Genomic DNA, 272,687 nt, shown 5'->3' with positions numbered 1-272,687 from the left:
GCCATTGAGTCATCAGTAGATGATTTCAGCATTGTGCCAATTTGTAAATTTTTGAAGTGAATTCTTATGGAATCACCATTTATCAATTTTTGTATATTTTTTTGAATATTTGAAATATATTAATATTGGATGTTGTATTATAGAATTGATGTAATATTGTTATAATCTGATATTCAGTTATAAGTAATAAAGTACTCTGTAAGAAGTTCTGTTTTTACATTAAAATAAAACTGACTGTTCTCAATGTTTTATTTATAAAACAAAATACACTTTATATTAATCAGTTATTGAAATAAGTCAGCATAATATATGACAAAATCTAATTAGAGAGGAAGAGAATTTCAGCAATGGGAACTATTCTTTATGTATGATAATGGAATGTTGCACCCGCCTGCACTAACGGTATACGCTGGCGAGGCACAAGTGGAGTATGAGGTCAGGTCAGTTAGCCCATCATGATAAATTTACCAAAAATTTATCACGATGGTTTCCAGGCGGAACGCCATGGATATCAACCTAATATAGTACATTACTAGAAATAAGGTTATCAGTCCACATTACTAGCAATCCCCTTCCCCCCCAATGGGAACTATTGGTAAATTGATTATTACTGGCTGCTAGCAACATACCATGTCAGTTTGAATTCCAAGCAGATCTGGAGTCCATTGTCGTTAAAAGAAAATTTACCATGACTGGCTATCCAACCTGACTTCATACTCATCAGCCACTGATGTGTCACCAGCATATACTATTCGGGCAGGTTTGAGCAACATTCCTAACCATCCATTAAAAAACACTCAATCAATACATCAGTTGCTTTAATCTAGACATCTTATGATCAATTATCTTTATAAGCATACTTTGTAGTAAATTAAGAAATGAGTTCCCAGAAATGGCCCAAGGTATAATAATAAAATAAGAGAAAGTCAATACATATTGAATTTTGTAATTCCAGTATACAGAAAAATAAGTACAACTGAAACAACATATTCCTAACATGTGAATTTTATACCGATGCAAGTTTAGATACAATCATACCTAAATATGGTATATATGTATAACTATTTATATTATAACATTTGTGTTTTTTAGTAGAAAATTCCAGCTTCTATGCAAATACAATGAAAAGTAATTAAATCATACATATATTTTATGACAAGTTTCAATGACAAATAAAATTAATATAAATATAAATTTTGTTTGATTTATATTTATGTATATTTAACTAAATGCATGATTCTTTCAATTTACTCACATAAATGCTTTTTGAATGAACTAGAAGATGTAAATTGTATAATTAATGTTTACCATTGTATCACCTAAAATAATGTAACCTAACATTAATCAATCTTCAAATAATTGACCACCGGTATCATTCTTTATTATAAATGGTACACTTGCACATAAGAATTGAGTATCATTCTGGATTGATTTCAAGCTATCGCTGCCTTCAATACTCTTATGGAGTAAATCTAATAATTTCATGTCCTTTTTAGCAGTTTCACAAATACTTTCTATGGAAGACAGTTCCTCTTCTTCTGATGTGAGTAAAGCTTCCATTAAAACCCCTCTCTCAACGCGTTTCCGTAAATCTGCCACCTCGCTCTTGAGACTTTCGTAATCTATATCAGATATATCTTCTATATGTGCTTCATCTTCAGGCAAAACTACATTGCTGGGAATTTTGAACACTCTTTCTATTTCGCTATCTATAATATCAAGCGAAGGGCCAGCTCTGTCACAAAACAAGTTAATAAGTTTGTCGCACGAATGAGTTATTGTAGCTTTATCTTTATCATTCAGACCTAATGATTCCTTCAAATAAGATTCCATGTCTCTAACTCCTGTAGTTATTTTTTGTTCCACCATTTGACGAATTGCAATTTTTAGTCGTTGAGCACCGAATCCAAAATGTTGAGTTTCATATTCTTCATCGGTGCCACCAGTCCAAGATGCAGTATTAATCATTTTTCTGTTTAAAATGACGATTCAGATATTTTAATCTCATACACAGACTATTTGCAAATAGATACACAAATTAACTACAGATACTGAGTTTATAGATTTCAAAATATTTAAATTATAATATAAAAACAGAGTCAAAAACAGAAACAGTTCAGAAGTTTGTTTCCGCGATAAAAGTAAAACAACATCAACGGCCACTCAATATCAATACCGAATACGAATAAAAACCGTCAATGTTTTTTTTTAATATAATGGGTTTCTGGCTTGGATACATGTTCTTTAGTCATTTAACGTTATTGCATTATTGTTTTATCAGTTTGGGTTGCCTGTTGCTAATAAAAGATTTATCTAATAATATGTTTCTAGAATTATGTTAGATGGTTATTTTTAAATGAACAGTAAATCTAAGTAATAAGAAGGCTATGGGGACGAATTAATGATCCCATTTTTAATAACGTCAAGTCAATATCCACACGGTTACCTCTAGAGATCGTCGTTAACATTATTATCGTTAATAATATATTATTTCAGTCACTAAATACGAAATGTAATGTAAATAAAGACTATATTCATATTAATAAGAAATCAATTGATTGACACTACATCTCTTTTAAATTTCAGTTTTTCAAATAATGTAACCATCTGTGACTGCGCGGCGCGGCGGAGCGCCGCCGCGCCGTAGTAGTTTTCAAAACAGTGTTTCCATTGCTGCCTTTATATTAAACAACACAAAGATACATTTTTGGTTTCCGTCCGTACATATACCCCGTCAGTTTTACAATATTAATCTACAAACCAAATACTTTATTCTATCAAACTTCTAAATATTTGAAATAATTGTATATACAAATAATATTTGAATGAAAGACTGATAAATAAAATCTTGAATGTGCATGTTTCACTGCATTTGCACTATTCAGTTCAATGAATAAATCGAGTAATTCTAGCTCATAGTAACCATAAGTCGTACCTTATTATCACGTATGCAATTTCTTTTCCTATATAATTAATTGCAAAGATATAGCTTATTATAATTGAGGGTGGCGCCACTATATTACAACGTAAACTAAAGTGACATTAATTTGAACATATTTTGCTGTATGACATATTTCCCCGTTCTAATTGCACATTGTAGAGTAATTATTTTTATTTAAATATTAGTAAATTCACTTACTAGTTTGAAGTCTGATCGAATAAACTTTAAAATCTTAAAATTGACTTCCTTCTTCCAGTTACATAGTGACATAGAAAAAAATATTTTGTACGGTAATTTATTTTGAATTTCTTGTTCTTGTTCTTATTCTTTCTGCCTAAATGCCTGTCTTTAATAGCCTACCACGTGTTTATTTATTTTCATTTAAGTGTCACTTATTTTTAATAGTAATTATTTTGATACCTAGCTACATATTGTTGGGCATTTTACCTTAGTTGTCTAATTTTCTTTATTTAGTAATAATATGAAATAAATCAGTATCTGTATACTTATTTATTTTTATATTATTATTATTATTACAAATTGCAGATATTAAGAATAATACATTAAGAATTCTAAATACAAGTTAATGACGGAATGAATTTTTGTTCGTCACTTCGAATTATTTTTTCTGTTTATTACAGGAGAGCGGATTGTTAGTAATGGCACAGATAACATAATATTACATAGTAATGGTATGTAATATTGTGTTATCTGTGGCAAGGGGTAACAGTGACCCTATTGCTAATAATATATTGTGTCTGGTCGACCTCCATGTGGTGACCCCTGGTAACCTTCCTAGTCATTTTCTGATAAATTGGGCATGATGACTAATTGGACCTCATGTTTATCTTATCATCCTCCACGGATGCCATGCCGGTGTATACCGTTAGCGCAGGCAAGTACTCTATTGGATTATCATTCGTTAAAAAAAAGACAGGCATACAACGTAGCCTAGCCTATATAAAATATAGTGCCTAGGTTATGTTACCAGTAAGAAGTAAAAAACTATTAGTAGCTATATACGATATGTATGAAGAAATGTCTCATCTATCTCATCTCAACTCCGAACACGGCCGGCGTGATCGTTTCGCGACGCTACAAACCCGCAATCCACTTTACAAGTCACTCAGTCACTCACAGTAACAACGCGGATTTCGTTGAGCGTTGACGTTTGTTGTTTTTGTCTCCGTCGACAATAACATAACCTCTTGCAAACTTTCACTCGTATATTGGCGTACACTTATACGGATTTGGAACTTGGTGTATTTGTGTAAGGTTTGAGTTATTTTTGGATTTTATTTTGTTGTCGCACATTGTACGCACGTTAGTATATTAGTGTTTATATTGATAAAGTTAAGTTAGTATTTTGTTTTAATTTGTGGTGATCGTGAGTGTTTCGCACGTTCCTGACCGTGAACTTGTTGCTTGAACTGTGTTTGTGGTTCTGTGGTAAGTTCTTGCATGCATTAGAACACTAGCACAATGAATGAATGGCAGTGATAAGACTAATACAATTGTTAGGAAGAGATGCGAATATTAGAATCCAATACTTTAATATGAGAGCTAAATTAGGATAGTTCTAATTATCTCCAAGGTTAGAAAGTATTGTATTTTTCTAACATACTAATTTTATTGCTAAAAAAACTAAAGTACTAAACATTACACCGTCAAATATTTGTCATGTCGAGTAAATTTTCTATAAACTTTATGAATAAAATATTAACCTTCCGAGTATACAGATTTCTTAAACTATTCTAATGATGTTGGCCGTAGCTGACCTTTACAGCTTCGCCAAATGAAACTACAGATATCACTACCATTTTCCCTGCCACGAAATAATAAATCAATTGTAAATTTTACGTGTGATTTCCAGTTTGATAGTCTTTTTGACGTCCACGTCAAACAGTGTTCGAATTGTAAGTTAGAAAAAGAGCCTAGAGATATTTTTGATTACATTATTTTTTGTAGATTTTTATAATGTAACTAGAATGGAAAACAAGCTGATGCCCCACCTGATGGTAAGCGGTCCCTTATATACCTACATGAAGACCAATACCAACATTACGTTATAATGTGCCATCCATGATACTCATACGTTGCCATACCGGAGGCGATGGTGAATGTTTAATAGTGAAGCTGAAAGAACGTAAGGACGTTAAGTATGTATTTAGGAATCTTTTGAAGTGTTTTATGTTAATAATTAAAGGTCTACTTGATGGTAAGGTAACCGTCGCCTATAATGCACACCAACAGTGGTATGGACGGCACGTTATCATGTGATAGTAGTGATGCCATTCGTGCGTTGCCATTCCGGAGCATAAGATCTCATATCTTTTATCCTGTGATTTCATTGCTTTCTTTCACCTTTCAATGGAAACACAGCTAACAAAGCAATCAGCCAGGTGGATATTATACGTGATAAATTCAGTTAAAAATTTTACAATTCTGGTTCTGATTGCAATTAACAAATATTAGTCATAAAATTGCAAATTTAAATCAATTTGAAATAAGAATGCTAAATAATTAATTTTAAAAAATAAGGCAGTTAAGCAATAAGCAATGGCTTTACATAATAAAGCCGCAGCTTATTTAGGCAATTATGGAGAATTAACGAAAACTAGGGGACAGAGGGACCTCGTGGAGGTCGTTGAAATTGGGTGCTTTACGGGGAAAGGAGTCGATAAAATTCTCTTCCTAGTAATGGGATCCCTGATATATAGGTCAGTTTAAGTAATAGGTTCTATTATTTTCGTAAGAGCTACGATAGAAGATGGAAGATCGATATCCATGTGGTTAAATCCTGGTGGTTTCTGAATGGTCTAGGTAACCTTCACTCATCATCTTCCACTGGAGTTAGCTTATACTGGCAGTACAGACAAAAACACTACCGTCATCTAAAAAACAACTTATTATGCAGTATTAAGCTTTTAATATCATAACAGCATTATAATGTTCTGAAGGTCATCGTTATCTAGTTTACTGACTAATGTAAACAAACACAGACTGTGAGTTTAAGCAAATCGTTCAATCGATGCCAAGAATCATTGATCGAATCGATTAATTCTAACGTTTTTGCATAACAATCTCCTAATAATAATATAATTAATACCTAACCTATCTGTTGGCGATTATTTTTTAAGGCTGTATTTATATTTAATTACTATAATAATAATCCTTACAAAAGGAATACTTATATCTCACCTATTTCTATTGGAGTTTGCTTTAGACGTGGAAATCAACGTCTAAAGCAAACTCCGATAGATAGTTCAAAAGTTCTCAGCTCCGCACTGAAAACAACTTTGTATATATGCGAATGAAGTTACCACGAAAATCAGTATCTTTATTATTGTAGTCGTATACTTATAATAAAATGCATAGTTAAATTCTGAACCTCGGTGGTCTAGCGGTTTAGCACCGATGTTCGCGGATTCGATTCCTCGCACGGTACAAACATTTCTATTCATGAGTATGCATGTTTCACTCGGTCTGGGTGTTTTCTATGTAAGATGTGTATGTCTTTTTATAAAAAATGTATGTATTTATATCAGTTGTCTATTACCTACCCATAACACAACCTCTGCTTACTTTGGGGGTGGTGTTTAGATTGTCCTGAGATTTTATTACTATTAATAATAATTGCAAAAGTTGCAAAATTGGAGAAAATAAAATCATGTTCTGAATATGTATTTGACAACTATAAAATAACACGCTGATGTAATCAAACAATGGTATCTGTATCAAGTTTATTAACTATCTCTATAATCAATTAGATACAAAGCCTGTTAACATTACTTATTAATTCAACAATTATAATACAAATAATCTTTTATAAATTAAATAATATTTGCTCTATCTAACCTGTGAATGATCGTTTAGATAACAATATTCCTTATCTTTATTGTAGTAGGTATTTCAAGTTATGTGGAAATCATTCTTATGAGTAATAAGCACAAACGTTGATTCATATTTGTTGCAATCACTATAAAATAAGTCAGTTGAGTTAAAATTACTAAAACAACTAGAATAAATTCAAATCACTTGAATTTCATTAGTCTGTGGTTTTGGATTTATATATTTAGTGCTACCGATAATAATAAAGTGAAACAGAGATTACTCTAGTCGTGGCATAAAAAAAATAATCAATATGGTAGATAGATCGCTCCCTTTTCAAGGTGCTGAGATGATAATAAAACTGTTCCCCATGAAGATATGATAATCATATGTGAAAATGTACAGACGTACTTGATAGTTCCTATCCTGATAGATATTTTGTATATTCAACAAGGTGTATAAAAATATCCCTTTTTGTTACACCTTGTAAGTATGTAGAAGTTGTATTAAAGTTTAATAATTGTAATACTATCTTACAAAAAGTATAATAAATGTGAAGTAAAATGACGGTAAGTAAATGTTTAATTAAACCATCTGGTTTAGCAATTGTTGAGCAAAAGAGCAAACAAGCTATTGTTAGGGCTTGAATTTAGTATAGGTATCTAAAACTCACAATAATTTTCTTAAAACATATTTTATTACGGAATTAGGAATCGAGTAGGTTTTTTGTCGATAAATAATGTGAGACTAGAAGATTCTATAGTAAGTGTAGGTAATTTACATATAATTGTATTGACCTATTCGCTATTCTGTTTTCTAAAATAAATGCAACATAAATTGTAGTCGGTCTAAAAAAAGAAAGATTAAAAACAAGGTAATATTAAGCTAATAAAATGAGTAAAATGTGCCCATACTGATAATAATTATGTTTTGATGATTTCGAAAATCTACTAGACTAACAGTTCACGTGTATGTTTTATCATTTTATCTAATGTTTATTAACATTCTATCGATATGTAATAGTATCGTAAAATAAAATGTAAGTGTAGTAAATTAGTAATAAAGATAAAATATAGTTTTGCTACACTTCATTAGTAATATTATTTAGTTATTTACAATATTGTAGTTCTATATATTTGTATGCTATATTCCTACCTTTGTATTTATTTAAGTTAGATAGATTAGCCATTGTTTATGTTTTATTGGCTTGCATTGCATTTTCATTTTATTATATTAGAAATGTCTACAAAAATAGGCTACAACTCTGCCTCTGTGTTTCCCACCTATATGTGAATATCTTAAAATCCTACGAAATTATACATATGTTTGAGAAAAATATCTACGTTATGTTTAAATTATATTATATACACGTATTTTCATTCCGATTCTACTAAGTGTTCTTACTTGGGTATTACGTAATAGGTGCAGTTTTCAATTCGCCACTGAACTAGTTAATTAACACAAACTTTAGTGAACAGTAAAGGGGATAACGGCGTGCAGTGCAGAGCAGAATAGAGTTCGTTAATGACGTCAACATAGAAAACTAGGATTAGTGAAATACTAGCAACTAAATAGCTAAAACATAAATCTCAGAAAAGAGGCAATGTACCGTGTATAAATAAATGAACATATTTTGTCTATATGCTCTTTGTTGTTCTGCTTATTACATGTGTTAATTGACAAGCATATAAATTTTCATAAATAGCTCTAAATTCTTTAGCATTGATATTTTTTTATGGAAGATGTTTTTAAGTTGATGTATATGCATACATAAGTATTTAGTTTCGAATATACTTTGACATGTTAAACTATATATTTATAATACTAAAGTATCGTGATGCATTGTATTAAACTGTCTAATAGTTTTGTTAATATATAAATGACATTAAAACCCGTATCATAATCCTTTGCGTGGTTTCAAGTATGCAGAGAAACACTGACGTGGTCAGTGACATTATTTTATGTAAATATATTAACACTAAGCGATTACAGTTAGATATTGATATTAATTTAGTTTAAATGTAGAATTATGATAATTAATGTATCGTCTTTTAGACTCTAATAGCTAAAAGTGTGACCATTTAAAAATAGATTTCTAGTCCAATAAGTCATTAATTAATAAGACGGTAACTTTCATTCTCTTCGGAATACCATAATTTTTGGGCTCCAGATGAAAACTTTTTATTGGTTGTGGTAATTTAAACATAAGTGTTTAATACCACAACCAATAAAAAGTTATCATATACACTGATTTCATGCAGATGCATAGCTACATAGCAACACAGCCTAAATATTGAAAATTGTTATATAATATACCCTATGTGATGGTAACACTAAGTTATGCATTAGTAGGATTCGCATACAAATTTCATAAAAGAAACCAGTCCCCAGTCACGATATATAGATGAGTATAGGAATAGAATGTTCTAAAAAAAATTAAATAAGTTTTGATACCAATGGTTTATTGTTATTGTCAATAGAATTTGTAAATAGAAACCTCGGGGTAATATATAAATAATATATAAATCAGAATAAATAATGTGATCGTAGTTAAAATGGTAAAATGCTTGGTGAAACGAAACGAATGACCTATAAAGATTGCGGCTTATGCCTATAGCCTTGTATGTTGTAGTATAATAGGATCCAGGGAATTTGCTCATACAATAGTAATCTAGTTTGATGAGAAAATACATCCAATATGGAATTTCAGCTAATATTCGTAATGTCGTATGCGTTGCTTCATTTATCTTATACCTAACTAAAGGTTGCGGAGTTGCGTAGTCTGTGAATTGGCCAGGTTGCAACATCAGATCAAGGTCAGATTTATTGCAGTAACATTGAAAATATCAAATACTTACATAGCAGATAAATTATGCGAATAGTATAAGTTACTACGCCGCCATGACTATGATATCCTTATCTGATTTGTCATATAGTGGGATCTCAGTTAGGAAGAGTCAAATTGACCAGTTTGCTTGATGTAGCTAATAATATAGCTACATCGATATATAGTTATATATAAACAGGAGCAGAAATATACGTAAGTTTATCGATCAATCGACCCATTTAAAACTAAGATGTCTCACTTACAAATACCTCAATATATATGTATATATATATATTATAATAGTAATACAAAGTTGCGGAAGACCTTCCAATTACCAATCTATATGGACAAGTTCAAAGGTAAATTTACATAATTACAATTTAAAACCACTTACAACTGCAAGTTTACATTTGAATTACTGGTATAATATATGAGGACAACTAAAAGCTAAATAATGTATAAAACCTACATAAAAGTGAATAAGATTAACATTAATTAATTAACAGCTTGGTATTGATTTTATATGAATGATTTAATTGAAAATGTGCAGACCTATATCTTTTGTTTTATAATTTAGATTGTTTAAATCGATTTTTGACTTTATGAGATGATGACTTTTGTTTTTCGATCATTAGTCATAGGTTATTCTGATGTTTATATATTCGATATTTAGGATCTCTGTCAAGTATCCTCGGCTTTTAAAACCAGTTTTAATGTATATTCAAGAGTACAATGTACAAAGCAGAGGCTTTTCAACTTTCGAGTTTGTAAAATTGGTGGATGTGACAGCTATCTGAGATCATAGTACCTATCTGTCAGAACATATAATAGATTACAGAATATAACTATTTTCCCGAAAATTTATTGAAATCTCAAAGGATTTGGAAATCTACTTCACCAAAAAGTCCATCATCTAAAATCCAAAATTTAAATTACGAATTATTTGAAGTATACCTAATTATTTCCTTAGTAAAGATTATACGAGCCATAAAATATGGATTAAATCGGTATTGTATATTGTATTTGATTAATCACTGACATACCATAATACACTTGGGTGTTTAAACTTGATATCGACGCTCTATTGATGGATTTGCATTTAAAATTGTTGCGTCGCGATATGTATCATTATGTTGGTATGTAGTACCTAAACTGTATGATTTGCATTAAATTAATTTTGTATTTATTATTGGAAAGTTAAATAATCGCTGATTTAAATATTAAGTATAAAACTTTTTTCTGCATATTGCGTTAATTGATCTGCCGAGTACGTTGTCCAGTAATACTCTTAGCAGATAATTGGTAGATAAAGCTTTAAATATTAAATTTAGCCTTTCATTTACAACCTATTAAATAACTGTGTTATTGATTTTATGAAACATGATCTTCGAATTGTTATATATTCGTGCATTACCTTAATATCAATCAGTTATCAGAAACTCGCTTGTTTGCTATGGACGTCAATCGATAATTCCACTCTGATGTAGATACCATGTTCGACGTTACAATGAATACAGATTAGGAAACGCGATGTGATTTATATACAGCAACAATTGTTAAGAAGGAGCTACCTATTAAAATTATTAATTATGTTTAGAGCTAACCGAATAGTTATCCAAGATATAAGATTTGTTTTTCTTTAAAAAAATATCATTTGTTATTTGTATTTAAAATATTTCGATAATTCTCTGATATCTTTCTATAGAGATGATCTGTACCCAATCGGAAGCTTTTAGGCGTATAATTAATTCTTAGTTTTGTTATTTTGTTAAAGCGGATGACTTGCACTTGGTCTAATGTTATCCTATACTTCTATTTTAAAGATATAATATCTGCAACAATAGTGTTATTACTTTTCATTTTTTCACATAATCAATCATAATTTTATCGGACGTTATTCGCATCATGTTTGGTACGAGGTCATTGTACACCGCCATTAAATGGAGTCGCTAGTAGAAATGTTCCTCATTGTTCATTACTTCTTACCTCTCTCTATTTCTCGAAACTGTCTTTATTCTGGATTTACACATGGCCACTAGTCTAAGTAGTGGATCTCCATATTTTTAATATTACGCAACCATAGTGTTAGTGTAATGTTACCGTATTGTTTTCAAAATCTGCGTGCTATATTTTCTATTTAAGTACTTTACTCTTAAACGATATTGTATTTTAGTAATAAGTTTTTTTTATAGTTAATAAGTACATCAGCATGCGTTATAGATGTACGCTGGCAGGACGCCAGTGAAAGATCATAGGATGAGCGTGAAGTTAGATATGTTTACGTTTAGTGAAGAATTAATTAGGAATTAACCATAGTATACATTCTTCCGCATTAAAATTCAACTTGGACCACTAATCTTCCGCCCTATAATTATCGGATTCACATATACATACTTGTATGTGAAACTAATTTATTAGAAATCGGGTATATTAGCAGATATAGGGATTTGAGGAAAAAGAAAAACTTACTGCTTCAAACCCAATCAGGACTTAAGATAATGCCGGGATAATGATTGTATCAAACGAATAACTTAGGTATATGCAGGTACATTTCTATTTCTATTTCAATAGATAATGATTTCATTTTACCAATTTCAAACTAAGTACAAAACTTTAAGCCAAGTGCATATTAAGCACTTGGCTCACTTTTGATATCTTAAAATAAATAAAGAAAAATCATTTTTATTAGTATTTATTACGTATACTATTTAACAGTATACCATTTAAAACAATAGGAGTCCTACTCTGTTTTATCTGTCAATATAAATTATAACTGGTATTGTTACATTTTAAGTTTTTTATGACAATCAATTAAGCTGTAGATGAAGACAATTATAATATAATTTAGATAATATAAATAATGCGAGTTAGCAATAAAAGTAAGTGATACACCGCAGATTCACTGTGTTTTATCAAAGTACACTTTGTAAAAAGTCACCTGCGTTGAAACTTTCCTAAAAGATTAAGCGATTACTCTTAAACTAAAAATTTGATTTTCAGCATTTATCCTTGGTTAAGTTGTCGTCAAAGTCAGACAAGCAAATCTTTATATGACTCGTCCTTTTTATCAACATGTCCGTGACCATTTTATCGTGGCATGTTTCCTTATTGAGTGCGCCTTCCCTACGTCGAATTTGCAAGGCGTTCTGACTGTTTGTTTGGTAAAAGGAAGTGGCATCGACCAATTTACGTCATATGATTTTTATTCAATGCAGCTCATTGCTGAACTGTATTTCTACTTGATATTCCGAACATGTTGTTTACAATTTATCGGGCAATGGCGACAGTTTCGAATATTGTGTTCTCTCTAATTTTGCAGGCTCTCAAGCGTATTACTTACGGCTCTCACGGTAATTGTTTTGTTTGACAAGAATAGTCATCATGTTATGTCCTTCATGCATATGAAAGAAGTATGTAAAATTAAGCAACAACTATCATTTGTTCTGTATAATAAGCTATAACAGAGTACATTTTTTCATTTTAGCGGAATGGCAAACAAGGTGGTGTAGCCTGAAAGTAAGTGGTAACCTTTGTCGCTGCATGTAGGTAGGTATATGGTTATTTATTATTCTTTATTGCACCTTAAAAAAAAACAAACGAAAACAATAATATTTTTAGAGTACATATATGGATTTTGTACGCATGTGTGATCCCGTGTGCGTGCGATCTCTTCCAGATAACGTTTTGTGTTTTGCTTCTTGTAATTTCACTGCCTTTCTCACAGCAGTACAGCTCATTTAGTAACCTGCTTGACAGCTGAAATAGCTAGGTACTTTGTTTTTCACAAAGTCTATCTCATTTAATACCTAGTCCTAAGAAAAACCAAACACGCATATTCATTTCGACATACGTAATCGGCCACGGTGTAGTACTAGAGGAGTGTGTCAAATGTTTTTCGCAGAGAATGTACAAAATGTAAGACAATAGGCCGCAGTTGTTCCCAAATGTGTGGACCTTTTTTTGCAGACCTCTCTGTTTTTGTTGTCGTATTCCTTCTTGTTTGTAACTATTGTTTAATTCATTCCATGTTGTCTATTTGTCTATTCCTTTGTATTTATAGCATTAGGTAGTTTTCTAATCTACAGTATTTCAGTGTCTGTATTACTATAAAATTTTATTGTAACACTTGCTGCAATACTTACAGTATACAGTCTGACTACACAAGTTCGACCTTATTATATGTACCTATTAGTACGAAATATATACTTCGAAATATTTCAATAACAATGTGTTGATAAAATGCATGTCACATTTCTAATGTATAAAATTATGTTAATACTCGCAATATACCTATTTAGCTGGTCCGATAGATGTGGTCCTGTTGAATCAATTTGCGAACTGCCAAACGCAAGAAATTAAAGTCGTTAATTTTCTGCAAATTTCCATATATGTATCTGCAATTTTTTTAATGTTAAGTCCGTAAAACTCTACAAAGTATTAGAAAAAATAAATGTAAGTTCGCAAGTCATTGCGTGACAAGGAATTTCGGATTGATTCATATTTATTGCTTTAAATAAACATTTTTTCTTTTTATTGTCGTTTTATATTGAAGTTTAATATATATTTATTTTTTCATAAGGAAAATGAAATGACTTAGATGTACAATACCTTTTTCAATCGATTAATATTTATTTTATACTGATAATTACAATTTTAACATATTGATTATAGATATGTTAAAATTGTAGTAGATTATATACGAATCAAAGTCATAAATATTGCCTATCTTGGGTTTAGATCATTTTACTGTCTCTTGCCTTTAGGTAGAAACTAGTATCACAGGCGGGAAATACGTGTAATTTGACTACTAGAATATGAAACTATATACATTAAGATTAAAATATGAATATTGCTTGTTTAAGTATTATATTTAGTGTGCAATATAAGTGTACGTACATATATCTATCAACTAAAAAGTTACTTCTCTGATTTTTTCTCCGCACAGTTGAAAATAAAACTGGTTCCAAAATGAGTTTAACGTTCTATAGAACGCTCTATATTTATGTTCTTGTTACAAAACAGGTTATTCGGACTAAGTGGAATTGTCTGATGATTTAACCAATTAACAATGCGCCAATAATACCTTACTTTTCACGACTATTTAGTTGCCTATTCTTATCAATCGAATAAGGGTGGCGCCTTTGTCCTCAAGATCATCTAAGGTAGCTTTGTTGCACACAAATACCTTCGAATATTTGGTCTCTTAGAGGATGTTATTACATGCATATACATGTAACATCGTAACAGAAAATGCGTGTGTTTAAGGTTTATTATAAATAATTTAATGTTTATTATAAACATTTTTAAAATACTGAAAATATATTGGTCTTATTTAAACGCATATTATAAAGATATTAATTTGATACTTGGTGTCATGACATAAAATTAAGTTCCGGATTTAAAACGTATTATCTTGATCCAATGATAAGCCGGCGTTGCATGTCAGTATTATGAAGGTTAAATTACCGCATAAATGCGTAATGCACACTGCGTGGATAAAAACATACATATGAAGTAAGTTATTAATGTCGATATCACTATAATTGACCTAATACTTAAGTTTCTAAAATATTCCCTAGGTAAAGTAAACATCTAAAATACAAAGAATTCCCGAATTAATTTGAAAATTAAGCATTTTCTATTATGATTTTAAATGAAAATCTTATTAGAAATAAATATCTGTTATTAATAAATAAATAATTTTTAATTGATTAGCAGTTTTTAAGTCTGAAATGCGCTCTAATCTGAACGGCGCTACTTCGTCTGCGACACATTTTTCCCGTTTTTGCTAAATTTACCATTGCGCTCCACTTCTTTTGGTCGTACCGTAATCTTATATATTTCAGTGCACACCTCAATAAATGGTCTATCCAACACTAAATAATTCACGGTTCATTAGTACGTACGTATTAGTACGTACCGAGTTACACCGAACATCACGCACAAACTTTACATTACCATCACATAAGTACTAAAAATACTGATGAGTAAGTTTTCTTCGTTATCTTTTGGCGCCATAACAGCTTAACTGGCCGCCATTAAATTTTGGATATATCTTCCGGCATAGGCTATATAAGACTGCTTTAAATCTCGCCTATTAATATAATATATCAATCCCGCGGATTTACTCTTTGTCAAAAATAATAATACTGCATTGCAACCATATTTAGGCAATCAATATAATATTTCATCTCTATTATCTTTGATCACGGCATCAGGCGGCTGAAGCGATTTCGCTAATACTTTTTTTTGTTTATTATTGTGAGGAGAAAGTTCTTAAAAAGGCAAAAAAATCTGAAAGTTGTTGTTTTTTTATTAATTATACCAAGAAGTATTCAATATTAATAGGATAATGCTACGTCTCTCGGATCAGCTAGTATTTGATAATTACTGCATAAATTCATATGGTACTGTAATCACTTACTTAGCGACTCCATTATACCGGTTTTTATTTTCTTTGTGGTAGTAGGTATGTACACAGATTTTCTCTCCATACATACATATTATCTATTACTTGACGTGACATAAGATTGTGTTAGATGTCATAAAGATATTGTAGTATAAAATTGATCTATACGTAAGATTATATAAGTAAATTGATAAATTATCATTCTTGATATATGTGTGTGACTGACACGTTGTGATTAATCGAATGCAATTATCTAATCCGTACTTGATTCCATATTTATGTGGGTTTCAAGTTACATTACAAATATTTTAACGCTCCGAGCAGTATTTCATAACATACATCATTTGACTTCATTAAAAAAAGAGAATAAAGTCAAATTAAGTCTTTTTATATTAACTGATTGTTTGATTTTTTGTTCCAAAATAAAGATGGATAGTGTGATATAAACAACAGTTATTTAGATACCTACTTTTTTTTTTAAGCGCACTGTGTGGTTTCTTGGTTATATTATCTAATTAACCCAAAAAGCATACAGTTGTTAAAAAACTGTTTATTTCAATTTCAACATAGGAATGGCTTAAAAATAATCAGTTTAATTTTCACATAGTAAATTTATTTTAAGCATTTTTACAGAGATGTCAATGATGCACATGAAAAACCATCCTGTGAGAATTTACTGCTACACGATTTCTTCGAAATAGTACATGCCTAATGCTACACCGCTAAAATCCCATTGCGTTCAAGTACTGAAAATAAATTTGAATACGCAGTTAGATGTTAATAGTTTGGTGACATAGTTCGATTTCCAGTTGCTAATTTGTTGAGTTTAACATGTGCGCATGTAATATAGATCAGTTGAGTACTTACTACGTAGTCGGTACTATATTAGTAGGCATTCTGTTGTTTTACTATATACATGTGAGAATTAAATTGCGTGTTTTTAATGGATGATAATGATATAGTCCATTAGAGAAGGCGGGTCCTTCTCTAATGGTATACGCTTACAGGGCTGGTGCCCTGATAATAAGATGAGTATAAAATCAGAACAATCAGCCAGTCGTGGCGAATCATCCAGAAATCAATCTTAACGGTCTCCAAGCAGAGCCTTCTGAGGGAGTCGATCTCTTAGAGGTCGATCTGACGAGATTCATTGCTGGCAATGCTATCGTTAGTCACCATTGCTAATTTCCCTTTTATTTTCCGTTAGCAGTAATGTAGACGTGGAGTTTATATATATACTTAGTATATTTAATATGTTTTGAAACTGTACTATATCACTACAGATAAAGTGGATTATGAATAAGCTATTGAGCTTATTAATTTCTATTATATTTGATTACGGTAAAATGTGATTATTTTAGTGGCACAGTTTTTATATACCTACATAATATTTATCTATTCTGTTTGTATTAACAGCGTTTCGTTATTATTATTATTTCACTGTTATGAAATTCCGTAAGTGTACTGTTAGGCACTAATTTTTTTGTTATATTAAATTTAAACATTTTGTTATAACATTATTCTACTTCTTAAGATTTTACTACATTATTAGAAGGCTAGGTACAAATGCTAGATCACTACTGTTGTTATACTTTATATCGTGAAGAATTTTTAGCCTTCAGTTCTTCCTTATGACGTCTATAGACTATGGTAACCGTTTACCGTCAGATGGGCTGTATCGCCATCACTGTAGTATAAAAATAATATTTTTTAATCAGAGAAAGACATTACAATTATTGTGGTCTACGAATTGAACGAAATAAAGCAATTAATGTCCATAATGTGCGTACGGCAAATAAGCTGACGAACCACCATATAGCTTGCAGTAACCGTTGCCTAAAAATTGCAATACGGATAATCACGTCATCATGTGACACCTGTCCTACCACTCAGGCGTTGCTATTCTAGAGTATTAAGAAGTCATGCATCTTATCCTATCATTTCACTGTTTCATCGCACCCTGCAATAGAAACAGCTATAAAACAAGTTGAAAGTCACGAAGCCATATTTTTATTATGGCAATATTGTCACTATTTGACTTTGTTTTGAATAAAAATTTTAATTAAAGTACGTACACCTACGTTTTCATATTTTTAACAATTGCGCCCTTGAACATTAAAGTAGGTACGGTTTAGTGTTATTCGTTTGACCCGAGAACAAAAGCCCATAGCGGTCTATTATGTCGGAACATCAATGATGTTTAATGGATTTTATCATTCAGTTTTATGGATTGGGTCGGTCGTAAATGATTTGCGTCAGCACTATTGGTGATAGCGTCATATTTACCATACTTGGGGTGTGATGCCAAATTACTGTTATAGCCACCCTGCCTGCTGTTGTTTATTAACTTATCCATTTACCTACTTACTAAAGTACTTTTTATCTGGGTTTGATTTTGTTGATAAAACAGATGTCTGCGGGGGAAAGGGTATTGTTAGTACTGTGGACTGTTGATTTCATTGCTGGCAATGTACCACGTCAGGTTTACCTCCACGTGGTTCCCCCTGGAAACCATCCTCATGAATCCCTCTGAATTTGTTACGAAGTGCTACCTGACCTGACCTCATGTTCATCCTATCATCCTCCAGTAGAGCCCCGCCAGCGTAAACTATTAGCGCAAGCAGAAGCATTAATAGCTTATATTTACATTCTTAAAAAAAATAGACACTTTTATTTTTTTAAGAATGTATTACGCCACTATAAATCCAAACAGTATATAGTCGTGGTTATGGTGAACGTAACACTCGAGTTGGTCTTATTTCACTGATAATATAGAGTAGGGGGCAAACCTTTGTGTTGGAAAGCTAATGTAATCTCACAACTCTGCCTCAAGGTAGTATATCGTGTGGTTTTTAGAGGATAAAAACCCCATTTATCCCAGCCACTTCCACTCCGTGTCTGTATGATCTTAATGATGGTTTTCCATATGTTTATGTATGCATATAAAAAACTATCCCAGCTACTTCCCTCCGTGTCTGTATGATCTTAATGATGGTATTCGATATGTTTATGTATGCATATAAAAAACTAGGCGAGCCAACCGATATCTCTCGGATTAATTTGTTGTTGTGTGTTTTATCAACATAGAGTTAGAAATTGGAATTAACACAGAAAGATTTTAGTCGTCTAATATCTATAAACTCGTGGTAGGATTGGGCTACGTTTGCTAAATATATTAAACACTTCTTTACACTATTTCATAAATAGCCCATATTGTAAAAATCATAATTAATAACTATTTATAGTATCAAATGTGTCATCAATCAATTATCATGCTGTGAGTGAAAACTCCCTGTCTGTAAAATTTCACAGATGTCACTGTAAATTAAAAAACAATTCACTAATAATTTTCATGCCTGGTAATTTAAGTTTCAAATGTATTGTTTTCATAAAATAGTAATTCAGCTTCATTTATACAGATATCTGAAGTACTAATGTTAACTAATTATTGTAGATATTCTGTACAATTATTATGAAATGTTTGGTAAACAAATCTTGAGTGGTTACATGCAGCTTATCAATCAGGAAAATATTTCAGCGCGTCATCGTGACAATACAATTGAAACAGAAAATTTTATTCTATAAACATTTACATATTTAGTAGACGGGAATGGTGGATGTGACACAATCTAGCATTTGGATTATTCTACGAAACTTTAAAAGAACAGACACTGCAATTTCAGAAAGGTAGACTTCGTAAAAAGTCTTCTACGCTACTTACTACAGTCTACCTATTTCAGCCGCCATACAGCTTGCTTTGTAAGCTGTGTTTCGAATAAAATGTGAGATAAGACATCAAAACTACAGGATACACCTATCACCTGATAATGTGATGTCATATTGCTGTCCATGTATACGGGTTACAGTTACCACTTTTTTGTTTGTAATGATAATGGCGGTGCCACTCCAGGGGACCAATATTTTATGTTATTTATTGTAATTTCACTGCCTACAACTTAGCTTCTTGACGGCTGAAATACGTACACGTAGACGTCTTTTCACGGTTTATCTCTGGTATTTATTCTCATGTAAGCCTTCAGCTTGTTTGTCATTGGAATAACATAAAAGGTAACACAATATTCATTTAATTATTATAGGCAATGCAATTGCAATTCGGTATCATTTTATGGGAAGTACTAAAGCCTATAGGTATTAAAAATAATAACAACCGGCTAAAATATCGTATCCACTACACAGATAATATTATCTATCTAGTGGATATAGAGATAAATGGAATTTGGTACGATGATAGCTTATGTACACTGTCCGGTGTCAGCAATTTAACCTTATATGGGTTACATTCTATCCCGGGTTATCATGGTGTATGTGTGCCAACGATTTTAATTTTAAATCTATAATTTATACAGACCTACTTATTCAGGAATTATTAATACAAAATACAATATAATATTATGTACATATATATTATTACATGAAAATGTTTAAAATATAAACACAACGATAAATAAGGTAGTAGGTGCTTACAAATGTTTCTACTGACATTATTGAACTTACCTATTTTATTCCACATCATCGCAGTATAAAATTAGTGTTTGAGGCTGTTAATGTACTGTTTTTAATTCTGGACCTACCGAATGATCATACTATTTTTGAATCAATATGCAATCACCAAGCAGTGGAAACTATATATGTAGTAAACGCATAAATATTATTGAACTTGAAAACATTTATAATTTATAATTGTATATTGGGTAATTTCTAATTGCTGCATTCGAAAATATTTTTTTATATTTGAATACGTAATTCTCATGAATCCGTCCAGTTTGCATTCCCAGTCATCTATATAACGAAGGAAATATAGGTAAATTCAGATGACAAAGAACTGGAGGAGATGTAAACAGCGACACATGTTTTCTATTTGTTTCACGTGATTGCTTGCTATAGTTATTAGATATAAGACTCAAACGAGAAACATCAACAAAACATCAATGAGTCAGCTATTGCCACATATGATCCATTTTTTGTTGTACACATTAATTTTTATGACAAATTAAAAATGGGCCAAACAAGCTTTTTGTGTCACTAACATTAATGTTGCAAAAAGAAACGATATTTTTGTATATATTTATTTTAATGGAGACAATTCGTGCACGCTAATGGACTTTGCTGGCAGGGGATTCAAAATCTATGTGTACAACAACATGTATAGTACCTACATACACCTATTAATCATTATTTTTATTTCATTATTGACTTTTTGTCAATAATGAAATACATACATATCATTAAAGCGTTTTCCATGCCAGCAAAAAAATAGAAATGAAATTCACGAAACATTACAGTTGACTCATACACACATCCTCTCACTAAAATCAGAGTTTGAATGTGTGTTTTTGTAAGAGTGAAATTTCCGACCTACATTTGCTTTTGAACCACCGAAATAAGTAGAATGCATGCACATATGTATGTATGCCACTGTTATACCAATAGTAATGTTACCAATAGTATAATTTTTCATTATATCTATAAAAAAAAGTATTTAGTAGTGATTTTTGACCTAAGAATGGTTGTAAGTTACAATTCTTAATACCTTCAAACGGAATTGTACGGTTTAAAGTAGTTTAAACAATCAAAAACTCAAAATATATATTATGTTCTCGTCATTATGTTATTCGTAAATCTTTCTGTGGTTTGTAACTTATTATTTATTATTGTTATAGAGTGTAGATGTTATTTTTGTTCAGTTATTACCATACAATAGGTAGTAAGATATTTTTGTTCCATAGTGAACTTGTCAAAGCCGTTATAGTAGAAAATTTATGTTATTGCTGTAAGTCATTATATTTACCTATATCTTATATATTTACGTATATGTATTATAGAATATTTATCTTTTTAATTGTACAGTTATAGTTCGTAAAAGCGTTTTATCAGATTTGTAGGACAGGACACATAGACAGACAGTTTTGCGTTTGCATTTATATAGTAGTATATATTCATGTGGTGTATTACAGAGGTAATTATACTAATAGAGTAATTCATATAGACTAACTAATGTACGATAATAAAACATTTTCACACTTCTGTAGGAAATAGGAAGCAAAGACGATGTCATACGCTTATATTGACAACATTTCGAAGTTTGTCTCAGAATTACGAAATATATTTCCATAAGCTTAGTACAGAAGTACATATCGTTCTGTAATTGTATCTAATATTCCATTCTGAAGGACATATGAACACACATATCTTACGCAGCAATCGCAAACTCATCCTGTGATATTCTGACACATGTCATTCTCACTTCTAATTGGATTATATATATATCTACTTATTATAACTATAATGATATATACCTATATCTTAGTATTATATTACATTGATGATAAGATTAATAAAAAAGTTAATTAATTTTATCGTGATAAAGTTAGTATGCTACGAACACAACACGGCGTGCTACTGTAAATTGTAAAATGATTAAACATGCCGGAGACATAGAGAAATAACAGAGAAATGGCGAGGTTATTTATTTCTACTACCACGCAGAATATACACACACACATTTTATTTCAACTCTCCTCTGCGCCACTTTATCAACCGTTTAAGTGCATGCTTTTGCTGAGTTCTTGTGTACTTTATATTTACTGTATTAATTAAGTAGATCTGTATCGAATGTCATAATCCATACTCTGATGTAACCCACCCAATCCTATGGCCATTTACCACTCCAGGGTACCATTTCTATTATGGTAGTTTGGAATCTATGTTTGGAGGATATGATAAAAGTATTCTATTAGTCAATTATATGTAGCACGATAATAAGTGGTTAAAATATATGCTGAGGGAATATTAAATTATTTTTACACAATGTGTACAACAAACTCTTTTTATTTTATAATTAAGTATTATAAAAAAATATAGGCAATGTACTCACATAATTATATTTTTTACGGTAATTAGAACAGCGGTTGGGATTGATGGTTTATGTTTGAGCAATAATAGGTAAGTAGGCATGTATTAATAATGCCTAAAGTTATTAAAGTTGTCCTTGTTCCACTGAAATTGAAATTCACTACATAATAGTTTTCAGAGAGCTGTAAACAGCTACTAATATGCTTAATTTACAAAATGAAACTTGTGCTGCGGACTTTCTTTTAGGACTTTAGTTTTATAACCATGTTCCACATGTAAAAGTCCATTTTCGTAATAATAATTATTTTCACGTAATTAAAACAGTTTATTAGAAACTTTGAATCCATTGAATATGTATATTACATATATAAATATTGCGAGCTATTATTACCCGCGGCTACGTCCGCATGGAATGTAACTTTTTTATGGAAAAATATTAATTTTTATTAAAATTAATAAATTTTCTAAAATAAAAGTAATATAAGAAGTAATAAAAGTAGAAGTAAGTGCAAGTCCTATCAAAATCTATCCAGCCGTTTTAGAGATTAGCAAGAAGAAACAAATAGACAGACAGATAAAAAAAAATCGAATTGTGATTTTTATATAAGTTCGTATACATAGGAATTTGGTGAAACGCTGTTAATTTGAAATTACAAACAGACAAATCAATTTACTTTATTTGTTTATATAAAGGTTATCCTCAAATTTCCTAATTATGTTTAAAATTCTATAATGTAACCATAAACAAATTCTAACGTTTTCTTAGATAAGTGAACTGACGTCATATGACATTGGAAATACTGGAATGCTTAAAAGATTTATGGAAATTGTGAACTCAAGTAGCGATATAACCAAGGCCTTTCGGCATTCATAGAAGAGTTTTTGCCGTTATTTGGCATTACAATAAATAGTTTTATGTTCTGATCTGTTATGTTCAATATTATAGAACTCAATGTTAAAAGTCCTACATCTTTTAGAACTTCGTATAACATCCAAAACGATGTAGGTAAAGGTAAGACAAATGCCCAATTAGTAAAACCCATTTCTTAAATTTACAGTCGGTATATTATTTATATGAATAATATACCTCTTACAAAGGTCGTCGAACACATTATACGTATGGAATTTTTGAATTATTTGAAGCATAGTTACATTCGAGTAGTTATCTGAAATAATGCATTATTATGTTAATTATTTTCGCGTAGCCGGTTGTCATTATGACAATTCTATTTTGTATTACATATTTATATTGTATTATAGAAGTACGACGTCATATTTTAAAATGAAAATATTATATAATAATGAAGATTAAATCATTTGGTTTAAACATTATTGTCCATTAATATCTAATACGACCCATCTACTTATTGCAATATTATTTGTTTGGTTTAAAAATCTAATTTTTCACCATTTTGGACTTATCCTCTTTTTCCCTGACAAGACAAAATTAAAAACTGTTCGTTATGTTCAGTATTTTCCAGAGATAAATGTAAAATCATGTAGAGTTTCAATGCTAAGTAGGCTAAATGCAAAGACATACATATATTTAACATCGAAATATATAATAACTATTGATTGTACTAGAAATTATATAATATGTTTTTTATCGGAATTTTAGGATATGTTCGCGGATGCTTATACATTGAAACTAATATTTAGTCGTAATGTAATTTTTTTAATCGAATTACTAAATATTAGTTACATAATATTATGTGCTGTTGATGGATGCATATCTTAAAATATTTAGGTTAAGAAACAATGAATTAACTAACATATTTTAAAAATTGTCGCCAACACCGTTTGCATTGAATATTGTTCTAAAAAGTATTATAGTTTTATATTCTTGAAATTATTCTCTCAATTATACCGTTCTATTGGGGCTTTATACGTATGCTTTAAGTTACGATTATCTCATCAAAATATTAGATTGTGAGTAAACCCGTCATGTGTGCGTAGGAAAATATGTTAGCATCATCAATGCTTCCTATTCAACAACCATTTGTTTAAACATGTGGCAGTGACATGTAAAGGTTATTGTCCGAAATGCCTAAATTACAATTTGAGTTCGTAACGAAATTATAGGTTTGATACACTGATTTAATAATAATTTAGATGTATCGTATCCCTTCAAACACTGCTACAAAAATAGCTTAAGATTATTCTATGTTTTTTATTGTGATGTTTGTAAATACGGTCTCACAATCACAGTAATCACAATTTACTACTGTGTTTTGCAGTTTCACTGGTTTTTGAGTTTAAATTAAGGCCGCTTTCGTATACGTACCGCATTCTAGTACTATTATTTTTGCACGAATACAATGGGTTATTGCGTAATGTTTCACAGGCTTTAATGCCCTTCTTGAGTTATAATATTATAGTACTTCTTTTTGTTTTTTATTTATTCTTTATTGCACTATAAAGAGTGTACAAGAGGCGAGCTTAATGCCATATGGCATTCTCCACCAGCTACCCTTTGGATAGAACTAGAAAGCGTTGTAGGGCAGTGATGGCGAAAAATTATTAAAAAATGCTTCAATGTAAGTTATTTGTATAATTGATTTTCTATTCTATTCTATAGAGACTATAATATGAAATTCCTCAGTATTATATGAATTATTCGTGAACAGAAATTTGTTCTCAATATTAAATTAATTTTTTTTGTTAATATCAATGTATTTATTATATCTATGTATTAAATTTAATATACGCACTTTATACTTACGCCTTGAACTAATCTGCACAGTACAGTATCATTAACATTAGTTTATATAATTGTATAAAAACCTATCAGGAAATAGACAGTTCGTAGGCTTTTTCTTTGGGAGATTTTTTCATGTGCTATGTGCTGTCTAGACGATTACGAGTTTTATTATTTAATACAAGGTTACACAGTAGTACTTGTCTAGTAGAACAGGTACCATAGTGTAGTAGATATAAAATAATTTTGTTACAAAATATTAATTTTATTACCACTTGGTATTTCAAGGTGGTTTACTGTCTCTCATTTACTTTTAAAAGTAATAATGTAATATATTATCAAGACATTATTAAAATTTCCCAAGGTTTGTCGAGAACTTTAATTTCTCTTTTTTGGTTACTATGTATTACCTACCTGAAACTATGTTCGCGCGGTAACTGTTTTTATTAAATTAATAAAAATATGTAAAATTAAAGTAGACTACGTTACATCGTATAGTATTATAACTATCTACGATTAAAAGTCCCGTCAAAATCGGTCGAGCAGTTTCAGTGATTAGCAAGAGCCAAGAACAAACAGAAAAAATAAAAATATATTTTATATAACTGTATATATATGATTTCATGTGCATTTATTAAAAAGCTGTTAATTCAAAATTACAAACAGATACTTTAAATTTATTTTTTTTCTATATATATTTATTTGTTGTTAATATTGACAAAGAAATAAATATTTGTATTATATAATAAAATTAAACCTATGTATTTTTGAGTTTTATAAAGAAATTTCTACAACATATGATATGTATACAAACTGAAATACAAATTTAACATAATTAGGATTATTACATTGACCATAAAGGTCACACTTTTTTTTAACAAATAAGACGTAAATTTTAATACTGTTCCGATTTCATCGTACAGTCATGAATGTAAAATACGATGACCCGAGTCTTTACGTAATTTGATATTCAAATGAGTTAATGTTTACATTACGAAAAATCTGGACCTTCGTCACAACGGGATTAAAAGATTGCACACCGTATTTTTTAATTGCTCATTTAAATGCGTAAAGTGACAATGAAAGTCCAGTTTTTAGCTTTTACATATTATATGTTGTAAATTAAAGCAGTAAAACTGTAAAATTAATAGCCACTGACAATTTTGTTTAATTAACATATATTAAATAAAGTTTCGCATTACAAAAAGTTTGATTGTGGATTTATTTGAGTGATTATTAGATTTAAATATTTGTTGTTATAATACATAAACTGATACAAAAGGCGGTCTTATCGCTAAGCAATCTCTTCCAGACTACCAGTAGAGAAAGTAACATTAAGATAAGAAAATAGTAGGTGGTGCACGTAATGAACATAAATATACATTTGTACATAAATATATCTATTAATATATATAATAAAATATAAACATACGTAAACATACATATACTTAATAATGCACATTTCTTCAGAAAATATGAAGGGAACTATGAGAAAGAGGACTATGAGAAATTGAAAGCAAGCTCTTCTCAACATCACAATCGGTCAATTTATCAAAGAAAAAAGGAGAACAGTCAGGGGTAGAAAAAGATGAAAGAGTACGTAAGGTATTTATTTTTCCAGTGATATCTATAGTAGGACAAGAACAAAAATGTTGGTTGAGACATTCTATATCAATAGCAACAGGATTATCATGATGTTTTTTACCAACCCCTAGTGACTATATATTTAGCTGGATCTCCATTTTCAACGGATTTATGAATGTGGCGTCTTTGAGCCTCTCTACACATCCTATTGCAGAGATTCCTGGCGTTGATGTAATCATTTCTAAATCTGTCGGGGTTCGACTTGAACCTTGTCTTGGCCCTATTCTTCCTCAGTATTACAGTCTTAATCTCATCTGTGAGCCAGGGTGCAGGCAAATGCCTAACTCTGACAGGGCGGATAGGGGCATGTCTATCGTAAAGATCTACAATCAGTTTATTGAATAGATCAACTTGTTCGTTAACGTTAGGTAAAGTGCTGATAGTTGACCAATCACAATTTGAAGCGTCTTTGCGTAAACAATCCATGTCTATAGAACCAAAACTGCGCTGCATAAGGATTTTGTGTTTCATTTTAGGTGGGCGAATTTTATAGGAAAGGTAAATGAGGTTATGAAAGGAGAAACCATCTGCAGGGAATTGACCAAAATGGGCAACATGGTCAGGAGATGAAACGAGGATTAAATCGAGCAAGGAAGGATTGCAACTAGGGAAGAAATGGGTAGCGCTAAGAGGTAGGATATTTAGGTTGCAGGCGTTAACTACAGACTGAAGACGATTTGCCCGGTAGTCATTTTTTAAGAGGCAGGTGTTAAAGTCACCCATAATAATGGTATGACTATAGGAAGGAATCAGGTTCTCTAGGAGCTGTTCAAATATGGAAAAATAGTCAACCGAAGGTGATGGGCTGTAAAACACTCCTAGGAGAATTTTGGAATGGGAAAGCGTGACTTCGATAAAAAGGTGCTCAGGTTCATAGGAAGGGTTAGTGCTGACGGAGGAGTTAATTAAAACGAAAGGGATATCGGAGCGCAGGTATATGGCAACACCACCGCCTCCCCTGCCAGTGCGATCACATCTAATTAGACGGAAACCGGGTAAAGAGTATGAGATGGAAGAAAGACAGGGCTTCAGCCATGACTCTGAAATGAAGATGGCGTGAAGATTATTAACTTTAAATGTCGCTAGCATTTCAGGAAAATGTGCTGGTATACTTTGTGCGTTAATATGAACGGCATTAAAGTTCTTAGGTAGTTCTGAAAAGGTATTATTTAATATTTCATCTAAAGGAAGAGATGCGCTATGAAAACTGTCATCGCTGTTAAGAGACGAAGCAGAATTAAATGAGTCATCAGTATCACTATTCATAGGCGTATGTGCACAAAATTAATATATAAATATAATACAAAATATGTATATAAAAACAACAATAATAATATACAAAAATTACAAAAAAATTTTATCTATGTATCTACCTGCAAGTAGTAGGTGTTAAAATTAAATAAATTATATCTTTTACAACAAAAACGAAAACAAAAACAAATATAAACACTCAGATTGAATTAAGGTGGCAATATTAAAGACTATGGCTGTATGAATATAATGCCAAAAAGTCAAAAATTTGCCATTTTGGCGTATTACATTATCAGATCTGTCAAATGTCAAGTCAGTCACTGTCATAAATGCCAAATGTCATCAAAGTGAAAATAATTAATTATATTTGTTTTTAATGTGGGTTTGTAATTGTATAAAAGTATTTTTTTTTTAAAAAAAATGAAAAACAAATGTTATATAGTGTGCTACCTACGAAATTTACCTACCCACAGTATTTTGAGAATAAGAAAGACCACACTACACACAAATGTTAGAATTGTCTAATTATTATTATATTTAGACACCTTACAGTTCACTACAAATCAATTATATGATGTATAGTTATTATCCGTATTGTATTAACGTAAACTTTCTTCAAAATCCGCGAATAATAAGTACACAGTCAGTAATTTAAAACTTTTGTACCGCTTCTAATGGGTAACCAAATTATCTTGGTGGTTGTTGTTGTTGAATATTATTGTTAGTAATATAGATTGATCGTTAGTAGTACTGTCTTATTGCTAGCAATGTACCATACCAGTTTGACCTCCACGTGATTCCCCTGGAAGACATCGTAAGAAATTACTGGTGAATTTTCTGTGATGGGCTAATTCACCTGACCTCATGCTTATCATTTCATCCTCCACGGATGCCCGTCAGCGTAAACCGTTAGTGCAGGCGGCTGCATTTACATTCCCATATCTTCATAAGAAAAAAAAACTGTTGTGTGCAGATGTGTATAGGTGTCACGGAATAGGGAAGTGAGCTACTTGTCTGTTCCATGATAGAACGTACGTATTTTCATTTGTTCTGAATTTGTGTTATAAAGTTTATAAAGTAGCTTCAGGCGTATTGACACGGGATTCAGCAATTACATGTGGGTGTATTTGATTGGCAATGCTTTAATCTCGATAACAAAACTTGTTACTAAAATAGAAATAACTCAGCCCACATGTTGTGGTTCGGTATATTAACAGTTAATAGACGATATTCCGCATGTATTTATTGGTCTAATTTATTCAGATATCCCTAGTAATATAATTATGTCTAATAAATATTTAAGTATTTCTATCAGTTGCTTAATTTTCATTATACAATCTCAGCTTAGATTGGGACTAGATGACGTTGTATGAATTTAATGGGTTATTAAAAACATATTATATCATCTTAGTTATGAAATAAGATACGTGTGCAGTCGAGAATGCTAATAGGTTGTTGTAATAATAACGGAAGAACTGTAAAATATTTTTTTAGTATACCTTGCTGATTGTATAGATATACTAGCTGTGCCCGCGGTTTCACCCCCGTTAAAGTTCAATAAAAATATAATCTATATGCTATTCAGATGCATAAGTTATATCACTGTTGTAAAGTTATTGTAAAGTTTCATCAAAATTCAGTAGTTTTTAAGTGAAAGAGTAACAAACATCCATGCTTACATACTATCGCATTTATAATAAAGAAAAAGATAACAAGGAAGAGTTAGAAGACCTAACTCTTGTATTGTATCTTAATGACTGCATAATGTATTTTTTGTCTAATGTATCACAATAACATGTGAGAGTTGTTTTTTTTGTTTTAGTATTAAGGCCTTAACGGATCTAATAATCGTCAAAGAAAATAACAAAAACACTTTTTCCGGACAAACATAAGTGAGCGAGAAGTGACGAGGTGAAATTTGTTCTCTGTAAATTAATTTTATACAAAATATAATTTAACTACATATTTGCTTTGACGCTAGGTTAATGACATTAGCTACGGCTTTACTCTACACTCCATACAAGGTTGAAATTAAAGGGCAAAAAATCAGATAGACTCAAACAAAGTTAGAACTGAGGACGAAGTTAAAATTTAATTTTGAATATAACGTGATCTGTGTACGTATTTCACCTTTAGAATTGTTTCTAAATAATGTGCCGACCTTTCAGTTACAACAAATGGTTACGGTAACTTAAGTGAAATCGAGTTCAATAACTTGTAATTTATCTGCATGCAATATGATCTTTATTTCCTTTAAAAATATATATCTAATTTTTCACTGTATTCTTGAAAGTAATTAACAATATGCAAAATATATAGATATTTCTTTGACAATCGATAAATGAAATTGCCATTTCGACGACACTTTCTATATATGGTATGCTCTCTGCATATTAAAAAGACTTCCGTCGACCTTATTAAAATTTTGCCATATTTAGTCTATATTTTGGCTTTATTTGTGATATTAATAAATGTTGTATCTGGCTAATCAAAAATGTATTTTTTATTCTAGATTAGTATTTAAATTTATAGTTCTATAATAGTACATTCTTTTATATACTTAAATTCTTCAATGGTTTCCTAATATATATCCCTGAATTCCAAGTCATTCTCTATAGTTTTTCTTTTACATATAAAACTACAACAATAAATATGTAATAAATACATAATATTATAATGAAAAGAAATGTTGCATAAGCATGAAATTTAATAATTTGATACTTATTAAACATTTCTTTTCATAGCTCTCATCAAGTAAAGCAACATTATTGCCACAGACGCTAGCCTCCATTGTAATTAAGCTTTGTGTCCTCGAACTTAATAGGTTTCCTGTCATTAAAAGCAAATTGATTCTCTGAAAGTGCCCTGCAATACCAAATAGGATCGGACGTTACTTCAGGTTGTGCTACGGCGATGTCAATTTAATAAACCTTTTAAAAGGAAATTACCTAGTCTATTAAAAACTATATGTACACTATCACTTAGGTTGTTGTCGCATAAGGAATTGGTAAAAATTTTCTTGTGTATAATGCCTCATTGTCGAAGTTTCTTTTCAATCTTTTTTCCAGCTAAATGTGATTGATTTGATAATGGTCATTACCATCATGATCTTGGTCTGTGTCTATCCATCGTTACAATGCGTATACGTATCACTAAGCTGCTGGTCACTAATTATATTACTAAATAATTACAGAATTTTGTTTGATCTTCTTAACTTTAATACAGCATTATGTTCTTTCTAATAAACTTATTAGAAAGAATATGAGGCGATATAATTTTTTTACGGGAATTATCGATGTAATCTTAAATCTATTGAAAACTTTATAAAAAGTGTCAATTAGTTTTATTACAATTTTATCAATATTCTTTTTATAATTTACAAATACATTATAATAGAAGAATAGAAATGAATACAGAACTTTATTGCAGAATTTGCTTAAATGTATACCTACGTCACAATTTATATACGACACTAGGTGTCGTTTTCTGACTTGTCATAAGAGAATCAAATACCAATTTATTTGGTAGTTATTTTTTATCAGTGTCTCGAGTGTTCTTTACTTGGCAAATTCTCAAGACTGGTGACTCAATTCCAAAGGAGATTTGAATGAAACAAACGCCAAAGTATCACTAATTCAATCAATTTCTGTTCATGTAAAGAAAAAGTCTAAGTTTTATTTTCTATATTTAGCATTGTAAAAGCAACATCTGTATATAATGAATGAATAACTTGTAAGAAAATCTAGAATTTGTGATATACTTTATAAATTATTATCTTTTTTCTAGCTGAGCCGGTATTACTACAACAAAGAGTTTAACAAGTTGTAGTAATAAAAGTTTAACCATTTTAGTCTCTGTTTGAGGCCACCATTTCTCTTCCACAGAATGAAGGATGTACTCATAAATCTCATAATCTTTGCAGATATAAGTCATTTATACGTGTATGTTTGGTGTGATGTTTGATGTCGTTCGTTTTATTAGTACTTGTGATATACACTCGTAATTAGGTCGTGTTGGAAGTATCGCCATGTCACAAAGTAGGGCAAGACATCGGAAATAGTAACTCTAACGTATAAGCACAAAACATGCACACCCACATGATAAGGTACATTATGTACGTGTATCGACAACATCGATATTGCCTTATTCAAATTATGAAGGCCTATTTCCAACTACTTTTAATATTAAAAATTCGTAGTATAATGTCATCCATATATTTTTCTATTGCCAATAAATTAGTTTGAAAAAATTGTTTCTACTCCTCATATTGAAAGAATATTTTTTAGCGTTGAATTTTTAAATGTGAATCTCTTACGTACCTCTTTTGCATGTGTCGATATTGTTCGATTTTTTATATATAATATTAGATTTCTTGTAGGTATTCTTCCAATGAGCAATTCCTATTTGTTGTACAAATGGATAATCTATTTATACAACATTCGTTATCAGCACGAAGAATAAATCAATTTAAAAGACGATTTATTATAATGGCTGGAAATAATTTTAATGGAATTAAAATATTGATGAGTCGTGAAGAATATACGGGATAGAAATTCAAAATGAAGATGCTATTCATAACCATCTAGTACATTTCACAGCTCTTCATGTTCCAACAGCATCTTAACATTAAAATACATTTTTCAGTCATAAATAGTTTTATTACATATTTATACAACACTATTACATTTTCCATTCATCTCCGGTTTTTTGCTTGGTGTCAAGGCTGAGATATCATATTACGAGTATGTCTTTAGAGCCCTTAAGCCACATTCTATGGTTACCGATACTAATACTGATAGATAATAATAAGTGAATTAAAACTGAACATTAATTTAAATACAAATTAGTGTGATTAATAATTAATAATTTTAATATATTTAGTAGCTTCGTAAATGCAGAAACATGATTCGAATTGTCTTCTTTTTTATTTTATATATGAAATAAATAAAAGTGTATACTCACTAAAAATTATTAGTGTTTTAATTTTCATCTAGGACTGAAAATATTAAGTAAATAATGATATCGAAAGTAATATAGACAGATACTTAAATAATAAAGACTAAACCTATAATCCTAATAACTTCATAGTATCAGATAAAGATTTCATTATTTTTATACTCGTAAGATTGGTTGACCGTTTAAAGAATAGTTCACACTATAGTATGACATCATTGTATTACGTGTTGTAATATAATAATATCAATAAACTCTAGGTCTTTACCGTGTTTTAAAACACAACGAAATTAATTACAATATCATTATTATTTTATTCATTTATCATTATGAATGTTTTAATGTGACAACATTTTGCCAGCAAATTATGTGGAAGGTTATCTTTTAATTTAATTCCAAGGCCGTTGATTAGATTTAAAGGGTAAATATACAAATATCACAACATTTAATGTGGCATCTTGAAATTGTTATAATGAATTTTGGTGTTTTGGCAGTGAAATCATATGGTATTGAGACATAACTCGCAATTGCTCCCAAATGGCAAAAATAGATGATACAAGGTATTTTTATGCCGTATTTAATATTTTTTCCGTAGTTTTTATGCTTCATTTGATCATTCATCAAGTGCAAGTGCTGAATTTTATTTATCGGCAATGCCACGTTTCGTTTTGAACTCGTCCCTCACTACTTTTATCGGATTTCTCTTGTTCTTTGAGAGCAATTACGAATCGAATACCGGTTAAGCCCTCCTTCCGTTACTGTTTATTCTATAGTAACCCTTTTTGCTACTGTTGCTGTTTTTAAACCCGCTTTTGTTGATCGAATCTCGCCACAAAAGAGGGGTGTTATTATAACTTTGAAATTGTCTGAACAGAGACAGTCGCTGTTTGTGACATCGCTACTCTTAATGGAATGAACTGCTTTATGGTTCAAAAGCTTATTTCATCAGAATTGTTAATAGCTATAATTGTAACTATTATGATGTAATGGTAACTGTCCTAGTGAGTATTCTAGAGTGTTGACTCTGTTTCCTTGCTATTAAATTACGTACTTATATAAATTTTAGTATAGTAAATTAAAAATAATTCTACACGTATTATGTATGTATTAAAGTTCCTCTGATTTTGCTTTTAACGGCCCTTTTTTGCAAGTTCTTGTTTCCATTGTTTTTTTTGTTAAAATATTTATTTAGCTATATAAAGAAGGACCAGAGGCTTCTTCTGAGTAGGATATATAAATGAGATTGACCTAGATGGTCAATTTGATAGGTTTGTCATACTCGACACAGAGCACTCTATGTTTTAAGCGACGTAGTAGATAGAGTCGGTCAAGTGAAGCAGTTTAACCTACCTGTATCTCCCGATAGGCTTTTAAAATTGAGCTTATACTTAGATACTAAATATAGTCACAAGAGTAAAACAGACATAGGCTGATTAAAAAATGGGATTTATGTCTGTTTGTAGATATTTTTCACAAACATAAAATATGAGTGAGGATTTTTCAACTTTCATTATTGTATTGCAATATCGATAATATGTTTTTAATTTGTATTATATTTATACAAGTAATTAGCCTTATTAATAGGCGTAATATTGTGATGATATAATTTATAATGACGATGATTATATTCACATATATAAAACGTAAGTAGATGTATATATTTTTTTGTTAAATGTAGTTAAAATTGCTGTTAGTTAACATTAATTATTTAGATTTATGTTAATATTATGTTTATATAGTGTAGATGAAATTCATGGCACTTCTTAAAATTCCAATGAATAATAGGAGCATTACCAGACACCATTAAAATATTGGAACGGTAACGCAGAATGGAACGTAAACATAAAATATTTAAGATCGGTTTTATTGCGTCTCAGGACAAACAAACAGCTTACTTATGAGAAGTGATTAAACTAGAATGCAACCAGTAATATCGATAACGTTGGCAATAGCCGTGGTTGCTGTTTGTCGTAATAATAGTTGCTAAAATGGGCTGTAAAATTTAAATTAGAAACTTCTACTATTCTCTGAAAAACAGAGCTAATTAATTGAAAACCTGGATATTATAAAAATCCATTGTGAATAGTAATGTAAAAATATTGTATTATATTCAACGCGTCTTTCAGTATAGCTCTATTGAACTGATTACAAAAGTATTGTTAATATACTACATTATTTTATTCAAATAAGTTAGTAATTGATTTTTTTTAGATACAATTAGTATTTTGGTATATTTCGAAAACTATATATTCAGTAGATATAGTTAAAGTAAAAAAATTAAATAAATGCAACCCTATAAAATAAGCTTTTAATTTGGTCTTACCCTATGAATAGTACTTTTTATAGGGTCGCATTCCGCTCTACATAAACAGAATATCTCTCAGAAAATGCACTCTCCATTCTAATGACATAAAACATATCTTTATTATTCTCTTATAAATATCCTCTCATTTCCGTAAATGGCAGGAAATAGTAGGGAATTTTAAAAGTGGATGAAAAGTAATACATTTTATTGTATATATAAAATAAGCATAAAAACATTTTTTACAAAAAAGAACTTAATGTAAAAACAAGGTAACAACAGGTAGCTTTATCACTATAAGGAATATCTTACAGACAACCTAATATATAGAATTATTTATTAAGGAATAGTTACGTGATAAATTTGTACAAAACATTTGAAGCAATAATTTTAAAGGCAAATTACAACTGTTCACTACAGCCATATAATTAAAAACACTCACTCTAACAATAGGAAGTGCCATATTAGTCATTTGGAAAAGCAAACATCGCCGTTGCTTATTTTTTTCATGAATATTAGTGTTTCGTAATTTTTGTACAAGCTTCAGTTATAGCAATACGTACGAAAATTGGTAGGTACATACAAAAGTTATAATACTATTTATCAAGCGGAAAATTAAAAGGCCTTAATTTTGCGGTCTTCAATTAACCAACCGATTTGCATTCTATAAGTTGTGACTGACAGATCACGCTGAATAATCAATTACTAGACGATTAATGATAATTATTGTACAACTAAGAAAACAATTAACCTATTTATTTAAATATTTCTAAGACTACATATGTTCAAACACTGATGCTATGCATAATTATAAGGATTGTACTAATTCTAGGTAATATTTAATATACATATAATATAAACCTTACAAATCGTTGGACGAAAGAAGTATGAATATTGTGTAAACTCTATTCACATGTGGAAATTGTATTATCGTTTACATATTAATGATTTGTGTTATTCTTTCGTCGTAATGTATGTTGACCTACTCGTATACCCATTGTTGTTTGTTGCTCAATCGAAATCGTTAATTGAATTTAATATTATTTTTAATAATGAGATTTTCGTTTAATAAAGAGATTCCAACTAGGAATCATCAATCAGTATCCATATCAATTCTTTTATTGCGAAAATGTAATATGAATGATCTCTATTGTAAATATTACAAAGAGCTAAAAAGAAGTATTTTTTTATTAAATATTTTAGACAACGTCGGTGGTCAAGTTTTCTGTCTAGGTTCTCGTTTTAATACACTGGTTTACTTCCGTTGGTCGCTGGTAACATTCCTTGCACCGTGCAAATATTTGTATTCAGTATGATTATTTGTTTTAGCTGCACGTTGCCTATCTATAATACGTACCATCAGATGGTCCGTATGCTTGTTTACCAGCATTGTAGTATTAAAAATATGTAATGTGTATGTAGTTAGTTTTAAAAAAAGTATTTCTGTCCGATGTCTCATGTACTCATTATACAAGCTGTGTTTAGCTTGGGACAAGGTGCGCCGTTAAATTGTTCTGGGTTATTAATTTTGTAATATTTCAAATAAAATTTACTAATCTAAAGTGAATTTAAACATACAAAACATATAAAATCTTCGGAGAAAATATAATGTGATATTCGTTGATTGGCCTCGACGCAGAAAGTTTTTCTTCTGTTGGTTAGAGGCACGTACGCCATAAATTTATATTAGGTTGTTTTTTGCTCCGGATCACTATCAATATTAATTTCCTCGTCGATACGTGATAAGTGGTCACGGTAAATGTCAATGATAACACCTTTACGTGATAGGTAATATTTGCAGAATTAAGAAACATCAAGAGTTTATTGAGAATTGTTCACAAAAACTGCTCATTTTCTTGTTCTCTTTGGATTAAAGATTTGAAGAGAAACTCGGCATTTAGTCACGCTTGAATTTGATTCAGACTAGGGAAATACAATAGTAAAGTAAAAGTTGTATCAAGGTTTGATAATGACATTATTATAAAGCGAAATAGAATAAATATTAGTTTGCTGTGGTATTGAACTGAACTTTATAATTTGTTTGAGTATTAAAAATAACAATAATGATAGAGTTTTTATAAACAAATTAATCAACGGAATTTAAGACTGATTTTAGTTAATATCTCGGTAATTTATGACATAACATTGGCACAATGTTGTATAAAATCTAATTAGATTTGCATAATTTGGTATAATTGTTTTCTATGCTATTAGATGCATAATTTGCTAGAGTTTATTTCCATACTGTTGAATATAAAAAACATTACGACGTACACACTTTTACTAATTCTACCGCCATCAATAGTGGTGACCTGATATACAAAATACGTCTGCCGTGTTATTTTCTAAAATAAACGTAGTTTCTCGTATGAATCATCTCATGACATCACCGTTACTGTAATATGTCATTACACTAGTGCCATTATATGAATGTAAAGTGAACTGATAAAATTCACTTGAGATTACAAGAGCAATCATAAAATATTTAATTAAGATAAAATACAGTTATATGGCAATCTAAATGATGGTGTATTTTACAGGTTTATTTAAATTAATAATAAATTATAAGTTGAACAGATTAAAAGTGTTCAAACGAATTAAGCGTATATAAGCAATTAATTTCATTTATCAATACAGTAAATTAAATGTTACTTGAATGTATTAATATTGTTAGTTTAAAGGAAATATTTATTACCACGTACCAATATTCTTTTAAAGAAATACGTTATTTGTCAGAAAGAAATACTAGGTATATAAAGAAATACGGTACCAAAATATCCATCTACGTGATCCAAATAGATCCAGCATAAATTTCTCAAAGTTCCAATACGTATATTACGCAAGGACATAATAAATGTGAGGGATTGATGACGCCCATGTTTCACCGTTAGTACAACGACCTCGCAAAGTTTTCCCCAGAATATCTAAACGCACTACCAAAATCTGTTTGTGTTATTTATGTAGGTATTCATTTTTATTGTCATTGGTATACATATAAGTAGTTATAATAATAATAATAACATTGAACAATTCACATAGCTCTATCTAGTCTCAACTCAAGGTATTTTTATCAATCTAATATTTTGTTATAGACTAATAAACATACTTATTTTTGTAAACACGGTATAGCTTTACTACACAATTTTAACTTTATTTTTAATGTTGCAGCTATACCTCGTTTGTTTATTATTGTATGATATTTTTCTATTTATTGTTTTGTTAGCCGGAAGTGTATCATTTGTTGATTCATTAAATCATCATCTGCTACATATCACGATGTATTCGCACTATGTATGACAAAATATTTAACTTATGTTTATTTTATTTATGTGTTACTTCGTTGTTTTCTTATTTCTTTAGCAATCATCCGTACCGCAGATAAGAGATAATTTCCAGAAACTTAGGCCATTTAAATCCATTTAAATATGATATACTCCCAGGCTGTCAGGGAATGTGACGGAACGTATTCATTCCTCCCGAAATGAATGTATGTCATAAGAACTTCTGCACAAAAAGGATATTTGTTCATTTTGTATGCAAGCATGAATTTGAAGCTCTTTAGATTTATATTGGCGATTTTGCAAATTTTGTGACAATAATTAAAGTAGGCGAATAAATCCCTCCCGTTTCAGTACGCCTACACAAATGGAAAATAACAATAGAGTTCTACACGTTTTCCTTTAGAGGGTTGCTGTGAGATTCTTAAATACATTTTTAACCTCGGACGAAATGTTTTAATTATTTTGCATTCTTTATTGTACCTCTATTTTGTTTACGCATTATTACAGTGGATTTGTACGAAAAGTTTTGTACATTAGTGATTTTTTATACTTTTTATTTAATAGTTGGTTATAATGTTATAAATTATTATATTTATCAACTGCTTTTTGCAACAATATTGTTTGTATCTAACAATCACATTGTTATTTTCTTATTAGAATATAACAATGTTTAAACAATATATTCTTTACCTTATTAGAATTTCTTCCGCCCGAACAATTTTGCGTCTTTACTACATACTAGAATAATAGTAATATTCTCACCAACTATGGATATAACGCAACGACTCGTAGAATTTAACATACACAGAGCTATTTGGGATGATGGGACGTAGGCCACTATTACGTTTGAGTCAAGCGGATATAAATGCGGGTACAGTAATTAAAATTTATCATAGTATATGTAGTATTACTATGTAGTTGTAATTAAGGCGACATTTATTTGAAAAGTTTATGGATTCATTATAATTTCTAATATCATCACTATATAGTATAGAACAAAGTTGCTGTTGTTGTCTGTCCGTCCCTATGTATGCATAAATTTTTAAAACTACGCAACAGATTTTGTAGCGGTTTTTTTTATTTATAGCGTGATTCAGGAGGAAAGTTTACATGTATAATAAGTCATGTACACCCGTGCGAAGCCGGGGTCGGTAGCTAGAAATTGTAATAATTCGTTCTGAACATGCACGAGTATCGACAACAGTTCCAGTTGTATTATTTGTTTGATTTACCAGAGGTAGACTGTATGAACTCGTCTATCTCAATCTCATCTATTTTAGCCACCAAGCAGCTTGCTTTGTAATCTGTAATATCTGTAAATTCGGTTGTAAGGCGCTACTAGGCAGTAATTAAATTGTAAAATATACCTGTGTAGCTGTAAAAATACGGTTTATTTATATACGTTTTCTTTATTTTCAGATTTGTTAATAGTGACGGGTCTCGTTTGATTGAAATACCTTTATTGGTAAGTCTATTTGTTTTGTCATTAAAACTGTTGAAAAATCCGTTTTGTCATTGACACTGTGCTTCTATTTAAAAAAAAAACCAATAATCTAGATCGATATTAAGAGGGAATGCGTATTTTGCGTGGCGAATGCCTACGGAGATTAGATTCCTGGTGAGATCCTACATTTCCTTCTAAAAAATCCCTTTTTAGACAGAATAGTAATAATGTTCCTTTATAATAATATGAATTCAGATTCAAATATATCATAATGCTCTAGGGAGTATTCCTAAGAGTGTGTTTGTTTCATTGGTGGATAGAACACACTCAAGAACAAATGGAATTAATTGAAAAAAATGGGGAAAGTTGTATATAGGTTAAATCACATTGGGTTACGACTGATAGGAGCAGAACATTAATGAAAATCACAGCAAAGTTTCGCGGGTTAGACAGTCAAAATATAAGTATAAAAAGATGTTCTGAATAGAAACGCGCAATATAATTTCAGAAACCCATTCGTCTGACCAAATGAACTGTGACAACCATAAGGCTTATTCCAGTTCAGTGAGTAATTTATAGACGGCAAAATCCAAACTTCCTGACAGTAAATCAATCAGATTCTGGTTTAGGCTTGACTTCACAGAATAGTATATAATTATAGCTCAATTATGCAATTGTTTATTATTGCGATTTTATGCCTGATATATTGGTCAAAGATGTTTATGAATATGCATTATGGTCACTACGCTTATGCAGTAACCATTAAACAAGTACTTAATTACGATCTATTTAATTTATTTTTGTCGATTACTAAATTACTATCGACTCGGGAATTCTCAATCTCTTGATCCATATACTGAACTGGACGGTAAAGAAAAAATAAAAATTATAATGTAAAAAGTTTGACGTTCATAAGCGGCTAATATGTCCTACATGAATAAATGATTTTTGAATTTTAATTGAATTTAAATTTTAAAACCATGTTTCTTCTCTAAAATTCTAGAAAATTCTAAAATATATTATTAAGTTATTTCTACTCTTTTTTCACTTAGTTTTATCAGAGTAGAATGCAGAATTTATATACATAAGTCGATATATACTTATGTATATGTAATATAAATTCTGCGACATATACATAAAAAACTATGGACCCGTCCCGGCTTCGCAAACATGCATTAAAAACTTTGAATTTCTCGGCTTGTTCTGTACTATAACATGCTGGTTTTATATGTACATATGAACTTTCCTTTTAAACACTCTTCCTACTGCTAAAAACTGCATTAAAATCCATTGCGTAACTAAAAAGATATAAGCGAACAGATGGCGGCGATGACTTTGTTTTATACTATGTATATAAAATATACAGTCGATTTGAGAATCTAATTTTGGAGTTTCTTGAAAATAGATGTTTTTTGTTAAGATTATATCAACCGCAAGCGAGATTGCGTTGGTAAAGCTTCTTGCCTTTTTTAGCCTCTATACAACTATGTGAATACACAAAGGGAGAAAATTGGAAGCAAAGCATTTACTCAGCCACGGCAAATGGTTTGGGAAAGGGTAAGGTAGGTCCTTTATAAGCCGGAGCGCCTTTTATATCCATAAATGGAATGGTAACAAGCATTCAACGCCGGGTAACCTGTGTTCTTGTATAATTTAGTACCTATTTGATTATTTGAGCTTTCGCATGTTTGATATGATCTTTTAGTGACTAAAAATCATTGAATAGTGTTCACGGTCAATTTTAATTAAACTACATTTTCTACTTTTGTTTCTCATGATGATTTAACAAACAGGCAAACAAACATCAACTCTAAAGTTATAAAAATGGGTATCATAGTTTTTTTGTGGTCGTAAGTTTATTATTATTATTTATATAAATTATAATTTAGAGGAGTTTTTATCAATACAATAAAAACAGATCTAACCGTATACGCGATACACGTCATTGATCTATATTTTTACCAAGGCAGATTTTGTATGAAGTTATGTACATGGTTACCTCAGTCTCACCTATTTCAGCCGCAGCCTGCTCTGTTAGATGTGTTATTGATTGTCTCTGATAAATTATAGGGTATGATGACATGATATTTTAGTTTTCCGGAATGACAAAAGATGATTAGTTCCATGACAGTCACATAATGATATGTCCATAGGCGATGGTTACAATTTACCATTACGTAAAAAAGCGATAATGCTTCTGTGATCACGTAGTAATCCGATTTCAGTAAATAAACGTGGTAGGTATATTGTTTCAGCCTCAACTACTCACAGGCGGTAAGTTTGCAACTAGTTTAGTTGCCAATTTACGCTGCATTAAGCCGAGTTCCATTTAATTTCCTCTTCGATTTCAGTTTCACGAAATCCCTTCTAGATTAACTTAATATATGTATCTATGTTATAGCATGTATAAATGCACTGTAATTCTTACATTATTGCCTACTTATTTTCCTACATTCATACTAATTTATATGTATTTTAAGTTATTTGAATAAATGTAAACTAGAATATTGTTTCATAATGTACAAATAATCTTTATTATTACCATTAAATAAATTGAAATAATCAGAATACACCAATTTAAAACTAAACACTGCTACGCGTTTATACTCCAAGCCCGAAAATATCGTAGTTTGTAGTCTTTGCCGTTAAAGTCTGCTAAACCGAAATAGCGTCCATAAATCTTATTTAGGTGTTGTTTTAGTTAGTTTTGGACGCCGACTTTGTATCTAGTGTTATTAATGATCAACTATCCATCACTCATACATAAAAGAAATAGTTATATGTACATAATATGCAGACATGCATACTACATTACCATACAAAAGAGAATTTATTGTTTTTAAGAGAAGATAAAGAAGAAAAGAGTCATATCGCCTTCATCAGAACTAGACCATGTTGTTTTTTTGCGATTGTTTTTATTTTTATTATTTTTTAAATAACCGCTATCCAGAAGCTATTTATGTTACGAAATATCCTTGGTCTGTAATATAGATTATGTTTACGATACTTATGTTGTTACTTGACGACGACATGGAATAGTTGGAACCCAAATTAACATAACTGTACCACAGATGTCAGATACTATAAAAACTGCGACGCTCTTGATACACATCAAATTCAGTAATTTCATTATCAACATTGTGGTGGTCGACATGTGACCAGGATGGATTAATGTGCGCATCTAAATGTCGGATATACGAGTATAACATAATCCTGGTAAATGCCTTGTTTAACAATAATCTCAGGACAATTCACACAGCGTCATCTAAACTCAAGTTAGAGCAGATATAGCTTGTGCGATAGGTACTAGGAAACTGATACAAATACATAGATATATTTTTTTCATATATTCATAATTACTTGTTATACAAATAATTATAACAATCGTTTACACTCATATATAGTAAGTACAATGCTACTATTAAATATTCCTCAAACCGAATCACGGCAATTTATAAAACTACATTTCTAGTGTCTGCATTGGCAATATCATTTTAATAAAATTATAAATAACCAATGTATTTATCTTCCTTACTATGTACTATACTTTATAACTACATATACTTTGTTTTGCAATTCAAATACTAATCAGTACCAGATAGTAATCGTAATAACTAATTGTCCGGTTCTCAAACTAGAATATTGTGTTATGATAAATGATATCCGGGTTATCATTACTGTTATTAGAAAAATACAAACACATACTGGTTTCATGATAAAGTTACCACGACGGGCTAACTGACCTGACCTCATCCTCCAGTGGTGCCCCGCCAGCGAATCCGTTAGCGCAGGCGGATGCATCATTCCATTGATATCATACGGATTCCATGATAATCCATACGGATACATACTGGTAGAAATATAGACTTTACAAATTGTTAACTCTTAAACATTTTCTACTGATGTTGCTATGTTAATACATGGTAGTCGTGTACTTTTTTCATAAGGCACTATGGAGTAGTTTACTATCATTGAGACCTCGTTCTCCAAAAAATCGACTTTCGTTCTACCATTGCTTTCCTCGTGACCCTATGGTATAAAAAATTATCACTACTGTTATCAACTCATCAACTAATACACCACTCCATCATATTAGCGAGATGGTAGTATCCATTACTGTCATTAGCATTATTACAGTCGTCTTTCAGTAGGTATGTACTGAAGAGTAAATATACAAAACATTGCTCGTTATAGTCATGTAGGTAGTAATTAACGCACGTGACTGTGACGATATCACGATTCAGTGTTGTGTTTACGTTGTTTACGTTTGTGTACACTAGCGATTAAGTGCCAAAAAGCATAAATGGATGAATAAGATTTGCAATTCATGGTAGACTGTTTACGCTACATTTTTTAAAACGTTTTTAAACTGTTACCGTAGCCTATAGACGTTTGACATCGGCAGAGTCACATGTGCGTTGCCGACCCTAAAGAAACCTTCATATATCTTTCTTAAAACACCCCATGCTTGTAGTTCATTAGTAGTGTACATCAGATTCTTTTCATATTAGAACATATTTTTATTTTTCTTGTAAGGAATGACTAGCACTTTGACATCCCATTTGATAATAAATGGTAACCGTCACCTATATACATGAACAGCACTATGGAATGTGTTACCATTTCAGAGGTCTCGGATATTATATAATGCATGTGAAATTACAGGATAAAAGGCATTTCATCCTGTAATTTTACTGCCTACTTTAGACCCTACAATCGAAACACACTAGCTTAAAACGCAAGCTGTTTGACGGCTGAAGTAGGAAGTGATCATGCAGAATGGTTTTTACAGTTTATCTTGTAAATTCCTGATTTTAAAATCAATTAAACAGTTATCAGCATGCCCAAATGATTACTTAACAGAGAGAGAGAGAGAGCACCATGCACACAGTCCGTATGTAGTTATGTATTTCTTTTTTTTCTAGTGTATATACGCTGTGTAAGTTACGATTCTGGTAGTTATAAAGTTGGTTTTAGAATAAATGAACTGGCTTGATTCTGGATAACCGTAGACTGCCGATGCTTACTAAGAACATGTTAAGTTTAGGTCCGATCACCTGTTTTCGAAACTAAGTCATATTTTTGTATCTTTTTATCCTAAAATAATCGATATCACAGGTGTAAAAAATGGGAGATTGCAATCAGTTACCGCCAACACGTTCACTGTATAAAAAACCACGTAAAAGAAATACGGAAGTTCAAATACAATAAAAAAATATGTATAACAATTTTTTTTCATACATACTATTATAATAATGCCTCTTATGGGATAAGACCGTCATCTATTTCATAAATTCTTTGTATCCTTGTTTACTTAGTTTTACTGTACAATAAAGTATTCTAAACAATCGTTATATGTTATGCCCCTATTTATATAGTACGTTTGGATTATATTGTCCATAGTCACCTTTCATTGCATCCAGTTAAGAGGATAATCTACTTAGGGATATATCCACAAAGGGTGCTTTAAGCACCCTTAACGGTAATGTCCCTGGAATAGTGAGTGCTTCGGTGTAAGTGTCGTCCCTTGTAATCATCGATTAAAAGCAATTAAGGTTGTAGGCGGGGTGCTTTCCATTGGATTAAAGAATTTAATCTAGGTGTCAGGATCGAATATCGATAAAGTGGGCAGTTGACTTCAAAGCATATACTAAAATATTTTGAGAGCGGAAACCGTTTGATGCTACGTTTGAAACAGTATTCAGACAATACCAGCTATTTCTAAAACTATATAATACTGAAACCTATTGATGAACATGAACATGTACCTATCAAATAGGTCGGACTACGTTTATAATAGTACTTTGACACTGATATTCGTGTCTACTACGAGCCGGCTATTTCTGAAACGATATAGTACTAAAACTATCTGAAAAATATGTAATTATCAAATAGGTCGGACTGAAAAAAGTTTGCAAGATTGACGATACTTTAGTAATTTTAACTTAGTAAACACTATAAATAAGGAATAAACTGTTTGTACTATTAACTAAAACTAGTTTGCCTATTTATTTACCTCAATTTTGTAACTATAACCAAAAAAATGTTATTTATAAGTAAAGTTATTTCTAGAGTCACTCAGTTAATTTATTGTTTAGAGTACATTACACCTGTAATTCATTTATTGCAATATCGTGGGAATCTTTTACCATCGAATCTGCCGCATGTTTGTTTGTCTCATATAGGTACACAAAAATATCTGACTTCTAGTAAACCAGTCCATCTAACAAATAAAAGGGGTTGTTGAACTTTCAAGTTACATTTACAGTTAATACACAAATATTCTACCAGGAAAAGGAGGAAAAAACAAAATAAAACTCTTTGGAAAGGTATAATATTTAAGATGAGTTTCTTCAATGACTGCTTTAGTTTTCGCACCTGGAATTATTTTTATATCTGCTACTGGAATGTCAAAAATGTCATCTTCTTCAGCCAGAAATCAAGGGAGTCCTTCCTGTTGGTATGTGGCAACAGTCGTCATTATACATGAAGAGCGACAAGAACATAACATCTCTTACGTTGCTTTCCGGAAGTGTAAGATGCTATGCCTCCATACCCTGTAATTTACTGGCATATATCAACCTTCAACCGAAACACGGTTTCAAAGGAATTGCTTTGTTTCTGGTTAAATGTGTGGGACGGTGGTACACAGACTTCATACAAAGTCTATCTATGTGATATAATCTATTTTGTTTCCAGTATATAAATGGAGATGATTAATTTGTAACAATAATAGTAATTAATAATAATAGTAATAAAAAAAATTATTAACCGCAGAAAATATTTATAAAAATATCTCTAGATAAATGTACTAAACAAAAGGCGGTTATTATTACGATTGATGGAAAATTCCTTTATAAATCAAGAAACAAGTACACGTACCTATTAATTGCTATTTGATCAACTACATCGTATTGCATGACTATATGTAAGTATCATTTTTCTGTAAGAAGAAATCATTTTCTTGTTATAAAATTTTATAATTCATTTCACTTCAATTGACATTATTATATTACTAGCTGTTTCCGCGGTTTCACTTGCGCGAAATTTATAGTCTCATGTATAAGATAAAGTTTCATCAAATTCGTTTAGTAGTTTTTGTGTGAAAGAGTAATAAACATCCATCCATATTCACAAACATTCGTGTTTATATGAGATAATTAACTGACAGAAGGTATAATTGTCGTGGTGTATTGTAAAATTTTCCAATTATATATTTTTATAAAAACCCGTACCTACATAAATTGTTATCTTAATTTTCCACCGGTTGGCTAAGACACAGTATGCAACAAATATTATTTGAAATTCATACGCACGATTGGGATTTCGACTGTCCCAGATAAAAGTATGTCATTCTCCATGCAAAATACAAGTCGTATGCCAAATTTCATGACAATTAGTCGAATTGTAAAGGTGTAAAAGTAAAAAAGAAATCGCTTTCATATTTGAGATTTATGAGATTTTTACAAAAATGTTACGGGAAAATAGACGACTTACTTCGCATTTTATGTTATTAGTATAAATAAATTTATGTTTATGTTTAGAAAAATTGTTATTGGTATTTACTTAGTTGTGATCTATTTACTTGTAAGCTTTTGCGAGAGATAATGATGATGACGAATATGTTACGTTACTATTGTTGTCATCCTAATCACAATTGTCAAATTCAATACAGTACATTTTTTTTTATAAGATGTGTAATAAAATATATTGGTAAAAATATAATAGAATAAGTTCATATATTCGTAGTACACAAATAAATAAGTTCGTAGTATATTAAATTAGCAAAGTTCTGTAATTTATCATGAAGGATTGTATATAAAAGTTTTGCTTTAGCGAGCCAGGCTTAGAGTTGCTTTCGAGGAAGCCTCTTAAGCGATACGTTTTGCTTGTAGGTAATTATCATTAGATGTAGAACAATAACCTTTGAATAGCAAAACAGTAAATTTATTTACAATTTGTAGAATTTAATAAAATGGTAAGTATTTGTCCATTTTTTTTTTAATATTTATTAATGTGTATTTGTCATATGTCATATGTGCTAATTTAACATACATATAACATTATAATGATTAAAAGTATTGGCTCAGAATACATCTATATGTAAGAAATGTGTTATATTGACCTATTTATTATTTATATATGTAAAATCGTATAAAATCGTTACAAACAAATGACATAGTGAATTAAAAATATTTAACCTGCGTAACCCTATTCATATCCGACACCCTTTTATCGCTGCTTGTTTCTATAACCCGACATACTTACATTTTTTATCTCATCTACATCCAATTGTGTCACTGTCTACGTCCATCAAGTCTTTCAACGGTTTTTATAGAAATTAATTAAATTTTTTTTTTTTTTTTAAAAAACGATACTGCACCAACATTTAAAGATGAATAAATTATCTAAAATGTTCTAACGACTTTCCTGCTCAACTTTATAATTTATGAAATAAGATACCTACTAAAATTTCAATAGAATAATCAAGTCTGATATAAATTTATCCTAATAATGTTTATTGGTAAATGTACACAAATGTAAGGAAAATCATTGATAATAATGAAATTCTGTTGTGGGTCATTAATTTCTGGTTTCGCCCCGCACTCCGCCTACGGTTAGGATGATCAATCAAAGGCCCAACCAATTGGTTATTGACGTAATAATTAATTAGTGCATAGTCTCTACAACAAATATATGATATAGAGTACGATAGTACAATATGTGAAATAGGGGACTGTCTAAAATGTTAATAATTGGCTTCATTGTTAGTAATGTAATGTACCTTCATTGTTAAGTGTATCTACGGTAAAATTAGATTAAAATTTGGTGTGTAATTTTTATATATGAATTTGTTAAATATTTTATAAACATAGATTTTATTCCATATGAGTGTTATAAAGTGAAAGAGCAGGATTTGTTATGAGGAAAGTAAAATCCAGTAAGTATCATTGCACTAATTTAAGAAATTAGTTCTCTGTTTGAGACTTAACTTTTTAGTACCTTGCTTTTATATGCCCTGTTATATAGGGATATAGGCTATATATTATAATATATAGCGTAACACAATTATGTTAATGTATTATATATATAAATAAACAAACAAACTTGAGTCTTATTCCTAAAATTGATGCTTCAGTCATGAGCACCCGAAACCGGGGCCGGCCACTAGTATTCTGTATTTTTGTAATTAAACAAACAAAAAGTGGAAAAGTTTTAATAACTTCATCGTATCTACGCAAGATCTGACTGTTTTATATCCTCTCGTAATTGAGTGGCTTGGTATAGTAGATACAAAAATGTTTCTATCCATTCCATTTCACAGAATGACAGACTAGTCATAACAATAATTGCTAGACGATTAATGATAGCATGTCTTACTACAATAATAGGTAGTGTAGTATATGTCCTAACAATTATCTTTATTTATTGCTGATACCCACTATGATGCATATCTAAACAAATAGGAGTAAAGAGTACAGTTTAATGGAACCAATTAAGTAATTTCATATATGGAAGACCCAGGAACTCAGTCTCACATAGTCATATTTTCAACCATGAAGGAACTTGCAATTTCAAGCAATATTTCGGTTGTAGAACAAGATTAGACAGTGAAGTTACAGAGTAAGATGCGTGTCATTAATAGTCGACACATGATGACCTTGGTGAGGTTCATCTATATAGACAACGGTTGTGTTTCTGGAAAATACCGGCAACAAAACAACCTTGAGACCAGGTAGGTTTCAGATTCGCAGTCATGTAAATTATTTTTAATTAAATAAATACGATTAACAGGTACTTGTACAAAAAACGCAATTTACTTTAAATCCCGAACAAATGTTGTGGCTTTCTGCGGTACTATTTACAGGATTGCAATTTAAATCTCCCTTGTTTACTGTTTATCGTATTGTTAAAAGCATTTCGTTGTTATTAGGCGTACCTTGTTGCCACCACTGTTTTCCGGCTTTATTTGGGGGTGTCGGGCGATTGCCGTCAGCTGCAAGGTAAAAAATATTGCCATTTCAGTATACCTAGTATATTGAAAATTCTGGCGAAATTGGTTTCTTCGTTTATCAGAAACAGAAACGTAAGCCATCTTATTTTTGACGTATAACTCTCGATAATAATGATTTATTTGTTTATTTCGTTGTTTGGTAATGCTGATATAAATAAATGTAACAAACTGAGAATTAGTGAAATAAATAAATATCTACTAATCAATAATTAAATAATTAAAGCACTGTGCATAGGTAGGTACACAAATGTGTTCATTTTATTTTTCATAGTTCATCATATACATATATCATAATATAAAATAAATTTATTTAATAAAGTCATGTTTATATTATAACATTAGTGTTTTAGACTAACATACTTAAATTGGGGAAATATTATATTATCAATTTTTAAAATAACTAGTTCGTATCTAGTTACTGAAGTTTTCTATTGCGCCATCTAGCGATCCAGTATGATACTAACAAACGCTAAGTGAGACAGCATTTTCCAGTTACATCTATTTTCCAGCTGCCCTTGTTAACAGTTCAAGCGATTCGTTACGTAATTGTTAGATGTCGCTACTAGCTTGAAAAATTATTGTTACGAAGAAAATAGTTTTTCTGTATTGTATGACGTGTTGACACATTGTAAAGATTTTCCGTACCATATGGCTGAAGTAATGATGAAACCCAAAGCATCACGGCCATTATATTTATTTTTTTACGTAAGTATAATCATTATATTTTTAGAGGTACATTAAATTTAATGAGACTATAGTATGGAAAAGTGGTTTACAACAGCAACGAGAGAGTTGTAAATAATGTGTAATAAAGAAAATACTATAGTGTTTAATACATAATTTATATTACTTTAAAATCCATTAGGTAGATGATCGGCAACTGCCCTTTATAATCCTGGCCGGGGAGCTCCACTCCCTTATTATCTGCTCGGCTGCAGGAAATTAATGAAGTGTTATACATCCGTCTAGATTGTTTAATTACTATTTATATATTTTAAGGACCACCAATAAAGTTTATATAAGTTTCACTGGTTAAAATGAAGGGAGCAAGCAGCAGCAGTATTTGGCATTCCTTACAGCTTACTCAGATGTAGGTGTAATTAAAGAACATAGAAGTAAGTTACTTAGTTCTCTGTTATATGAATTTACGATATCTACGTTTTCTATAATGCATAGTCATATACGAGTATGTATATTTTCCGTGCATTATCTACCACGTAAAGATTTGAATCTATCATATACCTAAAACCAGTATGTTTCGTAAAAAGCCGTCGTTTCGGACATCATAGAACGATATCTACTATTTTCGTCAGATAAGAGTCATTCCGCAAAGTCTCTTAAGCTGGAAAACTGCGAAAACTCGCCAACCTACACTAGACCACGTGATTTATTATGACCCACATGACCCTCTATATTTGAAGATCTATAGATAATCCTTCAATAACGTTCTATTAAAGTAAGATACTATTAATAAATAGTATTTCTAGCTACCAAATTATTATTAGCCCCATTTTAAGGTTTCAACCTTAGTTGTTTCGTATGGTATCCATTATTAATATTCAATCTATTTATATTAACTTACAAGATATTATGTATCGGCAACAGATTAGAAAAAGGAGTATCTGAAATCAATGTAAAATGTTTTAGGCAATATTCTTGTTGTAATTTATATAATTTACATTCGTGTTGCCTATTTTCTGATTTATTACGACATATTTTTTTAATTTTTATGACGTACAATGTCTATATATGTCACAGCCACGGATTAACCTGGTATGTTTTGTATTTTAGGTGACGTCAGCAAGCTGGCCTCGTCGTGCTCCGGCAGCCCGGCGGCTCCGCCGCCGGTGCAATGGCGCATGCGCAGAAAACCAGGTAACTATACTAAAATATTAAAGAATTGACTTGCAGTAAATACATACGTAGTACCTATTGTCTAAATAAACCAGTCTTTTAAGTGGAGTTAACATTACAACAAACATCATGTCGTCACGTGACGCCCGTGATAGCTATCATCTGTTGGTACCTCTGTGTATGCATGCATGTGTTACTTTTTGAGGACTAAGCTGTCATCACTCCGTACCCTCTAATTTCTTAATGTAATGGTATAATATTATCGAATATACAAAAAAAAACAAACGTACTTAAGAACTTTTTACCTACGAACAATAAATACGTGTAGAACTAGTTGTTCGAAACAAAAATTGCCGCAAGCGTAGTTCTCTAGTTAGTTAGGTTGTTTAGTTCTCTTCGCGCCCTGCACTAGGGAATCACACACATTCATGTAATGTTTCAAATAACACAAATTTTCTCTTGCTGAGTACATAATTTATAAGGTACAGTTGCGGACGGCTTTATTAATTTAGTTAAGGGGGTCTTCCTATGTGATGGGTTGAAAAAATCGATTTTTTTTTTCATAAATTGCTCCCTTAACATGTCTAGAATACGGTAGTAAAGCGATTTTAGAAAATTCGAAGTCGTTTTAAAGATACAGCAGGTAAAAGAAAGAGCGGTTCGGAGCGGTGAGTTGGCAGTTAGAGACCGGGCCTATTGTGTACCGTCGGCTTTATACCTGGCCTCCCTTTTATTAATATATTTGTTTATACAAGTTTAGACACGTTTCTACAGACTTAAAAAGGATAAAACCAATAAAGGAATAGGAGGAAAAGGAGCAGGTAAACTTACTGATAAAGTTATCCAAGAAATTACAAAATTCTACGGATTAGCAATTCGACGCCATCCAGATTCGCTTGAAGATATGAGAAAGGAAGTTTGGGCAACGTACTATCACAAATGTTCTTCTGATGAAAACCCTCAGCATCAATTTTGTCCAGAAGGCGAAGACAGTTGGTGTAAATGGCGTAAGGCTGAAGCTAATAATGAACTGGACCAATTTCATCACGATAAACCACCTCTAATTCCGCAAGTCCAAGAAGCTATCAAACTGGTTTTCGAAGATTTATCGAAAGACGAATTATTAATTCGTTGTTTAGGAGCAGAGACACAAAACAATAACGAATCTTTGAATTCTTTGATTTGGACTTTCGCTCCTAAACATATTCATTCTGGTCCCAAAGTTGTTGAAATTGCTAGCTACTTAGCAGTTATTATCTTTAATGAAGGTTTTCAAGGTATTTTAAAAGTTATGTCGATTATGGGATGCCCTGTTGGTCGTGAAGCCCAAGCGTATGTTGAGAAACGGGATGAAAAGCGAATCTTACGCTCTGAGCGGCGCGTAAGTGATGTCGTTAAACAAGCCAGGATTGACTCAAGAGTTGAACAATCTGCTTTAAAAGAGTTTCACGAGGAAGAGGAAGGAATACTCTATGGACCAGGCATCGCCGATTGAGAGTAAGTTGATATTTTAATAGTTTTTAACGGACTTGAAACTTTAAACGCGTTTTTCTCAAAACTGTGTTTTTCAAACTTTCCTCCATTGTATCTCAGAAACGGCTGGACCGAATTACTTGAAATTTACAGGGCACACTCAATATATGTAAACGCATGGAATGAACTATTATCAATCGAAAATTTTCAAAACTTCGATTTTTTTATAGCAAAAAACAAAAAAAAAAAACGCCTAATTTGCAACTTTTATTTCAAATGTCTATCAAAAATCCAATTTTTTTTATATTCATTTGATTATAGGTCATTCCGTGCTTTTAAGCCTACAAATTAAAACGCCGTTTTTTTTTTTTTTCAGATAAGCCGATCAGCCGGAATCGTGGAGGAAGTGGGAGCTCTTTTTTTCGAGGCGGGGGTGTTCAGAGCGCTGTAACTCTAGTTTGACTGAATATTTTTAGCTGAAATTTTATATTTATACTGTCCAAATATGTGTTAATAAATGATAAAAAACTTGAAGCTCTAAATATTTACTGGTCGTAGAAAAAAAAATCTAAAATATCCCTAAAAAACAGGCCGTCACATAGGAAGACCCCCTTAAACATAATACAAAATTATTCACTAAATAATTAATATAATTTATGACTAATATTTAAGTCTTCAAGAAAAACGTAGGTGTATATTGGAATTAACTACATATATGTATGTTATAATTGTTTAATCGAATCGTTCGAATTAATCAATTCCTTTACGGTGATAAAAATAGCTATTGTAATTATAAATAAGACTTTATGTTTTATTTCTGTTCAATTCAGAATATATGAGAATATAAGAGCAAGATGAATCATATTCATCAACCTTGATTAAAATCTAAAATTTCCTCCTTCCTTTCCACTTTTCAGAAGATATAGGTTATGTTAGAATAATATGAAAATACTTCATTAGAGGAAAATCGCAAATAATACTGTTATAATTTTCCCTGAAAATTACACAATCGTTAGGCAATGCGTGAACATCTGGAAAGTATTAGGCTAAATGATTCAGTGATAATTTCAGCAAAGATTGTGCGTGAAACATGACAAATTCCATTGAAAGTGAGCGAAATGAATCACGAAATCCTTAAAATATTATCCGAATGGTAAGTGCTAAGTGCACCTGCATAAATACTTCCAGCATGTAATCCGCGACTTTGATTTCTATTAATATTATAATGCTTACTTACTATTGTACGAAAGACTGTTTGAACCTTAGGCAGCCCTGATAAAAATTAGAAGGTTTTATTAATATTATTATAATAATAATAGTTAATTAACTAGTAATATATAAAATTAAATTACTAAATTACAATTAACATGTAATTGTAATTTAATACTGAAATTTTTAATTTAACAGAACCTTAAATAAAAAATAATTGATAATTATAATATATTACTATTATAATCGTGTGTACTAATACTAAATTAAATAAGAATAAAATTATTACGGAATAATATTATTATAATTAAATTAAGTATCTAATTATTACGAACATTAACATAATTTAGTTGAAGATAATTATGAATATGTAATTTTGGCCAGAGAATTATTATACTAATGTAAGTGTAATAGAGAATTATTCTGTTGCAAATTGCAAAGTCTGTTTAATTAAAACGAAAAGGCTATAGTAATTGGAGTCGAAGAATTTTACAATTGTTACACGTACCTTTTTATTGTTTTATAAGAATAAAATAAAATGGTGATAGTATTGAGCGACTTACTGATTAGAAACTAGTCATTAGAAATATCAAACTAACATTTATGTCAACAATTCGCTGTTTGACCTTGTCGCCTGTCGCCGTTTTGCGAAAATATGGAACATTGTATAACTATGTTTAACAAATATATATATACATTTAACGAGCAGTATTAAATGTTTGTTTTTATTTTGATAATAATAGTTTTTACTTTTGTTATTATTAATAAAAATGAGTTGAGCATCTAGTGATGACTGCCACAAGGAAACAAGTAGGAAGTTTTGAAACATTTACATTAGTTTGCTCTTCGAAGTGTTTTTAATATAATTCGCACAACAATTCCGGAAAGTTGATGAAGGTTTTAACAAAATGTTGTTTGTGTAAGACTCATTATGGAGTGGGAGATTGGGAGTAGGGTGTTACCACCTTTTAATTATTTACTTCACTTAGTAACTCAATCAGGGTGTTAATCTACTTAATAAAACTCTAACACGGACTGACTAACTTATAAACAACACAAAGAAGTTAGAAATTTTAGGAAATGCACACATAAATATTGTAGAAATATCATTAGACTGTCGGTAATGCAAGTAACTGGTTAGAAATCATGATTAAGAGAGAAATTTGACTACTGTTCTCAATTTATAGTTACTAGGGCTGCATATTGTATTGGAAAATGAAAATAAGCAGAATTGCATGATAATATAAGTCGGTTGAATAGAAATTCCAGAGTACCCTATTGGTCGTACTCACCTATTGATAATGATTCACTCTGCATTGACTGACGACGGAATATTTACGTAAATTTAAATATTTATACGTTAAAAATAATGTTTTTAAGTAACCGTAAATATTCTGAATCAATTTAGCAAGCCCTTAAAAACATTGTTCTCAAGATCGAACCAAGCCTACCAAGACAAGAATTTCCAGTTGAACTTCCAAAATAGTTTCACATTTTAAGCGCCACATTTTGCTTTAGTTTGAGAGGTGTAAAATAAAGTGAAATTATTTTAAAATAATGCTGGCACTACCACACCATTTTTCAGAGTAATAAAATATATAAGTATCCTGATGGTAACAGAAAGTTCATAAAAAATTAAGCATCATATGAATTTAATTGGTGTGTTAAACTCCAGCATACTCCATTCATCTACAACTCATGACATCCTTAATTTGTTTCTTATCATACAGGTCATAAGCCCGTTTAACCAGTAATGTTACTACGGAGTCAAGATGTTTGGGATGATATTTGCACGCCACATCACATCATCATCCCAAACACCAAAACTCAGGACATGTCAATCATGATTATAATGACATAAGATCAGTCAATAGTTCAAGTTCCTATGTAATATTACTTTAAGTATTAAATATAATAGATTACAGTCTGCTCATTATTTTACTTATTCTCCACGAGTTATCAACAACTATATTTATATCCATCTCACATAAACATTATGGCTATAGAGTTTCATTTAATTTATCAACAAATAAAGCATGGTCTAAATTAACATCTTAGATCAGACTCAGCACATCTAATTAACTTTAGCTACATCATAGACTATTACAACTATATTAGTTTTCTAAAATATTGACAGCCTAAAAGTTTAAAGGTTTTAAGTTAATATATATGGTCTTAATACGTCATTTTGTAGATTATATTTATAATTTTCTTTCATCAATATTAGAAATAAGTAGGTATATACAAAAACCAAAGTAATTAAGTCAGCGTGGCGGATGTATGTAAATTGAGCCCTTCGTTGTAATGCAAGCTCTCAGTTTAATTTAGAAAGGCATCCTATTTAATTGTCTCGCCTCTGAATTATAGACAAAGTAAATTCACTGAAACACTTATTATTCTCTTCATTTAAACATTTTACATTTTGCGTTATTGCGCGATGTCAGCTCTGTTTTATATGAAATAAAACTTATTTTTATCTTTTCTTAAATGTTAAATATGTGAATGAGAAACCATAATAATGCCTGAAAATGGTAAGAAAAGGTAGCTAGGTATGTACCTATTATTATTGTAATATATTGTAGTGGACATCTAGATATTTTGAAAGTACACATTAACTTAACGAGATAAGGAGTAGGTAAGTCGTAAATTACATTACATATTTTTTCTGCTTTTCAGCTAATTAACAGAGAAAAATATATTTCAAATAACTACACTTATTATATGTGTAATATATGTTGAGAGATTGTCCTTGCTTTCTAGAACCCATTAACCAAGTAAATGTTTGCACACGCGAAGCTAAAATTTACTTCTGTCTAGGTATGTTATTTACTAATTGTTTAGCTTGCAAACGATAAATCTAGGATGACATTTAGATAATGAATTCGTAAATAATTATCATTCAAACCTCAAAACTATAACTATTCACGAATTATTTTCTATTCGTTACGTTCAGTCTCGTAATAAACTAAGCTGAGCTTTAAATACATGTGTAACTTTATCTGTAAATTACAGATAAATTCAGTCAGATTTACTTTTTATAGCAATACTAGATAAAATTTCGTGTGAAACAACTCATTTACTATTGTATTATATATTATAGAAATGTTGCGGATCTGTTTATTCATTTATTATTTTTATTTAATATACAATAAATACAAAAATAGTGTAGGCAGCTATTATACTCTAAACTCTTTACGGTATGCCATTAATAAAGAAAAAGCGAATCTAAAAGCCCTACAAGATAAATATTATGTAAGATGTTCTTTACAGAAGGTATTATCGTTAAAAGTAATTTTTCATAGACAACTTCGCTATTAAACTATTATATTTTTAATGACCTACAAAAGGAGCTTTTGTGAAATTCTTACAATTCTGCCAATTCTGTACAAATTTAAATTTTCAGCAACAAGGTTCAATATAATTTAATTTACATTATTGTTAATTTTAAAATTATATAGGCTGACGAATGTAGTAAAAGAGTCAAAGAATAAAATTAACAGAGTTACATATATGAATCATGACATCAATATTTAACGTTCCACTGTTTCTGCTTAGCTCCGGAATTCCGGCGTGACGGTCGATGTATCTTTAGGAATATGAAAAATATTTGTCTGTTTAAACTGGAATGGTTTCTATCATTCCTCTCATACAATTAGTCATATGTAGTATGATTGTTAGTATATATTTGCGTGTAAATAAACATCTCCATTATCATATGAGATTTCCTCGGAAATATTGACGCGAATGGTTCACCAATTATATTGACTCAATTATGATTAAACGTGTAGGCGTTGATTGTTATGAGAGATTGTCAATAACTATATTATATCCATAGAATAGTGCAATAATTAAGAAAAATTGGTAATATCTTTGTGGTATTTACATTTATCATATTTGAGTCTTACTATTATTAGTATTTTACTTATTATAAAAAAGAGAGGTCTGTATTTTTTGGTACACGAATTGTTAAGTACTAAAGACCTTAATTAATAGGTATCACAATTCTGTAATTTCCCATATTAAAACTGAATATAAAAGGTTTAGACAAGCCAATAGATTATATTTTTAAATCCTTTTTCCCTACGGCTATTGCTGGAGCGATGTAATTTTACAGTTTTTTATGCTTAGAAAACAAATCAGCCACCTTTCACCATAAAGATTTCCGACGTCGGCCACGTTTTTGCGATTTGTGACGTATCTAATTCAGACTTTAAAAATAAATACAATTAATTTTATTTTTATAAAGAAGTGTAAAATGTTGATACATATAAATTATACATCTAAGGCTGTCTGTTCTATATACAAGCTTATCCATTATCCCATTCTACCTGCCCTGCCACCTGTGCACTGCAGAATTTAATTAATGACTTACAAAATGCAGTCTATGTGGGCAAGTTCTAGATTACAACGGCACACTGTTATTATTAACTAGTGGTTAGACCCTGCTTTGTCTGGGCTAAACTGAAAGGAACCCTCTACATACAAATATTATTGCGAAATTTGTTGCAATTAAACCTCAAACTATCATTAATCTAAAACTATCGTTGATATTTAATGAATATATTGATATCTAATTGCACATTTTTTTGCAGTAATGAGTCAAATTTACATTAACTAAACTGTAACCGTATAATTTCAATTACTGTGATTATTTATTAATTTTAAAGCAGAAATTAATGCACTCAATTGTCTGCCATGATTAGATTAAGTTGCAAATATATAACTGAAAGTTTTCTTTATTTATCCTGAAATAATTATCAATAAAAGGTCCAGATAGTGTAATATGCCCTTAGGGTCTTATTTGAAGGGGTTGACAACGACGAGAGATTCGTTTGGCATATCTCGTGAATGATAGAGGTAAAAGCCGATGAGTCAATAAGAATTTGTCAGCAAACGTGTAGAGTTCACGCCCCATGTATCTTTGAACTGTTTATCCTATTCATTCTAGTGGAATAACATTTTATAAAGATTTATGTTAGTAATTAAATATATTTTCTATTCTTTAGTAGTCATTATAAATAAATAATTTGTTAGATACAAAAGTTGCCTATTAAATGAACAATAATTTTAGCGTTTTATTTAAAATTGGAATGCGTGTTGATCTTATTAACCTCTTTGTAGGATAATGTTATTTATTGTCTTAATGTGAACGAAATGTAATATGTACGTCCTGTAAGAATTTTGCCTATCAATGACGTTATCGTAGGTACATATGTATATATGAAGTTAACCCTACTTACTTGTACTTAGAAGAGTTAAAATTCTATAATCAGACTACTTTACGACTATAAATTACAGCTAGATGAGGCCGCAGGAGATTTTAAACATATTGAGATGTAACCATTCGACAGATCTAGAAGCGTATGTTTGCTTTGGATTCGTTATGCTACTTCAGTTTTACGTCACTGGGAATTATACAGTAACAAACAATAATATGGGACCGGTTTTATATGATGGGAAAGCTTGTTGGTTTTTTATTAAAATAAATAATACTAAAATTTAACCAGCTTTAGGCGGTTTCAATCGGTTATGAAAAGGAAATAACTCGGGTAGCATCTCCATATCATGTAACTAAAATAAGATTCCACTCTATATCTTGTAAAACTATAGAACAACTTAAATTTAATTTGCGGTAACTGCAGCTAGTGCAACCAAGTTGAGAAGCAGATTATTTGCATTTAAATTATTCGTGCTAAGGCTCACATAGTATGTTAATTAAGTATACAATAAGATTGTTTACGTCCAAGAAACCTTATAATAATAATTTCTTAAATTTTAAAATACGTATCTTTAATTGAATACTACAGAAAACTTACTTTAAAATCAAAAGAGTAAGATATTTTTTATTTATTTAGATTTGATAATACCTGAGAGTTATAAGTGCTTTATAGGTAATTTTTTTTTAATTTTTGCATTTTACTATTTAGCAATTTTGGTAGGTATTTACTGTACCTACAAACAATTATCTCCGGTGCCTACCTATTTAAACTGACTCCCACGCTGTCGTAGCCGGAGATTACTGTCAGCATTAATAATGTACCCTGCTGATTTTAATGGATATAAACTTTAAATATAATATCTTGTAAAAAATTAAACATGTACGTAGTAAATAAAGTAGTAAACTAAGCCTACTCGATCTATTTACGCCATATTTCCAGAGAACCGCACATTTTGTTGCCTATTTGTCGTAGAAATTGTTCATTCTCTTTTGAAACTACGCATTCGCACAAAGGCACCGAAATAATTACGCTTGAATACGTATAAAATGAGTAGAAATGTACGTATAACCTTCATGAAATTCCATATCAAATTTTGCTATGGAAATTGTGTATAGTATAGAACTGTAATATTTGACCAGAACCTACTCTACGGATCTCCTACGAATTGTTATTTGTTCCTAGCGATTTGCAAGTGAGTAAAAAACTTGTGTAGTGAATGATTATGAGGTGTTATTTGTAGCAGCCTAGTCTTACTTTCTACTAGTACAATTTCTTAAAAAGGATAGGGTAAATCTATTACTAACAAGTATTACGTTTATATGTGCTATACTTTATGATACATCATGTACAAGTAAATATTGTAGTAATATTGTTGATAATTGGTAATGTTAATCAATCAGAACTTAAAGGGTTTACTACAGGTTATATTTTTTCTATGGGATAAATTGTAATATTATAAAATATTTAAAATTATATAGACATATAATCTGTACAAAATGTGTATTATTTATTTATTTTATTTATAATTCTTTATTACACCAATATTAAACGCAGATACATAAAAAAATATATATATATAACAATATATAAAAGAAAGTAGAAGGTACAGAAGGCGGTCTTATCGCTAACGCAATCTCTTACAGACAACCGTAGGAAAGAGAGTTATACTAAAAATAAAGTGGGCGGCACATGAGTCGAAATTAGATAATAATATTAAGAAAAAAAAAAAATTGAAAACAATTATTTACATTTATGTAAATAACTTAATATTAAGTGTACAGATGTACACCGGAATAGGTTTAAATAGTAATCTACAATAAAATAAACTATTAATATACAACTAAATATAAATATACACATACATATATATAAATATACATACATATGTATAAATATACATACACATAATAATATATATATATATATATATATATATATATATATATTTTTATAGACTGTTATGAAATTATGAGATCGCTTGCTATAGTGGTATACTTGGGGATGGGACCACAATTCCCCTAGTAAAAGATAAGAGTGTAAATTTAGCCAGGTCAGTCAATTGTGAATAGTTTTAGAAACGTCTATGTTTATGTTTTTCTCGATTCGTCTGTTTTTGTATACTACCGCGTCATTATTACGTAATTAAACCGTGGTGGACTTTGTAAAAAGTCATGTGGGTAAATACCTCAGTGTCAGCTCTTTAAACTACCAAGTAATTTGATTTGTAAACTGTATTTCGGTTGTAAGGAGACAGTATATAGGTATACAGCGATGTTTACCATTTATTACTAGGTAGGTCTTTAGCTTGTTTGCAATTCTAATTATAAATTAAAAATTTACAGAATGGAGAAAATATCAAGAAATTATATATGTATAGTATCTAAATTAAAAAAAAAATGAAAGTTGACCCCCAGAAATGTTAAATAGGTTTTTTAAGCTACCTTTATTAATGTAGAGTCGTTAAATGTGATTTATAGTAGACATTTAGTTTAATAATAATTTTGATCTAATTCTTACAAAATATAGAGCAGATCTCTACACATACTGTACCTATAACTTACTGTAATATTTATATCATATCCAGAACTGAGATTTCGTGAGCTAAATCACTCAAACCGACGTACCCTCGTCACCGAGGGGAAGGTATGTATGTACATATATAGATGCAGAGAGTTTGAAATCTCACTGATATTTTATGTCAAATACTTTCACAAACTAAAATAACTAACTTGTTCAAAATTATCAAATATACACTAAACTGTATTCTAATAATACTAGCAGAGCTCCCTATTTTGTGCTTGTGTTTGTGGAATTCGGAATATATCCTTATAATAGTACAACTGCACAGACTTGCTATACTATATCAAAATATCCACATTTAAATAGTTTATTGTAATAATATAAAAGTGCATACGGATAAAAATATAAAAACCATCTTTTTTATATTTTTTGAAAATATAGATTTCTTGCGTTAATGTATATATTTAATGTACAATCACGACTCATTTACAATTTTATTATATTTATGACAGTAAATTTTAATAAATATGCTATAAATTTAATGTATTTCAAAAATGTCCAATAAAGTCGAGATGTTGTGTCAGAAAGTTTAATATGTAAAGAGCTTCATCCACACATGTAAATGATATCACGTGTAATATTGAAACGAGGTCTAACCGTTGTCAAATCAGTGTCAGCAGAGTCATACGTGGATTTGGATATTGCAATAGTATGGAAATTAGATTATAGTCAATATATAATATTAAAAATATGTAACAATCTGAACTATAATAGTAATTTGTGCCTTATTACTTACTATTTATTTACATTCTTTGTAATATACTTCTGGTGCAACATATTTTTTTGTTTGTTACCGATGTTTTCGTCTGTAATCTAAATTGACTTGATAGCTTTTTGTATCGGTTAAATTTAAAATCCAGGCTACGATACTACTCCGATTTACAACCTAGTTCTTAATTAAGTAGAGCTATTTTGATTACAAGACAACGGGTAATATATTCGAAACTTGTAACAATCCCTTTTTGTTCCGACTAAATAAATACTGATTTTAAAAGTAACGCCTGAATAAATGAATACAAATTACATTGCATCATAATTTAATTAAAATTATATAATACTGTGTAACTGTAACAGATTAAAAATGTGTGTTCCTGACTGTAATCCTAATAGATTGGACGAGTCAGACGCATTAGTCGACTCTTGCCTAAATAATAAGCGTACTAAGCGTAGCACTCAACTTGCCCGCACTCCCCCGAGCAAAGTTTAATACAAGGTGGCAGGGAGCGAGTATACCCTTTTCTCCGAGATTAATTTGACTTGTTAGATGTATACACAAAGTTTTTTATCACCCAAATTTGAATTCGCGACTCGTTATAATTGATGTCCAGTTTTATTAGCGTAAATCCTTCCATAGTAATTAATTTATGGAAGTACTAGAAAGATCATTTAATTAATGATGCATCAACACATGCTCTAGGATTCCAGAAGACAGTTGAAAACGATACAATTAAAAAATATATGGAATTAACGGTACACTTTGTGCTTGGCTCTATTATTTTTTTTTATTTGTAGTATTTTAAACATAATTTATTAATAATCTCATCATGTAAAAGCGTTTTCCGCCTCTAATTTTGATATACACGTGGTATTTTAATATAGAAAAACAATCTACTAAATAGGATTTTGATTTAAATTTATTTACATGAATGACATTTGCCTGTACGGATCCTCAATAACGGTTTCTGATAATATTTAAATTTCGTTTGAACACTGAGGGCTTTGCCACCTTAATTTTCATACATTGTTTTAGGTATGGATAACGCAGAGTATAGCACTATTTTTTTAGCCTTGTATGGGGTACATTGAATATAAAGATAACGTACACTAAAGTAAATAGAGTAAAAAATATATTAGCTCATATTACATATTGCGAATATTATTAGTATAAATATTGGTAACAGATTGTTTTTATTGTCTATGTGAGCCATAACAATTTATTATATGAGTATGTGACATGCCTATTAAGGTCGTGCGGGTGTGTCCCGTCACACTCCGTATTTGCCGCACGGTCTCTGGCGGGAAAAAGGCTACATTTTCGAGGCGTTAGCGCACTCACGAAGGAAATTATATCTCTCTCACTTTTACTGAGCTATTATTTATTCAGAAACTGTACTACAACTATACTGTGACACTCTGAATGTAATAGATATGCCACACAATTTTACATGTTTAACTTTAAATTTATGAACGAGAACTACACTAGTATAAAAAATATAGTGTGTTTAAATAGGATATATGAGTACATCGCAATCTTTGTGTCATACTTCGTCTATCTTGATTAAGTATAACTATTAAAGTATTGAAAGAAGCTTAAAATCCAATTTACGTTTATTTTCGATCAATAAAAAAATATCTCTATACAATCTTTATTTGCCCACCTGAAACTTTTGTTTTGTGTAAAATATTTGGAACAAATTTTATTCTAATTATTTAATGTCTTTAAAAGACTTTTCAATAAGCTTTCACCATTTCAATCGAAAAGGTGAAGTAGCCTTACAAAGTTTTAGTTTAATATTAAAGGAGCAACAGCTAAAATCGAAAACATCTCTCTCTTGTTCCATGCGGATAGCCACGATAAGGCAAGCAAATTTTAATGTTTCTTGAATAGAATTACAAAGTATATCAGACAATAAGTTTGCAATGTTGTTAATAACTTGAATTTCTCTAAGGGCAGGCCAGATCTGCTCAATGAACACGAATGCTGTTTCTATAATAATATACCATGTTAAATTTCAGTCTACTTTGTTCAGAGAGCTAAGTTTCCACTCTGTTTGTTCTATAAACTAAATCCGAAATTTATATGACAGGTATTTCCTTTATGATTAATATCATTATTTACTGTTGCTGTATTACATATTTTGTATTTGTATCCTAATGTTTGTTGTTATGTATGTTGTATATTATTTTTGTATCCTTCTAAGATTTTAATTATATTTGAGAGGAGTGCTTGATGTATTCAAATTTACAAAAGTTATTGCCTTACACAAATTAGGGTGAGTAGGTCATTTGTAACCTAATATTGCTATTATACAATTTATACCAACACAAGAAAACATATTTATTTCGTACAATATTTCATTTGTTAAAAGATCTCTGTGAACTAGTTTAGAATTGCAGAATGTATAATTTAACGTACAAGACAAAAGACAAGGAAAAGAAATATACAACATTACGGATAATCACCATTATTTAGACCCACACACTATGTACGGTTAGTAAGGTAACTAACTTTACATTTATTAATAACAACATATCATTCAGTAATTTGTATGCCATATAAACATAAAAATCTTTCCATTCCAGTATATCGATTTTAAATACCAGTGTCATCAGTAATACGAAGACCATGTCCATAACTTGTATTCTTTGGAATTTCATCATAGTAGCAATATCGATCAGCTGTTTGTTTGCATTGCTCAGCAGGGGTCGGCAACCCAATCCCACATGCGTGCCGATGACACCATTCTCCACGAACAGTAAGCCAAAAATACATTCGTGAATGAACGATACCCAAACCCAACTCGGTACAATCCTGAAGCAGCCGTGGAAAATTTCATATCCGGTATTGGATTGGAAAGCTAGCGTTTGCGTCACAGGAAACTAGCCTCTAAGCCAATATATTGAATAACCGATATCAAATGCAGCTGTTGTTGTGAAAATAAAATTTTTGTGGACACATTGTGGTGATTGGATAAAGTATGACAATGGAACAAAGCGTGATATCATTACTATGCATGTGTTAGTCGTCAAGGCAATGGTTTTCATGAGTAAGTTCTTCTTTGTTTTTCTTTGGTTTTCCTCTATTGTTAATATGGTTAGACAAACTAAATTCTTCATCTGCTAATTGATTAAGACTCTCTAGAAGGACACTTGATACAAAGTCATCCACGTGGATATCTGTCTCACTTCTTTCACTACTACCCAGTTGCTTTCTAAATTGTATTATGGTTTAAAAAAGTGATACGGCAGTGAAATTACAGGGTTTCGGAGCGACAATTCCGTAATACATCGGGCAATTCTTAAGAGGTTATTATTATATTATTATTGGTGTCAAACTGTGGCATTAAATATGCATAAAGACAATCATCGCCTTTATTCATGAACAATGTATAATGGCGACTATTAACTTTATCTAATATGCGGGCATTGTTCCATTCCAGTTACGTAATATAATAAACAACTGATTTCCAAATCGTATTGTATTTAGACGCTTTTCAATCGCGATTTAGTAAAAGCCTCCGAAGATTTTACTTCGGATGCGCACGCAAATCTTCGGAGTACATGTTGTACGTCAAATTATAATACAGGTACTAGTATGCTAGATCAATTCATGTGGGTACAAATACGAACTTCATTCATACTGAAATTTTATCCGAGACGGGGAAAATTGCCTCCGCTTGCGTGGGCTTTAAGTCGAACGATTTATTGCCGCTGCGTTTTGTATGATTCGCCTCAATTCCAGTAACACCGCCACTGGTACAATTAGGTATGTCATGTATTTTAGCCGAGACTACAACAATATGTGCATTGTTCTTGTTAACTCTATTGGGTATTAAATATTTTATGACACAAGCCAGACATGTCACATTAGCTCCTTTGGAACGCAAAACATCAATAATATTTTCTACAATGTAAGTTAATAATATATATCTATCTCTCCATATTTCTCGGTATGTAGAGAAAATCTTAGAGATACTTATCATAAGCTCTTATGTATAAATAAGTGCAAATCTTGTTCTTGCTTCATCTAGTTCACTACTTTTTCATATACGAATATATCATAAACTCAAGTAAACGATTTATCTCATCATGACGGGTTAATCTAGATTCAGGTATTTGACGTGCAGTGCCCCACACGTTTCCATAATTGAGTAGGGCGAAATAAGTCGCCCTAACACCGAAATGGGCATGCCCTACACTGTGTACCTGCAGGGCAAGCCATAGTTGTGCTAACGTGATCTCCTGACTCCGCAATTGCACTCGTAGTGACTCTGTGTAGTTTTTTAGTGAGTAAAAATACCACACCCCATTCGTCACCCCTCGGACGGTATTTTAAAGATATTTTCTACACAATATAAGAAAAGACTTAGGCATTTCATCCTTTCACGTTGTCATTGTACCGTTTCGATAATCATTGATTCGTTCTCAAGTGTATTTTCAAATCAACGTACCATTTCTTTTAATTTCTACATTTATACTGCATACCCTAAAAATTAATATAGATACATAAACAACTTGGAAACACTAGCTGTATATGATATCCGTCTTATCCTTGAGTTGTGTGTAAGCAAATAATGGACGCCCTTCAACGTACACTGAACTATGTTATTATTGAAGGTGTGATCTCATAATGAAAGTTTTGTACTGTCCAATGAGTAGGGTGCGGCTTTTGGTGTTCTACCACGTAGTCTCATGATCGATTTAGTATGAAAGGAGTATAAATAATTTTGCTCATGATCATTTGAACCATGTTTTATGGAGAAAGTTGTTCAGTTGTAAGAATACTGTCACGTCCACTGAATTGTTACGTATCTTTTCCTATTACTTTGTATGCAAGGGCAACACTTCGTTGCTAACTATATAAGTAAGTTAATAAATAATTATTACTGACGGCTTCGGTAGTCTAGCGATTTTGCACAACGCCGTAGTTCCGACGGTCGCGATTTCTTGCACGGCACAAACTCTCGTATTCATGAGTATCATTGTTTGTATCGGTTTGAGTGTTTTCTATGTATAATATTTATGTATTTGGATCTAGTACCCATAACGCAATGTTTAGATGGCTTAACTTAGGTCTTGATGGCGCTATGTTAATTGTCCTGAGATTATTATAATTGTTATACAAACGTGGTTTACTACTATTAATTACAATCAACTGGTCGTGAGTTGTGTGGGTGTCCTACACAAAAAAATCACTGTACCTCACGATTGTTATCCTAAATGGTCCCCTCCGATCGATCCCCCGTCCAATTCAAACGGGGATCGAAATTACGACGGCCTGAGCCGAGGTTCGAACCCCTAGTGTTGCCCTCAGACTAAAGTCGTATCCATCAGGCAGGAGTTGGGCTTCAGCCGCTCCATAAGTCCTTCCGCGGGTTTGGAGTGCCATCTGCACTCGCCCCTAACGTCCGGTGAAGCTGTAAAGGCCAGCTACGGCCAACAGCATTAGTAGAGTAGTCCGAAAAAAAAAAACCTAAATGGATCAGAGATATTGTTGCTAGGTAACATGGATGAACATAGGATGTTGTGATTAACGCATTACTAGTCATAACCACATTTGATATACCAGATTCCGATGTTTCCTTCACTGAAGAGTCAGTCAGGTATTATATATTTAATTATCTCTTCTGTAAAGCAAAAATCGATAATATCTCTGCCCCATATTAGGATAAGAGGCGTGACGGTATGTATTTTTTTCCATCCAATTTTTCATACCAATTTGCTTTTAGTAAGAACCAGTTGATACTGTTAATAATTATTATTATATATACTATATATATATCGATGGCGACGGCTTCGTTGGTCTAGCGGTTAAGCACGCCGCATTACTTCCATTGGTCTCGGGTTTGATTCCACGCACGGTAAAAACTTTATACTATATTAGTTATCTAGTACTCATAATACTTACTACTTACTTTGACACTAGATGGCGCTGTGTGAATTGTTCAGGGATATTATTATTATGTGAATTTGCAACCTATCAGAAGATATTTTATTTATAATACAGCATTTTTAGAAAATATACGTATTAATTTATTATAGTCCCAATGAAGACGCGGCGTGCCAGAGAGCCACGATAAATGACAGTAATTTATTTATACGATATTACTTCAAATAGAGTCTTCTTTCGCTCCCTAGTAAGATGACTAGACAGGACAACGGTTATTTATATCGGACCCTTGTTAAAGCTTTCTTCTGGGACTACTTTGAATTTATTATGGCATTGAATGACAATTAGAAGTAAATTTCAAGGGGACATTTCAGCGTTAATTAATTATATCTTTAATGTTGTTGCTTATCTTAAAAGTGATTTAGTTCTCTAGTATTATTTTTTTAAATGTTTGATTTTGTTTTACTTTATTATCAATATCTTTATCAATACTGAAAACTAAATGTTACGAGATCTTTTCAATAAGATTTACTTTTACTCAGTTAATTAGCTGTTGCTGACTTCATCCGTTTTTTTTACTTCAATCAGAAATACAGTCTGTCTTCATGTGTAATTTCGATAAGAACTATGCAGCCATTTTTTGGTGGTAAAATAACAAACTAGCGGACACAATTTTTGCTTATTAGTTAATAGATGAAGAAACTTAACTACCTACGGTAGGTCTGTTTAAGTTTCAAATAAAAATCTGCGAAATATTTCTGAAGTTTATGTCGTTGCATGTAATACACTTTAGATAGGTATCGGAGAGCTTGGCTCGGGGTGCTGGCGGAGAATGATAAATGACGTGAAACACAGCCAACATTGTAGAACCTGTGTTTGTTCTCGACTTGCTTTCTTGGCAGGTCCATTGGCACTTCCACTGCAGTAAACTTAAAGAAAAAAGTAAACTCACGTACTCTCCATGGGTTTGCAGCTTGACCTACATCCTCAACATAGTCTTATTACTGAATTGTTTTGTGCCAAGAAGCAAGAACAGGAAATCCATCTTTTGTTTGAGGTTAGGTCATTAGTAGTTCGCAACAAAAGTTATAAACCAAATCTCTTCTGAGTTGCTTGTTTCTGGCTTATTTTATTTTTATGTGATTTGTATAATATTTTTTTTTATTCTGTTAAATATTGAGGGTTTATTCCGGAGAATATGCCACCCCCATCGGTGCAACAATACAAAATATTTACATTATGTTACATTTCTCTCGTTAATGCCAAATTTTACTATATTGATCATTTTGATGGCCTCTTCTTTTAATGGGTTATTGAGAATACTATTGCATTGTATAATATTGTTATATTTTTTATATAAATAGAAAACTAGTAGAAAGAAAATAGTAAATAAAATACTATTTTCTTACATTCGCTTTTCAAGACATAACTTATGGTACAGAGGATTGCGCTGAATCAAGCTTATCTCTAATTATATCGCATTTAGAAAAGACATCTTGATAATAATGATCTCAAAAACATTTATTTATAAAGAATATTGCATTTACTTATATACGTCAGTTATTTATATTATTTTATTTGCAATAGGAAATATCCGGGTATTGCTTAAAACTAAAATAAAAGAAGTTTAACATGGAACGTCGAAATTAGAGATGAGATATTGTTTTGTTTTCTTCTTGCAAATTTATATTACACATTTCTTTTTGTATTTTTTACCGTGTTATCAATAAATAAGTAAATGAAGTGCGCAAAAGAAACAATTTTAATATTATTTTTATACTGAGCAATAATTCAGTACCAAATACCAACAGTTCATTTGATCGGGTAATACTATTTAATCTAATGGTCTATTTATACATAATCCTATTATTTATACTTGGTTTATGATGCTGTATGGAATATTGGATTCAACGGCATTTATTATTCACGAATTTCATAAGCATAGTCACTTTTTGTTTGTAGAAATGTGGTTATAAATTATGTTAATAGGAATCCTAAAGATAACAATAGACAAGCCCATAACATACAATTTAGTGCAATGGCGGATTAAGGGATATTACGGATAATCGCGAATGCCGCATTGGAAAATTGAAATGTAATTGTTACTGGACTAGGTATGTGGATTTGTGATCAAAACTAATATTATTTTTATTAAATTTATATTGTTACAGTAAGTATACTTTTTTTATGTACTCGTAATTTAATGGCAGACACAATTGATTCTGCTTATCATCCGACTTACTTTATTATACCATATGTTAAGGATATTCTAGTGAGGATAAATTAAAAACCAAATGACAAGTCATTATGACAAGTCATTTGGTTTTTAATTTATCCTTTATCCTCACTTTTACGTTTACAGAAGTTGTTAATTTTTTTAAAATATGTTTGCTACTGTTTCCAAATTCAAATAGTATTGTATATAAACATCATTTAGTTATGTTGTAATTCGAGGAAGTGGTTTTTGGATTCTCTCCAGTCCGAGCAAGTGGGTTGCATAAAGTATACACTATTTGTATACTGGAACATGGTTGTTAAACAAGATTAATTCAGTTAGTTGCGGAGAAACTTTCATGTTTCAGAATATACTGAAAAGAGTAATATAATATAAACACATACATTTTCTTTCAATATTATACGAAAATGCGATACATTTATTCGGGTATAATACAATTTAGAAACTCTCAACTATTGTTTTTATTAAGAGAGTGTCGGGTCCTCTACTGGTATAATAAAATGAAGTGAATAATATGAATATCAATGAAAACTTGACTGTTATAGTTATTTTTACCACATTTACCATAATGTAAGTCATTTTAAGACCGGCTTAACTATGTTGTGAAATACTGATTGTAGTTTTTCTGCAACAGTAAAAAGTCAGAGTGTATGACGTAAGCTACATATGTCTTTTTGTCATAATTTACCTTTAACACATGCTTAGAGTGTTAAAGGTAAATTATGGGATTACCTTTTAGTTAAGTTAAGAAATATATATTTGCTAATGTCTTTATCAATACAGTCACTGCTATTTTTTTCTTCAATCATAGAGCCCATTTTCATGTAGAAGTCGCAGGAGGTGTCGCAGTCGCAGAGTCGCAGAACCAAACATTAAAAAAGATGCAATATGTACATATTACATCTTTTTTAATGTTTGGTTCCTCTATAAGTTTTATAATTTTACTAAATGGCTTAGATACATATACATATATAGATAAACAAATACCAATTTTCGAGTTTCCGATTAACTGCTGATAAAACATCAGGGTTAGGAACTCGTAGATTTTAATAAGTATTTTTATAACGAGGACAATATGTTGTCATTCAGTAAGAAAGGATTTTCTGAAATTCACTTGGAAACTGGGTTCATACGGGTAGAAACAATATTATTGTAGCATAGTTGTACATTTATCACACAAATGTTTATTTTGAAATTAATCTATTATATCGATTACGATAACGTTTGCGATAGATTACATTATATCATGAGTTATATAACTTGTCCATGGTCACGGTTATTATATTTTTTATTGATACATCATGCTTATTAGATCAGTAGGTACACTTATGATAACATTAGTTTTATTTGATTAAAGTACTCATATTGTTTTGTCAACTGTATCATGTAACAAAAGAGAGAGGTTACATTAATTGGAAAAATTTGTATAAGTTTTGACAAAGTCATTAAGTGTCATTGATTTTATTACTGGTGCCATTTACTGTCGTGACTGGTACGGTACAGTTAAAGGAAGATATTACATAAAATCATTTCACTGAGGTACAGTGTGATCCACTTCAGTTTAAAAGCAGCATCTTTATGAGTTGTGTTTCGATTGGACGGAGATATAAGAACAGCGAAATTACAGGATTCGAAGGCATAACTTCGGAATTCTCCGGAATAGCAACACATAAAGGGCATTACGGGTGTTATATTATCATATTCGTATGTGCGATATCACACACGTCATGTCGTGATGTTCCTAACACTGTTCCTGCATATTATTAATGACGACGGTTGCCACTACCATCACCTTTGCCATTCTAGTCACATAAAAAAACAATTATAATACAAAAGAATTATTATGGTTCATCATCTTCTTGCCCTTAACTCCATTGATTAGGGATCGACGTAATATGTTTAAATCAGCCATACCGTTATGCTCGTTTTATTATGCTTGAAACTTACATAAAAGTACTGAAAACGCTGGCGAGAGATAGTGATACAATCGGTTTTATTAATAAATGGCTTAGAGCTAATTAGAAGTATAAATGACTTTAGAAGATGAGTTTTTTTCATGACATGGAGGCGTGAAGATCAAAATTGATCGAGTAGTTTTATCTGTTGCCTAAAATAACTCTTTTATTGACCAAATTTTCCAAGATATATTTGGATAGTCTAATAGTGTATGGAGGTATCATTAACACTTATCTCCTAATGCCCAGTGTACTTTCATACAAAGTGCAATTTGACATACAAAATAATACGATGGTCTTCGAAATGCTGTGACTGACTATCTAATGGTTGTATTATATAATAGAACATCATTTTTGATACGTAACAAAAAGTTTTTGAAATTTAATTTAGTCAGCGTTACATCAGTCTTACATAGTTTTTCACATTATTTGACACCTCTCTTAACTAATATACATAGCTACCAATATTTCGAGGAGTGATTATGCGCTTTTCAATTTTTTCGTGATAGTTTATATTTAAGTTTTGCTATTTAAATAGAACCGCAATTACTTCTAAGTAAGCTCAAAGCTACTGTTTATTATGTATGGTACTTGGATACTTTAAACTATACCTAAAATCTCCCAAACGTAACATGAACAACAATGTTAGTATTACTCACATAACTCCGTGAGGTAACATTTACGTGTTTATTTTATATTATAACTTGCAAAATTGCAAAGAACAATGTTAGCTCTTACTTAATTTATTTCAAAGTCTTACATGTGTTCTATATATGTTAGAGGCAAGTATTATTTATATCTATGCATTTATTTTCTAAGAATAAAACTGAAATGGAATTGCAATATAATTTAAAAATAATTATGTCATTTTATAGATGTGAGTTAAATACGTTTACAAAGAAATTGAAATTCCTCTTCCCCAAATGTTAGTATTCTGTATGACAAGAAGAGGCTGTAGTCATTAGATATAATTTTATTTTCCTTAGTTTAGACCTTTTTCATCTGAAGTAAATTTAGTAAAAGGTCGCCTGCGTGGGTACTTTCACCTATTCCAGTCGCTAAGCACCTTGCTTTATAAGTTGTGCTGCTGTGGTAAGGTCTTCTTAGTCCTCTGGAATGGTGACATATAAGTAGTATCACGGTTATCACGACAACTCTATATAAATAGTGTCTTACGCGAATAAATAAAATACGAAATGGAACATCATGCGCTCCGATACAAACATGTAAAAGTAACTGGCAAAAAAGTAACTGGCAAGGAGAACATTGAAGGATCGGATAAATCAATTTTTGTAACTTTTATGTGTGGCGTCTGTAGAAATACAAATATATTTTACCAAAAGAAAATGGAATGCTGGCGGCGCCGTTTTGAATAAATGTTCTATGGAAATATCAAAAATAGATAAGTTCTGGGAATTGATCGTTACTAAGAATAAAATAACAAAAAGAGAAATACTCATGACTTTTCACATAGAATGATTGAAGGTATTTTGGAAACTGCTTCCATTGTTGTTAATGTTTTGTCCTAATTTCCTTGTGTATATTTTAAGTCACTGTGTCAGGCTTCCACTGTGAACTTCTTGATTGATTAGCTTGGCTGTGCTATCTTTATCATATACACATATACATGTCACATATCACATACACAGGCTTTATTAGAGTAGTTAGTATGTTATGTATACCAAATTGCATTACACATTTATTATGCTATAAAATTTAAAACAGTATATTCATTGCCGCTCGTGCGAATACTTGAGTATTCAAATGTGTGTTCATGTAATTAATGCTTATATTTTTTATATAATTTTAGTATTAAGAAGCGGGTACTAATGAATTGAACCATAGATTAATCTATGATTCAATTAATATTTAATTAATAAGCATATAATTTAAGGAAGGTAACACTTAAGTATTATTATAGAAACAAATTGTTATGTATATTTTATTTCTGATCTCTATTAAGTTGGCTCATGTTTTGTGGAATGCAAGAGCAATTTCTTCTTGTAATATAAAGCGAGTAAATTCTCAAGGGGGTTCTAGATAAAAATGTATTATACCGTTTTATAGTAATAAAAGGCCAACCAATCATATCTAGTACTTGGCTTGAATTTCAAGATTCTGCTTTAAAATATTATCAAGATCAGTCCACGATAATGGAATAAGATCGCTAAACAATATGCTATTTATTACAATGCAACAATCTAAATCTAAATAAATTGTTTAATATCTATAGAATATAATGTAACTTAATAAATAACAATTCGATGGCATGTGAAACTAAACTTTTCCCAATATAGGTCGTAATACAAAAGAAAATTGATCCTTCGCGGAAACTGTGCAGTTGTATGTATACCTACCTACATATATAGTATATGATCGATTTAGTTATAGTTCTTCGAAGAAAGTTATTGGGTTTCATGAATACTCTAGCTGGATTTCGAATTGTTATAATCTTTTTATTACATATTATTATATCACAGAATACATAATACACTACACTACACTACACTCAGTTATACAAAAATGTATGTTATATGCAGTTTTGCACAGCGGTTTAAATTTTGATGGATCCGTATTTGATTCCATTCACCATACAAACATTTATATTCCTGACTATTATTTGTCCGGAAGATATTGCTTTAAGCTATAAGGCCGCTTTTTCTTTTTACATAGTATAAAAAAAGTCGTTGCCTGTCCGTTTCTATGTATGCATAAATCTTTAAAACTACGCAACGAATTATGAAGCGATTTTTAAGAGAGAGTAATTCAAGAGGAAGGTTTATATATATAATACTTCATGTATTATGCGATACACCCGTGCGAAACCGGGGCGAGTAGCTAATATTTATATAAAGTTCTTTTTTTTGTAAAGATTTTTCTGTGCATAATACATGATGTGTATGAATTGTTCTGAGTTATTATCATTATATACCTATACAATTTAAGGAAACTATCTGCTATTATATATAACAAACCGCCATTTTTATATTCTCTTAGGCCTTTAATAACTCAAATAAATGCCGTTACAATTTAATAAACAAATTAACGTTTAATAAATATATTCCTAAAATCGTAATCGTATCATATTCGTCTGGTTCAGACAGGTATACTTATGCCTACAAATTCAAATGTCATCGACCTCTTATTTCAAGTAAAGCGGAGACAAATCGGTTCCAAGAAAGGTCGTGGAAAGTTTCATGAACAATACAAATAGAAATTCGATACATAAAGTCTAACACCTTCTGTTAGTGCATTAAATAAATCCATCGACGTGGAAGTATTGTAAGCAGTAATGCTACTAGATGGATGCTACTTGATTTATTTTGCGATAGTTTTAGATAATGTCAAAGTAATAATATTTTTTTCACAACGGACAGTTCTTGCAACTTTTACATGGAAATATTTTATCTCTATCTCTACCAATCAGTTCGGGTCGCTAGTGACTTCAGTTATGAAGTACTGACAAGAAAATTATTTCTTTTTAGATCAGACCAGTGGTGTATTAGTTTAAAAAGAAACATTTACGATGATTCTTATTATTTCATGGTTTATATCGCATATCCACATATCAAAGATATCATTTTACTATTATTTTTCGGTTGATTTTCGGTCAACGGAAAGTAATCAGCCTTTTACGTCAAAATGATGTGAAGAAACTGTTTATGTCAATACTGTTTTCAACAACGATTTCAACTCTGAGCAGAAATTTAGATGGGGGCTAATTAAGCCCTTTGCACTCACACACATCAAAATCATAACCCACTTTTTTGCTTGGCCGTAGTCGGGTAAAAAATGGGCTCGAAAAAATAGGTCCATCTGCGGCATCTGTTTAACTTTATGAATGTGTATATTTCATGTGTATGACTTTACCATTATTTTTATTTAACAGTTCCTGTAAAAGATGCGTAGGAATTATATATTTTTTAAAACTCTTTACTGCACCAAGCATTTTACACAAGAATTAATATGTAGAAAAGGCGGTCTTATCATAAGAAGCAATCTCTTTTGACACAACCTTTAGGTAGAGAAAAAACAACAACAATGTTAGGTGGCGTATGAATAGCATGGAAGAATATATATATATATATATAGGTAATAATGGAAGTAGAAAAATAATACATATAAATATTAAAAAATAACACATTTTATACAATTATTATAATTGCATAGATATATAGTTTACCAGTAGTTTGTTATTAGACACCAAGTATTAGATCTGCTGTCATTTTATTTAGTCTTTTTTGTTCCAGGTAATTTATATACTGAAGGGAAAGTCAACGGATTACATCCATGTGAGTATATGCTCCCGTTTGATTCAAATTTATTTGAAATACTCGTACCTCCGGGAATACCATCTAACAACTATCGACTCCTCATACGTCTACCAAGACCTTTATTAATCGTACCTACCTAAGTAAGTTTGTTTTTATTATCATTTCTGTTACAAAATGACGTTATTATAATCCGATCATTGTGATAAGGTTGAACTTTAATGTGTAGAATATTATCTTGTTGATAATAATCTTAATTTTTATATAATATCTAAATAAACGCATTGAGCGTTTATTTCATGATTAAATATTATCACAAAATTAAAATATACTATATCGTAAAGTACTTATTGTCCTTTGATTAAAGAGAAATGTATCATTTCAATTATAATTAGGAATGAGCAACATTCATTTGTAGGCCATCATTATTTGTTTAATTTCCTGCTGTTTATTCAAAAGTTCATTCATTATTTCTCGCCGTCTCCTATCGCGTCTGGTTGATAAAATAATGTCCCTGTGACATACGGCTTCACTTATGCGGCCGCGCGAGTGCGTAGTCTCGTGAGTCTCATCACTTATGTTTATTGTACGTGTTTTTCAATTGCGTAATCTTTGATGTTTCTCTACTTTGACATTGTGCCTCAAAATTTGCAAAACTTGTGGCAATCTTTAATAGCAAGTAAAGAACTCATAACATTGTCCATTCCAAAGTATTATAAGGATCTATAGCAATGTAGAATTTCTATGACTACCGATTTCAATATCACCAGTTGTCGCTTCTGGTGGAACGCATCAGGAAAACAGTGTGTGCATTGGTAAAGTGGTTGTTGTGTTTTTACGCTGTTTATCAGTTTCGTATCGCTTGTGTGCACTGTGTAAGTAGTCGGTGTATGCGGCGTGTTTGTGTGTGTGAGTGTGGTAGTGTGGGTGTTCCTGTCGGCGCGCTGCGCGGTGGTCGCCGGAGCACGGTCGGTCGGCGGCGCCAGTCGTGTTCCGAGCACTGCGGGGCTGCCGTGTTTCTTCACGTAGAGCCCTCGCTCGCGATCACAATAACTTTGTGCACTGGAAACTTTTCAAAGCAATTTCGGGCGGATTCGGTTGTTTAGCATCATCCACGCTTTGAATTTCAAGCTACATCGAATTGTACATAGTGAGAACTCTTGTGCGTATACTGTCACGCGTTTATTCTACTCACTCGGTCTATTTTTGAATATTCTCTAAACGCTTCACCGCGAAGTTTTCGAAACGCAGCCCGTCGGAGTCGGGTTAACGGCCGCAGTGTATGCACGTCTGCATCACGTCTCTTGTGTTTTTGTTGACGGATAATATTTAGTGCAGTTAACTTCAACGATCAATCCAAGGAACGTTATCTGTAAGTATGACCTCGGTTGTTACTGTACTAGCTGCACATTAAGCAGTTTAACATGACAAACTCTTTTGACATGTAACTAGACATATGTCTAAGTTTGTCAATTGATTGTTCAATAGTTGATAAATATTCGTTTAAAAACGTGAAGAAATTGTAAAAATGCAAACAAAGTTGACGCGTTGTATTGACTGCTTACGTATGTGTTGTATTCATGTACTTACATGCCCTCACTAGCATATAAGCATATGTATATAAACATGTATGTTTGCAACGAGCGAAGTGTGTATGTATATACACTTATATGGGTATTCATTACTGTGTGTAGTGTATATTCAAACATTAATACCTGAACCTTTGTCTATCGTATAGTGTTGTTTCCACCATGGTAGGTTTCATGTAACTTTGCTTCATTTAGTGTAGTTGGCTAATATTTATCTTTGTCACATGTTTTATGATCTCAAAGACTCATTCAACTAATTAAGAGATCTGAGATAAAGATGGCCGTAATAGAAATGACCCCTAATGTGTTAAACAACGGAACAACTTTGCCTTGTTCCATTATTCTATCAGAGTTGGGTAGCTCCGTTGCTACCATTGTCGTAAATGCGACAAGATATAGTAGGTGTTTCGGTGGGTAGGTAATTCTAATATTTCGTCACTGCAAAATGCTCTCTGTAACAACTCACATTAAAAGCGATTAAAATAACTATAGTAAAAGTAACAATGTAAGCAAATTTTGTAATTTATGTTCTGTTCGCGCCAAAATTATTGTTCCTGTACACGCTTCTGATTACTGTAGATATGGGTATGAGTACTTGACCATAACGAATTATGTACTTATATGTTATGTTACTTTCAATCTCATTGAGATATGATATTAAATATACGCTTCAATTTTTAGACACACAACTAAATTTTGCATTCTTCTTTGCATCTAAGTGAGAACTTGCATATGTACAATCTTTTTTCCTCAACAAATATTAACTAGTACCGCAGCTACCTACACCTAATTAACTTACTCTAAAAGATTACTTTGTATTTTTCAGTAAAGAATAATGTGTAATACCTACTTTTATATATGGTGTAATAACTTTAGTTATCTTATTAATAATGACTATAACCACAATCAATAACTGTAAGTTTTCCTGTCAGTATCTCTACAGTCCTAGCATATGATTGACGTAATACTAAATATTTAATCAGGTGACTTTGCGCATGCTGTAGCACTTTGCGGTCGGTAGTCATACAAATCTCTATAGGCAATTTACGAATGTTAACAGTATTATAGTTAATTTCGAGAAAATATCAGTTATGATTACTGAATATATTTCTCTAATATCTAATAGTTCTCTTAGAAGGAAATCTACTGATATGCTAGTAATGCAAATCAGTTGTCATCCATATGCTGTAATAGTAATGTGGAATATAAAGACGTCTACCTTTGACAAAATTGGGGTCGATAAGTTGGATTGAGATTGTGTATTATCTCAAAATACATAATATTTATGATTAGAGTTTCAATCGGTTAGGTAGTGTGGATTTGCGTGTTCTTCGTTTACATAACTTCTTAGTTGCATTCAAACACTTTTTTTACTTGGAAAAAGCCCGAAGATGCAAGCGGGTACTGTGAGGCTTCTACTCACTAAAAAGTACAAGGTATCCCAACGTTGAACCGCGTTACTGGTTCATACTTCATATGAGGTTGTGGTACAGATGGAGTTGCGCTCTTGAAGCGCTAATTTGGGTCAACCTACAGAGTTTGAGACAGGCCGAATCAACACTAACATATTGACGCGATTAACCTAACTAGCCTTTAACAATTTGTCAGAAGTAGACAGATTAAACGAATATGTCTGGTTGTCGTCTAATAAGATATAATAAGTTTATTAATTTATTTTGTTTTACTACAATTAACAACTAATAATTTGATTAGTTCAGAAACACGTTGGCGCGATTACTTCCATTGCTGTTTTTACAATCTTATTCTCTCCAGAATATACTCAGTTAGTGACAGTAAAATAAGTAAGCCTATTCACCATGTTTACAAAGCATATTTATGATTAATATACCTAATCTAATCATTGATATTCTGAAACCGAAAATGTCATTCACTATATAGTAGAGTTCATAGTTATCTACTGATTGACGTCAATGTTTGTGTATCTAACATAAATAAAAAATAGGAAATATTTAATAGCGACGTTCGGTATTACTTATTATATTTAATGACAGTATTACACGTTATAATACCTATATAATTATAGGAAATTTTCAATGCCACGTTCTTCCGTATCTTTATCTCTATAAGCTTGATCTTTATAGGTTATCTTTATGCCAAATGTCATCTCAATCAGCCCATTATATTATATTGCTTAAGTCAATAAAACCTTATGGTAAGAACCGACTCAATTTAGTATGTTTTCTAATATGATTACGGGAAGGGGGGAATTGTTCGTAACGATTAATAAAATCAGCTAAGAATTCCACACGGTTTTTCCTGTAAACCAGCATTGTTAATCCCTCATGAATTCTGCACGATATGCTAACCGAATAGATTCTTCGCCTCGCCAACATATATTATTAGAGTAGGCGGGTGCACTATTCCATATTAATGTATTAAAATAAAAAAATAGATATAAAAAAAAATCATTGTATGAAATATGAATCACATTTGTGTACAAAGAATTCTTAAAAAAAAAACTCTGTGTTATGTAGTTATTTATTATTAATATACATTAATATACTCTTTACAGGATATGCCATAGACAGTGATTTGTTGTAGAAATAGATATTGGATAGATCCAATATCTATTTCTACAACAAATTATAACTTCTTAATTATTAAAGAAATTATTAAAGAAATTTAGCGTTCTAAATTTTTAGATGCATTTTTATGTTCATGTTTTAATTAATAGTTGTAGATGAGCAAATCTGTATCATACACTTCCATAACTTAATGCTCACATCTATGCGGCAATATTTGTCCTGGATTCCAATTAACCCCACATATCACACGAGTCTAACGCTACATTAACAGACCAACTGCGTTGTATAATATTTGGTTACTATTACTACACGGAACTAGCTGATCTTTGGGATATAAGAAAGCCTATATTTTTTTAATACATGATAATGTAACGGTGCAACCGCTTGCGTTAACAGTATAAGCTGGCTAGGTATATGTGGAGGATAATTAGATGAATATGAAGTCAGATCAGTCAGCCAATGTCAGATCGGTCACCAGGAATTTATCACGATAGTTTGCAGGGGGAACCGCATGGAGGTCAACCTAACATAGTACATGTCCAGCAATTAATAGTGTTATTAGTCCGCATTATTAAGAATCCCTTTCCCCTAATAGCCGATGTTCGTCTTTGTGATACAATCTATCCTAGCTAGCTGAAGTGGATATAGTGATTAACACTATGACGTACGTAAGTGGCATAAAGTGTTCTATATGATGAAATAATTTTGATTATCTTTACGTAAAATTTTATTAAGAGCCGTTTAGGGAACATGCATTAGGTACGATGACAATCACATAGATAGTATTTTTATGATTTTATATTAACATACATTTGATTATTAATATAGATATTGTCAATCCTATCAACCAATGTGTTATTATTGTATATTACGATATAATTGCGTAATTCTAGTTATAACACACTAGGCGGAATTATAGCCAGAGCCGAAGGCGAGTGTGTAATAGAACCTAGTGTGTTAAATACCCACGTAGATATATCATTCGATATTTTTCAACATCTTGCGAGGAAACAATAAAAAAGTCATGATATTATATTTTGTTAAATTTTGGCACTTTTCCGCCTTTTTCCTTTTTTAATCATCCTCCTGTTTATTAGCTGGAGCCGACAGTTAGAAATTTAGAAAAAATAGCAAATAGTGCGGTTATAGAACATATCTTCACTATTTGCATTTATAACGCACGCGTGTTTTATGAGCTGCTTTATATATCGAAAACCGGTGAAATTAGATGTACTTTAAAGCAAATATGTTAAATATATATATTTTCTTTATTGTACGCATCGCATCGCATCGCATATATGTATAAGCGAACAAACTAAGTCGATTGTATTATTGTATGTCGCGTTGTATTTATCATAAATTTTATACTACATCTTTAATTATCATCGTTGGCTGTCAGACCTCCGTGTCCATATAAGTACAAACTGACAGACAACAGATAGATTCCTAAGGAAATGTTACGGTAGAAGAGAACTGGTTCCGCGGGACATAGCTGTAGTATCATAATCTTTATTGTCTTTGTCTACTTTATCTTTGAATTTAATAAAATTGTAAAATCTTTACGAGGCAAATACTGTTTGTGTGTTAAAGTTTCACTTACATATATAGGGCTGGAGCAATTACTATTAAATTTTAACAGGATATATTGTTTTATATATTGGTATACAGTGTATATATTCTAATAATATATATGCTACAGAAAGCTTTATAAAAGTACAATGTCGAATATGAAGGTCTTGGTGATTTAGGTTTAGCACACAAATGATGGTCGCGCGTTCGATTCTTCGCACGATGCAAACATTTATGTCTGGGTATTTCCTAATGTTTTTAGGTATTTACAAAAAAAATTGTCTGTGTTAATGTTAGTTATAACACAAAATCTGCTTAGGTTGACATATGTATATATATAGAGCTGTGTGAATTTTCCTGGATCATTATTATTATTAATATGTTAATTATTATTATATTATTTTATAAAACATTGAATGAAGTAATTTATGGAGTTGTGTATCAAACGACAACAATAAATATTATTATTGTTGTCGTTTCATCAGTATCAATAAAACGGGATCAACGAATATAACACTAATGTATACGAGTACTTCTGTACAAATATTACAATGAGTAAACTTTGTGAGGTTGTAAGGAATAATCTCTGGATCTACTGAACTGATTTCCATAATAATTTTACATCTCGCCTCGAACAATAGGAACCAAGCTGCAATGAAAATTTTGCAGAAACGGGGAAAATGTGAAGCAGTCGAAGTTACTAGTCAACACGCGCGTGTTGACTAGTAATTAATAAACATTTATCCAGGCATAAAATGTTTATTGACCAATTTAACATGACGGAAATCCGTCTGTAACCACTGAGAGATGTTATTACATTATTATCTCAATATTATTGTTTTATTTGTATAAATCAAAACATTTCCATTCTCAACAGTAGTGTTTTTGCGTTAGTGTTTATAGTTTGTGTACTATACGAGTAGTAGTATTTTGATGTTATTTCATTATTCATAAGAGTAGGTCATGCATGATGGACGTAACTCATTGTTGTGCTCCATCACTGTACACTTTCAAACGATTTAGAATAGAAAAACAATAAAATCTCTTATAAAATTACCAAAAATAACTACATTTATTGAATATGCCTACGTGTTTATAATAAGATGAAATAAATGCATAAAAAATAAATTATTAGCTATATATGGAGTTGTATTTGTAGTTGTGTTGTCGACTAACTAAAATTATATTTAGTTTTGTCAATGGTTTTGGTAATTTTTATAGTCGACGTACAATTACTAGTTTTCGTTAGATCGACCATTAAAGTGTCTTTTATTTATATATTTTATAATAAAAAAAAAACAATATTATTATAATAGAGCACATGTACTATATAAAAATATTCCAGTTAGTATTCTACATATTATCGTATTCTAGATCTAAAACATTATAGTAAGACAGAATTATGTTTCTGCTACACAAAACGAATAAATGATAAATTAGCTTTCATAAAAGTAACAAAATTCGTTCTGGAATAAATTCTATCGTTTGATTCCTATTATTGGGATAATACACTGAATTATATTCATTATGTCAAAGATCCAATGTTCAATGAAGACAAATTACTGGTCACGTTGAATTATTCATAAATATAATGTAAATAGGTTTGATTTTAGGTAAATTGTAAATGTAGGCAAGGAAACTTCTACTGAGTTGATCCATTTTCATATCAATAAGCTTTAATCAACTGGTCTCGGGTCGGGAGAGCTGTAATCATGGATATTGTTTAACATTTGTTTCTCTGAGTTTGGAATACTGAGATATTTATAAACTTATATTAAATATCTACTCTTTTATACATAATATTGAAATATGTTGTATTTGACAAAATATAATATTAAAGGTTTCAAATATTCTCTATCTAGATTTACATATAAACTAGATTTAGATCTATTATGTCTAGATGCTACAACGTATTATTTCTCAATTGTCTAAACGTAAAGGTTAAAACAAATGACTATATTGGATTTTTTAAATTCAACCAAGAAAGCTGAAAATAAACAGTAATATACAATTAGATTCCTTAGACGATTTTTAATTCCATTTCTGTTTACAGTTTAACTGTTGAATGGGTTTTAATTGAATTTAATTGAGATATGTAATATAAAATATCGTCAATGCCAGTCTTTATTAATTATCAGAAGATGGAGTTCTTTTTTAATATAATGATTATGATGTGAGCAGACGAAGTCGCGGGAACGCCTAGTTATTGCAATTGTAAAGAAGATGTACCTAAATGTTCATCTTCTTAAGCAATGTAGCACGAATTGTAATTGGCAGACTAGTTTGTGTCAATTTTAATTGACTGAATGATTAAGGTTCATTAAACATTACATAAATATTGATACAGTTATTATTCGTGTATTCGCAAAGCAAACGTTATATTGATGATCCAAGCTCTAAGCGATTTTTGATGGCGTTTGATCTATCGTTAATGCAAATATAAATGACGATCTACTCTGTTGAAAAGTTCCATCGCAATATTTCTTTACGATAACAAATTGGATTATAACGGCGTATAGGAATAACAAGATGGGTAACAAAATGATGTTTAACTATGATGAACAAAGGAAGTCTATGCAAGAAAACATTATCGAACGACGTTCCTGTAAGCAATTGTTATCTTATCAGCGTGTATATATTGAATGAGCTACAGTTTATTAACTTGTCATATTTATGTAGGTGTGTTCTATATGCAAACTTTTACTGTTTCTTAACATATAATGGTTCTGATCACATATATCTATTTCACGTGTTGGTAAATACGAATTGTCACGCAAACCCAACCCACAAACTAACAACTAAACAATACTTCGAGTAAATTTTCCACAACTAGAAAATTGTTTGCTTACTCGTGAAACAGTAGTTATCTCCAAGAGCACTTTGGCTAATGAATCTAGATGAAGCGGCATTCTCAGTTTAGAAAGGGAATTTATAAACAATAGTTTTATCTCGGAAAAGTAACTTCTTCTTTTGCTCTTAAGGTTTTTCGCACCGCTGGATTTTTTTTTGTTTTTAGGAATCGATCGAATTGTTTTGTCGGGAAAGTCTCTGCCTATAGAAGTGATAACTATAAATATACAATGACAACCAATAAACACTATTTTAGAGGACTTCTGACACTTACTTTAGATAGTATAATTATTTGCTGTTGATTTTTGTATACGTCCATAATAAACCAAGACCAGTATGCATGCCACAAATAATCTGTAATAATATAAAATTAGGTATAGAAATTATTTTCAGTTGCCATTCAATGAATCTTGACCATCCTTATTATCAAGTAAATAATGTCTGCGGAAGCTCCATTTTATGAATTATCGCTGTAATAAAATGAAATCAAGCCACTAAAATTCATATCACATATTTTTATTAATGTTTTGATACCCATGTCAAAATATGAAGTGGCGGTACCTGCTCTAAGACAGGACGTAAATAAGATAATGAGACGTCGAATTACTTTTATTGATCAACCAATTATAAAACCAGTTGTCACATATATGTGTTTGGTACCAGTAGTATTTGTTACGAATATAATTATCATGTAGTATTATTCTAGTTCATGTTAAAGTGCAACTTGACTCCGGGTTCTCTTTTAAAACTATGTCGAGGTGTGTCTGTCGGCCTCTATTTCCTCACAAGTCTACCGCTATCTCATCCATGGCGTATATCTGGCGCCTCTTAATTGCTTCAGACTAATAATTATTATCAGTTCGCGTGCGCCGTCCCGCCCCTCCCTCTGTCAACACAGATAGCAACATCTACAAGCGTAGCTCTTACGCACACATCGAAGAGACGAGCACGTGCTCCAGATGCCCTTATCCTTGTGGTGGTCACGAGGAATACATCACTGTCTACAATGGGATTAAGGAATTTGGTAAACGGTCTATTTGCTTTACAATAACAGATGTTGCAAAAGTATTACCTACTTTGTTGCTTATGTTACATACAATGTAGCTATCTGTCTTCTTTATTCCGATATGAATGCTGTTATTTGTTTTCGATTATCAATAATATCCTTTGTCCAAATAATATGTTCTATGCTTGCGAATTTGTAGATAGCATCCAATAATAAAATATTATTCTTACATTATTGCATAATAAAATATTATTCTTACGTTATTGCAATACTAGTTAAACCACTACTATGTTTTCTGTTCAAGACCCTTTCTTTAAAATGTGTAATATGTCAGTACAAATAGGTTTTTTATACTAAAGTACGAGTATTTTTAATATCTACTATTACCATATCCATTTCAGAACTTGACCTTTACAGCTGCACAGGATCATGAATTGCTCCAACTTCTCCATCATCTCCAATAATGATGACCTAAAGTTAAAAAAATTATACGTATTTTTAAATTAAAGCACGTTTTCATTATAGATGGTATAACAAGTATACGAATTTCTTAGTAAGATTCCATGTGTCTTGCTTCGTATAAAAAACATAAGGTACCCATTAAATGACAGTGGACATATTAATATTGTTTTCGCGAAACCTTTTAAGGGAACCGAGATTAAGTACTACAAAGGCATTAGTGAATTCTGCCATTAATTCTTCAATGGGTGAACAACCTTCGCGGTGTTGGAAGACGCCTTGTCTGGAATAGTAATTATTGTAAGGTACCTACTTTGAAACTTCACTACGTTACCTTAAATGTTTCAAGTCTTAGAACAACGAAATAAGGTTTAACAGATAGTTGTATGCTGGTCCATGTTTTTTGTATTGTTATTTATAAACTTTCGTATTTAATATGCATTATTTATATTATTAATCGGGTCTTAACACGAACTATTTTATGGCAAATTAAGATATTTACCTCTCTCGACGTTTCGACTACTACTACTACTAGCCGTGGTCACGAGCTGACTGTAGTAACAGCAAAGTCAATGTAGTTACCCGCAGTTTTTTCATCTACTATCATTAGATTGTTCAACGAAAGATCGCGATACACGCGGCATTCACGGTATTCTTATATTTATTGACCTTCATTTATCACAAAACATTTTATTGTTTTTTATTTGCTAATATTTTGTCATATTAATTCTCAAGCTAACAATCTTCAATTCTGTCAACAAACAATGACTTTGGTATGCTGTCATGTAAGCACATAATTCTAAATTGTGATTTGTATCATAATAATAAGTCGCAATAAACAAAGCCAAATATTTATAAAACGAGTTTTTAACAATTCATATAAATAAATCATGTAAATGAATACAGTAGCATTATTATATGAGTACGTTGAGTGTATTGGATGTTTGACCTCGCGTTATCGCGGCAAGCCTCCTCTGTTACTGTATACCTAACAATCATCTCTTATCGCCGGTTTACAATGACGTGTCTGATTGCGAGCCGTTTGTTTTATCCCATTTTTTTTTCTGATTTATGGAACTCGTAATAATTTATCTTATTCATTTTTCATGATCGTTTGGGTGCAGACGTCTATCGCCTCAAAGATGGATATAAACGGGCCTGATATTATTAAAAATAGCTTTATCTTTAATATTTTATATTCTTGACAATTCAATTTGAAAAGAGAGTAAAATTAATAAATCTTATCGTATTAAAGTTTAGTACTATGATACTTACTTTTATGTAGTATAAAATAATTATAAAATAATATTTTAAGTAAGAGTGTGGTGTGGTGAGTGTCGATTAAAAATTATGTTAACAATTTTTAATCGACACTCACCACACCACAATTTTATTAAAATATGGAAATCCTTAATTTGTGTTTCATGAAATATCAACCTAATGAATAGTAGTTAAAAATAGTGAACTATGAATGCACTCCTATGCACCATATTTTTTTATGATATGATTATAAAACTATAAGGATTTCGTTTTTTACATAACTAAGACAACAAAACTAAATAATATATAGGTATGTAGTAATGTTTGTTTACTAGTGTGTTTGTAATTATTCTATGAATCTACATAAGTTGGTAGGTTTAAAGTGGTATAGAACACGCAGATGAAAACAAGACAGCTGGTGTCAGTTTCTGTAGTTAGCATTAATTTAAAGCTACTACTATCATTATTAATTTGTGCCGTCTCTTCGTTGTCACATGCATTATTTATATTACTTAGTCAAACAGCTCTATTATTCATGTACTGGATATAACCCGTTGCCTCCGTAAATTAGAGTAAAAGAATCGTGAACATCCAAACATATCTCAATCAACTTCAATATGTAGATTTAGCGTATTTGTAACGCCAAAATTTAATTGAACAAATTATTATCAAATAGCCAATCATAGCTGGTAAACCAGTTGGCCACACCCACATACATTATAATGATTGGCTAATTGACGATATCAGAAACATTTATATTTATAGGTTTTATATTTATATAACGTTATATTTTATTCATAGGTGTAAACATGGACTAACGTTTAGATTATTGACTGATTTGATTTAGAGATATGTATACAAAACAACGTAAGAAACTTGAAAATTTAAGAAATAAACTATAATTGCCTATTCCGTCATACTGTAGGATATGATCTATCGTTGTAGTACCTACAATTGTTTCTAAATGAATTAACATCTAAATCCCAAACATCTGTAACTTTCACATTTGTAATTGTGAAATAATACATTTGAGATTTGAGACTGATGAATTCGAGAAAATATTACAATATAGATAGATGCCGACAAATCTGTAATACCTATTAAATTGAGTTCTGAAAATCTTACGAAACGGTTTCAACTACGATTTACATGTATAGTTTGAGTCAGTCGCCGTCCTAAAATCGGTACGGGCAATCATATCAACCTAAAATCGAGTCATAAAGAGTTACAAAACATCTCAGCCATTGTTCCTAAGCCATAAAATCGCTCATAAACCGTCCTTAAAAAGATAACCTGGCTGTTAACAGTCACATCGTCAATTCAAGGCACGGACCACACATGGTCCCACATCAAATTAATTCAATCGATACGCCCTCAGTAAAACATTATGTTTTGCACACTAGTTTATTGCCGTGCTTACCGGTCGAGTACTGATAGTGAAACGTTTTATTGTACCCTAGAATGAATACCTGCACAATAATATATATTATTTATGTACCTGAAATAAAATTAGAGGGAATTGATCGTGACACTTTGCAACCAAGTGGTGTCGGACAGTGGGATTTCAGAGGAGCTTCCTTCCGCATACATTTAGCGAACATCGTAATTTAAAAAAGGATATAAAGTAAAAACCACTTAGATTGTGATTTGAAACTCCCGAAAATGAATTAAGTAATTTAAATTGATATATCACCCTACTGCTCCAAGTTCAATTGATCGATATTGTACCTTGCTGTTTCATACTCGTATCTTTTTGTGCATACCTCTTGATTGTACTCTAGCAACATGTTGATTCCTTTTGTATTTATAAGAATAAAGTAACCAATATACTAGTAGCGTAATCGATTTATTAATTTATTCGTTTTACTTTTATCTCAAAAAGAACGGTACAAACTGGATTGAAAACCAAAACCGATATTAAGAATCGCTAATTAAAACAGGTATGTAGGTACATATTTTTAGAGTCATTCAGTGTCTATTAAAATTATCGATCTTTTTTAGAATTCTCATAACAAAATGACTGGTAGGTATAATCGTATTTAATATTCAAATTTTAATAGTAACAACATAAAATTTATACGTTTCCTCTTTTATTGGCGATGTAGCACAATAATTTGGATTAATAACAACACTTAAAATTCGTAGAAATATTATGATAGTTTTATACTACTACAAGATTTTACTACCTTTTATCTCCATTTTATATAATTTTATTGCTTTGATTTAGTGTGATTTGTTGTTATTCATCCATTCCTCTATTGAAGCGAGAACAATACAATTCCATTTCATACTATTGATGCTTTAAAACTAAGTTTCATAATGTTGAATGTCTATAATAATGCCTTACAATATTAATATAATTTTATATATGTCAGAAATGGTGATATCCTGATTAAAATCAGGTAAAATTGATTCATAATGAAGTTATCACGTAACGAATGAAGTGGATGGAAAACATGGAGTGAAAACTGTATCAGTTAGTAATGGAGCTTGTGAAATACATTATAAATACATTAACTTAATAACAGTACTCACCTTGTAGAACGCTGTACTCGTGCAATGCTTTCGATATCTGCTTCAGTCAGATATCTGTTTATGAATACTTGCAAATGCTCGTCGACAATGTTGTACCCACGTATTTGTAATTTTAATTCTGTAAGAGTTCTGTATACATATTGTGCTGAATATTGAAAAAACAGCGAAAATTATAAATAAAAATATAATATAATGAGAAGAGCAAAATTTAATAGAGATTCACTGTAAAAAGTCGTCTTCCTAAAAGCTTACCTCAACCTTATCTACTGCAACCGTCAAGCAGCTTTCTTGTATCGAAATTCAGCTTAGTTTCGGTCGTACTGTGCAATTAGGCAATGAAATTACAAGATTTTATTTTTTATTTATTGATGGTATAAATGTGTGAGTTTTGTAGTATAAGATGCATAACATATTAGTCCTCTGGAATAGCAACACATAAGTACTATCACAAGTGTCGCATGATAACATGATGTTCTTAGTGCTGTTAATGTATGCTATATATATATATAATTTACCATTATAATTAAACATGTCAAAAAAATATATTATTATACTTGTCTCTGTTTATATAAGAGTAATGCTTTTTTTGGTATGTTTTGTCTTTCTAGTAATATGTAGACCGTAAAATATGTGTTTAAAAATATAATGGAATACTTTCTATTTCAGAAAGTATAGAGAACTCTAGACTTGTACCTACAATACTTTCGATATCTGCTATAGTCAGATATCTGTTTATGAATATTTGCAAATGCTCGTTGATATTGTTATACTCGCCTATTTCTTTAAGTTCGTGAAGGGTTCTTTATACGGATTGTACTGTAGAGTTTAACTCTGTATACAATACAGTTTTTTTATATATGATTGAAAGGCAGTGTGATGTTGTTCTATTGACGAATGTAAAAAAAAAATTATGCCTTGAAATTTTCTATTACAAAATTATAAGTATAGTTAATAATAGATAAGTATTAATTATGACTTTATTTCTAAGTAATTTGCTTGCTTGGTTAATATTAGTTAAATTTATTATAGTTTTCTCCTGACATTGTTGTCTTAGGATAATGGCTACTGATTTAATATATTTATTCTGGTTTCGAGATTTTACACGTGTGGTACATATTTTGGTAGTTTTGTCAGTATAATACACTTTTTTAAGTTGGTAGGTACAGCCGAATGAAATCGAAGGTACTGTGGCTGGACATCAATAAAGTAAATTAAAAATATTATGTCGGTGGTGTGTAATGTATATTGCAGCCGGACTGTCAGAAAATTTATGTTCAATGTGCCAGCTGTTTTAGAATTAAATTGAAATAAAAGAATGAGAATGAATAGCAACAGAGAAGAGACTAAATTACGTCGATGCGTCCTTAATATTCAGAGTTGTCGCTGCCTGCGACCGAGAGGGCACGACCTCGCGCGTGACGTCACGGTCCGGATGAATGAACATGCGCCCTCCACCCCAATCCACATCTTCACCCCATTGGTCAGTTTTCACGAGCTCCAATATCCTAAGTTTCAACCACAACATCTGCCGTTGTCGATTCAACTTTGCTTTTGTTCGTGAGACTTTTGCTTTGAGTCAAGTTCTATATAAAAAGAAAGACAGAAAAACTTTATATATTAAGCACTGTGTGTTTCGATATCAAACATTACATATTTCAAACAAACATTCTATCCTATGTATGATAATAATAATATTAATCTGTTTTTGGTAGTAGATATTATGTAAATTTGTGATATAAATAATTACCTAACTGAATTAATTTAGTTCGTCCTAGTACCCATTAGGTAATACCAGTTTATGTTACGTTTCTAATTAAAGAATTCCTGTGAACCGCAAACCGCAAACAGTGGTCGACCATGTCATTATTACAGTTTTTTTGCTTTATAATTGTAAAGTGACTTCTATATCTGCCGAATTCGTTTTTGAATTAGGTACTCTAGTCTTGCTTATAACATAAGTGTTAGCTACATTTGCATAGTTGCGTATTACCATAAATATAATTGATCTTGTTTTGGGTATTATAGTCCAAATCCTACTTTTTCATCATCATTTGAGATATTGATCGTTCCCTACTACGTACTACGTCTATTTGTGCATGTATGGTTAATTTTTTTATTGAATGAAAATGAAATGGTCTTTCTCCGTGCGCTACCGGTATAGGCTAGCGTCATGCGAATGGAGGATGATAGGATAAGCATGAAGTCAGCTTAGTCAGCTTAGTTATTGGGAATGTACTGATTATTTACGATATTTTGCGTGGAGATCGACCTGAAGCCATTACTAACAACTGCCTTCCCCCCTGTACATACTTATTAAAAATATAAGCAAGTATCCACATTCGTAGTCGACATGTTGCTATATAGATAATAGGCAACGTTATTGAAATAATTGGGGTGAGTAAAATTTTACCTTACAGAATGTTTGAAGTTTCCATATTTTTATTGTTGCTTTAATTTAAATAAATAAAGTCCATTTTATGTCCAATTATGTCCTCAAACTTATATTTAAATAATGCAATTTAAATATTATTCTGAGGACATAATTGTATTAACTCCAAAGCCATTTAAATGTAGATAAAGTATCATATTTCATATATATTGTTTATATAAGAGAATGCTGTTTGTTCCGTTATGTTTTGTTCTCATATATATATCTGTTAAAAAATATAATGGAAATCTTTCTATTTCAATTACCTTACCAATTATTAATCTAATATTCTTAATTTTGCTTTTGTTACTTTTAGGCTAATAAAATAATACTTCATATTAACTAGTAAATTTAAAATAAAATAAAACTACTACTGACTACGTATTTACCTGCACGATATCCATCACTCAGTCCATTACAAATGTTGAGACATCTTTTATCTCTTCTCTCTTCTCTCTCTCTCTATCTTGTTACGACGTACGCATACATCGTAACAAGAACATAAGTATGTCGTAACGTTGTGAATTAATTATTACATATATAGTTAAAAATTATAACTAAAATTATTTTAGATACACATATAAAAAAAATAGATTTGTTGTTTATTATGTATACACTATTGCCTACAAAAAGATAAGCCAGGATCGTTCACTAAATATGTCTATAATAAAAGATAATGTATCAGTATATTGGATTAGTAAAGAACGGTTACTGTATTTATCGTCAATCCGGTATCGTTACTTGGACCGTAGGGTCTTGGTCATGCGCCGTATTTGGGTGGACAACTCGGTGACTCATTCGAACAGTCACCTCGAGCATTGCATTTTGCAGTCCCACGAAAGCTTTTTGCAAATGCGACGATTGCACTTAAGGATAAAGTAGAAGAAATTTATGTTAATACTAGATTCTGCCCGCATTTTTGTACGCTTGACCATGATTGACTGAAGTAAAAACCATATGTCGTTTCCTTCTTAAATGGTAGGTAATATTACAATTTCATGACGGTTTATTAAGGAGTGAAAGCATTACAAAGAACAAAGAAATTGACATTTATATTAATATTACAACTGCATAATTTTCTGCTTGTCAGTCCATTTATTTATTTGATACTATTTCTCGATGATACGGCTGAACGCAATTTAATGAAATTTTAATGTAAAGGTTGTATGTATTATTTGGATGGACATAGACATTTGTTTGAAAAACAAGGCGAAGTTGTCGCTATCAGCTAGTTTGTAATAAGACGATTAACAAGTTAATTAATTTATGCTCTTTGAAATTAATAGTTGCATTTTCCATGTTACTGACGTGGAAGAGTTGGTTTCGTATTATTAGATAGATTGGACATAGAGAACATACAGAGATCTGTAATATATAATTAATTTAAAGATGGTTTTAGTAGTTTTTAATCGCATAAATTTTATTCGTATAAATTCACACAGCTGTCGCCCCATTTACATTTGTATATATTGAAATAATGTTAATGTCTACTTGTATCGCTTACATATTATATTGCGCTTGATCTTGTACATAATGTTTTAATAGGCATCCGATCCAATGTCTGAATTATTATCCATTCATATATATTAACACAAACTTCAGGCAGTATACATAATTACGCCAGACACGTGGACTTAGTAACAGGTAAACCAATTTTTGTATAGATACAATTGTTGTATTTTTAAGAATTTCATTTTACACAAAACAACATAGAAATAGGTACCTTGATACTGTTCAAAGAAAAATCAATAAGACCCTGACAACGAGAAAATAGGGTTTGATAGATGATCATTCCTTAACCCTCGCGGTCTACAGTGTCTATAGGAAAAGGTGGTTATAAATTTCATGTGCCACGACATTTTTGTTATAAATGTATTCTGTCAGATTAGATATGGAAACAGAATGACAAAGAAATACATTATGTATATTGCCGTGACCTTTAGAAATGAGATTTTTTACATTATTATTTTAACGAATTTAAATAAATGTTTATTATTTCGTTCGTTATCACTTAGGTTCTGTTGTACCAAATCTGTCTAAAAACGATCACGCGTTTTATTCAACGTATATTCAAGTAATACATTGGTACACGGATCTTCAACTATATACCTGTTTATTTGACAATTTATCATACTACTAGTAAATGAACCCATCAATTAATTAAAAATACACGCTAGTGCAGAATTAGATAAAACGAAATACGGTATTACTAATGTAAATTGTATATAATAATAGAATCTGAATTAGTAGTATTATAGTTTAATGATCACCGTAGATCTATAAGCCTTTATACCGTTTAGAAAACATTATAATAGCGCAATTAGTCGAGAAGAATAAATAAAACTATTGATTCTTCTTGACTATTTGCGCTATTTGTTGCAATGTTAATAAATTAACTGATAATATGAATAAGTTCAAGAGAAATAAATTGTTTTGATGAAAATCATTGGTCGTTGGCAGTTTATAAAAATCGTTGACGTAAAGTAATACGTACAATCACCTTCAACAAAACACCTGTAGTTACTACTTAGATGCATGTACGTATGTGTTGGTGTGCATAATGAACTTAACAATAGTCGTAGCTAAAGAATGTATGTATAAATTGCTTTTATGGCAAAATAACGCCGCGCTACTTTTTAGAATTATAACAGTACAGGTGTGAAAATTACTGAATAATAAAGTTGGGATTATTTAATTTGAACTAACATCGTATACTGAATGTATTAGATTCATAATATTAATTAATCAAAATAATCAACCGATATAAATGAAACACCCATATTAAGCAGAAATAATCGTATGAGTTTCTCCACTCCACTAGGCTTGAACTACAATACCATTAAACTTTGTAATCTAAAAAGTTCTGAGACATATGAGAATAAATATTTTAGATCACAAACTAATTTAGAATTGATCAAATTTTAAAGATGTATACTTTACAGTAATTGTTTAAACCAGAAGTAGAAGCATTAACGCTTACATGGGTTTTACATAGGAACTTCTGACGAAAATTGAAAGAAATATATATTTTGAAATCAATATTTATGTTTTAATATCTTGCTTGGACTTATTGACACCATTTTTATTAAACTTAATTACTTTTTATTCATTTTTGGTTTGTTAATTGCATTTTTTCCTGCTCTGAAAGCATTATAATCCGCGATATAATTATTAACCTCGCAGGCCTCATTGACGTCAAGCCTGGTTAAAAACATTTTCGTCCAATTTTGTTGTGACTAAAACGGGTTTTTAAGTGTATAATGTAACATATATATATTACTAAATTTAGTATATTAATTTATGTACTATAAAAGTAAATGCTTATTGAGATGATATTTCCCCATGGTATTTCCCTCAAAAATCGGATTTTATTATTACGTCAATGTACATATTAGGCCTATGTTATTATGTCGATGACTGAACGATGACTTTTCATAAATGGAATTATTATATTATATGTCAAGTATATAACTATACGTTTATACTATACTTTTAACCCCTAAGATAGCCTAGATTGTTTCGTCATATTTAGAAAATACATAAATAAATCTACAGTTCTTATAAAAGAGGTAACAAACAATAGGGTGAGTACAGTAACTCACAACAGGAAACTAATAGATTTAAAAACAGGTAAACTCAGGAACATCATTATTAAAGTATGCAATTAATAAGAAACAAAAATTTATGTCATGGTTGAACCAGTTTAATATCGTCCTCGATTCTCAATCTGCATCACATTACACAAATAATACTTTGTCATGTTATCTGATCTATGATTAAACATCACGAAATTACTTGTGACAACTGTCACGCGGTGCTCTCTATGATTGTTTAAATCAATTATACATCACATACCGATTTCACTTTCTCATACCAACGGAAAAACACGCTAACGCGACATACAGATTACTTTTTTTTATTTGGTGACAGACAGCTAAAATGTGGTTTATATTAAATATTAGTTTCTAATATCGCTCACGTTTTTTATTGGTTTCGATCTGTCACGGGGAAGGGGTCTGACATTATATTTTTTTCTTTTTTTTCTTTTCAGTTACATTTGTACGGGCCCATGTAGTCTTTCACTGGGATGGTGATGACTACGGATGACATTCGTTTAGTGATTTCCCTCTGTGAATCGTGTTAGTGAGTGCTTGATAGTGTAATAGACTGCTTTGGTCAGTCTTTTTAGTGTTGTCAGTGATGTGACAGTCTATGGAAGTGTCAGGGTATCGGAATGTTCACGAAGCACGGCAAGGCCGCTGAGCGGTGCTACCCTCATTTGCATAGGGGTCGAAAGAAGAAAAAACCTGCCCCTCACACACCGTGGAAGTACTTGATGAATTGCCCACTCGTTAGGAAATGTTTTGGTACGGTATTTATTTTATTTATCATTTCGTTTATTTTTATGTTTTTAAATTATATTAATTTAAGTGGGGAACTGACAGGTATCAATCGTAAACATGTCGTTACTTCTTAGGGACAGTTATTAAATATTGAAGTTAATGCATAAAACATTACATTACCATTATATATTGATCATTGGAAAGTTCCGACTTTAATCAAGAGTTATCTAATAAATAAATAAACACAACATAAGTAGAATAGAAATGGTGATTACTTGATACAATAAATCAATGTTTTTGTATTAATCATTTGTGCGGGAAACAGATGGATTATATCGTTAAGGAAGGGCAAACTTGGATTCATATAATCCTCAATTATGTTTTGTTGAAGTTGGCGATATCAAATAAATTTCAGTATTGCTTGATATTGGATGTAATTTGGAGGAATCTAATCAAATTTAGTTAATACCTTAGCTGAATAATAAGTTGATATTTTTTATAACGAGAATGGATTTCATAATAGTCTTTTAGTGTACTTAGATCAATTTGTTATATTAAAATGTAATAAGGATTGTGTATACGTTTTGAAAAACTCTGAGAGAGCAGAATATAGTGATACAATATGCTAATCGTCAGAAATTTACTAATTCATTGTACAAGACACGCAATGAGAAATAATGATTAACATTCAAGGCAACTTCTAAATACATATATGAAAAAGTTTATTAGTCATTAAAAAGTGTGAAAATTTATAATATCTATACATGATATTTTGAATATACGCAATTTTGGTTCGAATATTTTTCTAGAGAAATATTTAAAAGTTACACCACGAAAATATTGTTTCTAAACATGCGAACTAGAAAAAAATATTTAAATGAAAATTCCATCGTTATATGAAAACGAGATTGAAAATTGGAATTGCAAATTAACCCTCCAGCGGAAACTGAGACCAAAAACACGAGTACCTACTTATTAAATCAATTAGCTTTTGAACCATTGAGTTACAGCGGTATGGAGGTTAAAATTTCAGGTTCTACATTTGCTCATTTTAACAATAATATACTTAATGTATGGATTTCAGGCCACCAAAAAAGAATTTATTATGAATAACTCAATAACTACTGGCTAGATCTTGATAAAAATTATGTGCCAATTGAGGTTAGGTTTGGACACAAATAAAATTACTTCGTAGCTCTTCCTTTTTTCAAATATCTCGAAATATTGTATTAATTATATTTTGGATAAAAATTTTCTCATAATAATAATAATTATATAATTAAATTTTCGCATTCAGAGGTTATTAAAACATAAGTGGTCTTGGACAGTGCTTCTCTCACGTACCTTAGATTGTGGAATACCTGCCGAGGTTTGCTCGAGAGATAGGGGTTGGGTACATTAAGTTGGATATATTAAGGTTTCTTAAGGGTCGGCAATGCGCATGTGACACCACTGGTGTTGACATGTGACACCACCATGCGTCCATAGGCGAAGGCGGTAACCGTGTACCATCAGATGGGCCGAATGCTTGTTTGCCACCTACGTAGTATAAAAAATATCATACAGTTTTCTTTTCTAAATGTGTGTTACATTTACAAAGTAGTTTCGTTTACAATATTTATTGGTGAGGTGTGTCTATGACAGAAATCACTGAATCGACGGCCGATGAACGTACCCGACCTTCAGCGGCATTCCACTGGCACGTCGACGCATCGAGCAACAGGTTGTGAATTTGCAACCAGTATCGTTCATTGTTGTACTGCTATTAGTAGTGTTTTTTCTTTTTTTTAAACTTCTGTTGGTACCGATAGCCAATTACTTTTGTCTTATTTTATTTTAATTGACTCTCACAAAGCACACCGTGAATTCATTGTCACTATACCTACGAGTATGTCCTTAATATGATTTAGTCACGGTATATTATATAATTAATAAATATTAAGCTTTCGTCTTCGAGTATTAATAAAAATGTATAATCACCTAATAAACGAATGTATTGTTATCTTAAAAGACAAGCTTATGTTCCTCAATTGATCTCTAGATTTGTTGAGTGGGTTCACCTGTTGCGCTTTGGCAATGACAGCCAGTTCATCTCCGGTTGGCGGTTTATTTCATAACGTTACATTAAACACAACCCGAAGATCAGTCCGCACTATTTATATAAAATATACGTTTATATTATGTTTTTGCCTATTGTCTATAGTAATGGATAGTAGACAAAAATCAGCACACGCTTGATCTAACATATGTTATCTTATAACAAAAATGTAACTGGTCGTTGTACGTAGAAAGTATACGAGAAAAACTATTAAAACTTTATGCTCTGTACGGTCTAAGGATCTTTGCCTGTTCCATCACTGGAAAGGAGATGGACGAATATGGGGAAAAAAAAAGCTAACGCAATGGAACATTTAAAAAAACTATTTTGTTTTTTTAGATTTCTTCTTTCTGGTGAATGAATGATGAATGTAAATTCACTTAAAATTTTGTGTTTGTTATACTAAGTGTAAAATAAAATATACGGGTACGAATTTGTGTATTTAACTAGTATCTACATATAAACAACGTAGAAGCATGTAAATAGATTTGTCAAGCTGACTTTGACATGTCAGACGGACAAAAGCTGAAGTTCAACATGCTTAGTACCTAACAAAAAAGAACTATTTAAATGATATGAATACATTCTCAATTAGACTACAGCTATTTTGAAAAATAAAGTAATTCTCGTAAAAATAAAAAAAAAACACGAGTTAACTGCTAAATAATGTAGTTAAACTAAATAATGTAGTTATTTCAGCAAAATATTCTTTTTCTGTTTAATATCCACTATGATATTAAATTTGGGAGGATGAAGTTTAATTATACTTGTAATGTACATATTAATTTATTATATCCTTCCGATTTATACATAGATTAAATTGCAAAAAGTTGCTTATATATCAGAATATAACGTAGTGAATCTTAAATATATTTTCTTTGATGTCTATATAATTGTTAACAATTAAACGATTAGACGCAAATTTGTAATATTTTATTGTTGAATTTTTTTGCTTCATACTAGAAATAGTTTTCTGAGAAGTATTTAATATAAGAAAAAATCTCACACAAAAAACTCTTACAGAATATGTCAGTTTGACATAATATAAATGAACACTACAAGAATAAAAGCAATTAAAAAAAAATTGAGCATTACTTATTGAAAACTTTAATCTATTCACACCAGACAAATATAGGAAACTTAATTACGTTGAGTAACTGAAGGCGCCTTTGCCAATACTGTAAAAATTACATTTTAACGAGATCTTAATGTTTTCGCTTGTGGAATTTATTACCTTTGGCGCCAAACATTGTTGGCATTCAGCTTTAGTTAGCGTTTTTGCTTCTAATATGATATCTTATCTTAGATATAAAACTTGTATTAGAATTATAATATTATATAAAATTTATATTTAAAACATTTCCTTTTCTTATTTTTTGTCTAATTGTGAAAATAATAACAGAATATTCTATTTAAATGTTTTAACTAAGTTAATAATGTATGATTCATTCATTACGATTGACAACGATGATTAGTATCTATACATACATTAGATACATTAGTATCTATAAGAGTGCTATCAACCCCTTCTAGTGAGAATGGATTTTTTGACAATACTAATACTTAGATGACGTTTTAGACTTCTAAGTAATTTAAGTGCTATTTTTAACCGTCTGCCAAAAGGCTGCTAAGGTCCCCTAGATATACCATACGATATTTACTTCAGTCTATAAATTCATTTTAATCAATAGGATCTGCTCCCTATTCTGAAATAATTTTTTGAGTATTGGTGTTTTGTTTGGGGCAGTAAATATACTTTTTTTATATTATATTGTTACTATAGTCGATACATAGGTGGGTATTCAATATTGTATATACACCTACAAAATGAGATTTTATTTTGTGGAGCTATTCCTAGAAAGCCTGAGTGTGTTATTACTTTTTATTATTTTATATTTCGTTCCAAAGTTGGTTTACCTATTCATAATACAAATGTAATTTTTAGTCGCCACGGAAATTGGTATCTACACGTGACTTCAGGTGACCTACATGTTATTGACATTATATTGGATAAAACCTTTCTGCTATTTTCCTTACCTCTATATTTTCGTTCGGACCAATGGCCCGAACCTTTTCTGTTACTAAAAATACATAAGCTTTAATAATATTAGTCTTTTCCGTAATAACGAACAATCATGAAATATATATTAAACTCAAAAATGTGTGGTAAATAAAGGTGTTACTAGGCTACATACTTTAATGATAATCCAGTTGTACACATGTCTGTTATTAATCGTCCTGTATAGAGTATATATGCTAAGTAATAGCAAATTTTTTTATAATAATATATACCTAGTCATAATGTGAACAAGGACTATATATATTAGGTACTAGTATTTTTACAACTTTAGGCAATTTCGAAAAGTGAAATGATGCTTCAAACTTTTCTATGAAAATGTTATTACATTTTAGTTTTAATTCTATAATTGTATCTATGTACTATTTTTTATTTTTGCTCTGTATCAAATAGAATGGCTGAATGAATATATTGATTTTTTTTATAAATGGAATAGCACATTTGTTTAGCTCACTATCTTTGCACTATCCCACTTTGACTTGAGACAAAAAAAAAATATCTATGATATATTTTAATTAAAAAGTCGATCCATACCGTCCAGCATTATGCGGTGAGTTACTGTTATTATGTTACGTTTTGAAAGCATCATTGTTCTATTTTAGGTATATTAATATAACAACTTTCAAAACAAGGAATAGCAGCTATTTAAGCTTTTAGCTATTTAAAGAAAGAATTGATATAGTGAAAATTCTTTTTTAATTTCTAGAGCACAGGTTCTCTTTTGCTTACCTTCTAAGAACAGACTGTTCGGAAAGTATATAAATGGGAGTTGGGACAATGCAATCAACTCATGCATTCAAAGGTCTGGCGCCAGATTTGAATTTTGAATTATGCATGAGCCTGCAATAAAGTTGCTTTATCCCGATTTCAATTCGTTGCTTGAGTAGGTGTTTAATAAGGGGATGTTATAATTTAGTATGATATGATATTAATATCTTGCTCTATTATAAAATGTTAATAATAACACTTTTTATCTCTATAAAAATATTAGATTACTGCACAAGACGTGAACTTATGTTACGATTCTAAAATCATGGGCAATACTATAGCAGTTATAGTGGTGCGAAATCGGGTCGACACTGCAGGCACACTGAGAAATCGGCCTCATTTTCGCTACACACGATGAGATCTAGGAACCTATCCAGGGCTTTCCCCACCAATGTTCCGATATTTCCCCTAATTTTAGGATTATGAGTACATATTGTAAAAACAATATTACAATATGTAGTCTGCTTCGTTTTAAAGTCTAAAATCATGTATGGTAGGTACATGTAAATATTGATGTCTTATAGTTTAGTCATTATCTCAAGTTACAAGGGTAAGACTTACTAGTAGCATAAGTCATCAGTCATCATAGATTTCATTAGTAATGAGTTATTGTTCCATAGCAACAGTTTATTTAATGAACACAACACAGTTGTGTACATGTTAAGACAACTTTCAATTAATTAGAATGGGACACATTAGTGTATTTAGGACAGTAGATTGCGTGGGTCCGGTCTGCTATTAGGTAGGATATAGATGTACAGAAGCGACAACAATGTAATATGTATAATCTACATGCTAATTTTGGACTTTTGTTAAAATATTTAGGAGGCCTGAAGTAAATACATGATAACAAAGTATACAATAGCATAAACATTTTCTATTCAGTTTAATTTTAATTAAGCAAGAAATTTATTAAAGTGAAGCTAATTTAAAAGAACGATATAGAACGTGTCGGATACAAAGTAATGAGATTCCGCGGTTAAATGCTAAGACATGAAATTAATGTTTCGACTTGATTGCTTATATCTCAGCGAGTTATTAATACAAAGTGACTACAACGACTTGGCATTGGCACAGTTTGCTGAAAGGATTCTGATTGAACTCAGTTTATTTACATTTTGACACGATCCGATGAATTTTTCATTCAAACATTTGGTGTACACGTATGATAATTTCTGTCAAAAATAATAATAACATATACTGAGGTTCATTTTTTTCTATTGTATAATCTTAGAGTTTCGCATTTCGATTGCAGATGCGATGTTGCCAAGGTTTGTTGATAGATTTATTTCATTGTCCGTATATTTGATTAAATTCGTGTGTCAAATTGATTTAATACATCCATGCAGCTAATACAATAATCTTGTCCATATAGTGCGTTAAAATTGACAACCATTGAAGAAGAAAAGTTCTCGAGTTTAGGCTCCTTACAAACAAACATGATGAGTGAAAGATTGTTGCAGCGAGTACGAGGCGGCACAGTACCATTTATACACGTAGTCGTCCATGTAGAAGACCCATGATCTATTCAAAAGCTGAAATAATAGTAGCAATAACATTGTATTCCTTTAATAATTTTGCGATGTATAAACTCTGTTTTTATATGTACCAAAATGTTCCATTAATTATACCTTATCGGCATTTTAAGCCACAACAAAACCATGGGGGCTCTGTTATTTCACAATGACGTAAATGATTTAATGCTTTCGATAACATTAATGTCAAATGTTTTAGTAAAAAAACTTTTATGTCCATATACGATTATTGACATAAAAGTTTTTAAAAGTAATATAATTACTTACCATTGATTAAGGAATTCTGTAATATTTTATACTCGGTAGGAGAGATGGAGAGAATTACTTGTTTAGTAACCAATACGTATAATTACATAATTATTTTTAAAATAATTATCCCTGTAATCAAAACAAAATCATCGCCAAGTCAAATTAAATTTAAAATGAATTTAAATTCTTAATTGATCTAGATAAATAACATATTTGCTTGATAGTCGTATACGTAGGTTTTTATTAAAACATCGTAATACAATGTGACAAGTAGTAGATTTAGAAACAACTCTGGCATTCTCAACTTATAAAATTAATTATTTGTTTTCAGCATCAAAGTCTTTTGTGTAAAAGTTAGAACCTATCAAATGCTCCAGTTTCGGTGCCGCGTCCATTACATGATAGCTTTTGACTTTAAGATAATTGAAACTTTTAATTAAGATGCGTCTTGGAACTTGCTCTAATAGCAAATTAGTATTTTCTTTTGGATTTAGTATATTCACTTTGACGTACTTGACCTTTTTTCATAAAATAATATTGGAGTATTGCATTGTATTCCTTGAAGAACTCATTTCTGTCAGCGAGAAAAGTTAAGATGCCGTTGGGATTTTATGGCAGTGTAAGAAGCTAGTTCATTATATTTAAACTGATTGTATTAATGGATGTTAAGTATACTATATTATACTACGTTACACTATACTCTAAATTTTAGTGACTTTTTCATGGGGATACTATAGGTTTTATGATATCCATAATTACCTGTAGACTGTTTTGTCTTGGCATGTGAGCGACGATCACTATTCACCGTCAGATGAACCATTATCTTGTTGATAATATTCAACATTAGAAGGTTGTATATGAAAATATATTACAGAAATATTAAAATTTTATTATATAGAGGTAACTAGACACTTATAGGTCTAGTTTAGGACAAATTTTGACACTGAATGCTGAAATCATTTGATTATCTCCTGCTTCTTCTTAATCCTGTTTATTTGGGGTCAGCGTAATATGTTTTTCTCTTCCATTCGTCCTTATTGGCATTCGTCTCGATATTTACTCCCTTTCTTACCATATGATCTTTCACACAGTCGATCCATCTCTTTTTTGGTCTTCTTCTGCCCTTATAACCATCCACATTTATATGTAACACCTTCCTTAATATACTATATTTTTTATTTTAGTCTACTATATATATATATGTATATATATATTCATGTCCTAGAGTTTATAATTGAATTTGTATCAACTGTAAACTGTAGTTTAATTGTCGATCGATAGACTTCCAGCTCTAGAAAGGAATTAAACTAACCGACAGGAAATTAGAAGAGGGCAAGTTAAGCCAAAGTTCAACTGCAATTTACTCACTGCAGTGTTTCTAGAGTCTATTAAATTTCTAGAACTATAAAATGTTTTGCATGAAACAAGGGAATTTAATACCAGTATAAACTATTCATTGTAATAAAAGCTGTATAGTAAAGTAATTAATATGGTTGATTACTAAAATGGTAGTAGTAAATCGAGTCTATTAGTCTGTGTGCGTGAGTATGCTTATTAACTATTTATTTGTTGATTTATAGGAATGGAATTTTGGAAATGTATGTGTATCTATAGGTTTTCAAGTTTCATGACTACACGTTTGTAGAAGAAATGGATAAAGACTTTAACTTATGCTATTTCGATGTATATATTTCTTATTATATATATATATAGATCCGGTCTAGAGGATGACCACTCAACAAACATATATTCATATATGTAATATAATGTTAAGGTGACTTAGTTTTATCATTGTTATCTCTTGGAGTCTTGGGGATTTTCATGAAGTTTGGCATTATATACATACGTACTATTACTACTTTTTATCCCAGATAATACGATTCAGACAGCGGGGAAATCGCAGGTAAAACCTAGCAAAAAATAAACTAAGACATTATTGCCTTTGCATATTGTAAACATTCAGTAGCACATAAAATGTAACAATATAAAATTAACTTTGTTATTCACAAACTAAATTGAAACTCCGAAGCGTTAATAGTTCAACGTTCGCATGAATGCTCGAGGAGTGACGATGCATAACATTAACTAAAACTATTTACTTAAAAAGAAAAATTAGAATTATATAAATTCTAATTTTGTTCCTCAAAAAACGCTACTTTGTTAGCGTTGATATTAGTACTAATTGGGCCAACACAGAATTTAGCTATATATGGCAACATTATCATCATCATTTCAGCCCGGAAGACGTCTTGCTGAACAAAGGCCTTTCCCAAAAATATTCACGACGTTGATTGGTCCTGCCCCGCTCGAAACCAACGTTTTTCAGCAATCTTGACCAAATCTTCGGTCAATTTTCGGAGGCCTTCCCACTCAGTGCCTTCCGGTCCGCGATGGCCACTCTAGGCAAAGTCCTCGTAGGACAGATTAGCGATCTATATTATACACTGATCGGCAGTTTATATGTCTACTGCCCCAACGCCCATTTGTCCTGCGAGCTATTACCCTGCCATTGCTACTTCAGTTTCGCAATTCTTCGGGCTATATCGATCGCTCTGGTTCTTCTGCGAATGTCTTCATTTCTGATACGAACATGTAGAGAAACTCCATATATAGCCCTCTCCATTGCCCTCTGAGTGACTTTGAGCTTATTTGTAAGGCCCATAATTAGCGACCACCTCTCTGTGCCGTAAGTCTTCACAGGCAACACACATTGGTCGTAAACCAACAAATATTGCGTAATGAGTTAGATAGCCGTTCCTAACGTTACGTCACAATAATTTCAATAATTTTACCTTCCATGATTCCATGATATTCCTACCTGTCACGTAATTTATAGATGGCCCCGTAGCAACATCGCAGAATTAAAATAAGAACCATCTCTTTTGAACTCGTTCCAATTAGAATCTTTGGTCAAACTGTAGGTGAATGCTCTTCATGAATGCCATAGCGTTATCAATCACAAATAGCGATAATTGTAAATAGCGGTTACCCAATGTCACGATAAGACGGCCTGTCCACTACAACGGACGCGGACGAATTCGTGTGGTCAAGTTGATTCTGATTGCTCACTGTACTGGACGATTAAGTGGAGCGATTTAACAAAGCGAAATGGTCGGAATAGTTTGCACTATTTCGCTATATTTATGTTCTATTACTAACAGAGAATAGATAAATAGATATAGGAAAATAGGTAGGCAGTATAATATAACGTGGCGCCACTAAACATTAATTTCTGGTGAATTCATTGGCTCGTATATATAGCAGGTTATAGCAGGTGTTTGGATCTTTCCATTATCATCCATAAAAATAGTCACAATTTCTTATCGCTTCTAGAATGTTATAAAAAAAAAATAAAGAACGAAGTAAAAATAAAGAGTAGGAAAACTAGATATAAAATACTATACCAGGCTGCGTGAATAGTGTCATAATACTAAACTATTCTGTTATCATTTATAGTAAGTATATTCGTTTTAAAATGGGTCCGTAAATTAAAAGTTCCTTATAAAAACATGTACTTATGTAATTATTAATTCCAACATATATGTAACATACATTTATAATATTCCATATAAAATATGTCAATTAAATATGCACAAATTTAAATACAAATTGTTCATACTATTTAAATTTATGTATTATATAATATTGACATACTCATAAATTTATGTTACAAAATTCACTTGTTCTGATTAGCTAGCAACACACAGCCAAAACTACTAAAATTTGAATTGCGAATATTTTATAATTTAAGCATCTGCTAAAAAGTATTTTTGACAATTTCAACTTGACAATACCCAGTAAAATGTTGATGTTAAAGATACGCTTTTACAATTTAATATTTGTTACTTAGATATTTATTAAACTTCTCAGAAACAAGCAATTGGCTCTATATTATAAATATATTATACGAAATAATTTGCCGCGAGTTCGTTTGCAATAGTTATTCAATAAACATCTTGAAATTTGGTTGAGGTCAAAAGCTATGAGTAATTGACTTCTATCTCTCTATTATTATACGAACATATTGTATGTGTTGTACAATTGTTTGATTCAGTCCGACTTCAGTGACCGATGAATGTTTGCTGCCATCGGCGTTGTAGGGGAAAGAAGGGCGAGGTGCGGGGATCGTTCGACAATGATTTACTACTACTACCGCCATTCATGAATGACATTCGGTACGAGTACCCTGGCGTTAATCAATGACATTTGTTTTCCACCGACTTCATAAAAAATGTTTCAGAGATATTCAGAATGTATTTCGTTTTTGTATCGATTGTTCAGCGACCATAGGGTTAGGTAGACCATAGGGTATAGAAATATCAGACTAAATTGCAGAATTTGCTCTAGTTTTGGAAATAATTTATATCAAAAACCTAATAAAAAATCTATTGCTGTACTATTCAAATAATATTATATTTTACAGCGTTCTTAAATAATATTCACATATATACCTATTATCAGGACTAAACGAATAAACTTAGGAACGAACTTCGTACAGATTTTCCAGAATTACAACGATGAATAATTTATATGGTATTGCTATGGATTCCGTAATGATATTCCCATAGCCAGCAACGCGTTCAGATTAATAAGAATAAATCACTGAGCCTAAAATAGCGTTATTTAAAACTGTAATTTTTCTAAGTATGATGTTGATAAGACTCCGTTATACATTATTTTATATGTATATATATATTAGAGCTTTGAAATGTGTCCGAATGAGTAAAGCAGCATATTAATGAGCGCTTGTCTTGGGAGCCAACTTTAAGTAAAAGACAATACGTTGGACCACGTCCCGCTTTCGCTTTTAAGGAGATTAAAATCTGCATAACGGATGCTTATGTACAACGATGGCTGTAGAAAAGAGATCGAGCTCTGGAGAACGGAAATGTTATAATATTGCGCACCTACGTTATATAGTCTTATGCTCGTACTGTACAGTAGTCGAGGTAGACAATTTTGATTATGAAAAATATTACTACACTTGTGCTGAACGATTTATATTCCTTAATAAGAAAATGTTTATATTTAAAAATTATAATAGCTATTATATGAAACAAAATTTAAAAAAATATATTACAATTCCCATTTTTCATTTAAGAAGGACGATGTTAAAGTTTTCATGTCCGCCGTCTTTGTTTTTCTTATTATAAGGCGAGTAAAATTTCGCGGCCGAGATTCTTAAAGAAATAGATTTTAAAAGTAGTTAGTCGTTCTTTGTTTAATTTTATTGTTTTACTTTGAATAAATAAGCTTCAAGATGAGCTGTTATCTTTACTTTTGAGAACTTCCTTTCTCTGAAATTCGCAATTAACCCGATTTAGACGCGCAGATTAAACACCAGTATACGTAAATCAAATATTATCTTTTGAAACCATAAAATAATAAATGTTGGCAACGCATTTCGGTGTAGAACACTTATTTATAATTATATTTCGGTGGGTACTAACATTTTAGTTTCTTACCCTAATAATGTATATATATATATATATATATATATATATATATATATATTTATATTAGTAACACCACAATATTTTTAATTATACCTGGGGCCTGATTAGTAATGGTTACTATTTTATCGAATCAGGTATTACTTTTTATTTACATTACTGTTAGAGACAGGGTGCTCTATGACATGATAGCATTTAATATATTACCTATATATCTCATAATATATTATTTTATAGATTTTCATTTATAAATTTAATCTACTATGATGATAACAAAAATACTAATTACTTTTATAATTATTTTACAATGTATACGATTTAAAGTCGTATCGTATACTCTATTGACCATTGATTAATAATAAAAAAAAAACAAATAATAATTTCCAGAATTACTACAATTGCACGTACCGTGTCTGTTTTAGTTTTTATTAACTTCCAACTGTTTGAACAATCAAAGGCTTAGTACGATTTATTATCTGTTTAATAGCTAGTATAGTACAACTGAAGTGAACCTCAGTGGTAGACTGATGATGTTACATCAAAATCGTGTTAATAGTGAAGTGCAAATGGAGTGTCGATAAAAATTTCGGAATGTAGACTGGTGGCGCCGTCTGGTGGCGCGCGGATGGAGCCTAGAGCGAGGTAGCGCCCGCATGGGGCAAACGGCGAGTATGTGTCGCCTCCATGGATCATGTCTCCACCACAAGAAAAGTACGTATCTGTAGTTTCATTAGGGGCCATCCATAAACGTCACACGTTAAGGGGGAAAGGATATTGTTTGACAAGTAGGTTAGGGGATACCCCCTATAGGTATGTAAATTTCGTGGAGTCACATTTAAAATATTTAATATGTCTAGGTATTGAAATACGAAATTTTATTATTAACAAAAATACTTCATATTACGAAATAGGAGACGTCATACCAGGCGGGAAAGAGAACCTCATAAATGTGACCAATAGTTTATGGATGGCTTCTTATCAGGAAATGATGTTATATAAAATATATGGTAGTATTGACATTATATCTGTCTATGTATGGAAATTTATGCCAGGTCCCACTTGGAGCAACAGGCAGACTCTTGAATCTAACCTCAATATCGATTTATTAATCGAGTACCTACAGTGTATATTAGTAGTGGATATGTCCAATCCAATTTATTACCGAAGGTACTCTTGACCGAAGTAAAATATAAATCGAATAAGTTTGATCATGTAGATCTACAGATCGCATTTCTGACACTAAGAAGCTGATCGCACTAACAATTTATTTTATTACGCTTGGTAAAGTCGGAGATGGCATTAAAATTACTGCGTTATTATCTCAGAAAAATATTTCAGTTCTTAGAATTGGCACCACATTATACTCACCACCGCCATAGTAATTCGGTAATGTTTACATCATCATCAGCCCGTTAATTCACTTTCGCTCTCACCATTCAGATTGTGGAATGACTACCTGTTGTGTTTTCTAGAGTACAGCATGACGGTTTCGGTTGTCTAACGGTTCGACATATCGCCTTAATTCCAATGGTTAGGACAATTCACACAGCTGCATCTATGTTATGGGTGCAAACATTTGTATTAATGAGTGTGATTGTTAGTATAGCTCTGGGTATTATTTATATTATTAACCGGGTCAAAACATTCTAATTTCAACAGAGTGGATGGCTTAAAATTATCATCTGCGTGGTATCCAGTCATTAACAAATTCAAGCAAAGTTCAGTAGCATCAGTAGTCAATAAGCGAACTTTCGTTGAACAATCTAGTGACGGTAGATGAAAAAACTGCTGTCACCTATCTACATTGACATCACTGTTACTCCAGTCAGCTCGTGACCAAGGCTAGTGCAACCTAGTCGAAACGTCGAGAGAGGTAAATACCTTTATTTGACATAAAATTAGTTCGTGTTAAGACCCGGGTAATAATATAAGTAAAGTATATTAAACACGAACGTTTAAAAATAGCTCTGGGTATTTTCTATGTAAACTATGTATGTATTTACAAAAAAACTGTGTATATTTTAGTACCTATAATACAAGATCTGTTTAGCTTGGGACTAGATGGCGTTGTGTGAATTATCCTCAAATATTATTAACGAAGCTTCTCAATATATTTATGAAAATATCATGTATGCCAGGAAGAATACAGACAGTTTCAAAAGAGTTAGTGATTGCACTAATAAAAGCTTACGTAACAATAACAAACTGATTTTACCTAAATGTCGTTTGGCTAAAGTTAGTAATTCGTTTTATGGCAATTGCGTAAGGTTTTACAATAAAATACCAGAGTCTGTTATAAATCTGCCAGAAAAAAGATTTAAATGTCAAATAAAACACTTCCTTTGCAAAAAAACTTACTATAAAATTGAAGAATTCGTTAACGATAATAATGTTTTTGTAGAAAATTTTTTAAATACGTACCACTGACAATATTATCTGATTACACTAATAATGAGTGCGTAGCGATTTCTATGTTGATTGTCGCATGCCTCTTACTTGTTACACTGTAATTATTTATATAAAAATCTTTTTAATAGATGTTTATCTATTAAAAAGAGCAACACACAAGTTTCTTGCTCATTCTTCTTGTGATGAATCTGCATTCCGAATGAGTGGTAGAATCAAAATATAACTATTCAAAAGTGCTTGTAATGAGTTTATTTGAATAAAGATTATTTCTATTTCTATTTCTATTTCTATTTCAGAAGGATTTAGGAATGGCAAATAAGCAGACGGTGCACGTAATTATAAACGGTACCCCTTGCTGTTATTATGGGATACCCATGATACTATCAAATGCCTCTTACCTTGTAATATCTTCCTGTAGTTATCTCTGCTAAAAACATTTTACTAAAGTTCATCATGTTATGTAATTTAGATAATTGTAGTGTTAAAGTAGAATGTTACTTTATGAACGGTGTAGCGAACTCCTTAATAAGGTTTTGTACTATTTTTTTTAATTTTATAATAATAATTTTTGACATCGTAAAATATCGATATTATAATATTTTGATATCGTAAAATATACTTGCATCGGTTCATCGGTTCTGTTAAATTGTTGTAAAAGTATACAACTCTGTCAATAAGAGAGTGTGTTGATTTTCAGTTATTTTTGCAGGTATCTATAAGCATGGATGACAGATCTTAAATAAATCTTCTTATACAATGCCCATACTTATTGTAAAATTACATAATAATAATATTATTTCACTAGTTTCATTTATACTTATTTTGGTAACGTGTGAATTAGTCAAAGTATCAAGTTATCTCCACAATGTTAATAAAATTTTCAACAATTTCAGTTGTTTACTAACATAAGTCACATTGTATAAAATCGTAAAATGTGACGTGATCGTGACGGAGCGACAACTATCTGGTTGTCTGTTTGTGCGTTAAGGTTTCACTTAAAAACAAATTGGTAAATTAAGATAAAATTTTCACAGACTGTGCAAATTATGGGTCAATATAGAGGCTATTTAAGAGTATGGTAAGAATCCCTTTCTTTCTTTTTCGTAAATAACGAGATGGCTGTGAACAGGAATAAGTGAAAGGGAAAAACATATTACGCCGACCCCAAATAAATAGGATAAGGAAGAAGCAAATGATGATGATGATGATCATATATACTTAAATTTTAGAAAAAGGCTTATAATTATTTGTATTTTTGTATCAATAAATGATTCACAACTATAAAAGGCGTATTACTTTTATAGTTGTGAATAATTTATTGATAAAATAAATTTATTAAACGGTGTTATATAAGTAAGTGGTAGTAAGTATATTCTATCATTTTGTCGATTGTTTACTGTCAATAGATAGACGATGTCGCGGTATCAGCTAGTTATAGTATAAGTTAATTTACACTATTCATAAGTAGGTAATAAAGTAGTTCTGATCTAATTGTATACTGTGTACATATATTTGGGATATGACATATTCATAATTGTTATTTATTTTTTTCTATGCGATTGGAATAGTGAGGTTAGGTAATAAATGTCATCTGTCATGCGATTTATCAATATTTTCTTTTATTTACTTCCTATATGTTAATATTCAGTATTAAGATATACAATTATACACATAGATATACATCCACAACAAGATACACATTAAAACTATATGAATAAATAAGTTTATAAAGATTATTAATTAAACTTATAGTAATATTTTTCTACTTAACATAAATTCAATTGTGAGAGATAGGCTTAACAAAAAATTAAAGACTTTCTTAAAAAAATCTAAAGACTTTTCTACAGAATTCATAAGTTTAAAAGTTGTTTACAAAACGTAGTTTGTATTTATAATATCTAAGAGAATCTTTGAATAACACCTATTGTAGAATCTCTCAAACTTTCAAGACCCCTGTAGTTCTTGTGATAAAATCTTTTATGTTTGATAAATTACAAATTGGTAATAAATAGGTCACACTTTTTACAATCTTCTCTAGTCTAGACCATTCATCTAAATCTTTATAATAGTGTCTTTAGAGTCTATAAAAGACTGATATTCTTTACTTTGAAAATCATAAAAATTATAGACGGTCTAGTAATAAATTTCTTGGCGATGAATAGACAGGCCAATGTACGATTTAGTGTAGGTCAGAAGCTAACTAGCATTCATGTTGAATGTTATACAAATAGCGATACATTAATCATGACCAACTAAAGCTATGAAACACGTGGCGCAAAAAATATGATGGTAGATTATTTTCGTTTCTTTTGTAGTGTGGATTCTCTTCGTTTCTTTCCTTTTGACACATTTATTCTTTATCCGGCCTTCCTGGGCACGATTAAGGTCGATCCTACGTTGCTTAAGCTTCAGTCTTTTAGTCAAGATTCTTATTTTTGCCCCAAGTATTTACCTTAACTCAAGTTTATTTCAGTTATCCAGATTAACGTTCCACAGGGAAATTAAAAATTGCTTAGAATGTAACAAATGAAATATTCCTAACTTGCCTCGGAGTTTACATAGTATTACAACGAATTGCGCACGAGGATTGTGTTCTTTAATATTTGTTTCAAGTGTCGTGTACAGAGCTTAATGTACGTTTTTGTAAGTGTTATTATATTTTTTGTCGACTTCAAAAATAACGAGGTCAATTGGGCTTTATTTTTTTTAGTTATTTATTTCGACTTGTTTGTAGTATGATAAAAATGTATATATACTACTAAGCTAGACAAAATTTTAATGTGTACTAGGAGGTAAAATGCATCAAACACCACACTGAAAACTTATAAATTGGGACATTGGCCTTCCTTCCGCATATCTATCACAGGTGATATATTACACTGGCATGTGTAAACATTTTAAGTGTTAGGATTCATCAAAGACTCTTCACAAATAGGCAGGTACATATCTATCCCTGTCCCGGGTATTTTCTATGTCTCCTATTATGTTTTGCATCTATGGAAATAATAAAAAAAGATCCCGTGTATATATTATTTTTAACCCTCATGCGAGGCAGACTCGACCTTATTGGTTTTTATTTCTATTTGCCGTGAGCGGGACAAGGTGTAATCCACGTCAAAACGGAATTATATTTTGGTATGTATATAACATACGTGAAATCGCTTCACGTTAATCCCTAAAATAAATAAAGTATTTTAGGGTTCTGCATAAAAATTCTAAAAAACGCTATAGCTTTCTTCGCTGTAAGATTATTGCCGTTTTAATACCGTTACTTTTTATTACATATTCAACTAAAGTGGTATTTGGTTTCTATTTAACATTTGAAGACAATTTTGTATTTTTATGGGTTCTTTGTGGTTTACAAAAATATTATATATTTTATTTTTCATTCATATTTTATAGGATATATAATATAAAAATATGTCTGTGCTAGTGGTACAATCTATTTTCGCGTCAATTTATATTAATTAAGATCCGTTTAGTTGTGAAAAGTTAACAATCACAAGACATTTTGATTTATTGTATTCCTTTGCCTGGATAAAGCTATAGCATTTTTGATAGTATAATCAGCTCTACCATGAACTGATCTACTTTCACACACGTACCCATATTTCTTTTTGATCTATGATCTCGTGAGATTTTCCTTTACAAAGATCCTGGACTCCCATGTTCACTACCCAAGATAGATAGCATTGTATATTCCATTGTTGCTAATCCTTTTGAAATTCATAATGATGATAATACGCGATAACTATTGTAACAAAGCGTATGGGGTTACTGAAATGTAGTTTTGAGGGTTAAATATACTTATTATTTAATAATGATTCTTCATTCTGTTATAATACATTTCGTTTTTTTTTTAATTTTACTAGCTCTAGTGTTACTAATACTGTGGATGGATATGGATATTGGATGTGGATAATGGATATTATTATCGTTGATTTTATTGTTTTCCTTTGAAAACAAATAAATAATTATCCTCCCTATAGTTAGATCTTTATAAAAGATAAATAAATAGCATTCTTGTCATTTCATCAATTATTACTATATGAATAAGTTAAAATATTTATCATAATTTAAATAAGGATATGCTGATACAGCAAGAAGCAAATTCATTTTCATATATAATGAAAATGAATTTGTTTATTCCTGTATTTTATGCATGATAGTTTTCAACAAATAATTCAGTAACAAATAAAATATTAAGATTATCCCTTAACATAATACAATATATAGCAAATATACAATATATTTGCTTTTACTATTAGTTATCCAGACAAATTACTTTTGATTGATCACTAAGTCTCGTCCTTTCATTCCTAAATCATAATAAATCTATTATGAAGACCAATGACAATTCTTTATAACATTAGTGCCGAATTTTTTTTATATGAAATATGATCGTTTCGTAGTCTCATAGATAGATCCAGTTTACTGCATTGTAAAACGCGATCGATAATCGGTAGAGTTTATGGCCGATCGTTATGACCGAGACTTACGTCACTTTTCTGTATCGTAATATTATATTACGCATTGAAATTATAGAGCGAGCAAGTAGATGTAGGGTACACTTTTAGATGCAACCGTACAACTTCAGTGTGTAATATAATATTGGTATTTGCTCCTCCAAAAGACTTGTAGCGTGTACAAAGTTGTCTGCATGGATAACTTTGTCTCTCTTATTTTAATCGCCAAGTCACTTGCTTTAAAAATATGTTTCATTTGAAGATATTCATTCTTCAGGCAGTGATTTTACAGACTAGATACTAAAGCACGTTATCATAATGCTCCGCAATAGCAATACAAGAAAATTACCACTCACCACTGAATGGGTCAGTTGTCATGAACAGTCAGCTTGTTAGTCATATCAATGACAAAAAATATTGCATAGAGAAAGACATAAAATAATATTATTTAGATACAAGTTTATATTATGTTTTACAAAAACTATCAACTCCAATCTTGGTAAAATTAATTTGTGTAGAATCAGCATAGAATTTGTAAATATATTTACAATATTAGTACACTACATTTAGTGTTGTCTTTATATTAAATCAAATAATCTTTCTTAGCTTTCATGAGATTAAATGTTTCTGAGGTAATGGGTGTGGATGTGGATAATGTCCAGTCTCTTTTGAAAAATGATATTCGTCTATATTAGTAACTAAGCATTTTATCTGTAAGAAAGAAATAGGTAATTTCTAGTGATATATAAATAGATCAGTCAAACAAAACTACTCATGCCTATATTTAAAGTATTTTCTAATAATTCTTTACCTTGAATATTTTCATTTTATGATGTCTCATCTACTATTTCTTTATGCTTAAATTTTCAGATGAATGATCATAATATCTTTATTAAATAAGCGAAGCCGGAGCTAGATTTTTCCGCTTTGTTTAGCATTTTGTTAATATTCGGTTCAAAGGGCTTTTACTATCTTATTTCGAAGGGTCTTTTACGTTTGGTTAACAACGACCTCAAAATAAACACAAGAGTCTTATCTCGCTTAGATGACTTCGAACGGTGGCATGCTTTAGAAGCATTTCTATCGCATTTTTAAACAGAATGAACAAGTTCTCAAATATATTATATATATTCTCGTAAATGAACGAAATTCAATGTTACTTTCAGTTCAGTTCAGTTGCATTCAGCTTCGATTCAATGATTATTCTAGTGTAGGAACAGACACAATTTAGTCATGATGATTTATTTACAAATAGCTATACAAATATGTACTTGCTGTAGTATTTTCAATATAAAGGATATATTTTACATCGTTCTGTCTTAGAAATATATGTAACGAGTTGCTTGATATTTTTTATAACAATACAGTGCAATGGTATAAAAAAATTGCAATATAACGAAGTTCTTATTTTTGTTTTCAATAAAAGATGCTATGATGTATCAATTATTTATATATATATATGCTGAAGCGGCATCATAAGATAGAGATAAAAGTATGCTAAACTGTTCAATAGACTGTTCTGACGAGCAGGCAGATAGACTAACGCACTTCATAGCTCTAATAAAAATATTTTTTCTTATATTTGTGGTATTTTAAATATTACTCTCTGATGCTCGCAACTTTGTTCGCGTAGTATTTGTTATTCTTTTGATAAAAAGTATCTAAAATGTTGACCAGGGATGTAAGGTACCATGCAAAATTTCATTTAAATCGGTCCAACGGTTTCGGAGATTAGTCCGTACAACAGACAAACAGACAGAGAAACCAAAAAATTAAAATTTGTCTGGATACATTCTATTTCACTTCTAACATACTGCCTCGGTTTTTGTGTTTTCAGTTTTCAGACCTCTACAGTTATATTATTATAGATATGGATGTGAAAATATATATTATACCAACAAGAAACACAAAAAGAGGTTTACGACATAATAGAAATAATGTTATGAGTATTACCCGCAGCGCATTTCGTTCCGACTCAAAATGTTACAAGCATTATAAGCGAGGCATTTTGGTATTGTTTAATATAATATGGAAAAGTTTTTGGATTTATCTTTTGTGTGAAAACCATTTTAAAATATTTAATAAGCAGTTCTATATTACTTATTAAGGATATACACAAACAAAGAATAATGCACAATTCTACAGTAACTTAACCTTTTTTTCTGAGGCAAAGTAGTAAGTAGTATTAAAGAAAAATTTCAATGTAAAATTCGATACAAATATAAAAATTTACTATAAAACATTTTTATCAGGCTACACATAAATCCTGTAAGTACTAAAAACAATACGACAATTTTAAGCCATTGCATAAACGTTTTAACTTTCTTATATACCGGCTGTACATAATAGCAATTAAAATTGTTTGGACCGTTATCTAGGGGCATATCTCATTATGGTAGGTTAATGGAATTGGAAAACCATAATAGAGATTGCTAGCAACAGGGTTGATAACTCCTGAACGGGGACAGTTGCGGGCACAAAGCAATTTAAACTTAGGAACAAATTGACACTGTTTAGTTAAATTAGCAGTCGCTTCATTACGATTCCTGATACGAGTATGGTTGTGAATTTGATGAATTACCCTTCTGCTCAGAACTAACTCACGTAGTGTTACAAATAATAGTGATATAACCCTGGACAATTCATACTGCGCCATGTAGTCCCGAGTTCAGCAGAGTGTAATACGCCTATAAAAAAATAGTCTTAGAATTGACTATATACTTTAAATTAGATACTTCTATGGATTGTGAGTTATCTTTAGAACCCATTTTTTTTTTAAAAACCCAATTAAAGATATTAATAACCTGCTTATGGAATACAACAGGCACAAAAAATATGTTGATTGTTGCTCTAATTTTGTTATAATTTTCAGCTAATGATACCTACTTGCTTTGTGTATGAAATATGTTTTTGGGATTGTTCATCTTCACAAATTGATCAAACGATAAAACGATGATCAATTCTGAACAATGAAAATATATTTTAATGTTTTTTATACAAATATGATTTTGAACTAATAGGACTAGACACATACATCTTTCTAAGAAACTGTAAATTAATAAAAAGGAAAAGCAATTTCATTTGATATTATATATATATATATATATATATATATTTAGTAGACATATCCTTAAGGAAAGTCAGATAGCAGTCTCTATAAGAGTGGTAGGCGAACTGGCAAAGTTTCTTTTTGTCAAAAAATAATATTTGCGAAAACATTCTACTTTATTATTATTATTCTCGGACAGTCCCGACAATATTACAGGGTACTCTCCTATAATATTATCGGGACTATCTTCTTCATAAAAAAACACAATTGAATAAGATTCTACCACTGAAGCTACGTATACTTATTCGAATGTACGAACTAACTGTTATTGTTATCGTTATTTTAGGTTTAGTTTTCATCACGGTTCAAAAAAATTATTGGATTAAAATCTCTATGTAGCTTAACGCTCTAGATTACAACTCCTAGTCAATTAATAAAAACAGTAAAATACATATATTTCTATATAAATAACTACGTAAATGTACATTTGTAGGTATTAATGCACAAATTATATTTTTTATAATAATTATTGTTATAGTAGGCTGTCGGGAATAACCAGTAACGAATAACAGATTTACTTATTTAAGAATAATAAAACAAAACATTTTTATTACAAAAAAATATACAAAATTAAATGCAGAATGTAATAAGAACTCCTATTGTTCTCAGAATCATCACCTGAGACCCTGAGATGTATTTTGTGTCGGTGTTATTGTTCAACTAATGTTTATTGAACTTTATAGCTTCTCAGTATTCGGTGGAGGTTGAACATTTAGGATATGACACTAGTGAATTATTATGCAGAATGTTCCTTTATGTCTCTCAGCCAATTTTTTTGTTAATAAAGAAAACAATATTTAAATGGGGCTTCATTATAATACTCCCGACACATCTCGGTTTTGAACAAAATACTGAATAATAGTTTGTCTTTCGCACTCATCACTAGAAATTTGTTTCATTTTATGTTTACAAAATTTAAACTTAATTTTTATTTTATTTTAATTTATTGTTTTTATTAATTATTTTTCTATATTATAACCAGCTACTCGTCCCGCCTTACGTGTACATGTATTATATATATATATAAACCCTCCTCTAGAATCATTCAATCTATTAAAAAAACCGCTTCCGAAAAAATCCGTTGCGTACTTTTAAAGATTTAAACATATATAGGCACAGACAACGACAGCGACTTTTTTTATACTATAATCATGTAATATTAGTCTATTATTTATATTTAAGCCTTTAAAAAAAACATCTATATTAATATTACTTTTTAGTCTATATATTCTATCCCAATATCTAAAATCATTTCTATATCAAACTTAGTTCAACGATTGTTTGTATATCGTAACTTGGAATTACGTCTTCTTTATGAGTTTATCATTTCGTTCTTTACAGCCGTTCTCGTTTTTTTGACTGCCAGTATTTCCAAATTCTTTTTATTTATCGTATCATCACTGAATTGGAAACAGCCATTTCGTCGTGGATTTAACACTATTATGTTCTTTACTTGTATTATCAAATTAATAACTATAATTGTAATATTTGTAATCGAATAATTTCTTTTTGTTGAGGTTTAAACTAAAAACTTAAACGGAAATAGAATAATATTTTTATAAAATCAATTAATAGGTATGGGTCAAAATACATACTAAAAGAAAGCCGAGAAAGAATTTAGTCCAATCCAATTTTTTTAATTAAGTCTGTTAATTTATAGTTTTATTTATTTTTTATTGTTCTCGTTTGATTATAATCTATATTTGCCGATTATTATATAATCATTATGATTTTTTGACACCTTTGTATTAAATAATCAGATGTTTTATCAATAATTATTAGTCAAAATACTGTAAATATAAACACTGATAAGTCAGATTATCGTTATTGATGGTCTGATAAATAATATCGATTACTTCATACGTTTTTTATTTATTTAGATTATTTCCGGGATTGACACATACATCCATACCGTCACGACAGTAATCCCAGATCGGGTAATTAGAGGGAATGTCAATTGCCAATGTTGTCGTGAACCGAATAGTTAACATACTCAATGCCCATATTTCGCTCTGTATCTTTTACAGTGTGAACTTAGGACCTTTTGGTTGTAATTCTTGATAGTAAAACAACACTCTCTTCCGAGATTGATTGAAGAAATATTACGTTTCCACTTCCTTATAAGACAGCTCTTTAGTTATTTATTATCTTCACTGATCGAACCTCGTTGTTTACCTACTACAAGCCGTAACATCTTATACGTGTGCATTTATGAGCCCATATTTTTCTCGAGGTATTTACCGAGCTACACAAATATTTTAAAAAATATTCTCCAAGGAAATCTTGTTCACCACCGTAATCTCTTTATGGTAAACTTAATTTCCTCTATTGAACGTTTTATAGCAAATAAAACAAGCTTATTTTACGATGCTGTATATTTAGGGTAGAGTTATCAGGTCGATATTCCGTCTTGTTGTGAATCGATATTTCGATAAGCTATCACAGTTAATGTTCACGTGCCGATGTGGCTATAACTTTATTGTAAAGGCCAATAAAAAGATACGGGGAAATACACAATATAAAGGGATATGTACATTATTGTACATTCTACGGTTGCCAGGCATATATTTCATTTTTCGGGATTTATAACGCTTATTATCATTATGTGAACAATATCATTATAGAGTCTTGGTTTGTCTTGATATACAATAAGTCATTGCAGAGAATATATTTCATATTTATATATGTAATACTACACACACAGGTATATAAGCTTTATAAATTCTGATGTTTTTTCAGATAAAATAAATAAATTTTAGCGATGAAAAAGGTTTTTATTTATATCTCCTGACATATCAAGATCATCATCATCTGCATATTCCTTGTCTCATTCAATTGGGGTCGGCGTAATAAGTTTTTCTGTTCCATTCATCCCTGTTTGCAGTTATCTCGTTATTTACTCCCTTCATATCTCCTGACATACTTTCCTTATATCTAAATACATATGTCAGACGTATAATATAGCACAGGAGCAAATATATGTACGTACTTTAGTGTTTCATTTGACTATAGGTGGACTTAGAACTAGATAACTCTGTTTATTTTCTTATTTTCACCCGCTACATGACTGCTTTACGTGCTGTGTACAATTAAGACTGCTAAATTACAATAAAACACTGACTTTATTATAACGAAATATTTTAGCCAATTGTTTGCAATTAAAATGTAGTCTGTAAAATGTAAAATGTAGTAGTCGTACTATATCACAGAGTAGTATAATTGAACTGTCTCAGTTTAAAAAATACCTTCAGTCTAGTGTCGTATTCGTCAGGCAGAGTTTGCGTTCATCGGCTTTATAAGTTTTTCTGCTGGTTTGGAATTCCCTCATCACTCGCCAACAGCACGTGCGTGAAAGCTGTAAAGGTCACTTAGTTTGGGGCTAACTGCATTTAAATACTCCGAAATAATGAAAATTGGCACTATCTAGAAAACGTTGTACTAATCACAAAAAAAAAAACTTGGCATATATTAAAGTACACTGTGACTGGACTTTATGATGTTTACTCATAAACCATTTCTATTCGGACTACGTCCTTCTGCTGACCTTTCATACGTTTAACGTTTCATAAAGAGACAACTTCCATTTTATCGCACTTTTCTCTGTTAAAGAATTTCAAATGCATTCAACTTTGACCTTTTTAGTATTATTAAACACTTTGTTATGGCCAGATGATGTAGTGTTAAGTGATGCGAACTGACTGCGTCAATAGGTGGGCGGCCAGAGCAGATTGGACAGCAAAATGACACGTCATCGCGGCATCCCATAAAACTCATAAACGGAGTATATGTCATGTCTACATAATGTAACGAAAATGTTACACACATCTTCGCTCTACACTTTTAATTTTTTCCAGGCGGGATAAAGATTCACGATTATTGAATAATTTTAAATTTCATTCCACAATCACGTTCCACTTTTAAAAAACCGAAGTAAACATAAGAAAATATATGTAAGTATTTTGTGTATAATATTCACGTAACTACAGAGTTTAAAACTTGCAATATTTTTTATGCCACATACCAGTTTGGCCAAACCATCTGTGGTGCTTACAATAATAAAGGAATTATGGTAGAGGTAGTATAAAAGTACATATTCTGTTGGACATAAAAACAATTGTACTCTTCTACAAATAATGATTGGCAATTTTTTTGTACAAGTGTTTTCGTAATTCATGTAAATTCGAAAATTCTACCGATTGCAAACAATTATTACAATAATGTAAAAAGGAAAAATTGAAGGTATACATAGCCACATAGTAACTGTATTGATTCAATTCCAGATCATCTGTCATAACAATATCTTTTATCAAATACGTAATTTTGATGACTGTTCTGAATTACTTTTGTTTTGCAATGACATTGTACGGGATTGAGGACATTTACGTCATAGCGTCGTGGCCTAGTATTTTACTGTCGACATAAAAAATATTTGGCTGTTAATTTATATTTCCGATTGATTCTCCAGTGATGCAAATACCAATAATAAACCAAACTAATCTCAGACACGGCCATAGACTCCCCCTTGCCACCTTAAATGTAAATTTTGCGTTCACGACGACGTCGACAGTTATTTGACACATACAGATTAACTTATATGTTTTGTATGTTATTTAATGGCAAGCAAGCTGACAGCCCACCTGGATGGTAAGTGGTAACCATCGTCTATATACATGAACATCACTATGGACTTGCGCTACCACTAATATGCGATATATAGTGTATATATAATAGTAATATTTATTAAAGAATACTAACATAATACATATAAAATACCTAATAGTCCCCATTGTATGTACTCGTAGTATCTGATTTGTAACACATCTTTGGCTTCACTTTCTCGGGCACAAATATATACTCGATATAAAAGTCACTTATTAGTAGTTTTTGTGTGTGCCATTCTAGAGGACTTTCACTGTATAATTTCATCTCAATCTACAATCGTAACACAGTTTAAAAAGCAAGCTGCTTGGCAGCTGAAATGGGTGAGTCTGAGTTATCCGAAAACTTTTTTACAGTTTACTGTAAAAAATCCTTTTGAAATGATATTCATATTACATACAGTTTTACTAAAATAGTATATAACTATATTCTTACGTCCATATCAGATATATGTGGAAATAAGAATTTCAAATTAAACAGACAGTCCAATTACAACTGGATGATACTTTTACATGTTATGTCAATTCCAATTACAGAATGGTAAATGTTTATGTTCTCAATTTAATGAACACGCAACAGTCACCAACGATGATCAAAACATGACACGTGTGTCTAATACAATTAAGAAGTTATTATTCTATCTTCATTCCAACATTTTCATTAGTAAATATGCTATATTGGAATGATAGGCGCTCTATATTAGGAATGGAATACTTAAATGGATTGTAGAAAACTAGACAACTTAAAGGAAACCGGTTCGAGTATAAATTAACGTAAATGTTATGATTTCTATATTCCTAAATCATTTTTTAAATAATTATAGAGCGTCAGATTTGACAATAGTTCTAAGTGGACAAAATTGCGACACTCACAAATGTCATATTTTAAAAAATCCCATCATATTCATGTTTATTCAATATTGTGACTTATTATTACAATTTTCTTAAATTATCTTGATAAGAAGTTAGAGACACTATTTTGATAAAAAATAAACCGCGGTAATAAAGCCAAAAGTATGACGTTATTAGAACTACTAATTAGTATTATTTAACGGTAAGTTGTAAAATACTTGAATACGGAATAAATTACTACTATAATGTACGTCATTAATATTTTGATTTACGGTTATTAAACGAGGAAATATGTATTCCTATTAGCGATAACCACTTATTATTATTACGAATATTAGTTATTGTTTAGGCAATGACAATCTTATATTAACATATTGATTTGGTTGGCACTTAACATTTAAAAGAAATAAAAATCACATCTTAATTAAACCTCTATCGTATGGCATAACGGCTGTCCCGGTTTCATTGTGTTGATCGACACAGATATCCATATAATCTTCACAAATAATAATAATATTAATAACACAGGGCAAGCCACTTAGCGCCGTCTATTCCCGGTTGCTTAGTCCTTGTGTTTTTTGTTTTGTAAAGATGTACCTAAATAATATATCTACACAGAAAACTCACACACCAATACAAACAATTGTATTCATTTATACAAATGATTACATTGTGTTAGGAATTGAACCAGCGATCATTGGAAGTAAAACGGCTAAACCGCTAGTCTACCGAGGCTCTCACTAAATGATACTATGAATATATTACGGTTTCCGTTACAGGTCATTAGGCGGTCCGGTCCAAAATTAATGCGTAATGTTCAAATAGTGATAACAGAAACTTGAATTCAGCTAACTCGTACCCCAATTAGAGTAACAGAAGGTTGCGTTGAACATTAAGTAAACAATCAACAGGTGATTTCAAAGGCTTCGCAGGAAGGTCGCTTACCTAGCACGTACGTTCACACTGATGATATGTGACTCACGTTTGCGAATAGGACACATGACCAAAGCAAAAAGGTCATCATATACATTGATTTTCGTTGCGCATTTTACGTCTGGCAATGTTAGTTTAATATATCGAAAGAACGTGAGGTAGGTGATTGCGAAAATATAACTCGTGACGATGAAAATATAAATGATGTGATATTCTTGCTGTGATGGAAATTAATATACTGGTGATGTTGTAATTGTTTTTTGTATGTACGTAGAAACTGTTCTCGTTTCGCACTTTGTAGTTTTAAAATAGTTTGACGTTTGTCTATATTATTACTATACGGCGAGTTAATTGAAGGAAAAAAGTAACTCGTGTAAATTAAAATTAATTAGTATATGAGTGATATTGTAAAATATATTATTGCCTCTAACCTACAAGACATAGGTATTAATGTGATATGATAAGTGGAACAATGTATTTTTTTGTTTTATTGTTGAAAAAAATATACAATGGTATTAAAACAGTTGTCACATTTTTTTAAACAATTTAATGTGGGATGTCTAAGAAATGATTATATGCGTTATAGTGCTATTAATGAAATGTCATTATTGTTGTAATGTTCATTTACATCATAGTCACTTCTGCCATAGTTAGCATTAATTACAGGTAATCCTAAAAGTTATTCGTCAAACAAACAATAATAACTAAGCAAACCATAATTTTAGAAAGGATTTTTATACATTAAATTAAAACTGTTGCTGTCAGATTTGTGTGAACCACTTAGTAAAGTAGGCTCCTATTTTTCTGTAATGATACGAAAATGTTGCAAACCTAATCATTCTTTTATATTTCAACAGATGGTCAGACACTAGGTACTCGAGACGACATTTTTTCATTTCCCATAGGTTTGTTTACAACAATAAAAATTAAGATCAATAAAATTATTTTAATGATCGAGTTGGTTGGTTGCTGTACCTGGTTGTACAAAGTCTATGCCACCTTGAGTTTGATGCAACGTTGACATAGCATTGACAAGTAATGGAAATATTTTGCCCATTGTCATACTGTCGACATAACATAACATATACGAAACTATTTGCATATTTTATAAGTTATCGATGGCTCTTCGTTTATTTGGATGCTGCGATTGGGGAGCGGAAAGCGTATCTGGTAAATGTGATTTTAGAAAATCATATGTAATGGCTATAGAAATACATTATGTTACCAATTATTAAGTGGAACGTTGGCTACGAAATTGTGAACATAATTATGCATTAACTTGTTTTGTGAAAACTATGAACTCACCTATTACTAGGTTTCTTAAAGCAAAGGAGTTGTAGTTCAAATTGAACTTTATATTGCTTATTGCGCACTTTTCTACGGCAATAATTTACATATTTTGTTACGTCTATTATGTGATTGGAATAACAAACAAACAAACCCCAATAGGTGTATTCGTCTCACCTTACCCTGCTGTAGAAGTTCAGGCGGTTTAAACGTTAGTATTAGTAAATTGAATGCCCTGAACCTTATCTCTATTGTTGCAGGTCTACAGTTGCGGAGCATAGAGGAGCCTGCAGGTGGCGCGGGCGGCGGCATGCCCGCGACCACCTGCTACGATGCTGAATGTGCACGAACAGAAGCCTGGCTTGATGAGAATCAGGAGTTTGTTCACGATTATTTCTTAAGGTAAAATAACGCAATGACTTAATTTTTTGTATCAAAATATATGGCATGATATGAATAGCAAGTAAGCGGATGGTGACGGCATAACTGATAAGTGGCAACCGTCACCAGATTATGTTTCAGCTAGAATTTATTGTATTTAGAAAATCGCTTGATCTTACTACGCTTGTATTATTGAATTCCTGATACTACACAGTAGGTTTGAAAAATATGTTGTCTATGGTTTTCATTTTACATGTAGAACTTCTTATAATGCGGGTCATGATGGTTTTGTTGGATGAACAAATAATGATATGTTAATTAAAATTGTTGGGAACGGAAATATTTGTTTTCGGGATTGAAAACCAACATTCGACAGGGATTATGTAAGTAGTATTTATTATGCTAATGCATAAATAGTAGAAGATTCCTGATCAGTTTCGTTTTACTCAGTATTCATATTTCGCATATTAAAATCCCTAATATTATGTGTAAAAAATTTACGCGACATATTTAATAAAATGTATAAATTCGATATTTCTGAATTACTATATTTTAAAAAGAGTATTATTATTAAATATAGAATTGTTATAATAACTGTAATTCGGATCCAGCAAATGGTTTTGGCTAATTCATGATTTTCGATCTTATAATATAAAGAGACAGGAGTACAGATGACCTTGTTTAAACCTTGGAAAAGATAAATGCGCTTGAGTTAGTTTCCAAAAATGTCGATTTCCTAAAACGTTTACATAGTGAACAATCTACGGATCCTTATTTGACTTGGTTGTAACCAGTTCACCGCATAGTAGATATCGCAGTCATTGTTGATATATTTTGGATTATACATTTAAAAAAGTGGCTATCAGCTTATTACTGTATAAATAAATTTAGTTACCTAGAAATTTTACTTGGTATTAGCACATAATCAACACTTTGTATCTTTTCATAATAAGAATACATTCGTTGTATGTAAAAATATCCGTAATACCGTAGTCACTGCGACAAAGTACTTGTGTTGTTGTCATTTTTTGATTTTAGATTTTGCCAAACATAAGAGGAAACGCTACTACTCACCCTATATGACTCATGTATAAACAAAATATATCTTTAGAAAAGTAGACACTCTATCCTGAGGAAATGAAAACCAATACTCCTAAGAATAATTCTTCAATTTTTGTTCCTGACGGGTCTTTAGGAAACATTGAAAAAGGGCGCGCACAATAGCAGGTCAGGCTTTGTAGGTTATAGTGTTACAGGTTCTGGCATCTGACAATAGTCCAAAATACCGATGACGACCATGTAATAAAAAAATACTTGGTCGTCTTGTACTGACGTATATATACATAAACATAGCCAACAGCTATGTTTCAGTCTATACAGGTAACTAGTTTAATCAGTATGAGACATCTCTGCCATTAATTCCATGGCAATGTGCCCACTTCCAAATATATTCGATACAATGGACAACATATCGGTCGATTGGATCTACTACCTAAACACCGAATCTGTGCTTTAAAATGTTATGAAACGAAAATTAGTTTACGCTCAATGGACATTAAAAGACGTGGAATACGCTTCGCCATAAGAGTCGCCGAAAATAGTACGTAGTCACAGGTAGTCCAAATCATATGTACAAATACGGTTGAATTCATAATATCTATTTTGAAGTCAATGGAAAATAGTCTATATTACTATACTAACTATTTTTGGTCAGTCGGTCTACTCTGTAATCCAATTTCCATCCAATGACAATAATTGTTGTATGTTTGAAAGAATAGTAATAAAATGTATTAAATTAAAATTAATACTTTACAAATTAATATAACCAAAACAACAATGTAGCGATGTTAATATGATAAAAATGTTAAGATTTGGTTGTATCTGGAATAAAGTGTACAATTAGTATTCATACTATAATACTTTGTAAATACATAGTAGCTTAGAATGTAAAACTTGTTCTGTCACAGAGATGACAATAAACAACTACATAAAATTTAAAAATAAGCTTTAGGTAACTAAATTTATTTTTAAACTCAATGTAACTATTATACATTACATAATAGGAAACAATGTAGCAATGAAATTTAGAACTGCAATTTATGGTCATATACAGTCACATTCATAAAAGTACCAGATTTTCAATATACCACCTGGTACTAATATACCACCCTCTTCGGATTTAGCTTAGGTTGAACAATATGTATATTACATTGAATTTGCTTATAAAATGATTGAATGTATGTTCATATTCATAAAGTTTTGTTCGTGACGTTTTTATTATTCTTTCGATATCTGTACGCTGTATCGTGTCCCATGGTGGCCTCACTGAAAATCAGAGCTGTGGTATAATTTAGGATACAGTATAAATGCTGAATGTCACCATACATTATTATTTTAAATAAGAAAATATTCTAGAAAAGATCTAAATGTGAGTAATATCGTATCAAAGTACGTTGGGTGGGTTAGAAGATTAATTTACATTATTATTACTAGAAATCACACCCTAAATTTATTTTAAGTTATCCCAACTGATCGTAAGCTAACACTAACATTAATTTTATTATTGGATTAAATCGTTTACCAGCCCTTAGAATTACAGATCTTTATTCGATTAATCCCTTTACCGATATAATTCTGTTGGATTTGAGTATTCTCTGGGTCAATATTGGGGGTGTAAAACGATTTGACAGTAGTCTAATAACATTCGATGTAAACTTTCGACTACACTAATTTAGTACCTACTACAAAAATATTTATGAAAATTGTATGCTAACGCTGCATTTTGTAACATGCAAGATGATGGATTCATAGAAATAACGAACTATTTATTATAATTATCAGACAATTAATAATTATCGATTGACGTACGGGATTGAGAAATTCAAAGTTCTTAAAAAAATATGTCTGTAAAGAAATAAGACTGGCATTACATCCGTTTTAATGAAATATTTTTGGTCTAATTAAGCTACGAGGTAACTGATTCTACTATTGATGCATGAATCCGCTGTCAAGGAATAGAATAGAATAATTTAAAAATGGTGCATGCCGCATGCCAGAAACTCCCACTAAATTTTATTATATACCGCATTATGTCACAACATGACACATATGTAATATGTGTTTGAGGTTCTGCGTATTTGTAGTTGTAATTACTATGGTAGCGGTATTGAATAATGGCCACAAGATAGTAGTGCGTTATCAAATATCGATTTGTAAATAGAAATAGAAATAGAAATAATCTTTATTCAAATAAACTCATTACAAGCACTTTTGAATAGTCATATTTTGATTCTACCACTCATTCGGAATGCAGATTCATCACAAGAAGAACGAGCAAGAAACTTGTGTGTTGCTCTTTTTAATAGATGTTTTTTTATATAAATAATTACAGTATAACAAGTAAGAGGCATGCGATAATCAACATAGAAGTCGCTACGCACTCATTATTAATGTAATCAGATAATATTGTCAGTGCTATAGATTTAAAGTTTTTCTATAAAAACATTATTATCGTTAACGAATTCTTCAATTTTATAGTAAGCTTTTTTGCAAAGGAACTGTTTTATTTGACATTTAAATCTTTTTTCTGGCAGATTTATAACAGACTCTGGTATTTTATTGTAAAACCTTACGCAATTGCCATAAAACGAATTACTAACTTTAGCCAAACGACATTTAGGTAAAATCATATATAGTATAGGTAAAATCAAATAATTATAATAACTAAATATAAAGACAGATGTTTTCATAATTAAACAAAATATTCTATTATTACAATACAAATAGGTACATATGGATAACCGCGGCTCCTTTTTTATTTTACAAATAAGATAGTCTGCGTTTGTCCTCGTAATACAATCTAACATCACATCAAATTTCATTTAACTTCGTTAAGCAGCTTACTTTCGCATTCTCGTGAAATATTAGTTAAGATTATAGATAATTGCAATATAATAAATTAAGTTACTGTTCTAAATTTAGTTGTGCTTTTATATTTAGTTATTTTCGGGTTCGATGAAATTTAACTCAACTACTGAATTAATGAATTGTGATAAAATTACCGTTCTATATTCGGTAAATGAATTTGTACTCTTGGTCAAGTATTTACTCGAAGTAGATCGTTTTCGCATATGACGTAGTTATATAAATTATATTACGATTTTACGTTGTGTCCGTCTACATAGCCTTATTCATATATTTCGTACTATCTTTTTAATCGCGATTTCCTCTAGTTTTTTAAGATAAACGATAATCCATGTCTATGACACAATATATCTCCAGATAAATTTCATCAATGTCCTTGAAGCCATGAAAGTATCACAAAAAGATAGACAGACGTTTTACGTTGAAATTACTAGAGATCTTGCGCATTGCTTTGATCGTTAATTTGGACGCACATTATCAGGTCCAGTCCAGACGGCCCGTTTTATTGTCACCGTTACGAAGAGAGTGGGAAACAGTAATTTTGCACTAATCGGACGGCGTCGTCAGCACGAGCCGTCCGACTAATATCGGAAGTGTGTGGGGGCTCTTAGATTCACGTTCGTTGTTTCGACTTGTTTAATGCAAAACTTCTTGTAGTGTATTGAGTTACCAACTCGACACTCGTTAGCTACCAACTTCGGAAACTTGATTTACCTCTTTTGTCTCGGATACAATTCCTGCAACTGTCTGATCTCGAATGTTTGTTTTGAATACTAGATTATTGTCCTTGATTTCATATTTAAATTAATTGTTAAGTATACGTAAAATATAATACATAATTAATTTGGTAGAAAAAACTGCTTAAATCGTTAGGCAGTTGATTGAAAAAATTTTAGTGAATGTAAAAATCTTTTTTAGAACTTTTATTTAATAAATATGATGGGTGTTGCTAGACTTTTGAGAATTGAGAACTTCAGCCTATTTGCAAGTTGGTTACAAATTTATCTAAAATATAAGTTTCCAGCTTCTAGCTTTAAAAATGACTGTATTCCTTATAACCTTTTATCTCCCCATCAACTCCTTAAAACCCTTTTTCACAATAAAAAGTAGCATATGTCCTTTCTCAGGGTCTAGGCTATCTGTGTACCAAATTTCATTTAAATCAGTTCAGTAGTTATGGCGTGATAGCGAGACAGCCAGAGAGACTGAGTTACTTTCGGATTTATTATATTAGTAATGATTAGGCTTCATTTGTATAAGAGAACTATCAGAATAATATTCACACATTAGTTTTGTAATTTGACTTGAATTAGAATTAATCGTTATTGACATTTATTGATTTATATTATGATATTTCAAATTAAATTATTCTTGATAATTAATCGAACCGAACGATCTGGAATAAATAACCTCGTTATAGATACAATAAGATTAGAATTGAACATATACGACCGTTTCCAATAAACCAATCGTTTTTCATTTTACAAATCTCCCAAGTTGGGAAAATCGTTTATAATTCGTTAGTCCTTGCCATCCATCACTTTACGCAATTTCGTGTCGATCTATATATGTAATATAATATATTATTACGTATAATACATTAAGCTTCTTATTGATTCAAAGGAATTGTGTCAATCTATGTTCAATTAATTTAATTAAAACAACGTTTTACGCAATGACAGGTAATAACATTGTTTAAATTTAGTTTGGCTTAATATAGATCAGACGGAGTGTAATAATAGACTCTTGAATTCTTCATATTCCTTTAATTTAGATGATTATTTTTGACTGTTTAAAAATACCACTATATAATTATTTTAGCATGGCATTTAAATAAAGATTTACTTGCTATTATAAAATAAGATAAACATTTTAAAATTAGAATACAAAATACTTTTAATAATATTAAAAAAAACCAAAGATGTGATATCGTTATAGTGAACTGTAGAAAATCGCAATTAGGGAAAGTCAAAAGTATATTTTTAAAGGTTAAAGGTTAAACGATATTGATTTTCACAAACATCTCGTACCTCCGTCATCATTAAAGTAAGTTATTCAAGAAAAAGTTGATATATTTTAATAAATAACTCGATCTATTTTAATAACTAAGTATATTGGAAAAATAAGTATAAATACCTTGGGTAATGTATAAATATCTATGTTAAATATTCTAAGATTTATATATTGATAAATAAAAATAATAAGAGTTTATAATACCAATATAGCTGTATAGGAGGTTACTTAGTATGCATATAAAAGTAAAACATATTTTGGCGTCAAAATGTAAAAACTAAATTTTAAAAAACATAATATTGTAGAGACCGTAAGGGAACTTTAGAGCAAATATATATATTGTCATATTTTTAAGGGATAAGTTTTGAAGGGATGTAATGGTTGAAAGTACATGTATATTTACAGATACAAAATAAAGATATTGTATGATTAGTGATTACAGTTTTCATTGTTATTATAGAAGATTCCCAAATAAACAATGTATGTACATTTAAGCAATTGGACACTTTTATAATAAAAATGAGTTTCATTATTACTTTAATTAGTTCCTATTCTGTTTATAAAGTAGTGTCTTGTGCTAACCATAAAACGACAGTGGTCTTTACTAATATTTATTTGAAGATTACAAAGAGCCCGTTTATAGAATATAAACGTTTGCAGTAATAAGGAAACTTTGCTCGAGAAACGGTACTGATCGTAAATGCCTGTGCGTGCAGTCACATAAAGTACACTTGTAAAGATCTATTGTAGTAGATTTACAGATTTTATGCGGAACATGCCAGTTAATACCAACCATTATTCAGTCAAACGGCGTAGTAGAAATTGTTATTATAGTATAGAGTGTTTTATTGGAGGATTTGATAATGATAACTAAATGTAGATTTTGTGCTATGCTACATTTTATTTTTTAGATTAAGTTATAATTATTGTTATGTTCACCATTGATTGAGAATATATTTCTTCACATACTACATGAGTATTCCAGTAAACATATCAATTGTAATTTAACTACCGAGATAAACTTAAAAGTCTACAGCATACAGCATTTTCGTCTAAAAGTTGAATAGATATGTAATTGTATATATTCTTTATTGCAAAGTGAGCAAAGGTTGACTTATCTCTAAAAGATATCTCTACCAGTCAACACTAGTGCCACTAAGAATACAATGTCCAAAATTTGAAAATTAACATTGTATACGAAACATTTATTTTTTTAATCGGTTTATCATTTATTAGTTATGTTAGATAAAATATAATAAAGAAACTGCTAAATATAACATGCATCAACTCTGAAAATATCACATTTGACCAGTCCCATAACAAGAAGTACGATTAGATTACGAATTGGTATAAACAATGAATATGAAAATATTAATTTGTTATCTACCTAATAAAATGTTTTCTTTTTTAGTATATTACGTTTTATCGGCCCGTTTAATATTTCGTTATGAAGTATTGGATTTGCATATTGGCTTCGATAATTTCAGTTTGTATAGGTATAATCAGTTAAGCCTTTTGTTTATGTTTGTCGTTGGTTAGCTGATAGGAGCAATGTTTAGTGTATATATTATTTGATTTAATATTTATATTGGATTTTGATATAAATTTACCTTTAGATATAAAATTACAAGTTTTTGAGGAATATTACATTATGACTACTATGAAATAATGACTATAATATGTACATTGAATGTTTGATTATTGAAATTTCGTTTACGAAATTTTGATAAATTTTAAATGGTTCTTATATACAGTTTTTATATATATTTACTCGTTAGTTATCAATACAAAAAAAAATCAAACACCGAGTGTTCATAAGCGCGTATATCAGAGCATATACTATTTATTTATGATTGTTCAGAAGATTCTGATAAATTTATAAATTCTTATGCACTTTGATGTTTATGCGTTGGTCTTTTTATAGTCTATTTGTTGAGATTATTTACTTTTTTAGGTGTCTGAAAACCATTAAAAATACATAGAAAAGGGTAATATGTTAGTTGGATAATTATTTTCAAAATACCTCTGCGGAGCAGAACTGTTTAATTAGTAATGTAATTGTTCACAGGAAAGCGACGAGGCAAGTGGTAGACGCGTGGCTAGTGTCACATGCAACACCTCCCAGCGCAGAACTCGCCTCGCCGTCTCGAGCTGGTTCGGGATCTGGCGCCACCACACCTGTTAGGTATGTTTACATCACTAACGTTACAAATCAACTAGTAAATTAATTAATTCTCTAATATAGTTACTCTACTACATAAATCTCGGCTATAATGCTGAATTCTGTCGTAGACGATTTCTGTTAACATGCTGTTTTTTAAAGTTTCATGATTTAGAGGTATATCTTCCATCCTTTATTCTCTTTATTAAAAAGCGGCAGGAAATTAGTTATTACTAAATACTCCAAATAATGATGCAAAAGAAAAAAAGAATTAAATGCTATTATGTCACATATTATAATTTCCATAATTTTGTGAATTTAAGAGAGACATTTTGCGATATCATAACCATGTAATGCTTTTTTGAAAATTAAAGCACGGAATCAGAATTGTAATAAAATAAGAGTTAACTAATAAATCATCTGATAAGTATAGCTTAATGAACAATGCACGAACTAAATTGTTCACAAATGCAATGAAGCAATTAAAAATACCTATAATGCTCTTAGCCTAGGAGATGACTCTCGTAGCACGTATAAAACACCTATAAGTGGAATTTATGGCAACGAAAGTTTTAACGAGTGTTCTTGGTGGACTGTACCTATATATTAGTATTTTCTGCATGTGCCTATATTGAGAAAACATAGTCGCCGTAGTGGAAAGACTATGTAAATACATTTTTTTGTAAATATATACATGATATTTATAGAAAATACCCAGACCGAACAAACAGTCATACCTTATTTACAAATATTTGAACCATGCGAGGGTATGAACCCGCGTCCATCAAATGTAGGTGATTGTTACTGCTTTTTATTAGTGGATTTGTCAGCTGGTTTACAATTTTTAGTCATAAAATATATACTCGTACATTAGTAGTACGTAGGTAATAATCCACCTTGTCAACCTTTCGCAAAAAAAGGTAAGCTCACTTAACAAGGTGACATCTTGCTACGTTCCTAATTTTTCTTGCTCCTATAAATCTTGATGGGGACTTTTATACCTCTATATGTTACAATTTCTTTGTGAGACAAATATATAGTATTAATTTGTTACGATATAGATTATATTAACAACAATAGACAGTTGGGCATGAGACAAGTAAGGTACTGTTATTAGGGCTTTACAAAAAATATTAGTAATTTGTAACCTTTGTATAACCCGGCGAGTTTAATGAGTCTCTCGCAGTGAAGGTGTAACAGTAATGGACTAATATATTTTCATCGGCGGGCTTTAGACATCTAGCCTACTACTGCATACGAATAAGACACAAAATTGAATTTCAGTTTTATTTCAACTTACTTATTCAAAGATGGATTGAATACTAGCAAGTGCTTGAAATATATACACTATAAATAAAGGGCTTGAAATATATGCTCATTTGCCATAAGGATGAACGGAACAACAAAAATCGGACAAATAGAAGATTCATTAATACAAACCAAATGAAAGAATATTTGTATTTTAAAGTAATTTATTGTTTACATTTTAGATTAATATGAAAAGTAAACAGAAATGTTTTCAGACTTCATTTTTATCCTGTTTATTTATCCATCCATTGTCCATAAATGTCAGGTCTTTTTTTATTTATAAAAATGATTGAAATAATATGTGATGAATGTCACTCGTTTACTAGTACTTCGGAGTACTAGCGACTTTCAGTAAACATTGTTTTCTGTGGATTACAGAACAATAGGAGTAATCCTGTTCATGTACTTAATTTATTTTGTATACTTAAAAAGTGCTGACTTACTACTACTTAATCAGCAACTATCGGCAAGTTTAGTAAGCAGAAAAGCAAAACAATGCAGAGTAGATGATATCTTTATAATAAAGTACCATGTCTATAGAAACAAAAGTACTGTGAATTAAATTTATTTATCCTATATTTATAGAGGGTCTTTCTCTGTCCCGTGTTATCATTTAATCTGAATTGTTTATGATTATATTATATGTTTTTACTATCAAAATTGGATTATCTCCTTCGTAATTGAAGCTGATCGCGTAAAGTCTTTGTATTTACATTAACACTCCTTGAATTAAAAACCCTAATGGTGAGTTTTAGGACGCCATCATATTTCCATCTATACACATTTCTTCGCAATGCCACGATTATGACATTTATAATGTTGTGGTAAACTTTAACATACTTTTTTAATCAATAATGCAAAATGTTTATGATAAATAATTCGTATAAACTTCTTCTTAATTACTAGCATATAGAATCACCCAAGACCCAGTTCTTAATTTATACTTATTTTAGTAATATTTGTGACCACATATTTGTATTTAATTTTTCATAGCGTCTAAATATATTTTCTTTAATTATTATTAATGTGAACTACATTATTAATGATTAAAGAAAATATATACTTAGTAATTTTCCATTGTATAGCTATTGAAAGCCGCTGTCCTTCTTTAATTCAGGATTTTGTACTGAATATTTGAAGAATTTATTTCACAGGCGTCCCTCGGTAAAGAAAACGTGACATTGATTGGATTTTAAAACAGCTTTTCAACAACCTGTCTTTTGTCAGGAGTTGAAACATAAGAGATTTGTTTAATAAAAATTGACTGTAAAACTTAAAAAGTTAGATTAATACGGAACATGTAAAATACATTAGAATTTTTAATCTTTTTATTTTATTAGTAATCGAGATTTTTTATGTAAATGAAAACCTTTATATATCAATTTGAGTCATTCTTCAAACTCAATTATTATTTTTAAACATAAAGCTGTAAAAGTTGTAATAAGTACTTATCATAAAATTGGCGATAAAAATAAACAAACTACAAAATATTATAATTTAATGTAACTATTCATACTTATAAAAATCCGTGATTATACATAAGCTTGCTTCGCTAGTAAAATTCTAATTATTTTTAACATTATGTCGATATAATTGTTTTGTAGCAAGATAATCGAATATTCGTTTAATCAAAATGTATGTCTCGAATTATAAAATAGTGATACAAGTTTGTTGCTTAGAAACTTTAAAATCCATAACGTTATTTATACAACGGATTTCAAACTACATTTTATACAAGTCTCATCAATTCGGCTGATCTCGCCACAAGGGGATGTTATCTCTTATCCTCCCTTCATCAATCTCTTGTCATCCTTTATTCGTGTAATGTATCCTTTTTAGAATAGTTTTCGGATTTTCTAGTTCGTGTCTTGGTTTTGAAATATTTCGCTACCATGCATAGTTAATGCAGCATGTCGTAGGATATTGTATATAGTCTACATCAACTACAATTTTTTCATGTTTTATGTATTTTTTAATATTTATGTACATAGATTAGTTCAATATTGTGTATTGTATGTGTGCTGTAATGTAAAAGTTCTTGTCTCATTGGATTCAGATTTCAGGTGGCAAATTGTGATCATATAAACAATTTTCTTTTAACGTCCCTTCATTGTTTCTAAATAGCTATATATCTAGATGGATAAAAAATATACATACTTTTATACATACTCAACAACTATTTATGTGAAGTGTCTTTTCCACCATCTTACTGTATAGAGGGAGTAACGGCTGATTATTAAAATTGAGTTCTATGTCGACAGGAAGATCTCAGCTCACGAATTCGAGCGTGGAGGACTTCTGAAACCGTTGGTGACAACGGTTGACGGCACACCGACTTTCCTCGGAGACCAGCCCCTACACGCAACCCCTTCCAGGCCACAGCGGCGGTCGAGGCACGAGCTCAGGCAGCTTGATGAGAAGGAGCTCATATTTGAATTAGTGAGTATTAGATATACGTATTACTATTACTTATTACTATTTTTTATTGTAGCCATCTGTCTATTACTATACACATCGTACATATGTCAGAAAAGAAAATGAAATGAATTCCCAAGGCGACAACAACATAAAAAAATATTTAAAGTATACCTTCTAAAAGTAACATAATAATACCGATCAAAGAGATTTTATGTTAATTAATTAACCCTTAAAATCTCCTCATCACAGAAATGGCCATTACGGTTGTATAAATTATCTAATAAAGTTTTTCAGTTTAAAAATTAAAACATTATTTTATCGATACTGTCTAAAATGTATAATTTAAATGACTTTTTAATGGAATTTTTAAGGAAAAAGAATATATCAAGTCTATTTTGATATCCTAAATGTTGATTAGAACAGTGCCCATTATCAATGGAACAGAAGTAAACCAATAAAAAAGCTCTATATCAAACCTTTTGGCTTGCATGGTATAATAACTACTGGGTTGTACGGTGGTTCTGGTATTTGTAAGCTGTTATACACTCCACTCTTTGGATGTTGTAAAGAATCGGTGTCTTTTGCGAGTGATGTGAGAGAATTGGAAAAACATAGATTTCATATATATTGTATATCATGCTTTATCTAACACAATTCTGAGCCAAACGAAAACAAAAAGTATCAAAACATGACGTCTATATTATTTTATAGAAAAATAAATGTAGTTTGCAGCGCTCGGTCGCCAACTGGTGTTTCACGGAAAGGAAAATTTTGTGAGATATTTGACATTTAAAAAAATCCCCAAATATTTTAACTCATGGGCGATTTTTGTATATACATTAGTGTTATTTATTTACTGAATTTACGTAGGTTCATGTTATGTCTTACAATAGATGCACTTTGTTCCAGGCTCTTAATGAGTTTAGTAAACAAATTGAATTCCACATCCATGACAACGTTTTGGCTCAATAAACTCATTGTGATACATAGATAATTTATCTACGGGTCATGATCATACAATTTCTGTAGGCATTTAATTGGAGTACCTACGTCATCAATTATACGTTCATCTTTAGATATACACCAACTTAATACAAACTGAATGGTAATAATATTATCATTTGTTTTGTAGTATTTATACTAATTGCTGCTAATATACTATCTACCACTAATATTAAATATGAAAATATATTATTGTCAACACATAAGTGTTTAATTGTAATTGTGTGACATTTGGCACTATCAGGCTATCAGCCAGATGGGTATTTGTTCCTGTTTCAACCAAAAACTACTGAACGGATCTTGATAAAACTTTAAAAGTTTAATTACATCTGAGTAACACATGCTATAATTTAAAATGATGTCGTAAGATTTGATTAAGTCGAATTTTTTATTTTTTCATACGTGCTGTTATATTTATAAGAGATAATGTATGGTGGGATTGTTTCTCTTATAGAGTTCTAGTAAAAAGATCATAACAGAGCTATGAGGAAAAATAATACAATTAGTTCTTGGCAGTATATTATTTTTAAAACTTATGTTCATTTTAACATTAATTGTTTATTACCATGTACGAGAATTTAATTATCTTCAGAGTGTTTACGGCATGTCCGTTACAGCGTCTCTGTTGGCACTGTTGCACAATAAAAGACAAATATATAGTAAGTTCATTGTATGAAACCGATATAAAATATTAGTTTATCATAATGTTACGTATCAGAAGATCATGTATAAAATCATACACAGACGAAGTCGGGAGTGGCTGCCAGTCTTATGCATTATTGTTGTGATGCAACAATCCCTTGACCTTGATGGTATAGATGTTCCCACATTGCTTTACATTCAAATGAATGCGGGTTCGATCGTCGTACACTTTGTGTCCAGGAGTATAACAATTTGCATAGGTTTAAACATTTTTTACACATATATTTTAGTATCTAATAAAAAAATAAACAAAGTATTTTGGAACTATTTCCTTTTTAGTAATTATATTATAAAATTAATTGAAACTCTTAGGTTGAACATTCTGGCACAGAGGTCAGCCTAGATAAAATGGCCCAACTCGATAATAATTAGATGTAAACATTATCAACTCAACGGAAAGGGCAGAATCCATTAAAATTTCCTCTTAAAATCACACATGAGTATGTGTGTACTGAGATAAATCGTTGTAAATTATTTTTCCTTACAAAATAAGTTACAAACTACGAATATTACGTATTATGATATTTATTACCACTAATAGTAATTTGTTTACTTACTTATTACATTTTTATTTTAATTTGGAGATATTGTTCATAATATTGACATATTCATTTATTGATGACATATGTTTTGTGCCACTTTATGTTATCATATATCATTCTAATACGTTGATCATAACCATCAATCCAACGAAGAAATAGAAATCTTTGTATTTTTTTTATTCAACTTCTCATTCTGAATGCACATTCAAGCATGAAGAATGAGCAAGTACGAGTAACATGCTGTTGGTCTTTCAAACAAATGTTATTCAGCTTTAAATTTTGATGACAGTAATAATACATATATACAAAAAAAGATGTTCCTATGAGTTTATACAAAATAATATGTATATTTTTTATTGTATATATTTACACGGTTAATTATTGGACATCACTAATATTTCAGGTCTAATAAAATATTATATTATTTACCGACATAGTAACAATCTGTGTAGACTCATTTCTAGATGTTCTGTATCTGTGGTTGTAAACAGTTGTTGCTGTCTATTCGCCCGCATATGATAAACGGGCGCCGGGCATGTGCACTGAATTGTTCCCAAGCCTTTCGACGAATAAGTAACTAACAAAAATTTTGAATTGAAAATTTTAATCAGAAGATTAATAACCTCTACAGTGAATTAAGGATATTCATTAATTATAATATAATTCTGACTCCCGCAGAATGTGGAAGATACCTCTGCTAACACACTGGCGATGTAACAGTGAAACATGAATCAGATATTAACCATGATGACCAAGATCTACTTACATTGCTAGTAATTAAGGACCACTACTAAAGCCCCACTCTTTAACTATACTAGTTTTCTATAAGTTATGTTCGCTCGCTCTATATTTTTATAATTTGTACCGATCTAATCGCTTTAAAATTACAGTTACGATTTTATTCTTTATGGCTAATAGTTTCGTCAATTCTAAATAAAAATAAAAGATTATTAAAATAATAAAAAAATTGTAATGATTAATTTAACTGTTAAAGCGTCAAGCTATAATAAAAAAATATAAATTCTTTATTAAAAATAGAGGACATTGGCACTTGTTCTCTCCGCGGACTCGTAAACGACCTTTCATGGAAATGTAGAGACAGATTTTAATGGAATTTTATTCTATATTGTTTTGCGTGTTCATTTATTATTAAAGCAAAGTGACACTTGGAATCGTGATTTATATATTTTGCATAGCACCAGTTAGTTATTGTTCTCCATTGTTGTATTTGTAGCATTACGCAACTTGTTAAGACAAGTCATTGACTTGAGGCACGCCTACAAAATCAATTACGAAGTGTATCTGTATATATGTATCATGGATATGGGTCTATCCATTATCTACATTCACTTTCTATGGTCCTTGGTTCCCAGTCGCCTTCCGGAGGTTATCAAACTACCTGAAATCTACACATGAAGTTGCTGTTTATGACAGAAAATCAGTCTTACTAAAATGGAAAGCGACTGGATGTTTTCACTTTCTCTTATTATAAAAACGAAAATATTTAGAATAACGATATAGTAGGTACAATAGAATATTATTCTATTCAGCAGTCAAAAAAGTTAAAGTACTATTTCCATGTCCGTCTACAAACTGGACTTCAGAAAGAAAGGAGTACCATTGTAAATTAGTTGGAATATTGTGTCTTTATGATTTGTTTAATGTACATTTTTTCAGTAACTCCTTTAAATAATCGACAATCCGTCTTTGATAAATTAGTCCCGGCTATCTGCGACATAAGCAACTTTCCACTTCCTTATTATAAATTTATTTCGTTTATTTATCATTTGACATCTGTATGCTCGATTGAACATTTCACTTTTACAGGACCATTTTCTTTCAATACATTCAAACAGCCATCAAATATTTAAAAAAATACTTAATTCTATTAATACAAGTGACATAAAATTACTTGTTTTATTAGTACTATGTAAATTCTTATTAGCATCAAGTTCATATGTTCAGAAGAAATTCTTCATTTTAAATAAATAAATAAAATAAGTGAAATCACCGATAATATTTCAGACTCCTGAATGCATTATTAAAATTACCTACATCAGTTTATAAAGAGAAGTTTCTGCGATCCCAAAATATAATTAAACTTTATTTTTATTAAGAAAACGCTATAAACTTAAAAAAACTCGTTATAGTGTGAATATTATAATGTGAATAATTCAAAGTGACCTGAATGATCATTAATATTTATGTGAAATTACGAATACCATTTTAATGTTTGAACAGGTTGCAATATCTTCGTGAATGTATAGCACTCGTATAGAGATCAACACAGTCTGGTATTCAATAGAATAACAGAAACGAAAACCAAACAATCTTGAAACGTTTTTTGTTAACCGTTGAAGCAGTTATCTATAAAACTGTTATTTTCACAATAAATAATTTTTCATCTACCGACCTTATGTAACTAGTATATGTATATTGTCTTAAAGGTCTACCTGTTATAACGATTTTTAATGACTAAAACTAGACTAAACTGCATTTCTCAGTTTAGTCTAGTTTTAGTCATTAAAAAGCTAGACTAAACTGAAAAGTAAAACAAATTATCAGAGATTAAGTATTCTGAGAAACAAGGAGATTGTATAAAGTCGTCTACATGCTTTTCTCTCATTTATTATTTCTTCCAATCCGAAAGAAGGTTGTTTTTGTACTGTTCAGTTAGAAAGTATAATACACTTACTGTGAATTGTGATACATCCTGTACCATGAGTTAGTAAAGTACAAATGATCTCTCAGATGTTTCAGTTTTCATAGCCTTACCATCTGATTTAGCGCATGCCCCATCGACAAATAAAAACGAATTTAAAAGTATATATAATACATGGCCTTTATGAAGTTAATGTGGTCAGAAATCAGTACTTATGTTATGTGCCGAAACCACGGGTACTCAATAGTTAAAAAAATGCTAACAATACTTCGCTAAAATAAACATTTCTCTACCGAACTCTAAAAATTCCGTAACTATATGTTTTTTCTGTTCTTCTAGCAGCAGACTATGTTACAAAGGAAAAATCCTTTTGCATAGTCGTTTCCAATTGATATTAGTATATTTATTTCTATAAGCGTAAAGAAATGTGTATAGAATAAGAAATTTTGCTGTCAAGTACAATCTTTGATCTCCTCAAAGAGAACTATTACAAATTGCAGACGACAAACACTGTCGCTTGCTTTCTCCACAAACGATTTGTGTTATATTAGAATATACACTTCAGAATTCGTGGAGATAGTCAGAGAAATCATGGACTTTGAGATTTTACCCGACTACCGAAGAAATAGTGATATATGTTTTATATTATTTCTAAATTCATTAATATTATTACCGTAGTATGTGCTTACATGACGACGCTGTAAAAATAAATAGATGATAGATTAGATTATATTTTTTTTTAATTAGTAAAAACATCGTAGCTTGTATAAGTTCATTTGTTACTCCTGTTTAGAGTATATGGTCAGGTGTACAGATATTTAGCACTTTGTCAGTTACAACGTTATCTATTTAAGAATTTTAGAAGTAATATTGGAAAAGCGGTTCCGAAATGTTTACACGTTGGTGAGGGCAACTATTCGATGTATACGTCATATTTTTTTTTAAAGAATTCTTATCTAGCGCACTTCCTCTACCTTTTCAGGTAATTGATAAAGGACCTACGCTCGATCTCAGGCGTCTGGTTTCCGACGTTCCAAGTTATCTATCGAGTCGTTATGTCACGAATTTATGGTACTCGTTCTTAAGTTTCAAACTGCTCTATAAAATGTACCTATACTAAACAAATACTGACTATGACTCTACTATACGATGTGATATCTGCGTAGTAAATATGCGGAAATCGTGTCACTGCTCTGTCGACGTGAAGTGTAGTATAAGAACCATTGCTTGTTAACGACCCCGTACCAATATACGTTTGTTATTTTGTGCAAACTAGTTTAGCATTGAACTTGTCCTGTGAACTGGGTCATGGTACGTAGCCGACTGTTACACACGCCAGTTATAATGGGCTCACGAGTTGCAAACCATCATAGTTTGATTTAATTTTGATTAGCAGCTGTTAAATTATAATGAATTTATTCCCGTATGCCTAAAAAGTTGCTTTTTCCCATAATGTGATAATTGACAGAATTTCGTCACACTTATATTTATTTATTTTAAAGCAAATTAAATCATCGGAATTTTAAAATCCCTATCTGTTCTTGCGATGTTATATGGCTTTCATGAATTAGGGTTAGAATAATCCTGTGTTAAGTGAGTACATGGTTTATCTGTGTACCAAATTTCATTTAAATATATGTACCTATTAGCATTACGTATAAAATAATTATGTTCATATTTCAAGCAATATGACTGGAATTTGATAGAAATGGGAGAATGAAAATATGGCTGGTTGTTAATACTAATATGAAAAATAAATTTAAGTTTGTGCTGCGATGAGATGAGAAATAAAATGTCGCCACAGGTTTTCACGGGACAAGTAGAGATGATCCAGTACCAAGGCCTCTATCATTCTTTTGGTTATATACATCAGTTCTATTGTTGAGACGTTATATGACAATGATACCTTATGTTTATCACTGTAATTATTTAGTTAAAAAATAACTACAATAAACAAATCATGTTTTCCTACAAATGGTTGTTATGCGGCTTAACTAAGAGTTAATTACACAATTTTTCTCAGTCCGCTAACATCCGCAATCACACCACGTGTAGATCCAGAGATAAGTTTTTCTCGTCTTTAGTTCGTCATTAGGGTATTTCAGAACTACGTTAAGATTAATAATATTGACGTTTGTATTTTTTCACAAAAACAACGTTTTGGTACAGAAAATGGTACAAACATTAGACGGCTTCACAAGTCTATTAGTAGCGTAAGATGAATTAAGGTTAGATTGTGTAAGTAAGACACCTACTTCTTTTTTAACGATTTTACAAATAATAATAAAAAAATATTTAATCCATTCCATTAATAATATTCACAAAAAAAATAACAATAAGCATCTTGTAAGTATAATAATATAAGAGAATGGAACGGAACCTGTGCTAGGTAAACCTGTGTTACAGTATTCCCCCCCCCATACTTGGTTCATGGGTAATCAGCCAATTTAGAACTTATATTAGAATTAGTGAAATTTAGACTAGACAACGAAGTAATATGTTTGTGTGGGGGAGGGGGGAGGGAGGGGGATATGGAAATAAAGCATATTACTCACCTTATAGTTAGTCGCCATCAACAGGATATAAACGGGCATTATTTTATTAGCCGATGGTTACGGAGAAACAGATAAATTGACTCTGTAAGATTCAATCTACACTTAATCATACTGCAATTTCGAAGAATAACACGCATTATATGATTTTACATCTGATCGGTCAGGCGTTTCCAGAAAAATTTGAACAAGGAAATAATTATAATTTGAAATGTGTATTTAAATATATATAAATCACAACTATTTTTTTAAATATAAGTAACTAGCTACTCGACCCGGCTTCGCCCGGGTGTACATGTATTATATATATAAACGTTCCTCTAGAATCACTCTATCTATTAAAAAAACCGCTTCAAAGTCCGTTGCGTAGTTTTAAAGATTTAAGCATATATAAGGCCGGATAGACAGGGACAGCGACTTTGTTTTATACTATGTAATGATAATGTAACCTTTTCTTTAAAACCTGCTTTACTTTGAATGATAAATTATTGATGTTTGAGTAACTATCAGTCACTATACTTTCATTAGTTGAATATATATGTCATATATTTATTCTTAATATTAATGTGTAGGTAGCAGCTATAACTTACAAATTTCATTAGTAATTTGATTGAGTTATTATATGAGGTTTGAACTTAACCCAAATAACCGTCTCTTGTGTCCGGATTACTGTGCCGTCACGTTCGACCCGAATCGCTCGTAATTAATCATTTGGTGTGGTTATCGTTCGGGGACATAGATAAATTACAATTGTGGATTGAATGAATTCTTTACGACATACGTCGAGATATTTTACAACTTTTGTTTAAAAGTTCTGATAATTGCCATCCTTTTGTAATTCGCCTTTAAAATCTACTATTGCCTTTTTTTATATGATCATACCTAATAGATACCTAATAAACATTATAATGTTTATTAGGTAACCATTATTAGGTAGGTAAACATTATTACAGAACAGTTGATACTGTTCTGTAACAATGTTTATTAGGCAATCATATGTTAAAAAATTAATACTTTTTTTATTATTGCATTAATATGCAGTAAGTCGGCGTTGCAGTAAACATCTTGTAGTACTTGTTTTACAATTAACCCTACGCTATAGAATATTTTGCAATTTTTATTTTGCAGTTCACGTAATTTAATAGTAATACTTGAGTGTGATACTCACAAACTCAAGTATTACTATATTCATTGCTTAGTCTATTTAAATTCTACGTATTCTGTGTTTATTGTCGTGCTAACAAATGTTAGCTAACTTTAGTTTATGGATATGATTTCAGTGGTAGATGATGAATATAGATTTAGATATAAACATATTGATATTTAAACGTTCGTTTTATTTTATAATTCCAGTCGAATCTAAGATATCGAATACCAAGTAGGAAAATTCTGTTCCTGAAACAAAGACTCTTAATATAGAGTATAAAAATATGAGTATTCAAAATATATTGAGAAATAGAGCGGGCAGTATCCAAAAAGACCTCAACATATATAATATGCTGTAATAACTACAGATAGAGACGAATATAAATATTATGGCTATATTTTAATAAGACATTGCAAGTCTTATTAATTACAGTTGAAAACTTTATTACAAACTTTCACCCATCTTTAAATAACCTGAATTTTTCCGAGACCTTTTGCTTGTCGCGATCCATTATAAAGCTTGCGTAAAAGCCAACTTGGTAAATGATGGTTTGCAAATTTTGTCATAGAATTTGGTAAATGCCTACTTGTCGTTTGCCGGGAATACTTGTAGACGGAAATTAGCTACGAAATCAGATTTAAAAGTGAATTATTGCTTTTATGTGTTGATTTTTGGACGGGCTTGGCTAGGGCCTCTCTCAAGTTTTGCAACGCCAACCTTTTCATCAAGCTTGATTTATGAGAGTATGGGTAGGTAAATATATAAATTTGCTGTGTCCGCCTATACTTTTGTTTTTGCCGTTTTAATGCCTCATAAGTGTAAAACTTCTAAATTTTAATTAAAAAAGAAAAACTAAATAAATTATCCGAACAGCTACAGTTGTTTTAGTACGAGATGGGGCCTGACCTACACTCTCTATCGGGCTAAAGTTAACGGAGGCGCAGTAGTTATGTAACTACATTAGAATGGGATCATTACTATCGATTAGATAGAGAGTATTCAAAATCAGCTACAGTAAGCTTAATATTTGTAAATGTTATTAATCGTGTGTACTAATTATTAAATACTACTGTTTCATCCCCAGGTCAAAGATATCTGCAATGAGCTTGAAGTACGGGTGTTGTGTCACAAGATCTTACAAAATGTATCAATACTCCTCGACGCTGATCGGGGCTCATTATTCCTTGTACAAGGCGAGAGAGCCGCATCGCCTCATCCACAAAATGGCAGGTCAGTCAAGTCAAGAATCAATGCTAGCAAATAAATATTGCTTTGTTTAACATCTAGTGAAATAAATTTATTCTAATCAATTTAACATCTAGTGAAATATAAATAAAAAAAATATATATATTAATTATTCATATAAACCTAAAAGTCATTTTCAAAATGATATTGAAATTTTATCAAAAACTTTGAGGGCTTTGTAAGAGGTAAGCTAAGAAACAGACAGAAGAAAACAGCGACCTTTGTTTGTACTGTATATATATATATATATATATATATATATATATATATTGACAGATTATAAACAATAGTATTTAATAAATTTGTGATCCGCTGGCAAACAACTAACGTAATCTATAATGGTTACTACGTATCTTTCTCTACGTAGTTTGACTTACACGCGTTATTATTTACGGGGCAAAATTTTCTTTGAAACATTAAAAAATATTTTATTAGGTAATTTTGTTATCATAATCTTAGTTATCAAACTAGAGTACATCATTCTTAGACACCATATGTCTATAAACAATTAATGATTAATAATAAATGTTAATAGCAATACACACTTTATAATACAGGATTAGAGAAAAGAAATATCATAAATCTTATTATTGTCAAGTTTTAGCAAAATTTATCACACAAAAGGTACTGAATAAAGCACCTTTTCCAGGCAGTAGTAGTGTGAAGGAATAATATGATAGGAAATATACTATTTATAGTTACATTTACGCGTTCAATATTACTTTTTTTCTTAAGTACAAGATGTAATATGTACATATAACTACAAACTTGGGTTATTCGCTTGACAAGGGTTTAGAAAACGTTCTTTACATTTAACACATACTGTACAATATATTGGCAACTTAAAATTGCAAATGATTTTGGAGGAAAATAAGTAATTTTTTCTACAGAAGGAAAGGAATAAATACCCGATTCTTATCGAGTATTTATTTCTCTCCTTCTGCCTGATTGTATGTAGAAATTGCTTAATCAAAGTAACTATTTTCCGTATTGTGTATAATATTATATCTAATTTCTGAGAGTGTTGAGTGATACAATGCCCTAATCTAGACCCCAAGGCTCCAGTAGAGCAGCAGCAAGCAGAGTCTGCCACAAGAAAACCTTTAAGTAAATTTATATTTTTGACTCACTTTTGTTAGAAATACTGAATTTAATATTGAAATAGAAATACAGAAGATAGCCAAATTTATTCGAGAATTGGAGGTAGGTTTTACTTCTGCCACATTGGGTTGTAAGATATTACGAAATTGGGCATGTCACTTCGTGCTTGCCATGTATCGTAGTAATAGAAGTGCGGTTAGTAGAGTATTACTCTAACTGTGACAAGAGTCACGTGGTATATTATGTAGTATTAAAACTAAATTTCACGATAACTATCTCAGGAGACTACAGAGCGCCATCTAGTTTCAAACTAAACAGAGCTCGTGTTAAAAGGACTAGATAACTGATATAAATTGCGATTGCTTAGCAATAAGAACGCCTTTTATATCAGTCAATGTATATTTTCTATTTTCGTTTTTTTGTTCTGTAATACAAAGAGTATGAATAAAAAAATAAATACAAAGTATTCTTTAAATACATACCTTTAATAATAATAAGTACGGCGGTGTGCTAAACCACTACACTCCGTGAGGTATGAACAGTTGTAATAACAAACGGCAAATTATAGATTAGCAGGTCCCTAAACAGGTTTCAATAATACTTCAATCTCAACTTAGATATCATACAATAAGGTACACAACATAAACACTACACACGTTTTTAATCTAAATGGCTTTGTACCATATCGCCTTAGTCACGTTTCTAGTCAATATGAAAACTGTATACAAACCGCTACTCTAAGGTCGACAGAGAAGTACAAACACTATTCTGACGCAATAAATAGCGATTACACGGTGACTTGCATACAAATGCAAATTTTCATTTCGATTTCATAGTCTCGCTGTCTTAGCTTTCTTCTTTTTATTGCTATAAATTAATCGGACAGACGACAGGCAACAAAGAAAGATAAACGGAAAGAAAATGACTTTTCTTTTGATAGGATATTTAATATATTGAGATCTAGATATTTTGACAGCCTTTGATGTTTTAGGCATATTTAAATTAAATTTACAGCGTCTTGTTAAAATATGTCATACAATCTAATTAATAGAAATGAAATTGGCACCCAGGGTTTCTTTCTTTTATGTTGAGTACAGGTGTACTTTGTAGTAAGTTTAAGTTTAACCATTGTGTGTTGACTTGTTTTATGGTAGTGAAATATGGAATGGAAATTGGTATTATTCAGTGGAGTAGTAAATACCTCCGTAATTGATGTTTCGTTTCGTGTTTGTAAGGATGAATTCTAGAAGAAAATGCGGAATTATCCTCAAGAAATAATTACGTTATGACTACGACCATCGGCAACGCAATTAGCCTGAAAGGGTTGAGTTTCATTATGAAAATTAATTTTCCATGTTTTCTTTGATGACTTTGAGTTATTAGGTCTCTGAGTAGGACAGTGTTTCAATTACTATAATTTTGAATTTCATGGATTAATTGTTAAAATAAATTATGGACGAATTAGGTACTTAGAACTTTAAGCGGATAACTGTAATCAATATATAATATAGTTAGATATAGTATAGTTATACTTGCATATATTTTTTGTTCTTTTTTAAAACTTCATTGTTAGTGTTTTTCTTTGGTTGTGACTCAGTTTTAGTAGAATAACTGTAATTAATGAGATAATTGAACTATTGATATTGTAAAAGTAAAATATTGTAAATATGTATATCTGTTACTTTATCACAGGTTTCTTATTAGTTAAAGTATTATTATATTATAATAGGTTACGTTAATGCATATGCTTCATTTTACCCAAACTTAAGCGACATTAAATTTTAGTATGAATATTGCTATAATAAGTATATCTTATAGTTACATAATAACTCATAGTCTTGCCATACAATAATTGACGTACCATAATTATAATTATTTTTATACGGTGACATGTAACGAAATTTTGAATAGGTGAGCTTGTTTTGTTGTCTTTTTTCTTTCCTCTTTTCGTTAATACACGTTTCAGTAACAGAACTATATCTATTTATTGGCAAGTCAATGTCCGTTAAGCGCTTTGTTTGCTTTTTCATAAGACCAGAATTATATTATACAGGAATAAAACACAAATGCTATAAGACTTCCAACATGTAAAGGTACTGCTGACACTTTACTGCAGCCTACCACGTAAACAGTAAAAAGTGTAATAAAAGCGGGCCATATGACTAAATGTGACATATAACCACAAATGTTCTGGAACTATTCATTCATTCTAAAAAAACAGCATAAACATGTTATGAGCATATATATATATTAGATATATATATATAAGTATATATAGTTTACGTATAACAGGTGTAATCTGTCGTCATTAAAAAAAATCTAACAATGGTCAAGTTTCCAGTTGAGTCAATATCAATTGAATTTAGTGAGACTATGTCCACATTAATCTATGTTGACACTTATTCGTATTCATTTAATGAATCATACATATTTGTTATTCATTATTTTCAAACCGGTTTTAAAAGGAGAGGTCCCCAAATTATGGACTTTTTATTATATTTCTATTTGTTAATGATTATATTTGTAATGAATAACATTTTCCTCCGGTTTTGGTTGCATAATTTTGTCGAGCTGAATTGTTTTTTTAGAGTGTTGTGAGGAGGAAAATTTTGGCTACATTACCATATTAAACATATTTTTGAAAATATACAGAATAGTTATAAATTATAATATATAGATAAATATATAAAATGAATTCTGTTTGAATTTAGAAATATATTTATAGGTTAATTACCCAATCCTAAATGTATACAAGACTTAATAAACAAATAACTGGAATCTTTTTAACCTCAAAGGGATGTGTTATGCCAGTCGTTATTTTATTTTACTTTTCGTGATCCAGACATACCATACACGGTGAGTGATGCTTGAAATTTTTTATGAGTGCTTTTCCAACGGGCACGGGTAGGGTGTAAAGGTTTTAATCCACAAAAACCTTGATAGCAAAAATAAAAATTCCATTCCATTTAATGAAATAAGAAGTATCCATTTCGATCATATTATTATTTATTTATTTACATATTCGGTGCAATAAGTAAACCTACAAAAGAAAAATGAATGAACAGGAAATGACGTTACGTTGTGGTTTCATCAGCCAGGAAAAAACAAATTTCTCTTTTGGCGAACCAGACTTTTTGGGCTATTATATAGACTTTCCTCATTCATTATTGACCATGAGAGTAGGGGAAAAAACTATAGTCCACTTGAAAACATAGGAGACACTATACAGGTAAGTTTAGTCCTTAGAGGTTTTTACCTACATAAACGATTTTTCTTTGATTATACTTATGTATTTGTTACATCTTGTGTAAGTTAACGATTTCTCAGACTATCAGAATATTTTAATGTAGGTGTCGCCAGTGTTTCTATTAGCTAGAAGTTTTGTACCCACAGTTATAATATTAGATAAAGTCTATAAAGTCGTTGATAATGTATGTTGTCCATAAAACACACCATAATGGAACCGAGTTTGCTTTTTATGACTTTGAAATGTGCGCATTAAAATTATTAGTATGCGTAAACTTATTCTAGTCATGCTCTGATGTTGAACCTATATAACTCGTAATTAACCTATTTAAAAATATTGGTATTCATGTAAATTTTATTAGTTCATATAGCGAACATAATGAGAAATACGTGTTGTGTATAAAAATATGTGTACATACGTAGAGTATCGGTTTATTCAGGTTACGCGTGGGTAATCAAGGAATATGATGAAATGCAAAAAGGAAAACCTGTTAAGTGGCTACTCTCACCCTAAAACTTTCAACTTCTTAGATAGAATTTTTTAAATACAAACGTTTACTTCTGTAAGGAATGTTGTTTCAAAAATCGCTTCTTTTGGGAATGATATTTCAAAAATCTCTTGTAATTTATTGTGTAAACTAAGAACAATGCAAATGTTCTTAACTTTTACATAGTTCTTAACTTAATAGATTATATTCGTCGATCATCAGAAACTACTGAACTTGAAGCTTTAGTAGTAGTTACTGCTATTGGTTGAGGGGAAAAAGATAAGAAAAATTGGTTCTCTAATCTCAAAAAATGTAATATAATGATTCACATATTAAAAGATACCCTTTCACACAGTATTTTTCTACAAATAACTGCCTTTGGGAATGACAATATTGGTAACACACACGCCTCGCTTTATAATTTCGATTTGCTCCCATGAGGGAGCAATAAAATCGAGGAAAACATACATATTAAATGTGTACACGGTCTTATCTGTCGCAGTCACTGAATTGTGTATCGAGGACGTGATAATGTTCTGTGGCTCCACTATTTTATATGATTTCGATTTGTTTTGAAACTAGATGCGTCAAGTCTTACTTCAAAAACATGTAATTCATTCTAGTCATTTATATTTCAAATAGCTGTACATAAATTTTATTGTTATTCTTTTTAGCGTAAATTCATTCATGATTGAGTCTTATTGACAAAGCTACGTAGTAAATAAGGAACAAGGATAAGAAAGATGGATTGCCTTGTAATTTAGTTGTCTTCTGATGTAATTTAATAAAAAAATAGTTGTCTTAAAAACGTAGGTAAGGAAATAATATGAAGAAGAAAAACCACTACATAACCTATGTGGTTGTAGCCTACTCACGCATAAACGAAATATCTATTTTGGAAAGTATACATTATATCCTGAGTACATAAAAACAATCGCTCCTAAGAATTTCTTTCAGTTCTTGTCACTGACGGGCCTCGGTTGCGAACTCGGAAAAAAGGATGAGCAAAATAGCTCTATAGCTCTCGGTGCTACAGGTTTATAAGACGTTGCCATTCCATAGAACTAAGGTATCATGAGGCTTTATTGAGGAGTTTGGACTATTAGTGGGTGAACACCAATATGTGTACCTACCATGGGAATTATATGGGGACTTCATGACCATAGTGCCGCTGTATTTCATGTATGCGACGATTATTATAATTTTCCATTAGGTGGGTCGTCGTTACCGCTCCTGTTACATAAAAAATTATTGTCCACGATCAAATTCGTTCGAAATTGTTCGATGCAGACGAATGTTTACTTATACAATTCTACTCATGCGAAAGGGCGAGCGAATAAATCCGACATACTGTTCCATGACATGGGAACATCACGCAACACTTTCCGCACAATTTATTTTGTTTTGAGAATCCTTTATCTCCTAACTGAGGAGCAAATTGTAGTCGCAACAACACGAGGTTCGGTATTTGTAAACGTTTATGCTTCATGAACACAAGTTTAGTGATCATGGTACGCGCTTTGTAGCATTAGATGTAATAAATAAATAACAAATTTTGTAATACAATACCAATGCGGCAAAATTGACTCTTTTGCATTATGAATTGTGAAAGTGTAAATTGGCATTGTAATATATTTGGATAAATATACATATTTTATGGTACATTACAATTAATTTATATATATTATAAAGAGGGAAAATTTTATATTTGTTTGTACGTTTAATTTTTACACCTGTGGACTGCTACTATGAGAGAATACTATGCCCTGTATTTTATGTAAAATAATAATTAGAGATTCTTGCAATTATTGTATCCGCGCGAAATCAGGACAAGTCTCTATTACTAAATAAATTAATACCTCATCGACAATGCATTAAGCACTGCAGACTGTGTACAGGACAAGTGTTTTGTTCATCACAACGGTGGTATGGATTAGAATAAATGCCATCTTCACTGCAGTGATTGTAATTAAATTAATGTAAGATATTAGATTTCACGGATTAGTCTATCAGGATTGAGAATGAGAATTGTTTTTCGAAATAGTTGTAAAAATATTCGGAGCACCTATTAAAATTTAGGGATACTCTATCAAATCATTGTATTCTACAACTTTACTATATCTTTAATTGTTGGGCTTGTACCAACCAAGGCCGCATATGTTCAGTATTTATATAGTATATTTTCCCCTCGCCAGGGTAGGCAAGACAAGACAGGGCCGACCGCCACAATCTGTCTTAGGTTACACGCTCGATTTCACCATTATAATGATATATCCCAGTTAAGTGTGAGCGAGTCATCACTATTCCAATGTCATAACGGATATTTATTCTATGCTGATGTGAAGAATATTCGATTCAGAACTTTGATTGTGCTCTTACATCTATAAAAGCAAAAACTCGTTTTATATTCATAGGTACACACGATTGACTGAAATCGATTTCGGTCGTAACAACTGAATACAATCAATTCTGTTTCTTGTTTATTTTCATTCAAGTTGGGAACAAGATTTTTATAAACATACTGGATAAGTAAACAATTTTTGTTATATAAGTCGATAACAATTACATTTGTTTGTTGTGGACCAATTAAACTCAAGAAAACAAATATAGTATAAGGTGTTTCAAAGTATACGTGTCCCTAATTTCTTACGTAGGGTATTTAAATTTTATATTACAAGTATACACTTTCATTTTAATACTAGCTTTTGTTCGCGGCTTCGCTCGCGTTAATTTATCCCTTTAGGGGTGGAATTTATCAAAATCCTTTCTTAGAGGCTGCCTACGTCATAGTAGCTTTATGCATGTCAAATCATGCAAAATCTCAGCCCGATTGGTTTAAAATTGACAAAGTTTCATATAAACTTTAATCCCCTATTTTATCCCCTTGGGGGTAGAATTAATCAAAATCATTTTCAGCGGATGCCTACGTCATAACATCTACCTACATGCCAAATTTCACCCCGATCCGTCCAGTGGTTTGGGCTGTGCGTTGATAGATCACTATGTCAGTTAACTTTGAGTTATATATATTTATTTCTATTATTTTTAATTAAACTAGACACTTATTAGTATTGAACCTACTACAGTATTAGACACTGTTATTTTAAAATTTCTGTGTTTTCGAAGTAAAATAAGATACTCAATATTAACCCACTACTAGATTAGAATCTGTACAGTAAGAGGAGCATATTATCTAATTTTGGTACGCTGTCGGTTTCATATTTTCCTCTTGCACTGATAGCGTGTTTTGTATCTCTAATATATTCTTATGACGTCCTGAGCATGAAAGGTTTTGTTAACACATGCCCTTTGAGTCACCAACTAAAATACACGAATATTACTATGTCTGTGGTCGAATACCACAAAGTACATTACATAGAACCTGCCCTTGATGTAACTAAGATATAAATATTAAATAAGATATCTTCGTAGAATTAATTCTATATTCTCGACTCCCAAACTCCGAAACTTGGGGGATAAGGGAAATCAAGTAGTTTGTACGTAAAAAATTTCGTAATTGAATAAATAAACTTTCCGAGACACCGTCTGTCTTGATATGTTATAGGTATTTAATATTACTCTCTGTACGTAAATTGTGACTATTCAAAAGTGCTTAAATTGAGTTTAATATATAATATTTACTTTATATACCGAATTCAAATTATGATTATTTTTTTTAATAACAAAATAATAATGAGATTATTAAATGTAAGGAAACTTTTAACTTTCATTGCCACGATCCGAATTCGAACTCGTATATTCGTGCTATGCGGAGCGAGTGATCATCTTGTCTGCATCCACTTTCAGATTCAGCATTCTTTATTCCTTGCCATGTCAAGTTAGTCTAATCTTATCACGGACACGTGTGCTACTTTCGGGTTTCCTCTTTTGTGTTCGTTTCGTACTTGATCTAATCTCGTAACCCCGCTCATCCATCTCACCATTCTCATTTCCGTTACATGCATGCGTTTCTCATCCGCCACTTTCGCTACCCAACATCCTGACCCTTATTTCCTTACTAATCCTTACATATATGTGTGTGAAAGCGAATTGTTTGCTACCTTTTAGCGCCTTAACAACTAAGCCAATCGTTATGAGATTTAGTATACTACATGTATACTAAATCTTATATTATTTGTGACGAATCTCATAGCATTTAAGACGGAAAAGGATGTATTATGTATTTTTTTAATAGTAACTGCTACTTCATAATACGACGCTAACTATATATTTGAAGTGAACCAAGAACATTACGTTACTATATGATGCTCGTGACTCCTTATATATTGCCATTCGGGACTAAGATGTCATGCCTCTGTACACTATATTTTCAACTTAAAGTATATATAGCGGTCAGCCCCGACTTGGTTTATGTGACTATCAGTACTTACTCATATTCATTGAATAACCGTATTATTGCACTGAGATCGTCTCCAGCCGAGACAAAAAACTTAATAGGGCAAAGAAAATCTTTATTGAAATTCTGCGAGTTCTTACAAATTCGGTAGCGTCGACAAGTCGTTTGGGATTTTTTATTGAGTTCCAAGGACCGAGGGAGATTACATACTTCAAGTTTGTAAAGCATATTGTGTTTTTAGTTAAACTTTGTAGATGTATGAGCATTCAGATTTGTTTACAAGGTCTCTCTTTATGAATAAAGTTATGACGAAATATGGGAAGCATTTATTTAGGTTTATGCTGAATTATGCTTGTATTAATATTATTCACGACTGTGTTGACCTCCTGAAAGTACGAGAAACATAATCGATTTGGCGAAAGCTCTTTCACTGTAACCGTACGAAGGTCAAATATGTAATTAGAATCAATATAAATCACATTACTTTCATTGTAATTGTGTTATTATTATGCTATTATTATATCTAACTCTAGATTTATCCAAAAAGATAAATATAAGTTAAAATGTAATCCATATTAATGTTATTAAAGCGAATGTATGTCTACCTGTCTTGCTGAATGGATCTTAATGTAATTTAACATAAACATAAAAGATTTTATCACAATAACGGATATTCAGTTCATCAAAAAAATGCGTACCAAGTAAGAGATCAGCAAGTAAAGGTATATACAGATAGTACGTAAACAAATAAAGTAATAAATAGTTTTAAAAATTAACTTACAATATATCTATTCATATATATTATTATTAAGGAATACAATATTATTTTGGTTTTCTATACATCTTTATAATAATTTTAGACTAAATGTATATATCCCCTAATTAGGTGCAAGTTTTTTTTATATATTTTTTTCATATTATGCTCATACCAAATTTATTATGCGAAACACAAGATTTTATCCAAACTTGATATAAACGTTAACCTTGTCCTTAGATACTTGATACATAAAAGATACAAAAGTCATACATGTTTTACTTCCACAATATTGACGTAGTATGCTATAGTGAACACATACTTACCATGTTTAGATTGTTATAGGAAACAAAGGATATTGCAATGTCATTGTGTTACGAAAAAGTGAAAACACTTATAGACCTATACAATTTTGACGACCTTCTTACTAGCTACCCTTCCTGTTATCGCACGGGAGCAATTATTTAAATGAAGCAAACTGCTTCATTTACGGTCATTTCTGTTGCTATTACTTTCTTTATTATTGACTATAATACAATTTAATAAGTTATAATACATATATATCAAATTAGTATATTATATGGGCTTCTTAATTTCCAATGAAACATTAATGAGTTGGCATGGATGGATGGATTCGATATAATGAAGTTCCATTTATTATAACATCCTAGTACATCGAACGTTATCTATACTAACTCATTATTATGCCGGATTAGTTTGAATTATTTTATTAGTTGTCGTTATGGTACAAGGTTAGTTATTATAGCGAATAAGGGAACAAAGGGAAGTACAGAATGTGGCGAAATCATAAAACAGAAAGATATTTATGCCAAATTTTTGTTTCTTTTATAAAATAGTCATAAACCAATATTCAATTACATGTAATAAATGAAGATTTTGGATAATATCCAGTATATTAGTTATTAGTATTAATAAATTCATTCATTTTATTTATTTAAACTTTAATTTTCCTATGAAGAAAATTGTTACTTATGTATTTGAGCAAGGAATTTCGTATATTTTGAACATAGAATTTAAAGGGGGAGGTAGAACAACAGTGGAGATATAGATGTATGTATGTTTTGTGTAATTTCATTAATTATAGTTTTGATGGCCTCGGTGGTCTATCGGTTTAGCTCACCGCTTTACTTCCGATGGCCGCGGGTTTGTTCCTTCACACGGTACAAACATACATATTTATAAGTACATTTATTAGTGTCGGTTTGGGTGTTTTCTGCATAGCTTGGGTGGTGCTGGGTGTGAGTCCCTAGATATTATTATTTTTTAATACGTCAGTCCACGTGGTTACTTGAAAATACATCATTATATAAGTTTTCCTTTAATTTAGATGCATGGTAATTTGTCAGATCTTCAACTCACTGCAGTCATAAAATGATAAATAGAATAGAATAGAAAATTATTTATTCAAGTAAACTTAAATTAAGCACATTTGAATAGTCATAACATTTTTTTTATCTACCACTCGTTCGGAAAGCTGTCTCATTACAAGAAGAACGAGCAAGAAACTTGTGTGTTGCTCTTTGAAATAATTCTTGTAAGTTTACATACATACAAGTCGAAACGTGTGAATACAAACTACCAACCAGCACAATTTTTTTTGGTCAAATATAAATATACAATAAGATTAAATCATATATATTATAAGGCGTAGTGATAAGAGCAGACCAGTCCCTACAAGCAGCACTCGTTCACGAGTATGACGGATGAGCCAGCCATCACTGCGCTCGACCTGATTTTAGGGAGGCCAATAACCCGGCCCACCACGCCACCACATGTCTGGACATTTTAGTGAGCATGACTACCTATTCCACTCGATCACGTCACAGCTACTTAAAATTACTATATGGTAGTTACAGTATACAAATATAATATCGGTTCCTTTAAATTAATATCAATCTGTTCTTGTATGTAATTTTGTATCTGCAAAAGTTTGTATTTGTTTTTGTTTGTATTTGTGTTTATATATGTTGTAAGTACGGCCAATTTAAAATAAAAAGTTTATTAAATCTGTATGTAAAACATTTTTTGAGGAAACCAATATATACCAACATATACAACAGTCAGTGTAAGTAAAAGATCACGAAATTTTATAGTGATCTAAACATCTGTAGAGAGAGATCTTGAAGTGATAGCATGACAAGACGTTTTATAAACCAAATGTAGTAAAAAAATATTTTACATATACTTTAAAGTAAAGACATACACTTACTAAAAATAAATAAAACAAAATAATCAATCAATTTTGTTTTATTTCTAATGTTTATTTTACACGTACTTTATAGTACTTACAACCATAGAGAATAATTTTGTGTTATTTCTACGAATATAAAAATATTGCTAAATTTAGATAAGTGACATAGTAGATATACATACATTAGTATTCTAGTACGCTAACACTATCACTAATAAATTCGTATAAAAAATTGGAAAGAGCACAAAACGAATTCCATTTATGACGCACATTCAGTTATCTTATTTCGTAGCAAGTACAGAAACGAAGTTACATGTGTAGTCGTCACTTAAGCATCCCGCCTGAGGGATTTTATTGAGTTTGAGTGTGCTCTTAAAGGCAGAATCTTGGGGAGTATAAGATTTAGCTGACGTCATTTTACGACTATTTCATTAATGTATTTTTTTAATAGTAGTTTTACTGTACTGTACACCCTGTTATCATTGGTTTTTTCTTTTGTATGTACTAATAAAGTATTGTTTTGTATGTTTGTGGGTTTAAGTTATTATGTACCAAACTGTAAGTTACTGTTTTCAACCGTTAATATTTATAGAGATAAACGTTAATATTTATAGAAATCTTACCTTTTTACCAAACTGGTAAGATAGTAAAGGAGTGGGTATACCAGCACTTTCAATTTCATTGCAAAATATGTAAAACGTATTTTAAACGTTTTACATATTTTGCAATGAAATTGAAAGGTTAATATGAGAATAAAAAATGAAAAAGTGACTACGAAACGTTAGGATTACATATAAAAACATTGATTAGTATTTATTGAAAAATAGTAACAGACAAACTAGTTATACTAAACAAACAAAATAGTTTGGCTATTTATTTAGTTCACATTGTGAATATAATAAAAAATGTATTTTTTAATCCTAAAGTTTGGTGATGTCTAGAGTATCAGAACGAATTTAGTTGATCTTTTTTTCAGGGTATATATAAGCCTACGGTATCACCACATATAAATAAAGCATTGGTTGCTTCTTAATTTTATTAATAAATATTGCTTTTCAATTTATTTCATAAAATAAATTTTTAAGGCTACAATGTTGGTATTTAATGTAATCTATTATATTTCTTTGTTTAAACAATTGGATATCAGTTTTCAAATATAATATGATTTTCCACAATGTTCTTTCTCTATTGTCGGTAACTAATTTAAATTATTTCAAAGTTATTACTTTAGCTAGCAATAGTAATTTTATTGTTCTAAATATTCACTTATTATTTATCAGTATTTTAAATGTAAACAATGTATGTGTAAAAACAACTTATTCTAAACCTAAAGTAACATTGAAACTGATAGTAGTATAAGCTCGGCTTTCGGTTCGCTTGGTAGCCATTATTCAGCTGCCATGGTTGTAGATGTTAAGGGTTGATGGATTGAATATCAGCGAGCAGTGACCTAAATGTTTTACACATGATACACAAGAGAGCAAATGTTATGGTTCTACTAGATGGAAAAAATAAAAAAATATAAAATATAATTTGTTACTAAATAAAACTTCACGATTTTATATATTAAAACTTCAGTCATAATTATGTTGAATGTTGGTTTTGCACGGTAAATATGAATTGAATGTAACAGGCGGGCGAGCCTATCGTTCGGATTATTTAGGATCACCGGAGGGTGATGAAAACGCAAATAATAAGCCTATATCACAAAAAAAAAAAAACAGTCAGAAATGTAAAATAATAATAAAATACGACTCTTAAAATAAATTTGTGCAAAAATATTTTATTTTAGTATACAATAAAAACAATTTCTTTTAATCTAAAAATATTAAAATTGCTAATATTTTAGAGTTCTTTCATTAAAAGATGAGATACATGTAGGATTATTTTATTGTCACTTTATCAGTCTAGATCCGGACCTTTTTTTTATTCAAGCCAAATCTTCTTTAAGAGATCTATTCACATTCAGACTGACGAATGAGTACTTTATTCCTAAAGCTTCTCTGTATTCTACGCAACACTTTCGCACTTCTGGATCACATGGATCTGAATAATCATTGCTATAAAAAATATTACATATATTAGAGTAATTAAAAAAATCAGGAAACAGCGGTAGATCGGAAATCAATCATAGCACCTGAGCAGTACAAAAATTCATACTAATATATAGCGGAGGGTGTCGGTATGTTTTTCTATTTGTTATCAATTTCGGATCTATGAAATTTGGCGTAAAGATATATGGTATGGTATTACGAGGACAGGCGACTATATTTTATATTGCCGTATTTGTATTTAGTATACAGTGAATAGCTATAACTCACAGACAGTATCGTAGTATTCGTAGCACTATTTATCTAACCACTCTGAGCGCTTTTATTAAACGAATTCTTCTTACTCGCCGATTGGAAATTCCCAACGGCCAGCGAGAATTCGATTAAGCCTGTCGTATGCCTGCGTCTTGTTTATTCCGCTGATACTAATGAAATGTGGTTTCTATTCTATTGTAGTTTACGAAAGAAAAAATCTGTCGTTTCTGTAAAAACCACCTTAAATTTGAACCTATTTCCTCACCCTCAATATGAATAATGAATTTTAGATGTGAACAAGCAATAAAAACAGATACTGGTAGTTAAAACGAATAGATGCATTAATATTTAGGTTATGATAAAAAAACAGAAATTTAACCTTTACATTGTTAGGATTATTTATTCCTTTTTTATTTTAATGATCTTTTGTTAGATCCACATATGGTCAAGGTTGAACTCAAAGTTTCTTTACGGAACAAAATTGGAAAATTACTGTACATTAGTGAATAATATAATTTTAGTTTGTTTTCTCATGTTTGTACACAGATGCCTCGTTTCAAAATTATTCGACGTATGCTCGAAGTCGACCCCTGAACAAATGGAACAGTTGGAGGAGATCCGAATACCTTGGGGCAGCGGCATCGTCGGCTACGTGGCCGAGAGCGGCGAGCCCGTCAACATACCCGACGCTTACAAAGTAAGTTATCATATATTATCGTATAAATAAGTGATAACAATTTTAATTTGCAGAATTTCTTATATCTTATAATCGTATTCTTATTTATTCAACAAATTTGCCTCTGCGTACCCCAATATGAGACTGGAGTGATGATACTGTATTACGAGTTATAGAGTCGAATGTAAACATGCAATCTTTGCGAGAAATTTCAGTCATAAGTTTAAAATACTTACGCTAATACCAAAAGATAAAAAAAAAATAGTACTATAAAAGCAATTCTTCTTAATTATCTTGAAAACGCTAACGCAATACTCTTTTCTACATTTAGCTTACTAAAATTTATTTATGATATTTTCAATGATTGTTAGTTCATGAAGAAACATGGTACTAAATTATCAAATTATACTTTTCTTTTTGATAATGAGCCTACTCCGCAGTTTGTTCTTTCATTCGAAGTGAAACTAGATAAGAAAGTACAAGTAACTTTATTCCATACTGATTGTAGTGAACTATCTTTTAGATATATCAAAAGTTAGATTAAATTCGATCTCTATGAAAATTTGTAGAAAGTGTTCATAGTAAATTCTATTTACCGTTCAATAGTAAGAAATGACAATACAATCTACAGATGATAGACTTAATACATAGTCATTTGCATGAGTGTCCTTGTATCACCTATTGCAGCCGCCAAGCAGTTTACTTTGTAAGATGTATTTCTATTATTGAGATATGGTAGTGAAAGTGTAGGCATGACATCTTAGTTCCCTAGAATAGTAACGCACGGGTTGAACCATGGGTGCCACAGGATAACGTGATGCCCTTGGTGCTGACTATGTATTTACGCAATGGTTACCACTTACCTTCAGGTAAATATTACCTGAAGGTAAGTGGTAACCATTACAATTTATTCCAAATATATAAAAAGAATCTAAATAATTAAATATATAAAAATTCCAGCACATACTTCTACGTATAAGGGCTAATTCAAAAAAGAGTTATAATGCATTAGTATAATAAATTACAAATAAAAGACATTAGAATAATAAGCAATACTCGTCTCTTAGTTGATACCTCCATTCAACGAGAGAACGATCTTTTGTGTGGTGTGTAATAATAGAAAATAATAAAATACTGATGTTAAAGCATGGTTAATTGAGGAAGTAACAGCAGTAACGCAATATAGCATTATTAGTTTGTAGATGTAATAGAAATATAATTATGCCAATAGTTCTGTAGGTATCAAAGGGAAGCATATTTTTTTTATATAAATGTCAACTTTTTTTTAATACATAGACTATGTATTATTATTGTTTTTAACAGGTACTGCATACAGAGATGACATTTATTTTCGTAATATTTTCATACTTTGATATTTGGTTTGATTGACGTTTTTGTATACTGAGTAGTACACGACTGGCAGAAAATACTGCAGTATAATATGATAATCTTATGTACTTTACAGTACTATATTTTACTTTATATTTATAGCCATTAAAGTCATTTAAATAAAATGATTATATTACGTTTTTATTTTAGTTGTAATAATATTCTTAATAAAAGTAAAAATCTTTAAGTGTACATTATGTATTTAGCGTAATATAATTCTTTAATTTTTATATCACCATTAGTCATATTTTATTTGAAGTTCACAGTTGGAGGCAAGCGTAAATCATACTTATTTATATTGGCAATAAAGACGACTGTGTTATGGCCATGTTAATAAAACTTCAGAATATTATAGTACTGTTATAAAACCCCAAGTTTAGTTAAATTTTTATTACTAAAGTTCTAAGTAAAATAAATGCTTTTCTATATTTATGTTTATATGCCTTATACTAGCATGTAGAATTTTTATTTCTGTATAGTGTGAAGTATAACGCCACAGTGCATTGGCTACCCTATTTTGTTTTATTTTATTTAATTAAAGCTCTTTCCTTATTTAAATGCTTAGATGTGGTTACATACTGGATATATGTGCATAAAAAGGGTTAAGTTAAAAGTCCTCGTAACCGGAGTGCTTGTATGAATAGATTGATGAATTTGGAGGAAGCAAGACATTCATATAAATTGGAGCATTTAGGTATTCCTGTCAATGAAATTGAAGTCATATAATCTACAATTTATATATAATATAGAGCCGGCTGTATAATTCTATAACTAACAGTTAGAGTGGGAAATGTAAAAGTGGCTAATTACTGTAATTATTGTGACTCTTTACATTTTTATTGTCGTTGTCGTTTATTGTTATGAATGCATAAACATAGACAATTATAAAGATTATAACAGAATTACATTAAAAAAATCTATTAAATTAAAACCTTTTATAACAATGGAAAAAATATTTACCAATAGTAATCACAGTATTAGAAGATCTAATAAACCATACCAATAATAATATAACTCAAAATGTGAGTTTTTTTTTTGGGATAAAATTTAATAACTCTTTAGGCGTCTTAAACAATGAATTACCATAATTCAAATCCGACTAACACGTGTATAATCCTATTTTCTCATAAATATTAATATAATACCAAAGTAGTCTTTTTCCTGGTAAGGTTAACTGAGATTACCGGAATATATGAAAGTAGAGAACAAAAAATTAAACGATAATACCCTTTTACGAGCAACCATTAAACAATGACAGTAGCAGGGCTTGCTCCCTCTTTTATACAAACAGTTTGCGATGAACATGGCGGCAGTAAGCAAACTTAGTTTAATACTCACTTTTTTTACTGACCAGATTTCCTTGATGTTTCCGACTCGATGTAGTCATCATGATGTAGAGCGTGAAATTACTGAATAATTTTCTGTTGTAGTTTTATTGCGGATTGATTTTCGGGATTTTATTAATTTCTCGCGTTAAACAGCACTGTTTTCGTCCTTGTTTCCCTTTGAATAGTAAGTTTAAATCTACAACAGACATGTTGTTGTATTTCTGAACATTTAATACCACCGTCATGTGGTAGACCATCAGCTTATTTACCTTCTTCGTAATATTAAACGTTTAGTTCCCAAAATACATTAATCGTGCCAAAATTCGAATATAGATTACAATTCATAATAATTTCTAGATATAAATGCACTGCATTTCACTGAAAGATATCACTCTGGGTTTTTAAAGTAGTTGATCATCGATCATCACATTAAAGATATCATTTAATGCATTATTAAAACTGTTATGTCGCTAACAAATAGCACGTAGCAAATACATATATTTACTATGATATTAACTACTACTGTAGCTATAATGAGGTCATCTGTAGCAACGGGACTTGACTTACATAAAATTGGATTTATTCTTTGGTATGTAAATAAGGACTGTGAATAAAAATAAATTTTATTCCTTCCACATCGTATAGTATGATCTTTGCTTCATCTCCTGTTTTCTGATTCATATTATCGTAAGAATTCTGAGCGCGCCTCACTGTACGGTTTCTAGTTTGCATTGATGTTCTCTTAGTACAAAGTTAGTGTTATGACCCTCATTTTTATATTTATTAAAAAGAATATGAGACCCCTATTTAATTAACACTAAATAAAATAAATTTTAACTATTTTTTCTGTGCAAATTGTATTTGAAACACTAATTATTGATATGGGAATTATATAAATTTAATGAAATATACAATGATTCTGTTCTCATTCTATGTGTATTATATTATCATGTTTAATTAATTTCATGATATGAAGCGCCGTACATTGTGTAATTAAGATTTTGGATTTAATTTTCGATTGAGCTGGTTTAGGTGAAACTAATAGGCATAATTTTAACAAAAATCATTCATATTAAAATTTCAGAACTACAATATTATTATTGTTTATAGATAATATATTGAAATACTAAAAGAATGGAAACTCCTAACATGAAGATAATTTCGTAAAGCTTTGAAAATTGAATGAACAAAATACATTACTCGCAGTCTTATATCGAGTCGTTTATAATAAATTGATGCGAATAAGTAATGAATTCACAATGGAAAATCCGAAGTGCTTTTTCGTCTAAAAATTTTATATAATACTTACTTATTTATATATAGTACTATACAATACTTGTTTTCTATAATATAATATGATGTGGGGTATTAATTGTATAAATAATTTTACAGGCACAGGGATATCACGTTAACAATATTCATTATTATAACTATCGTCTAAAGGTTTATTATAAGACTAGTTGTATACGCGGTGTTGTTTGCCTATATTCTAGATTTATGGCTTGTAATTCCAACTCTCATAAGGACAATTTCTACATAAAATTGAAGATATTACTCAAAAGAATGAAATACATAAAATTGTTATTTTACATAATTACAAATCAGAATTTGAGGGAATGAAAAAACTAATCACACGAAGGAATAAGAACATTTTGAACAACAATAACTAATCTACAATATATTGTATTTTCTATTTAATCTGTTAGAAAACAACATATAAAAACTTGTTTATGGATACATAAAACTGACCTCGTCTATTTCATTAAAGAAGTATGGCCCAGCAAAACCATAGCCGGAGTTTTATTCATTAGTATGTATTCAGTCTATCCCGAGATCCAGTGGAATTCATTCATCGAACTGAAATGAAATCTCGTACTTATTTGATTTGCATGCGGTTTCTTGCTTAGTTAGGAATTACATTTGAAAGATTTAATTTGCATAGCCTTCATTGGATTTGTTTTTGTAGGAAATTGATCAGATAAGCGGTATTCATTTATTTAAAAGTCAATTATAATTATAAATCAAAAGAGAAACGTTATTTTCTAGAGTACGAGTTTTTTTTATATCGGCCATATTTAAGAGATTTCAAGGTAATATGCGAACGTCGCGTACTCTCCCCGATCTTCATCCATTTTTAAAATCCTTGTTAACATAAAAATAATTTAATGTAATTAAGAGAGTTTTAAAACAAGATCATATCCAAGTATATACCAAAATCATCTGGACATTTTTCATTAAATCCCACAGTCGGATAGTTTAGGTCTAAGATTCGGTCTAAGACCAGAGAACATAATTTATCCCTGCCATCTACAGCGGCTCCGCGACAAATGGTGTGCTTAAAAATACTATTCCTCTTTAGTCACCTCATGCATTTGCTGATGTGGGTCTAGATTTATCGACGAAGTATCCTTTTATCCAGTGCAATCGAAAACTTCTTCCTGACTCGAACAGTAGGTCATATTCAGTAGGTACTTTTTTACTAACAGAGTCGGGATCTTAGTTATTTTAAGATTTTCATTTTTATATAATACAATATTTGACACCGGACATCTGTTTTCTCAAATTTGCTGGTTTAATGCTCTTTATATATTAGGCTTATATGGTGTAACGTTAAGTTTTTTTTGGACGAATGAAATTAAATAAAATTTAAATATATTAAAATAAAAGATTTTAATATTAAGCAAATTTTATCGTCCTTTATCAAGTAAGGTGAGGTGCTCGGTTTCACTTGATTTATGCATCCAAAATGTAAAAATTTTTAACCCTTCAGCCTATTATTTAACGTTATCTTTTTAACTATGGAATTTAAATCTGAAGTAATTATCAATTTGGGTATTTGTAAATACATTACGTTATTTTTATAATAAAATAAGTAACGAATATGAATGAAAAAAGATCGTATTATTGTAAACATGAGAGACGAAAACTATATAATTGAGATCATACATTTAAACCAGTTATAATTTTATTCTGCTCTACAAGAGTAAAATGTGTGACTCTATGTCTGCAATTTATCTGCATAATATATAAATAAAATCTTTTGTCATTTTTAACATTCGTTTACACACTTTTAAATTTATTAACATGTACGTGTCTCTCTGACGTTGCCAGTCAGAAATAATAAAACCCTTATAGACCATTAATAAATAGAATGAAAATATTATCTGATGTCGATTTAATTATTATATTAGTTCTGCATTCACAACCATTTCCTGAATTTCTTATCTCTTTCTCTCTGTCTCTCTTTCCATAGTAGGTTATTAATGTAACTTAGACATTAATTTTATACGTCATATAAATATGTATGTTATACTCGTATATAAGTATTTATAGAAATTCGTTCCACCGTTTTTTATTAGGTAGTAATGTATTTGTAAATGAATCATTTTGATTGTTTTTCTTTGTACGTACTGAATTTGTAGTTAATATGTTTTTATTAAAACAATGATATTAACATTTTTATACCTAAATTAGTTGCAATAAATAAATAATAAAAGCAGGAATAAACGCAATGAGGCGTGGACCGCATTGTTATTATTAAGAACAGAGTTTTATTAAATACTATGTGAAGATAGCAGTTTATGAAGTACTCGTAAGTATAAGAAGAGATGTACCTATTAATCGAGTAACTGTTAACTATACAGATACAGAGGCAAATACAGAGGTGAATAATTCCCCTCGAGATAGAATTCTAGTCTGGACAGTAATTATGACTTAATATGGGGAACCTATGTGCAATAGAGAACTATAGGGAAAGTTGTGACGATGGCAGATTTTTTATGATTTATCTTGATATGAGTATGCTTTACAAGCTGTTATTATGTTTGCACGGTGTTACAGAATACGCATTTACTGATAATCGTGATGCTTGTGCATAACTTGTCTTTCTAAAATTGTCTTTCTTAGGTGAAACATTAGTTTATTTGCTATTCCAGTTATATATAAAATCATGAAGATTTATTAATTCGCATTTGACCTTGAAGCCAATTCGCATTGCGTATTAACTTGAAGGTCGTTTTTTCATGACCCATACAAGCTGATACCATATTTGAGATGAATATAACGCTCTCTGGCCCACCTCCAAAACCCTGACCTTGCCGAGATTGGCAGTACATGCGTGCTCACGTATTCACAGTTTATGAAAACAATTTGCATATAAATGCTTGAGAGATCGCATCGGATTAGATCACTGTAACTTAAGTATGAAAATATGTTTCTTGTTTTATTCTAAAGAAACATATTATGTATTCCGTACGTTTCCATTACGAGGAATATTTACCGGCCAAGCCATTTAAGTTAACCGGCTTGTTAAATGTTAAGCTTCACAATTTGGTAATCAAAAATATGAACATTTTTCTTATATCTGTAATTTTGGAAAATAAGTTGAGAATTTTGTTTTTGTTTTTAATTTATTTAGATAGTTTTTAACATACAGTAAATTGTAAATCACGATAATATAATCTTCAATAATAAAAATCTAAGCATGGTTAAACCTTCAATCTTACTAACTACTTATAAAGTCATTTATGCTAACCGTAAGTATAAAGTCTAAATGTATAACGTCTGTTATGAAATAAATAGTGATAATTTCAAATTAACACTAAGACCTTATTTGATGAACTTTCATCTAGATTTCTTCAATTCAATCAACTCTATAAATATATATTAAAGGATTTTAGCATTGGCAGTAGCTCTTGTCACACCAGATTAAGGTTGTAGGCCAAGAGTATACTTTAACCTTTTCAGTTGTAAAAGTATGACTATATATTTGGTTTTCATAAAGCCAACCGGTACTCTTGTGCCAACATTATTCATAATGAAGCCACATTCGTCAGTTTGTCACATCGTTGTATATATGTAATTGATATTAATAAATCTGCAACAAAAGACATCCTGAGAAACATTTATCTAAGTAAGAAAAAGAGATCGTTTCTTAACACTGTAAATAAATTTTGCAGTACTGAAGACATTGAAGTCTTTCGTACCACGTGGAGCTAAATGTAGAATCTAATGTGATTTACAGCAAGCTCCAGGGATTGTATTCACATGATTGCATCGAAGAGGTAGCTATTACATTGGGTACTATCCACGTTTTTACTTGAATGTGATTGATTTGTTTATAAGGAATAAACGTACTGGATTTATACACGGTTTTAAATCTAAGGAAGTTCACAATGAGTTATAGAATTTTTCATAAAATCAGCGTTTTATGAGAAAAACAGCCCTTTTCCTTAGACTGTTGTTAAAAGGTCAAATGGTCGCTATTTGATTTCTTGCCAATTAAGTTGAATACTTTTTTCTGTGCATTTTAAAGTAAAAGCGCCTAAAATAATTTTAACTACATTTAATTTAAGACTTCAAAGTTATATGTATATATTGTGTGAATATTTAATGTAACTGTAAAGTTATATAACCAAGTCATCAAATTGTAACACGAGTTGAAGAATTATTTAAAAACTGTATTAATAAAAATAATGAAATTGCTACGTGATACTAAAACCTCAAAGTAAGTTATAACAGCAATTTTATGCCTGCTATTTTAAGGCTATTGCCTTGAAGTTTCCGTTAAGAATAGAAACTTTGAACTTTTCCTTAAAGAATAGAAGGAGAAGGTAGTAGGTAAATATGATATATCAAAATATGATATGACTAACAGCGTAGTATTTTTATTCTACGTGGTAACTTTGTTAATTGTAAAGTTTTAATTATTGGTATTATTGAACTTTTAAACTTGAACCAACTATTGATGATTTTTTGTAAGAATATTATCGTGTCGATTTCCAAATATTTTCCTCACTTATTGAACTTTTTAGAACAAAATCTTAAATTGTGTAAAAATAAAAACAATCTAGTAAATTACGGATGAACTCTGAATATCAAATGTCAGAAATGTCTCTGAATATTCAGATACTGAAACTGACTTTAAAGTTTCTACAATTCAATACGTAATGAACTTACTTGAACTTTTAATGAATGAAAAAATGCAGAAGAATTAACATATTAATATAATTAACATATTATAAATACGAAGCTGTTGTGTCTTTTGACAGCTAACCGGCTGAAAGAATCTTCATGAAAGACGTACAAATAGATTGTATCAAGAAAATATATGTATAAAAAAGAGGCAGGCGAAATCGGGGTAGGTACCCGCGATTACGCCTAATATGTATATAGAGGAAACGTCTTGTATCTATGTATTTACACACATTGATTGGGCCAATTTGCGAATAAGCTCACGGCGCAATTAAACCGAATCTGGGCAGCTGACAGGCGAATTTAATGAACGACACTGAACTGGACACAGCTACGCTTTTGGCTTCCAGCCATATATATGTGGTTTCGCAGTTCTATAGCTGCATATGTACACAATGCATGTTATAGCGAATATGCGTAATGTCAAATACTTAGAATATTGATATGGTAGAATCACATGACAGAGGAAAATTTGTTTTCAGAATACACACTTATATTACGATTAGTAATACCTATAATAATAAAAATATATATACAATAATTATCGGTATAATGTATTTATTTATAAAAAGGAATTGAACCTGTTTGTTATGTTATTCCTACTCTTTGTAAGTAACATGGGTATTTTCTAATGAGTATTCGTGTATATATATATATGTATATGTACTAATAAGTTTTTTAATGAATGATAATGAAACGGGGCATAAATGGAATTTGTTAAGATGAATATTCAGTCAGATCAGTAAGTCTTTCCCATCGTCACATTTTTACCGGGAATTTATCACGGACAGTTTCAAATAGGAACCGCATGGACCTCCATGTGGTTAACTTCAACCAGACATGGTATTTCAGATGCAATGGGGTCTTCTGGGTTTAGTCTAATAGACTTAGACCCCCACTAGAGCTAGTAAATAATGATAGAATTAAGCAATATTTATCTGTAAATATTTTTTAATCAGTGCGTTGGTTTCCCTAGAATATTTAGACTGAGGTAACAAACACATGTTTCCAGGAAACGAAGGACAATTGCGGTTAACCGCTGCCACTGTCCTCTGATTACTAAACTTCATTATACATTTAGCTTTTCCACATTGGTTTCGTTAACAGCTATAATTAAGTTGTAATATATTATTTTTATTATGATTAAATCTTTGCCATTCTATTATGTAACTAGAATAGTAAAGAACTATACTGAATGAAACCGTCCGCTTATATACAATAAGCCTGTATTATTCGGGTCTGAAGAAAGGGTTAAATAAATGTTTTGAATTTATACGCATGTACTATAACCATTTAAAGATTATTATTTATTTACTTATATATACACTTCTCTCATGTAATTTTCTAACAAAAATTTTGACTATATAGCATAATGAAAAGGTATTTAAAACCTGACGTGCTTATTTTGCTTATCTATTGCATATATACTTACACATTATAAAACGAAGTTTCTCATTCATCGTACCATCATGTTAATGTCAAAAACTACAGAACGGACTTTCATGCGGTTTTCATCCATCGACATAGTTACTAGGGAAGCAATATGTGTATAATTAATTAAAGTTTTGTGTAAATTAATTAAAATTTGTAGTCGGGTTATCGGGTCTAGTTGACCACAACATAATTTAATGTAAATTTCATATTTTAATTACATTCACAATCGTTTACTTTGAATTTGTTACAAAATTTATTTTCTGTATACTATATAACTAAACAATTCTATGTTAAAATAAAGCTGTTGACTATAATGTCAGCAGACTTATTTTAAAAATATATTACTCTAATTATTAATCTATTCGTAATATCCTACCCTGTATCCCATCGCAGGGTCTAATTTTGTCTTTAATTTCGTGATTTTGTGTAATGAATTGCTATTGCGTTAGCTTCTAATCAGGTAAATGGATAATCCATTATCCAATGGCAATCATATAAAATTCTGAAGGTATTTATTTGCTGACAGAGAAAATTTTGCGAAATCTACAAATGTAGAAAAGTATACGCAGTAGGTAATCTTTAATTTAGTCAATTTACTTAATTAATATTTCTATTGAAATTTCCAAATTATAAATACATATGTAGTTGCTGACTAATACACTATAAGCATAAGAAGTGAAAGAAGTAGCACGTATTGCGATTAGAGGTTTATTAACATCTAAAATGTTCTTTTGTTTCAGGATGAAAGGTTTAATCACGACATCGACCAACAAACAGGATACAAAACAAGATCACTCCTTTGCATGCCTATCAAAGATATCAATGGAGAGGTCATCGGCGTTGCACAGGTATGGTAAAAATATGGTAAACTGTAAATCTGTGGTAACACTGTAAATGTAAAAAGTAGATAAAAGGTAAATATTATATCTAAGTAAAAATAAATATGCTCGCGACTGTAATCCTCGAGGAGCTAGCCTGATAGTTATATGGTAATATTTATCTATAATTGAATAACTTAATTATATTAATTAACAAGAGACTTCAAAAAATAACTATTTAAACTATAATGTTACTTATTATTAAACTAATTAGTATAATTTTAAAATTTTACGCCTGAGAACAACAGGCACTGAGGAACAGGAAATATCTGTATAGTCGTTGTTATTATACATGATCTTACAAAGTCAAATGAATCTAAAGACAGTATTTAATTCGTTGCAATCTGTTTGGTGCTTTAAAGTTTGCGTTTCTACATTAATCGAATGAACTTGTCAATATTCTTACGTTACGTTACGTTTACGTTAGTTGTGGCTAATCGCTATCAACTCCAAATTAAAATTCGTGTAGCCAAGAATTCAGAAATTTAAAATATTTACCTTTTACCGGTGTTTCAAAAACTGTCTGTTTTGCAGAATTATAATTTAAATAATTTGTGAATATCGAAAGTATGACAATGTATCCTAAATTGATTTAATTGGTATTGAAAGTCGTTGACGAACGAAATTTATATTTATAGTTTATAATAAAATATCAGCAACTTCCTTTTAAAAACCACACTAAATATTGTACTCTTAAATAGGTAATTAAATAATAATTTTCAGGTGATAAACAAACAAAACGACGGCCCATTTACTGCGTACGATGAGAAAGTATTTGCGTCGTACCTTCAGTTCTGCGGCATTGGTTTGCGCAATGCTCAACTCTACGAAAGATCTCAATTGGAAGTTAAACGAAACCAAGTGCTACTGGATCTGGCGAGGATGGTCTTTGAAGAGCAAAGCACAATTGAGCACATGGTGTTAAGGATACTGACTCATACACAGAGTTTAATACGATGTCAACGGGTACAGGTAAGAGTAATCTAATTCTAAATTACAACTAAAGCTAAGATTGTCCTATAAGAAATTGCGCCCTCCAATAATTATGGAGTTAATTTAACTTTCCGACTAGCTATTCGATGATAGTTGTAAACTTTGTAAGTAAATGTAATTAGTCTCTTCTCTGTTTAATGAGAATAAGAGTAGAAATGATAATTGCACCTTGATGCCACTATAGTGAGTCTAAGTATTATCTTTAGAATCTTGTTTATATATTACATTTTTTGACGCCCGAATAATTCACTATTTAGCTATTTCCTCTCTGTCTGTAATTATAACCTGCGTGGTTGCACAGGGAAGTATTTTTTTAGTACTAAAGTAGTAGTATAATAGAGTAAAGGTACACTATGGTGGTATTGATAGAAGCCTTTTTACATTATATAAAATTAAAATAGCTTTAGAGGGCATCTTAAAATCATATTTTAAACCTATTTAACTATTATAACTTACATACTCGTATCTCAAAAGGCAGTGTAGAAAATATAAATGTGATTACTGTATAGAATTAGCCTAATAGTATTTACTCCAACGAAGCTAAAAGCCTTCAACGTTCTAACTAGTATACCTATAGGTAATAAATTCAATTTAGTCTTTTCGAGTTTCAAATTAAATTAAATTTTAAAAGCCACATTGAATATTACTAATTTAAGCTGTTTTTTAATCCGTAGTTAGTACAGTAATCCGAATGTGTCATTATGATTTTTCAAAGACATGACTTACCTGTTGTTATTATTAATCAAATTAAACAACAGTTATACAAGTTATTCAATTCGTAAATTAATGCTTTTTCATTAGGTAATAAACGAAAATTAATCCGCTCTAGCGTCAACGAATCGGGGTCCTTTTGAATAAACATTGGAAAAGGCGAAAGGTGTTAAATTTACATTATCGATATTATTCATAAACCCAGATGAGAAATTGCTCTCGAATTCGTGTATTTTATGGGCCGGGGCTTTATTAAACATCTATCAATTTTGTTTTTAATGGATTATAATTTTACAAATTCAGTGGCATTCTGTTGACCAATTATAAAATATATTTTTTTAATTGTTTCGTGTTTTTTGTTTATTTTGAATTAGATTCTCCAAAATTACGATATTCTATTATTCGTTGATCTAGTGTAGTAGGTATATTATTGACTGACTCTTATGTATGAAGTAATAATAATAATGTAATATGATAATAATATCCATGAACAATTGATACAGCGCCATCTAGTCTCAAACTGTGTTGTGGGTACTAGTCAACTGTACCCACAACACAGTTTGATATAAAATACATACTAAACACCCAGATCAATGCAAATCATCATACTCATAAATATGAATATTTGTATCGTGGGAGGAAGCGAACCCGCAACCATCGGAAGTAAAGCGATGTGCCAAACCGCTGGACAACCAAGATCGCTAAAATGTAAATTATACGCCGGCACAACCTATAAATTGTTTAAAGCTAATGTACAGTAAATTAATAGTTAAAGCAAATTACAATAGGGGTCACAAAATTTATACCCTTACAATTAAGTACATATTTACGAAATTGGTTTACGCTGTAGACGTGAGTTATTGTATCAAACACATCCAAGTCATTATTGGCTTTGTTCCGTAAATTAATTTTGACATCAAAAGGAGATTTTCATTAATATCAACTACGAGCTATAACCATGGTACGCCATGTAGCTACGTAGGTATATGTGTATTCATTATGTTACTGTTCATATTTTTTATGTATTATAAAGTAATTATATTCTTGTCATATTTTAACCATTAAATTTATTTTTATTAAAGTGAAATAAATTGTTACATACTTATCCTGCATTAAAAGCTTTCAAAATTGAGTTTGAGATTTATTTAATACTATTTGCAAGTTTTATTCTTAATACATTACTTAATGTAAAATATATTAAAAAGAGGGCTAGATTACAGGTTCTACAGGGTAAGGATGTTATTCTACGTCATTAGCAGCTAAACAAAGACAACAAACAACTAGATAACAACACCTAGATAAACCCAAGATTGAATATTTATTATTTAAGTTAGGAATCGATTCATATTTTAATTATTCAATATAACATGTTCTTAATCTAATCATTATTTCCTTTCGGCTCTTATTTGGGTTCGATATTATTAAGCGATATTTTTGCTAATACTAAACAAATTTAAACGACTCTTTGAGAGATCAGTGTTTTACTTCCACGTATTTGTTTAAGTTAAGATTTTTGCCTAGAGATTCACTATGCATAATTTTTATCAATCTCTGTTAAGTAATCTTAATTTAATCGATGTCCATCATTGATGATTAAATTGTCTCCGGTTGACATTGGCGCCACGCTCACCTCGACTAGTCGATTGATTCTGTCAGATGAATACTAATAGAGAATTATCTGTCATTTAACACATACTTGTCTCTTACTAGACGTCGGCGTTTATATTTCAAATAAGAATGTAGCGATATTTTTAATTTTTCTATTATTAGAAATTGACAAAATTCTAGTAGTAAACGTAAAGATTGCTTTTTTACCGTGATATTTCTATAATGGTTATGAAACGGTACTAATCTGAATTGTTTGAATTTTTCGACAAACGTCCTGAGAATATCGATTAATACCAATACTTTTAACAAATCTAAATATTACGAGAGGCAATCAAGTTGATTTGTTCTCAACTAGGTTACATGTGGATATGCTTAAAATTGTGACTAAAACCTACTATTCTGTTCACTACAGCAACCATATGCAAAATTTAACAAAATATTCTGCACACATACTATCAATATTTTATCTCAAACAATACTCAATATTTATAGAGAAAATTATTGATTTCTTCAACTCGCAATATTTTCATAATAAATAAAAATTACCTCTCAATTGACAAAGTTTATCTCTCATTTCTTGTACAAACAAAAATTTTTAAGTCATAATAAACGCACGGATCGTCGTGACCAACATCCGATATAATAACATTGTTCGATACTTAGGATGGCATAACTTGATCAATCGCTTTGCCGCTTCGATGACACACTTTGAAATTCAACTGGCGAGAAAAATTTCCTTTGAAGGAAAGCCAACCGCTTTGGTAAAATAATATATTTTCTTTTCGATACTTTAATGACTGGTCATAAAAGTTTCCCAACTCAATCTATGAGTAGGTATGGCTGGAATAAAAATGCTTGTTTAGGGGTTTCATGTCTGCAAAATAACTGTGGGGTAAGTTCCCTAGCGACCACTTAAATGCGGACTAAAACGTGATAGTACATTCGCGCCTACAGGCTTAATGTTAGGTATTAACCCAAAATGACCCTGCGAAACTTCCATTCAGCTATGGTCTCCCTTTTAAATAATGCGAAACATAAGAAAATCAGTAGAAAAAGGGTGGAAAGGAGTCCTAATGAGAATGGAATACGATCAGCTACATCCAAAATATTCACTCTTGGGAAATCTCGAAGAAAGGTTTTAGACATTTCATGCGACCTCTTTGTGAAAAGTATTTAGTATCTTTCTTTATTATTTTAAACTTCCTTTACTTGATATTAACATAATATACATAGGTAAAATCTTCGTTTTTAATTGGATATTATTTCTTGCTACAAATATATCGCAATAACGCAGGTCTAACTTGGGTTAGATCTGCGTTATAGGAATATATGGGTTATATAGGAAGAGAATAGACAAATTACGATGATCGGCTTTGATTTACCAACATTATTTTTAACGTAAATATTGGTTTTTCTGATTTAAATATGTTCATAGTCTGTTAATGTTAGAATTAAGTAGACAATCGTTTCTATAATAGTTTCTCAAGTGCTTTGGAAAACACTGTATACTTTTATGATAAGATTATCATAAAATTAATAACCTTCTTTACTTAGCTCTTGATATTAGATACCTATATTTACCCTAAACTAAATGAACGATTAGCTTAGACAATTTTTTTATATTAATATCAAAATTTCATTCTTATAAGTATTACTAATGCGAAAGTGTATTTGACTGTTTCTTTAATTTTCACGAGTAAATAGCTGAACGCGACATAATTAAATTTGACGTGAAAATAGTTTGTACCTCAAGGATAGATAATTTTTTTATGGTAAAAAAGGCATGATGTGGCGGCTAACATCAAGTATAAAATAATTATAATACATTTAAATTATATTCTTATTTTCCTCATTTTATACTTAGATAATTGGATTCTGAAGCAACGGAAAATTTAGGAGATTCCTATTATCGAAAAGTATTTTTGGTTGAGCAATAATATTCACTAACTCGCTTAATTATATTCCACGCTCAGATCTAAAGTCAAGTCAGAGCTCTAAGTACAACAACACAGAGAACCATGTTTAATAAAATTAGTATTAAGTAGTCTGCGTGGGTAATTCTTTTTCACCTATATCAGCCGCCACGTAGATTAATTTATAAGCTGTTCTTACTTATCAAAGATGACGTCAAACTTCTGTGTTTAAAATTTTATTTTTTATATTTTTTCAACATATTTTTTGTGCAGTCAGTGTTAAAAACCATCATTATCTAGGTCTTCTCTCCTGACTAACAACCGAGAGATCATGCGTTCCAAACTGTCCTACATTAAAAAACTATCTCAGTCAATTTATATATATTTATGATTGATTCACCGGTGAAGGAAATACCAAACCAAAATATAGGCAGGCCCATATCAACGTTGGATCAAAATACACATTAAAATGTAGGCAGGTCGCGTGTTGCAACAACATCGACAGTTGACAATATTTCTGACTACCCCATCTGAGATAACAGTCATGACGGTATGTTATGTATGTGGTGTTCCAGTCGTGGCTTTTTTATTGATCTGTAACTCAGGATACGGTATTTACAATAAAATTTGCATTTTCGAATCGGGTCGGAAAATTAGATTAAATCGGTCGTTTATATACGTGAACGGAAATCAAATTTGGTTTAGAATGAAATTTCTATTGTTTAGTCAACAATTCAACAATATTGAGATTAATTTACGTCTAGATTCAAAATTTTAATTTCAGTTTATCTGTTTAAAATTAATTAGAATTCAACTAAATGAAACACTATGGAATGCAAATGAATGAATAAATACAACTTCAATTACGAACGGACAAATCCTAATATCGTTTCATATATATACTTGAAATGATCTAAAGAGGTAAGATTTGATTTGTTTGTTTGTATTCAATAGACCCTAAATCTGTTGGACCAATTTGACAAGTTACATTATCCCGGATGACCATAGCGTATAGAATATTTTTAAAAACGTTACAGATGTGAAAAAATACCAATAAAAAATCCTTTCATCGCGCACGTTTCGCAAATTATTGACAATAGAGCAACCGGACTACAGTTTTGTAGAGAACATCAATATTTACAAAAATATGACTACGATATCTCTAACTATTACAGTTAAGTCATCATAACTAATATGCCATATTATTCGTACCATTATAATTTTCAATTTTTTTTTTCAACCCTTGGGAGTGTACTGATAGTAGATACATTTTTTAGCCATAGTTATTATAATATAATAGTAACAATACCTTATATTTTTATTATTTGTTAAAAAAAGTGTGTGTTAAAAAATACTGAATACTTATTAACTCGATTTTTATTATACTATTCTATATTGTTATATTTGTTTTTGTTAAAGCCGAGTACTAGGATAGACAATAACAATATACGCATATAAATTTAATACTTCCGTTTAACTACAATGAGTAGTTACTATGCCATTGTCTGACTTCATAGTAATGAACATTTGCATAAAATTAGCATATCCCTGCTAATTTATATTACTAATTTAATTGATTGTACATATTTACTGCTACAACGTCATCATAATCATTATTTGAGGTCGGCGTAGTCTGCTATCTGCTTTCACTGATCCCTATCGACCGTCATAACTTAGCTTCTCCTTTTATACATTCTTGCACAAAGTACATCCATTTTTTCTTTCGTTCGTTCGATCATCTAAGTTTTTTTTAATATTTACTTCATAACTTGTCTATAACTGGCGCAACTTTCAAACTTATCTCAATATCTCAATCATTTCTTACGTTTTTCATATTTTACAGCCCAACATTCAGATATATACAAAACGTCAGGTCTTATAAATGATTTATAAAATGTAGCCTTCAGTTTCTGACATTCGGGAGTCGTATATCCTTGCTGAGATTGTCGCCATTTCATACCTCACATCATCACAAAGTCTATACCGGCATTAAACTGCATAGCTAAACCGAGTCACCGAAATTCGGAGCAGATTGGAAGTATTCACCATTTAGGCTTTACTGCTATTACTATTACTATTTTACTAACAAATTATAAGTTACCAACTGAACCAGTGAAACTTCGTTTTCGTTATATTTTCCCCGTTTTTATATTATTTGTTATTGATGCGCTCCTTCTGATATTAGATGTTATATTGCCTAGTCTTTCTGAATAAAGAGGCTATGTGTTTCTATTCGAAATACAAATTATTCAATCGAACCAATAATTGCTGATATTGAAAATATAGCTTTTATAATGTTTGTATAGATTTTCTAGTATTTGTAAATCAATACTAGTAAGACTTTGAAAGCCTTTTGCCTTCTGAGCGCGCGTGGAATATTCCACATCGTGTGGTATATACCGGTGGAAAATGTAATACTCCTGAAATAGAGGTCCGGTGCAACTATACTTGCCACCAATAAACATATTTGCCACAAGACCCCACATTTCAGAAGACCTTAACTAGCTCATGTGCTTCTAAATCCCTTTAAGATTGCGCTATTCGTAAGGTTCCTAGAAGAATTCTTGTTGGATAAATTAGATTCCTTATATCCAAGCTTGTTACAAAATAGTTTCTTATAAAATTGGATTAGACTATCCTTGAATCTCTATTTTGTCAAATTCATTCAGTTAAATTAAAATTTATATGTCAAATATTTTTGAGCTTTATTTACAGTCCATCTGACAGGATTAGTATTTACGGTCATTAGATTTGATTCTCAATCTAATTCCATTCAAAATCACACTTAAAATGACCTCTATTTGTGCCGTTAAATTCTTTGTCTCAGTCCAGTTTTCAAGTTAAATTAATACTTTGTAGGTTCAAATTATGCTTGACCTCAATTTGCATTTAAATGAACAAGCTCACGAAACTACACGATACTGCGTTTAATTTGCGTTTTCAGATGTTTTTTAAGTAAATCAAAACGGGAACGGTTTTTACTTCATCATTTAAAAATATGTACATATATAAATTTATAATTTTAAAATTGGTATTTACACAATGTTGTAATTAGAACCTTAAAACTTCACAACTGATATTTAATAAGGATGGAAGAAAATATTATTATGAAAATATCATGGTATTATGATGACACTAGAATAGTTACTACTCACAATAAATGTATGTCTCTTATACATGTTTTACCAGAAACCATGATGAATTCTTCACTATGGATTATCTGACCAGACATCATGCTTATCTTATTATCCGTCGTTAGAAAAATATTTGTAAAATCATGACGAGAGGAAATCTGTCTATTTGTGTGTCAATGTTAACATATAAATAGGATATTGTTGATAAAGAAGTTGGATAAAAGAAGAGGGCAATAATTCATTTTGTGAAAATGTTTAATGTCCAATGCGCCACCTACAATTTTATTAAACATATAATAGATGGCGATTTACAAATGTACACATGGGCTAAGTCATGAGCACTACAAGTTATGTATATATATATATTTACTTATATTATTATTATCGCAGGTATTACTGGTCCATGAAGCTTCAAAAGGAAGTTTCTCCCGAGTTTTCGACTTAGAAGCAGGTGATGACGCGGAACCTGGCACCCCTCGGACCTCTCCGTATGAGAGCCGATTTCCCATCAACATCGGTATCACCGGCTACGTAGCTACAACTGGCGAGGTAATTTTGTTTTTAATGCTATTTTTTCTCGAATGCTAAATAACATAAAGTAATCTAGACTTAATTCCAATTTAATGACGCCGTCTTGAATACACTGCGACCATATTTTTAATTTGTTACGTTCGCTATTCTGACTTGTATATTATGTATGTTATAATATAAAATAAAACTATCTTGCGATACATAAAATGTGGCTATAACTTATTTTATTTTTTTGTAACTAAAAATAATCCAATTATTTCCATTTGTTTCGGTGAATTTCGTTAAATTAGTTCATCAATAATTTCCCTCAATTTTATTCTAAAATATACCTTAATATACAAATACAATAAAATAACTAAAGCGCGTTGTAACGAATAAATTGTGTTAAAATATTATAACATACTGTAGATAAAAAACACAAAAGGCATTATAATTTTCCCGTTTCTGGGGAATAGAATATTTCAGCGCCTCGAAAAATCATCATTCCTCTTATAGAAAATTTTTTGCTGCAAATATTTTTTATAAACCTCACTCAGATATTTTTCGTTTTCTTATAAATTTATAAAATATTTATAGATATGTATAAAGATTTTATTTAACGAAAGTATTTCTTACAGACAGTAAACATCGCAGATGCCTACTTAGACGCACGATTTGACCCCTCAGTGGATGATGGCACGGGTTTTAAACACAATACAATTTTGTGTATGGCTATCAAAAACTCCGAGGGAAGAATTATTGGAGTCATCCAGGTACATATTATATTCTTATATCATTGTATAATATACACATATTTTGTATGCATAATAAAAGTGTAACCATTGTTCATAATATATATATGTAAGGTAATGCTGAATTAGCTATACTTTATGTACATTTACATTATAAATAAAAATGTAGACAATGATCGGCTATACCTAATTAGTTTTTAACAATACAATCCAGCCGTCAAAGCGGCTAACCAAATAAGATAATTAATACTTCACTTATTCAATTTCCTACTACTTAATTTACAAATGTGTACAGATTTATGACAGAGGTTATGTGAAATCTTAGAATATATTTGGTATAGGTGAAAATAGTCTTTTGATGGTGTATTGAAGTCTAGTGACCCTCTCAAAACAATGTTAGAGTATATACTTTAATACAATATATGGTCTATGTCACTCTAAAATTATGTACCTTTCGAACAAGGAATTTCACAAATCAGTGCGGTAGTACCAGAGTTTATTTTACTCATAACGAAATCCTCTCTCTGTCCCTTTATAATATTCTATATACTATAGACTTCCAATCTAACCAAAATTGAATCCGTGTAGGATGTTTTGTTAAACCGCCAAAAATTTTCCACTGTATCTTTAGATTCCTATACTAATTCATGAATAACTCGTTAAATTATTTTCATCATCAGTCATTTGTCATACTTTGTTTACTCCCTCATTTATGTGACAATGGGCATGTAAATGAATATGGAATTAGGCATGCGTGTAATGTAAACATATCTTACTAACACTATTTAATTACATGTGATTGTATTAATTAGAATTGTATTGAGCTGTACTTGAAATAAGTAAAGAAAATTCTTGGAAATCGGCTGTAATATGTATATATTTAATGTCTATAAGTTAAGTCGATTTTTTCAATAGGTAATACAAGTAATTAGGCATACGTATCATACTTTACTTTCTCTTTCAAAGTTTAATCATTGTTATGATCAGTAATCTTTCTCTGCTTTATTCTATTTCACCTTGGCTTTACCTTATATAGAACGTCTTGACCATCTGCATATTTCGAACAAGGTCAGCGTTTTTTGAGCCGTAAATGCCGTAGTTTTCTTGTAGATGTAGTTTTATCATCTGAGTATATAAAGTAACTTTAAAGCGATGTATCGTACCTATCAGAGTGTTATGACTAGATATCAAAACCATACTAACGATAATTTTCATATTTCTCATCATAATTATTCCACATGTTCGTGATACTTGGTCATAAATTATTGTATTAAGTGATTAACGTAGGAAACAGCGTTTGTGATATTCAAAGAGCGTAGAGTGAAGCATTCAGAGATAATGGTTATTCTGCGACTGAATACGAAGTGACAGTAATAAATTGTCTTGCCAATTCAAAATGTGAATACGAGAGTTACAGTAGGTACTAATTTATAGCCACTGAAAACTAATGCACTATTGTATACGTACATTTCTATAGATAAATGTTTAGATATCATGTAATATGATACATTATTTGTTAGGTTCACTCTAACAAATATTGTAAATTATCCCATGAAACCTATGAATAAATTTTAGAAATAATACGTTATTGAAAAATATACTATTATACGACTCCGTAAAACTTTAAAACGTTATACTTATAAAACTAATTTTATATAAGAAGTCAAATAATGAATCCGATTCAAATATTTATTTGGATAGTCTTCAAATTTTTGGCAGTGCTGATTACAATAAATTTTTCCATCAAAGATTTCTAAAAATTGTCTAACATAATTCCCGTATATAGAAACATAATTCGCTTATGAAGAATTATTGTACTTTGAGAAATCTTACATTTTTGCCTTCAGGTATATATCTATGTATATCCGGATTTCGCCCGGACTCAAGTTAATCTATTAAACGCCGCACAGTGTATATATAACTATTCTTGTGGATTTAGCAAGTAAATGTTACAATTAGTTAAATAGAACAGAAACATTGTGGTAAATGTTTATGTACCCAAAACTGCAAAGTTTTTATTGAACTATTGCGCAATGCGACAGATTCTGGTACAAAAGATCGAGGTCATTTTCAGGATAGTATAAAATTGCATCGAACCCATACTTTATGTTTCGTTACGTCATTTTGTACGCGGATATAGGAGTAACTAAACAGAATTTGGATAAGGCAATATCAGTTAGCTTTTACGATGTCATTTTGTTCCTTAATTTCATTTGGGCAATATCTTTAACCATTTGACTTGACCATTTACGAATATGCAGGAGCCTATAACAGATATACCAACAGTTGTGGCAAAGAACCCTTATTTTGAATGTCATAAAGGTCGTATTGGATTACAAACAGGTACACATTACAGTTGATCGCTTTAATTTCCATATATTCCACATAGGGTAGTTAGTGACAGCATCCACGAGATTATATAGTTGTACTTACATTTAATGGACCACAACCTATTAAAGTTTAAGCGATAAGACTGTAGTGAGGTGAGTCACTGTTATACAAACAAAATGTCACTGTCACTTTATCTTTATTGCAATTCATTGAAAAGTAATTATTACAGAACTACGAAATCTTTTCACAGAAGGTGTCATACGTTATGATTTTTTTATGTATTAAGATAATACGACTCAATTGGAAAATGAATTTATTCTTGAAGTCCAAATAATATTTAATGTTTTTAATTTATCGACTGCTTTTGGATTGGATAATTTATGACGACGACGACTCTCGTCGAGAATTGACGATTGTTTCAGTATAATTGTAGGTTATATGTTACGTATTATATTTTTTTGTTAAATGTTAAAATGAATACTTAGTTCGTCGGCTCAACGACACTAAGTGGACACCGGCCTCGGCTGTCTGTGTATTAAAAAAAATAGTGATTTTACTAAATTATACTATCTTTGTAAATATTGTGACTATGGCTAAAATATTTTAATCCCTTATTTTGTGGTTAAATATATTCATGTAAAGTTTTTGTAAAATGTTATCGTCTCATACAAAGTGACAATTCAAAATTTGTAACTAACAGCTGTGTGTAATGACATTTTAAATCGAAATTATCAAAAATATCTCTCTCGTTTATTGTGGAATATTAAACCTAGACTTTATTAGAGGGTCTCGTACAACAAACTCCACTAAGTTGTTTCCATAATTTCGTTATTACAACACTTTCATAACAGAGAGTTTTATAGACTTTCCTTATAATGCTGTTCGCAATATATTATACAGTTAGGTATTTTATCTTGCAAAATTATGGTTACTTGGAGAGCAAAGTCGGAAAGTTTTCGTCTGTAGATTAAATTTTTGAAGATTCTTTTATTTTATTTTTTAATAGAAAATATGAAGGGAAGTTACTAATTGATTATTTATAGTAGAATAATTCATTATTAAAAAATCTAGGTACATTATATTCTGGTAGATTTTTTTATACACATTATAAAACAAAGTCATGCAGTTTTTATTCGTCAAAAGAGTGATTTCTGAGGAAGTTGTTATTAAGCGAAGCAGGGCGAGTCGCTAGTTATAATAATACTTATGGAGATAACATTGCTGAATTAATTATAATTTATTTTTCAATGTAATTTAAAATCGCTCGCCTTAAAGTTTGCTCCACGTTGCTAAGAAAAGTTTGCCTTTTGAACTGTAGTCGTAGTAGTAGTAATTAATGATTTTAAGTATACGGTACAGTATCTTTGAAACGTGACTCTCTTTTATCCGCATTATACGACAATCTATACTTAATTAAAGTGTCTATAGACGTTATTACTCGTACTTCGCATACGATCTGCTGGATGTAATTATGATGTAATTTGGTCATTCAGTTTCATATACAAACTAACACGTACTTCCATAGTGAATTGAATTGCCTTACTTAACACTGTTAGATTCTTATATTCAAAGAATAGTACACATTAGACAAACTGTAAAATGTCTTTTGCGTTGGTATCAGTAACGTTTGGTATCTGTAACAGTTGGTGTCAGTTGGTAACAGTCTCACCTATTTCTGTTGTTGAACAGCATGCTTTGTTTTAGTCGTAGGGTGCAGTAAAATTACAGGATAAGAGGCATGATATCTTAGTCCTCTGGAGTAGCTACTCCAGAGGACTAAGATATCATGGCGTGAGGCGTAGCTACGCATGAGTGGTATCACGGGTGTCACATGATAACCTGATGTGCTATGCTATTATATTACATATATCCAATATTACATATATCAGGTGAGCAGTCAACTTTTATCCCATTCGAAAAAGGTAAAAAAAGTATGTAGTGTGGCTGAATAGTAGCTATATTCACGATATCAATATCATCCGTGAAAAATCGTAAGCAAGTATAAATACTGGAACTTAGGTACATATCAAATTTGCTATAATTTTAATTGAATTAAGAAATAATATCTTTGCTCTCCAGAAAAGGTTTGCAACTTCTTGCCAGTTTTAAAAAAAATGCACATCGCGACTTCGACTAATCTAGAGCACTCATTACTTTTTGTGTTTTGTATATATTTAAATACTATATAGCGTATATTTCTCTGGAATAATGTACTTATCATGCAGTGAAATAATGTATCAAACCATTGCAGTGATTTCAAAGTTTACTTCCCTCATAACAAAATCCACTGTCTGTCATCTCTTTATAATATTAGTACAGATACTGTAATGTGTAGTAGTAAATCACACTTATATACACTGTATTTTATTGTTACAGCTAGTCAACAAATTTGATGAACTGCTTTTCACCAAAAACGACGAGAATTTCGTCGAAGCATTCGCTATATTTTGCGGTATGGGGATCCACAACACGCACATGTATGAGAAGGCCATCACAGCTATGGCAAAGCAGAGTGTTACACTTGATGTAAGTATTATTATGTCTACTAAATTCACTTCGTTCTTCGTTCTTCGCTGACCCGTGCAACTTTGTACATCACACTTATTTGACATTTATCATTATATTTCGCCCAGTGTACATAATATCATGTTAACACTAGGTTTACGGGCGTTTCTTATATATCTATCTCTACGAGCATCCGTCAAATTGACGGGTGGATGAAAATACGTATTTATTTTTAAAAAATCAATTTATTCAAACTAAATCTGAGTTTAACAATATAAGGCTTCACGTAAAAATAAAATACTTATAAGTCAAATTTTTTGTTAAGTTATTACGAAAATGATAACAATAATATAAAGGCTATATAATCATATTTATCGAGGACATTTTTTACATACATATTGAATTTCTTTTGTGCATTTTCCGCATACGATATTTTTACAATACATACAGCAATTACTGCTTCTATTTTTATTACAGTAGCCCACTTGGCAACTTTTTCGCACTCCCGATGTTGAAAGTGACCGATCTGAAACGTCTGAACTGTAACGAACGTTCTCCTTGTTTTTTCCAGCTAATTCATCGGCTAAAGAAAATATAAACTCCTTTCTGGATATTTTCGATCCGGTACACTCTTTGTACAATATCCACGCGTTTATCGCTGCCAAATCTAAAATATTATAAAAAACTTGGAGAGGCCATCGAAAACACCCTGCTTTCACACTATATTTGCGTGCCATCTGCTACCGAAGTCTGTGAAAGTTCCTTGTGTGTGTTGTTTATGTTTGCACCAACACATGAACTGAATATCTTTTCGATACGACATTTAGTCTGCTGCACGCTTTGAGTTTCGAATAACGCGAGGATTTGACACCCGGGCTACACAATTCGTTATCGAGGCGCTATTGAGACTATGAGTTGGAGGGGGGGCGGGGTCTTAACCCTTTCTTTTAGTCTTATATTTGCATTTAGAGGTATAATTTTACAAGCGAAGCAAATATATAAGGATTGTTGACGTAATCAGCTAACCCGTCAAATTGACGGGTTCCGTAGAAATAGGTATACAAGATACAATTTTCAAAATTTATAAAGCTTAGGAAAATACTAATTGTGCGTATAAACTCTTTTAATGAAATTATAAATTTACGATGCAAAATAGTTAAGATTAATGCTATGGTTTTTTGCGTGTTTCATTTCAAAGTTTGAAATCCGTCAAATTGACGGGTCCCGTAAACCTAGTGTTAAATGAGAGGTTGTATGTTATTCTGATGTACATATATAATCTATTTTTGTAAATTTCTTCAAAATCCCTTCAGAAGTTTTTTACGTGAAAGAGTGACGAACATCTATCCATCCATACTCACAAATTTTCGCATTTATAATATTAGTAAGAAGAAAATTATATAACCTTTATTAAAAATCATCTACTATTATTAGAGTAAGATTATGTTTTAAAGTACTATTCTTACTAAATACTATTCGTCTACTTCACAAAAAGTATATATTTGTAATAACTTAAATACGTATTCAATAATAATACGTAAACAATTCAGCTAAAAACGATGTGAATGTAATGTAATGTAAATGTAAATAAAATAAAACTATAATAATGGCATTCAAAACCTCGCTACTAAAGTTTTTATATATAAGTACATATATGAATAATATAAATTATAAATTACACGTACCAAGTACGATGTTTAACCAATTTAAATATAGCATTATTTAAAGCGCTTAGTACCACTCTTATATAGTAATTATCTAATGAAGTTTCATTTTTGCTTAAAATATCTGAGTCTATAAAGCTTGTGGAAATTGAAAATTGTATTGTGATATATTTATTTATAAATCTAAGAATATAGAACCTGCAGTTTCTTCGACATTGCGATACCAATGTTCTTTATCAGATGAGCCGTTAGGCTCATAAATTCTTTAATATTGTTTCAAAAACGTTCTGAACTTGAACGTTCGTGAACTTCTTGATATTTTTACGATGACTTTTATGTATTTATGAGTGAACATCACGTATATTTAAGATATTTCCGTCCATATATTTTTAGAAAAATCCAATGTAACAAAACAAAAAATGAATTATAACGAATCTGTGTAGTACAGGGAAAATAAAATTATGAAGTCTTAAAAAGGAATTAATGAACGAAATCTGCTATTAATATCTTCCATTTTATCCGTATCTTAGTCTTAATAGAATTTAATTATTCCTTCTTTTTGTCTTTCAAAAATTAATATGCCAACGATGTTTTATAAAAGTATATATGTACCATATGAATATATTTACTGACTTGACTTGATATCAATAGATTCTGATTATTTTTTTCATTAAATTACAGGTATTAAGTTACCACGCATCCGCCTCGTTAGACGACGCTCAGCGATTACGGGTGAGTTTATTCATCTGTTTGCATAATTTATTATTATAAGTACAATCCTGTTGATATTATTAGGTTGACTAATTAATATAGTTTTTTTTTTACTTAGGAGTTATTGAAATTCAAGTAATACAAAGTAGCAACATTTTGACATATCAATTTATTGAAATGTACTGTCCGCGTGGAATGTTAAGTGGAATGTTCAACATTCCGCGCGCGCTGTTTGCGAATTGAGAATATTCCTATATACATATATCTATGTATGTAACTTCATAACATTATCCAATAAGGGTGTTAATTGTCATCACTTGTAAATTTTTTTAATTTAATTTTTATTTATAACACTATTGCAGTTGGACTGACGGACCAAATTGTACAATAAGTTGTAAGACCTTATGAACTATAAATAAATGGTACTTATTTTTTTATATAATTGGAATGGCAAATAAGCTGACAGCGCGCTAATGGAAAGTGTTGTCTATTAAACAGCAGTACGGTCATCACGATATCATATGACATGCGTGATATCAAAGCTTGTGTTGCTATTCCAGACGCCTTCTTATCCCGTAATTTCAAATATAAACTACCAATATTTTCAGGACTTAACGAGCCCCTTCTTTACTTTTCAGACTCTAAGGATACCCTCTTCTGTACACTTCAGTCTTCATGAGCTTGAATTTGATGATATCGACCTAACCGACGACGATACTCTAAAGGCATGCCTTAGAATGTTCTTGGACTTAGACTTCGTGGAACGATTTCATATCGACTACAGTGTGCTCTGCCGGTGGTTGCTAAGCGTTAAGAAGAACTACAGGAACGTGACCTACCATAATTGGAGGCACGCGTTCAACGTTGCTCAGATGATGTTCGCCATATTGACTGTAAGTTTATAAGTTTATACCTCCGAAACTTGTAAAATTATTGTGTAATAAATCATTTATTGATTATTATACAGTCTTAGATTTCGAATTTCTGCAGTAACAATATATATTGATCAATGTAAAGTTTCAATGAACATTAGTTGCTTCTATAATACTACACCTCTTTGAATTTAACTATTCTCTTTCTTAGTCGTACACAATCGACAGAGTGATAGTAGCTTTCATGATGGTAACTCTTCGTTGTCCTCCTTGAATTTAACTATAGGGTTGCTTAATTATTTTCAGGAGACCCAGTGGTGGAAGATATTTGGGGAGCTAGAATGTTTGGCTCTAATCATCGGCTGTTTGTGTCACGATCTTGATCACCGAGGGACCAATAACTCTTTTCAAATTAAGTATGAATATATACAATATTTTCATTTAATTCTCTTGCACATTATTCATCATCTTTTTTACTTTTATTACTATAATTACGTATTATTACTTCAAAACTTCAGACACTATGTTTATACCAGTAGATAACATTATTAATAATTTAATTAATAGCTCTCCGAAGGTCGCATTACTCGAAGTGTTTTGAACATCTGTCAATATCAAATTGTTTGGAATTAGGAAAAAAGTCTATAATTCCAGCCTTGCTCTTATCAAGCCTTTTCCCCCTGTTATTATGGTATTATGTATTCATTCTCCAACAATATCTCTTTTAATATTTATATATTTACGTAAAATTGTATGTCGAAGTAAATACCTTACACGAATATTACTTATCTTTTCCTCAGAGCATCGTCACCTTTGGCACAACTGTACTCAACATCGACAATGGAGCATCATCACTTTGATCAGTGTTTGATGATTCTGAACTCGCCTGGAAACCAGGTTCTCGCGAATCTATCCTCCGAAGACTATGAAAGAGTAGTGAAAGTACTCGAAGATGCTATACTATCCACCGATTTAGCTGTATATTTTAGGTAAATAAATATATGTATTATTATTTAGTTAATATTTTAATATTATATATAAAAATGAATACAATGCAATTTTTTCTAGATATAAGTGTGAAATATTAAATTATAAATCTGCACTAGTAGCGAAATTTTTCTTCTACTTTTTTGACATACTAAGACCAATTACTTATTTTATAATTTTAATCTTCGATAAGAATACATTATATTATAATTTTAACCTATATTTTTAATTACTTAACGATAAAGGTTATATCTATATAATTAAATGAGAATCATTATTTCATAAAAGACAAAAACTTCTTCACAGGTAAACACATTGCCCCCAAAAGTCAACCCCTTGTGTAAATACGTGGCACTCTGACACTTATCATGAGTAATTGAATTGGTCCAACAGGGTTGCGTAAATATATCAGCACATGTACCTATAGTCTGTGATAGACTTTCTTACCCTTTATGTAATATGTAATACGATATCGTTAACGTGTAGATAAATACTTGTAAAAGTTCATAGTTGTCACCATTAGGTGATTAGAAGAAGCAATTTTTTTTATCTCGGGTTCCATTCCCCGCACGGTGCAAACATTTGTATTCGTGAGTATGAGTTTTTGTATCAGTCTGGGTGTTTTATATGTATAGTATGTATGTATTTACAAAAAAAAGGTATATAAGCATTTATATAACTAATATCTAGTTAGTCTAGTCTAGTACCCATACCACAAGCTCTGCTTACCGTAGGACAAGATGACACTGTTAATTGTCCAGGGTTATTTATTTATTTATATTTATTATTTTCAGTAAACGCAAACCTTTCATCGACCTAGTGAGCGTCGATAGAACAGTGAGTCCAGCGTGGGGTGAGTGTGAGGAGCGGCGGGGGTTACTCCGAGCCATGCTGATGACAGCGTGCGACCTCGCCGCTATAACAAAACCTTGGCCCGTTGAAAGACGGGTTGCCGCTTTGGTAGCTGGAGAATTCTTTAGACAGGGCGATTTGGAGAGGCAGAATTTAAATCTGACGCCTATAGTAAGTTCTTTCATAAACGAAATATTTTGTTAGTTATTTTACCACCATAATTAGTTATTTTATTAATGCCATCTTTATTTTGTTTACTTTGAAACTAACTGTGCTCGCGGGGTCACCCGCATGAAATTTATAGCCGATGTGTTATTCTGATGTATAAGCTATATTACTGTAAAGTTTCAAAATCCGTTCAGTAGTTTTTGCATAAAAAGTAACAAATATCCATCCATCCATCTATTCATTCAGTAACATAGTAACTAATTTTATATGATTTCATTAATCAGAACTTAATTTCCAAAGATAGTAAAACTGAAATTATTATTTGTTGTATGTTAGAGAACGTTTAGTTATAATTTAATGAAATGTTGGACGAATGTCATTCGAATTAATGTCATACTTCACACTTACAAGTAAATTTTACTATGAGAATGTTCTAGAAAAGTCATTTATATAGGTATATATTCTCTAAGTTAATAGTGATAAAATACAGTCATTACGTTTGCTTTCAGGACTTAATGAATAGAGATAAGGAAGACGAACTCCCCGCTATGCAAGTCAAATTTATTGATACTATTTGTCTGCCTATTTATGAGGTAAGGAAGTACATAAAATAATATATTAACATATTTTGATATAAAAATATGTATGTATTATTTTGTTTTTTAATGGGTCCGAAATATATTATATTGTTCAACATTATTGTTATACACTAAGCGGACCCGGTAGACTTCATCTCGTCCGGAAAAGTAGTGCCTAATTATTAGTATTTTTAATAAAAAGAACTCAGTGAAATATGAGCATAATATTTCATCGAAATAGGTCCAGCCATTTAGGAGTTAGGTGACAAACATAATATACATATATTAAGATTTACAAATATAACAATATCACCACCACCACCTGTTGAAAAACAATAGCTGTCGCCTATAGACATGAAGAGCATAATATTTTTCGTGTAACATATTGTACTAAAATACTGATCAGTAGTACTGGTACAAATCCTCAAATCAGTTGTACTGATATTATACAAATAGTAGTGACGAAAACTATTTGTACTACTAATTAAAATAATTAAGTTATTTAGTCAGCTCAGTTTTGTGAATGGAACAAAAAAATATTGTTTGTTACAATAATTGGATTATTTTAGAGTAATAATTAAATACTCGATCTATTATTTTAATGTGAGATATCGACGCAGTTGAATTTTTACAAAGTGTACCTTGTTTGTATTATGATTAATATACAAATTGTCTTGGTTTTAGGCGTTCGCGGTACTTTCACCAGCGTTGCAGCCATTACTCGATCGAGTGAAAAGCAATAAAGCTCATTGGATCGAGATGGCTAATAACGGCGAGAAAATTGATTATTCGGTACAGGAAAGGGAGCATATGAATGAAAAGAATGACAAATCGAGTCTCAGTTCTCAAAACGTGGACGATACGGAAAACACGTACGAAGGCGATAGCAGTGGCGCCGTCAGTCTCTCATCAGAGACCAATTCGAAATATGAAAATCTCGAGAACCCTGTCGTCGGTCTACTTTGCAACAACGTTCTCGCAATGCCGAGGGATCCTAATAAATTTTGTCATTTAAATGATTTAAATTAAATTAATTGAAATATGAATATGACATTGTGATATAGTGAAACACGTCTTATTAAATGTGGATTGCGTCCATACCCTGTTTCGAAGGCCAATAGACAAGCCAAATTTTTAAATTAGAATGTTTTATTCAAAACCAACGAATTTCGAATATATTTTTATAGTCTAAATTATTTCATACTTTATATATGTATAATGAAATTTGGAATTTTATTTCACTATTCATCTTCTACAATAGATTTGACTTTATATAGTTATTATTACCGCCTCATTCATGTAAACATAATGTCTAAAAACAATTAAGGAGTTATTGAATAAATTTTCCAATTATAGTACTAAATTAAATGAGTAGGTATTCGCTTTACTTGCTTCAAATATAGGCAAAAGTATGTCTGCGCGCGCCGTGATTAATAACTCATATCATTTTCTATTGGTCTACTTGAATCCAGGGACAATTATTCGAGAGTGAAGTGTGTTGCGAATGGATTGTGTGATATTTGTGTAGTAAATAGACGATTTTAGTCGAATTTGAAATTCATCTAACGCATGGCGTACCCATTACGGATAAGTTCTCATGTCGCACTATTTTTGTACACTTCATTTTAGCTTTACATTTTTTAAGTACCTTTAAGAAGTCTTCAAGTATGTACCTAAGTGTGGCCTTGTACTTTTTGAATTCTCTATAACTGATTATTTTATTATAGTCTGATGTGGATCTATTATAAAATTTAACTAATTAAGTAAAATTTATAAGGATTTCAAAAAGTATATAGCCATAATAAATGTGTTGATTTACCTCATTCGCCTATTCTTATGTATTACATGAAGTTATTCGTGTGTCGCTAGATTTCGTATCATTTAAGATACCTATATACAATTTTCAATAAACATTGAAGATTTGTTTTTGAGGAATATTCTAACAGTAGAAAATGCAGGGCCTAACTGTCGTGACGTAGTTATCAAGCAACTGACCAAAATACCAAAAAAAAATAATTAGGTATTACTGAATTGTTGATTTTTAGTTATGATTTATTATTAAAATTAAAACATTCAAGCTATGAGTATTATAAAGTATGAAGATAATAATTTGATCCTATTAAGTTCGATTAATGTAATACATAAAAGGTAAGATTTGTATAAACCCGATTAATTCAAATATTTAAGGGTTTGGTTACCTGTTATTGTTTGAGACAAAGATTTTTTGTTAATAAGAAGTACACACACGATTTCCGTAATAAGTTATTTTATAATTATAATTACGAGATCTACGTAAATAACCATATACATTATACATAACCATATCATTAATTTGTTTTTCAGAAACTATTTATTCAATTCATTATATTGGAGTTCATAAAAAATACATAGCTTCAATATTATGAGAATAATTTTACCTAATTCTTTCTTTAAATATATTATGACATATTTCAATATTTATTATCAATTGTTTTAGCGTTATTTAAATTATTTTTTTTATAATCAAAGTATAAAATTATATGTATCCATGATAATATATTATTTAATGTAATGACGGAATTCATATGATGTGTTGGTTTTCGTGTGCGTACAAAGTACTTCCTGCACATGTAAATAATAGAACAATACTAATGTATTGTATATATTTGGTAAGTACTTATTATAAAATTTGATTTCGTAGACCGTTTCCAGTTTGAACGTTTTATGGAACTTTTGCCTCGCAATGACATTTACCTAGAGACAGTTACGGCACCCAATTATCCATTCCAATTTGTTCCAGTCCATAACTATTATTTGTGTCGTCTATTATATTACCTACGTATAAAAAACAAAAATATTTGTCAATTAAATATTGTATAATCAAGACTTATCGCTGTTATTTTTTTTTTTTATATAAATTTTGACTACTTGTATGAAAAGCTTTTTGAAATTAATATTGTATAAACTGCAATAAATATTTATTTAACGACCTATTTAACTCAGTTGTAAAGAGCCGTGAAAAAAGTTTAAGACAGAGAAGAACCTAGAATGTCATCAATTTTTCAGAGACTATCAACGGCTGTTGAGCGTTGGCACTGACGTTTTGGCACTTTCGTTTTATATGAACATTACCAGGTAGAACATTAAAGGATAAATTATTTATGTCATACTCGTATTTCGTATTGTTAAGCAGAGATGACCAATTCTTATTTTGATGTACATCTTTTATTAGTGTTTCTATAATGATAATTGATAATATTTAAATATTAATAGACAAACTATTTATTGCAGTTTAACAAAATCTGTTACGAAAGATAAAATAATATCATCATTTTCTATTATAAAAGAAGATCGCTTCAAATTCTATATATTAGATAAAATAGAAGGTTAGAAATGCAGTAATCGTGAATTACAGATTAAATATCATAATACGACTAGAACAGCATACATCTAAGCTTTATTTTGCTTTACTATAGGCAGTTTAAAGCTATTAGAGTCGTTTAATGTACCTAATAAGTTTTTAGTGATAAGTAAATTACGTTTACTGTGTTTCGCGATCTATACTCATATATTCAAATATTTACTAAATTTTCTTGCTATTTCATAGAAAATATGACCAATTTCACTGATATAATAAACAAATACAGTATTTTCTAATTGGAATAATTCTCTCTATAAGCGTATAGATATTTACTACGTGAAAAATCTCAAATTAATTGTGGTAATAAACTATGTACAACACTAATTATAAGATTATTGTAAGTATTATTAGAAAATAATTAGAAAATTAATAACTGTAATTCACTAAATGACGAGTTGGATGGTGTGTGAATAATAATGGAGGTTGTTTTGTTCCAAACAAAAAATGTTATTTATTTATGATTAAACAAATTTTGAAATAATCATCTTATTTATTTAATAACTTTGTTCTTTTATACATCCTTTTCATGATAATTAAATCTATCATCATAGAAAATAATAATATATATAATAAATATATATTTTTAATATTATTTATTCTATGTATATATTTAGTTTTAATTTAAAATCACTTTGGTTATAGGTAGGTACCCCAGTTGACTTTAAACTATTATCACCTTAGACAATTTTATTAATGGACCTAATAATACGTCCTACCAATAGTCCAGTCATTTAAGCTTAAATTTGGTAAGAATCTCGGAATTCGAGATGCTCGGCAGTAAGTCTGTTAATACTTGTATATTGACACCCTAAAAGTTGTCTCAAAACCTACATATGATAGGGTGTGCGCAACTATTAAATTTCAAGGTCAAAAGTCACAAAAATCAATTTTTTTGTAAATATCTCATTTCCTATGGTTTTTTTGCTATTTGTATTTATTAACAATGTTGTAGACTAAAAATTCTCTACAACTTTTGTTTAAAATTTTTTTTATATGGTGAACCGTTTTCGAGATAGAGGGCAGAGAGCGCGCGGTCACAGCATAACTTCAGGTCAACCGGTGCCTCCGGTCGAAAACGCGCCATATATAGTTGATGAACTATTAATAAATCAATGTTTGTAAAATTTTATTAACCATTATATTATATTTTATCATTTTCTTCATGCATTAAATCTATATCTATTCAATAATACTGATAACCGATATTATTTACAAAGGCATTACAGTTCCAAAATAATTGTTGTATTTGACGGATATTCAGACTACCGTAAAAGCTATGGAGCAGCAGAGAATAACTGATTCACTTGCAAAAACGTATGAAGTCTGTTTCAATGTAACAATGGTTGTACCAGTTACTCAAGAACATGCAATAACTACAAATCGAAATAACAAAGATAAGCTCATTAATATGCTAATTGAAAAATTACAAGCTGCAAATATTAGATACTACTAAACAAGCCAGAGATGATGCGGACATTCTTATTGTTGAAACTGCAAAGTCTGAAAAAACTGCAGTTATAATAGGACAAGATATTGATTCACTATAGCACTATAGGAGGTAGCATATTGTGAGCTAAGCACAACCATGTAGAACCATTAGCGGATCCTCTGCATTGCAATCCTTGAAGGAATCTCTGAGATTAACAAATGTGTGCTAACAGAGGGCGCTATTTTCAATATTTTCCTATTTACATCAAGTTTAAATTCCATTTATTTACTAGTCGTGTTCCGTAGCTTCAAAAAATATTGATAAAATAGACGTCATGCTATACAATTTTAAAGTTCATTTCAGTTCTTAGGAAAATTATTTTAACAGTTTGTCTACTACATACTAGATGGCGTTGTATGAAATGGTAGTTACTTGTAAATATCTAAGGTTCTAGAAGTAATTCTGAATATTTTCAGTCTCGAAATAAGCACATATTACTGACACCGATAACAGAATAATATTATCAGCAATACGAATATATCTATAAGTGAAAAAACTTGGACTATATATACCTTTGTTCACTGTATCTGGGATTGAAATTTTAAGGATAACATATATATCCCTTCTACAAATCTCATTTTACAATCATTATGGATATAAATTTAGCGGTTTTCTTATTAATACAAATATACAGGTAGGTACATTGCCAAGTATATGAGATACCTACCTATCAGTCAATTTATTGTAGCTAAAATCCGTCTATTACATTTTGAAATAAAAAAAACAGATCAAAATCGGTATATGTGTTTGGGAGTTATAGTGCATATATGTTAAACTTATAAAATACGGTGCGGTGTTTACAGAGTAGCGGCTAACGATTACGTAGCTACACAGAAAAAAATTGTACTTTATTACCTATTTTTATTTTTCAGTCATACCTAATACTGTTACTTATCGTGTATCTAACTATCTCATATAGACCAAATTGTCTGCCATCTATTGGTATGCTTTCTTACTAAACACCCTTTAGTAATCCGAACTGCTTCAGATCTAGCGACGCCTAGTGCCTACCCCTTACCCTTACTGTCATTATTTATTAACTTACCTGCGGTATTGTTACCTATATATTTCTGATAAAACAATGCGTTACTGTGAGCTTCTAAGATATCGACTTAAAATTAATTTGATTAAAATACTTTTAAAATGTAGCACCCGTCTAGCCGTCTACTAGGACCTAAATCGTAAAATGTATTTAGATAGTCTAAGTACTAGATGACATAATTCAAATTATTTGTAACTTATTTCCGTTTAGAATTGATAATTAAAATGGAAGTGTTTCCATTTCCCGCCAGTAATTTTATCAATAACACTGCGCATGTCGCGCATGTCACTGGGCTTTCATTTCATTTCACTTTATACAGAAATACAGAAAGGGATGTGAAATAACCTTCAAAGTTTAATACGCATGCGCTTTATAAAGTAAGTAGACACTAGACTAACTAAACAGCTAATGCAATGTACAGCATTTTCTGTCAAGGTTAGTGAAAATTATACGAACAAAAATAATATTAAATAAATAAATAAAATTTATCCTGTGATGGACGAATGTGTTAAGATTATTATAATTGATTTATTTTTATTTACAATGAAATGAATTTATCTTTTGTATAAATTCAAGTGTATTTGTGTAGTGTAGTCCAATAGGCGAGAATCTGATAATTGAATGCGTAAGTAGTAACTTATCACATTCTTAAAAGGTTACCTTATCAATAAGAAAATTACACATCAATATGTAATCTTTATGTGCTTGCACAATTGGAATAGTTTGAAATAAAAATATTTTGACAATTTATAAATCACCAATATTTAATTTATTTAGTATATTCTTCCATTAATTCTAAATAGAGTCTTGCACGATTCACGCGTGATCCCAGCCCATTAGGATTGCCCGCGATTGCTTTTACTACTCCTCACCCAAATTGAACTTTATTGCGCAGCCTTAAAGGCTAAAAAGTTGAATCTAACTTAGTACTTGTTATCATCAACCCGCGTGGATCAATATACCTATCAGAGAATTTAAATTATTTATACGACTAGTAGCTGCGGTCAAATGTCCATCTTCTTCAAACATACGTACTTACGCCTCTACTTTACTTATCCCACATATGTTAACATTAGCTCACATTATATTGAATCTAAGTTCAAATTTGTAAACTCACAGAATATATTTTGTTTGTAATAAAAACTATTTCTGTTTTAAATAAAACATTAAAGAACCATAAGTAGGTCACACTTATTCTTCCTGTCTATAATTATGACTTCCAACGTCATAGAATAATTATATTGTGGCACATAAATGGACGGAAAACCCGTCAATATAGTAGGTAGGTACGTAATGTTAAATTTTATAAATATCAAAATATTAACAACAATGGCAAGTATGACCGCAAATAAAAAATATCAATTTCTGAAGTAGAAACTACTTTAATATAACTTCATAAAATAAATATTTACTGAACGAGTATTGTAGTATAATATCATACCTAATAGATAGGTTATAAAAAATGTGTAAGTAAGTTTTGAAATGTACTCATAAACTGTTTAGTTACCGGTTCTAGTACCAGAAATTAATTAAAAAAAAGTTTAAACTAAATTGCATGCCCTTAGGTACAACGTTTAATTTTGGAATCAAATAAATTGTCTAGTCTAAATACGTTACGATTTGCCACACGATCCGAAGTCGATGTGTCGATTTGATACTAATCGATACGTTAAGAGGCAAGGTGCTCATTCGGAAATATCTAAATCAGATAAACTCGTCTGATCAACTCCACCGATCGTTTGCCAATTTGTGTCGTTTGTATTTAATAATGATAAATGTACTTGTAATTTACAGACTATACAAAGCCACGCATAATTTAACACTTAATTATTATCTAACATTTACTTATTCACTGGTAGAATGTTATCACAAGCGCTGTGTTCTCAGCATATAGCAGTCGTATACGTTACTAAAAAATTACAAGCTAAATTTAGTATCGATATAAATACGAAGTGTGTGCGTACTACGGTACAGTAATACAGTGATTGTTTCTTTATTTTCAAGGTTCCAGGGTCCATTCTTCAAGATGTTAAAATGTAAGTTTTTTCATTTTTTGCTTTTATAAAAGTATAATATATAATATTACAATATATAGCCACTCGTATGTTGTCTATGAACATTTATGAAAACATCGCTCATTTTGATTATCTTTTTATATATTTAGTATACTTAATATATAACCGAAGATTACGCTAATCTTAAGAACTAAGTATTAAAGAAAATGGATGGATGCATATTTTGTGTAAGTATTGTATATTGACTTTTCTGTTTAAGTTTACGCATTAAAAATACCTACAATCGTCGGAAGATTCGTTACCTGTGAATCAGATTAAACAAATCTTAATAAAGTTGTAACAGCAGAATGGGTTGCTAGCACGAATAAATATAAAGTTACGAATCTACCAAGTTTTGAATCCGTTAATGTGTAGTAGGATTATGGTAAATATTGCGCTGAAATAAAGTATCATTAATACTATAAGTATTTATAAGTTATAAAATTAATTTATTATCAACTCCTTTAACTCCTTTATTACCAACTTCCTATAATATTTCCGCGTACGTAATATTATAAACCTAAGTATAATTACTTAATCATACAATGTATATATATATATATATATATATATATATATATATACATAGATATATATACATATTTAACTACAGTGTGTTTTAGCACTTAGGCATGTCGGTTTTTATTTAATTTTAATCCTACTTACAGTGCAAAAGCAATAGCACTGTTTAAATTGAATATTTAATTCTAAATTGTCTAATTTAAAATTTCTACAATATTGCTGACAATGTATTAAAAATAACAAGACTATCCACATAGTAACGTAGGTCATAGTAGAATTTAACAAATAATATGACTAACATAATAAAAGTTTTCTGATTCAGTCGTGGTTGATATTTATAAATCTAGGAATAAGTTGTATGATCTCTATGGTAAAAATATATAAAACAATACAATAAAACATTCAATCTGACCGAATGTTTTATTGTGTTATTGTATTGTATCAGGTACATGAGTTCAAAAATATCAAATCTTGGACAACAACAATTCATAACTTTTGTGTACTCACTAAGCTTGTAGTAGCTAAAAACAAAATAAAGGGCAATAGGACACACTGGCGACAATATGAGTTGTTTTAAATATTGATAAAATGTTAGTTAATTCAGATAATGAAATCGTGGAAACTTTACAATGTAGTTTTATTGACGTAGGTACAACAACACAAAAATAGCGACGTTAATAATCATATTATTGGATACAAATATAAACATGTTACTTTGTAGCATCGTCTAGATAATGTAATGTTATAATGCCAAAGTACTTTAAATTTTATTATAACTAATCTGTATTCAATAAATTTAGGAATATTCTTTAAGAAGTACTTGTGGGATAAAAAATATTTACATTGTAAACGACTAAAGACACAAGTATATACCTATCGTTAGTAAGTAACTAATTGAGTTGTAATATATGTAGTGTGTATATGTTACATATGTACATACTCTCAGTATTTATATTAATAATCTGTTTCTAAAATGGTTCCAGTTGAAGATAACTGAAGCCAGTGTTAATTAAACTAACAATAAGTACAATCAAAAATAAAAAATTAAGTGTATAAGTGACAAAAATATCATTCAATATTTTTTTTGATTGATTACATTTATTTTAATGGGTCTATTTATATTAGAATTTCCTTATCAAAAGGGCTTGTCTTTTATCACATTGATAATATGAATATAAATTTGATATCTCCTCAACAATGACTGACTTTCACTATTGAATTTTACTCGATTTTACTTTGTCATTATAAAATATAATATTACAAACGTAAATCTAGACGTATCTACCTAGACGTAGTGGAAAATTAGAATGTAAAAATAAACAAATAGAATAAGGTACAAAATATGTATGTATATAAGAAAGATAAATTAAGAAGACTCAAAAATCATAAGTAATTGTAGGTTGTTAGGAAGGATTACAGAATATGTAAAATAAAACGTGGAAAATAAGGCAGTAGTAAGCCTGGAAGTTCATATCCAGATTTGATGTGTGTATAAAAAAAAATGTAAGCTGTGTTTCGGTTTTAAGAACTGACTGACCTCAGTTACTAACTCAGTCCTCCAAAATGGCAAAGCATGTGGCAAAGCAAAGTATACCGAGCAGCACATGACAACGTGATGCTCATGGTGTTGTTAATTTATTAACACGACGCCGGCGGTTGCCATGGATACAGTCAAGTGTAAACATTGCATCTTGTTGCAAATATAAAATCTATTATTTTTAAACTACATTATTAGTATACGTGAAGCAAAAACTTTGTAGCCCTTTTTACGAAAATTGCGCGGACGGACGAGTATGAAATTTCGTACTCTTTAGTTTATATAGAAAAAGAGTGTAAATATAAATATATTTTTATAAAAACTGAATAAATTTAATTAATTAAAAAAACCATTACACGCACTATAATGTATTTGACACACACACGCATCCGCGTGGCGTGGCCAATGCCTGTGATTAGAGAAGTATAGTCTTCGACAACAGAGCAGAAATAATGTTCAAACTTATATTTTGAATTAATTATGATTGAATTTCGACTACTAGGTCGTAATTCGATCACTTGTTAGTTATGTTAAATGTAAATTCTTAATCTAAATCCTCAATATCTAGCTATAATAAATTTAATCTCTGATTAAAAGCTTAATAACTAGTATAACAGTATACTATTATTTATATGGTTTAAAATTGTTACATCTCTATCTCAGTGTAAATCTTGATCAAAAAACGTGGTCTGATCATATTAACTTGTCGATTAAATGTTTGTGGTGTAGCGCTAAATTTAAATATTTATATTACGTTTACGTCTTTTCAGTATAGGTTATGCAAAGTTTATTTAATATGTAATTTGATTGATTTGCAGTTATTTATAATTAGTTTCTCTTTTTCATATGTGTAACTTCATAATATGATGATAAATTAAAGAATGTTTTTTGTTGTATCGAGGAAGATACTATAGTTCTCTACATATATGCGATATTAAAAGTCAAGTAAAAAATACAAAATAAAATAAAGCGATGTATGGATGTATTTTTACTATGTATATGGAAGCAGCTAATTAGATCTACTAAAATATAAGACATTCGCATCTCTTAATAGTATTAATCCTAATTTCCGTCTACTAATACTTTTTTTCTGTGTAAATTAGAATCAATCGGAACAAATTTCCTAAATTTCGTTATAAATCCAATGTTACGAAATTAGCGTCTAAAGTCGTCTCTTTGAGCTATAGTTTCATAACGATGTTTATTATCACGTAGATTCTATGGAAAATTTTTGTTTCCTTGAAAGACAATCCAACTCGAATCCAAATAGATTGAGTAATCTATTTGGATTTCAGTTTCCAGGGAGAGTTCCCAGCCCACCCCACAATGCCCACATGTTACATGATACGGGCCCCACCCATAATTTCCTATTAATCCACTTATTTTCTTAAATTGTACCATTTTCCTTATGATTATTTGTATGTCCTTACGTAAATCAGTCCTCTTTGTTTTTTAATCTATTACGACAGACTCAGTCTAGCCATCCTTGACCGCATAAAGTTTTCAACTGCATAAAAGCAATCTCTGAAACTAGTTCCTGCAACAAATTTAAGACGTCTATTTATAGACCTTAGATTCTAATGAATATTATTCTATATTTATATCTGGCGGTAATATATTAAAATCGTAGAAATACAACTTCTATAAGAAGATAATGCGAGTTTTTAAAATTGAGAGAGGAAACAACAATATTTGACTTGACTTTTTACATCAAATTACAACTACTTCATTAAAATATTAACTATTTAATTGATTTATAATGCCTTGCATATGTATAGAGGATAATACTAAATTACGAGTATATCAGTTGAATACGTTAATATCCACATACACCATCTCCCATGGCACAGATCTATGTAATGAAAAGAAATACGTTAATAAAGGTCGGTGTAAAACTTACTAACTTGTGATTTAACTTTTTATCGTTTCAAACAATATAGAGGCAATTTATAGTTCATTTTCTTTATTAATTAATCATTATTTAGTTACATATAGAAAAATCCTTTCATAAAATCTTTAAATGATTTGTTTACTGAAAGAAATAATTCTGTTACAACAATTAATTGTGACAAAAAACAGCAATTACTAGACTATAATACCTCAAAGGTAGGGTTATTATACGATATTGTGAGCATGGGTAGATAACTAACCTCTACCCTTGCCCACTGTATCACTCTTTTCATTCTGAAGATGTTGTTGAAACTTTTGCAAGAGTTTTTTTATATAATTAAAATTGCAAAGAAGCTTACTATCTGGTGAGACGAGAGATAGTAACTCTCTCGAGTATAAAATAACAGTACTGTGAACATCACAATTGACGTGGGACTGGTCTGCTCTAATCACTATGACTGATTTCCTCTTATTATTTGTTTAACCAGTTGGTTATATATTCAATATTTTTTCTATTTGAGTATTTAATAGAATTAGTGCTAATTGGTGGTTTGTATTCACACACTTAAACTTAAAAATGTAAAGTAATAATAAAATTATTTAAAAGAGCAACATGCAAGTTTCTTGCTCGTTCTTCTTGTGATGAGACAGCTGTCCGAATGAGCGGTAGATTAAAAAAATGTAATGACTATTCAAAAGTGCTTCAATGTAAGTTTATTTGAATAAATGATTTTCTATTCTATTCTATTCATCACGTTCCCACGTGCCACCTACAATAGTTCTTTGCTAGAAATTCAGGAGGACTAAGATGTCGCTTTATCCTTTTATTATGTAATTTCACTGCCTTATCTGACTCTAAAACTGAAATAGCATTAAAAGCAAGCTGCTTCACAGCTGAAATACGAGTAGGTGAGATATAAGTACTCACTTAGACGACTTTTACAAAGTCTGCCTAGGTACAGTAAATGAATAGAATGCAGTAGCACTTTTTTTCTGTATAAGAAATCATATATTATATGTCGATGGCGTAAAATCCTCGTTTGGATGCGCTTCAAACACAAATTCGAACACAACACTTTAGATAATGCATATTATCATTTTAGGTCGAAATACAGCCATGTACTCATCATAAATGACGAAATTATAGATAAAGTATTATATTCACATTTAGTATAATAGGAGAGGTAATTTATTATTACGTCAACAAACTATTTTATATTATATAAAAATAATTTTACTGTTAGATTAACATTGTTGATAAGCAAATAATTCCTGACTTTAGATAGATGAACCCGATAGTATATATGATAACCTATGGTTTAGTAAGTTTTAAACAGATAGTTTCAACTATGTAATATTATATTATCTGTGATTTCAACTAAAAAGGCCATAGAATTTCTAATACCTACTGTGATTCAATTCCGTAACTATTTATCGTGTCAGCTTAATTGTTGTTGTAATCATTTATTTAACGACATAATAATTAACATTAAAATGTGCTTAGAGCAAGTAAATAGACACGCAATGGCATAGGCAAATTTATTATTTTTATTTATTTATTTAATTTAAATATAACAATGACTTACAAAATTATGACTGTGTAAATATATATATAAATTTTAAAATTTCTTATAATTCATTAACCCATTAAACCAAACAAATATATTAAAATTTTAAAATTTCTGATAATTCATTAACCAGTAATGGTATTTATATACTATACTTACAATAAGATATCAGTGAAACAGTAAATATAAATAAATCATTCAGTAACTTATATAAATAATATTCCTACTATACATAACTTAGCGGTTATGCTCGCAGTGTACATAGATTCTCGTAGTTAAGATATATATTTACGAATATAGTCCTTACTAATATTATAAATGCGATAGTTTGTATGTATGGCTGTTTGTTACTGTTTCACGCACAAACTTCTTATAGTCCTCGAACTAGGGGCTTTTTTCGTCAGTTATTTCCTCCCTAAATTTCTACGATGGTGTTAATGATAAAAGTGACAACCGTGGTCTATATACATCAATACGTCGTTACGTGACACCCCTATGTGGCAAATATTATTAATTCAAAACACAGCTTTTATGAAAATAGTTTTCTATTGCGTTGTATTTCTGTGATAACAATTTGCCTGTAATGCCTTATTGTAATCTGTGCTCACGTCGTTCTACAAATTTGCTGTGTGATTTATATAAGGTAAAAATATTTACAAGGCTATGAAATCATTTGATCGGGAGATTTCTTTTTAAATATTCCATACAGGTTTTTTATTAATACTGCTTATGTAAACTGCGTGTAATATTTTGTTAATGAAAGTAAAACATAGAGTCAGAAACTTTCCTTCAAATATTACTGCGAACCAAACCTTGGAAGTCATTGACGCGAAATAATATCTCAGTCACTATGCTATAGAAATCGTTAAATTATACATTTTTATACGTTATTATATTATCGTAAAAAAAACCTAGTATATATTTCTACTATGTTGAACAAGAAGTTTGCAGTTGTTTTTTATGTCCTTATATTTGTGCATTATTTCCCAATAGGTACATATATACCGATAGGTAGATAAGTAGTAGTTTAACATAATTAAAATCGCTACCGTGTATCTCGCATTGCAATTACATTGATACGATGTGATAAAATCACGTGCACTGCTTGAATAAAACTTCCTGCTCACTGCCTTATAAATCGAAGGCAAATGGTAATGGTGCCCTAAATAGTTTCTTCAATATTCTGTGTGCAGTGAAATCATAATCAATATTATTGTTATACTTTCTGGCTTAAAGCAATCTAAAGTACTTCTCACCATTACTACGATTTTAGAATAGTGTATAGGCAGACAAAAACGTTTAATTTCCGCCTGTTGCATTTAAAAATTGACGGTCATTGCACTTGCAATTATAGTGTGAGAGCAGTTGTAGGCTGCAACTGTTGTCGGTCAATTCGACCCGTGCACGAGGTTTGTGTGTCAGAATAACCGGAGCTGCACTCGGCTACCTACATTATCGTGTGAATACACGCGGAGTAAAAATTCACGGAACAGACATATAACTTATTGATTTATTTCATTACTAACAATCCACCTCGTCTTCGCACGACTATACATTGTATGTGACTATGGTCCATACTTTATGCTTGCATTATTTATATGTACTGTCAATTTTCAAAAACAACAAAAATTTTGTATCATCTACTACTATTCACGCTAATGAATGAAACGCGCGTGTATGCGGATTATACTTTTATTTCTGATATATATTATATAGCTATACACTCCATACAAGACATACCTACTGTCTGTAAAATTAATCTGTTATGGCTCTACCTGTAGAAGTGTAGATATTGCTGTCGATCATTATTAAAATTGATTACTAATTTAATTATATAAAATCGAGTATTTAATTCTAATTTCGTAAATAGAGCTTCCATAAAATCAAATATTTTATTTCAATTCTACGAAGACACAATTTGCAATAATTGTTTAGTATATGGTAGTATATACTATATTTAAGTGCGCTCTCTAATATAGAGAAAGCACTAGTAGAAAATCATATAGATTAAAATGAAACAACTGGACACAGTTAAGCAGTGTATGATGTATAAGTAAGATTAAAATAATTTTTCGTTGTTCTGTAAAAAATATTAATTCTATAAAAATCTAACTTTTCAGACACAGACGTATCTTTCTATACTACACATGTACAAATATGTTCCCGTATAATTGTAAACCGGTGTTACAAGCTGCCGGAAACAAGAAACCCTCATCTAATCTGGCACGACAACAACAACACACGTATTCCAGAACACTCGATTTTCTACTCGTATTTTAAAAATATGTCTATCTTATCTCAGTCGTCATATTCCTTGTAAATGGAATTCATTTTTATATTTCCAAAATGACGAATGCATATAGGATACGAAGATACAACTTTGTAATAGTGCTTACTATATTTATTTTATATCTGTATACTTATATGTATTATAATGTTTTATATAAAATACTATACTTTTACGTACTATTATGTTTTATAAAAGATCAAACGAAATTACCTGTGATGTACGATCATTATATGAAGTTCTTCGTTCTCAATATTTATTTACCACGTAGTTTCTTCTAGTCACTAGCTAAAATAAAAAAGAAAATTGTTTCCCTGTCTACGCTTGTCATACTCTATAGATTATAGACTGTCACTGGTATAAAATATGTGTATGGGTAAAAAATAGAAATAATACAAGAAACTATAAAAAAAATTGTACTACCATCTGTCATTAACTTTGATGCCTTTTGTTTACAGTAAATCTATTATGTATTTTATTATTATGTACATGTAGTAGCTGTCATGAACGATTTTACAAGGTGAAAATGCGAAATGACGAGTAATAGCTAACTATAAAAGTACTGCCGCTGTTGTAATAAAATACAATTAGATGAAAGAAAAAAAACGAAATACGAAACTGGGTAATAAGCGGTCGTTGCACTAGACAATCACATTATGCGCATGCGACTATAAATTAAATAATTCATTCAACCTAATAAAATGGAGATCATTGCTCTAACGGCCTCGAAATATGATGACTTTGGTGTCATTTAGCTGTTATAGAAATATTTATAACTAGTTCTTTGTCGTGGCACCATCTGTTCAAACCAAAAAAATGTATTTTTTGGTTGGCTATGAAATTTTTTTTACAGTTACTGTTTTAAATATATACGTGTGTTTCTCAATTCCGCGGTGTTAAAAGAAGGTTACAACAATTAAGACTGAACATCATTACATTTTTAATTCTGAAAATTTTGTCTCATCTCATCATCTCATTTTGTCCTATCTTTCTTTTCATCTGTTCTTTTCATTTCTTTTAATCCTGTGTTTTTGGCAGATATATTTTATAGCTGAGTACAGACATCTTGAATATAGATTTCTTAAAATCAACTTTTACATCAATCAGCAATTAGAAGTGTCTTGATTTTATCACTGCTGAGGCCGATGCCCCTTGTGGTAATGGGTTCATCATTGTCGTATTGCATCCGATTCAGTTGATTAGTTGTCAATATTTTAAATTGCATAAATGTTTGTTTATATTTGTTATTTGATTTGCATATATTATATTTATGTAATATTTGTAGGATATGTAGAGTGTGATTTTGTATGTCAATTTTAAACAATGACATACGTGTTTGTTTATTTTGAAAATATATATATATATACTATTTGACAATGATATAGAATATAAAGAAAACAAAAGAAAATAGAAAACTTAAAATCAAATCTTCTAAAATTAATATATATGTTAATTTCGCCTTTAGTTAATAGAGACTTTCGTACTCGGTTATCCTGCCATTCCCATAAAAACTTATGATAATACATTATTGACTATTCATCATCATCATTACATAGTATAAAACAAAGTCGCTCTCGCTGTCTGTCCCTATGCATGCTTAAATCTTTAAAACTACGCAACGGATTTTGAAGAGTTTTTTTTAATAGATAGAGTGATTTAAGAGGAAGGTTTCTATATATAATACATGTATAATTGTACACCCGTGTGAAGCCGGGGTTAGTAGCTAGTTACATAGTATAAAACAAAGTCGCTCTCGTTGTCTGTCCCTATGTATGCTTCAATCTTTAAAATACGCAACGGATTTTGAAGCGGTTTTTTTTAATAGACAGTGATTCAAGAGAAAGTTTTATATATATAATACGTGTACAACCGTGCGAAGCCGGGGCGAATAGCTAGTTATATAGTATAAAACAAAGTCGCTTTCGCTGTCTGTCCCTATGTATGTTTAAATCTTTAAAACTACGCAACGGATTTTAAAGCGGATTTTTAAATAGAGTCAATCAAAAGGAAGCTTTATACATATATATAATACATGTATACTCGTGCGAAGCCGGAGCGAGTAGCTAGTATCTAATAATATTAATTCATTTAAATAATTTCGTTGTTGCTATAAATTTTATTTGCATAGAGACGTACAGTAAACATATACCTAATTAGGTTTGAGCATAGTCCGAGAACAGCTTTAAAAGCTGCTTTTGGTCACTTCGAGTTAATTCTAATTCCGCAAACTGAGTAACCGAAAACATGGGATGCAGAGGGCGTTGACCCCGTGGCCGGTCCTTGCCGCAAAACAGATATGATTCTATAGATAACTGTATATATATTTTTTATTGCCGCCAAATCTGGGTTATGCATTTGATTCGTGATACAACCATTTTTTTGTTTGCAAATAGAGTTTCCTATAGTTTCTAACTGTTTGAACATGTGATGTGTATCATTTGATACAAGCCACATCGTATTGAATCGACTTTGTAATATAAATGATTGCTCTATTTTGTCTAGACTCTATTATAAATTAACCTTATTAATATTGTGGTTTTATTCACTCATATTTGTAGAGATTCTTAGTCTGTTTTACTGATATTTTCACTTAAAACCACTTCGCTTATATTACTAAAAATAAAATTTAAATATGCATTTAAAGACCTCTGAATAATTTAAATAGAAGTTTTATACAAATATAATGAAAGGTGGAAATGCAGTCAATGTTCTTCTAAAATGAAGATAACGCTACAGTCAGTATGAATTGACATCTGCATGTATATAAACTAACTCCCATTACAATCAGAGATTGAACCGAGCACAATGGTCGATAGCTTAAAGGTTTTTGTGCCATTATAATGTGTGTCAGTTTTGTGCCGCCAACATAACTGGGCATGTATGACACAATACACCAAGTTCAGTACGCCTTGTTGCTGTGGGCTTACATGCAGTATTAATGATATACTTGTTAAATTAATAAGTATTTATTAATTTGCTAGTCTATTAACTGAATTAGGTATTATTCTTATTGGTTTACGATTCCAAATATTTAATTTCCGAATATATAACTTAAACTTTTTTAATTGCATATTACATACATGTAATAAAAAATATTATTTTTAATTTAACTTATTGCTTAGTCACGTTTAACTGACATAAAAAATTATCTACGTCAGATATTCTTCCAAATTCAATTAAAAATAGTAACAAAAAAAAATATATAAATTTTTACATCCGTAGTACCCATAAAACAAACTTTACTTAGCTACATACTTAGCTACGGGACTAGGCGATTATTCCAAATATGTATGTACTACATTTCATGGCGATTACTTGAGTTCTTAAGAAGTCAAGAGATAATAACAAGCTCATATTCACATTTACAACAATTTAATTAACGACTAAAAGCATACCAGGGCCACAATTGGCTAATACGGTACCAAGAAAAGCGACTTTTACTCATAATGTTAACATCAAATTTCTGCACTAATCGGACTTATTTTTTACTATGAAGTTTGGTGTTTAAGTTCATAGATTGTTGCTTAGTTTGAAGTCAAAAATATCCGTCAATTTGGATATTGTCACTTTCCTTACGTATATGTACCTTCCAAATTCATTATGAAAGTCTGTATATTACAGCATATTCTATCTTTTCCAGTTTGTTCTATTTTGTTCATTTTTTGTCCTGATTTTATTGATTCGTATACATACGTATATCTAATAAGTGGTGTAATATTATTCTTGGAAATTTTTATTCTATGCATTTAGCTACGTTACATCTCTATATTATTTGAATATTTAAGTTTTTTTATAATTTTGCATATATATATATTATTCCAAATACACAAAGTATGTAATTAGGTTTCATTATTACTGCAGTTGCTACGTTATTATTATGTCGGTTATGCACTCATACGTAACATCTGCGAGATGCCAGTCCCTTTGCTTCTTGTTCTTTTAATGTACGCTACACACGCTCCAATATATCGTTACAATTTATCTGTAATCTGAATTCCATTTGTAAACTAATGTATATACAAATAATGTATAATTCCTCCTGAATGGCGAAGCTCGATGGGCGAACTAACCTGGCTTCGTGCTTCATGCCTTATCGTCCTCTTCGGTTCAACGCCAACTGATAGCTTTAGTACATCCGTAATGCATAAATACTATATGGTATAAAATAGTCCAGCTCTCCATATAAATAATATATCTCATTTCTTATCTATCTATAGATAAATCGGTTATATTTATCGTAGTGTTTGTGGTCAGGCCGCAGGCCAGATGTTTGCTTACAAAGTAGTGTAGAATTAATATACCTTGACTGGTGTATTATTATTCGCTACTTTTATTTTTCTTGAAAGGTAATTTTGCAAATAATTACTTGAAGTATAATAAAGTTATAACTCGAAAATACGCAGGACTTAAATAGGAATTATGGCGATAATTAATATGTATTATGTAATGTCTAAGGAATTGTACTGTACGAAATAGGAAAGCGAATAAAGTAACCGGTGTATGTGAAATAAAAGAAATGGCATTCAGTGTACAGAGACCTATTATACCTTATTGGGTACCTTACGTGAGGATAGGCAGAATATTTTATTAAATATGCCGAAACAAATTAACTAGGTAATACAATGTTTCATGTCTCACAATTTCTATAAGTGGTCCTAATATAGAAGCCGATTAATTATTAACTGAGTTACCACTAAATACCACAGTCTGCAGCAGCATGCTCTGTGGCATCGTGTAGGCGCGTGGCTCCATCTGCCATTTTACCGTTACGCGACACAGTAACCGCAAACCGGGAGATTAATGTAACCAGTCTGCGCTGGCGCATGCAGAGCTACAGGATTACCTACTCTAGAGTTCTGTTGATTCATAATTCATAATACTTACATAGATAATATTAATAATCCGTTAGAAACAAGTAATATATTTTTATCACCAGTCTTTATTATTATTTACAAGATACACAATAAATGTTATACATAATTCTAAATACGCGGAATGTTTAAAGATATGATAAAGGATAACGTTTTTATTCATGTAGATGAATTAAGATTTGATTTAATACATTTTAAGTTAAAAATAGAGTCATTGAAATGTATTTAGGTAGTAAATTTCTACTAGTTATAATTATATTTGCCAAATAAACATAAAAGTACAGTTGAGAGAAGACTGCATTTCGCTCATAGCATGATTAATCTTTAAATTCCAATGCATAACTGATTGTTAAATTCATACAAAGTAGTACTCATTAACTGAAATGAAATGGCATACCTGCGTGTTTTATAATTGTGATTGTTGGCCTAATCGTATACGCCTTGAATTCAATTATTTTGAAGAGGTAGTCACAGAAAAGACTCGATGAAGGTACTGCACAGTTATTTAACTGTGCGGTACCTTCAAACCTTACTAAATATTGAATTTTAAAATTATAGTTATTAGCAGACACCAATTTTTTTATAAATTAAACTTTTTACTTTACATACCTTGCAGGTATGTAAACAATATTTATTATTTTAGGAGTATTACATGTAAGTTAAATTTATAAAAAAATTGGTGTCTGCTAATAACTATAATTTTAAAATTCAATATTTAGTATATGTAGTATTTTAAGGCACTCTTCCTTTGAATCATTTTTCACTCTGCCAATAAGATCATTCTAGTTTGTATATTTCCAACTTAATTTAAAAAGGTACCAACGTATAGTCCTTTAAGATTTTAAAACACAATGAATTGATGCTGGTAGAACCTGATACAAGTGTTCTATGCTTTGTTTAACAGTATCATCAGTATTTTATCCTCTCATTACTAGTCCAATATTTTCAACTCGTCCCTCAACACCTATTACAACTGGTTATAAAGAAAGGGAATGTCAATAATAGGAACTAGTTGTCCCAAATACCTACTTTATTTATTATAGTTAGATTTAATAGGTATCGGTAGGTATCTTGTAGTGTGACTTGCATTACTTTTAATCGTGCATCGCTGCGTCTCAACAAATAAAATATCTATGCAACACTTACGTCGTATTGTATCAATAAATACATATCTTACCACAATAGCAAAAAAAATACTACCATTTGTATACATAAATACACTAAATTTATAAATTTACGAGGTTAGAATTTCTGAATGCATACTATGGAGATGTCCTGTGGGTATGTGCCAATGTATATATTCCACATAATGCTCTTTTAAACAAGTACTGTCAAATAAACAGTCTTAACGAGACGTTGATGGATAACGCCACTCGTATATGCGTCAGAAATCATGTTTGTGTATGCGGTAACTTTACGAACTCGAAAGTGACATCGCGGCCTAATTGACATTCAGAAGCAAATTAATGAAACTCGTGATTTAAATATAAATGCTACAATAATACTAAATCGGTATAGTTACGATAGTAATTGGATTAAGATGCAATTTTTGTTTGTTTTTAATATTCTAATATGTCGATTTAAAAAGTAATAATCTTAGATAAAAATAACAATTGCATAACTTTTTTTCAAGCATCTTATAACACATATACAAGAAACTTGTTGGGTTGTAAAATACAATGTTTTTATTTAAAAGGTATTTGGAAGAAGACAATTACATGAAAATTTGTGTAGGTACATTTTGTATTTAGCTTGATAGCTGCTAATTGTCTTAATACTCGTCTACAATTGTTTGAGTCATTGTTGCAAACAGTAATGCAAGTTTCTCGGCCCACTTGCATGATACGTCGCGTCGCATTAATTAATAAAGAACGAATTGAGAAATGCAAGAAAAACTAGTAGTCATTATGAACTTAGAGGCTTTCCAGTGCTATTAGAAAGTTAGAAATTTTAAGAAAGGCTTAATAAAAGTTCAATTCATGTGAGATTAATGAGATTGGTCACTAACTTATTGGTCAATGTATATATTGGGGTGGTGTATCGGCGCTACCATGGCTGATTGCCGCCGTCATTGCCGTGACCACAGAATTAATTTCAATGTAATATATTAGTGTTATAATATTAATTCATATGTATGTCTGTAATGCATTTATAATTAGGGCCTAGTAGCCTGAAATAAATATATAAAATATATATTTTATAAACATACCTAAAAATATATATATTATATCATTATCGATATAGATAATTATCAGATAGTGATTTATTCTTACAAAATGTTTTGCCAGGCATTTAACATCTTATAATATTATTTATAGTGAACATATTATAGTATCAACATAATTTCTTCTTTATAACATGTAGAAATAATATTTAGGTTTTCCGTAATAAATGAATGGAGGCTGAATGTGTTTACATTTCTTTGCAACAATTTCCTTGTTGGTTTAATTGAAGTATTCTTTTATAAGTATCTATTTATTACGGATTAGGGATTGAAATATAGTAATAGTTTGGAAATTAACTGACGAGTAAGAGTAAAATCACATTATTTCGTTTCATTTATGGTAAAGTGCAATATCGTGAGTAGTCGTGACTATAGAATAGTAACGTGCCGCGGTAACTGTTGTCCTACAGTATGTAATTTATAGTGAAAGGTCTATTTGTTTTATGTTTGTTATTATGTTGTAACTATTGCTCATAACCATTGTTAAAATAGATAATTTAATTTTCAATGAAAGGTTACCAGTATCTCGAAAAAATATTTTTTTACATATAATTTCATTTAAATATTTTACTTTCATGATTATCAATTACCATTAAGCTACGATTAGTATAAAAAAAATTCTATGGTTTGATGGGGACAGAGAAAACAAAGAAATCTATACACAACACACTACGGTGTTTGTTACGGTGTGTCATGACCATTATTGGTTTGTGACCATTAGTCATAAACCAAGCAGAGCTTGTACTGTAGTTATTAGACTGCTGATAGACATAGATATATACCTATACACATATACTTTACATACACAGAAGAACTCCCAGAACCAGATGAATGGAGAAACTCGTGAGAAATGTTTGTTTTGTGTTGGGAAAGAATACGCAACCGTCGTAAATCTATCTATAACAATACGATGACTAAATAGTGGGTACTTCAAATTCCACTATAGCACAGTTTTCCAATTAAGAAATGGCTTTACAATACCCTTAAAATAAAACCTCCTACAAACATACTTTACCTGAATCTTGCATAACCTTACAAATATATAAGACTACTTTATTATATTTTTTTTAACGAAATGGGTTATTTTTATTATTATATACTTTTAGATCTATGGTTCAAAACTCGCAATATAAAAATGTATATATATGTATTTTCGTTACTATTATTTTTATTCGCAATATATAGAAACACATTCCTACATTTTTAATTGGAAGACACTAAATTAAAAGAAAAGTTTTATTTAGAAATTTTGTTTCTGTTGGTCTTTCAGTAGATGTCTCCTATTTTTAAGGAATCCTAATTGAATACGTAACTATATAGGGTTCTTTATGATTCATTTCCTTCACATCATATGTGCACTGTTGTAGCATGACTGCAAAACTGGGCCAAGTTTGTCTCACTATGTTCGCTCGGCAAAGCTTTAGTCGGACCGGTCTGAGGTTCATTGACCCCGCAACCTACTGGCTGCTTACCCTGTACATTTCGCGAGATTGCTGTTGCCAATACAGCCTCACTATACAAATCTAGTGTTATCTTAATAGGACTGGTTCTGAATAATATCATTTTATTCTCTCATACTTCTAAAGGTTTTTGAATTTTTTTTGTTTGTACTTATTATATCTAGTGTTCAGAATCATAGTGTTCTCAAGTTCTTCTCAAAAATTCATTGAATAAATATAATTATACGTGTACAGATCACGACAAACAGACTTCAATCGCATTATTAAAGATAACTTGAAAACTAGTATCAAATACTGATAAAATTTATGTGGAATTTACACGGGTATAATAATAAAATATAGTCGAATATAGGAACTCGTCCTCTTTTATAACGGATAAAAACGTACTTAATTAGTAAATATCCATTAACATCTAAAAGTATAATAGCTATCATGTCTAACACATATGTGTTAGACATGATATCTATATGTTATATATATGTTATAAATATATATATAACATCTAATGACTAGTTATTTATATATATATGATATAATGACTAGTCGAGAGGTAATTAAAGATGTTAAAATTTATAATTTCTGGGAGTACCTATAATAGATACAATAAGCAAGTCCATCTGGAAACTATAGTTTTTGGAAAACTATAGTTTACAATTTATATTTCTATTTATTAGAATGAGCCAAAGTTTGAAGACATAAGTAACAGTTATTACAAACATTGCCATAACAATGTATGTATTGCTTACAATATTGGGAAATCCAAATGAACTCTTAAACTTGATGGAAATGGCATTTATCGTAGGCATATACAGCGAATCAATTTTCAATAAATGAAAATTGATAATATGTATGTATATATATATGGGCTTACACGTTACAGCTTTATATTTTCTATTATACTAATTTATCAGCCTTGAAAAATTGGAAGTAATCGGAACGTTGAAATATACTGTGCGCTGACCGCTATGGCAGAACAAGCACTTAATGGAAAGCATATATATATAGCTGTAAATTAGGTCCATAGAGTAAAAATGACTTTGATGTGCCGACAAATATGTAAAGGTTGTCACAGAATAATTATATGAATAAGGAATGATTACGAAAATGAAATTAAATATAGAAACACGATTGTAGATTTTTTTTTAATTTATACTTCTAATTTGTTAGTATAACGAATAATATTAACTTATTAATAGATTTAAGTTACACTAACACTAACTGCATATTTTATTCGTATCTGTATAATTATTACAAGTTTATATACATTATTAATAAGTATACTTAAAATAGCTTTCAATTACGCAGCATAAACTAATTGTTAACAATTATTAGCTACTTCAACGTCGAAGAAGAAGTGACTCCGTAGGGATTCACATTTCATAACGCATCTGACTTGACAGATTTATTTATCTTGCTTGCACTTAGCATCCGTTCATTTATGATCACCATACTTCGTGCATTCATGACGACTTCTACTTAAGATGGCCGTGTGTGTAATATTGAAAGAGAATTTTCCTGTTAAATTCGAAATGGGCACACTGTGTGTGTACTCGCTTGTTGGAATAGGACTATCATTACGGCATGTGTGTAGGTAAGCAATATGTTAACCACACGTGTTTATTTATATTGTGGAATATTATTATTGTGAATGCTTTTAAAAATATTTGCATGTATGTTAATCTATCACCTTGTTACTTTTGAACACAAATAGCCATATATTAGACTGTCACCTACCTATATTTAACGACAATAATATTGTAAATTACGATTACTGCTAGGTATCTAGGCATTACATTATCTTTGTACAGGTGTTCAAAGAATCAGAAATCCACTCAAAGAACAGATCATTATATCTCATTTATTTGGGGTCGGCGTAATATGATTTTCTCTTCCAGTCATCCCTGTTACAGATCATCTTCATATACTTTTTTAAATATAACCATTGTCTATTTCACACTGTAGATAAGCTAGCTTGAACATAAACAAATAGTATGTACAGATTAATTAATAAATTTTATCTTAAAAGTTTCTTTAAAATTTTTAGATCAAGTTTTGTACTTTAAACCTATCCTAATATAAATATTTAACTATTATATATTAAATAGTTAAATATAATATATCAGGTTTAAATCCAGAATTAAATAAATAATAAAAAGTAATTATTTTCATAAATATTGGTCACATTTTTTCACATGACGCGTCTACTAGAAATGGCGACTGCTTTCGCATTCATCGCCAGCATAGAATTGCATGTGCAAGTTCAAGGCTGGTCGTCTCCCGCTTCCCATTGCGTGTGCATACGTATTAATTCTGCTCACAGCCGCGACTACCACCATTGTCTATCACGGGGACTGAGGTTAACAACCCCATAAAGGATTAATGATAGTATTGTGGAGAGTTAAAGTCTTGCCCCTATTTTTGCCACCAACTGCAGTTGCGTTTGTGACAAATGTAACTTCAGATAAACTTGAATATTATTTGCTTTTAATTTTTAGTTAACCACTAGCTACGTTTTACTTCTGCTTCTTCATCTTTTGATTCTTTTAACAATTCTAAAAAGACATATACATATATTAAAATGTTTTGAAGAATTTATATTGATATCTTCTCTTAGCTGTGTTGTGTCGCAGTAAATATTTCTACAAATTACACGTTTCAATAGTGCATTTGAATATTTGCTTGTAGTCCCAAACACACCTAGAAATATGCCGTTCTAACAATTTTAACTAAGTCAATAAGACCTTGTGTATGCTTCACTTTACTTTGCAAATATTATGTTAGATAATATGTACTTTTATATAACCATGTGCTTATACGTTTTTTTATATTTTGTTTTTCAAATGGTCCGATCAATATTTGATTTCGTTCCCCATTTAGTCCTGTTTATTTATTATATTATATTTTAGTTATCCTGAAGTCCGATTCTTATTGTATCTTATAACAATGTGATCGTATTAAGTAAACATTTTCTTTGTTTATTATAATATACAGCTTAATAGTATATAAGTACAATAAAATATAAATAATGTATTATTATAATTTTCAGGATAGTTGTTATTTTGGAAAAATAATAAATTCATAAAACAGTAGAACTGAAGCCAAACGTTAGTAAAATTAAAAAGTAGGTAGGCTCAATGCATTTTGTTGATCGTTAGTTCCATGGTAACTGCATAACGAATCAAACATTGCTAGCTGTAGGCTTCCCGCTGTCATTTTTTTTTTCATATCAACCTCAGTCAACTATTAAGACAAAATTATTAAAATCAGTAATGGAAAACTGTAATATTTACTAGTTTTAAGCGTATCTGAAGAAATGTATATTGTATTATAGTATTTATATGTTTGAAGTAAGCATAGTTCGTTGCCCTTGCAGTATTAGTAATGTATTCTTCTGCATTGACACACACGGTGCATAAGTCAATACGATATGTAAAGTTATTTCGTAACATTGCGTATTCACAGTAACAGAGTAATACAAACAGTCATCAATAGTGTTGATGGTTATTCGTGCAACACACGAAAAGTCAACATTATCGATCGACACATCTATAAGAAATATGTTTGATTTTCATGCAACTTGAAGGTGCAATCATTCGTCATCATAACTCCCATGTTTAGTGAATAATCCTAAATTATACTCGAGAATAATGTATTCTCACGTGGAAAATAGAAATTAAGGACATTGAATTCTGTAAAACAATAATGTTAAATAAAATATATTGAATTAAGTATATCAGCCCCAATAATAATATAATGTAATTATGTTAATTGAAACCCTTAGCAAGATTGTTTTGTCTGGAAACCATTGCAATGCTGTTTAGCAAATCCAAGTTTAATTTCATTATCTATTTATTTCATTCTGTAATTATTTTAGTTATAAGTTATATGCTCCAATCGATTTAGCTTACGCCCCTCGCTCACTCACTCATCTGTGTTGATTCAAGATGAATTATGAAATACTGCTCAGCAAGGCATAAATTTAGACGCACTATTTGAAGACGTCATAAACTTTACTTACGCTGATAATCTGCATAACTCTTCTAACTTATTATACACATATTCAAGTTTGTCTAATATCATAATGTAGTTTTTCATTTTCATTTGCTAACTCTTGATGTTAAGGAGACCACAGGCTAAATCGCGAACTCAGCTTTATGTGTATTATATACATGAGAGCTTGGCACCTAATAAGGGAAGTTTTAGATTGTCTGTGTTATCCTACACCCTCTTACACAATGCAAGTACGTATCTTGCTCTGATTGAATCATTTAATTAAATTCACGTGTATGATATCTGCACCGCATTGTTTCCGAAACACGTTTTGGAAAACACATTATGATGAATACATGTGTTGCAGCTTGCATTTTGATAGAAATGATTGTTGTTAAATACAAAAATTATTTTTATTTCTTTTATGTTTTAAATACGCTTTTACTTAGGTATATAGCTACGTACGCTATTTGAAAACTTCTTCCTGTTTGATAAATATTATTTAGCAATATAATTATCTACATTATAATACAAGATTAATAATAAAATTATTCACATAATGCGCAGCGCCATGACCATCACAATATAATCAGTGACGTCTTTCGTAGAAAAAGAAACATTCTTTTAATGTCCTTTGTGTGAAATAATATATCTGGATATTTAAGGGGATTATTACACTATCATATCTGAAACTATAATAATTTATTATACTGTGTTTTTTAAGCATAATATACAAAAGTCCGTACGATATCTGATAAAATATTAATAATTATTGACATCACAATCAGAACGAAGTAACGTCGCAGTATCGCTGTTAATTATTCATAGTTGAATGTTTAAGAAAACCTTAAATATCAGTAAAAAGTTTACAATAAAAAAGCATTTAATAAAAAATTGTTCACAGTACTGACATACACGTAAATCTTAGATGTCAATACATTATAATCCCGTATATAGGAGGATATATTAAGTCTTTGAATGTGTTTCAGAATTAAAAAATAATGTAATATTCTCCTATATTGAACCTACATGAGAGAGACATGAGAGTATTTTTTATTTTATAAAAATACGATCCAATATAATAAAGAAATTCTCAGTTCTTCAACGATCAAAGGTGTCCATTATAGTAAATTTATTGCATTACTTTAAATATATCCTTTTATAAATATATATAACTAATTCGTAGTCCTTATTCAAAGCTATTTTACTGCTAGACATTCAGTAAGAAACTATAAATAATGTTTGCTTTAATGGGGAAGGCCTTTATATCTCTGTCAATAATATTATGGCTAGCTGTGAAATCAGACGACGACTCCTGATAGTTAAAACAGAAATGAACGATCCAGGTTTATAGATTAGCAGTTAATTTAAACTGAAAGCAGTTGTATATATCAAGCGAATTTATAACCTGAATTGAGGGTAACGAATGCAAACAAACTATTGCATAGTTTTATATAAACATACAAGTCTTTTTAGTCTTTTCAAAATATACTATAGCATATTTCTATAGATATGTTTGTATACATGTTGTATATTTAATAAAGGCTAAATTTAAAAAGGCTTTTACTGCCGTCTAACTTGTACGGAAAATCTCTTTATACATATAATACGAAATTAGTTGTAGCCTCCGAATTCATGCATAAATGAAAGGTATTGTGAATTTTAAAAATTTGCTTCATATTATATTTATTGTGTTTTTGTATCACTTTGAATATGGTTTTAATTGAGTATGTTTACATTTTGATTATGTGAAAATACTTAAATGTCTGCAGTTTCGTATTTCGTCCTGTTCTTAATATAATAGTATAAGGTGCAGTATGTGACGACCCAAAGCAGATACGCTTACAGCAGTAGAATGTTTAAAATTCATAGAAGAGTCAAGCCAGATTCTAATAATATATTATATACATTCTATTATCCATGATAATGTTACCTGCCCTTCACTTTGTGTAAAGTAGACTGGTAGATATACCTCTATAGTCTATACTTGTCTACATTAATCTTTCATATATAGATAATATTTTTGTGTCTTCACAAATTGGAAGAAATCAGAAATTGCTCAGTATGTGTTCTGAACAAAATAGCTGAAAATATGCAGTGATTGAAGTGGCTACCGTTTACTCGACCCGTATCAACCCAAAAGAGAGAGGTGCTAGCTTGGAGACTGGGGGAGGTAACTAACGAAATCATGGAAGCGCATTGTCGCAGTGGACGGCCGCCACAACGGCCGCGCGTAGAACCTGTGCACGCGCACCCGCGATAGCGCCCTCTACCGCACGCTAATTCGACTTAACGCGAAACAAGTGACGTCCTAATGCTATATTGATTATACAAACAAACATACTGTTCCGTTTTGTAAGTGTGGTACGAAGCTCGAATGTCGTAATACGTGGTTTTGTTTTTCAATGCTCTACATACACATGGCATTGTCCTTGTATTCGATATGTGGATGATCTCTTTTATTGTGCGTTTTATGTAAACCATAAAAAAGAGAGAAGTTCATGGTTCCGATTGAAAGACATTTACGGGCCAACGACTTATTAGAATTAAAATATTTATATTCTATGTTATGTATGTATTGAATTTAAATACTTATTAATAATATTATGATATGTATCGGAACAATCGACGTATCGTCAAGTACCTTTTGTAAATTTAATTAATATAGTGTAATAATTAATAATAGATTGGTGAACAGATTTGTTAAATTTATATTATTATCAGGTACGTACGTATAGTAAATATATATGTGTACATACTAAAGATCAGTCAAATTGAAGACGACTGAAAGTAGGCGTTACTATTGTAGAAATTTGATATTCATTGTGGTTTTCTGGGTCACTTAGATCTCAGTTCACTACTTTGTATAATGAGCGCTTTGTTTTAGTTAGAACTATGGATTTAAACCACAATATTACTCAATGAGCCCTCTGTTGCCTGAGATTTTAAATTTCTTTGATTAATAAAATTAATTTGCTTTGTGTACGTTACATTAATCTTAGGAATAAATATTAGATTTCATTTTGAACATACAAATTTAGATTAATATTAATATTTAGATTAAGTTTATAAATTCAAGAAAATTATTCATATTGATTGGAATTGCCCTATAAAATGATCAACATATATTTCTTAGAATTTCATAAGTTGATTGAGAATAACGACGGTTAACTGTATATACATAAGTATATATTTAAGCGTCGTATGCGGTTGCATAATTCTAAGTTTCGGACAGAACGGTTCTTAATTTGATTTTTCAAAACCAATTTTTATATAAAGCCGACCATTTCTTACAACAAATAAAAATATGAACCATAAATATTTCATCTTAATCAAGCGAGCGAGATTGGTTTAGTCCTTTAAGTTATATAGCTCGTAGCTTTTTAGTAAAGTTACTTTAATTAATTACTTACTTTTACTATTTTATAAACAATGACGTTTAATGAAATTTTCTTTCAAATGGATCACAAGATTCGTAGATACTATTAAGTTTTAAGTAAATAAATAAAAAAAATCCTTATATATTTTCATATCGGTACGTTCTTGTACATACGCATATTTAAACATAAGACAATCTTGCTTTTACATCACACCGTCTATATGGTAAGTCTCTACCTTTTGTCTAGTCCATGTCAACCAGTGTACCTATTATTTGTCTTACCTTAGCATAGACTTGGAAATATAAAGTAGGTTCACCTTTTTTTCTAGTAGAATAAATAATACTATGTAACGGTAAATTCCACTAATAAGTAATATATAAATTTTTAAAACAATGAAATAATACGGACTGTGATTTTTATATAGTGAACGCTATGAATATTTTAGGTAATTAATTGCAAGAGCACTTTAAGTAGTCATTCGGAAATATTGAATTAATTTAATTGTTTTTGAAAATTGACTGATAATGTTGACATTGCGAGATACGGTAATGAAGGCTCTGTCATAAATAAAATATTATTTTACCTTCATTTTGTAAACATGAAGGTTATTACTAAATGGTCTTGAATTTATGATAAGTGAATAAAGTAAAATCCTTTTTCTCGTATGAGACTGAGATTTTTATTATTTCCTATATTTTGTTTATTTTTTACATAATGGTTCATTATTTGCAGTGTACTATGACTATGTTATAAATATATTTTATATTTTTTGTATATCTAAATTACATATAGGTATTTATTTAACTAAAATAACGGATTACCTACATTAAGTAAGTAATGGACATATTTTTTTCAATTATTTATTTCATTTTCATTTTTACTCTATTATAACATACTCAATGTTATAATAATATATCGGAATACCTGTAACATTACTATATGTCAATATTACTTAAATAAAAGCACGTACCACGAAGCACTAAAGGCATGGTGCAGATATTTAATATTGTCATTTCAAAGAATAAAGCCACTACGATAAACATCGTTATTATCTTACAAGAACATAATGTACAATAGCAAGTACCTATATGAGTTTGTATTCACGTGACTCAATGCTGTGGGTGTCACATTTCGTATGCACAAGTACAGTGCCTAGGAAGTGCACTCATGTTCTTACATATATCGATGTTTTTATACGGCCATGCGCGAAATTATTCGCAATTTCTATTCAGTTAACGTTTCAATTAGGGATGTCGTTTATAGCATTGTTATTTATGGGCGATTGTTATTCTGACAATAGTAAATTTACGATCTCGTTTTTTATATACGTACTTTTGAAATGTATATGTTTATAATTAATACCTGTTTCTCTTGGTCACTCCATAACATATTAACTACTTAAACGATTTCATTTTTCTATTTTTTACTATAATCTAACATTTTATTTAACTTAACTGTAATCTAATATTATATAGAACGTTCCTACTGTACGGAAAAATTACAAAAATATGTTCAAATATTAATGGTAATTTGGTTTTAGTTGTGATAATATTTGACATTACCCTCATTTGGAGAGAGTTCATTTCGTCTTGTTTTGCTTTTATTTATAATATATAGATTCGCGATTGTTATGTTAATATTGTGTATGTATAAATATTTAGTAGGTTTTAATATATAGTTTTTTTTATGGTATATAATTTTATTTAATTAAAAATTGTCATTTATAATTCATGTTACTTATAATTTTACGAAATTATTTAGCAGTTCTTGTTTAATAAATGTCATATCTACGCATAATAGATTTAATACGTGTATATGTTCATCAAATAAATGTCAATCATCAATTAGTAAAACAAAATAACACGAGATAAATTTGCATCGTAACAGAGCAAAACGTTCGAGTCTCGTATGATGCTCAATATAAATGTTAATGGATTTCATTACATGCATGTGGACGTTTTAATTTGGCTATGCTATTTGATGTCATGTGGTGAATACTAGATCGATAGCTGCGTGCCAAATTTTAACAAATGATACTTAATATATATGTATCTTCTCGCCAAGCTCTTTTCAGGGTATACAAATAGGACTAGATTGAAGAGGATTGATTATTAATGGGTTAGACCTTCTACTATGTGCTGATAGTACACGTTTCATTATTTATATTGGTGTAGATTTTATGTAAAATAGGACTTATTTTGGACTAAATTACTCATTATAAATTAATCACAGAATAATTAAATAATTCAAATATTTGCTGTTGAAATGAAACCATATGAAACTGGACGTTAATTCCAAACATTTCACTGCTCATTAGTAACAATGTAGTTTAAAATTGTTTACTTTTTAAGTAAAAGGATACGAAAAAAATTTAAACGGTCACAGTGATCTTGAACACACTCATCGCTACAAGTGGGATTCAGGTTCTGTTGTGTCATACAGGCATTGAAGATCCCATCTACAGGCTACGGTAACCACTTATCGGCAAAACTTTAATCATGTATAGATACAATGTATAAGCAAACGGAACAAAAAATCTACAATGCAGTAACTACATGCTTTGACGGTGCATTAAACGTTCGAACATAAAAAAACTACAATAAAAGCCGCGTCCGGTTTGACATATCACTTTCCATTAACGGTAAATTTTACTACAACCATGCGACTATGAAGTAATTAAAACGGTTCGCATCGGCCGCGTAGCGCTTTTTTAACTGTAATCGCGATTCTGAGAGAAAAAATCAAATAGCGAATTGACGACCTTATCAAACACGCAGTTCAATAACCCCAATTTTGTTATGGCTAGGTTTTATATCGTTGTTGGTTTTGGGTTAACTCAAGTCACTGTTAACACTATAGTATACTTTATAAAGATATCAATGTTCAAGACTAAGTCAGCGTCGCCACTGTGTCGCATCATTTGTTTATAAATTGCAGCAAGCAATTTAATGTATAGCATTTCTAAATCTATAACATTTGCTATTTTAAATAATTAAATATAACACTATTTTAAATAATTGCCGTGTTATATTACGTATGTTCAGAACGTTGGAAATTTGCATATATAGAGTAAGTCATATAATATAATTTATTACTTCAATTAAAATTGGTGACAATATAATATAGAGTTCCTCTGGTGATATAGTCGTACATTAAAGAATTGTTTTTAGCAGTTTCTGCCGTAACGCAAGTTAACTGGTTTATTGATATATATACGCAAGAATATAAATAAATATTGTATTTGTTACAAAATTTATATTGAAATATTCTAAACCCACCGGATTTTTGAATTCGTTAACAATATTATATATAGTTATAAATTCAATCAGAAGAGTCTTTAGAAGTTGCGTATTCAATACCTATTACTTTCTTAGTAATAGGATGAAATACTATCTTCTGCTATGGCCCCTGTATACGAAGAATCTACTATGTATAATTGTATACTAAATAAATTTAGTTTCATGATATCTAGTATTTTTGGGTAAAAGATAATGACTCAGTCCGAACTTATCTATCTATAATATTAATATCTAATAGATAAGAAATATTTGCAAATAATATTGATAATTTATTAGAGGGTGATGACACCTGAATAGAGGCCTATGGTAGAACAAGTTTCGGTGACAGCCATGTAATTTTATTGTTTCGTGAACCAGATCGAAATGTTGGAACAACCGTTAGGTGTGAATGTTCCGATAGCGGAAACGGTTGTTGGTTTTATTGGTCCCTATCGATAAAACGTTATCAGTGTAGAGGTGAGAACAATAGAGAACACGCCATTCAATCTGTACATTCAGATCTACAATACGATTGTTTTCACCTCTGACAAAGTATTAATTGGAGATGATCTACTTGCGAATATTACTAAGTCCCTTATCGAGTTTTGAAAATACCACTTTTCAATTCTCGCGATATTTGTTAGATATCAAAATTTCTGTAATTCAATTTTTAATTAATTTATTTCTCATGTCTATTGTCCCAATTTATTTGGAGTCCGTCCTCTAAGTTGTTGTTTTTCATCTTTTTTGAACTACTCTTCTGATGTTGGACGTAGCCGGCCTTACCAGCTGAATCGTACGCCATTATACGTTGTTTCTTCGCTTATAGTAATAAGCGAAGAAACAACGTTACTATACAAATTTCATGTTTTCCATTATTGTATCCACCCGCAATTACTAGTATGTTTCTTTTTCGGTATCTTTTTCTTTCTTCCATGTTTATTACTCTTTTAGTGATTTATTCGTCATCCCGTCTTATTACGAACCGTACCAACTCAGGTGCATATCTTCTCATTTCATATTAAATATACAGTGAAACTTCAATCACTGTATAATTAATATGAAATGAGGATAAATGCAGAAGAATAAAATTGAGCAATATAGTCCAAAGGATCAGCATAGGTGAATAGGCTAATTACTACAATAAATGCGCTTGAATAGTGATAATATAGATATACTAGTTGTGGCCACGATTTTACCTGCGTGAAATTTATTGCCTATATGTTATTCTGATTTATTTATTTCTGATGATTATGATATTGCCTATATGTTATGATATAAGCTATATTACTGTAAAGTTTCATCAAAATCCGTTCAGTAGTTTTTGCGTGAAAGAATAACAAACATCCATATATACTCACAAACTTTCCCGTTTTTAATATTAATAACATAGAGGTAGTTTCCTAAAAGATTAGCCGCTGTTAGGTACTTTAGGAGATTAGACCCAATGTCATGTTAATAGTAAGGTAGAGTTCTTAAAAATATTTAGTTTAAAAAAGCACAAGTAGGTTTTCGAGTTCATGTAATTCGAAGTACAGACCTACAACGTTGGATCGAAATACCTGCTTGTTTTTTATTTATACCTTGAATATTTCAACAAATCGAAATCAACCGCGTAAATCTTGCAGTGTTTCCAAAACTCCTGTCACACGAAATCGAATTGGGACTGAATAAAATATTTGATGGATTTCGCAACAAAACGCAACGGAAATGTTTAGTAAGCATTTTCGTTAACTCCGCACTGTGCTCGTTGAAATATGAAATGTAGTTTGTAGGCGGATATTCAATGCGCCTTTCGATGCTTACTTATGGTTGTTATTTACTGTAAGGTGTTTGATGTCTGAATGTTGACTTACGTTATTATTTATATCCAGGGCCTTATTCCGAAATGTATGTACAATATTACAATGATATTATAATATTGTTCAATATATTTTAGTCTAACCTAACATATATTTTACACCTCACTAGCTTAATTCTATGCATATTATAGTTATCGTGTTACATTACAATAACTAATAATATACATATACAACATATAGCTAACTATGTAATATTACTAATTAATTGAATAACTTTATAAATCTGATTTACGAAAGTGAAGTGTCATCAATTTGTTTAAAGAATATAACATATATTTTTTTGTGTATCAGTGCTAATTCTATTTATTCGTATTTTATACTATCGAATGCAAAATCTTGGTGAATACTATTGAGGTGCCTACGTACTTGGTTAATATTATAGGTCAGTGCGGCGCCGCGCATTTTGTGCCTCGATTATAAAATGACTGCCTACAAATAGTTGCCATAAAGCTACCAGTGGTTATGATGAAAATACTTTGTGTGAATAGACAAAAGAAAAGTTCCCCTCTATATCCGTCTTTTTGTGTACTTGTCAATACTCATACACATACAGTAATTGTATAATGACAATAGCTTTTAAATTACTCGAGAGATTACTACTATTTTCGCCATAATTGGTAATTATTAAGAGTCAGAATATGCGGGATATATGACATGTATAAAATACATTCAATCTAGGTAACTGAAGTAGAAATAAAGTGTCCAATTTTTCTTTAAAAAATAATACATTTATTAACTCAGAGGCAAACTTGAGTAAACCTGTAGTAGTACGTTATATAAGTACCTATGGTAACTAATGTAGGAAGTTACATATTGGATTTATCTGCTCTCGTGCGTATTATTAAAAATATTTTTCGTAATTCAAGTTTCAACTAAGAGGTTTCGTAATTAACGTTCAGTAAACAAGTATTACTGTTAATATAAATATAATAATATAAAATTTCAAATCGTTTAACTAGGTAATACAAGTAATAAATATTTATTACATGTAATTACGGGTTCCTTTTAAAAGTTGGAGTCGTTAAAACCGCATAGCATTATTGGACAGTCTCGGTAATCATCAGACCATAATATTGAAGATATCTAAGGGCATTTTAAAATACATTTGTAATCTTGGTGTGAATATTAATGTATTCTCGCACTGTTACTTATAATTTTTATAATACCGTGATTATAAAAGTTATACAATTATTTTATATCGCCTCTCTGAAAATAAGGAAATCATATAGCATAAGTGTTTTACTCGTTCGAATTTCTCATGAGCTTTTCAGAAAGTTTTTTTAGTTTGTTTAATAGCCTACTTTACATTAGAAATCTTTTATTATTCTTGGCCAAAAGAACAAATAGGTACAGTCGATATCATTAAATATCTAAACTAAGACTAAAAAAAAGAACTAAAAATGAACAATTTTCCAACAATAATAAATGGTAGTAAATGGTAGCTCTCATTTTATCCTAGGTTGCCATAGGCATAAGTACAGAATAATAAAGTCTTCAATGTACTATAATTATTTTTCAGTCGCTGGTTAAAACCGAGTATCGAATCTAATGACACATACTAATCTAAAAATGTAATTATCCATAATTATCAGCTTAGGGTAACATTAAAACCTACTTTGATACAAGTACCTTTAAGAATACATGTACTGTATAATTTTGCAATCACGTATTAAAACGAATGCATTCATAATCTATAGAGGTAGCATACGCGTAATTAGCAGTTACTAGCGACTTTGCACATATGTCTATTCATGAGTTTAAAATTACTACAATTAATTTTACCGACAGTATCATTTGAAAAAAAATATCAATATTATATTCTAATTTTATTATAACTTAGTAGGTTGAACTTTTTGTGTTGTATACTCGAAAACGAATAGTAATTTCAGAAGTAATGGCAATGCTGTTAAATTCCTTATTTTAAATGGAACTCTTAAAGCGACATTCACCGGACTATTTTAAAAGACCGTAAACTTTTAAAAGCAACCCTGGAATATATTATTAACAACTCCATATAATTGAACAGTCAATCGTAAATGTTGGAAAGTCATTTGTGAGCAGATATGTAATATGAAATAAAAACAATTCTTAGAAGTACATTTAAGAATGCTACATATATTTACTATCAAGAACACGTGAGTATAAATAAATTAGCGTCGATAATAACTTTTAAGTTATTGGTAATAAATTTTATTATTGTTACAAACAGAATTTTACAAGTGTATATATAACATATGTTGTTCTGTTCACAAACGAAATAAATATGTTTTACAGGAAAATAATGGCAAGGTTCATTTAAATAAAACAAAAACTTTAATTAATATAGACAGGCACAATAAATTTATTTGACTTGTTGTTAGGAAAATGAAAAAGTAGATGACTATAATAGTATTTCTAGTTGCGCTCCATTGAAGCGAAGAAATATAACGCGATTTACAATACTTCAACGAATGTTGAAATTATCAAAGTTTTTCAAATAGGCATTATTACATTTTATTTTATTCGAGTTTCACCATATTATAATTTATTGCACTACCTAAGATTTACTAATTTACCTCATAATGTTTTGGGTATATAGAATACATGAAGATATATTGTACACGTCGTATTGTCTGTTTGTTAAAAGAATAGTGATCTATCTTTTCACTTTACAATCAGTTCAATGAACATAAATTGATAAGGTTCGATGGAATTAGACACCAGATTACATATTAGTTATCGACTTAAACGATGTTAATGAACTTTACAAGGCCAAAGCCTTCCAAGATAACTCTATAAAACCTTTTAGTTTTATAGATTTCATTTCATTCCACAACATAATAGTACGTTATTGATTTTTTACGACAATCGAGCTTCAAAAAGTTGATATAGAAATAATGAAACATGTTAAAAAATTAAATATTTAATACATGTAGGTACTTAGGAAAAGTGATGCCTCAGTATCCCATGACTATGGTAATATAAAAATAGTGATGTATTGAAAATGTGTGAAAAATACAAAATGGGAAGCGGAAAGTTCGGTTTTAATGGAAAGAAAGACAAAGTGACAGTGACGGGTGCCAAGACTGAATTTAGTGTTAAGGAAACATACAATAAAATACAAAAGAAATTGAAGAAGACTGACTCTAAGAAGACTGATGTCCAGGCAGAGGAGAAGACAATATGGTGGAATCAATGCAGCGGATGTAAGATCCTTTCATATTTTTTATATACAAATAACTGTTAGGTAAATAAATATTATATACTATTATTACTCCTTTAGATAATTAAATTAAATTAAATAATTTAAAAATCTGATGAAATTATATTTATTTTAAATTGGCTTCTATTACACATATTCTTAAAGTTTTATTATTAATAATCCAGGTTAGTAAATAGTTTTGGTCAATAGTGTAGGTATACGTTTAAACTTTTTATTAGATTGCAGGATGCAGTAGTAGTATGAAAGCGGAAACTTAATTAAAATAACTGCATAGTAGCTCGTACCTTAATTCACATGTTAAGAATAAATTACTGGTTTCTATTATTTAAAGAACAGAGCCTCTTGAAGGGCCTGCAGGCTTGTTACGCCCTTTGAATTTACAATGAGTGGAAATTAGAGCATCAAGGTTCGCCTTTTGAAATCATACAGTACCTTGAGCGACATGATATCGAGGCCAGGCCGGCCTTAAACGTCGCCTTCAAATTATATGTGAGCCCTTCTAATGAACAGATCGATTACAACATTGACTTTTGCGAGTTTTCTGCCTGCCCTATACAACATAAACACTTGAATATCTGCATGTCAACAGTCTAAATGTGTCCAATCTAGTAGTAGGTATTTGTTTATGAGTAATAAATATTTAACCAACCCTAAACATTATAATAGTGTGCTCTGACCTGTATACCCAGACTATAGGAATTGTAGTCGTTGTATTATGCATTCAGACGTACGAGTCCAAAAATATATGTATACGTGCATTGAGAAGGCATTCCATAGTCCATAAACATTGGATGAAATTATGACACTATCGAAATAAAGAAATTACTTTAACATTATATTATAATATTTTTAATGTTTTTTTTTACTAATTATGAACTAAACACTATTCAAGGCAATAAATTAACTATTTTCAATGTAATTAGCTTTATGTGATAAAGCTAAGTTATTGGGTTACGTTTTTAGTTGAATTATACTTAAAATATAGTTTATCATTGACTCAAATTATTCTAACAGGGTGTAGCTGATAATATCTATGGAACTATATTTCAAAATAAATCGTTAATCATTCAATTATAAGTGCATATATACATATGCACATATATCGATGTAAAAGTGTGCCAATGGAAAGCGCGAGAGAATCCCGAGAAATCTATGCGCTAATGCGACTGCGTGCCCCCCACTTTCTAAACTGGCTAGACTTAAGAATACTATTTAGGGCTGCCAGACACTTTTCCGGAATTAACCTCCTTTGAAACTCTACAATCACTATCGGATATACAATATGTTTTATTCTTCAACAAATTTTTAACTAGCTGAAGCCGCGACTTTATACGCATGTGACTTTTTCATTTCTTAACTGATGGGAATAAAACATACAATACAGTTTAGGTGCAATGACCACAATACTCAAGTGATAAATGCACAAAAATCGACAATGCTGTGTAAGCAAACAGATAAATATTTCATAAAGCATTGTTTTGATTTCTGTTACGTCAATAAAATACTCAGTAACAGTTTTTCTCATATATCATCAATAATAGATATAATAATTAAAATGTAACATGTCTATAAACAATCGGTTACATTTTAATTATATAAGAATAGTAACAGTAATGTTAAACTAAAGAAAAGACGCTAAGACTAAAATTAGAAGGTTGTTTCTTAAAAATAATGCCCCCAGGATGAAAGCTGTGTGTGCACATTTTTGTAAGTACCAATATTATGTGATGTCATAGTACCTATGGCATTTTCACTGTAGTCAGTTTGCGATAGATTGTTTACTTAGGACGGAGGTCAAGTGTTAACTCACTATAACGGCTTCAACCGACACTAATTATCCCATGTGGCTTCAGCCTTAAACATATTTATATTTGGATTGGTAAAAAAATTGTAAAAGTGAATTTACGCCACACCAATTATTTGTCAACCGCCAACCCTAGTTTTGTTTATAGTCCGGGAAATGACTGTCGCCTCGCTGGGAAGTTCTAACATTTCCTTATTGTTTAAGCTAATCTATTATTCAGACCTACGATTAGATAATATATTTCTAGTACAACGCAATTATTTTCTTATATTGTATTTATTCTACAAAACCCTAATTTCAAGTTTTAGGATTAGAGTAGTTTTTATAAGACAATCTTGAATGACGACATACGCATTACACTTTTTCTTTCATATTCATGGTGTTTCATGCCTATAGTGTTGATGATTATTATCAATTGTTATCATGTACCTAAAAATATCGTAAACATCTTAAATTTGTGCCATTTTGTTACAAAATACGTACAAAGATCTAATTCTACAGTAGTATTTAGTGTTACAAATACCACTATCATCACAGTAACCACTACAAATAATCCATAAACTAAAATAGTGTTACTAAAAAAATTAGATTATTGTTAATTCTAAGTTATGATTAAATTCATGTAAATAATATATTCGATAGTTATCAAATGTAAATTTCAATTGATGAAATACATGTATTAATTATTGTTGTGGCAACTTTTGTAATCTATTATCATTAATCTAACTTTAGTATTTAGTTTCTTCTCAGTTCGAGTTGTGGGATAATAGATCCATCCGGAAACTCTATAACTCTATAACAAACGAATGTAATGTTGAAAATATAAAATGGGACTAATAATTTTATACGTAACCACGTACAAAGTTTTATATTAAAAATAATAAACGAAACTTAAATAAATTTATAATTAGGAATTGCCGGGAAAAAATGTGAATCATTATTAATCGCGCAGAGATTGACAATGAAGGCCGTTTTCAGGTAGATCATTATCGAAAGTACCATTCTCGTAGTCTTTTGTTAAGGTTTAATGGACACCGTAATTACTATAGCACCTTATTTGGTGGCTGCTTTTATTAAGTGGCCACCCCGTTAATTCTGTACATCACGTTACTATGTGTCTTAATGGATTCATTTACTTGGCAGAATAATTTATTATATTTATTGATTGCTGTTCTCGGATTGATGATAATATATTTAAAGGTTCAGTGCCAATGCATAGCCTGAGGCACGAGTTGTGTTTATAATTGGTACTTTACGTACAAATAGAATAATCAAGCAGATATTTTTACATTATTAATATTAGTTTTTTTTTTTAAATAAGAGAGTTATGTAAGATTATATCCATGGAATTTGTCCACGAACAAATGTATTTATAACTACAAATTTTTAAAATATGTTTTTAGAATTATTTTAATACGATTAGTCTAGTTTGACTCCATGGAAACCCAGAGCAATTTGAAAAATGTAAGTTCTGGAATAAACAACGATTTAAGTTTCACCAGAATATAATATAGTTACATACTTTCTAACAGTTCCGTTATGCACATTCATAAATTGGTTTATATAAATGTATGTATTATTTTATTCCAGTAAGTGAAATTGACCAGTACTTATGGATGGTCGGTGGATCGGCGGGTGCCCTGGCGTTGACCGGCGTTGCCGCAGCCTCCGCCTTCTACCTCAGCACGAGGCCGAAGCCGGAGAAACCGCTCGTAACATTACACGAACAAAGTCTTTTAGAGCCGGTGAGTTCATTTGTATTAATACGTGAAACAAAAGCTTTGTACCCCTTTTTACGAAATTGCATAGACTCATACTTATTATTGACATAGAGAAGGAGTGCAGAACAGTATATTTTTTAATTATACATAAAATCAACAAAATAATTACACACACTACCCTGTATTTGATACACTCAAGCACTCATACTCTTACAAGTAATAATTAGTATAATAAAATATTGCAATGAAATTAAATAATTTCTCTGCCATATATTAGTAGAGTAGATAAGACGTTACATTCAAATATTATTAATCAGCAATATTTACCATAATAAGCATGCAAATTATATGAAAGTATTCGTTTTATTAAAATTTTCTTGGACACTGAAAAAATTACCAAACGAAGTAATTTTTTTATTTGTCAATTTTAGTTTTTATTTAACAACAATGTATGAGATCTCAATTGTCTAATATATTTTGTAAGACTGTTATTGCCATACAGTATACATTTTTCTTACTTAAATCTAATCAACATATAGGTATGTAAAGTTCATCATTAAGTTGGATAAAAACTTTTCACAAAATGCTTAATAAACAGCGAAAAATTTACATTTTGATAAATATTTTGATGGGACAAAACCACTTTACTTTGTTTTGAAAACAAAAATACTACACACTGTACATTACTTTTAATATTTGCAATAAACAAGGGTCGATGGCCTACATTATAATCGTTTAATCGCACAAAATATACATATATCTATGTCTATATACATAGAGACAAGAACATCATGTGGCCACTTGAGTTTCGACACTCGACAACAATTTTGTTACATCATTGCGAATGTATCTTTGATAATGCCTGCGTATAATAATAGGAAGTCTGCAGACTGACGATTTTTTTGGGTTTTGACCGATAACGAATTTTCTTTGTTATCAAGTAGACTTAGGTTAGTCACTAGATAAGATAAATACAAGTAATCAGTACGAAATATAAAAGTTTCTCAAATCTTCAACGTATGGTCGCTATTGAAGCTAAAAAGCGCTTTATATAATGTATGTAACCTTGACTAGTTACATTATAACAGCAGATTTATTAACGAGTCAACTTGTTCCGCCTATCTACTTACACAATATGTGTAATACATACTTATATTTTAGATAATAATTTTCCATCAAAGTGATTAAAGAATTCACTGTGTCCCTCTCTTCTTTGCCCAACCCATGTTTATCGCGGGTCTCTCTGTCTTTAATAATATAAAAAAATATTGCTAGGTAAGTAGTAGAAACAAATATCAGAGGACTGTTACTAAATAAAATTTATTATATAATTCTTTATACCTAAAAATATCATATGATTAAAAATTTACTTTATTTTATAATGAAAGGGAAACTCCTACAGAATCTTCCTTTGTATCAAAGATCAAGTTGTCCTAATTCAAACTGCCGCCGTTCTAGAGTTGGCAAAGCGCATCTTCGAGCGGTATTTTTAACTCATTTTACCACGGGCAGAGCTGGCCGCTACTCCTGTCACTACTTCAAAATTCAGCGAAAGTGATGGGACATTAAACCTGTGCCAACCGAAAAACAGTCTTAGTGGGTCTTAATAATTAAGGACTTATTCGGAAGTGGAAGGTGACAGTGGACATTTTAAAGCAAAAGTTAAATAACTATGATTGCGCAATGTGACATAGCTTGAACAAATTTGAAAAAAAACGGTGCATTTCGTAGTGTGATAACAGTTAATTAAGAATGGCGTGTTGTGACTGCTGCCTCGGAGTCATTCCGATCAGACCTCCGATAAACTTGAACGAACAATCCGACGCCCTCAAAGTAAGTTATATCAATAAAAACTATTATTGACAATAGTATGCCACGTACAAGGCTAGAATATTATTTGTTTTTATAGGGATATAATCTTTTCAATGCTCAAAGAAAATACTCGGATTCATTTTAAGATTTAGGCTCTCAAAGAAAAATCGCCTACATTTGTAGCATTGCCGGTAGAAACAAGAGGGTATTAAGTCGTATCATAAAATAGATAGAATACTTACAGAGTTAGCGAAAATCCATAACATAGACAAAAACTGATTGGATGTAGAGATTATATTCAAAGGTGCTTGACATTTTTAAGACCTTTACTAAATCACCGAGATATTATAATAATAAAATTATTTAGTATATTATTAACAACGTTTAATTGTACAGATGCAATAAAATTATCAAATCTGTAACTGAGGTCGTAACATTGTTTGTCTGTACTTAGCTCAGAAGCTGATGATAGTTGGCAGAGATCCGTAACATTTAGATTCGCAACATTTAGGTCCACTGTCGAAGAATCATGTGTTAATGATTAGAAATAGCAACATGAGACAATACTTGTTATAAAACATATTACAAAATGTTAATTTTATTATGTATCTATTTTGAAATTTAGTACAAAATAGTTATTACTATCATAACTAAAAAATTCACAATTCATAACCACTATAAATAAATCTGTAAAGTAATTTACAATTCAGCTAAAGGGTGAAGGAAGATAGAAGGTATTTTTTGTGAATTCATAACGACGGCATCACTGCATAGAGTTTGAATTAACTTATATATTTTTAAAGAATTTTAACATAATTGTGTAATAATTTTGATTAATTCAAACAACCTGATTTTAGCATTTAGAATGGTCAGTTTCCAATACTACGGCCTAAATATAAAGTATTTAATTTAGTTTTAATTGAGAGGAATGGGCAACAAATAGATTATAGTTGTTAAAGATAGAAAAACTACATTATTACAAAATAATCTGGCGTGAATTATTGTATACAAACTACTAAATTGTACAAATTATAAAAAGCAATATATTAAATACATAAATGTTAAATAATAAAGTAAATCAGCCCTGTTTCTGTATAGCACATGGACTCAAGTAATTAGGATTGCAGTATATACTATATTTATTTACAAAATCTTAATTTTATTTATATCGAAATGGACAATTATTGTTTTCAAGTTACGTCGCGATTTTTATAATGAATTAAATTTCTATATGACATAAATAAACGATATAATAAAGACTAATATATTAAATGGGAGTGTCTGTGTATTTATGTATGTTTCCTGAATAATCGACTATCTTAATGAAAGGTAGAATAGGGATGAAAATCTGTATTGGAAGCAATTATTTAAAAACGTAAAAGCAATAAAAGATATGGATACAAAATAGACTACCAGAAGTATATATGTACTAATTGTATTTAATATAAGTTACTAGTACTGGCATAAGGTAGTGTCAAATGCATAACAAACCTTAACAAGCATTTTTATCTTTAGGCTTAATCGACAAAACGTCCACACAACTAAAGATAGGTATCTACATAACTGTATAGTTATTTATTTACCCAGAAATATTCTGTTTTTTTTGTGTTTAGTTGTACGTAGTTGATTTATGATTAATGGTGACAGACGCGATGTGATATATTATATTTGCCACAAGTCGTACATTTACGCACAATACCACTCATTCCGGTTGGTACCTAAATTCTGTCCTCTTCATTTGTTAATTATCTGATAAAAATAATATCACTAAAAACGTTTACACCGAAAATACATTTCATTTCGAATGAGATTTTGTTACAATCCCTCCCTCATAACAAATTTTGTTTCATCATACACGGTTAAAATCGTAGTAAGTCTAAATTAACTTAAATTCTACCAATTTTTTGTGTCAGAAGAAATATAGCTCATTTCTTACTCTAATCTAAAATCCTTGTACTTAGTCGCTTACATTTTGTTCTACAAATTAATTATATTTATTTAAATCAAGTTCATTTAGGCTGTTTGAAATTATAGAAATAATCTGTATTCAAATAAACTTAATATAAGCATTTTTGAATAGTCAAGTTTTTTTATTCTACCGCTCATTCGGAATGCAGATTCATCACAAGAAGAATAAACAAAAAACTTGTGTGTTGCTCTTTTAAATAAATATAAATAATAATATCTGCCTATAAAATTGAAGACGATGATCTAATATAATACTACCAAATAACCCAATAAGAACAGAATTATACGGGCGCAAGTTACAAATACGAATAATTACAACTACCACCGTCCACCGTTATATTTTATACCCACTTAATATCATAGTGAGTTAGGAAAAAAGTGAAAATAAGATGTTGTCTAGCTGTTAAATGTTACAATAGTGCTGTGTATAGTTATGGGATGGTTTCAACATTTAAAGAGGAATGAAGTAGTTTTACTGCGAGAATGCATCTCAGTAAAATATTGTTTAGTGTTTTTTTGTAGAGATTACGGTATTCTCTACCTCTTCTGAGATGTGTTGTACCTATACAACACAAACAAATAAAACTGTTTGTATAGTTTCATACAAACTTATGTATTTTCTCTAAAGCATAAACAATGTGACTAAGTGTGTGAGAAAATAGCTAAACTAGTTAAATGTGAACATAAAATTTATACATACGGAATGACATGTTCAGAATTTGACACAAAACGAACGCAAAATATTTTAACGTTGAACATTGCTTTTCTAACGTTTAAATAAAACATGTCGTAAATCAAGATTAACTCTAAATATATTACAGACTATACTTCTCCACCTACAAAATAGTGGGAAACTACGTATAGTTGTTATTTAACTGTACGGCTACGGAAGGGTTGTTTGAATTTAATCTGGTATTTTTCTGAGCTTTGGCAAACAAACTTTACAAGTCACGAGACTGAAACCAAAATATTGAGTGTATTGCAAATTCATAAGAATGAATTGAAAGTTTTTTTTTATTTACAAATATAACAACACTGAGAAACGCCGGCTGTTAGCTGTGGCTGGACTGGGAACATAAAAAAATAGATGTTTTTGAGTTAGAGTCGCTGACTCGTGACAATTCGAAATGGACTGTAAAATATCTTGATTTTGATTGAATTAAATCTGTCTGCATGTTGGTTATAATTACCAGTAAATTTATCACTTTACAAAAGCAATTAATATTATATAATTAATTAAATTACTAAACATAGTTCTATGCCAAATTGGACCTAAATTATAAGCACTACCTAGATGATTATACATTCAAATCATTAACTGATTTAATGCACTACTTATGCCTGTATGATTTTATTTCATGTTATTTGGTAATTTTCATTCACTCAACATGCACTCTATATTTACAGAGAAAAGAATTCTTGTCTGTTATCCTCGACAGTAAATGCTTTTTTGTATTTCATCCGGTACAATAAAAAAATGTCTGTTCAAAAGTATTTGTAAACAACATTTGTTTGATGGTTATTATTATGTGGTCGGGAATACAGATACGTTTATCCATTAGGTAAACACATCTTTTAATCAACGTAATTCTGTTATTGCTTATAGTATGAAGTATCTACGTAAATTGCAACGAAAATAAACCTGGGTTTGACACTAAATTTAAACAAATTATACGTAATTTACAGATTCAGCAAGACAGGCAGTACGTATGAGTGTTTATTTATTTTAAACCTTGAATTGTAAATTCATTAATAAATAACTACTGTCCTACGAATTATGAATTCATTAATAAAATTGCAGATAATTTTCTAGTAAATATGACATTTATAAATTTCACTTAATATCTAAAATTATCCTTAGTTTAGTGTTAATAGCGCAACTGTATGGTATGGTATATATATATATATATATATATATATATATATATATATATATATATATATATATATATATATATATACATATAGATCAAAATATAGTACCAGAATAGATTTTCATTGAATAAAATTAAAGACATTATTAAATTTTGAATGAGAATTAATAATAGTTTAGCAACTAAATGATCGCGTATTTGAAAATTGTCCTGTTGCCAATTTTATATTCACACATTTGCAAAAGTACACATGTTTACAATATGCCTCGAAGTATGTACCCTACGTATTATAATTGAGGGAGAAATAAACAATGGAGAAGCATTTCGTACCTTTGCTATCTTAGCTACATATAGAGTACATATATGACTCCCAGTAGACACGTATATTCCACTTGAAATGTGCAACTAATATAATTATTGGATTTTTGTAATATGGCGAGATTTGTAGCATATCATACCAACTCTACCGTAACCATTTGCATACTGTCCAAATGCTTCAAAAATATTTTGAGTGGTACGAAAATCAGTTTATAGAGAAATAAAACTTGTCAGTCATTCATACAACAGATGCAATAAAATTTTACTATACGGACACCACAATAATTTTACGTACGTCGTAAAAAGTTTAAAAGATCGAAGTTTCTTTAAACATAGTGAAGCGAATATCGTCTGTTTTAAAATGATATTTTTATGTTACTGCACCTAATTTCTAAAATTGTGCTGAAATAGAAGAAGTATTTAATTTTAGAAATTAATTATATCCATTACTAAGTTTGAGTAGAAGATATTTGTTTTAGTACGTCTTATTTAACGAAGAAAGTAACAGCCAAATATAGTTTTCAAAGGTTTCCATACAAAAGTTACTTTCTCAGGATTTAATAATTTCAAAATAATGCGATTTAAATAATAAATGTTTGTTGTATATTGTAGGTTTTGTTTAAGTTCTAGGAGTCTTGCCCTTGTTTGGTTCGCAGGTTAGGTCAATAGGATGGAAATATACATTCTTCGTCATACAAATTTATATGTGTGTTTTTCCATAATTCTTATATTTGCAATAACAAACTGATTCGGGCCACGGAAGTGTCCACGTCAAACGCGCACCGCCAAGACAAATATATGAGCGAGGACGATCTGATTGATCTGTGCCACTTTTTTATAGTATTTCAATTTTATATAAGTTCTTATATATTACTAATCTTGATATTTGTCTATGTTTTGTGATTTGTTTTAATCCTTTCTATTAGTAGAGACACATTCGTAATGTGTAAATAACATTATTTCTGTAATAATTAGTACTTTTTCATTGTTATGAACTAACTTATGTATGTCTACAATAGGTATTTAAAAAAAATTGTTTTTGTAGCAACCAGTATACTTAAACAATTGCATCTAGTTACATTTTTAAAATCCCTTTTTTGTTGATGTAAAGTAAAGAAGTTAATTTCACGAGAATTTGTTATATGACAAATGCTGCTTCACAGTTTTTATCAATTATTTATTAACTATACTAGGTATACTTAGTATAGGTAAAAAATAAATGATACCAAGAAATAGGAATACAAACTGTGCAAAATACTGTCCGATTTTCGGCCATTATTCGTTGCCAACTGTAACATTGACCTGAGTACATACGCTTATTACATTTCAATTCTCTAACTTTTCATGTTTACGCTATACTTAATGTATTTTCTTCTGTTTCTGTTTCCAAGATTATTGTTAGATATATATGTATCGAGAAATACACGTCATTCCTCAGAAATGGCAACTTCGTAACAGGGAACATAGAAGTTAAAAGATGTCCCATTCTATAGTCAGACCATATATCTATTCAGTTGAATAAAACAGCCAGCGCCGTACTACACCAGGCGTCTGAACGCAACCAATAGCGATAGCTTGTCGACCAGAGTCGCGATTCTTAAGAGGGAAGGAATGATCTAGAAGATTAACTTCGCAATCAATGCAAAATCTATTTCTTATAATCATAGTATAGATCTTACTACACATATTGTCACTAGATAAACATAATTAAACTTTAGAAGTCATGTAATATTTTAGTATGGTTATGTATTTCTTAATAATATCACGTTATCACACAATTTTATCATTAGGTAGCTTTTATATTCTAGTAACTAGGCACTAGATACCTATAATGTGCTCTACAATCGCGTAATAACCACGTAAGGTGTTATCGCGTGACATTGTTGATAAATTGCCAATTTTTAATTTACTTGTTCCTAACAAGTCACGAGTGACATCGTGTCATTGTTTACTTTTTTTACAAGCTTCATAAACATCCCTGTCTTTGTAATCATTGAATGATTGTAATTTTTTTTCTAGTAATAACGAGTTACTCAATATCAATCAGAATAACGTCGGCGGTATAACAGTTTAGAACCCTACCTCATTCTCGAGTCGCTGTTTTGATCTCTGCATAATACAAGTAGACGGTTTCTTATTCTTTTGTATTGGTTTAGTAGTTTTCTTGGGATTAATAATCCCAACAACAAAGAAATCTTTTGGTCTCTATTACCTGCAGTAACTAGGGATTTTTTTAAATTTGTTAATTTATATAATTCGTATTTAATAGTGTATATTTATATTTTAATTTATTGATCAATCTAAAAAACTTTATATATATGGCAATTTCAATTTGATAACAAAAGAAATATATATATACTGTTCATTGGTACTCATATATGTTAAAATACCACTTTTTTTAATCGTCATCACATATTACACATATTAGTGTAATATGTGATGTATTATCATTATTAGTATTTACACATATTATTAGTAACAAATTCTTCATTTTATTTTCTTTATATAAAAGTAAATAAAGTAAATAAAATGTAAAGTTTCATATAAAGAAAATAAAATGAAGAAATGTAGTTTTAAACAATTGTAACTCAAGAACCATCTGCTTCACATCTTCTTAAATATATGTATACCTACGTGTTAACTGTTAATTCTCAAGAGCACATGTTACGCGGAAACTGTTCCTAGCCAAGCGTGCCTACAATGTCAACTATTTTGGAGACACGGTATTTTTATTTGCCAATAGAGACTGATGCTTCATCATCAGAATATTCTTCGCGAGTTATATATATTTAGAAATAAATTAGTTTTATATATACTTACTCATTTTTAATCTGGCATATCTCTGTATATGAAATAATTTCTGAAACATTAAAACGAATACTAATGTAGGAGATAAATAAACCATTATTTTTCACGATACTACGATTTATAAAATATTTTTAATGTTGATGAAGCTCTCGCATAGTTTACGTATTATAATTTATTAATATTATAATTTCGTGTATGCCATTTGTTCTTGACTACAAGTAAATAATTAAAAGACGTCACGAATTATTTTATATAGCTACTTTTAGCCCCCAGACTAGATTATAATAAACCACGCTTAAATAATTCAATCCATAATAATTTTATCTATCTTTGTACAAAATGAAAGTTGAAATAATATTTGATGAAGTCGTTATATGATATAGTATATACTATTTTATACCTAAAGATCCAGGGCTATTACTCCTAAACACAGCTAAATTGATTAATCTATCTAAGAGGCCAGTTCACTAATTGTCTCCTATATTGTATACCACTTTTTATTTTTTAAATATAATTACTTTTTATTTCATTATATTTCACAACAGCCTCAACCTTTGGATTTACTCGGAGAGTTATGATAAAACGTATGCTACATATAATCATCCCATATATACCAAATCCATTCAATTCCGTTTAGAAGTACTTATATAATAAAACTACTTCTTTCCTTTCTTTATAATGCTTTTGAGATTTGTGGACGAAATAAATAATAAGTACATAAAATTAACCTCTAAAATTTATTTTATGAGTGCAATAAAAGAGTATTTTCCGACGAAAAGAAAATTGAATGAAGACTTCGCAATAACCATCGACTCTATATCTATTGTCATCTACAAGTTAAACTCAAAATAGATCGTACGTCTGTATGTCACACCACACACAATTTATAAATATACCCAGTCACAAGTATTCACAATCACATTTTTCACTTGGCATCGTGTGACTAATTTCCTGCCGGCCTTGCAAACTTAATTCAAGATCAAGTGGTTTGATGTCACATATTTTGTCTCATATAATTTCGTTTTAATGGAACATCGTAAACTATTAATAGTACCAACAACATTTGTCTACGGGACTATTTTAGTCATTGACCCTCTTTTCGTTTAGTCACAGTCAGAATGAGCATGAAAGATAGAAGGCAATGAAATAGTTATTGGTGATTTAGTTTAAAATAATGGTACTAAGGACGTTATATATATATATATATATGTGGAATATAAACTCGAACACTATCTCCATCTTGATAATGGTTTTAGTAAAATAAAAATATTAACAGTAACTATATTATTCAGAATATAGGGATTCCAAAGACATTGCGCTATTTCTATAGGTATTGTGTTTCTATGCAACTATTACACTCTACAATATTTCACTCAGTATAGGTAATGCTTTGTTACATAGGATTGAGATTGTCATGACTGGAAAACAAAAATTAGTAACTTAAACTAGACCTCTCTAGAGAGAAACTCTCAGACTTCACAAGTTTATATCTAATAATTAGAGAACATTCGTTGTATATTACATGGCTTATAGCTGAACAATTAAAACATTCAAATTACTCTCTACATTAAAATAATACTGGAAACTACTACTACTGAATGCCAATCAATATAATTAGGGATAGCAGGCACGACTAAGAAAAACCTCGTAGTAAATAGTATTCTTTGAAGTTATGAATACGCCTTATTATTTTCGACTTCACAGTTGAACGACATCAAAACCTACAAAGTGTCTTTACACTACCTATTATCTTAATGACATAACAATTTATGACGTGTCAATTTGCCACCGAAGTGTTGTTGTCTTTCCCCGAAGTGACTTTGACCCGTTCATCGTTCCATATATCATTGTGCAAACCATAATAATATACCGTAATGTGTAAGAGTGCTTCGTGCTTGTACTCAAGTTTCGAAGTTAGTGGGCCAAACATGTCATTAGGTTAACGGGGGAGTTATTTGTGTATGATTTTAGTGACTACACTTTATACATCATATGCCTTACAAAATTTTACGCTATCAATGGCTGGCTAAATAATACGCTATACGATACTGCATATATGTTTATTATTTTGAGTATTAGTAGTTAGACAATGCGAAATAATGCAACGTAAGGTATAGAAGTTAATTCGATTACAACTGATTAGTTCTCCTTGTGTTGAAAGGATTCAGTTCAATCACCTTTTGATTATAGCAGGTATAATAATTATCATTATATGTGTTGTTTATTATATTATACGTAGGATTAGAAAATTATATTTGTAATTATCTGAAACGTATAAAAATTTTGCCTTTTGTTACAGGGGCCGGAAATGGTTCGTGTATCGAAATTTTATAAAGAAGCTAAAAATGGTCGGTACCTTCGTTATCTCTATGAAGACACACGCACGCTTTATGAGACTTTCCGCAGAGGCGTTAAAGAATCAAGTAAGTAGTGGTACTTTACATATCAACTAGACATAGATAAGATTACTATTATTTATGCAGATATAGATATTTCTTATAAATATATTTATTAGTTACCTAGATTACCCTATATACAAAACAGTTATTTATAACATAATATCCAGAATAATTCACACAGCGTCATCTAGCTCCAAGGTAAGCAGAGCTTGTTATAGGTACTAGACAACTAGATATAAATACTTAGACTTTTTTGTAAAAACACCCATAATATACATAGAAACAACTTAGACCGATACAAACAATCATACTCCTGAATACCATTGTTTGCTAGAAATCAGACCCATGACCATTGGAAGTAAAGCGATGTGCTAAACCGCTAAATAACCAAAGCCGTCGTCATCAATATTGTCAGTAGAAAAGGCAATCGAATGCATCTCATTGTACATTATAATGTATTAGTGTAACGTACTGATGGTTACAATAGCTTGTAACAGTGCTGTTGTACCAATTTAATAAAATTGCTTTCCTACTAGAGTTAGCGCTAACTGAAATGTATTGTGTAAAGACTTATACTAGACTGGAAATAGAAAATCGATGCCGGTAAATGTTATCTCCGGGAAAATTTAATTTAACGAGAAATACAATTAGCGGGTGGAAATAGGTACTAAAGTTGATAAGTGGTAAAGGTGCTATGTTCCTGTATTACAACCATTTATACAACAGAATTTTGTTGATAAGGAGAATTTTATGCCCTTTATAAGTGACACGTTAATGTACTAGGAAGTCCTTTAAAGTATACTCTTGAGACCATAATAATGTCATATAATTTCCGCTCGTTAGTGACCCGTACTATAATGCCTCGTATATTACAAAATATTATTACCGTCTTTTAAGAACCGGTTTTCAGGATACTGTTAAACGTAATTTGCTACTAGAGTGGTAGGGACAATTCTCGTAATTTTATTTTACAAAACCTTAATGTTCATTGCGTCGACAAAATGAAACAAACAACTTTGAATCCTGTGGAATATTCCGTAGCTGAATTTATTACAACTAGACAAGATATTGGATTGATTAAGAGATAGGGGTTTTTATTATTTCAATTCTTACAGATAATGGTAATTGTCTTGGTTGGCGTGAGGGACCAAATAAGCCCTACGTATGGCAGACGTATAATGAAACTTTGCTGCGGGCGAAAAACTTCGGCTCTGGACTTATATGCCAAGGGCTACCTCCCGGGCAAAATACTTTTGTAGGTAAGTGTATACTCGACAGGAATTATAGTTTTTTTATGTTCAACTAGCGGTTACTAATTGTTTCTTACTTTTACAAAAAATAAAGTATCGACTAGAATTGTATACACTCATAATTTGAATTTATCATTAATATTTATGTTTACAGTGTTTTAAATTCTAAGGCTAAAATATTTTGTAGAATTTTACCCGTGAAACTTGTTGAACTTGTTATAATAGTATTTAGATGCACTTGGTTTTTGTATTCGAGTTCTACATGCACTTTCATATCCGTATTTTCTTAAATGTTGTTCTTAACTCCACCAGTTTTGTTATAAATAGTATATATAACATAACTTAATAAAAGAATTCCAACTACCGGCTACACATTGTTTTTTCCCTTATTTATACTATATTAACAGTAAATATACAAATACTTAGTATTATTTATTTAATATGTAATCATATATCATAATAAATAATATAAAGATGTTTTTACACACACCTTTGCTCAGTGATTCTTAAATAAAACTTAAAAAATAATGCTCTCTCCCTTTTAGTCTCTCTTGTCAGGAGATATCGACATATGAATAGAATGTTGTGCTATAGAATACTTGTTTCTTTTTTATCTTAATATTAACTTGTTTTTTACAGGTATTTACTCACAGAACTGCCCGGAATGGGTCATGACAGAACAAGCTGCATACTGCTATTCAATGGTCATTGTCCCATTGTACGACACATTAGGAGCTAATGCATGTGCCTTCATTGTTAATCAAAGTATGTATATTGAAAATCAACTTTATTTCTTTCATTCAAGTTTCGATTTGTGTAATTGGACATTTTATGTTATCCATTCAGCTGATCTACATATTCGTAAAAATATCATATTTATTTACTATAGATTCACTAAACATATGTAGCTTATGGTAACAAGATTTTGTTTTCTATTCTTGTTGTAGGAATAGACGTGCCTAATTATAATGCGTAAATATTACTATTATTACTATTACATTTAATTTATGAAATTGTTTATTACAATTAGATATTTTACAACATATAGGTACATACCTATATAACATTTTAAAATAAATTTGTTAATGTGTAAAATTTTGAAGGATTCCGTAACAGCAAATAATATAATATAGCAGGTGTTAGAAAATTCTTAGTTTTACTCAACTGAAGTAGCTAGCCTAAGTAAGTTAAATAGAACTGGCAAACTGAATGATAGAGATACTATTATGATAACTCAAACAAGAATTTTGACTTTGAATTCTAATGTAAAACTAGGAAATTATGTAATATTTGACAATGTACTTATACGTTATACTTAATTTATAGATAATGGTATAATTTGATTTTTCCAGCTGAAATGTCAGTAGTAATTTGTGAAGATGATAAGAAAGCCAATCTACTACTTGATCAGTCACCAAGGTGTCTAAGGAAACTAATCACGATTAAGGAGGTTTCGCCTTCAACGCATCAGCGAGCAAAGAGTCGCGGTGTTGAAATTCTCAAGTTTAGCGATGTTGAAATACAAGGCGCTCAGAAAGACCATCCTTGTATTGTAAGTATATTTTTAAAGAGGATATTTTCTAAGAGTTTATAACAATTTAAACTGTATATATATACTATAAAGATTTTTTAAATATATCGGAGATGTATGTATTCGACAGCCTCGGTGGTCTAGTGGTTTAGTACACCGCTTTACTATCCGATGGTCGTGGGTTCGATTCCTCGCACGGTACAAATATTTGTATTCATGAGTATGATTGTTTGTATCGGTCTGGGTGTTTTCTATGTACAATATGTATTTATTTACAAAAAAAATGTATATCAGTTGTCTAGTACCCATAACACAAGCTCTGCTTAGCTTGGGACTAGATGGCGTTGTGTGAATTGTCCTGAGATATTATATTATATACAACTGTGTAGCTCTATTGTTAAAACATATGAGAAGCATAACATACTAGCAACATAATATTATGAAAGTTAAACTTATCTGAAAAGTTTTCAACTCGTGTTGTTGTTAATAGGTATAACTTTTTATAGTTATTTAAATAATGTTTGTAGTTTTATCAATATATCATAGAGCTTATAAACTTACCGTATACCACACCTATATATATATATATATATATATATATATATATATAAAGGAAAGATATTGCATCACAATAACAGTTATACATGCTGCATAAATATCTATAATAAATTACCTGATACAGGTACAAATCTCAGTTTAAAATAGTTCTAAGACAAACTAATGAAGTGGTTGATTAATAAGTGTTTACTCATTTAAGGGTTATTTTATATGCGAATTGGATAACATTGTATGAATTGTTATTGTTAATATTATAATAATCTTCATTATATCAGTTGACATTAATTTTGCATATCGAATAGACTGAATGTCAGGACTATCATCACGTACATCTCCATTTTTATACTTACCACATTCATTGCAATAAGTGATTTCATTCGTTAATTCATTTAAATAATATTCTACTATAAAATTACAGCCACCAAAGCCAGAGAGCGTGTGCACAATTTGCTACACCTCAGGAACGACGGGCATGCCGAAAGGCGTCATGTTGACGCACGAAAATGTGGTCGCATCTATGTGCAGCGTCAACATGCAGCTGGGCGAACATAGGCCGTCGAAACATGACATCATGATCTCCTTCCTACCACTCGCTCACATGCTGGAGCGATGTTGCGAGGTATGTTTAGTATTACAATACTTCAAATGGAACAATATAAAATTACCTAATAGAAAATATAAGTACATACCTAAGATGTATTCTTAAATACAAATCTACTTTTGTTTAATTTAATCATTGTTTATTGCTTTAATCTTAGTCCGATTGGTCGTCAAATCTGATCGACACCAATTTTGCGTGTCAATTTATATTTCTGACTGTCTCTCCTTTAATCGTAACACCGCAAACAAACCAAATAAATCCGAGATACGGCGGCCATTCTGTTATGTAATGGAGTATACTCTGACAAATGTGTGCAAATCACATTAACAATGTCTCTGACTATACATTATGATATAACAGTCGTGAAGGCATATTAAAAAAAATGTTTTCTTTATGGTACTAAAAATATAACTAAATGTAGTTTGATTAGTTTATTTTTAAAGAAAAAATAAACATGAAATTTAACCGTCAATTTTCTATTTGTCTTGGCAACGGTAACACGAATTCTGTTAAATTTTAATGACGAATCAATAACGATGACGTCATTCACATTACTTAATCTGTTAGTGACGCGTTTATGCCATTCAATATGGCTTCATGATCTTACTTATAATTCTATTATTATTTGTGTGTATAAACTATCAGGGATCTTTCTCATGGATTGTTCGGAAAAGGAATAAAATAAGAATAGGTACGCTATAAAATATATAGGTATTTAGTTAAATAACCTGTATAAATTATTATTATTTAGAGTATATACGAAGAAGTTATTTTTATAAACTAAACATACACTTGACTTGATTCAATTTATATCAGTTATCAAGAAATACTAACGCGATATATATTAATTGACAAGAATATTCAAATTAAACAATAAAAGAAAGTAAATTAATATATTGTTTATTTTATACTGTCATCTCTTAAATATAGCAGTGGGGCAAGTGACTTTAATTCAATAAAATACCTGGACACATGCATGATTATATAAATAGGATAACCTATTTATATAATCATGCATATGTTTGATCCTCTAATATACTGGAAGCTTTTATTAAATATTATCAACCAATATCAATACTTAATATTTGTGTACATGTAAGTTTTTGAAGCCTAACAATAATGTTACTAATTGCACTTTCCAGAACTCCGTATACATGGTAGGTGGTGCAGTAGGATTCTACAGCGGAGATATCAGGCGACTGGCTGATGACTTGAGTGCTCTTAAACCAACCATGATTCCAGCCGTACCCCGCCTTCTCAACAGGCTCTATGATAAAGCACAATCTGAAATATCTAACTCGAAAATTAAGAAACTTCTATTCAATATGGCATTATCGGCTAAAGAGTCTGAATTAAAGAGGTAGGTTGTATGCCATCAATAGTATTTGTTTTTGACTAAGAAATTAATACATACCTATGATCTTGAAATATGTATGATACTACGATTTTTTCCACGTTTTTACTTACATAACATTTAATGAGTTATTGATGAATATATAAAATTCAGTATCTCTAGAACGTAGTTTATTTAATACGTTATATATGTTGTATGATATACTATTTGCTTTTTTTGTTGATATTTAAAAAAATCTTATATAGTTATTTTATTTCTGAAATAATTCTAATCTTATAATTGAATTCTTTTTTATCTATTATTTCAGGGGCATAATTCGCAGTGATTCTATTTGGGATAAACTGGTATTCCGTAAAGTGCGCGAAGGTATGGGAGGGCGTATACGACTTATGGTGGTCGGGTCGGCCCCTCTTGCTGGCAACGTACTCACCTTCGCACGCTGCGCTCTTGGATGTCTAGTTAGTTTTTTAATGTTTTTAATATATTATTCTTATATGCATATCACTATAAGTGAAACAAAACTTTGTACACCTTTTTATGAAAGTTTCGCGGACGGAGAAGTATGACTTATATATTTTACTTATAGTTTATATAGAAAGAAGTGCTGATATTAATTTAATTATACGTAAATAATATTAATTCAACAAAAAAACATTAAGTACACACACTAGTGTGTACTTAATGTTTGCGTTAAAAATAAATATTAATCTGTTCACAATTCGATATATGCGTGTGTGTATGTAAATTACATGGTACTCTATGTATTTAATACACACATGCATATGTCAAATTGAGAATAGATTAATATTGTTTGTCTATCTATAATCGTACGGAATGCATGAATATAACACAGAACCATAATTTAAATTAATTATAATCGAAATTCGATCGTTGGGCGACTACTTGTAAATATAATTATGCATTTATGATATTATTTTCAAACTTCACCATAACCTACCTCAATCTGTTTATACACTCAAAGCCATACCGTTTGGATAACAGTGGTTTTAACTAACACATAATATGGATAACTGCCAAAAGCTATATATCTGGAGATTCGCCTTAAAGCCAGCTTTATGAATTGGGCATTTTCCATAAATATACTATTATAAATTCTTAGCCACAACAATGTTATGACAAGGTTAGCCATCGATTTAAAATGAAATATCGATTTTCATTCACACTGGAATATTTTGAATGACACACTGTAAATAATTATATTTTCAGCGTAACCTAATAGTAATTAGTGCTTTTTTTACAATTACCATCATCAGATATTATATTTATAATTATCATCAGATTATAATTTTTCCTTGCTGATTAGTTGGGGGTAATAAAGTTAGTTTTGGTTCCTATTTTTTTTTGTAATGTTATCTTATAACAGTTGTAAAACATTGACCCCAGAGTATAAGTTGAGTGCATAAGTTGCAAAATCTCTTGTATCTATGTAATTAAATAATTTTGACTTTAACTCTGACTTAGAATATACTACTACAATGACACTTGAAGTAATATCTAATCGGCCTCACCACCAAAATATTTGAAATGAACTATAAAGAATCATAATCTTATTTCTTTACGTACAATATATTTTCTATTTATATCAACACAAAGTATAATCCTAATTGCAAATCTCCCAAAATACTATCAAAGTAATAATCAATTATGATGATTGCTCCACCAGATCGTGGAGGGATACGGCCAGACAGAGTGCACTGCGCCAGTAACTCTCACAGTTCAGGGCGATCATGTGCCTGAACATGTCGGCCCTCCCGTCGCTTGTTGCAAAGTGAAGGTATGTTTGTGTAATTTATATAGATAGTTATTCGTTAGCATTGACAACATGATCATAATACTTAATTGTTACTGCCTAGGTACTTAGACAAATCTTTACACAATGTAAAACATAGTCGGCGCGGCTGTCTGTTCGCTTATATCTTTTAAATTACGCAACGGATTTGAATGCAGTAAATTCAGAAATTTATAATGATTCAAGAGAAAGATTTATATGTATAATATATGCATGTTATAGTACTATACACTAACGTACGTAATTTTATAAATACTGAAAAACTTTGAAGTATCATAATTTTTTTTATTTTATTGATTATCATAGTATTTACAAGTCTGCTCTGTCTGATTATAATTAGACATAAAATATGCTAAGCAAAAGGCGGCCTTATTGCTTGCTGCAATCTTTTAGAATACGTAAAATACCTGCCTTAGTTATAATTTTTCATTGCTTCAGGGAGGGAGTTTTAGGAGCATAGCATTTTTAGGTGACTGTTAAATAAATGAACAAAATGATAAATGAAGTATTGACCGGCAGTTGGATAGGAACTTGAAATTGATATTTAATTTAATTTAATCATTGATCATTGATTATATATATCTTTAGTTTTAATAAAATACAATTAAAGAAAATATTGGAGTTGTGACGTATCAACGCTTAAAGAGTATGATAGAATATCATGGAAAGTGGCACGAGCTCCACCAACAAGAGCTCTTAAATTATGAATGACAAATACAATAATAATGTAAAAATCAAATGTAGTCGAGCAAATATTTATCGAGTATTAAACTTGATAAATATTTATACGATTCATACTACAGATTTCGTAAGGGCTCATTACAATGTTATACTGGACCCAAAGTCGTTCACAAATAAATCAATTATTATTGTTATTTGCAGACAACCTGAGATGACTTAGATATATCACATAGAATTCTTTTACTTTTCAGTTAGTGGATGTGCCCGAGATGGAATACTACGCGGCGCAGGGCCAGGGTGAGGTATGCGTACAAGGCGCCAACGTGTTCAAGGGATATTTCAAAGAACCAGAGAAAACCAGGGAAGTCATCGACCAAGACGGCTGGCATCACACCGGAGATGTTGGCAAATGGTTACCGGTTAGTATCATTAAAAAGTATTTTTATTTCCGTTATTGATTTGCGTGCGAAATTTGGTGCATCTTTGGGTGACGATCAATTCCATTTTATTCCACGAATCCATTCTTACCTATGGACCTGTAGCCCATGAATTTATATAGTTGATTGTTTATATATATTTCAATATAAGAAATTTGCTTGCTCCTTCGTTACAATGTTAATATAGACTAAGGTTCTAATCTTTGACTTCTATATGCATTTATTCGAAGTTTTATACATACTCGTAAGTAAAAAGTAAAAAACATTTTGGCACCCTTTTTATCTAAAATTGTTTATCAGACCATTTTTCCAGTGAATTGAATGAAAAAAATTGTTCAAACTTAATTTATCTTGTTATATACCAGTATAAATTAAGTTTGAAGATTTTTTTGTAATATGTAATAAATTAAGTTAAATTTTTTTTCTAAACAATGTAATAATAGACTATTGGTATATTTTTTATAGAATGGAACACTGAAAATAATTGACAGAAGAAAACATATATTCAAATTATCACAAGGCGAATACATAGTTCCTGAGAAAATTGAAAACATTTACATAAGGAGTCAGTACGTCGAACAAGTTTTTGTACATGGCGAATCATTAAAGGTGAGTTATTATTGTTGTGCGTTTAATGAGAATACACGGCAGGTTTGATACATCGCACGATTAGTACATTAAATGAAAATAAAAAATATGCCAAGTAGACTTTTAATTAAAGTTGATTCCCAACATTCAAAATTTATTTTTAATTTATGCACTTTATTATTAATCATATAATGGCATATATTTTAATAGTAATTATAGTCTCTACAACTCAAATAAGTACATAGATTATACAAAGCTCTCTTCTTTCTTTTTATTGTTAAGTAACTATTGTAGTTTATAGAATAGACAACGATAGATTTGTAAAACAATATCATAAGATCTGGACGTTATAACCAATGCAGTTATTTCTAGTTTCATTCAAATCTTTGTACCCCTTTTTACGAGAATTGAGCTGACGGAAGAGTATGAATGAATGTAGAAATTTCACACATTTATAGTTTATATAGAGAAGCATAGCATATTATGCAAGATGATAATATTTTTTGTTAGTTATGCATAAAAACACATTAAATTACCATGCCATTTATTTGATTATTATTATTATTATTTAGTTAGCATTAGTACTCTTTTGTTTAATTCTGGTTCAAAGATTGTATTTTTCATTATGGTTGAATTTCGACCACTGGGCTGCCACTATGTATAATAAACATCTATTGTCTTTCTGTTTCAGTCGTGCATTGTAGCGGTCGTTGTACCAGATGTCGATGTTGTAAAATGCTGGGCGCTAGAGTGTGGCATTAAGGGTACATTCTCAGCCCTTTGCGAGAACGAAAAGGTTAAAAAGGTCATCCTGGATGACATGTTACAATGGGGCAAGACCGCTGGCCTCAAGACATTTGAACAAGTAAGGAAATATGGTCATTAGTTATTATCTACACAAATACCGTATATTAGTTGAGGCGAACTACTTAGCATTCCATGGAATCATGTTAGTAAAGAGAAACTCCGAGCAATACAATTACAAAATTACAAAACGTTAATTTTCAAATTCAAATGTCTATCTTTATTATTATTATATATATATACATATCTAGCGAAATGAATATGAGAGTGTACCAGTTTTCTCTCTAATCACTTTGATCAAAACGGAACATACAGCGCCATCGAGTCCCCAAACTAAACTACTGGTTACTGTGTGTACTTAACGACTAATGGAAACATATTTTTTTTTTCTAAATACATATGCAACCCATAGCAATGTGTGAAAAACTTATGGTTGTTATTTATTTTCAGATCAAAGATATATACCTCCACCCAGATCCTTTCTCAGTACAGAACGGCCTATTGACACCCACGATGAAGGCGAAGAGACCAGAAATCAGGAACTACTTTAAACCCCAAATAGAGGACATGTATAAGCAACTCGAATAACAATAGCACTCAACATAATTAGTATATAAACGTGTGCTAACGGTACTGAATTGTTCGAATTCGAATTGTTTTAATTAGATGGACGAACATGAAACTAAACGTAATATGATTCTACGTCCACGAATGTGTAATCAATATGTAATGTTTATGAATAAAAAATGCCTATTACAGAAAATAACCATTACATTATGGATATATCCGTTATGTAATAGTTATAACAGAAAACGTATTTTACCAGACTTAACGTTCATAATTAAATCTGTACATAGAATTTGAAGCTAATTTTTATATTTTTGGTAAACAAAAGGGATAGCATTACAAATTCCTTATGAAAATACTTAGAATGGGCAACTGTACTAATTAGGTTTGTCGTAAATACGTATTTAAAGTAGAGTGATTCACTTAGTACACAGATGTACTAAAAAAGCAACTCGTGACAATTATTTGTGCAGCTTTTAATTTATAAATAACTAGTTACTAGATATTTTAAATTGACTAAAAATACTCTAAATACTTATCATATCTGTGAGGTCGTTTTACACTTATAAATATTATTTATGTAAATACTTTATCGAAACAAATTATTGCTAAGTTAAATACTCTTCTAAGTTACTATAAGTTATAGTAACTTATGAGTAAAGTTAACGTTTGTAAATTAATACATAAATTTACTCGTAAACAATTTATAAGTGTAAAAGCGGTCTAGGTTAACAATTATTACTTATTGACGAGAAAATCTAGTATTATCAAAATAAGAATGACCTTTTTCATTTCTAATATAAATGATGACTATAAATCAGTGAGATTGGTTTGATACCGAAATATACACAATAAGGTAAATTTAAATAAAATATATACATATAATACAACTAGAGCTACTACACAGAACCAAGTAAGTTTACATTAATTGAACAACAACTTCTAAAACTGTTAATATATGCAGTTAAGCTAATGAATGCACTTGGCCATTCCCTAAACCTCTAATGTTTGTTTAGAATTTATCAAGTTTTATACTAAAAAATTGGAGGTCTTTGGGAAGCAGCAGAAATGCTGTCATATTCTTAGTAATCATTAATGTTTTATTGATTGGAGTCTGTGTTTACCTTTTCAATGTTATTTGACGACATATTAAATTTGACGTCAATAACGGGTCATACTGACAGAGTTCTATGCTACATCATGATCAAACTTACTTAGAAACTAAATTATTTTAATTACCGTTGACGCATCCCAGTTCCTAACAACTGAATGACACTGAAACTACACAAAAAAGTGAAAATACTGTAATGTACGTCGGCCTTATTAAAGCAGTTAATAATACCACTTCATTTATACAATATAAGTATATAGCTAAGATTTGCCCTTTCTATTCCTCCGTGGTGAGAAGAGTACAGCTTTAGTTTAATCATTTAGACGTTAGTGTTGTAACGCACCGGAATCGACAGACTCTGATGATGACGTCATAAGTTTTTTTTATTAGTGTCCTATCACAGTACAATGTGTTCGTTATAATTTAGTCACTATTCACTTTGCTATCGCTATTAAATAGTAAGTACACCAGAAAGCAAACTTGACTGAAAATATATGAAACTGTAGAGGCTCAGTCGGTTTTGATATCCAATTGTAAAATTGTATATTTAAAGATTTACTAATATGTAATCAAAAATTCCTTTTTATATGGCAATAAAAGGAACTATCGTTTCTGGCGTAGTCAATTATAATAAATATAATTATATAAATGCATTTGGAGTAATAATAAAAATTCATTATATTATATATACATGTTTGATTAGTTCCATCTTAGAATAAATTTGACTACGGTTTGGCAATGCAAATTTGGAGAGAATATATGTCGCAAATAATTATATGCTACTTTGCGTGTCAATTTTCAGTCCTAAATTAGGTGCTTGACTCTAACTAAATTTCTTTTCGTAGTTTCTAGGTAGAAAATAGTTTAAAAAATTAATTCAAACTCTTCGTTGTCACTATAATTTAAGTAATTGCTTCGTATATCTAAATATCTATGACTGTGCTTGACACCTTATTGAATTTATATTATTTTGTAGAAGTAGAACAAGTTGGTAACTGATTGTTAAAGTATGTACAGTCAGCAACAAAAGTATCTAGTTGACTACATAGAACTAAATTTTAGACCTCATTCTAATGTTAGAAGGCATTGAACATTTCACTGAACTTGCGTTGCTGATTGTATAATATGTAGTATAATTTGCAGTCAATAATGCTAAGGCCAAATCCCATGGTATCAAAACCAATAAAAAAAAAGTTAATACAGACAGAGACCCCTCCTGACTTCAACATAGCTACTATAAGTAGTAACTTTGTCAACTAGTATGACGAGTACATATTTTTATTCATTTACGCATATTGTATTTTATAAAAAAACTAACAAATAAATAGATACAGAAATATATTTGTTATCCAGAGATACATCTCTATCAAAACGCTACCACACAAGCCTTAAAAGATACTGTACAACACTGTGGGATTTAGCTTTATAATAATAAATTATGTAGTAAGTAAAGTCACATTTCTCGCAGTATTATTTTTTGGTAATTCTTAAATACCTATTTTGTTGTATGACATAAACACATTTAATTTAATTTGATCAAATGGTAATTTTATTATAATTTATGAGAAAATATCGTAGCTAAAATTACCGTCTAGAATAAAGGTTCATGAATATTAGCTCACCACAATTAGTGCACTTATCATAATAACGCGTAAGTTCATATTCATAAAATCCAAATGGAATTGCCAGTTATACGTAGTTACAATTTTATATTACAAATTTTATAGAAAAATCGTCTACAATAATAGAATTAGATAAATTTAAGTAACTGAAACTAGATGCAAATATAGAATTTATAAAACAAACTCTCATAATTTTGTAGCACGAATTAATACTACTTTTCGTATAATTAAATAAACATTGATTTGTGTATTTTATCGACTCTGAGTGAGAATGATTACAGTAATATTTGTACATGTATAATTTCGGTGCAAATAATAAATAGTTTTAAGTAGAGAAAATACTCGATATTATACTTTATGTCGTGCCTTCGAACGAAAATATTTTGTAAATCCAAATAAATAGGCGTATGGGCCGGCATAAATATAATTAAGGCGCAAGAATCAATTTTATGTTTATTTGAATTAAGTAGAATTTTGTATTACTTTTAATCCTTTCTGTGTGAGTACTTGACTTACTTTTTAACTGGGATTGTATCGATTATTCTGAGAAAAACAAGTGACAATATTATCCTAGTAAAAGTATTTGAATCTCCGTTACGCTGTGAATGCTTAGTAAATTTCAACTGACAAAAATGACTTACTTATTCTTATTTATACGTATGAATAAAAGTGTATCTAATATGTACTATAACATTATGCACCTTTTGGTATGTAGTAGATAATGATTTAATATTCTCTGCGCAATAGTAATAAGTTGATTCATGCTTTGAGCGAACGTTACGGTTTCATGTTGTTCAAACCAAAATTTTGTTGTTATTGGTGCAAGTTGTACTGCGATAATTTATTTTTAAATAATAAAAAATAAAGAAAATATGTGTTTCATTAATTGATTGTTGTCAATAACACTATATAGATATAAACAAAATAACTTACCTTACATTTTTATATTCTGGTTAAAAGAGAAAAATTTTGGCAGAAATTAATTAACCGAGATAAACTTTGTCCTTAGTGCCTATCTTCCGTGCCTATCTTCAAGAATAAGGGTGATGTTCAAGACTGCAGCAATTATCGAGGAATAAAGCTTATGTCACATACTATGAAAGTGTGGGAGAAAATGATAGAGAGACGCTTGCGAGAGGAGTGTGATATTTCACAAAATCAATTCGGTTTTATGCCTGGTCGAGGCACCACGGATGCCATTTTTGCACTACGCCAGCTGTGCGAAAAATACCGGAATGTAAATAAAAATTTGCATATGGTATTTGTCGATCTCGAAAAGGCATACGACCGAATTCCCCGTCTAGTTTTGTGGTGGGCCCTAAAGAAGAAAGGTGTACCAGGGAAGTATGTAGATCTGATACGTGCCATGTACATTCGGTCTAACACATACGTCCGATCGGCGGTAGGTGCCTCCGATAAGTTCAGTGTGGCGGTAGGCTTACACCAGGGTTCGGCTCTAAGCCCTTACCTCTTCCTCATTGTAATGGATGCTCTGACATCGGACATTCAGGACGAGGTACCCTGGTGTATGCTGTTTGCCGACGATATTGTGCTTGTTGGTGAGGATGGAATCGAGGTCCAGAGTAGACTAGATAGATGGCAAGAAAAACTGGAGAGTGTTGGCTTGAAGATCAGCAGAACTAAAACTGAATACCTATTCTGCGATTTCGGCGGTCTCTCCAGTTTCAAGCCTATCTATCTAAACGGTGTAATGCTTCCGGTCTGCTCCGATTTTCGGTACCTCGGTTCAGTTATTCAGAACAATGCCGACATAGACACAGCGATGTAAGGCACAGAATTAGTGCGGGATGGATGAAATGGCGACAGGTCTCGGGAACGATATGCGACCCCCGAATGCCCTTGAAACTAAAGGGTAAAATTTATAAATCTATCATAAGACCTGTCATTTTGTATGGATCTGAATGTTGGGCCGTAAAAGGGATGGACGAAAGGCGTGTGCATGTGGCAGAAATGCGAATGTTAAGATGGATGTGTGGGGTTACCAGGAATGACAGAATAAGGAATGAGTATATACGAGGAAGTTTGAAAGTTGCGCCGGTTATAGAAAAGTTGCGAGGTAACAGATTGAGCTGGTATGGGCATGTTATGCGGAGGAATGAGGACCATGTCTTATGGAAAGTGTATAATATGAATGTGGATGGATGCAAAGGGAGGGGACGCCCTAAGAAAAGATGGATGGATTGTGTGAAAGATGATATGAATAAAAGAAGAGTATGTTTAGATATGACGATTGATAGAGATCAGTGGAAGAGAATGACATACTGCGCCGACCCCAAATAATGGGATAAAGGCAAGGCAATGAATGAATGAAAAAACTTTGTCCTTAGCGTGAGATTACCCACATAATTCAGGAACCAAGCAGCTTACTTTGTTCAATGTGTTTCAGCTGAAGGGAAAGGTATAACATAATTATTATAATAACATGTTAACATAAACAACTACATTAGTTCATAGAAAAACTGTGCTGCATTTATTTGTAGGTAGAGTATATTTAAACAAAAAGCAAAGAAATGTATATCTTCTTAAAATACCTTTTGAGATAGACATCTATGTAACAAACTAAATTAAAATTATATTTATTGATTTATGATATCGCTCATATAAATATAACAAGGCATTGAAATATGATATGGCAATTACAGGATATGGAGGCATGGCCGTCATATGATAACGTGATGCCGTGATGTTGCTGCCACATATAGGCGACGGGCATAGCTTACCATCATGTTGACCGTGATCTTATTTCTCTTTCTAATTACATAAATCCTCTATATAGAGACATAACACAGACCTCAATAATGGTAATGAGTGATATAATGTATAGACGCGACAGTTATCATTCGAATCGGCTCGATTCAATTCGAAAAGCTCGTTTTCAATTCAAGTCAAGAAAAAATTTTCTCGTCGTGCTACGAGATTGCAAGATTGTCGTATAATCGGGACATGTAGTGTTGAATTAAATAGTCATTCATGAATTTATTTGAGCACAATGTATATAGTCATTTGGAGTGTTAGCAAAGCAACATATAATAGCATTTTAATAGGTCAGTAGGATTAAAATACCGATATTAAGCATAGTTTGTGTTCTACATAAGTATATCAGGTATCGCAGTCACCCAGCCCTATATAAATACATATACATATATTATAGTTGTTCAAAGGAGAGTTAGTTAAATATAAATACAGATTTCTAAAATTTATTAAACCAAGACACTGTTGTACTTTCTATGTATATTACCTACATACTAGAACAGCTTATGGGTTTAAAGATATTGTTACTTAAAATAAACATATTATATATATATATCATAGTTAACAAAATATATAATAGCTTCTATAAATAGTTATATACTAATAAAAAAAGCTTATTTCATAATAGCTATTTTTTAAACAGAAAAATATACAGGCTGGTCGCACAAAAGTAGCCAACTGGCAGCATTTGTCTTTTTAGCAGTCATACAAGAAGTCATATAAATATTTCTTGCATAACGGAAATATTTTGTAATCTTTGTACGAGAGCTACACGTCTAATTATGTTATAAAATTCTTGCGAAATATGTAATGTTTAAGAAACTGCATTGTAAATCCAGAGGCGTTACATTTCACATCCACGTATTAATAAAATTAACGTATAAAATATATGACGTATTCTGCACATTTTTGCAGACGACCAACGGCGTAAATACCACATTAAGTTCGTATATAAATCGTCAGATATGTAGGTATTTTTCTTAATGTTTTTTTTTCATAATAATGGAATAGTATATACACCCTCTTACGCTGGCGATAATCTGATCAGTTGGCTTATTATGACACATTCAACAGAAATGAACCACGATAGTTTTCGAGGGGTTACCACGTCGAGGTCGACCTGACATGGTACACTGCTACTAATGGGTCTCCCTTTTAAATAATTCGAAATGGAAGTTCATTTCAAAGGTTACAAATATAAAACACGACAGATAGACCAAGTTAATTTTTTTATTTATAGTTTTTGAATTAAATACCTAAAAATTATTACATGTAGCGCAGTAATATTAATTTTATTAAATAAAAACACTGCTTTACCTTGATCATTCAGTATTCTGTCATAATAAAATTTTTACTAATTGAACTATCAAAAATTTTATTTTATCAGAATTATTAGTTCCAAATTATCAATAAATAATTACACTTAATATAGTTAATATGACAATATTCAAGATTAAGTATTAGCGAAGGCGACTCTACCTACAAGCAGATACGAATACGAATATTTCATGTTATAATAACAAATAAATATCCATCATAGTCACAGCATATTTACGACTAATCTGGTATAGATTTGATAGTGGGATGAATCTAGTTTAGATTGGATGATAAGAGAGAATGGGATGTAGACTCAGATGACGGTAGCAATATTTAGGTACTTTTTCCGTTACAACATGCTACTAATTCATAAATAATATGCATATGCACCAAGGTTCGAGTAAAATGCCATAATAATCGGAACGAAGATAAACACGTAATGACTATTACCGTTCCTATTCCTCGTGTTCGCTCATATTCGTGATTCACGCAAGCTGACAATAAGGTAGATATCATACATAACCATGAACTCAATGTTTCGATTATATAGCAGATTAGTCGTTTACCGTGGTTTTGCTCATGTAAAAATATTTATTAGAAGTCATTGTTACTACGGATTTCATAGGTACCTTACTTCTAGGGCAAAAAATTTTGACTTCTTTATTTTTTTATAACACAGGGGACAAACGAGCATGCGGCTCACCTGATGGTAAGTGATTACCGTCGCCCATGAGCACCCGCAACACCAGGGGAATTGCAACTACGTTGTCGGCCTTTTAAAAAGGAATAATCTTTTCTTTTCTTTTCTTGAAGGTTTATGGCGAAACGCCGATCTACAGGATCCGCCATACCAGGACTGAGATCTACCACTGACAGGTACCTGGGAATTTGGAATAAACATCTCCATTCCCTGAAGTACTACATCGGTGACAGATTCGGCTATTACATCAGGATCGTCCAGTGCGAAGCAAACTCGCCCCCATAGGTAAGATGAAAAAAAACTTCGCATCTCATCCCAATCTCCCGACATAAAATGCCAAACACGACGTCGACCAGTAGATCGCGGCAAAGAAGGACGCGTGAGAGGGACATCGCTCCGTATCAGACAATGATCAGAGGATCCCAATGGGGCTTCCACAGAGATCTGATATCCGTCCTGATGAGAAGTCAGCAGAAGGTCCAACAGTGAAGGTATATATGTCAACAACATCAGGTATTCGCGTTGACGAGGATACCAGTTGCGTTAAGCCATACGCCAAAGCAAAGCCATGAACAGATCTCCCCGCATAGTCGGTGGTACGTGAACCGAGTTATTCAGCGGCGTTGGCGTTGGGCCATGGGCGTTAAAGTCACCAAGAATCACGACCTCAGCGGAGGTAATCTGTCATCCGGAACCTACAGCTCACCATGCGAAACGCGATATCGCTTAACGCCGGTATTCTGCCGAGGTGTGGTATTTCCCGGTTCGAGCGGCCCAATCGAGCTGGACAACCACGTGTGGTCGTACAGCTTGCTCTACCGCTTTAAAAGACTGACTGACTGTAAGTTGTTCAACAAGTCGGCTGAAGTATTCATTACTTCTTCTTATATTATATACTTATTACAGATTTTATATCATATGACTATCCCCATATGGATTTGGGGGAGGAGAATTTTGAGTACTGTGGACTAATAACTTCTTTCCTAACAATGGGCCGTGTACAAAACCTTCGCGTTGCTCCCCCTGGAAACCATCGTAATAAAGTCGTGGTGATTTTGCCACGACGGGCTAACCTGACCTCATGCTCATCTTATCGCGTAAACCATTATCGCAGTCTAGTATATAATTTCAATATCATTCATTATAAAATCCCACGTTGATACTTCCATATATTTACTTAATTTGTACAAAACATATAATATATACTTAATTATAAAGAAAAGACTTGAATTTGTGTTTGCAGTGGATAAAGTCAGAAAGTACGTTAACTGATTTTTATAGAACTTTCACCAAGTATACGTAAGCTTCGCGAGGTTTTATTTAATTTGATTAAGAAATATATTCTTCTATAAATAAAATACAATACCAATGAATGAGATACTTATGAAAATGGGAATAGCAAGATAGCTAAGGAGGTTGCCACAGACTCATATATAAATATCTTTTATGTAAATAAATAGAGACATGTCCTAAAAATAAATAGAAATAGAAGCAATGTTAAAAACTCAAAGCGAATATAAATAAAGTTAATACTAAAATATTTATATAACATGCCAGTAATGTTGGTCTGACGATTTGCCTCGAATATATTTTCAAGTAGATAAACATAATAATAATGAATCTTGTATCCACTCTTCCATAAACTCGTTTAAAACAATTTAGATTCCACTACGATATTATTAGACCAGCTAGTCGGACTAGCCCGCCTACTTACCTTTAAATCTCGCCAACGCGAAATTTAGCGGATTTTTACTGGTAAATATTCGATTCTACAGAAACAGCTGAATAAGTAATGTAGTAAACAAACTAGGTATAAAGATTTTATAATACCTAATATTTACTTGCTTTTCTAATGGAAAATTCATATAAAGGGTTATCAAATTCAAATTCAAATTCAAAAATCATTTATTCATGTAGGACATTTTAGCCGCTTATGAACGTCAAATTTTTACATTATAATTTTATTTTTTTCCCTACCGTCCAGTTCGGTATATAGATCCAATTGAGAAGAACTAATATCGTAATGACTAAAATAAAAGTAATAATTTATATAAACATTAATTTACACAAAGTCTCTATCCAATTAGAGTAACGCAAATAAATCTACATAAATATTCCATAAATTTGAAATTGCAATTTTACAAAAGTTTATGAATAAACTTTTGTAAAATTACACATACGGAAACGTGAGCATGTATTTACCTATACAAGATAATATTTTATAGGTATACGTTAATGAAATACACTCTGTGTATAAGTTATTTTTAGATTTGACAAGATATTATTATACCTACTAACGAAATTATTACACGGCAGGTACACACCTTGACAATGAAATCTATTAATCTATTTTACAAAAAGATTTGTGCCTAAGAACGTAGGTACATGTTATTTAACAAACACAATGACGTGTGTAGCATAAAATAAAGATAAAAATATTTATGGAATTATTATTTTTAATTGAGTTTGGTTGAACATAGACGTATATTTTGGTCCACAAAACTAGTTACTCTAATGTGGTTTGTCACCGATAAGATTTTTACGAGTCTCACTCAGATTAACGCTAAAAATTGCAATGTGAAAAATCGGAACTTAAATTTTTATGATAACAATTTTACAATCTTTACGAAACCACGGTTATTACCATAATAATTTTTAAGATGTCAATTTAAATAAGTGCATTTGACAGTAAATAAAGAATACTTAAGCAGACATTATGTTTCGTACAGTGCCATCTAGCGTAGAATAGCAACATATCATTGATAACTTTTAGTTATGAGTCTTTTTATGTATATTGTTTCTTACTTTTTATTTTATTTAAATATATTAAAATAAAAAGTAAGAAATTTATTTAAAAAATTGGAAATTCGAATTTTTTTTTTAAATAATGGCGTTTAATAACAAATCCTGGTTAAATAAATATATTGTACCACCACGACACACCACGGACAAAACAACGTGAAGCGTTTGATATTCTCTATGCGCCGCCATTACTATTTTTTATGGTTGTTAATGGAAAAGAGCACGACGGTGCAAGGACGGTGTCCAACTGACAGTATATGTTGGTGGGGCACCAGTGGAGGATGATAAGATGAGTATGAGTTCAGGTCCTTCATGGTAAATGGCCTAGGAATTTATCACGATGGTTTCCAGGGCCTGCGTGCAGGTCAACCTGATGTGGTAAATTGTTAGCAATGGGGTTACTATTTCCCATTACTGACAGCCCCTTCCCCCTAATTCTAGACTATTATGTTGTGACAGGTTTGTTCCGCTACCTACCAGAGGAAAATTTCTCAATCTAAAATTCAGTCGTCCAATAGGTATAGATGTCTATCCTCAAGACACAAGGATCAGCAATGAGCTGCTAATTTCTTTGTTTCG

General features: G+C 30.5%; 3 protein-coding genes across 14 annotated transcripts; 2 read left to right on the top strand and 1 right to left on the bottom strand.

Annotated features, from left to right (window-relative positions):
• Positions 1-930: 930 nt before the first annotated feature.
• Positions 931-2,163, bottom strand: LOC131851260 (protein MIS12 homolog). Its single transcript, XM_059201734.1, has one exon. The coding sequence runs from the start codon at positions 1,966-1,968 to the stop codon at positions 1,345-1,347; it is 624 nt and encodes a 207-aa protein (XP_059057717.1). The 5' UTR covers positions 1,969-2,163; the 3' UTR covers positions 931-1,344.
• Positions 2,164-52,260: 50,097 nt separating this feature from the next.
• LOC131851190 (dual 3',5'-cyclic-AMP and -GMP phosphodiesterase 11) lies at positions 52,261-199,109 on the top strand. Of its 7 annotated transcripts, none has more exons than XM_059201642.1 (19): positions 78,870-79,248; positions 111,198-111,352; positions 128,616-128,757; positions 136,742-136,858; positions 140,404-140,581; positions 150,252-150,397; positions 165,423-165,573; positions 176,417-176,524; positions 177,278-177,526; positions 185,304-185,462; positions 186,062-186,196; positions 190,883-191,032; positions 193,357-193,407; positions 194,025-194,279; positions 194,565-194,674; positions 195,059-195,247; positions 196,040-196,268; positions 196,775-196,858; positions 197,528-199,109. In XM_059201642.1, the coding sequence occupies exons 2-19, from the start codon at positions 111,295-111,297 to the stop codon at positions 197,870-197,872; spliced, it is 2,856 nt and encodes a 951-aa protein (XP_059057625.1). In that variant the 5' UTR covers positions 78,870-79,248; positions 111,198-111,294; the 3' UTR covers positions 197,873-199,109. The 7 variants fall into 7 exon arrangements, with proteins under 7 accessions (XP_059057626.1, XP_059057625.1, XP_059057624.1 ...); XM_059201641.1 differs by having other exon boundaries at positions 111,159-111,352; XM_059201640.1 differs by having other exon boundaries at positions 111,129-111,352.
• Positions 199,110-204,661: 5,552 nt separating this feature from the next.
• Positions 204,662-262,656, top strand: LOC131851228 (long-chain-fatty-acid--CoA ligase 5). Of its 6 annotated transcripts, none has more exons than XM_059201687.1 (15): positions 227,391-227,480; positions 236,613-236,882; positions 240,294-240,448; positions 251,504-251,627; positions 252,719-252,862; positions 253,493-253,618; positions 254,206-254,405; positions 255,361-255,561; positions 256,686-256,903; positions 257,205-257,355; positions 258,582-258,692; positions 259,640-259,807; positions 260,291-260,434; positions 261,105-261,278; positions 261,668-262,656. In XM_059201687.1, exons 2-15 carry the CDS (start codon positions 236,681-236,683, stop codon positions 261,803-261,805), a joined length of 2,256 nt encoding a protein of 751 aa, XP_059057670.1. In that variant the 5' UTR covers positions 227,391-227,480; positions 236,613-236,680; the 3' UTR covers positions 261,806-262,656. The 6 variants fall into 6 exon arrangements, with proteins under 6 accessions (XP_059057672.1, XP_059057670.1, XP_059057671.1 ...); XM_059201688.1 differs by having other exon boundaries at positions 227,391-227,532; positions 236,621-236,882; XM_059201685.1 differs by having other exon boundaries at positions 227,391-227,532.
• The last annotated feature ends 10,031 nt before the right edge of the window (positions 262,657-272,687 follow it).

Source organism: Achroia grisella, unplaced genomic scaffold (assembly GCF_030625045.1).
Source record: "Achroia grisella isolate CSIRO2021 unplaced genomic scaffold, CSIRO_AGI_Agris_v1 utg782, whole genome shotgun sequence".
NCBI lineage: Eukaryota > Metazoa > Arthropoda > Insecta > Lepidoptera > Pyralidae > Achroia > Achroia grisella.
This window is presented reverse-complemented; position numbering and strand designations above follow the sequence as displayed.

Excerpts from the sequence above, each read along its gene's own strand:
- LOC131851228 (XM_059201687.1), top strand. The coding sequence starts at position 236,681 with ATGTGTGAAAAATACAAAATGGGAAGCGGAAAGTTCGGTTTTAATGGA. Across the intron at positions 257,356-258,581 it reads GCTGCGCTCTTGGATGTCTA|ATCGTGGAGGGATACGGCCA; the intron begins GTTAGTTTTTTA and ends TTGCTCCACCAG. Across the intron at positions 260,435-261,104 it reads TACATGGCGAATCATTAAAG|TCGTGCATTGTAGCGGTCGT; the intron begins GTGAGTTATTAT and ends TTTCTGTTTCAG.
- LOC131851190 (XM_059201638.1), top strand. The coding sequence starts at position 98,353 with ATGTTCACGAAGCACGGCAAGGCCGCTGAGCGGTGCTACCCTCATTTG. Across the intron at positions 195,248-196,039 it reads GATTTAGCTGTATATTTTAG|TAAACGCAAACCTTTCATCG; the intron begins GTAAATAAATAT and ends TATTATTTTCAG. Across the intron at positions 196,269-196,774 it reads ATTTAAATCTGACGCCTATA|GACTTAATGAATAGAGATAA; the intron begins GTAAGTTCTTTC and ends GTTTGCTTTCAG.
- LOC131851260 (XM_059201734.1), bottom strand. The coding sequence starts at position 1,968 with ATGATTAATACTGCATCTTGGACTGGTGGCACCGATGAAGAATATGAA.